This window comes from Antechinus flavipes, chromosome 1, assembly GCF_016432865.1.
Source record: "Antechinus flavipes isolate AdamAnt ecotype Samford, QLD, Australia chromosome 1, AdamAnt_v2, whole genome shotgun sequence".
Taxonomy (NCBI): Eukaryota; Metazoa; Chordata; class Mammalia; order Dasyuromorphia; family Dasyuridae; genus Antechinus; species Antechinus flavipes.
The window spans coordinates 93,842,923-94,108,497 of record NC_067398.1 but is presented as its reverse complement, the minus strand read 5'-3'; the positions used below and the strand labels follow the sequence as shown (position 1 = coordinate 94,108,497).

The window sequence follows — 265,575 nt, the reverse complement described above, 5'->3', positions numbered from 1 at the left end:
GTATTATGTGAAACTAAAGTATATATTGTAGGCATGGAAAAAAAAATCTTGGCAAGTAAATAATTACCATAGATATTGTCTTTGTTTTTCTTCTATTTATTCATATTTAAATAGAACTTGCCTAAATCTGCCATATATAGAATGGTGGAAGATAACTTAGAGATCAGTCCCAAAGTGAAGCTCACTTTCTATAGACACTGTTATATGATTATGTGGCAGAATTAATAATTGATTCTAGGTCCTCTGACTCCAAGCTCTCATTTTCTCAGTGCCGCCAGAGAGGTGCCATTCATTCTTCTTCAGAGTAACAGGATCTTTTAGTGCAAAAGTCAGCAAGTTCCAATATGTGTGCCAGAGAGCATACAACAGAAATTCTTCCTGAAGCATTATGTAGCTAAAACAACTTCTAATGCTTGTGGGCTAATATAATTTTCTCCACTTTTACCTGTTGGAATCTTTACAAACTGTTAAGCCATTAGAGTTGATAATTATCTAATTTAGCATGATTCAGTATCACTGATCTGATCTTACAAGGAGATGTTTGGGGCCAGAACTTGAAACAGATATGTGTGGTATACATAAATCCATCAATATGGGAGGCATTACACATAATTTAAATAAGCACATAGCAATATAACACAGGCCAATAGTAATGTAACAAATAACATGAATCAACATGAAAATTTACACATGTCCATAAGTCCTAGAAATAGTCCAAAAGGAATCCATTGTCCATTGGTTCATGTGCCAGGAATCCAACAGTTCCTGTAAGCTCTGAAGTACTGCAATAGTCTCATCAACAATTTTTCATCTCAAGGAATCCAATGATTCTTGCTGGTCAGTCTCATCTTGTGTTAGGAAATCCAATGACTCCTGAAAATTTTAAAAGTTCTTTCAACAGCCTCATTGTCAGCCGTGCTTTTTCAGTGTCAAATGCTTCTTAAATCTTCTCCTTTGTTTTGAGGTTTTTCTCTTTTTCTATTTCTCTCTGCTGGACAAGGCGAATGTGGCTCGTTGGCACCCATCTGATTCTTTCTCCATCTGTAGAGATATAAGTAAACCCTCTCCCCCAAGCAGTTAACCAATCTGGTCCCTTCCATTCACCACTTTTTGGGTCTCTCCACATCATCTAGCAATTATCTAAAGATAGTGGAGCTGCTCGCACTGGATACTGCCCTTCCGGTGGATTATAAAACTTGTATGCCGGAGCCAGTGCATCTTTATCAAAAATTAGAAATTAATGGTATAGAGAACTAAATTTAGAAGTTCTTTAGGATTGGAAATGTGGTGTTCTTTTTCTTCTTTAAAATAAATATAATGGTTTTCTTTAAAACATCTCCTTGTAAGATAAGATCAAGGATACTAAACCACGCTAAATTAGATAATTATTGTCTCTATCAACTCTAATGACTTAACAGTTTGTAAAGATTCCAACATTTACCAATCTCCCCCAGACTCCTCTGCCTTTGATCAGGTAATTGACAAGAGTATGAGGTGAGAATTTATCCAATTAGTTGATATTTACATCTTCTCAGTTCATTTATAGCCACCAGGTGTCACTGGCAAGGAAGAGAAGCTGAGTTTTCAATCACTCCTGAACCTACATTGCTGCCTGTACATGTCCAAAGAAGTCTCTCCATCCTCTCTTTCTATCTATAGACCTTAACAATCTACTCCCCTTTGGGTGTATGAATTTCCCTTCAAACTCAGTGCGCTGCCTTTTATGGGAAAGGAAAAATGAACAATTACCTCAGCTTGCTTATATGAGTCTGTGACTTACCCTTTCAGATTGTCCTTTCTTTCATTCTTATCTCTCTTAACTGTGTTAGCTCTTAATTCATAGCTAATTACATTGAAAAAATATAAATTGAGATTACAAATTCTCAATGATTTAGATTTCCTAGTCCTGATCTGTTCCATTTCCTTCCAATCTTCCTGTGTGAAATCAAGTCAGTAGTGCCAACACATATTTGATAGCTAGCTATTTAAAACAGTTTTAAATGAGTAACAAAGGAAGAATTTATCAGCTGCTCTTTCCCTATCCAAGTCTTAGGTCAGAGCCTGAACTCCCTCAACAGCACTGAGATCTGGGAAGAATCACTAGATGGCATTAGTTATACTCTGTCTACCTGTTGGTTCTCTAGTCTTTATTGGATGCAAAACATTTATTGCAAGAATGTTAGTGTGGATATGCTTTAATTCCTCCAGCTATGTATCAGCTTATTCTTCTTAAGAAAAAGAGCTTACATGAAGAATAAAAGCATTAAATTAAAATTTGTAAATGAGCTTAAATCTGATTATTAGCAGCCTTTACCATCTTTTTCACACACTGTTACTATTGCTGCAGAAACAGAAGGCAACATAAGACTGGTGAACCTGTTTCATGGATTGCCCTTATCCCATTTCTGTAACTGTAATCCCAGTAGTTGGAGAAAAAAAAATATCTGCCCTAAGATATGGTAAGAGACACTAGAAAAGAAAGAGAAGAGGAAGGGCCTGCAAGGAGAGCAGTGATAATTTCAAAGAATGGAAGGACTCTGGAGGGTTTTATTTTCTTCTAATTTAGGTAGATGACACAAAAAGATCCTTTCTTTACCTGAGAAACTTTTGGATTGGGCTGGTTTAATGCAAGATATTATACATGTATTTTCTCAGGATTCTTGGGTTGAAAGTAGCAATAAAAAGATTCTTGACACTGTCCTGGAGTTTCTGAGCAACAGCAGAATACTGAGTAAGATATTCAGAAAAGAGGGCAGTGAAAAATAAAAGGGGATCTATATGTACAAAAATGTATATAGCATCAATTGAGCAATGGTTGAATAAATTTTGGTATATGAATATGAAAGAATACTATTGTACTAGAGGAAATGAAGAAGTAGACTATTTTAAAGATTCTTAGAAAGACATATGAACTGAGACAGTATGTGGAGAATAAAAGGGTTAATTGTCAAGGTACAGGAAAGAAAGGAGAATGCTAAAGCATGGAAAAACCTTATTATTAGTCCCCAAAAGGCAACATACAGAATATGAAAAACTGCTATCCAATATAATCTGTATACAAATAATCTAAAGCATCCTGGATGAGGATATTCGAAGGGCAAGGCATTTGTGAGCAAAAGACTACAGAAGACTACATTTTTACAATGGCACAATTGACTGAAAGGTATAGAGAATACAAGAGAACACTGTGCTTATTGTTTGATTAAGAAAAAAGCATCTAATTGAATAAAGTAAATTTTTATTTCAAAATCTCTCCTTCACAAAGTATCTCTCATGCATATGTCAAAATCATATGTAGGGGTAGAGGGAGTGTTGATTAAGGACACCTGATCAATTGAGTCTCCAATTCATTTATTGTCATAAAGAAATCTCTCCCATGAAACTGGGTATTAGGTTTTCACTTTAGTGGCTTCCGGAGGCACATGCTTTTTTTAATTCAAAATTTTAATAGTGTTTTTTCCAAATATTTGAAAAGATAGTTTTCAACATTCACTTTTGCAAAACCTTGTGTTCCAATATTTTTTTCTCCCTCTCTTCTCCTGCCCCCCACCCTAACAGCAAGCAATAAAATATGGATAGGTTAAACATATGCAATTGTTCCTAACATACTTCCCTATTCATCATGCTTCACACACAAAAAAATCAGATCAAAAGGGGAAAACACAAGAAAGAAAAATACAAGCCAACAAACAACAACAACAACAATAAAAGATGAAAATTCTATGCTTTGATTTTCATTCGGTCTCCATATTTCTCTCTCTGGATGTGAATAGTACTTTCCATCACAAGTTTATTGGGATTGAGAACTTGCTTTTTGAGATGATGGTGCAATATCTGATTGGTCTGTTTGAATCCCCTTAAGTAAAGAATTGTGTATGAAATGATTGGACAATGTAAAAAGGATGGACTTTGAACATAAAACTACTGAAATGATGTGGTTTTTTTTTTTTTTAGGCTTTTTTTCTGATGGGACTCTTGACAATGCTTTCTCCTTTTTTCTGCAAATGGATACGAGCCTGAAATTGAACAGGAGGGAAGGAATGTGTTGGATTGCCTTTTAATTATAGAGTTATCTCATAAGCTTCTATTTTTGTTATTATTTTGCAAAGCAATTCAGGTTAGGTGACTTGCCCAGGGTCACACAACTAATAAGTATTAAGTCTGAAGCCAAATTTGAACTCAGGTCTTGACTTTTAGATTCATTGCACTATTTAGCTGCCCTCATAAAGTTTCTCTTGGTTCAACTATCTCTCTGCAAGTGATTCCCAGATCTATATATCCAGTCATATTCTCCCTCCTAAGCTCTAGTCCTTTATCAGGAACAATTTAATAGACAATTCAATATAGATATTCTATAGGCATATAAACTCAATATGTTTAAAACAAACTCATTGCCTTTTCCCAAAAATACCTCCCTTTTTAAGTTAAGGGTACTACCATTCTTCAGTTCACCCAGATTTATAACTTCAAAGACATTTTTGGCTCTTTTCTCTCCCTCAAGTTCCATATCTAATCAATTACCTAGGCTTGGTATTTTATATTTCCACAACATCTCCACTTTACATCCTTTTCTCTCCAGTCATACTATAAAGACAATCAACATATTTTGGGTGTTTATCTTTTCTCACTTGGACTATTTATTGCAAGAGCCTCCTTATTGGTCTCATTGCCTCAAGTCTCAGTCCCCTTCAGTCCCTTCTCTACTAGCTGTCAAATCATTAACAGGTCTGACCTTGTCATTCCTCTGCTCAGGAAGCTCCAGATGCTCCCATTTATCTCAAAAAATAAATTCAGTTTTCCCTTTGCCATTTAAAATTCTCCACAATTCAATTTTGCAAAATAATTGCACATTCCTTTGCTTCATGTACTCTACAGATCAAACTAGCCTATTTGTTTTACCTTACACATGACATATCTCATCTTTGTGCCTTTCCATAGATTATTCACCATACTTTGAATGAACTTCTTCTTTATCCTTCCTCCTTAGATTCCTTCACTATCTTCAATTTCAATTCAAACACCACTTTTTCTACGAAGACTTGTCTGATTTTCCTGGTGCTAGTGCCTCTCCATACCCATTCCTACCCTTCCTAAAGGCTCAAATCAAAGGCCATCTCCTTCCCAAACTCTATCCCTTTCATTTTCTAGTGCCTTGCTTTATTTATTTATATGTGTATGTGTTTTTTAGACACACCTATGACATTACTGGTACAGGAAGTTTCAAATGAGAAGACTGATCAGATAATTGACCAGAATACCTATTCAAATAACTATGAACTCTGAAACATAGAAACTCAGAGTTGTCTGGAGTTGTGGGAAATAAATTAATTTATCACACATCTAGCATACATCTATCTATCTATCTATCTTTCTATCTAATTTGCTTACCTATGTCCATGCTATTCCCTCTACTAATAAAATATAAACTCTTTGAAGACAAGAATAATTTCATTTTTTTGTATTCCTAGTGCCTAAAACAGTGCTTGTCACATGATAACCACATAATGCTTGTTAAATAAGCATATAAAAAATTAAGTGACCCCCAAGTTTCTCTCTGAAACAAAGCCTCATCATTTTAACATCAATATTCTTTGGAGGATATTGCCTAACTGTGAGTCAATTAAAATAAGGAGTTATGCAGGAAAAGTACTATGAAGGATATAATCAGAGGAATTACCCAGAAAAAGACAGGCTAGACAAGTAGCAAGAATAAGAAGCAACTAATAGATAACCTTTATGCTCCAATGGCATGCTTACAATTTCAGGAGAATGTGAGGAAAACTATCAGCTTGTTAGAAAGAACTTTTATGGACCCTTCATGGGAAGATATGGAGGAGAGTTGCTTTAAGACAGATAAGAATAGATAAGTGATGATCTAATTGTTGTAGGGAATACTTACATTGATGAAATTTGATTCATCAGAGCATTAGAATGTTACGGATATGACAGGTTATGCCTTTATGTCAAAGTCTTAATAACTTTTTATTTTCAAAATACACAAATAGTTTTTAACATCCACTCTTGTAAAATCATGTGTTCCAAATTTTTCTCCCAGCCCCTTCCCCTAGACAGCAAGTAATCCAATATAGATTAAACACTTGCAATTCTCTTAAACATATTTCTATATTTATCGGTCTGCACAAGAAAAAATAGATTAAAAATGAGAAAAAAAAAGCAAGTGAACAACAACAAAAAAGGTGAAAATAAGATGTTGTGATCTACTCTCAGTTCCCATAGTCCTCTCCCTGGATGTAGAAGGCTCTTTCCATCACAAGTCTTGGTGGAATTGTCCTAAATCACCTCATTGTTGAAAAGAGCCACATCCATTAGAGTTGATCATCATATAATCTTATTGTTGCTTTGTACAATGTTCTCTTGATTCTACTCCTTTCACTCAGCATCAGTTCATGTAATTCTCACGAAGCCTTTCCGAAATCATCCTGCTAATTATTTCTTATAGAACAATAATATTCTACTACATTCATATACTATAACTTATTCATCCATTCCCTAACTGATGGACATCCACTCAGTTTTCAGGTCCTTAACACTACAACGGCTGCTACAAACATTTTTGCATGTGTGGGTCCTTTTCCCTTTTTTATGATCTCTTTGGGATATAAGCCCAGTAATAACACTGCTGGATCAAAGCATATAGGCACAGTTTGATAGTCCTTTGGACAGTTTCAAATTGCCCTCCAGAAAGGTTGATCAGTTCTGTCATCTTTGCCAATCTGAAAGATGTGTAGTAATATCTTAGAGTTGTTTTAATTTACATTTCTTTAATCAATAGTTATTTAGAGCATTTTTCATATGACTAGAAATGGTTTTAATTTCTTCATCTGAAAAATGTCTGTTCATATCCTTTGACCATTTACCAATTGGAGAATGGCTTGTATTCTTTATAAATTTGAGTCAGTTCTCTATAGATTTTAGAAAGGAGGGCTTTATCAGAACCTTTAGATGTAAAACATTTTTCTCAATTTTCTGCTTTCTTTCTGATCTTTCTGCATTGGTTTTGTTTGTATAAAACCTTTAAATTTTAATGTAATCAAAATTATCCATTTTGCATTTCATAGTGTTTTCTAGTTCTTCTTTGGCCATAATTTCATGATGATTTTGTAAACCTTAGTCTAAAAAATAATTTTAGATTTTGTGTGAAACACTCTCCTGGTTCTATAGGATAGTTTAGAACACATATTAAAACTACGAGACTTGTACCAATTGTGTATAAATGATAACAATAATTGAAATTTGTATAGGACTTTAAAGTTTGCAAAGTTTTAATTCACACCATCCCATGGAAGGTTAGGTAGTACAAGTGTTTTAATTATCACTAATTACAGTTGAGAAAATTGAGACTCAGAGAAGAAGAATGATTTGCTCATGACCACACAGTTTATTTGGAGAGCATATAGTAGGAAACCTTTAAAACTAGTGTGCTAGACTTCATGTTTTTATGCGTAGGAAGAGGAAAAGAAAAAGAGATGAGAATGAACACTTATGTAACATATATGCTATGCACAATGGTAAGCACTTTATAAATACTAATGTAAAAAACCCCACAAAACCCCCATTACTAATTGATTTGATCCTCACATCAATTCTGCAGAGTAGAGACTGTTATACACATTTAACAGTTGAAAGGACACGCATAACTACTAAAAATCTGAGATCAGATTTTAATTCAGATAGTCCTGACTCCACACACAGGGTTCTATTTAGATGTAGTACCTAGCTGCTGAGAAAGATCAAAATAACTAAGTTTTAAGTATAAACTACAATCTGATAGTGACTGATTACTTTATCTAATAAATATTTTAACTACCCAATCCAGAATCAAAGAGCCTGCAGGCTGACCAGGAGAAATAATATATAGTTTCCCTATTAGGATTCATGTCTGGTCAAGGCCAGCTAAGATTTGGAGAATAAATGTTGTAGTGTCTTTCCCTTTTGAGTAACTGGGGAAAGTGAAGTGATTTTTGTTTTAAAATGTGCATGGGGATGGGTGGAAACTGAAGAAAAAGAGAAGAAGGGCTTTAGAGCAGAAGTGTCAGTCACATGCCTATGGGCATCCTCTTTCCTTCTGACTTGAAGTTGAAACCTTCTCTGTGTTGTTTCTTCTATTAAAGCAGGGACTATCCCTGTGATTCTACTTGTGTCCCTAAAACTTAGCATTGTGTTTTGTACATAGTTAAGTGTTTAATAAATAATAAATAAATAAATTTCTTAATAAATAAAAGAATATTAATAAAACATTAAAAACAGAATAAAATACATTCAAAAAGGAAACAAAAATACAGCAATTTTATTACTATGGAAATAAGTTTAATATATACTTAAGCAAATTGTATATAATTGAAGTTCATGGTTTTATGTTCAATATTTCTTTTGGTTCTTTGTATGCTGAAATGTTTGTACTTGCTAATTTTTAAGTTCATAATAAAGTTTTCAAACAAGAAGAGAACCAGGACTAACAACAACAAACAAATAGCTGGAAAAAAGAGAGTAAGGGAAAAAAGAGAGGAATAAGAGAGTGAAAATATAAAGAGAGAGAAAGAGGAGGAAATGAGAGAGGAAGAAGAGAGAGACTGATAGAGTCAGAGACAGAGACAGAGAATCAGAGAGAGGAGAGAGATCTTGTGTTCTCAACAGATCATCAGTCATCAATGCCAAAGCTATTGACCACATACCTCCCATTGAAGTCAAACCCTCCCTAGCTGAACACGTAACTGAAGAAGTGATTTTGAATGCCATTAGTTCTTGGTATTGATTCCATCCCAGCAGAGATTGACAAAGCAGGGGCCCACTGCTTATACAAAAGCTGACCGAAATCTTCCAGGTTATAGGCAAGAAGAAGTTAGTCCACAGGAGATCAAAGATGCCTCTACTGTCCACCTCCATAAAGGAAAAGAAAATAGGTTGTCCTCTGACAATGAGGGGAAGGTCGCTCTCTTAGTCACTGCTGGCAAGAGTCCTTCATCTGCTGATCTTTCACCTGGAAAATAATCATCTACCTGAGAGCCAGTGTGGCTTCAGAAGGGGCTAGGGAACAGCTGATGGGGTGTGTGCTGATTGACAACTCCGGGAGAAATGCCAAGAATAGAACAGAGGTCTATATACACTGTTTGTAAATCTGACCAAGGTCTTCGATACTGTCAGTCAGGAGGCTTTATGGATTCTGATATGATCTTTGTTGTCAATCTTATTGGCCTTCACTTTCATTATTTATGAAAAAGGGGGAGGTTAAATAAGAACCTCAGAAGTCCCTTTTGGCTGTGTCATGTTTTAGATAAAAAGTCTTGTCAGAGGCACATTCCTTTATGAGAAATGTGTTTGGACAATTTGGCCAATAGAATTTTTTCTGCTAATCCCAAAAATTGCTGACATTTTCAAATCATATTTATTGGAACTGTAATAAAGGAATAGAATAGAACAAAATCAAAATCTTGGCCTAAGTGGCTGAGGCACTGCGGCCTCTCCATTTCCACTAAGTGGTTTCTGTTCTTTGGCTCACACATTTGTTTTGGGGTGAGTTCAGTCTGGCTTTTAGTGATAGAGATTCGTCTCCTTTCATTTTCTGGTTCGTTATAGTCCTTATCTCTTGGGGAAGAATTTCTTAATGCTGAGATTTATTTAATGTCTAGGATATTTTCCAAAGCAGAGGTTTTAGGGGTAGAGAGCTCCATGTACAATATGAATCAAACATGGGACCACTGTTTATTTCCTATACATAAAAGAAATAACTCACTGAAGGCCTACAAAAATATATTGACAAATAGAATTAAAACAGGATTCAGTAATTTATAACTATTGTTATACTTTCCTGGGAGGTTAATACTTAAAACTCAGGACGTGAAATGATTTGTTAGACTGCTGAATAGGCATTGTTATGTTTCACCTTGGCTCAGTACTGCTCAAATGACTCCGTCCAAGAGCATGACTTTAGGAAAGCCAGGTCAGAACTTGAGACTGTTCCAGCCAGTGGCTGTCTCTGACAAGAAGCACTGGAGTAGTTGCTGGGACTTCTCTGCAAGTGCTTATGGCACTGATTAAAAACCACAGAATCTCTGGACTTCTCAGATCCACAAGGTCAAGTACAGACACATGCATCTCAAATTCAAATTTTGGTTACCTGTGATTAGGTAAAGAAACACAAAGCAGAAGACACAGCCAGAGACCCAAGCTCCAGTTCATCTAGCTGAGCCCTCCTGTTGCAGCTGCCACATGGGAGGTGTGCTGCCAGGATTGGAGAAGGGTACTAGTACCTCTTCTGTCCTCCCAGTGAAAAGCTCCAAGGGTATCCACAAATCTGGCTGATGCTTCATGATTCCCCAAATCAGTCCACATAGTTCGCTAGAAAGTAGGCAGAGCAGCTTTGTATGTGTCTTTTTATGATGCAAAGGATGCAGAAATTCCATGGCAAAAGAAGAACAAATTTACACGTTTATCAGTTTTCTCATTTGTCAAATGAAGGGGCTGAACTCCATAGTATACAGGGACCCTGATAGCTCTACATGTATGATTCTGAGTTAATATATAGCACATATTGGACCAGGACTTACTCTCCCAACCCTACTACTGGTGGGTTGGATCTTTATAAGTAAGCTTGTATTTGTTCAATTATTCAGTCATGTCTACCTTTCCATGACCCCTTCTAGGGTTTTCTTGGCACAAATACAGGAATGGTTTGCTATATCTTTCTTCAGTTCATTTTACAGATGAGGAAACTGAGGCAAATAGGGTTAAATGGCTTGTCCAGGGTCACCCAGCAAGGAAGTATATAAAGCCAGATTTGAACTTAGAAAGATGGATCTTCCTAATTCCAGGCCTGGTATTTTATCCATTGTACCACCTAATTCCCCAGCACTTCGCTACTTCTCCCTAAAGTTTCTAGGGACAATCCTGAGGGATTGGGGTAAACTTAATGCAATCATTACTGAGCCTCCATGCAGTGTGCTCCCTTTGAAATGTATCAACCAGTTCATATTTCTCTAGTATCACCTAAACAGTCATTATTTACCAGGATAAGCATGGCCATTTATTCTATCCTCAATACAATCATCATCAATTAGTTTTTATGAAGGAACTTTTACTGGGAAGATATAGTAATACTTTAAGTCTAAAAATATCTGAAACCAGGAACACACTTTCCTCTATTTTGGTTTAAATTTAAAGAGGTAGCTATTAAATATTTGCTTTATCAGTAAAAAAATAATGAAATACAGCTTATTTGCTTTATATTTGCTTTACAAATATTAAATCATTTAGCATTAGTGCTTGGGGTTTAATAAATGCTTATTCCATCACCATCACTACAACCCCTCACTTTTGGTTGTAGCACAGCCTATATGGGTAAGTGGATTCTTTGCTTACAGGATGAGTTATCTTGGCCATTAAGTCAATTCACTTATTTATTTTTTTAAAAAAGTTTTTTATTTTCCAAATATATGCATAGATAGTTTACAACATTCACCTTTGTAAAACCTTGTCCTTTAAATTGTTTTTCTCCCTCCTTTCCCCCATCCTTTCTCCTAAACAGCAAGTAATCCAATATTTGTTAAACATGTACAATTCTTTTATACATATTTTCACAATTATCATGCTGCACAAGAAAAATGATATCAAAAAGGAAAAAAAAAGAAGAAAAAACCAAAATGCAATCAAATAACAATAAAAAAAGTGAAAATACAATGTTCTGACATTTCTGCATTGGTTTTGTGCCCACAGTCCTCTCTCTGTAGAGATGGCTCTCTCCATGGTCAATTCATTTATGGACTGGGTCAAGCAGGTTGATTCTTAGCACTGTTTCTTCACTGGGCTTCACTGCAGTGGCTGTGGCAGGCTCTGCTTTTGCATCTCCATTGCTAGACCTCAGGTGGATCTCCTGACTGATAGTCATAAAGGGATGTCTTGGTTTTCTCCTTCTCGAATTAGGTATTCATTTACCTAATATGAGGGAAAAAATAAGTGCACAGGGACAGAAAAATAGCAGGACCTTTCACATGACAGTTACAAGGCAGACAAGGAGATAAAGCTACTATTCTCTCCATTGGAGATTTGTCATGGCTCTTCCTCATTTGAAAACTTCCAAGGAAGGGAGCAATCCTTTTGACCACATATTCAGTTCAAGCTCAGTACTCAATTATGAATTTTTCATCATCACAGAGTAAGCAGGCAGGAAATAGTGGCAATAACTCTAAATGCTTTGAATTGGGGGTAAAGTATCCATTAATCACCATCACATATTTTTTTCTTCTTTTTTTTAATAATTATAACTTTTTATTGACAGAACCCCTGCCTGGGTAATTTTTTACAACATTATCCCTTGCACTCACTTCTGTTCCGACTTTTCCCTTCCCTCCCTCCATCCCCTCCCCCAGATGGCAAGCAGTCCTATACATGTTAAATATGTCACTGTATATCCTAGATACAATATATAACCATCACATATTTCTTAAAACAGGTTGGCCAAGCCTCAACTCAGATTGGCAACATACAAAGCATATCATCTAAGACTGGATAGCCTCCTTATTACATATTTTTAAAATTTATTTACTGAAGGGAATAATAGTGGACACATGCTTGGGAAGATCTAGTCATGGTTCCTGACTTCTAAGGGGATAAAAAGCATTCCCAATTTTTAATTTGGTCAGTGATTCAAAAGAGATAGTGACATTAGATAAGATATTATTATAACACTGACTCTTACTTTTTGTAATATAATGAAGGTCTTGCTACTATATACTTCCACAATTCTGTGTGTAAATTTTGGTATATGAGAGAGTAGCAATAAATATACTAAAATAGTATTTAAGATTAAGAAATGAAAAAATTCAAAGGCTTGTAGGACTATTTAATAGTAAAACACCTGTTGTTACTTTCAAGAATTAGAAGGTACTAATGTAGCAAGCATTAGATAATATGCAGCATTAGCCAACATGCAAAGAGTCTTGGAAGTTTTCTCAAAGAAGTATGTCTCATGCATATGTTAAAGTTATAGAAAATTCTTTTCATAGATGCAGAAACAGCAATAAGCTTTTCAGAAATCCTCTGAATGTCCTCATGTTTGAAAATGATGAGTTTTGGTGCAGAGCAGAGAGTTGTGGAACCCCTTCTGGTTGGCACAGGTCCTTCGTAAAAGAATTTACAAACCCAAAAAGTTGGACTGGCAAAAAGAAATTTATTGTTGGAACTGAGAAGTCAGTCTTTGCTAGGGAGACTGACTTCCTTGGTGGCAAGGTAAAATTCCTAGCAGAGAAATCCCAACAAAGAGGTAAAGAGGGATGTAGTCCTGTTAGGGAAATAGGTGAGAAGATAAAGAGGGGCTGACACTGAGAAGAGAATACCTTCTCAGTGGGCAGAGGGTCTTCACAGGCAGCTATGCCAAGGGAGGTCCCTTGGCCTGGCATGATTCCTGCTTAGGGCCTCTGCAAGGAAAGCCCCAATTTGCTCCTTTTAATAATTTGAATTAAATTGAATAAATTGAATAATATATTGAATTTTACAATTATGAATTGAATGAATTTATAATTTGGCTTGGGGCTGGGGGCAGTTTGAGTTGAAATTAGATAGAAATCTTCGAATTGAATAGAAGTTTCAATTGAATGAGGTTACTGCCCCCCCAGGCCTAGATTTCCAGTAGAATGGGACTGGGAATGGTCAAGCCAATTTTCAGCTCAATAGAGGTAGATAGAAATCTAGATCTCCAGCTTGGGCTAAGTAGGAGTGGTCCTGGACTCAAATAGTCCCACCAAAATAACAGAATGAAACCACTTTATCTTGATTCCCTTGACTCCCAGGAGAATTCAAGGAGTTTCTCCCCTTCAAGGAGTTCTCAAGCATTTACCCCAAAGTCAGGACAGTTTCAGGGGCCCCTCCCCATCAAAAAGATGTGTTGATATCAAATTCTGGCAAAACCTCAGAGCCTCTTCAATGAGATCCACAAACACTTAAAAGAAATCAGTTTAGCAATTCATAAAAATAAAACATATGAAGAATGCATATGGCTGAAATTGCTGTCTGATAAGCAGCATATATATCTTGAACAGACACTACAGATGGACAGTGAATTGGGCCTTGATTTGAATCGCAGAAGAGTGGCCTAGATAGTATTTGAGGAATACTATGTTTTTAGTAATCTTATATTCCTACCTTATGTAAAAAGTTATCTTTTAATATCCAATATTCTTCAGTCTTCAATGAATCCTCAGTGTCAGACAGTATTCATTCAGAAAGAGCAAGATAATCTCTATCTCAGTGATGAGCAAATCTGGGGTTTGAACAAGACCATTTTTTTAAAACAATTTCTTTTTCAAAAAGACTTTTTTTTCCTATTTCCCTCCCTTCTCCCACTGAAAAAGAAAAAGAACCAATGTGTAGAATGGAGCAAAACAAATTCCCACATTGGCCATGTGAATTGAGAAGGGCAACCCAGGAAGTTTAAACTGTCACCACCTGCCTGGGTCTTGCCAACTGCTTATGCTGCCTCTGGAGAAAACAATGAGGTATCTGGTGGCTCCTGCATTCAGTAGTGCAGTTTCTAAGACTGTACCTATTTGTAAGTAAATTGCCCCTTGCTCAGCTCAAGGATGAAAGCAAACAAGGATTTAATTTCCTAGTTCTAGACTTCCTTATTGCTTGGGAGGTTGAAGGTAAGGGATGGAAAGAAGATGAGGGTTGTAAAGGGACTGGATAAATATCTTAGGGTGTGATACCTAGAGAAGGTATTCTGATACAAATATACCTACATTTTCTTTTACTCTTATAATTTAGCGTTTCAAAAGTAATGTCCTTAGTAAAAGGAAATTTGCTGAAACATATACAAGGAGCAGGAAATTAGGATAACTGCCAGATTGATAGGATTTAATTGAAAGATAAATTCTGGTTTGGTTGTGGATAGACTATACTGGGGTCTGAACATATAAACAACAAATAATTGGCAATAAACTGCCTTTCAGATTCCTGGTGACTAGGCAGCTTGGCTAATACAGCACCTTCTACTGTATGAATGAATTGAGAATTAGATTGATAGGAAAAGGTAAAGTTAGCAAGCTTTTTATTAAGTGGCTACTACATGCCAGACTCTGCTGAAGTGATAAAACAAAGAAAGGCAAAAAATACTTTCTGCTCTTAAGAAGCTCACATTATAATGGGAGGAGACAACAAGCAAAAAAACTCTGTATATAGAAGTTATATACAAGTAAACTAGAAATAATCTCAGGAGGAATACTCCCATCATTGAGATCCTTGAATTAGTGAATTGCTGCAACTGTCAACTGAGTCTTTACTGATCTAAGATTGGAATCTGAATTCATCAATATGTGAAAAATGGTGGGAGTACAATTGAAATTCCTCAGTTTTCCTGAATTGTTCTGCCTCAGTTTCCCTGGTAGCCAGTCTCCCCTCTTCCTTTCCCCCCTTTGCCTAATTGGGACTGAGAATTTATTTATTTATTTTTTAATTTTATTTTATTTTTTATTTTAAAATAACTTTTTATTGACAGAACCCATGCCAGGGTAATTTTTTACAGCATTATCCCTTGCATTCACTTCTGTTCTGATTTTTCCCCTCCCTCCCTCTACCCCCTTCCCCAGATGGCAAACAGTCCTTTACATGTTAAATAGGTTACAGTATATCCTAGATACAACATATGTGTGCAGAACCGAACAGTTCTCTTGTTGCACAGGGAGAATTGGATTCAGAAGGTATAAATAACCCAGGAAGAAAAACAAAAATGCAAGCAGTTTATATTCATTTTCCAGTGTTCTTTCTTTGGGTGTAGCTGCTTCTGGGACTGAGAATTTATTCAAACACAAAGTCAGGTTGAGGATTCTAAAGGAAACAAATAAGGAATAACAAATAAGAAGTTTTGTTGCTCCATAGTCATCAATTAGACATGCAGTCTAGAATAGACCCTGACCTGTGACTCATCAATAATTTGAGGACCGTAAGACATGATAACTATTCAAACTCCCCTAATTTATAGAGAGGGAGGACATGTTACATGTGAGACTTCTGAAGGGTCTCCTTCAATGGCAACTCTGAGAAAGAAGAGGAAGCTGAGTTAGGACAGGAGTATAAGATATAATTATTGGTTCTGATACCTGTAAGATGTGTGGGCAAACTCATAGATTTTTCCACATAAGCTTCTGCAGGAGTATATTAAAAAGTTTAAACTGCTTCAGTAATCCTGAGGTTGCTCATTCACTGAGCTCTTTTTGGAGTTTACAGTATTATTCCTCACAAGTGTCTGTTGCAAAGAACTGCAACTTTTGCCATATTTTAAAATACATCAAGAATCTATTATTTTATGTATAGTACATAATATTTACAGTATCTTCCTGTATTTCTATTATATTAATATTTTAATTCTTTCAATGGATATTATATTACTTAAAACCACATTAATATAACTCTCAATGGTAATTTTGTTTTTCCTCCATATTTACACTAAGGATTATACAAGAAACTCTGAAAAGTTCAAAGGCAACCGTAAGGACATAAAATTAATCAATCAACAAGCATCCATTAAGTGATTAATATGTACCAAGTACTATATCCCCTAAAATGTATCAAGGTCCTTTTTGTCAAGAGGAAACTTTTGAGTTAGGGTTTCTTTATAAACATGTTTCCTTATAACAGCATCATTATCAAATACATCTGTAGAACATTAAAAAATCCATTGGATATTCTGACTCTACTGAGTTATATTGGAGAATATAAGTCTCAAGATAAGGAAAATTTACTACTCAATGGATTGATTGTTTGTATTGTTTGATTTTTTTTAAGTGTAAAAAAACTCCCAAGTCTTTTTTTTTTTTTTTTTTTTCCAAATGGAGCATTTAGTTGGCAAGGATGAGATTGATTGGGAATCTGGACTGGTGATGTCATTAGTGTGAGTTAGCTGCCACTGTGAAAGCTCTCTCAACCTATACAAATCCAGCTGTAATTTAAAGTCTCAGATGGCTTTCTATCAAAGGGGACACTGAGAATTTCATGGGGCTACTATATACATCTAAGTTAGGAACTGATACAAGTCATGCTGATCCTAGTTCAAACTTATTATACCATGCCATTTCTCATTTATTTGCCAAGCTAAATTACAAAAACATTAAACATGACATTTAAGTTTTTGAAGCTATGTTTTTTTATGTGATTCAAGAAAATTTTGATTCCTGCTTCTCACTTAAAATCAGGTATTTGTCACATATTTAACATGTATAGGACTGCATGCCATCTGGGGGAGGGGGTGGAGGGAGGAAGGAGAAAAGTTGGAACAAAAGTGAGTGCAAGGGATAATGTTGTAAAGAAATTTTTTTTCAAAATTAAAAAAAATAAGAATACCAAAAAAATCAGGTATTTAGTCAAGATCTTATAAAATCATGAGGTAATTGTTACTGATAAGAATTCAAAATATTGAATATTAGAAACATGGTGCTAAGAAGATTGTAGAGGGCTGAAACTCTGAATCAGACAAGAGAGCACTTAAGGCTATCGATTCAATGTGAGACAATGGCTCTATTAGTATATATTTGGATGATGGTTCTCCTCGTCGTTGGTGCTTACTGAATGTTTGTTAGTAAGATAATAATAGGCAAGGATTGGAGGGGGAGGGAGAGAAGTCATAGTGATTTGGCTGCAGGACGAAGAGGAAAGAGGCTGGAGACTCCGGACTCCAGAATCCAGGATATATCTTTGGCAAGCTGAGTGGCAGCTTGCCTGCCTTCTTCACTTCTCCCCCTAAAGCCCAAGGACTTTGATTTATCCTGACTCTGGCTGACCCCGAGCCCCTCCAGGGAGCTAGCAAGTACTTTACAGATAGGAGACATCCTCATTAGGCTAGAGTAATCAGTTCTTCAGAAACTTATAGGAGAAAGGAAGGAAAGTAAAGAAAGAGAAGGGAAGGAAGGAAAAGAAGGAAAAAGAAACAAAAGGAGGAAGAGAGGAATGCAAAGGATAATGTTGACATAAGCTCAAAATTGTAAAACTACACAGCAACTATTAAATGTAATTTCTTACAGAGCATGGGTTGTCTCATCTCTTTGTTTGGTTTTGCACAAAATGTTTTTTGCCTGTGTGCTTTGCACACTAAATAATTATTGAATTGAACCAAAATAATTAAAGTGCCAACAAGCAAAGATAGGACAAACTGATAGTTATACTCAAGACTTCAGGTGTATAGATAGCATATTTAGAGAAATTGAGAAAGAAGGACAAGTTATCTACCTTTCAAAAGGTCACTCTGGCTCTGGGCTTAAATAGACAAGGATTCAATCAAAAGATCATTGGTATCTTTGGAAACAAAATTTCAGTTGAATGATGAGGTCAGAAGTTAGGAATTAACTTGGTTCCTTCTGGAAAAGGTATTCAATATGCAAAGTAGGTGTCCAGTATAGGACAGCTATTTATTTCCTACTCATAAAGCCTGGAAATGTTCACTTCTCTGAATTGCAATTTGGTCATTTGTGCTTTAGGTAAAGAAACACAAAGCAGAAGAGACAGGCAGAAACTTGAAATCTAGTCTCAAACCTATCTACACTTGTTGCAGTGTTTTTTAATAGGCTGTAAGGCAATGGTTCAGAAGGCAGAAATCCTCTGCCACTGGATGTCCAAAGTAGATGTTGATAGAGCCCCAAGGTATATGCTCAAAAGTGAGAGGAGTTTTTCTTCTAGAGAGAAGTTTGGTCCTTTATATAGAGCCTGAGAGAGCAGTTCTTTCTAGCTCATTTGTCGATCATTTTCCAACAAAGGTACCAGTATCCTCAAAAGACTGTTGAGTTCTCCACCAAAAGGACCCAAGATGCATGCTATATCCCTTTGTTCCCATAGGATGTAAGTTCTTTGCTATCAGGTTCTGTCACTTTTTTATTCCTAAGGCTTTACAGATAGTGATATGTGAATTAACATGAACAGAAGAAACTATTTCAAAACATCATAAAAAGATAAATTAAAAGGAAAACAGCTTTGGACTCTATGTCCATGAAAAGGAAGGTAACCTTCTTGAAAGAAGGGACAGTCTTATTTTTGTATTTGTAACCCTAGAACCTGGTACAGGACCTGTCATATAGTAGTTGTTTAATAAATGTTGTTGATTGATAGCTTGCTATATAATTGCTGGCTTGAATGGGACCTATGAGGTCAAGTCCAATTCACACTTGCATCTACTGATTTCCCAAAAGAAGTCATTTAAGTTCCATTTAAAGTGCTTCATCAAGAGGAATATATTACTTCATTTAGCAGCCCCAATCTACTTTTTGAATAACTCTTTAATTGTTAAGGAACATTTTCTTTAAATTGAGTCCAACAAAATCTGCTTTTTTTTTTTTTTTTTGCAACTTCTACCCACTTTTGATTCTTCCCTTTGGGACCAACTAGAACAATATCTAATTCTTCTTCAACAAGATATCTCTTTAAATGCTTGAAGATATAGCTAGCTATCATTTTTTCTGCATGTCTTCTCTCCTAACTATCCCCAGTTCCTTTAACTGATTTTCATAAGTAATGGTCCTATCTAAGCCTTTCATCACCTTGATTGCCCTTTTACTGGACATTATCAAGCTTGTCAATATCTTTCCTAAAATGTGATGCCTATAACTGAACACAGTTCAGTTAGAGATATAACCTGATCAGAAAGACTATGATTTTCTAAGTTTTGGACTCTATAATTCTCTTACATACAGCCTCAAATTTCATTAGCTTTTTTGGCTTTGATATTACATTGCTGAATCATGTTAAATTTGCAGTTCATTAAAACCAACATTTTTCAGATGAACTGCTATCTAGACTTGTTTCGCCTATTTTGTACTAATGAAGTTTTTTTTAAAATCAAATATTTATGATTTTATATTTATCACTTTTGCATTTCATCATTTTACATTGGGCTCAATATTGCCTGCCAAGACCTTTTTGCGTCCTGACTGTCATCTAATATGTTAACAATCTTTCCCACTTTTGTGCAGATTTGATAAGCATATCATCTAGGACTAATCACAAAAATCTAGTTCATTTCTTTTCCTATTGGTCAGTCATGATTACTCTTAGAATCTAGTCATTCAACCTGATTACATGATTACTCTTAGAACCTGGTCATTCTGAAACCATTTAATTTTAATATCTATCCCATAGATTTAGAGTTAAGAGGAACTTCAAGTTTCTCCTTCTTGTCCCTGGGGATAATGTGAGAAATTTTATGAAATATTTTGCCGAAATCTAGGTAAACTATAATCACCCATGCTACTGATTTATCAGTCTAGTAATGTTGTAAAAACAAAAAAAAAGAAAGAGAAAAATAGGACGACCTATCACTGTCTGTACTTGATAAAATTATGCTACTTCTGTTTTCAGTTTTATTTTAGTAACCATCCTTTTAATAATATTTTCTACAATTTGCCAAGAACTTGGAGACAAACTCAGCTAAGTTTGCCAACTCCATTCTCTTTAATTAAATCCCAATACATTTTTTATTAAGTATTACTATCTGTAAAGCCTTAGGAATAAAAAAGTAACAGAACCTGATAGCAAAGAACTTACATCCTATGGGAACAAAGGGATATAGCATGCATCTTGGGTCCTTTTGGTGGAGAACTCAACAGTCTGTTGAGGATACTGGTACCTTTGTTGGAAAATGATTGACAAATGAGCTAAAAAGAACTGCTCTCTCAGGCTTTATATAAAGGACCAAACCTCTCTAGAAGAAAAACTCCTCTCACTTTTGAGCATATACCTTGGGGCTCTATCAACATCTACTTTGGACATCCAGTGGCAGAGGATTTCTGCCTTCTGAACCATTGCCTTACAGCCTATTAAAAAACATTGCAACAAGTGTAGATAGGTTTGAGACTAGATTTCAAGTTTCTGCCTGTCTCTTCTGCTTTGTGTTTCTTTATCTAAAGCACAAATGACCAAATTGCAATTCAGAGAGGTGAACATTTCCAGGCTTTATGAGTAGGAAATAAATAGCTGTCCTATACTGGACACCTACTTTGCATATTGAATACCTTTTCCAGAAGAAACCAAGTTAATTCCTAACTTCTGACCTCATCATTCAACTGAAATGTTGTTTCCAAAGATACCAATGATCTTTTGATTGAATCCTTGTCTATTTAAGCCCAGGGCCAGAGTGACCTTTTTGGAAGTTAGGTAACTTGTCCTTCTTTCTCAATTTCTCTAAATATGCTATCTATACACCTGAAGTCTTGAGTATAACTTTCAGTTTGTCCTATCTTTGCTTGTTGGCACTTTAATTATTTCGGTTCAACTCAACAATTATTTAGTGTGCAAAGCACACAGGCAAAAAACATTTTGTGCATAAAAAACCAAACCAAAACAAAGAGACAGATGAGACAACCCATGCTCTGTAAGAAATTACATTTAATAGTTGCTGTGTAGTTTTACCTTATGTCAACATTATCCTTTGCATTCCTCTCTTCCTCCTTTTGTTTTTCTTTCTTTTCCTTCCTTCCCTTCTCTTTCTTTTCTTTCCTTCCTTGCTCCTATAAGTTTCTGAAGAATTGATTACTCTAGCCTAATGAGGATGTCTCCTATTGCTTATTGCATTGGAGTTTCAGTCACCCCAGTTGAAGATTGAGCTTGTGACATAAACTTTAATGAAGCTGGTCGACACTGGCATAGAGGACCGTTTCAAGCGTCGCTGGACATTGGCACAAAAATCTTGCGGCGGCTCAGACACCTTGCTTGGATTTTCCGCACTTCTCACGTGCTACAGTTGTCGCTCTTAGTTTTGTTTTGTTTTGAACGTACGTTTTGAACTCCAACAATTTCCTAGATAAGGTCTGTAGAACATCTATCTCTTTATTTCCAGCGGGACACAATGCCCCGGGAGACTCCTTATCCTAAACCTTATCCCAATTCCTTTTCATTCTTCTCCTCCCTTTTTCCCTCCCCGCTTCCTCCCTTTCTCCTCTACTTAAATTTTTCCTCAGTCACGGTCTGCTTTCCTCACTCTGCAGCCCCCCTCCCCAGTTTATCCCCCACCCCCCTCGCGTCCGTCAGGGAGCAGCGCGCAGGCGCCGAGGCCGCGCCCTCCCCCGCCCCTCCATCTTGAGGGAGGGGGACCTCCACACCCTGCTGTGAGGGGTGTGTGCGCAGGCGGGCTGGGGACCGGAGTTTTGGGTTACAGCGGGCGGAGACTGGCCAGGCAGCGGCTAAGACCCGCGGAGCATCAGTCTCCCGGGAGACGGCGGCGGCGGCGGCGGCTAGGGAGCTGCAACCTCGTTCTCTCTCCAGTGGTCGCAGAGCTCGGCGGCACGAGGCCTCCCCATGGATTCCCAGAAAGTGAGTGATGGGAGCTAGGGGCGGGCGAGCGTCGCCCCATCCTCGCGCGCGAGGCTGGGCGGGGCGTGTGTCTGCGACCCGGAGTGTGTGCGGGTGTGCGGGGTAGAGAGGAGAACCCCACTGGCTGGGTCTCCCCTACCTCTCCTTCGGGGGCGGGGGCGAGCGGCCGGATTCTCCTCCCCTCCCCACCACGGGCCCCAGGCTCTGTAGGAGGCGCGGGGCCAGGGAAAGATGCGCCGGACGAGCTGGAGGAATCGGCCCTGGGCTCCTTCATCCTCCTCCCTCGACGATGGCGCTTTCCCCTCCCCAGACTAGCGAGAGCTCTGTTAGGATCGCGGCATCCCAGGGCCGGGGCCCGCCCAGCCCACGCCCTCGTCGTCTCCCGGCCCGGGAAGAGGCCGGACCTCGCAGCTGCCCCCGGGAGTGCGCTGAGGAGGGTTTGGTCTCGAGAGGGAGGGGGTGCTGCTTAATCTCGAGCTCAGGTTTTCTCGGCGAAGAGCATCCAGTGAAGTGACGAGAAAGTCCCTGTTCGAGGTAAAACTTGTGTAGGGCAGGACTGTGACCGAGGCCGGAGATCTGGGAATGGGCCCCTACCCCACCCCCGAACCCCCAGCATTGTGAAAGACTCCACGTTTGCAGTAATTGGTGACATTTCACTGTTGACCTCCGCACTCGTGAGGTAGTCGGCGCTCCCTAGGGGGGCTGGACGAGTGATCCATAAGTGATAAGCATCCCTAAACCCTGCTCTACCCATCCCCCCACCCCAACCTCCCAATTCCCTCCCCCTAACCCCCTCCCTCGAAGGGAGAGTCGGATACTGCTAATCGTGATAACGATGATGATAATGCTGTCTATGTGAAACCGTGCTGGGCTGGGTGCTCTGCAGTTATTATCTCATTTGATCCTCCCTACAAACCTGGGAGGTGAATGTAATAATAAGCTAGCATTTATATGCACTTGGCTTTGTGCCAAGTACTTTACCCTTACTATTTTTTAGGAGCCTCCTTACAACCCTGGGAGGGAGGTGCATTAGTAAAAATAATTGTAATAATGATGATAGCTGACATTTATATAGAACTTTGACAGAGAAGGAAACAGGCCCAGGGGAAATTGGGACTTGCCAACCAAGTATTTGAAGCTGGATTGGCACTGTGGTTTTTTTGATGATAGCTGCCTCTTGCATATATTTCTTCTTAGGTTGTGGCTATAAGGAAGATCTGGAGTTTGAAGGGATTTTCTAGGTCATTTAAATTGAACTCCCTTTTGATTTGAGGTCCAGAAAAGTCTCAAGAGCAATAAGTAATAGCAGAGAATTGGGATTTGAAATAGGTCTTTGGCTCCAAATTATGCACTTTTTCTTCTACAAGATACTGCCTCTTTTAGAGTCTTCCATTTCTTGCATAGCTAACATTTTATTAAGCACCTGCTAAATACTGATACAAAGTAAGGTAAGGCAAAGAGTATACACCTACAGTTGTTTAGTGCTTTAAGTTTAACCAGTTTAAGTTATTCAAGTTTCTATAAAAGTAAAGCAGCTTCATAGAGGTAATAAACATACCAAATCCTAGAGCTAAGATTAGAACCCTGGACTATGAGCTCTTAGCTTTTCCCTCTGCACTATTGTGTCTTTCTTTAAATAGAATTAAAAGGGCCCTAATTCATATTAGATCAGGAAATCATAAGTTCCCTATTGTATTTTTTTCAGTTTGTAATTCTTTGCTAGTATCTGTGCAATGATGGGAAATAAGCACTATTGACTAATGATTTTAACATTTGATAATTCTGTGATTTGTTTTTGCCTGAACTCTAGCTTATTTTAAAGTAAAAGTGTTTAGAGTATTGTATTCTAAAATACTGATAAAAACATATCTGAGGCCATTCTGTTGGAAGCTATAAATCGATGGAAAGACATGGTTAAAGAGTGTTAAAGAATAAGATAGGCATGTGAAAACGTAAACATGTTTAACTTCCACATTTAAAAGGTAGAATTAATTTTTGCTTGCATCTTCAGTAAGAAAGTAAGGGCACGTTTCTGATTTTTAATTTTTATGACTAATTACTAACATTCAAGTATATTTCTAAATATTCCAATTTTTGTGCTTTGGATATTTTTATGTCTTTAAATTTTAATCAGTAGTTTTGTTTTTAAACATAACTGTTTATGGTGTCAAGTTACTGTAACTTTTTTAGATGAGAAATGTTGTGACTTTAAATGATTGATTATTTTATGCCCATTTTATGTCATCTTACCAGTTTGGATTTAAACAAAGAGAGGTATATCTATAATAGTACTGAATTTAAAAGTTAAAAAGACCTTGATTTGAATCCTGCTTCAGACATCTAATAGCTGGGTAAACCCTGAGCAAGTCATTTAATCTTTGTAGACCTTATTTTCCTAATCTCTGAAAGGAGAAATTTAAAGCAATCTCTAAGATCTCTTCCAACTCTAAATCTATGATTTTATAAACAGTAAAATGTTAGGAATTTTCATTTCAGCACTTTAATTGTGGTTAGCCATAAGCGCCAGTTTATCATCATATTTTAGTATAGGAGAATTGAATTAAACTTTATGCATTAATAAATAAACTGTACAATTTAAAAGAATATTTTATATTGTGGCATTAAAATACTTAATATTACTGGAATCTTTTTTTTCATAGAAATTGTTATAGAATTATATACATTCTAGAGTTGTTAGATACATTTTTCTCTTTATCATCAAACAGGAATGTTAACATTTTCATGACAGATGCATGATAGAATGGCTATGAAGATATCTCTCTTCTACTCTAGAAAAGTGAAGATTGTCAGTAGTCAAGCAATTCTTTCCAGTTAAATATTTATTTGGGAAGAAAAAAAATGGAAAGGGTGATATGCATTATAACAAGGATTTGATGTTAATATTTCTTTGGATTCTGCTTTCCTTTGGTGTGGCACGGTGTAGATAAACTGTTAGAGAGAAACTTTGGAACGGGGAGTTTTGTTGTTCTTTTCTACAACCACTCCCCAAATGAAACCATGCCAAGTTCACCTTTGCTCTTAGGTTACAGAGCCTCCCTTATGTTTTCAACAATTGATTTCCTCCTAATAGAAGCAAATGAGGACCATTAAATCCAAATTGAAAGAGGATTGGAAGTTCTGACTCATGTAACTCCACTGCTCTAGTTATAGGATCTGAGGCTTAACTAAAGACAGTCTTACAGTAACAGGATGGCTGCTGGTCAGCAAATAGATAAGTCTGACCAGCTGCTTTTCTATCCTAGGAAATAATTTGGACTATGGTGTTATGTTACAACAGACACTGTTTGAACAGAGTGGGGGGAAAACTATCGTTTTGGATATATATAGCACCATGGATACAGACAACTTCAGCCTTAGCTTCTATACATAGTAGGATTTTTTTGAGTTTCTGGAACACATTCTTCTAGAAGATATGTTAAATGTAGGTTGGCTTTGATATAAAAAAGCCTTTTCAATATATCCTTAAGTACATCTGAGAAAATCACAAAGATCTATTTTCTTATGAAGTGAGGGTAGAATCAGAGAATATTGTGATACTTGGTGGAATTTGAGGAATTACAGGATTTAAAATTTGGGAACTAGGAAAGATTATACTTTAATTTTTGTTCAGAAGACCCTTCACATGGGGAAATACAATGCTCTACCTTACTAAAGCTATAGAAGCATAAATTAGGGATCACTTGGAGGAAGTATTATATGTGTCCCTGTTTTTTTTTTATTTTTTTTTCTCTTTTCTCTTCTTATTTTAGAAGATATAGTAATATAAATTGTAGTTTAGAAGAGAGAATGACTAATATAATAGTGTTTTTGAATGTTTTACTCAGTACATCTTTTTACTTGAATATCACAACAATCTTTTGAGGTAATAGTACCTACAAATGATATTAGCTTCATTGTAAAGCCTGAGGAAATTGAGGTTACAAAGGTATTGAAGGCAAGATTTCTGCACTACTGCTCTAACCATGTCTTCTCCTTCACTAAACTCCTTTTGTTCTCTACTGCTTCCAGAATCAAATACAAAAACCCTATTTGGTATTCAAAGTGCTTCATAATCTAGCCTCCTCTCCTACATTTCCAGTCTTTTTTTATAGTTATTCCTGCCATGTACAGTCACGTTGCCTTTCTTCTGTTCCATAGATAAGACATTCCATTTCTTTGCTCTTGGCATTTTCTTACCTGTCCTTCAATCCGAGAATGATCTTCCTTCTTATTTTTGGTTTATTGAATTCCTTGACTTCCTTTTAAATTCTGGCTAAACTCCCATCTTCTACAGGAAATCTTTCTTTAATTCTAGTGCCTTCCCTCTGTTAATTATTTTCTATTTATAGCTTATTTGTACATATTTGTTTGCTTATTGCCTCTCCCGTTTAGATAGAAGGCTCCTTGAGGGAAGGGAATATCTTTTTCTTCTTTTCTTTTTTTAAAAATTTAATTTAATAATAATTAATTTAATTAATAACTTACTTTAATTTTAATATGCAAAGTGCTTGATATATAAAAGGATGCTTAATAAATGTCTATTGATTGGCTTACTGACAGAATCTGAATCCAAATCTCTCCTTACTTGAAATCTAGTGTGATAACACATTGGCTTTTTACTGAGGAGACTGAGATTTTTTGAATAAACTTCAAGTTTACAGTTTTTTAGCTTTGTCTTGATATCTTTTCTTTAAGTTACTCATCGATATCTTTTCTTTAAATTACTTATCTCTTACAGATGTTTGAGAAGCAGCAGGGATTATGATTTGCCTGGTACTCATTCTGCCTTGAGAGCCATAAGCAAAATTGGGAATGGATAGGCAAAGTTTATTTTTGATCTCTTGCACTTTGTTGTAACTTCCCTCATTTTTCCTTCTCCCTAAGTCTTTTTTTTTTCCTTGTCTAGATGTTCAAGTATCTTTTTGATGTTCAAGCTCACATAAGCATACTTATGGAAAGTTTATCTCTAAAACAGAATTCCTGTTCTTTGAATATTGTTAATCTCTGCTGTGTATAACTGGTTAAAGTTAATTCTTAAGAAGGTATGAATACTTGGTCTTGCTAACTCAAAGTTAGTCCATTTCCCACAAAAATGAGGATAAGATTTTTTTGTTGGCCTCCAGGTATTATTTAGTATTAGTCCTTCATATCATGCTTTTTCTTATCTTTCAACCTTTTCTATTATGTGAGTGGATGCTTAGCAAAAAACTTTCATATTTGGGAGTATTGGTGAAAAACTTTATCCACAGAAATGAAGTAAAATGTAATTACTTAAAAAAAACACAAACCCACAAAAAATTTCCTAGTTAATGACAAATAAAGATACCTTCCTGAGAGGATGAGTTATGATGATAGTAACGGATAGTTTTATAATCATTTATGGTTATAAAACTCCACATAAATACTCATTTGAGCCTCATCACAATCCTGTGAGGCAGGTGCTACAGATGCTGTTAGCTCCATGTACAAATGAAGAAACAGACCAAGAAATTGTGTCTTACCCATGATCAGAAAGTATTTATCATAGGTGGGATTTGGATCTTAGGCTTCTTGTTTTTAAGTATAGCAGTTTGCTATACTAAGAGGCATATACCAGCTGAATTGATAATGAACAGTGTTATCTACAAAATTTTTTATCTTTTTCATCTTCCTTTTTCCTTTCTTAATAGTAACCTTTCCAAACTATTTCAACAACTTTAATTTTTTTAATATCCCCCCAATAAAACTGATAAAAGATCTGATATCAGTTATTTATGCTTGTTGAGGATTTTGGATTATACTTTTGAGTAAAACAGCTACATGAATGATATATATATATATGTATGTATATATATGTATATGTATATATATTTTAAATAACTTTTTATTGATAGAACGCATGCCAGGGTAATTTTTTACAGCATTATCCCTTGCATTCACTTCTGTTCCGATTTTTCCCCTCCCTCCCTCCACCCCTTCCCCCAGATGGCAAGAGTCCTTTACATGTTGAATGGGTTGCAGTATATCCTAGATACAATATATGTATGCAGAACTGAACAGTTTTCTTGTTGCACAGGGAGAATTGAATTCAGAAGGTATAAATAACCCGGGAAAAAAAACAAAAATGCAAGCAGTTTATATGCATTTCCCAGTGTTCTTTCTCTGGGTGTAGCTGCTTCTGTCCATCTTTGATCAATTAAGTCTCTCTTTATCAAAGAGGTCCACTTCCATCAGAATACATCCTCAAACAGTATCGTTGTTGAGGTATATAATGATCTCCTGGTTCTGCTCATTTCGCTCAGCATCAGTTCATGTAAGTCTCGCCAATCCTCTCTGTATTCATCCTGTTGGTCAATGAATGATATTTTTAAAGCTTAAGTCTGATAATGTTCTCTGCTCAGTAAGTTCCATTGGTTCTCTATAGCCTCAAAAAATATAATATAAATATATTCTTCTCTTATCATTTAAAGTCTCAATTTGTCTTTCTTATTTAAAATACACTATGACTTATGGGCCAATCTTACATTACTCCCCTTCATATACTCTAGCAACACCACCTTCCTTGCTGCTGTTCACATGACATTTTTTTTTGTCTCTATGCTTTTTCATAGATTATTCTCACTGCTTAGAGTATATTTCCTTATCTTTGCCTCTCAGACCCTAGTCTCCTTCAAAGCTCATTCAAGGACCATCTTCTATGTAAGGTCTCCCTGATCTCTTTAGGTGCTAGTGTTTTTCCAAGCATATTACTTAGTTTTTACTTGGAGGGTAGAGAGCTGGTCATGGAGTTAGGAAGACCTCTGTTTGTCTTACATCTGACATATACTATTTTATTTTTGCTATCCTGGACAAGTCATTTAACTTGTTAATATTTTAGACCAATTCTGTCAAACTCAAATTGAAATGGGAACCATTAAACCATATTTAAGGTTCTCTGTGGGTCACATATTGACTTAGTATACCACATATTTTTATAGATATTACATACATATATATATGTATATTAGTACATGAACACATTAAAATCAGAGAGGAATTACATTTTAGTATGATTCAGGTTATACTCAAGAGTGTGTATGTATGTATGTGTGTCTGGGGGGAAACACATGTGGCAATGTTTTACATCTGTTCTAGGCAATTCTGTAAGATATAAATTACAGAGAATGGGTTTTCTTCATCTGGAAATTCCACCTATCAATGAAATCATAAATTTGGTCTCAATTCCTATATTTTGTATCTACTTATCTGAATGTGTTGTATTCCCTGCTACAATGTAAACTTATTGAATGCAGGAACTATATCATTTTTTGTTTGTCTTCTGTCAGGAATATAAAAGGTCTTTAAATGTTTGGTGATTGGAATGCAAGACCACTTAGTTAAAGTAGACAAAAAAAATGGTAAGTATATATGGAGGGCAGCAAAGTAGTGATGAAAGAATATTGGGTTAGCATGAAGAGATCTTTGTTCTAGTCCCAAATTTGTAACTAATTAATTATATGACCTTCAAACTACCGATTAAGTTGCTATAAAGGAATTCCTTTATAACTGGATTAGATGACTCAATGTATTTTTCAGCTCTTGAGATTATGATTTAGAGAATTTATGATCTCATTGATGTAAGAATTTCTTCCAAAATAGCAAAACATTACTCTGATATACCTACATATCCTTGAAATTCTCTTGAAATCTCAAGGACCAAAGAATGTCTGTGTCTTACTACTGATTCTTGCTGTTTGTCTAACCCATGTTGTTGTTCTTTTTTTTTTTTTTTAATCACAGGCTACAATTGACTGATGATATTCCTTATAGTTCTTATTTATAATGCAATGAGATTTGCTTACACCTGCCATATATTAGATATTGACTAGTGCTAACACATCACTGGAAGAAGGTTGGGAATAAAAAAAAATGGATCTTTGAAGGAGAATCTTAGGGTCATTTTTTAAAAATGTGTTTCTTATAAAAATCATAGAACTAGACCTAGAAGGGAATTCAAAATCTATATAATCCAACTCCATAATTATACGGATGAAGAATAAGAGAATCTTGGAAATTCAATGATTTTCCCAGGGCCACAGAGGTAGTATCAAAAACAGATTTTGAATCTAGATTTTGAGTCTAGATCTAGACAGAAATAATGTCTTTTCCACTGTATCATACCTCCCAGGAGATCTTTGCAGGTATCTTCTATCTTTTGGATGCTTATGATATTCTTTTCAGTTTTTTGCTTAGTTTGAAGGATCTTAAGAACATACATTTAGAGTTATAAAGAACCTAAGCAGTCATCTAGTAAAACATCTTCATTTTAGAGAGTTGTAAATTTAGGATTCAAGAGGTGAAGTGAGTGGCCCAAAGTCACGTGAGTAGTGAGTGGTCCAAAATCACATGAGTAGTGACTCATCTGGGATTCAAACCATGACCTCTGACTCCAAAGTATGAATTCCTTCTGTTGCACCAGTTACCAATCAAGCATTCTTTATGCCAAATTTCCCTTAATTCTGCTGCTTCTTGTTATATAAATAGCACACATAATCTTCCATACTCTTCTCTGTAAGTTTACAAATTCATATTTTAAATCAGTGTTGCCATTGGTTGTCATAACCTGTTTTTTGTCAGTGAAGTCAAGCATTAATATGCTTTCTATGGTGGTTTAAGTCCTTTTGTTTTCATTGTTACAGCAATTGGTGTGCATCATTAAACTTTTATGTGAAATGCATAATTAGTTTTGTTGGACTTTTGGAGCTGTTATCTAATTAATAGGGATTCACATCCTTCAGTAGTATGTCCACTGGATCACTTAGTGGATCTGACAGTAGCAATAACTAATTTAAAATTAATAAATTTAACAAAAACCTGATTTTTAACACTCTTTCTCTCTTTTCTGGTATTTTGCCACTATCCCTGCAGAAGTGGAAGGGGGATATACACAAGACTGAGGGCTATTTTACATTTTTCTTTGTTCATGGGTTGCCATGGCCAAAGAATTCATTGCCAAGGAGCCAGACTGCTGCTGATGAACTTCTCCTTATTTAATTCAGCTGTTTTTTTGGAAAGCACAAGCTGTCTGTTGCTTGGACTGTATTTGAAATCTTTCCAGCCTAATAGAATCTGCCAGAACTTGAGCTCCTTTGGCAGAATCTTCAAGTCTTCAGAATCACCTCAGGGCATCAGTAGGACTATGTACATGGCTCCAAGATTGTGTGCTTCTAAATTGCTTAATTTACTAACTTTCCATTTTCCTAATTTGTAAAGAGGGAAGCATTAGATTATCATCAGAATTCAATTTAAAAAATGTTAATATTTATGGGACAAGGTAGATTTTTCAGAATAATAACTTGAATTTATATAGTACCTTAATGCTTACAAAACACTTTACTCACAATACTGTGAATTCATATGTATTAGATTATTACTTGCTTTTTTATCTTAGGCGAAATGACTTGCCCCTAGTCACATAGCTAATATAACTTTGATCCAGGATTTCAACCTAGGACTCTTCATTGCAAGTGCAATGCTATGTCTGTTATGCTATTGGAGGTATTTCTTCGTGTACCACTTTGGAGGAGATCCGGGGATTGGCCCGGCAGAAACTATTGAAGTCCTAGTTTAAGGACTGAGGTAGTGGGAAAAGAAGCCTGTATGTCATTGTTTGCTTTTCCTAGGATTTTTCTCTGCTCTTCACGATCTTGTGATAAACTACAGACTTTCATTCCTTTCTTGAGCCTGCATCTTTCCTTCACTATATTTGGATCCCTGACACTCACCCCTTCATTTCTGCCCTAATACTTTCAAGTACATGTTTTATGTTTGGCACATTTAGTAAAAATTATTTTTTGATATATTGTGCCCTTTTTATCTGGTGTCTTGGAAGTAGTTGCTCTCTTTGCCTCTGATGCTATTTCTTCCTGTGATAATGAAATTTTTGTGCATTTCTCCTTAGAATTTCTCTTGCTAATAGTACCACTCTCTATTTCTTTGAAATGGAGAATGTATGAGTAAGGAGGGCTCTCCTAAATAGGCATGAAAATGTCTAATTTTAATATCTATTCTTAAATGCATACAGTATTTTTCTCCTCTGTAGAATATGTAGAAATCAAATTGAAGGATTTTCTGAAGAATTATTAGAGTGATTTCTATTTTTAATATGTGTTCTTTTTGTAGTCATTTATTCAAATGTTAGCTGAAGGGAGGATATTTTGTATGGACATAGTTATATTTGTTGGGATTATTGGTAGTATTTATTTTTTCCCTGATAACATATTGTAAGCTTTCTAAATTTATTTTATTTTGGCTCCTATTTATAAGTTTCTTGAGAGTAAATGACAGTTTTTGCTTTTTAGCTCTTTGTGCCTTGTATCTTAATACAAGGAACGCAATAAATAAATTTTGGTTGAATTGTTCTCAAGTTTCTGGTACCCAAAAGATCCAGTAATTTGAAATGAATTGAGATGTGGTTAGATATGTGACTAAACTTTCCTCCATATTCATTTTTTTCTACTAAATTAAATCACTGAAGAAGAACTGTCTTATTTTTTTCTTTGTTCAGAAGTTGAGGTGAAAATAGAGAATCTAAATACAGTAATACCTTAAAAATCATTGGTTTCACATAAATCTCAGAGCAAAATAAATATATCATTGGTATTAGATTTAACATTTAAATAGTTTTACAAGTCTTCTGATCTGATGTTCATTTTGGAATACCTAAAATAATTAGAGAAAGGATGATAGATAGAAAAGTAGGCCAACATACTGTACTGAAATATGGATCCCTGTAGGCTATATATGACTGAGAAAAGCACATTTTAAAAAAATTAATACAACAGTGCAATAATCAGAGAGGAGCTTTGATTTAGTCTGATTCAGGCTGCACTCAGGAATTTTGTTAACTTGTATTTCACCTCTGATATAATGGATAGAGAGCTAGTCTTGAAGCCAGAAAGATTAGAGTTCCACTTTAGCTTCTGACACATACTGTACCTCTTTCTTTGGATAAGTTGCCTAAAAGTGCTCAAGTCAATTCTTTTTTGTCCCCTGGTTGCACTGGGGAGGTACTAGGCTGCTTTGGTACTGAAAATCCCTGTATTTTCCATTGAAATTCCATTGAAATCAAAGGTCCAAGCCTTCTTTTTATTCTAAAAAGAAACAAACAGGAAAAAAAAAACTAGTGAGAACTAGAATACATTCCATAGCTTAAATTTTGTATGTTTTACTTTGCTTTGTATTGCTTTTCCTAATTTTAAAGTGCATAGTATATACAGTTGTATTTGTATAGTTACTCTGGCAGTAGTTACCAACTGCTTAAGCTTCTTCTCAAAACTAAAAAAGAAAGTCTCAAAATTTAAATGGACATTACATTCACTTTCATTCATCTACAAATCTTCTGTATTACCCTAAAGTTAAAATAATTTGGCAGTTGTTTCAGAACCTCAGAGGTAACCTATCTTTGTAATAAAAGAGAAAAATAAATTGAAAAGGAGTTTTTAAGATAGAATAAGAAATATATGATTTACTAGCTAGTTATAGAAATGATCTATTTTTTTTATGATACTCATATTAAAAAGGGGATGTTTTCTGGTTTTCACACTAGTATTAGCTGTAATAAAATTTGTTTTACAAGTTATCCAGCTTGCTTTCTCTTCCAGCTTGGCAAGACCTTCCTATAATTAGAAAAGTTTTTTTTTTTTTTTTGTCAAGAAGATAACAAAATCACCTGGATTAGCTTAAATCTTCCAAGAGTTACTCTCCGTGCATTTGAATTCAGTTACTTAATTGTGGGTAGAATTAAGCTGAGTAATTTCCTTTAGATTTTGTAGCTGTGAAATTAGCTAAAATTTTTATTGTTCAGTTGTTTCAGTCCTCTTGGACTCCATGCTACTATTTTGGGGTTTTCTTGGCAAACATAATGGAATGGTTTGACATTTCTTTTTCCGGTTCATCTTACTGATAAGGAACTGAGACAAATAGGGTTAAGTGCCCAGGGTCACATAAGAAGTAAGTGTCTGACATCAGATTTGAACTCAGGTCTTCCTGCCTCCAGAGGAAGTGCTCTACCCCTGTGCCACCAAAATATTTACATATTTTTTCCTAGTGTCTGTTAATACTTTAAATGTGTTGTATAAATTGTAGAACATTTGAAGATTCGGAGTAGAGGAAATCTGAAGAAGAAATTTTTTACTAAGAAATATTAATTCTAGATCAGGGATGAAAAAAATCACAAAAAATTTCAAAACACATACATATATTGTTTATTGTTCCAGTTCATAGTCAACAATCCTGTGAGGCTTGTAGGGAAGATATTATAATTCATGCACTGGGTTCTTCTCCCAGCCCCCACTCACACTGGCAAGTCTGGTCCCTAGTGAGCAGCTGTTGCTTCTATTTGTCCCCTGAGAATTCTAAGAGGAGTGAGGAGGTCTTTGATTTGCTGCTCACTAGTCTCTACTGCTTTCCCTTTTTTGATACCAGTTAGTCAGCCAGACTTTATTAAGTTTCAGAACAGGGCATTTGCTAAGGTCATAAAGTAAGAACAAGTTATATAAACATTTCCTCCTTCTATTCCTCTTTCTCCCCCATTACCTGGAACTTGGTGGAATTTAAAAAATTTTATATATATAAAAGAAGGGACCTTGGGAAAATCTATTTCCCTTCAAAATGAGAAAATACTGTAAGAATTGTGGTAAAATGAGAATTAGAAAGTAAAGTTGTTTGAATTTGATTTTGACTTTCCATAATGATTGTTACACAATAGTCCCAAATAAGTCATTTTCATTTTTGATATTGCTATTCATGGATATTTATTAAATCTTTTCCCCTTGGTGCTATAATTTGTATTGGATCATAGCTTTGGATCTGGAAGGAAGCATACATTTGTTGGCTATTCTGAAGCCTAAGAAACTTTTAATAAAGAAAAATAATTGTCTGTATTTCACTTTTATTTTGGTACTAGCAAATGCTCTTTTTTTTTCTTGGAAAAGAAAATTGCAATCTTTTTTTAATTGCTTTTTTATTTTCAAAATACATGCAAAGATAACTTTCAATATTCACTTTTGAAAAAAATTGTTCCCAATTTTTCTCCCTTCCTTTCCCTTACCCCTCTCTCCTAGACAGTAAGTAATCCAATATAGATTAAACATGTGCAGTTCTTCTATACATATTTCCACATTTATCAGGTTGTGTAAGAAAGAAAAATCAGATCAAAAAGGAAAAAAAAAAGGTGAGAGAGATAAAACAAGCAAACAACAATAATAAAAGTGAAAGTACTAGGTTGTGATCCACACTCTCCATAGTCCTCTTTTTGGATGCAGATAGCTCTCTCCACCACAAATCTATTGAAATTAGCCTGAATCACCTCATTGTTGAAAAGAACCAAGTCCATCACAGTTGATCATCACATAATCTTCTTATTGCTATGTGTAATGTTCTCTTGATTCTACTCACTTCATTTAGCATCAGTTTGTGCAAGTCTCTCCAAGTCTTTCTGAAATCATACTGCTCATCATTTCTTATAGAAGAATAATATTCCATTATATTCATACCATAACTTATTCATCCATTCTCCAACTGATGGACATCCACTAATTTTCCAGTTCCTTGCCACTACCAAAAGAGCTGCTACAAACATTTTTGCACATTTGGGTCCTTTTCCCTTTTTTATGATCTCTTTGGGCTATAGACCCTGTAGTCACTGCTGGATCAAAGGGTATGCATAGTTTGATAGCTCTTTGGGTATAGTTCCAAATTGTTGTTCAGAATGATTGACTCAGTTGACAACTCCACCAACAAAATATTAGTGTCCCAATTTTCCCTCCAATATTTATCTTCATCTTTTCCTATCATTTTAGCTAATCTGAGATATGTATAGTGGTACTTTAAAGATGTCTTAATTTGCATTTCTCTGATCTATATTTATTTGTTTTTTTGTTGAGGCAGTTAGGGTTTAAGCGACTTGCCCAGTCATATAGCTAGGAAGTGTTAAGTGTCTGAGGTCATATTTGAACTCAGGTCCTCCTGACTTCAGAACTGGTGCTCTATCCACTATGCCACCTATATGCCCCATCAATAGTGATTTAGAACATTTTTTCCTATGACTAGAAATGGCTTTAATTTCTTTGAAAATTATCTTCATATGTTTTGACCATTTATCAGTTGGAGAATGGCTTGTATTCTTATAAATTTGAGTCAGTTCTCTCTATATGTTAGAAATGGTGCCTTTAGCAGAGCCTTTAGAAGGATAAAAATTTTCCCAGTTTACTGCTTTCCCTCTAATATCGGCTATATTGGTTTTGTTTGTACAAGAAATTTTAAATTTAATATAGTCAAAATTATCCATTTTGCATTTAATAATATTTTCTAGTTCTTCTTTGGCCACACATTCCTTTTTTCTCCACAGATCTGAGAGGTAGACTATCTCTTGTTCTCTTAATTTGCTTATAGTTTCACCCTTTATGTCTAAATTGTTAACTCCATTTTGATTTTAGAGTTGTATGGGGTGTTAGGTGTTGATCACTTCCTAGTTTCTGCCATACTGTTTTCCAATTTTCCCATCAATTTTTGTCAAATAGTGAATTCTTATCTCAGGAGCTGGAATCTTTGGGTTTATCAAATACTACATTGACTATTGTGTCTTGTGAACCTAATCTGTTCCACTGATCAACTACTCTATTTCTTAGCCATTTCTTAATGGTTTTGGTGACTTAGTTTTAGGTCTGATACAGCTAGGTAACCATTGTTTGAATTTTTTTTCCATTAATTCCCTTGAAATTCTGAAAACTGCAATCTTATCCTCAAATTTGTCTTTTTTTAAAACCTAAATTGTGTGTGTGTGTGTGTGTGTGTGTGTGTGTATGTGTGTTTTAAATAACTTTTTATTGACAGAAACCATGCCAGGGTAATTTTTTACAACATTATCCCTTGCATTCTTTTCTGTTCGGATTTTTTCTTTCCCTCCCTCCACCCCCTTCCCCAGATGGCAAGCAGTCCTATACATGTTAAATAGGTTACAATATATTCTAGATACAATATATGTGTGCAGAGCCGAACAGTTCTCTTGTTGCACAGGGAGAATTGGATTCAGAAGGTATAAATAACCCGGGAAGAAAAACAAAAATCCAAGCAGTTTATATTCATTTCCCAGTGTCCTTTCTTTGGGTGCAGCTGCTTCTGTCCATCCTTGATCAATTGAAACTGAGTTAGATCTTTTTGTCGAAGAAATCCACTTCCATCCGAATACATCCTCATACAATATCGTTGTTGAGATATATAATGATCTCCTGGTTCTGCTCATTTCACTTAGCATCAGTTCATGTAGGTCTCTCCAAGCCTCTCTGTATTCATCCTGCTGGTCATTTCTTACAGAACAATAATATTCCATAACATTCATATACCACGATTTACTCAACCATTCTCCAATTGATGGGCATCCATTCATTTTCCAGCTTCTAGCCACTACAAACAGGGCTGCCACAAACATTCTGGCACATACAGATCCCTTTCCTTTCTTTAGTATCTCTTTGGGGTATAAGCCCAGTAGAAACACTGCTGGATCAAAGGGTATGCACAGTTTGATAACTTTTTGAGCATAGTTCCAAATTGCTCTCCAGAATGGCTGGATGTGTTCACAATTCCACCAACAATGTATCAGAGGCCCTGGTTTCCCACATTCCGCATTATCTTTCCCTGTCATTCTAGCCAATCTGACAGGTGTGTAGTGGTATCTCAGAGTTGTCTTAATTTGCATTTCTCTGATTAATAATGATTTGGAGCGTATTTTCATATGTCTATAAATAGTTTCAATTTCTTCATCTGATAATTGTCTGTTCATATCCTTTGACCATTTATCAATTGGAGAATGGCTTGATTTCTTATAAATTAGAGTCAATTCTCTATATAGTTTGGAAATGAGGCCTTTATCAGAACCTTTGACTATAAATATGTTTTCCCAGTTTATTGTTTCCCTTCTAATCTTGTCTGCATTAGTTTTTTTTGTACAAAACCTTTTCAATTTGATATAATCAATTTTTTCTATTTTGCGGTCAATAGTGATCTCTAGTTCTTTGGTCATAAATTCCTTCCTCTTCCACAGGTTTGCAAGGTAAACTATCCTATGCTCTTCCAATTTATTTATAATCTCATTCTTTATGCCTAGGTCATGAACCCATTTTGACCTTATCTTGGTGTACGGTGTTAAGTGTGAGTCAATGCCTAGTTTCTGCCATACTAATTTCCAATTTTCCCAGCAATTTTTGTCAAATAATGCGTTCTCATCCCAAAAACTGGGGTCTTTGGGTTTGTCAAACACTAGATTATTAAAGTTATTGGCTGTTTTGTCCTTTGAACCTAACCTATTCCACTGATCAACTAGTCTATTTCTTAGCCAATAGCAGATGGTTTTAGTAACCACTGCTTTATAATATAATTTTAGATCTGGTACAGCTAGGCCACCTTCATTTGATTTTTTTTTTCATTAATTCCCTTGAAATTCTTGACCTTTTGTTTTTCCATATGAACTTTGTTGTTATTTTTTTCTAGGTCATCAAAATAGTTTTTTGGGAGTCTGGTATAGTGCTAAATAAATAGATTAGTTTAGGTAGTATTGTCATCTTTATTATATTTGCTCGCCCAATCCAAGAGCGTTTAATATTTTTCCAGTTGGTTAGATCGGACTTAATTTGTGTGGAAAGTGTTTTGTAGTTTTGCTCATAAAGTTTCTGATTTTCCCTTGGCAGATAGATTCCTAAATATTTTATACAATCAGTGGTTACTTTAAATGGAATTTCTCTTTGTAACTCTAAATGTTGGGTTTTGTTAATGATATATAAGAATGCTGATGACTTATGTGGGTTTATTTTGTATCCTGCAACTTTGCTAAAGGTGTGGATTGTTTCTAATAGCTTTTTAATAGAATCTCTGGGGTTCTCTAAGTATACCATCATATCATCAGCAAAGAGTGATAATTTGGTTTCTTCATTGCCTATTCATGTGTGTATTTTAAAACTTGATAATTTTCAGGATCCTGCCACCTTCATTTTCATTTCCTCTTTGTTCCTTAATAGATTTGTCCTAATAGAGTGAGCATCAGGGTTTCTCAGTTTGGGTTAATTGGGTATGTTTAATCCCCATTAAACATAAAACTAACTTCTAGTGGCTAAATCTGTGACATTTTGATTTAGTTTTATTTGACTGTTAAAACTATAAGACATAAGTTTATTTTTAAAGATTAAAAAAGGGAATAAAACTTCCTTTTGAAATTCAAGGATTTGGGTAGATTTCAAGCAACCAAATATCTCAAGTAATGTTGCCACAGGAACTGAATGTTAGCTATATTTCAGTTTTGTTAATCATATAGTTTACATGGAGGGTTCATCTTCAGAAGATAATTTTAAGGGTTTGATAATTTTTTTAGTTAAAATATTATAAGGGTTATTTATGATGACTGTCATTTTTATTCAGGGTATGTTTTTATTTTTGTTCTAGGAAGCTCTACAAAGGATTATCACAACTCTGGCAAGCAAAAATGATGAAATTCAGAATTTTATTGATACTCTAAATCATACACTAAAAGGAGTTCAGGTATGAATCTGTTAAAAACCACAAATATGGCACAGAATGAATGATATTCAGATCAGATTTATAAACATGGTCAACTCTAGGTTTTATTTTTAAGATTATCATGTTTCTTATATTGTGTAGTTCAGATATATCAAGAATACTAGTATAGGATTTTCTGTATGTACTATGAAATACGATATTTCATAGTATAGAATACATAGGATATACATGGGATATACATTTCTTCATGGGATATACATTTTGTTTATTGGTATGATATCTTTGTTCTTTGATAACCGTATTGTGACCGTATCATTCTTTTTACCTGCTTGTTTTCATCTAATAAAGTTTATTACTTTTAAACAGGCCAATTCTTCTAGCATACTTTTAGAATTAGATGAGGAATTTGATGGTCTTTACTCTATATTGGATGAGATGAAAGAAAGTATGACAAATTCTATCAAGCAAGAACAAGCTCGTAAATCACAAGAACTACAAGTAAGTTCATAATATTTCAAAGATATAAGAATATTTCATCCAGATAATTTTATGATCTATTTAATACTTTGAAAGCAAATGTGAATAAATTTAGGTAAAAGCATATGTGAAAAGCTTATTTTAAAATTTTCAAATTGCTTGGTATAATGTATAAATACTAATATGAAGATGTGTGCTAATAAATTATTTTATTTCTGGTATAGTTATAAACATGTACACACTAAAATCTGTATATTCCTTAATCTGCCAACTGGAAATTTGCATCAACCAGCATTTTGCTATCTGTACAGATTCAGATTTTGGAAACCAGACCATAGGCTTTGTCTTTGTGTGAGCCTTAATGAAAATGGGAAGTTAAATCATCTCTGGGTTCAGTCAAACATAATAAATTCACAGGGGAAAATAGAATATTTCTTTGTATAGCGAGTTACACAGTATAAAGAAGTACATGAGAAATGCAGTGTTTAAAAAGTAATGGTTGCTTAGATATATGAGCTATCAGCCATTTATTGAGCTTGTATTATATCATCAGTACTATGTATTTCCTTTAGACATTAGTCCTGATCTTTATCTTCTTACTGAACCCAGATGGGTCTGGAAGAGAAAGTGAGGCAGGTGACTTTGCGTAGTCCACTCTCACTTAAATCCAGCTCGCTTGTCATGGCATCACTTCCCTGATGTCAAGATTTTCTTTGAAAACAAAAGACAAACATCAACAACAGTTTAGTTTTATTAAGGAAAAAGGTCTTTGCTATACAGAGTATATAGCTCATTGGAGAATGGAAGGAAGAGTCAATTGAACATATTAAAATAAAAAACAAAATGATTTAGTTTTTTTCCTCCAGAGAGTGAAATATAAAATATTAAAAACATTGAACATAATATAACATTAAATAAAATAAGATTTACTTCATTTCCTTTTTAAGTACATTTAAATGAAAGAGAAGTCCAAAAGCAAGAAAAAGGAGAAAGATAAAAGAGAAAAAAGGCAACATTGCCTGCTTACACACTGCTTGTCCTCAGTGAGTGAGTATTAGATGAGATAATCTCTGATATCCTTTTCAGCTCAAATATTTTATGATCTGCAAAAATTATCACCTCTTAGTCCATTAGATGCTTAGATGCTCTTAATACCTCAGTTTTTGCCCTACCAAAACAGTTCATTTGCATGACCTCTCTGTTCTCCAAAATTCCTGTATCTCGCTTCTTGCAAAAACTTTTCCTCTCCGTATCCTCCAGGTGACAAAAATTCCTTTCTAAATCAGGCTGTCCTCAGTAGCCATTAGGTCTAGCCTCTCTGTTAATCCCCAATAACCTTACCTCACCTACCAAGCAGTCTAGTCCTCACCATTACTATTACCAATCTTTCTCCTTTCTACTTCTAGTCCAAATTACCTATTGTCTGCTCCTTTGTCTGAGAAAGTAAATTGCTTGAGATGAAGTCACTTTTGAAAGAGGGTATAAGCTGCTGAAACAATTAGACAGAAAATTAAATTTGGTGCTCTTATTTGCAGTGGTGGTTAGGAGTAGCTAAAACGCATTTAATTTCAGCAAACCTGCCATGGACCAGATGAAATAAAACTAATGACCTTGAGCCTGATTGAGAATCAGTGGTCAGTTGAGTCTTCCTTCCATTCTCCAAATACCTCTAAATAGGTATACCCCTGTTTAGAAAAATATTTTTCAGTTATTCTAAGGTAAGTTATGTAACATTGTAATATTATCATTATTTTGGCTGATTTTCAATTGATTAATTTTTAACTAGCTAGTACTCCTTAGTCCTTTGACATATTGGGGTTTTTTAAAATTGTTACCAGCTGAGTTTAGGTTGGTTTAGAATGAACTACACATTGTTTTCTGGAATACATACTGAAGATAGTTGAATCAGAAATGGGAAAAATTTTGCTTCAAATTCAGATGTTATAGTCTCCATAAAGTCAGAGTCAGGGAGGACCAGGATTAAATTTCTACTTTTGACATTAACTGTGAGACTCAGGGCAAGTCACTTAATTTGTGATTGACCCTAAGCCTCTCTGAAGACCCTAAAACCTATTTTAAACCTATTTTTAAATTACAAATTTGTGTCAGTCTGCATTGATAACAGAAATATGTGATTATCTTTATGCAGATGCTTCTCAGATCTGTTTTTCCTACATTAACCTTTCTTCTGATCTCTCTTCTCATCTTTAGCTACCTACTAAAGATCTTTTAACTACATGTCTCACAGAAATCTTAAACTCAGTATATCCAAAATTTAATTTTTTCTCTCCATATTTAATTTGTAGCCAGGCCCTAGATAGTCGCTTTTACTTTCACACCATCTCTTGGTTAGGCCTTTTCTCCTCTTGCTGCCTCTGCCATGGAACATTCCCATTTTCTTACCTCTTGTAGTATCCTTCTGGTTGGTCTTCCTGCCTCAAGTCTCTTCCCACTCTATGCCATCTTCTACAAAGCTATCAAAGTAATCTTCCTAAAATGCAGATTTGACCAAGCCCTTTATAATCAGGCCTTCCCAACTTTTCCAGTTTTCTTACACCTTATTCTGGTTTTCTATTCCCTCACTTATATTCTGCTATCCAGTGACACTATCTTCTTTCTGTTCTTCATATAAGAGATTCCATCTTCTACTTATGTGAATTTTCACATGCCTAGAATTTTCTCCCTTATATGTGCCTTCTGGCTTTCTTGTCTTTCTTCAAGTTTAAAATCCCTTGATCCTATTTAATGCTAGTGCCTTCTCTATTAGATTATTTTCAGTTTATCTTGTATTTATCTTGTTTATATGTAGTTATTTGCATGTTGTCTCCCTATAAGATTGTGACCTTGGGTGCAGAGAGTGTTTTTCCCTCTCTTTATGCAGGTATTTATTTAACCAATAGTTTTTGACAGGCCTACACCAAACAAATCATAGATTTGGACTTTTCTTCTCTCATTTCCCAAAAATAAATGAGAAAATCTCTACTTATTAGCTTATTCATTGGGATATCAGAAAATTATTGAATGACAGTTATGCATAAGTATTACATTAGATATTGTGTAATTGATTGTTAGCTATGATAAAGTTTTGAGTTTAAAAGGAAAAAATAAATTATTATTCCCATCATTAGCAGTTGTATCTGAGTTTAGGAAAAAAGTAAAAAATACAATTCCTGCTGTCGAAGAATTGAAATTTTGAAGATTACACTATATGTAGACAAGAAAAATGCGTATCTGTAAATAAATGCAGCTTAAGATAGTTATTCTGCATAGTGAAAAGCGATTCTGGGTTGATAAGTTTCTTTAGAGAAGGCTTCCTAGAGAAAGTGATTTTTGAGAAGGCCTAAAAAAGGGAAGAACTTTGAAAGAGTAAAGGGAAAGGACATTCCAGGTGAAAGGCAAATTCAATATTGAAGATAAACAAGGACCAATTAAATTAGAATTCTATGAATCGTCCTTGAAGCAAAATAGTAAGATAATGTTAATTCATTCTAATTCTAATGTAGTCTGTCATGATCTGGCCTTTGAGAATAATTCTTTTTAAAATATAAAGATAAAGATTTATTTTTACAGAAGATCAGGGGTTAGTAAATTATATTAACTTGTTAGTGAGATAATATGGAATAGTAGATAGAGTGTCAGAAAGTTTGGGGTTCAAGCTTTGTTCCTGACACATATTAGCTAGATGACCCTGGGCAAGTTACATATTTAGTACTTGAAGGGATCTTAGTAAAACCATGGAGTCCAACTCCTTCATTTTGTAGTTGAGGAAATTTAGGCTAATTGAAATTAAGTGACTTGTCCAGAATTGCACAACTATAAGTGCTTGGGGTAGAAGACTTAGGGATAAGTCTCAAGTTCAGTCCTTTGTCTGTTATGCCACCATAGCCTCTTAGTGCTCTGGGAAGTTCTCTAAGATTTGTGGAGGTGTCAACCTGCATTAGTACAGGAAAGTTATTTATCAGGAAGTGCCCAATAAAATCACAGATACAGTCTCAGTCCCTATATGTAATATAGATATAAATAGATAATTTTAGATTTTTTAGCCACCCTTATAAGTGTTCTTGTGATTGAATATTAAGGTACTGAAACCTCCATAAATAGAAATCTTTAGCCCTTGCTTCATGTATTGAGTGTTATACATATATCTTCAATCAGGTATAATTAAATTATCTACAGTCTTGTGTTTTGGCTAGATTTTTGGTTGAATTTTGTTTGGGTTGATCTTATTTCTTTGAGAGTAAATTATAATGAGAAAATGTGACTACTACTTCTTACATTAGTCAGTAAATATTAAGTGCCTACTATGTACCAGGTACTGTGCTAAAAGATGATATAAAAATGCAGCAAAAGATAGTCCTTGGACATAAGTTGCTTACAATCTAATAAGGGAGATAATGTGAAAAAAAGATACAAAGCAAACTATACATGATAAATAGTAGATAAATACAGAAAGTATGCCCTGTTTTTTTTTGTTTGTTTGTTTGTTTGTTTGTTTGTTTGTTTTTTGGTGAGGCAATTGGGGTTAAGCGTTTTGCCCTGAGTCACACAAGCTAAGAAGTGTCTGAGGCTGGATTTGAACTCAAGTCCTCTTGACTCGAGGGCAATCTCTAGCTGTCCCTATGCATTGAAATTAAGAAGGGCTAGGAAAAGCTTTCCATAGAAATTTGACTTTAGTTGAGACTTAAAAGGAAGCCAGGGAAGTAGATAGCATGCCAGCAGAGAGAACAGCCAGAGACAATGCTCAGAGGTGAGAGATGTGTGTCTTGTGGAACAACCAGGAAGCCAGTGTCACTGGATCCAAGAGTCTATTGAGAAGTAATATGTAAGAAGAGTAAAAATATAGGAGGGGGCTAGGTTATAAAGGTCTTTGAATGTCAAATAAAGGAGGCCATAGGAAGTCATTAGAGTCTGTTGAGTAGAGGGTAGCATGATTGGTAGCATGGTTTAGGAAAATCATTTTAATGATTGAATGGAGGATGTATTGGCATCCACCAGCAGACTATTATTTCAGTAGTGTGTATAACAGGTGTAAGGTAATGAGAACTTGTACTAGAGTGGAGGCAGTGTCAGAGGTGAGAAGTTGTGTTCAATAGATGTTATAAAGGTGAAATTGACAAGTATGGCAACAAATTACTAAAGGTAAGGCATAGTGAGGAATCCATGATGACTCTTATGTTGCAGGCCTAAGAGACTGGGAGAATAATGTCCGTTACAGTAAATGGGAAAGTAGAAGTTGAGGGAGAGTTTAGGGGAAAAGAAAATGAATTCTGTTTTGGACATACTGAGTTTAAGATGCCTGTTTACTGGATATCCAGTTCTAGATATCTAAAGAGGCAGTTGAAGATTTGAGATTGGAGGTCAGCAGAGATTGGGGCAGGAAAGGTAGATTTGAGAATCATCAATATAGACATGGTAATTAAATCTCTGGGAATTGATGAAGTCTCTTAAGTTATATGAAGGAAGAAAAAAAAGAAGACAGAATTCTATGGGACAACTGTGGTTAGAGGATGTGATCTGAAGAAGGATCTAGCAAAGAAGATAGAAATAGTGGTCACATAGGTAGAAGAAAAACCAGAAGAATATTTTGAAAATCTAGAGAGAAGAGAGAATCAAGGTAATTAACAGTGTCAAAAGCTGCAGAGAGATAGAAAAGAAAAAAAATTGAGAAGTGATCATTGGACTTGACACTACTAAGAAATATTAGTAAATGGAGAGAGCAGTTTTGGTGCAATGATAAGGTTGAAAACTGGATTGTAAGGGGCTAAGGAGAGAGTGAAAGGAAAGAAAGGAAAGAAAGTGGTGTCACTTTTTTCAGACAGTCATTTCAAAGAGTTTAGCTACAAAGGACAAAAGAGATACAGGGCATTAGTAGAAATGAAAGAATTAAATAAGGTTTTTTTTCACAATAGAAGAGACATAGGCATGTTTATAGACAGTAAGAATTGACCAGATATGCATCAGGAAGGACAAGATCACTCATAAAAAAGAGGTCATGAGGAAAAACTTTATAATATGATCTGGACCCTGAAGCAAGGGAAAAATTTCAACAGGTGAAAACTTAAAAGATGGGAGATAAAATTTGCAGGTGCTTAAGGGTGGAAGAGACGAGGATGAAATTAGAAAATATTTAGTCATTTATTTTGGCCACTTATTAGTGAAAAAAAGACTGTGCTCAAAAATTTTATTCCTTATACATCCTGAGTCTGTTATTTCTTTTATAAGGTAATAGGTAGGATGCTTTATCTTACTATCTGGAATCATGGTCATTGCATTGGTTCTTAAGGCTTTCAAGTAGTTTTATAATATAGTTATTGTATTAATTGTTCTTCTAATTCTTATCACTTTTCCTAAATCATTTTATATGTCATACTAGGTTTCATTGAAGTTGTCTCTTTCAATACTTTTATGATACAATGGCACCATTGAAATTTTATGGTGTAATTTGTTTAACCATTCCCCAATTCATGGATATCTTCTTAGTTTTCAATAATAAAAAGAGCAGCTATAACTATTTTTATACATATGGGTCTTTTCAGCTTTACTTGATCTCTCCTGGGATACAGGCCTTGTAGAAGTATCAGTGAGCCAAATGGTATACACAATTGAGTGGCTTTTTGCAACTTCCTTAATTTATAGATGAGGAAATCGATTCCCAAAGAAGTGAAGTAACTTGCCCAGTGTAATAGAAGGAGTAGCCAGATTGAAGATTCTGAGTAAGATGAGGAGTTTTATACTTTAATTGAACATGGTGTAAAGATTTAAACTTGGAAAAAAATCTTGGAAGTGACCTAGTCCAGCCAGTCCTTTCACTTCATTTGTTGTTCAGTCATTTTTTCAGTATTATCTCATTCTTCGTGATGCCATTTGGGTATTTCTTAGCAGAGAGACTGAAATGGTTGTGCTATTTCCTTATTTAGTTCATTTTATAGATGAAGAATTGAGACAAAAAGGGTTGGATTTCTCAGGATCACATAGTAACTGTCTGAGGCTAGATTTGGACTCAGGAAGATGAGTCTTCCCGACTCCAGGCTGAACATTCTATCCACTATGTCACCCAGTTCTTTATTTTGTAGATGAGGAAATTGAGACCTAGAAAATGATTTACCCAACAATCACATAGGTAGCCTCAAGGTTGCGGGGAACTACTATACTTTCTTAGCAGAGTGTAACCTGATCAGACCCCCTCTGTAATTAGTAGATTGCTTTGGTGGCAGTGTGAAAGATGAATTAGAAGGAGGGAGAATCTGAAGACAGGGTGATCATTTAGGTCATTACAGCAGTCAAAAGATGTAATCAGGGTTTGAACTAGAATGCTGATAGTGAGAATGGAAAAAGAAGATGTATAAATGTTTTGAGGGTAGAATTTGCAGTATTTGGCAACTGATTGGAATTTTAAGGAAATGAGAAGAAGATAATGATGCTAAGACTGATAGTGGGAGGATTAGTTTATTATAGGAGAAAAAGGGCAGGTTTTGGGTGAAAACTGATAAATTCAGATATGAATATGTTGAGTTTTAACTTCTCATGAGATATTCAAATAGAAAGGACTCTCAGGTAGTTTAAAATATGGGATTGGGCTAACGGGAAGATAGAACTGGAAATAAAGGTAATTGAATTCTTGTAAATGGAGATTGCCTAGGTAGATGTTATAGAGGAAAGAAAAGGCTCAAGAACAGAACCTCAAGGGATGTGAAGATTAGGGAATGGTAGGAAAAAGAAGAACAAAGTAACAGGAACTGAGAAGGAACCTTATATGAGAGGTAAAAGAATAACCAGAACAAAGCAGGGCTGTAGAAACCATGAAAGGAGAGAATGTCAAAAAGGAAAGAGTATGTAAATAGTGTGAGATATTGCAAAGGGGTCAGAGAGGATAAGAACTTTGAAAATGGCCTTGAATTTGTCATTTAGTAGGTTATTGGTGGATAACCTTGAAAAAACAGTTTCAGAAGACTGATTGGAACTGAAACAAAATGTCAGGGGATTAGAGAATCTTGAAGGCAGTGGAATTTTATAGGCTGCTGTTATGTGGACATCTGAAAGTTTTCATAATCCTTTATGGCTTTTAAATTGTTTTCATGTATGTTATCTAACTTAAACTTCAAAGCATATTTATAGGGTAGCTGGACCTTTATTATTCAAGTTTTATAGATGCAAATAGACAAACTACTTCTCTGAGTCCTGAGTCATATAACTAGCAAATTTCAGAGCTGATGCTCAAATTCAAGCTTTTGGTTCTGAGTCCAGAGCACACACACATACATACACACACGCACACTCACTCTCTCTCTCTCCCTCAAATATATTTTACTGCCTCAGTAACTGAGTATCAAGTGCATAATAATAACAATATTTTCTTTTGTAAGTATAATAAATGATGAAAAAAATTTGCATTTGTTTATATTGGGATAAAATGTTACTATACCCAGGTTGTAGACATTGTAGAGTTTAATTCTAAACAGTATCATAATTTCATTAAAACCTTCATTATTCGTAGTGATTAAGATGTTCCTGGATAATTTTGCTTGAATAAACCTCTAAAATGAACTGTGCTGTTAAAATTGTCTGGAGTTTTATTGCAGTATGATGAATAATCACAATTCCATATGATACTAGAAGAATTTCTTATTTTTCAATTTTTTTCACTCTGTGTACAGAGTCAGCTTAGTCAATGTAATAATGCCCTGGAGAATTCTGAAGAGCTACTAGAATTCGCTTCCAGGTCACTAGACATAAAGGAACCAGAAGAATTCTCAAAGGTAAGAAAGAAAACAAAACCAAAAAAACTTAAACCTAATATAGAAAAATAATGTAGAAATTTGGTTCTTTCCCCACAAGTTTGGACTGGACCCTTTATCAATAATGTTTAAAATAAATTAAAACCACTAACAAACTTGGGATTTCTTGATAAGCATAATGTTAATGTTCTTTTCCCAAAGCAGAATAAGTCTGTGGAGCCATGGACAAATTATATAAAGTTTCATTTTGCTTTGACTACTTAAAATTTCAGATGACTAATCAAATGTCTTTGTTAGTAGTTTATTTTAAGAGCACTTCTTGGGGTAGCAGCACATTTTTTGTGATACATAAACAACATTACTAAAAATGGGAATAAAAAATGAATGAAAGAAAATAGCTAAAAGCTTTGAAAATTTAATTTGGCATTCTTTGTAAAGTGTTAAGAAAATGTTTGAAATAATGTGCTTGATGTTTGTTAATGCTTTAGAACTATGAACTATTGGAATAACAATGATGACATAATTAAGTTTATATGTTTTATTTAAAAATGTAGACCCTATTTAAAATGTTTTAATCAGTCCTTCAAATATAAAAAAATAAGCATTCAGGTATATTTTAGGTCCTTAGTCTGATTTATAAATTTTTTATTCCAAAATTCCAATTAGGGTAATTTTAACATGTTTAGTTTTTATATTATATTCAAAATTGAATGATTAAAACTGTGATCAATCTGTTAAATTGCTCAATTAGTAAAGTTTAGGTCTGTAATTACATTATCTTGCTTATCAAGAATTCCCACATTCAACTTTATTAATTTGTTCAGTAATTTTTCTTTGTATATTAACATGTAGTGAGGGTCATCAGATTAAAAAAATAACTTTTGAAATTGCACTGTCCAACATGACTATTTTTTAAAGTAAATTTTTGGTGAATTCTAGGGCTAATAAAACTTTCTGAGAAAGAGAAATATTTAAAATATCCAATGTTTATTAATGCACTGTTGTGGCCACTATAACAAAGAAGTAAAACATGGAGAAGATCATAACTGCTTGAAACAAGTGATTACCTGTACTAACATGTATAAGCTTTACAATGCTGGAAAGAATTATGGAATATGAACATCATATTTAGAAGTATATATAATACCACATTTTATTATCTGCTATATACTCCTTTAATAAAATAATCTTTTAAAAATTATGACATATTACTTCTGTTTTGAACCTCCTTTTTCATCCTTTTGCTGTTCTTTAAAATTAAGATATAAAAAGCAGATCCTATTTTTCAAGGCAGAAGTAATAAAATATTTAATTTTTTGTCAGTTTAAGAGAATGATTTTTATTTATGCTATGTCATTGACTTCTTAAATAGGAGAAGAAATACGCTCAAGTTTAGCTTTTTATTATTGTCAAATAAAGAACTTGTTAAACAAAGGCATTAAAAGAGGTTATTAAAAAACACTCACCTGTGTAAAAAAAAAACAAAAACCTTTTGTTTTGGAGGCACTTCTCTGAGTACCTCAATGAGTCAGGAAAGAAATGTAAAAGGTCCCAGAGTAGCTAAAATAACTCAATTAAAACTCACATACTTTAATAGGAATTTTTAGTGCCTATTTACTATTCTTTGACACACAAAGTTAGTGATCTTGGTTATCTGATTTCCTAGACCTGACCAGATCAGAAACAACAAATTAATTTAGGTAGAAGAAGGAGGAAAACTGAGTCTAGTTATATTAGTAAAAAGTTATTGCAGATAGCTTGATGGGAAGGAGCAAACATAAGAAGTTATATTCAAAGCAGAGAAGAGAGCTTAAAAAAGTATAGATTTCTTTGACTTTTTGTATAATACAGTGACAAATATTGCTTCTGTAGCTCTTGAGGGTCATAATTGTGTTGCATAATTGTGCAGCATAAAAGTACAGTAATGTTCATGATGATATGTCCTAGCCAAAGGAGATAAATATTTTTAAATATTCTAAAATTAAGAGAACAAAGAAATATGCAACATATTTTAGAAAAATCTTTTCCCATCTCTTATAGTTAAAAACTCTTAACATTTTTAGTTTAAAATGAATAGATTTCTTCAGTAACCTTTTGAATATTCTATGTAAATAAAGAAACCATCACTAAAATCTTATTGTGATGCTTCATCATGAGAAGTGTCTATAATCAAATGAAACTTTGTATTTGTTTATGGTATAGACAAATAACAGAATCAGATATAAATAACCAGACATTTAATTGGTATTGTGATAGAATAAAGATTATTTTCTTATATGTATTAAAATTAGATTGGACTTATTAGAAATACTCAAAATTTTATTTTTTATATATTTTACAATTTTGACTTGAATAATTCATACAAGCTTCCCTTCCTTTTCTCCAAATTGTTTTAACTTGGTTTTAATATAGTTTAGTGTTCAGAATTATAGTTTAAGTTTTGTTCTCTTGATTTCCAAAGTGTGAACAACTTATGTGACATATAGAGTAGAACAAATTTCCATTTTATATTGAGGAAACAAATGAGATTTTTAATAGAGAGATTTTCTAGTTGTCCTTTGGCTCATACCATCAATAGGCCACTATTATATAGGAGTTGGACCTTATTTATTTGGATAGGCCAAAATTTTTTTTTCATTTTTCCTAAGATGACCAGTGTTATAATGCTGTAGTTAAGCTGGTAACATGGCATCAGTCCTTTTCAGTTTTATTATAATTCCCAATTGCTTAAATATGATTTTTACATACAATCTACATCTTTCAAATTTTCACCCTGGAGAGTGTTTTTACACAAGAATTTTGGAATTAGGAACTTGAGACTAGAATCTAGTAATAGTTCCTCCATAAACAAGAAGTGTAACTTGAACAAATAAAAACCACTTAAATTTGGGACCAAGATTTATCTTCTGTAAAATGAGGGCATTGGGCTATGTGTTTGAATTGTACCATCTTTTCTACTTGCCACATTTCACAACATTATTTTTTGCATTGTAGGAAAAGAATTATTATAGTCATTTGGGATTTTCTTTTTCCTGTTAATATTCTCAAAAGAATAATATTATACTTTGTAAAATGGTCTTTAAGGCTCAGAACCCTACTATCACTTGAACTATTCTTTTGTTCTTATCTGGGCAGACGTAGGACAGAATAGACTACATATGACATCTCTAGTTTAAAATGAGCAAATTTCTTCAGTAACCTTTTGAGTATTCTATGTAAATAAACAGACTATCACTAAAATCTTACTGTGATGCTTCATCATGAGAGGTGACCATAGGTTCTTGAAGTCTATAATCATATGCAAGCTCTAGCAGATTCTCTCTAGTGGAAAAGGCTTTAAGTGTAAACACAGTATTGGATTGAATGTTTGTATACTGTCTACATAAAAGAAGAGGCCCATTACCATATTGTTACGGTATGCTGCATTTTCTTTTTTTTGGTCTCAATAACTTACAAATGTCAGTTATTGAACCAGAAAGGTTTTGAGTATCAATCTGATGGCAGACTATTATACTGACTGTCCAAGAACTAACATAACTATGAGCAGAGTATCATTACCAAAAGGTTGGTCACCACATGAAAATCTTGGAGATAGGAATGGCAACCAATGAAATGGATAAAAATATAAAATAGTTTCATTTCTGTAAAGCTTCTCAGAAGCTTTGTCTATAGTGATTATTATAAAATGTGGGAAAAGATAGTGGAGAGTACTAAAAGATATACAATTTTTTTTAACTTTACTAATTTTAATTTAACTTGCATTATATCTCTGTGCCAACAGCAGAGTTAAAACGTTTTTGGAACAGTTAACTCATTTTTATGTCAACATTCTTGCTGGAATAAATGAAATAAAATAAAATAAAACCCAAAATAAATAGGTAATGAACATTGATGGATAAAGGAATTGTATGGATTTGTGGAATTGATGGAAGGAATCTAGTTGAGGAATTTCCCTCTACTAATGAAAGGTGTCACCTTTTCTGCATTTTTGAGTATTAGAAAATTACATAGGAGGCAGAGCAAAGATGATGGAGTAAAGGCAGGAAGCCACTTGAGCTCTTCCAAATAACTTTAAAATAATGTTTCAAAATGAATTTTAGAGACAGAACCAACAAAAGGATAGTTTTTTCCAGACGAAGACAATTTAGAAGATCAACAGGAAGGGTCTCTTTGTCTCTCTCTTTAGGATGTGAGAGTAGAATACAGTCTAGCACAGTCAGTATCTGGCTAAACCAATGGTGAAACTGCTCCAGCAAGTCAATTCAGGCCTTGGGGATAATTGAATAAGCAACTATGACTGCAGGACTTTTCAACCTACACATAGTAAGGAGACTAGACAGAAGTCTAGAAGGACTGGTCAGAAGGAGATTACAGGGGATACTTTTGTTGGCATTAAGTGTGAGACTCTTATTGCATTGCCCATACAAAGATTCAAGTGTGCTATGTCACAGTCTCATAGGGAGAAAGAGCCATTAGCACACTAGAATGTTTAGCTGTAGGAGAGCAGGTATCTTGATCACAATTTCAGGTTTTGTTCCTAGACTAGAGCACAAAGCAGAACAGTAGTAACTATGCTGTTCTTTAGATCATTCCATTTTTAAATAATTGAAAGCTTCTAGATCCTACAGGTCTCCTGAATTAGCTCTGAAAGCATATCACAAAAAGCCTGAAGCTTGGGACACTTGATCCCTCCACCACAGTAGAAGAGTTCAATTTTAATATAAAGTGTATGAAACAGATCCCCTCCCCAACCCCCCAAAAAGGACCTGACCATGGAAAATTACTATGGGGAACAGGAAAGTTCAAAGCATGGTCTCAGAAGAGGACAGTGTCAAAATAGATACAGGGCAAAGCCTCAAAGAAAAACTCATTATCCTACCCTCCAAAAAAAAATTCCTGGAATAGTTGAAAAAAGATTTTAAAAATCAGATAAGAGAGAAAAAGGAAAAATTTGGAAAAGAAAGGAGAGTTACACAAGAGAATCATGAAAAAAAAGTCAGTAACTTAGTAAAGGAAGCCCCCCCCCCCATGGAAAAAAAATTCACTCAAAGAACAGCTCCTTAAAAAATGAAATTGAATTGGCCAAATAGAAAGGGAGAGCTATACAAGCTTACTGAGGAAATGATTCCTTCAAAATTAGAACTGGGTTAGTGGAAGCTATTAACTTTCTTGAGTCATCAAAAAACAATAAAACAAAGTCAGAAAAATAAAAAGATAGAAAATGTGAAATATATCATTGGAAAAAAAAGAACTGACCTGGAAAATCGATTGAGGAGAGGAAATTTAAGAATTATTAGAGTAAGGATAGCGAGATAGTACATTGGAATAGAGCACCATTCCTGGAGTCAGGAGGACCTGATTTCAATTTGGCCTGAGATACTGGCTTTATGACCCTGGGCAAGTTATTTAACCCCAGTTTCCTCAAAAAAGTTATTTAACTACCTCACAGCCATGATAAAAAAAAAAGGAATCTAGACATCATATGTCAAAAAATTAATGAAGGAAAACTAACCCTGATATCCTAGAACCAGAAAGTAAAATAGAAGGAATCCACCAATCACATCCAGAGAAATCCTCAAATGAAAACTTATAGGAATATTATAGCCAAATTCCACAATTCCCAGATCAAGGAGAAAATACTGCTAATAGCCAGAAATAGCTCAAATATCATGAAGTCACATGATTTATTAGATTAAAATCGGAAGGTTTAGAACTTAATATTCCAGAGGGCAGAGAAGCTGAGATTATAACCAAGAATCACTTACCCAGAAAAACTGAGTATTTCAGGGAAAATATTTAATGAAATAGAGGACTTTGAGGCATTTCTAATGAAGAGTAGAGCTGAAAAAGAATCCATTCAAACTTAGGATTCAAGAGAAGCATAAAAATGAAAGCAAAAAAGAGAAATCTTAAACTGTATACATTCCAATGTGTAAAGACAATACTTATAATTCTTGAATCTTTATCATTATTGGGGCAATAAAAATCATCTTTTTAAAGGGTATGAGTGTGAGTTAATTGTGTTGGGATGATTTTCTTTTTTTTTTCTTTTTTAAAATAACTTTTTATTGACAGAACCCATGCCAGCATTTTCCCTTGCACTCACTTCTGTTCCGATTTTTCCCCTCCCTCCCCTCCACAAGATGGCAAGCAATCCTTTACATGTTGAATAGGTTACAGTATATCCTAGATACAATATATGTGTGCAGAACCGAACAATTCTCTTGTTGCACAGGGAGAATTGGATTCAGAAGGTATAAATAACCCGGGAAGAAAAACAAACATGCAAGCGATTTATATTCATTTCCCAGTGTTCTTTCTTTGGGTGTAGCTGCTTCTGTCCATCCTTGATCAATTGAAACTGAATTTATCAAAGAGATCCACTTCCATCAGAATACATCCTCAAACAGTATCATTGTTGAGGTATATCATGATCTCCTGGTTCTGCTCATTTCACTTAGCATCAGTTCATGTAAGTCTTGCCAGTCCTCTCTGTATTTATCCTGCTGGTCATTCCTTACAGAACAATAATATTCCATAACATTCATATACCACAATTTACTCAACCATTCTCCAGTTGATGGGCATCCATTCATTTTCCAGCTTCTAGCCATTACAAACAGGGCTGCCACAAACATTTTGGCACATACAGGTCCCTTTCCCTTCTTTAATATCTCTTTGGGGTATAAGCCCAGTAGAAACACTGCTGGATCAAAGGGTATGCACAGTTTGATAACTTTTTGAGCATAGTTCCAAATTGCTCTCCAGAATGGCTGCATGTGTTCACAATTCCACCAACAATGTATCAGTGTCCCTGTTTTCCCACATCCCCTCCAACATATGTTGGGATGATTTTCAGAAAAAATTGAAAGACTGAGAAAGAGGGATACATTGGGAGAAAGAGGAAAAAAGAGGTGTGAAAGAGCTTTTACAGTGGAGGGGGAGATGTGGGGGAAGGGAGTAGTAGGCAATGCTTGAATTTTTTCTCTCACTGGAATTGGCTGAAAGAGAGAATATAACAAACACACTGAATAGGATATAAAATTGTCTTACACTTCAGGAATTAGGAAGAGAGAAGAATAATAGAAGGTGAAGGATAGATAGAATAGGGATGTATTGGAGGAGGCACTGCTTAGAAGCAAAACAATTATGAGGGAGGGATAGGATAAACAGAAAGAAAAGGATAAATGGGGGAAATAGAATGGAGTCTACAATAATACGTAACTGAATGTGAATGGGATGAGCTCAGCCATAAGTGGAAGCAGATAACACATCGGATTGAACACTAGAATCTTACAAATAATGTTGTTTATAAGAAACACATCTGAAGCAAAGAGACACACACAAAGTAAAGATAAAGAACTGGAGCAGGATCTGCTATGCTTCTGCTGAATTAAAAAAAAAAGCAGGGGTAGCAATCATGATTTCAGACAAAGCAAAAGCAAAAAATAGAGCTAATCAGAAGAGGTAAAGGAAGGAAATTACACCTTGCTAAAAGTTACTGTACTTAAGTTCCTTAACCATGTGTTGTGATACATATGGAGTTATATAAATGAATATGGTGATCTTGAAATTATGACATCATCAGTAAATATTTGATTTGTGTATCCATTTTATATAACTATATACCCAGGGTAATATAAAAATTTCTTGGGTGAAAATGTAGTTGACAAGTAGAAAAAATTCACTGCCATAGACAGTAATAATAATGCTAAATATATATATGTATATATATATATGCATAAAATGATATAATGATATAACATCCAAAATTTTAAAGAACTTAAGTGAGTCACAGGAGGATATAGAGAGTACAACTATTCTAATGGGGGATCTCAACTCTCTTCTATCAGAACTAGATGAATGTAACCAAAAAAAAAAATGGAAAAAATTTAAGGAGGTAAATCAAAATTTAGGAAAGTTGGATATTATAGATTTTAGGAGAAAACTGAAAGGGAATAGAAAAGAAATAGCTGTTTTCTCAGCAGTATATGTATTATACACAAAAATTAACCCTGTATTTTAGGGCATAAAATCTCACAACCAGATGAAACAAGCAGAAATATTAAATGCATTCTTTCAGATCATAATGCCATAAAGGCTGTGAAAGCCTAATTAAAAATTAATTGGAAACTAAATTAATACTAAACAAGGAGTGGATCAAATAGCAAATTACTGAGGCAATCAATGACTTCATTAAGGAGAATGACAACAATGTGAGAATATACTAGAATTTATGAGATGAATCCAAAGCAGTACTTGGGGAAAAATTTATGTCTCTAAACATTTAGAACAATAAATAGAAGACCAATAAATGGGCATGAAATAACAATAACAATAAAACTTTAAAAAAAGAACAAATTAAAAATCTCCAGTTAAACACCAGATTAGCAATCCTGAAAATGAAAGGAAAGATTAGTAGAATTGAAAGCTAGGGAAAAACCATCAAACATAAATAAAGCTAGAAACTGATTTTATGAAAAAACACAGTAAAATAAGTATTTAATTTTTTTTAAATAAAGAAAGCTAAATTACCACTATCAAAAATGAAAAGGGTAAATTTACCACCAATGAAGTTGCAATTAAAACAATTATTAGGTGATTTTGCCTAATTATATGTCAATGAAACTGATCAATCTAAGTGAAATGAATGAATAAGTACAAAAACATAAATATCTCAGATTAATAGAAGGGGAAATAGAATACTTAAATTAATCTTATCTTAGAAAAAAATTGATAAGACATCAGTGAGTTCTATTAAGATTCACAAGTGGATGGATTCCCAAGTAAATTGTATTAAATATTTAAAGATCAATTAATTCCAGTACAATATAAACTTTTTGGGGTAAAAAAAAATAGGCAAAAGAGTCCTTCCATATTCCTTTTACAGCACACATTTAGAGTTGATACCTAAACCAGAAAGGCTAAAACAGAAAGTAAATTTTTGACCAATTTCTTTAATAACTATTGATGTAAACTTTTGACCCCCTGAGGCAGTTGGGGTGAAGTGACTTGCCCAGGGTCACACAACCAGGAAGTATTAAATGTCTGAGGCCAGACTTGAACTCAGGTCCTCCTGACTTCAGGGCTGGTACTCTATCCACTACAACAACTAGTTGTCCCTTGATGTAAACTTTTAAAATGAAATACTAGTAAAGCGATTATAGCAATATATGCCAAAGAATACATATTGTGACCAGATGGGATTTGTACAAGCACTGATTCAGTACTAGGAAAACTTATCAGCAAGATTGGCCAAATTGATATCAGAACCAACAGAAATCAACATTATCTTAATAGTTATAGAAAAGCTTTTTGACAAAGTACAATACCCATTCCTAGTCAATGTTAGAGAGCATATGAATAAATGAAGCTTTCATTAAAATGATAACAGTAATATCTGTTTAAAGTAATCAGCAAGCATATGTAATGGAGATAGTAAGGAGGCTTCCCAGTAAGATCAGGGATAAAGCAAAGATGCCCATTATCACCACTGTTATTCAGCATTGTTCTAGATATTCTAGTTAGTTACAGCAATGAGCAAAGAAAAAGAAATTGGAGGAATTAGAATAGGCGATGAGGAAACAAAAGAATCATTCTTTTGCAGATTATACAATATTATACTTAGTGATGAATCTACTTAGAAACTATTTAAAATAATTCAGAACTTTAGCAGAGTTGCAGGATATAAAATTAGTCTGTGTAAATCATTGGGATTTCTATATATTACCAGCAGAGTCCAGTGGTAAAAGATAGAAAAAGAAATTCCACTTAAAATAATTGTAGACAATATAAAACACTTGGAACTCTACCTGCTAAGACAAAGCCAGGAATTATATGAGTACAATTACAAAACATTTTTCATATAAAGTCACATCTAAACAATTGGAAAAACATTAATTGTTCATGAGTAGACTCTGCTAATATAATAAAAATGACAGCCTACCTAAATTTATTCAATGCCTTACCAAATTATCAAGAAATTATTTTGTAGAGTTAGAAAAACTAAAAGAACAAAAGGTCAAAAATAGCAAGAGAATTAATGAAAAAATTGTGAAAGAAGGTGCATTAATTGTACCAGATCTCAAACTGTATTACAAAGTAGTAATCATCAAAACAATCTGGTATTCACTAAGAAATAGAGTGATGGATCAGTGGAATAGATTATGCACACATCACAAAATAGTTAATGACCATAGTAATCTAGTGTTTGAAGAACTGAAAGATTTGATCTTTTGGAAAGAGAATTCAGTGCTCAAAACATTTGCTGGGAAAACTAGATAATTGTTTGGCAGAAATGAATTATAGACCAACATCTCACATTGCATGCCAAGAAAAAAATCAAAATGGGTACATGATCTAGACAGAAAGGGTTATACCATGAACAAATTAGGAGATCAAGGAATACTTTATTTGTCAGATTTGTGGATATGGAAAGAATTTAGTACCAAATGAAATAAAGGGCTTTATGAACTGTGAAGTAGATAGTTTTGATTATGTCAAATTAAAAATTTTTTGCACAAATAAAACCAATGCAATCAAAATTATGAGGAAAGCAGAAAACTAGAGAAATGTTTTTCTGACAGTAAGCATTCATATAATAATGGCCTCATTTTTCAAATATATAGAGAACTGAGTTAAATTTATAAGAATACAAGTCATCTCCCAATTGACTTGTCAGTTGTCAAAGGATAAGAATAGGCAGTTTTCAAAGAAATCAAAACTATTAATATTCACATGAAAAAGTGCTTTAAATCACTATTGATTAGAGAAATGCAAATTAAAACAATTCTGGGGTTCCACTTCACACCTATCCGATTGTCTGTTATGACAGAAAAAGAAAATGATAAGTGTTGGATTGGATGTGGGAAAACTAGGAAACTATTGAACTATTGGTGAAATTGTGAACCGATCCAACATTCTGGAGAGTAACTTTGAATTATTACCCAAAGGGCTTTAAACCTATACATGCTGTTTGACCCATCAATAGCACTACTAGGCCTATTTCCCAAAGAGATTTAAAAAGTAGGGGGATGGAGGACTTATTTGTATAAGATATTTATAGTAGCTCTTTTTATAATGGAAAAATTCAAAATCCTCATCATTTAGGGAGTAGCAATCAAATTGTGGTGTATGATTGTAATGGAATAGTATTATGTTACAAGTAATAAGAGCAGGATACTTTTAGAAAAAGCTAGAAAGACATATATGAAGAAAGCAGAATCAGGAGAGTATCTTGAGGCCAGCTCTCTATTTGCAGGGCTGGTGTTTCCTCTGATGTCTAACTGTTAAAGCATTTTTTTCTCTGTCTGTCTCTCTCTCTTTCTCTCACTTTCTGCCTCTTTCTGCCTCCCTTTGTCTCTCTCTCTTGCAAACTGAATGGAATACTTACAGACTTTTATCTTGGGAGGTGAATAAACAAAGTGGTTGAGTTGGTTTCATACTGGGTAATGGTAATAAGAATGGTAATAAGAAACATAATTTAATGACATGCTTAGTTATTTAAATTTCAATTATTTGTTGTGACCATTAGTAAACAGATGGCAAAAAGCTTTATCTTTATAGATCAATATAAGTAACAGTAGAAAAATAGAGAGGTTATGTGAAGAATCTTTAAGGCCCATCTCAGCTCTAAATTCTGTGATTTTATGAAAATGGGCATGAGGGAAGATGGTAAACTTGGAAAATATGGATAGAATCAAAAAATTAAAGAGCCTCAAAACTGTGCAAATGTATAACTAAAATCTTTTGTTTTTACATCATCTCCATTTCCTATTATATTCCTCCCCAATGCCTTTTAGATATCCATTCCTTAAAGTACCTTAAAAGGGAAGAAAAAAGCTCAATAAAACTAACTAGCATATTTAAAAAAAACTGACATTATATGTAATATTCCATTGGTCTGAATATTTTAAATACATTAAAAGAGACCCAGATGACACTGAAGGTGCTGCATAATTTCTTAACATAGGAATTATTGGTTATAGATGCAACAATCATGATTTAGAAAAGTTTTATTCTGTGAAATTATTGGTGCCTTTTGGAAAAAAAATGCTTTAAATTTATTTGCTCTTTTGGGTTCCAAGGCTTTTTCTTTTTTTCTTTCTTTTTTTTTTTTTACTGCTTTGCTTTCAAGATTTTAATATAATAACTGGTACTTGATGAGTTTAAGATGTATTAAAAAGATGTTTTAAAAAAATTCTTTACTCAGTAAAAACTGGGCCTCAGAATTTTGATGATTTATTTTAGCTTTTCTTTTAAGAACTTAGATATTAAGCCATTTAGGGATGTATTATGTGTATGTACACCCACATATATATTAAATAGTAATTTTGTTTCATTAGCTATGGATCTTCAGGTATATGGTAGTTTCTTTACTTAAGTTTCTTGACATTGCATAGTTTTTGTTTTTGTTTTTTTTTTGCTTTATCTGAAATCATGATTGTAATGCTCCTTTTAAGAAGAAATATTTGATATATAGTATTTTTTCCCCAGCTCCTTGTTTTAGTTTTGTATAGGTCTTTATTTTTAAAAATTGAATTTTAGATATGCAGCAAATTATAGGGTTTTGTTTTCTTATTCATTGTACAATTTTCCTCATTTTTTATCGAGGAGTTGAATCCATTCATATTCAAGGGTAAAATTGTTACATTTCTATTTTTCTTCATTTAATTTAAGGAATGTGAACTAGTATTAAAATTAGTAAGATCTTGTTTCAAATCATGTCACTGAAACATAGGTAGCTGTGTGACCATGGACAATTCACAAGAGCTGTCAGTATGTGTCCTTGTGGAATGAGTTTTTATACTTCCTACGCCAATGAAATTTGAGGTCCAAACTATCCTTTTAAAAAACAAAGACAACAACAACATTCTTTTATGTTGATTCTTCCCCTCTCTGCTTGATTTCTAATGTTTTTGCTTATTCTTATTTAATCATAGTTTTCTCATGGGTTCTCTCATACTTCCTATTTTTCCCTTTCCCTTCTCCCTATTTTCCTTTTCTTATCCACATTTCTTAAGTTTATTTAAATTATTATTTTTTCACTCTTTCTTATTAAACATTTTTTTCTTTTTTCATACCAGATAGGAATATGACTCAGAATTCTCTTTATATATGCTACCTTTCCCTCCAAGCCATTTTCTTAACTTTGAGTAATATTCATTTATGATGTCCTTTTCTAAAAAGTTTCATATTACTACTTCTCCTTCTTTATTTTATTCTCCTCCCAATCTTTTCTGGAATTTTGCCTCTTGTTCATGGGTTCTAAGTTTTAGAGCTAGAAGGAACTTGTGCTAAGCAGGTTTTAAAATTTTTTTTCTCTATATACCTCACACAAGATAAGACTCTTTCCTCTGTCCTATTGATCTATTAGCATAGTGGCAAATTGTGTCTGATCTCACTTCATTTTTTGTTATTAAGGGTTTTTTTGTACGTTTTGAAGAGTTTTTTCCTTCTGATGAAGTTATACTGATCTATTATCCGCTGGAAATTCTACAGGGGAATGACTACAGCTCATTTGGTTATTTCTACTCTCCTGCCTCTTCATTGGTCTGCATGGAAGAGTAGTTTTTTCACTGCTGGGTCTTCTCTATCCACATAGTTGCTCATGCCCTGGTTGCCTTCTCTTTTTTCCTACAATTTTAATGAATATAATACATATGTAGCTTATTACTTCTTGGTTCAATGGAGTAAAGTTTGTGAGTTACTCTACTAATCTTATTCTACTATACTGAAATTTTGGGTCTCAGTTTTCTTATTAAAATAGGGGAATGTTATGGGCCAGAGCTTGAAATAAGGTGCTAAGTCAGTGGAATTGATAGAGACAATGGTTGTTTAGCATAGTGCTTAACAGTTCTCTAATTCAGATTCATATCTTTAAGAGAACATATATAAGCTAGGAGCCTCAAGCAGGATTCAGTCGGGCAGAACTAGGGAAGACAGAGAAGTGGTGGCAGTCCTCCTGCCTCCCCCACAGAAACCAAGACACATTCAGGAGAGGATATCTCAAGAAGCTGGCAGAAGCAGAGAAGACAAAAGATTGGTAGTAGGAGCTTTAACTTTCAGAACCAAGGAGAGAGATAGGCCTCTAAGAAAACTAATTGGGTCCCAGGAAAGGAGACAAGACTTGTAAAGAGACAATAAAGGATTTGGACTTTACTCCCTGGCTACATTTGGGGTGATTACTGAATTGAAAGGAAGGCTGTTCCCAGAAGCCCCCCAAGAAACCTGCTTCCAGAGAATATTATGTTTTAGAGAAGAATATTACAAGGGAAGATGGATAACTTCTAAGATCTTTGCAGCTCTTAATCTAAGACCTTGCGATCTTTCCTTTTAAAGTCATATAATATCAAATTCCTTAGAATAGAATTAACAGTAATAAGTATGTAGTAGAGTACATAGAGTATGAGTTAAAATTTATGTTTCATGATATGTTTGGAATACTGGAGTAATTTTTAATCTATTTTTCAGTTTTATTAAATGAAATAAAATTAATAAAAATAAAATCATCCACTGACTTAAATCTTGTGTTTTAACTATGTTGATCAGGTGGATGGATGTGCTTATTTCTTCTGTGATTTTTGGATCAGAAAGCACTTAAAAATTAATTTTCTACATATTTGGGGGGATTTTTTTTCAGCTTGAGGCAAGGTATTCTACAGATATTATTTGATGAACCTGTTGTTTGGAGCAATTAATTAAAAAAGGTATTAATTGTCACATGTGTTAAATAAAAATAGTGAGCTATGGAGAAATTTAGTATTTTGCTTAGTTTGCATAGTAAATTGTATTCTTTAGTATAATTAAAATGAAAGTTTCCTTTTTACTAAAAAAGTACAATTTTAAAATTTATCAGTTGAGTTTTAGGGAAGCTGAAGTATATTTTTGAGATTGAAAAACAATAGGTGACAGAAAAGAACATCATAGAGGGATAATCCCTAAACCCTCATTTTACAAATAAGAAAATGGAGCTATAAAGAGATGACATGATTTGCCACAGGTAACACAGTATGTTTAATGGCAGAGTTATGTCTGGACTAGGATTCCATTTCTGGGCTAGTGTTTAGTCTACTACATCATACTTTATCATTATTTTAGTTGAACAAAATGTTTGCTAATTTAATAAAACATGCAATGTTTTGATCTATTGTAAGTGAGTCATCTCTGAGAATAAACTGCCATCTCCAATTCAGTCACTTGAAAATATCATACAACTGAATTTTAGCTCATATAATCTGTGAACCTGTGAAATGAATTTTAGCTCATATAATCTGTGAACCTGCGAAATGATTTGAAGAGGGTGTTCATTTTGATTGAAATATTTTAAGCTGGTGCACTATGAGAGAACATTTATATTCGTCTTGCTATATAATTTTCCTTCATCTTCAAATGGCTTGTGTTGCTTAAATAGTACTGCAAAATGGGAGTTCAGACTCTATTTAATGAACAAACATTTATTAATTTAGGAATAAATTTGTATTAATATCCTTTGCATTTATATCATATAAATTTCCTCCCTTAGCATAATACCCCCAATACTTATTACAGGCAAATAGAAGGCACTTAATAAATGTTATGGAATAAATGAATGAATCCCACATAATTTTTTTAAAGCAAAGAGTAGGGGGAAAATTAGCATGCACAAGCATTTATTAAACACTATATGCCAGGCACTGTTCTAGGTACTTAGAATATAAAGACAAAAATAAGATAGGTCTTGTCTTCAAAAATCTTACATTTTATGGGTAAATAACATGGACATAAATATGCATATAAAATTATAAATAAAATAAATACAAAATGATTTTTAGTAGGGAGATAAGGAAATGCTCTACATAAGCATCATATAAACAAAGATTTGAAGGAAACAGGTGATCCTAAGAGGCAGAAGTGATGTGGAAGTAACTTCTGGTCATTGAGAAACAACAAAGATAGAAAAACAGGAGATGCAGTGCACTGTGTGAAAGATAGCAAGAACATCAATTTTGCCAGATTATAAAATATAAGAAGGGAAGTGATGTACAATAAGGTGGCTGTGAGAGAGATTAAGAAAGAGTGGTATAAAATGGAGAGTAAATAAATGCTTCAATAGGCAATAATTTTGTATGGCAACAGGCAAAACCATCAAATTACAGAAGTTCAGTTCAGATTTTGAATCATAAGTCAGTTTTCCATAGAATTCCAATCTCTTAATTTACTAATACAGGCCACATAAGTCCTTTTCTTCCAGCATTGTACTTTTTTTTTAAATCTCTTTATCTTTTTTGGTTTGTTGATCATTTTGTTTTGATCTGCTGAAAGGTTATGAAACATTTTGTTCTTTCTTTTACCTTTTAAAGTATTCCTAATGATTTGCTGATAAATATTTTGGATGACTCCCAGTTTCAGAGAGAGGAGAAATAAATAATTCTAGCCCTTGTTTGAAATACTTTATAGAAATAACACTTAAGATACAAAGGAATAAATTTGGAAGAGGTTGAATAGGTAATAATTTTGAAGCACCAAAATTATAAGTGCTTTTGTGAATTTCTCCATTCAGCTTTTATATAAGATCCATCTAGTTAAGTTATCCAAAAGTATAAAGATGTGCTCAGAGTCACTTGTTGGTCTAAATTGCTATGTTGACCTCCATTTGAACTGATTTATCTGAGTCCTAATCTATTACTACAAATCTAACATTAAATTAACAAAAATTTGTGAGTTTATAAGAATATTTTCTCATAAAATTTTCTGATAACTTGGGTTTTGGTTAATGTTAACTAAGCTGCTGCAGAGTTTGTATTCTAACTTTTCTTGCATGTTACTGCATTTGAAAGTTGCATGAAAGTACTAACTGCTTTCTTTCTCTTCCCCCTGACTTGCTCCAAGGCTGCCAGACAGATCAAAGATAGGTATGGTACATACTCTACATTACATTTTTTTAAAGTATTGATTTCAAAGTCAGAAATGAAATTCAGTTTTTTGCTATCTATTGTAACCTTAGTGGTTGAAATAAAAATATTTTGTTGTAAAATGGGGAGGATGGACACTATCTTCAGATCTTCTTGGAATATTTAGTGTTTCTCTTTATCTTTAAAACATTTGAGGAAAAAATGTGTTTCATTTCTGACATATTTCCCATTCATGTTGCCTGACATATTATATAATTAATTTGATACAATCAATTCTTGATTCTCTTTTCTAATGAAGGGAAGAAGTATTGTGAATTATTTTTAAAATATAGTATTTGTCTTCAAAATGCATTTTTGTGTTTAAATTTCAATTCTGATAATATGTAGGATTTTGAACATTCTTAGGAGAAGTACTGGTTTTCCAACATCCACTACCTCTAGGCCATCCCTTATCAACTCCTTTGTGCCTTTTCACTCAATGCTGGGTGAAAGAAATTCATTGAATTATAAACTAGTGCCTTCTCTTTCTTCATGTGCTTTTCTACTTAGTTGTAACTCATCTAAAAGAAAAAGAGATAATAGAGATATTTAAATAGTTTGGACATTTTCTGGTAGTAGAACCAGGATTTGATAAGAAAAACAAAATTAGGATTCTGGCTAATAAGACTAAAGTTTTCTAGGAATTTTAGGAGGCAACATTTAAATAATATTAGTGGGAAGTAGAAAAAATCAGTGGACCTTCTAGATAATGATCAAGAATTGACTGTGTTATTGTTGTAAGTCTAAAATGTGTACCTCCCTACTTGTCCTTTTCTCTCTTTCTTCCTTTTCCCTCTTTGCTTTGAATTGTGGAATTCTTTGAAAAATATTGCTGTTCTAAGACATGTCCACCAATCTGTGATATATAGGATAGTTTTTCTCCATTGAAATGGGCTAATTTTGCTAATCATGGACTATGTAAAAGAATTTTCAAAATCATCAGTATATTAGTTTTGATTGAGGAATTTAGTTTTCAGTCCATATTCTTTTATATTGCTAACAACAGGTTAAGTTGTTCTCATGCCTGTAAATATTTACAGTTATATATTCATTCCAATTTTTGTATTCACATTATTGGTTGTTCTTATAAATCTTGGAGGAACCAAAAAGAAAAGGTTGAGATTTACGTATGAAAGATATCAGTAATCTATATCAGTGTTACCATTCTCATACTGCTGAACTTCCTGTCCCTAATGCATTGTTACCTCACAGCTGAAGATTATCTGGAAGTCTAGGCTGACCTGGCTACAAGATGTAGATCAATATAGATATTTTCCTTTCTATACATTTTCTTGTTACTATATAGCGTCTTAAAGACTTATATTTTGTTGACTACTAGCCACTGGATGCAGAATCCAATCAATACTAACAACATTTGGACCCTTATGGCCATTCCATGACAGCAAATGCTGAACTGGGAAAGAGGAAGAAAAGGTGTTTGGCCCCACTTCCTTGAAATCTTTATAGTCATCTATATGGAAATTGTTATAGAGCTTATTCTGAAGGTGTCAAGTGTTTTAACTTATATGATGATGGGTGGGAACCAAAATCAAAGGTGGGTTTTGGCCAGTAAGAATTTAGAATTGAAGCTATATATGAGAGGGCTTCAGCCAAAAGATTCATGAACAGAAGAATGAAGGCATTTGTTCTATTTCTTGATTGTTAACAGTGGCCAAGATCTAGCAATCGTGTTCACAGTAAAGACTTTAGACTTGGATAACAGTTGTTGTTATTATTAGTTATTATATTATTAGTACTTGTCATTTGGAGGGGACCAGCATCTTTGAATTTCTATTCTTAATAATGTTACAATATTTTTGAAGATTGTACTTACAGTATATATGAAGGTGAAAAGGGAGGTACTGAAGATACAAGTTCTTTTTGACAGAAACTGAAAAAGTTTCCAAAAAGCTATTTGGATACCAAGACTTCTGGAATCTTTATGCTCTTAAAAATTGTTATCCATGATGGTCAAACTGACAAAAACATAAGTTATAGATTTAAGAGTTTACCTAATCCAATTACCATATTTTATTTTAAATTTTTATTGATAATGTCACTTTTACTTTTGAATGTGTCCTACTTTGCTTTCCTTCCTGGTGATTTAGTTTCTTTGAACAAAGAATATAAAAGAGGAGAAAAAAGCAGTTTTTCCTTCCTTCCCTGCTTCCCTCCTTCCCTTTTCTCCTCCTTTCCCTCCCTCCTCTCCCTTACTCTCCTCTTCTTCCCTTTTCATCTTCTTCCCTCTCTCTCCTCCCCTCCCTCCCTTACTCTTTTCCTCCTCTTTCCTCCTTCCTCCTTCCCTCCCTCCTTCTTCCTTTCTTCCCTCCTTCTTTCTCCTCTCCCTCTGTTCACACAGGGAACCATACCCTTACCATGGATGCTCTGCCCAAAGAAATATGAATTTTGATTGCCGATACCTCACATGAGATCTTGGACAGATTTCTTTTTTACTTTTTCCTACTTATTTATTCTATCATTTAAAAAAACCTGGGATAATTAGATCTTTTGCCCCATTTAGTTTTATTTATGATTTCTTGAAACACAGCCTTGGAAATCCAGGCTTTGAGCAAGTCCATTGGGATTCAAATGGAGCTACTTAACCTTGCCTTAAATCCAGATCACTCTAGCTCTCACTAATTGACCAATAATAGATCCCACTCCAAGTCTCACTTGGTTTTTGTCTGGATTTTGTTGGCTCAGAGTGTAAATAACTCTGTTTTGGTAGGAAATCATGAGAGTTTTCTCTTCCCAGATTGATTTTTTTCAACTAGGTAAAAGAGGCCATTTTTTTTTTTTTTTTGCCTCATTTCTTACCTATTCATAATCAGTGAACGGGCATTGCCTCAGACAAACTGAGACCTGGGAAAGACCTTAGCTTAAAAAGGGCCAAGGTTTCCCCACTGCATCTGGGGCTATCTCTAGTCATCTTGCTATATGTTTTGCCACTAGACCCAGATGGCTCCAGAGGAGAGTGTGAGACTAATGATTTTGCATAGCTCATCCCCAACAAATCCAATTCGTTTGCAAGTCAAGACTTCACTTTTCTGATATCTTAGATCCTCTTTGAGTAGGAAGGACAAACAACTTTCTCTAGCAAAAATAAATAAATAAATAAATAAGCCTGATTTTCTTTCTTTCTTTTTTTTCTTATTTGAAAGAGGACTGTCCATGAACTTCCTTTTTTGTTTCTGCCTGATGGGCTTCTTTTTTTGGATTTTATTTCATTTACACAGCAAGGATGATTGTTAGATTCTGAGTTGATCAAACTTTTTCTGGTCATTAGGTCCTACTGTTATTCGGTTTCTTTGTTTTATTTCGAAGACATCTTTTTTTTTTTTTTTCAGAAAATATATGAATGGGTTTTCTAGATGCCTATTGTTGACATTTTTACAATACCCAAATATCTTAAATACATGAGACATTATTTCCACCAAGGAAAGAGTTGTGAGTCATGATCTCACATTTATATGATGGCAGAGAGAGATTTTTCTGGAAGAATGTTTGAAGTATTGGGACAGAGAACTAAGTAAAGATAAGGTAATAGATGATGAGTCAATATTCTAATGTTTATATTGACATAGGATATATGATAAGGGGAAGAGGTGAGCATATACAGTTATTTTTACTGTATCTACTAAAAATTGTGTATATTTTTCAAAGAAGACAGTTTTATTTAAGGGTTATTGAAATGAATTTCTGTTTTAGCTGAGACCCTGGGTAGGCAAAAAAGACAGCAACTTAAGGTACAAGATATATATTCCTTACTATTAATAAAGATAAATTCAGTTCAGTTCAGTAATCATTTGTTAAATACATACTATCTGCATGTACTATGTGCTAAAGTTCTATGGTAAGAGGATATAAATAAGAACATAAGTAAGAAAAAGAAAGTTCACTGCATTCAAGTAGCTTACAGTATTACGAGACAGCAGCCAAAAAGAAGCTGGAAATGAGGAGATGGGTTACTTGGCATGAGGACAGGATGTTTTGTGGAGTTAAACCGAGCTAATGGAAAATGGAGTTAGATGAAACAATCAGATCCCAGTTGTCTTTATAGGAAAGCTTAGAAAAAATTATTCCCTATTCTCCAGCTCAGAGGGGAGAAAGAAGGATGAGGGAGTTGAGAAGTTGTTTAGTATCCAAAACTTAGCATGATGGTGAGAATTCAGATGATCACATTATCCTCAATGGGGCATGATGTTCCTGGAGTGTTAAATCAACCACACTGCTGATTGTAGATGAAAAGTTCCAACTGTTTTTAGTGCCAGAAGATTCTTTATAAGAAAGATTCCAAGTTGCTATTGGATAGTCAGGCAAGGGATGGGAGTACTGTGTTCAGGCTTCAGAGCATAGGAATATTTGTCTTAATCCTCAATGAATAATGGTGTTTCAGGGTTAGAAGTGGAGGTAAATTTGATATAGAAATGTTACTAATTGGTGAAAAGTAATTTGGCAAATTTCAATCTGCATTTATATTTGCAATTCTATTTTAGTATGTGGAAAGCTATTTGGAAAAAAAGTAGCCATTGTATAGTAGAAAGAAAGTAACTTTTTAAATCTCTCTATCTATATTTATCTCAATAAAATGTGCATATTTTAAAAAAATATGTATAGATATAGATGGAGTCAGAGAGGCTCTAGTTCCAAGTTTTTCTTCATTTATCTACTTATTTTTTTGCTGAGGCAGTTGGGGTTAAGTGACTTGACCAGTGTCACACAGCTAAAAACTATTAAGTATCTGAGGTCATATTTGAACTCAGATCTGAGGTCATATTTGACATCAGGGATGGTGCTCTATCCACTGTACCACCTAGCTGTCCCATCTAGTTCAAGTTTTTAATCAAGTTATCTTTCTCTCCTTTAATTTCCTCAACTATAAAGTAAGTTTGGAGTAATAGACATATGTGGTCCTTTGAAGGACTAGATCTTTGATCATCCATTAAAACACATCTCTTCCTGTAAATCACTTACTTCTTATGTAACGGTAGGCAAGTCATTTAATCTCTCTGGGCATTAATTTTTCCTATTTGAATGGGGAATATAAATCCTATTAAAATGGGGAGTTGGACTAAATGATCTCTGATGTCCTTTCCAGTTCTCTCTTATCCAGTGATCTTCACTACATTTTAAGGCATTACAAATAAACCGAGAGGCATATTAGTAGACATTTAAATATCAGAAACAAAGTGCTGTGTGTGTGTGTGTGTGTGTGTGTGTGTGTGTATATATTCTTTTTTTAAACCTCACCATAGCTAAAACAGGTAAATATGATGAATGTTATCTCCTTACACATGAGGAAATGGAGACTCTGAGAAGTCAAGTGGCTTGCTCTTAGTTACATATAAAAGTGTCTTGGGTGGGATTCCAGATCCCAGCACTCTTTTCATTATATCAGGCTGCTTTTCTTTAAGTAAATCAAGCCATAATTAAAATATGACATTTAAATATAAAAATTGTTATTAAATTAAGCCATAATTGACATATACAGGATAAAACAATACAGTATGGTATTAAGACATGATATAGACAGTCATATTTTTTAGATGTATTCAACTTGTTCAATATAGTCAAGAAGTTCAAGTTTTGAAAATATGTACTTTGTATATAATTTATCTGTATAAAATATGTTACACATATACTTCACATGTGCATATATGTATTTTATAATCTTGTATAAAGTTTTTGCTTTTTCACAAGGTTTATATGTTGAATGATACAGTTTTGTTTTTATAGTTTTGGTAATTCTTTCCAATGTGCCTTTTAAAAAATAATTTCTAAAAACACTAAGATTAGCTACTTCCTATGTGTCACAGATTGGGAGATATGAATTTATATGTAAGGTTTAATGCCTTTTAGAACATTTTATTGTTCCTCATCATTTTGAACTAAAATTTCTAAATAGTGTTAGGTTTGATAGGAATCAATGAAGATAATAAATTATTTAATAGTCTTCATTTATTCAGCCAGGTTTACTTTGACTGCTTTGCACATAGCATTTTCAGATGTCAAAACTACTTCAAAAAATACAGAAATTGTCTACTTACAACTTGATCCGCTGAGAGAGCTGTATACTAGAATTCCATTTTATTGCAATGGTGCTTATCAGGAACCTGAGACTGAATTTGAATTCTAGATCCTCTTCTTGGTGATTGTGCCTTGGTCTGTTAAAGCATCTTTTCCCTAGACTTGAAATTACATAATATAAAGACTATCTGGTTTAAATATCTCTTGATTTCAAGGTTTGATTCTGATCTGATTAGTTAAGTAGATACTTACATTTAATACTTTGTTGGTATTTTGGTTGCATCTCTTATTCATGCTTGGTTGAAAGAGTTAGCTTTCTCTGAATTCAGCCTGAAAACTAATTTATCATGCTTGTGGCAATTTATTATGTTCGGAAAAATGAGAGTTTTAAAGAAGAAATGTAACATTTAGAAAGTATTCTGGGTTTTTAAAAGTAAAACACTAATTACAAATCCAAATAAGGAGTACATTATTTTTCTTTTTTTGGGGGGGGTCCAGATTTTTATTTAATTTTTTATTTTTTAAATTTTTTAGCTTTTTATTTTCAAAATTCATGCATAAAAATTTCAACATTCACCCTTGCAAAACCTTGTGTTTCAAATTTTTTCCACCTCCTTCCACCCCCATTCCTATACAAGCAATCCAATATATGTCAAACATGTGTAATTCTTCTATATATGTCTTCACAGTTATTATGATTCCATTCTTGTAGAAGAACTGGGTAAGCTAATTCCCGCTACAAATTCACATTGTGCACTGTTTTACAATTTATAGTTTTACAAAGTTGCCTGGGATACTGAGAATTTAAGAGACTTGCTCAGGTTCACAGAGCTAGTATGTGTGAGAGATGGGACTACTTTATTATAACCTGTTAATTAAAAAAATCCATAGAAATTAAATAGATTTCTATTTAAATCCCATTTTTATATTCGATTGATAAGTAAGCCTTTTAAATGCATCTATACAGGTATTTTGTATATTTAAGATGCTTCACCATAGTCAGATCACATCTAGAATATAGTGTTTAGTTCTGGGCACCGCACTTGAAGAACAACATAAGTTGGATAGTGTCCAGAAGAGGGCAGCTAGGATTGTGAAGGGCCTAACTATTCATGTCATATTGGTTGAAGGAACTAAGGATGTTCAACTTGGAAAAGAGAAGACTGGCAGGGGAGAAAGGAGACATGATAGTGAATTTCAAGTATCTGAAGGACTTATTAAAGTATTTGAGTTAGACTTGTTGAGTTTGATCCTGTAAGGCAGAGCCAGAAACAACTGAGTGTATATTGCAAAAATGGAAATGTTGTTTTCTCAGGAAAAACTTCCTAACTATTAAACTTGTGCAGAGGTGGACTGTATTGGTGTGTTCTCCCTCCTTGGAAGTTATCAAGCCAGAGGCAGAACGACCACCTGTTAGGTCTATTATAGTGTGTATTCTTTAGATGTGGGTTGGATGATATGGCCACTAAAGTCTCTTCTAACTCAAATTCTATGATTTTGTGAAAGTCTTAAGTTTACTAATCCTTGCTTCTTCTTCTTCTTCTTTTCTTTTTAACAATATAACAGTATTTTAATATCTTTAATTTTAAAAACAACCTTAAAATAAGATACTTTTACCTTAATTCCAAAGCAGTACAATGCTATTCTACTTCTTGGTCACTTAACTCTTTCACATAGACCCTCTTACTCCTATTTGCCAAACTACATTCTCTTTTGAGGGTATATTTTCATGTAAACTGATATTAGAAGGCAGAGTATAAATAGAAGGAACTATTTGGTTATAATTCTTGACAATTGGGAAAAGAACTTAGATTGGCATTATAAGATTTTGGTATGATTTAAGTGGTAGACAGTGATTAGTTATAAGAATATGAATTTTTATAAGTTTATACAATTGTATATTAATTTTTGGTTAAATACATATAGTGTATATAATTTAAAATATTGAATGAGATTACCAAATTCATTAATAAGTTTTAATTTTTCTTCACATTAAAAATTTTTTACAATTTTCAGAGTAATTTTAGAAAGAATTCCAAAGCACATTATAATTGGACATTGACAGATTTATCTTTGGAATCAGTTTCTGAAATTATTAGACATTTCTACACTTAATTCATTTTGTGAATTAATTTGGTAATCTTCCATGATTTCTCCTCCTTTTTAACCATGCTACTTTTGTGTTTGATGTAGAGTCACAATGGCTTCAGCTTTTCGCCTTTCTTTGAAACCAAAAGTCAGTGATAACATGACTCACCTAATGGTGGATTTTTCTCAGGAAAGACAGATGCTCCAGACTTTGAAGTTTCTTCCAGGTAAAATTAATGTGATGTTCTTACATTAAACAAATTTTCTCCTCTTCAAGTTTTTCTGTAGTAAACAGCAATTTGTATATTAGTCTCACTATTTTCATTTAGTTGGAAGAGTAGGGGCAAAATCAACAATATGATCTTGTTGTTGTTGTTGTTGTTCATTTATTTCAATTGTATCCAACTCTTTGTGACCCCATTTGGGATTTTCTTGGCAAAGATACTGGAGTGGTTTGTCATTTCTTTCTCAAGGTTCATTTTACAGATGAAGAAATGAGGCAAACAGAGTTCAGTGACATGGGTCACACAGCTAGGTCCGGCACTTTATTCACTACTCCACTTTTAATGTACTGTTAATTTTTTAAATTTAATATTTTACTTTCCACACAATTATATATAAAAACAATTTTAAAATTTCATATCTTTAAACTTTTGAGTACCAAGTTCTCTCCATTTCTTCTTTCTCTTTCCCCCATTGAGAAGATAAGCAATTTATTATAGGTTATATTTGTGCAGTCATATGAAACACATGTTGTGTTGTGAAAGAAAACATTGACAAGAAAACAAGAAAAATAAAAAATGAAGGCTTCAATCTGCATTCAGACTCCATCAGTTCTTTCTGTGGAAATGGATAGCATTTTTCATCATAAATCCTTCAGAATTGTCTTAGATCATTGTATTGTGATTAGCTAATAAGTCATTCACAGTTGATGATCATGTTGTATTACTATTAGTTTATACAATGTTTTCCTAGTTTTGCTTTTTTCATTTTGCATCAGTGTATATAAAGCTTTTCAGATTTTTTTCTGAGTCCTGTTCATCATTTCTTATAGCACAATAGTATTCCGTCACAGTCATATATGACTTGCACAACCATTCAGTGGAATGTTAATTTTAAAATGGCAAAGGTATAGTAAAAAAATTTTCCATTAAATAATTCATGTGGTTGTTGTATGCATTATTATTATTACCAAGTGACCAATTGAAATAATGGTTTGTGCTTAGTCATGTAGTCAGAGCCATTAAAAAAGTTGGATATTAATGATACAGTTTTAAAAAATGTTTAATGGATGATGGTTCAGGAAATATGTACTTAGTTTAGAGTTAAATAATCTATCTTCGGTTATTTTTATTTTAATTGGAATAAAATTTGAAAGAGATGCTATTAGTAAGGCAATGTGTATTAGCTTGAAAAAAGTTTTTAAATCTAGCTAGAGAAGTTGATTAAATAAAGTTACTTGTATAGATCTGTCTTACTTGCTGAGCCTGATTCTGAATAATTGGTTTTGTTTTAAGGCATTTAGACAGATTGTTTCTTTGGATAGTGTTTGAGATTATGTGGTATAAGACAATTGATAAGACATATGACACTAATCTAGTGCCAAATCTCACTTTACAGTTTGACTCTAAATGTGATAGGGCCAGATATAAATCGCTGAACTTTCTGAGCCTCACTTTTCTCACTTTTAAATAAGGAAGATAGAATAAGTCTATTTAAGTTCTATAAGCTGGAAAATGGTAACAGTAATATTATTACTACTTACTTAAATTAGAATTAAAAGATTAAATGAGATGACTATTTTATAAGTGTTTAAGGGCTATTTAGACATTCATAGCAATAAAAGTAGTAGTAGTAGTAACAAAATTATTATTATGATAATATCAATAAGTAAGCATTTATTAAGGATTTAGTGCGTGTCAAACACCAGTTTAGGTGCTGGAGATGTAAAGACATCTCTCAAGTTTCTCTCAAGGAGCTTTCATTCTATGTGGGGTGACAAAATGTACATATACAGGGTTTCCCACAAGTCCTAGTGTGTTTTTAAACTTTTATAGCTGGTAATCACTGGTAATAGATAGCTGGCTTGATTGTAGTGGAGTAGCTAGATTACTCAATGAATAATGTCATACCTGGAGTTAGGAAGACTCATCTTCCTGAGTTCAGATCTGGCCTTAGACACTTATTAGTTGTGCAACCCTGGGCACTTAACCCTGTTTGCATGAGTTGGAAATGGCAAAACACGCCAGTATCTTTGCCAAGAAAATGCCAAATGGTGTCATGAAGAACCAGACATAACTGAAACTTAACTTGATTTGATTTATAACCTCTAAGAGTTACCTGACTTTGTAAGTTTTAATCATTTAAAATTGCATTAAGATTTTTGGACATTCCATATAACAATATACAGTATAAATAAAATACAGAAAGATTACATAAATAAAGGAAGGTGGTCACTGACATTTTGATGTGATCAGGAAAGGCTTTATATAGAAGCTGGTACATGATTTGAGTCTTGAAGGAAGTGAGAGATGTTTTGAGACAAAAGTAAGAATGGGGTTAAGGTAAAATAAGATGTAATAAATGTTAATTGAAATTTACCCATTTATAGGTTTTTTTTTTAAATCATTAAACAAAAATTCTTTAAGTCCTGAAAAATTTGAATTGGTTCTCTATTCTTTTAATTAGAAAGCTGAATTTTGTCCACTAATGAAAAACTGCTATGTGTAAAGTTCTTGCTTGACACATTCTGAGTAAGCAAATGAGTAGATTTTAAACAACTTCAGTTTTTAGAAACTTGTATCTGAATTCTTTATTTTGCATATGATTCAGTCAGTTCACTAATTTATATCAATGCCTTTAATGTGCTTGTCCCAATGGATGATATGTAAGAATATAAGACAGAGCCTCTGCTCAAATAGTTAAGGAGCTTGTAGTATTTGGGGAAAGACAAAGATGATAGATATGAGGTTGTTGTGTATCATAGTAGATTTATATACCTTGTAATATTTATGTACCACATAATCCAAATGTATGCATATATATATGGATATATAATATTTATATATTGCTGAAGATCACATCTTTTGTACTTTAGCTAGAATTAATCTTTTCTTAGCATTCCTAGTACCCAATCAAACATCTAATTTATACTGTTGACTATATGAAGCATATGGAAGAAATAGAAAAATAATCTATATCTTTACTCCATTTCAGCCATAGGGATGGTTACAACTAGATCTTGACACTGTAAATGTTTGATTTTGCTGATTAAAAAATTGATATTCTCCTATCTGACTCTTCCTATCACACCACTTCTCTATATGCTTCATCCCTTCCACACCTGTTTCTTAAATCTCATGAAGATTTCCATTCCTTCTGACTCTTAGTACTTTCTCAGGCTGTTGTCTCTGCTCTGATTTCACTTTTCTCCTTCTTCAATCTCAAATAAATAGGTAGCCATTTCAACTCTACATTCTCCTCTGCTCTGGGGTCTCATGTCCCCTTATTAAGCTTTTTTTTCTTTTCTTGCTTTTTTTTTACTTTTCATTACTTCTGAATTGCTCCTACCTATCATCTACCTCCTCTGTTCCTGCTGCTGTACAAAAGCTGAAGAAAGTCTTGAGAAAGTGTTAGGAGTATTATGAATTCATATAGCCAGGCCCCAAGTTGACCCTCATTGTAACAAGTGAGTTCTTTTATTCCTCCCTAATTAATTTTTTGGGGCAAGAGAAGGAGGAAGGCAGTTGAGATTAAGTGACTTTTCTAGGATCACATAGCTAGTATGTGAGGCCAGATTTCAACTTAGATCCTCCTAACTTCAGATCTAGTGCTCTACTACTACCTAGATACCCCAATAAGTAATCTTTGATCTCATACATCACAGAAGCTGTTTCAAAACTCATTCCTCCTCAGGATTTTCACAGTTATCCATCTCACCTAAAAACTTTACTTTATACTTTACTGAAAAAATTGAGGTTATTCAATCTGAGCTCCCTCCTTTTCCCAAGTTTCTGTTATAGAAGTGGCATAGAATCTCTAGCAGATTTTAACATCTTTAATAATTCTCTCCCACATTTAAATTTTCTTTATTTTACATATTTCTTTCATTTGTTTATTATATTATCCATTATGCCTAGATAATATATCCATTTAGAGCTTATCTTAATATGAAGATGTGAGATGTTGCTCTATACCCATTTTTCTCCAGGCTGCTTTCTTTTTTTTTATTAACACTTTTTATTTATAAAACCTATGTATAGGTAATTTTTCTATATTGACCTTGCAAAAGTTTCTGTTCCAAATTTTTCCCTTCTTCCCCCCCTACATTCAACATGTAGTCCAATACATGTTAATTATGTTAAAATATATGTTAAATCCAATATATATATACATCTTTATATAGTTATATTGCTGCATAAGAAAAATCAGATCAAGAAGAAAAAAAAACCTAAGAAAGAAAACAAAATGCAAGCAAACAACAACAGAAAGAATGAAAATGCTTTGTTGTGGTCCACACTCAGTTCCCACAGTCCTTTCTCTGGGCCTCACTTAAATTTTCAACTTCTCCCTTTATTACTCTCTTTAAATGTACTTGTCTCCTTCATTCCATTGTCTTCATCTCTCTACCGTTTTTGAGGCAAAGTTCTTTAAACAATTCTCTACATTGTCTACTTCTCCTTTCACTTACTATTTAAACCTTTTGCACTTTGATGTGTGATCTCAGAAACCACTCTCTCCAAAGTTACCAGTGAGTTCCTAATTTACAAAATTGAATCTTTTCAGTCCTAATCTTTCTCTACTTATCTGTTGTGTTTGACATTGTTGACTACTATCTTCTGGAGACCTGGCCTTCATGATGCTACTTCCACTCTCTCCTAGTTCTCCTTTTACCTGTGTGATCACTTCTCAGTGTCCTTTGCTGGCTTTTTATCCAAGTATCCAATAAGTATGGTTGTTATTTACTGTCTTTGTAACCCATTCATTAGCTTTCATGATTTTAATTCTACTTTTCAATTCTACTCTACTAATTCTGCACACGACTTTCAGATAAATGCATTCAGTTTCAGTCTTTCCCCTGAGCTTTAGTCCTATATCATAATATGCCTAAGAGCACTGAAAAATGAATATTTCAGAGTCATCTTAAACTCAGCAAGTCTATAATTGAACTCATTGTCTTTTCCATTAAACTCTCCTTTGTTCCATACTTAACTATTTTTTGTTAAATGAACTATTCCCAGTGTCCCTGTTAAGATTCATAATTTTAACATTATTCTGTACTCTTTGTTCTCCCTCACAACATATCTTATTAGTTCCCCAACTTGCTTTTTCTTCCTTCATGACATCTTTTGCTTCTGACCCTTTTCTCTACTCACACAATTACCATCTAAATTCAAGTTCTAATCTTGAAGATTATTGAAATGAGTTCCTGAATGGATAATCAGTCTCAAGTCTCTTCTTCCTTCAGCCTATCTTTAACAGTTCTGCTAAATTGATTTTCCTTAAGCACACATTTAACCTCTACTCAAATAACTCCAGTGACTTCTTGTTATCTTTAGGATAAAATATACACTTTATCTTTAGTTTTTAAAGCTACATGGACTCTTGGCCTCTAGTCTCATTGACTTTTACTTCACTTCCCAACTGTACATATCTTATGACTTATATCATCTATGTTAACATGCTTTTGGGTGACCTTCTAACTCATTCACTGCTTTCTCTCTATTTGAAGGGATGCTGATACAATTCATATGTTAAGGTTTTATCTTACTGCAAAGTAAGCTTTTCATTTTTCCTGTTGAAGGTGTAATTTCCATATTTTTCCACCAAAAAAATTACAAATCTGTATTGAAGGAGTTAAGAAATGAAAATTAATTTCATTTTAAGAAATTGAATAAGGAGACCATTTTGCAATATTTTATTTTTTTTTGGGGGGGGGATTTGTGATATAGGTTGTAGCTTCTACTAGAGTGAACCATAGTTGCAAAAAAAATTTATGACTTGTTACTGCAAATGTTTACAGAATACTTAGAAACACAAAATAGACAAATTTTGGAAACTTTATAATTTTACTTTTAAAAATATAATGGAGTAATAAAGAAACCTGAACCAAATGCTTTTCTTCATCATCATCATCATCTACTGGAAAATTAGTACCAGTGAAGTTATTTTGGCTATCTTTCATACCTTTTGCATATTATTTTTACATTTTTCTTGCATTTTAATGTTTATTTATATCTGATTATAATGTACTGTACTAAACATAGGTTAGAGGAATAAATTGAATCCAGTTGTCAGAGACATCTAACAAGACCATTCTTTCACTTAAAATTTATGTATAAATGTAACATTTATTATGAGGAACTGCTTAAAATGCAATATATGACTCTTGAAAATAAAAGATTATTAATGATCCTTAATGTTAACATTGGATTATTTCTCTCATTTCCATATTAGGACTAATAATTTTTAATTTCTTTGAAATTATTTTTTAATGCTAATAAAGAAGTGGATTATCTTTAAAATTAAGTTTTATATAAAACATTTTGTATTAATGTCTTAATTCAAAAAAGTATCTTTTTAAAAACAATATTAAAGGAATTGGGATACTTATCTTAACTGAAGTTGCTTATGCAGTTTAAAAGCAGAATGAAAAAATATATGTTTGAAACATAAATATTTGATTAGGGTTCTAATATCTGTTTTTTTTCTTGCAGTTCCCAAAGCTCCAGAGATAGATCCAGCAGAGTGTTTGGTAGTTGACAATTGTGTAACAGTTGCTTGGAAGATGCCAGAAGAAGATAATAAGATTGATCATTTTATACTAGAATACAGGAAAACAAATTTTGATGGACTTCCACGTATAAAGGATGAGAGATGCTGGGAATTAATAGATTACATTAAAGGCACTGAATATACATTATCTGGTAAAGACTACATTTTCATTTTCAGAAATCAGTTCATGGTAATCTCCAACTTATAATGAATTGCTATAAAGGAAAGACTTAAAATTTAAAATGCTATATAAAGCTTAGTTCCAGAATATTCATTATCAGTGTGTTTTTTCTGAGTATTTCTGAAGTTTTTAATTTATTTTTTATCTTCCTTTTTTATTGTGTGGTCTCTTTTACAATAAAAGGTACATTTTTTTTTACTGATTCGTGGATTTATGATTGTTATTCTTTCTTGAGATATATTCCCCATAGCATAGGATTATAGATTAAAAATATGATTACTTTCATGATTCTTTTGGTTTCTTGGCAGATTGCTTTCCAGAAGGATTTTACTAAGTTTCATAGATACTATATAATCGTGTTTTTAATATTTTTTCCAACATATCACATAATGTAATTATGCTTGATTAATTTTTACTCAACTGCTTTAATTTGCATTTCTTTAGTTGTTATTGAGATTGAACAAATTTTCAGATGTCTGTATGATATCTGTGTTTCCTAAGAATACAAATTATCTATGTATTTATACTCAGACCATTTATCCCATACATATTAGATATTGCCTATAGAGATTTGTCTCAGTTTTTTTGTGTGTGTGTGTGCGAATTTTGGTGTCCATTCAAGTCACCGAGCACCTACTATGATTAAGCACCTACTATGTACTAGGAACTATACTAAACACTGGGTATACAAAGAAAGGCAACAAAATAGTCCCAGCTTTCATGGAACAAAATCTAATGGGTGGGAGGAAGGGACAATATGCAAGCATCCATGTACAGTATAAACATGATAAACTGGAGATAATCAGTGGAGAGAAGGAACTTGCATTAAGGGGATCAAGAAAGGGTTTTTTTTTTTTTGAGGGTAGGATTTTAGCTGGGACTTCAGGGAAGCCTGAAGGTGGAGATCAGAAAGGAGAGAACTTCAGACAGAAGAAATAGCTTGGGAAAATATATGTATTTGGGAGGGTCATAGTTGAGGAACAATAAAGAAGTCAGTGTCCCTGGGTCATAGTGAAGGACAGTAAGGTGTAAAAAGACTGGAAAGATAGGAAAGGACTAGATTATATAGAGTTATAAATGCCAAGTAAAATTTTATATTTGATATTAGAAATAATAGGGAGCCCATGAAATTTATTGAATGGAAGGGTGACATTAGGAAGTTTAATTTAGTGGTTGAGTTGAGGATGAACTGGAATGGGGAGAAACTTAAGGCAGGAAGACCAACCAGTAGAGTATGTCAGTAGTCCAGATATGAGGTGATGAGGGTCCATATCAGGGTTGTGGTAGTGCCAGAGGAAACAAGGGGATGTATACCAGAGTTGTGAAGATAGACTTCACAATAGGACTTGGCAACAGAATACTTTGTCCTAGGGAGAGGAGGGAGAAGTGAGCAGTGGAGAAATACACTTAGGTTGAAAACTTGGGTGACCAGTAGGATGGTGATGTCCTCAACAGCACTAGAGAAGTTAGGAACATAGGAGGATTGGGAGAAAGATAATGAGCTCAGTTTTGGCCATTTTGGGCTTAAGATGATCTTAAGTATTCAGCTTGAAATGTCTGTTGAACAATTGGAGATGAGAGAGATTAGAATCAATAAATAGACCTAAGAATCATCACACAATGGTAATGGAAGTTGATGAGATCACTAAACAAAATACTATTGAGGGAGAAGAGAAGGCTAAGATTAGAGCCTTGGAGGGCACTGACAATTTGTGTGCATGATCTGAATGGAGATCCACCAAAGGAGATTGGAGGGGTTTGATGTGTAGGAAGAAAACTAGAAGAGAACAGTATCAAAAAATCTAGCGAAGAGAGTAAGAAGAAAAGGGTGATTGACAACATGTAAAGAAATCAAGGATGATGAGGATTGTGAAAAGACTTAGATTTATCATTTAAGAAAACTTTGGTGACTTTGGAGACAACAAAGGTGTTGGATGAGGTTGGAAGCCAGACTACAGAGGAAAAGCAAATAGCTTTCTTGAAGAAGTATAGCCAGAAAAGGAAGAAAATGGTAGCCAGTGATATGGATCTTTTTTAATGCTATTTTTCTCTCTTTGTTGATATTGTCTCCAACTGAGGGTTTTTTTTATTGGAGAAAGATGATGTAGAAATATTTGTAGGCATTAGAGAAGCAGCTAGTAGACAGGAAGAGATTAAAAAGGTAACTGAGAGAATAGAGATAGTATAGGAGATAACCTGCTGGAGAAGATGGAATGGGATAGAAACCCTAAGTAAAATGTTCTTTACAAGGCCAAAATGAAGTTTATTTATTGTTACTATATTTTATGTTTTTATTTTCCTTTATGAATGGAGATCATTCATGTTCTTTCAGGCTTAAAGTTTGATTAAAAATATGTGAACTTTTGAGTTTGAACTTGCAACAAGACTATGGCAACAAGTCAACTCCTCAACTTTAAAATGAGAACTATATATTTAACCTCCCAGACTTGTTGTGAGGATCAGATGAGATGATATTTGTGTGAAGCATTCACGGTGTTTGGCACATAATTGGCACTTAAATACTTATTTCCTTCTTTCCTATTTCATTGATTGTTAAAGTAACTAATATGATGGTAATTTAAAGATTAACTTGATTTTATCTCTGGTTAGTGTAATGCTGTATTGTAGTACTTTATTCTTTGTATCTAAAAAGACTAATTTAGGTGGCTTTCATGTAAAAATCTTAATGATAATATCATTGTTGAGAAATCTCTAGTTATTCCTTTGCTCAGCATTAATGATCACTGAGTGGAAAGCACATGTTGACTAAAAAGTTCAATGACTTAATTCCTGTAGTCAGAGAGCTTTAGTGGTATGTAGGGAAAATGGGAATACATGTAACTATAATGAAAAGTATAGCATGTAAGCATAATGAGATAAATAAAAAGAACAAATTAATACTAACTTCAATCAAGTATGGAAAACTACATAAAACTGCCAGATTTATCATGATGTTATTTGCTTTTTTATATTAGATGATAATACTACTACACAAATATAAAACAATTTATTTTCTTCTCATTTCTTAATAAGAGAATAAGTTAATAAATAATTAAATGTTTTATAATGTACTTGACTTGGAGACAGAGGAAATGAGATGCTTTTGACTTTTTTGTGAGATGAAACTTTCTCACTGTCTAAAGGGCAAAAGGATTGTATTTGTTGATAAAAACTTCTGTTTGTTAACTGAAATATTACACAAGTAACTTACCCTAAATTTTTAAAGAAAAAAATCTGATTTTTTATATTCTTTCAGGCTTAAAGTTTGATTCAAAATATATGAATTTCCGAGTTCGAGCTTGTAACAAGGCTGTAGCAGGAGAATATTCTGATCCAATAACATTGGAGACCAAAGGTAAAATGAATAGCTACATATGACAAAATTTCTGTTACTTTCTATAGTAATTTTAAGGTTTTATGCCAGAAAGTTAAGGTTGAATTTGGGAATATATCAGACTTTACTCTATTTTATCTGTCCTATAATAAGCTCTTAGTAATAGAGGGGCTTCCTTTTTTTTTTTTTAGATTTCACTGAGATGTGTGAAAGATGCAGAAATGACATTGAGTAATCCTCAGTGGGTACCTTAGTCTCATTTCACTGCAGAATGAATCTCATTAAATTATGAAAGGCCTATTATATAAATTGGCTTGAATGCCATGAATGCCCTTCCATGTAGCTTCCTTCTAAATTTTAGAATGTTGTCAATTAAAAGTTATAGTTTTAAAAATACTTTAAAAAATTAAAAAAATAAAATTTCAGTTTCCAAGCATTTTATGTAATGATTATGCAATGTCTGCTAGTTTTGAAATTGCCATTTTTAAAAAATTTGAGATCTTTTGTCTTGTATTTTTTTCTATTTTCTTTCATTTACCCTATATAATTTAGTAACCAACAGAGAACCAAATTTGACAATTTTAGCTATATTTTGTTTCCTGTAACTGAGGCTATTTACACTGTCCTTTCCAAATAATTTAGAATCATGTCAGTCAATGGTTTATAGGTCTTCTCTCAGTTGAGGCACTTTCTATTGGTGTTGATCCTGAATTAGTCATAAAAATTCTCTCTTGAGTCCTAAAGTTTTTGGAGAGATTTTGTTCTGTTCTGTTCCCACTTGAGATTTCATTCACTAATCTGTCAGAAATTTTTTACTGATCCTTTTTTACTCTACTAATCCTGCTTAAAATTATGTCTTTGACCCCACCGAACAGAACTAACTTCATCTCCTATAGATCTTAGTATCACAAATATCATAGAGTCAGTCCACACCTTTAGAATTACTAATGACTGAAGTAGCCCAGTAGTAAATCCAAATCTGAAGTAGACCAAATACTATCCATTTATAAACATCTTATGCACATGTGGTTTGCTGTAGGACTTCTTAATTGATTCTTCATATAAATATTCAATGGAGAGTATATGGAACTAACATAAAAAAGAGATGGACATGAGAAAGAATCTTACTGTCATCTTCGGTTAGTTTGGCCCAGGGAAAGATTTAGGGGATGAGAAGCAGTTTAGTTTTATTAATAGGGAAGATATGGTGGCAAAAGACTGGATCCCTTCTCAGTTTTTCTATTTACTGACTACCTGTTGGACCTTGAATAAATCTAGTTCTTTGATTCTTGTACAGTCTATGAAATTTGAGAGTTAGATTAGATGACTTCTAAAGACTCTTCTACCTTTCATTCTATGGTTTTATGAATACATCAAGGTAATGTAATTATCAATAATTTTGTTCTTACCTTACACCTATGCCTTGATCTTTTTTTGTTTTGTTTTGCTTTGTTTTTAAGGCCAATGATTTCCCACCTTTTCTTTTTTGTAATCTTACCAGAATATTAGCAAGTTTTACAGTTGAAGGGAATAAAGGGAATTAAAAGTATTACCTAGTTTTTAAAACACTGCTTAAATTAATATACAATCATAATTATCACAGTGATAAATCTTCAAGCTTTAGTTTGTATACACGGGTACTCATTGCCTTTTGTTCCAGCTTCTTGTGGTAATAGCAGCAGTGTGGTAGTAACCTTTCAGGAATGGGGATCTGCTAGTATATTTGAATGTTATCTATTCTTTTACTTCACCTCCAGTTTCTTGTTTTGTCTTTTTTTAATTCAGTAGTTTTAAAATTCTATTTATTTAGTTATAGTGCTACTACTAATTTTTTTGACTTTCAAGATTTCTCAGGATACTTAATTTGTATTTAAAGTTTGTGGATGTCTAGTTTTTTTTAGTTGTATGCCCCATTTGTCAAGCTATTTTTTTTCTCTTCTGTTGGTAAAAGTGATTATACACACACACACACACACACACACACACACACACACACACACACACAAATTCCCTCCTCCCCCCAAAAAAAAACCCTATTGTGCTTGCATTCTACAATATTTGGATTTTGCCTCATTGTTGTCACTTTCTGTACTGAAATTGTTAGTAGTTTCCATAATTTGTTCTTTGACCCACCACTTCTTTTAGAATCAGTTATTTAGTTGTCAGTTGATTTTTAATGCTTTATTCAACCACCCTTTGTTGAGTATACATTTTTACTATATTGTGATCAAAGTATTTAATTAAAGGATATAGCTAATATTTCTATTTTTTTCCATTTGTTTGAAAGGTTTTTATGCCCCTAAGGCATGGTCAGTTTTTGTAAAGGTACTATGTATAGCTAATCTTCTATTTGCATTCAGTATTTGCCAGGCATTTGTCATAGTTAATATTTCTAAAATTTTATTTAGGTCCTGTGTGTATGTGTGTTGTATGTTGTGTGTTGTGTGTTGTTGTGTGTATGTGTTATGGCTAGGTTTTTCTAGCTCTTCAGTTAGTTCATTGAGATCTTCCACTACTGGTTACTATGTATTTCTCCCTGTCATTATTTTAAAATTTAAAACTCAAAATATCTTCCTTTTACGTATTTAGATTTTGTGTCATTTGGTGCATATATACTAAATTTAAAAATTAATTTATTATCTATTTTAGCAAAGTATAGTACCTTATATTTATTTCTTTTAAGTCTATTTTTGCTTTTGTGTTGTCTGAAACCATTATTGCTATCTTTGATTGCTGCTATCCTTTTATTTCAGCTGAAGCATCATAGATTTTGTTCCAGTTGTTTATTTTCACTCTATGTGAATCTTTGTTTCAACTTCGTTTCTTATAAACAACATAGTCTTTTATTATGTTTTCTAATGCATTTTTGTTGTCCTTTTCCATTTTATGGGTCAGTTCAACTCATTCACATTCAGAGTTATGATGGTAATTGTATTGTATTTCCATTCATTATGATAATTGTATTTCCACCCATCCTATTCTTTTATACTTTTTCCACCTTTTGCTTATGCCAAATCTTTACAAAAAAGAGAGGTTTTGGAATCGGATTAAAAAACCAGCCATTATTTATATAGTGTGACCGTGTCAGACATTGTACTAAGCGTTTTATAGTTAAACCATGTCATTTGATTCTCATAAAAACCCTGGAAGGTAGATGCAAATATTCTCTTTTATATTTTGAGGAAATTGAGGCAGTTAGCAGTTAAATGACTTGCTAAAGGTCATACAGCTAGTATTTGCATACAGATTTGAACTCAGATTTTACTCTACACCAAGTTGCCAATCAATGGATTGGCATTGGATCTCTCTATCTCTCTATCTATACATGCCATCTAATTGCTCCAATAATGTTTAATAGCTCTTTCTAAAAAATATTTCTTCAATGTATGATTCAGAATTTCTTTAAGTGTTCTAGTGTACAATACATTACTTTATCCGGGACTATATTATTCCTTAACATAAGATGTTACAACCAGTACAAGGGACTAATTTTTATAACTACTCAATAGATAAGATTGCCCAAGCATTTCTGATTTTACAATAGGAGTATAAGGCTAGAGATGGAAATGAACTTGCAGTCAGTCATTCAGTATCACTCTTTTCTCATCCTACTTTTATAGATAAAACTGAGAGAAACTTTTAAAATCTTAGGTAGATATGCATCAATTGTCCTAAGATAAGATTCAAAGAGCATTTGCCTACAGGTTGCAATTCTGAAACCTATCATCTTCAGATTTCTCCTAGTATATTGTTGTTCAGTCTTTTTTTTTCAGTTGTCTGACCCTTCCTGACTTCATTTGGGGTTTTCTTGGAAGAAGATACTGGAGTGTTTTGCCAGTTACAGATGAGGAAACTAAAGCAAAAAGGGTTGTGATTTGCCTACGGTCATATAGCTAGGAAATGTTGGAGGCCAGATTAGAACTGAGGAAGATGAGTTTTCCTGACTCCAAACCTGGCATTCTACTATGTCCACCTTGCTCTCTCTATATTTGTATACTCAGAGCTTAAATAACAGAACTTGACACAAAGTGAATGCTTGATACCTATCTCTGAATGAAATGAGGGAATGGAAACTAAATTATTTGTGATATCTTTCCTTTGATTCTGTGTTCTTAAATATATTGGACAAGGTGCCATTTGTCAGATTTCATACTCTTGTCTTAGTGCCATTCTTTTTTCTACTCTCCCCAATCAAATCTACATATACTTGCTCTGCCCCATAAGAATAGCAGGAGATGTGTCTTGTAAAGTATTGTCATGAGAACCCTCAAAATGTTTATCTTCCCCAAAAGATTATCTATGATAGTTTATATTTTTGTTACAGTTAAAACTGTTTACAGAAGTTTCTTCTCACAGTGACTCCATGAGACAATTAATATAAGCACCATTAGCCTCAGTTTCTGGATCCTTTTTTGTCATAGTAAGACCAATAGTGAATTTCAGCTCTCTAGACTTTTTTTTTTATATTTGAAATTACAAACTCTTGAAACTGTATGTGTGTGTGTGTGTGTGTGTGTGTGTGTGTGTGTGTGTGTGTGTGCACACGCGCTCCTTTATTTTTTTTTTTTTAACAGTTTAACATGTTGTCTTACAATAGCACTTAACTTCAGTTTGGATAGTTCATCATCCCATCTGAACTTAAAAGTTGAAGATAACTGTGTAGAATGGGATCCAACTGGAGGAAAAAGTCAAGAAAATAAAGTGAAAGGAAAAGAAAATAAAGGCAGGTAAGGAACACTTATTTTTAGTTTGATTTTTAAAAATTGAGATTTCATTGTTGTGAGTCTATTTTACTTTAATATTTCATGAACTAGGTCTCCTTTTATATATGTAAATTAAATATGCATTTAGTTATTTTTTTACATTAATTTGTAGTGATATTAAGTCTTTATACTAATGGAGTAAATCAGCAACACTGCATGCCCACTGTGTGACAAGTACTGTACTAGGTAAGTATGATACTATTTTGCTAGGTATTTGAGTTTTTTGGTTCATGTCTCTTCATCACCCTTCATAACTTCCATTTCTTCTGCTTATTTTTGCTGTTTATTTCCTTTTAAAATCTTTAAGTATTTTGCTTTTTAAGATTGTTTTACAGTTCAAACTGTTTAGAGGAAAGTTACTTGTATCATTCTCCCATTTTTGGACTTCGCAGTTATTACCCTGAAAACTCTGCAGTGAATAATACACTTATAACACATATTAATCTGATTCTTATTCTTAGGCCAATTGTACAAGCAAACTGTATTTATAACCTTCAGGCTACATATCATGGTATTGTCACAAGTTGCTTGAATGTTTTACAGATAGAGGTTCCTTACTCTCTGTTAAGAAAATAAATGTTATTTGAACTGAGACAACCTTCTATAAATGCAGATTTGAATTTTATCAGTCTCTTAATAATTCCCTGTTTCTATCTGACAGTGTCCATGTTACTGCACTGAAGAACAATAAAAGGTGATGACATGTATCTTTATGGTTCTAGGATTTAGTATGTCTAGCTTGGCTGAAAATGTTGCAGTAATTTTCTTTTTAACACTTAGCACTGTCTAGATTAATAAACAAAAGCCAATCCTAGCAGCCTTTATCAGCCAAAATAATGATCTAATGGATGTGTTGATAGATTGTTTTATAACTGCAGCTTTTGGTTTGTAGTACAAACTACATAACTAATTACTTTAAAATCTTATAATAGTTTCTTTTTCCTAAACCTCCTGATTTCTTGCATTCATTCATTCATGCCTGGATTTTGATCATTGTTACTTCTGGAATGTCTTTTGTCTTATAAGTCAATGTATATAATATTATAGCTTTTCCTAGTATGTTAAATTTTTGAAAGATTAAAAAATTAAAATTTGAAAGATGAAAAATATTTTAAAAGTTTTATGTGGATAATATTGGCTCAGACGCAATTTTTCAGAACATAACATTTTTTTTTTAAATAAAGGGACAATATCCTAGCTTTCTAAAGAATAATTAAAAAGTAAATCTAAAGAAGAATGATTTGCAAGCAAATTGCAACATATCTATGAATTATTTGCAAGCAAATTGCAATATGTCTCTGTGGTAAAACAGACTGTTATGTTTTTACGTTATCTTGCCAGTTGATTATTTTCTTTATTTTTGGTAGAAGGTATTTTTCATTTTACAAATTTTCTATTTATAAATTGTTATAAACTGTTAAAGGCTGTTAGATTTCCTGGAAGATATCTAGTCTGAATTGGTCACAGATTTTTGGATAGCCAGAAATTAGCATTTCAGGTTGTGTTATTTGCTCTTTTTTAAAAAACACATTTTTGAAATGCAAATGGTTTTCCAAAATCTTTCTCTTCTGTTTTGTCTGCCAAATCTCGCTTAACATAGTTGTCTATTATATGAAGTTAGTTGAAAATGTCTTTAAAGAAGAAAACAAATCTGCTTTTTTTGTGTCAGAAAGCAGAAACTGGAAACCTCCAGCATAGGTACACTGTGGGCAGAAGGATGAAATACTGATATGGGAATATTCTCTTTCCTTTATTTTCACTGAGATTAAGTCCTAATTCTGAGTTACATTTACTTTTCATGCTTTCCCTAATTTTGTTTTCTGCTGGTAAGTACACTGTTTTCTTCTGATTATCAAATACCATAAGTGTGTTTTTTATCTAATGCTAAATGAAAATTTACAATTGATTTGTATGATGTTCTTTCACTGTTACATACTCGTGGTCTATGAAGCTGAAGGTTTCTTAGAATTGTCATTTTCAATCTAGTGACTGTAAATAGAAGTTGTGATATCTGATTTATTAACATCTAACCTGTAGACATCTTGCATGTATAAGCTTCTCAATGTATTTTGTCTTCTTTCTCCTTCCCCTTTCTCAGCTGTTTTCCTTAGGCACTTTGACCCAGTCTACTTGTCGACAGCAACAAACTAGTGTCGCATTGAATCACATAGGGATTCTTTCCTCTTTTCTTGTTCTTCCTCCCTCAGACCTCTTTCCTTTGTCTTTTACTACTCATAGTTTAGTTAATTTTATCTTAGTCAGCCTTTCTCATGAAATATACACATCTTTTTAAATAATCTTCCAATTCTTTATCATTTATCATTTATCATTTACCTTACTCAGCCATCAGATAATATAGATTTATGAAGTATTAACCAGGGAATCACAGAAAGGTAAAATATGGTCCCTACTCTCAGGGAACTCAGTCTAATGGGCAAGACATGTGAAAGCAGTTATTTACAAGCAAGCTATATAATATAAATTGGAAATATTCAACAAAGGGAAGGCATTAAAATTAAGGGGGATCAAGAAAATCTTTTAAAAGGTGAGATTTTAGCTGGGACTTGAAGAAAGCCAGGGAAGCCAGAAGGCAGAGATGAGGAAGGAGAAATTTTCAGAAATGAGAAACATCTAATGAAAATGCCTGGGGTTGGGAGAGGGGAATGTCTTGTTGAAAAATAGCATGGAGCTCATTGTCATTAGATTGGTACTTATATATATAGTAAATTATGTAGCAAAAAGCAATCCTTAAAACAAATGAATAAATTAATCCTCATATTACCAGTCCCAATTTATATAAGGCACCAGGCTTAGAAAGATTAAGCACATTTTCCTAGACAGGAATATCAGAGGCAAGACTGAGAATTTTTCACTTCAAGCCTAGTGCTAAAATGCTTTAATTTAATTTTAATTGCTTTGTTTGTCAGTAATATAATTATATTCTATAATGTTTTCTGTTATATTTTATTGTAATGATATATTGCAGACTAAATAGTCTTTATGTATTATGTCCTGGAAACCTGTCAACCACTTTTTTTCCATATAGAATTAAAATAAGAGACTGGGGTGAAATTTATTTTGCCTCAGCTCTAGTAAAGATGGATTTTTAAAATTTTATTTTATTTTTTACATGTATATTAACTTTTTTAGTACATATGAATCATGTTGGGAAAGAAAAATCAGAAATGGAAAAACCACAACAAAAGAAAAAAAAACAGGAAAAAAAAAGTGAGCATAGCATTTGTTGCTCTTCAGTTTCCATAGTTCTCTTTCTGGATGCAGATTATCAACTGTTTATAACAGTATTTTTTAGGAAAATGTATTTGAAGTTCTGGCAAACAACATATAGCCAAACTCCTTCACTTATTCTGCTGCTTCCTTTTAGAATCCTTAGCTTCCTGTAGGGCTCTGCTTAGATTTTGCCTTATTGAAATCTTTATGGATCCAATAAATTGTTAGTGTTCTTTCTCTCCCTCTTTAAATTATCTTGTATTTAATTATCTGTAGAATGTAAATTTCTTGAGGTCAGGGATTGCTTCATTTATTGTTTTTGTATTATCTTTATAGCTTACATTATAACTTGTAGATGGTAGATTTTAATCATTTTTTGTCAAATTGAATTAATTTCTTACAAGACAGCTAATGTTTATTAAGTACTTAACATGGACTATATATTACACATCTACCACACTGAAGAAGATATTATAAGGATTATCCCACTGTTACCACAGTATGCAGCTAGTTCTTACTGACCCTTTCCACATCCCTCCTGATCAAAGTTTTGCCTAATACCCTCTCACTTTTGGCTCTTTGACCTTTTTAGCCAATGTTGAGCAGAGGACCCTCTGGCACAGGGCTGCCTTAACAACCCCATCTGTAGTCTGCTAAGAAATCAAATTTGCCTAATGCAATTGTCTACTCATATCAGGGAAACGAGAAGCTGTAAAGCTTTTGATTTTTTTTGAAAACATTTGGGATGAGGTCAGAGAAACCTGCTACTAAACAATGGAATAGAAATCAAGGGAATGCTGGGGTTTCAAAAGAAGAATACAGAGGTCACAGCCCAGAGAAACAACCCAATAGTGATTCCATGTAGTTTACATGTCCAGAGACCCTTTTCCAACAATTTCTTCCTTCTAATACCCTGGAGCATTGGTTCCCTTCTCCTAGAATCCACTGCTGTCACCTCCTGGAATCTCTGTCTCAGGCCCTAGAGTAAGCATTATTAAAATTGGTCGCAGAGTTAGTTGATTGATTACAGGAACTCCATGAACTTGGATGAAAAAAAAAACCCTTTATTTCAGTATTACTGGTTTTCTTTGTAACCTAATGTGTTTTATTTGTCAATTTGAAAACATTCTGAGAAGTCCATAAAACTCACTAGACTGCCAAAGGGATTTATGATATATGATATGATAAATTTTTTGTGAAAGAACTACTATACCAAACCCTGAAGTTATTATTTTATCATTAGGGCAGGAAGTTGGGTCAAATATATTTTTGGCACCCCAAGTTAAAACTTCAAACACATTTTCCCATTGAAACATTGTTAATCACAGTGAATAGGTTTTGTTACACTCTTAATATAGTAGGGTATATAAAATCTACAAGTGTTTATTAATACTGTGCTAGTCATTGAGGATACAAAAATAAAATAAATCCTTCTAAGAGTTTAAGTTCTGTCCAAAAACAATATGGGCATATATTCAACTATATAATGATGTAATTAAGGTTAGATGACATGGCCCAAAACATTTTTACCCAGAAGTTAAATCTCTGTTGCTGAATCTTTTTAGAATTAGCTAGGCTGGTGGAAGGAAGAGCCAGAAGGTGGAGTAAAGACAGCAACTGAGACAAATTCTTCTTGAAACAATTTTGTAAAAATGCCTAACATCAAATTCTGGAGCACAGAATCAATAAAAGGTCAGCATGAGACATTTTTAAGATCCTAAGAAAACAAAAGGTCAGCAAGAAAGGTCTATGATACCTGAAAGGGGAGCTATCCCAGAATACATGGAACAGCAACAGCAGCAATGGATTTTTTTGAAGTCAGTTGAAGAAGCAGCAGCATCTTAAGAAACTCTCAGCCTAGAAATGGTAAAAAAGATTGGCCAAATGATCAAAAATAGCTTATAGGGGATCCTTTGCTGACATTTGGTTGACAAGTCTATTGCCCAATCACAGTTCTGAGTTGAGAGTAGTGTTTATGGTTGGATATGAGTGAACAGAGGTCTTAGTTGGAGTTCTAAGGCAGAGAGGACATTAGCACTTAGAACTGTCAGAGAATAGAGTACATAGTCACATGTGGTTCCAGAGCTAAGAGGAGCTCTAGCACTTGTGGCTACAGAGAAGCAGGAGCCATTCCTATGTAAAAAGCAGAGAATATACCACAAAAGTAGTGACCACTAGATCTTTCCCCAGATTGTACCATATTTGAAGCACCAAAAAATTACAGACCACTCCACCTATCTCAAATTAGGTCTGAAAAGAAGAACACAAAAAAAGGTAAAACTTGAGATGTTGGTTTCCTACTCCAAGTTGAACAGAGCTCAAATTTAATGTAAAATTCAAAGTCAGAAAATAGGCTGGGAAGATGAGCAAACACCAAAAAAGGAATTTGATTATAAAAAGCTACTACAGTGGCAGGGAAGATCAACACACACACACACACACACACACACACACACACACACACACACACACACACACTTGAAAAAAAAGATAATGTGAAAATAGCTATAACAAAAGCTCAAAGAAAATAAGTGATAATTGGCCCTAATTCTAAGAAGAATTTCTGGAAAAATTAAAGAAAGAACTTAAAGTTACAGAGGAAAAAATAAAAAAAGAAATGAGATAGATGCAAGAAAAATACGAAAAGAGAATTAATAGTGTGGTAAAAGGCATAAAAAATACTGAAGAAAATAATACTTTTTAAACTTAATAGACTTGGCCTAATGGTAAAGAAAAACTCCATGAAAAGCAAAACAGGCCGAATGGAAAAAGAGTACAAAAGCTTATTGAAGAAAATAACACTTTAAAAGCAAAGTTAGCTAAATGGAAAAAGACGTACAAAAGCTCCTTGAAGAAAAATAGTTACTTGCAAATTAGAATTGGGCAAGTGGAAACTATAGAGGCTCCAAGAAACAGTAAAACAAAGTTAAAAGAATGAAAAAATATTTAAAAATGTGAAACATCTCATTGGAACAAATAACTGACCTTTAAAGTAGATCTAGGAGAGATACTTTAAGAATTATTGGCCTCTTGGAAAGCCATGACAAAAAAAAGAGCCTAGACATGATAAGTCAAGAAATTATCCAGGAAAATAACTCTCATATTTTTTTCCTTTTTCTTTTTTTCATTTTTTATTATAACTTTTTATTGACAGAACATATGCATGGGTAATTTTTTACAACATTATCCCTTGCACTCACTTCTGTTCCGACTTTTCCCTTCTCTTCCTCCACTTCCTCCCCTTGATGGCAGGCAGTCTTATACATGTTAAATATGTTATAGTATATCCTAGATACAATATATGTGTGCATAACTGTACAGTTCTCTTGAACAACTCTCATATTCTATAACCAGAGAATAAAATGGAAATGGAAAGAATCCTGCTGATCACTTCTAGAATGTGATTCCAAAATGAAAACTTCCCAGAAATATTTTAGCTAAATTCCAGAACTTCCAGCTCAAGGAGAAATATTGCAAGTAGCCAGAAAGAAACAGTTTAAATATTATGGCAGTACAGTCGAAGTAGCACAGGATTTGAAGCTACGTTAAAGGATTGGAGAGATTGAAATACAAATTTTCAGAAGACAAGCATTAGGACTACGATCAAGAATTATCTAGAGTGGAGGGAGGGAGAGAAATGAATATTTATTTAAATAGAGGATTTTCAGATATTCCTGTAAAAAAAGGTCAGAGATGAATAGAAAATATGACATTTACATACAAGACTCAACAGAAGCATCAAAAGATACTCATAAAAGAGGTAAGGTACTCAATAAAGTTAAATTATGTACATTCCTGTATGGGAAGACAATACATGCAATTCTCTTTTTAATCTGGTCCAGAAAGATTGATTAATTGACTTAAACTTTTTATTTTTAAGTTTTGACTTCTAAATTTCCTCCTTTCCTCCCTTCTTCCCTTCCCTCTTCCCTAAGATGGTAAGCAATTTGATGTAGATTATATTTGTACAATTAAATATGTATAATTTTAAAAACTTTTATCATTATTAGGGCAGTTAGAAGTAATCTACATAGATAGAGGATATGTATGCGAGTCAGTTATGTTGAAATAATCAAGGGATAGAAAAGGGGATTCTCTGAGAGAAAGAGGAAGGAAGAGGTAGAATGGGGAAAATTATCTTACATAAAAGAGGCACAAAAAAGTTTTTTTACATTGGAAAGAAATGTTTGAACCTCATTCTCATCAGGAATGGTTCAAAAAAGTCAGACTATACTAATTTGTACATAAAAATCTTTTTTTCTTACTTAACAAGGAAATAGAAAGGGAAGAGGATAAGAGAAAGATGAAAGGGAGGCTGGATTAAAAGAGGTAGTGGTACAAAACAGAATTTTGAAGAGGAACAGAATAAAGAGAGAAGAAAACAGGATAAAGGGAAATAGTAATAATAACTGTGAACATGATTAGGATGAACTTACCCATAAAATGAAGGTGGATGGCAGAGTGCATTTGAAATAAAATCCAACAATACTTGTTTAAACGAGACCCACTGATACAGAAAGATGCAGATTTAAAATAATGAGATGGAACAGATTCTGTTATGTTTCAGGTGAAGTAAAAAAGGCAGGGTAGCAATCATGATCTTAAATGATGCCAAAGCAAAAATAGATTTAATTAAAAGAAATAAGCAGGAAACCTATATTTTGCCAAAAAGTACCATAAATGAAGTAATGTCAAAAGATTTTACAGAGAGTTTCTATGATAAAGGGAAATTAATCAAATTTACAAAAATAAGAACCATTCCCCAGTTGATAAATGGTCAAAGGATATGAACAGATAGTTTTCAGGGGAAAAAAATGAAATTTTTCTATAATCATATGAAAAAAATGCTTAAATCATTATTGATTAGGGAATTATAAACTAAAATATCTCTGAAGTACTACATCATGACTATTAAAAATCACAAATGCTGGAAGGGATATGGGGAAATAGGTACATTAATTAACTTTTAATAGCCTTGTGAATTGATCCAACCATTCTGGAGAGCAATTTTGGAACTATGCTCGAATAGTTATAAAATTTGACCCAGCAATACCACTATTAAATCTGTTCACCAAAGAGATAAAAGAAAAAGAGAAATGACCTACATGTACAAAAATTTATAGTAACGTTTTTTGTGGTAGCAAAAGAATTGGAAATTCAAGGGTTGCTCAGGGAATGGCTAAATAAATTGCAAAGTACAATTGTTATGAAGTGCTGTTGTATATAAGAAATGATGAATGGTATGGGAAGACTTATAAGAATTTAAACAAAGGAAAGTGAGTAGAATCAGGATATCATTGTACACAGTAACAGCAATGTTGTAATGATGATCAGCTAAAAATCTTAGCTACTTTGATCAATATAATGATCCAGGACAACTCTCAAGGACTCGTGATGAAAATATTCACCTCCAGAGAAAGAACCAATGAGTTCAGGCCAAATTAAAGTATAATTTTCTCACTTTATTTTTCTTGCTTTTTATGATTTATGTAATGTGGAAATATGTTTTGCTTGATTTCATATGTATAATTAATGTCAAGCTTTCTCAGTAGTTGGGGAGGTAGACTAGAAAGGAGAGAATCTGGAATTCAAAATTAAAGAAAAATAAAATGGGAATAATCATGAAATAGTACATTGGAAATGGGGAAGAGGTAATGAGGAGAAAAAATAAGTTCTTAATAGTTTTTAAAATGTTCATCAAGAAAGATAACAAAAAAAGAATTTGATAGGCTGTTTCTTGGATTATTAGACCCATTTTCAAGATTTGTCTTGCTTACTAAAATAGTAAGATTTGCTTATCTAATATAACTGTTGAGAATCCAAGATTGTTTATATACCATTAAAGCTTTGAGATAGGAATCTAGTGGAGAATTTTTTTTTCTAAGAATGGAGGGAAGGTTTAGATATCTTTCAGAAAGAGTAGACAGTTCCATATGTGGAAACTTTTCCCACTAATGCAGATCAGCAACTCATCCATTTATAGTCTTACAAATAAATCTGGATTTCTGTGAGGCTGAGTGAGTTGCCTGTATTCCCACCTGTATTTGGCAGAAGTAGTACTTGAAACCAAGGCTTTCTGGAAGACACCAGGATGAGTGTCTTCTATACTATGCTGCCTTTCTTAGTGAATGATATTATTAAAATTTTTTTACTTTAATTTTCCTTTGACACAACAATTAAAAAACCCTCTCAATAATGTTTGTAAGGAAAAATGCTATCACTTTAAATTAAGCACCAAAAATATAGAATTTGAAAGTGATGTAGTGTAATCTAAGTTAATCATAATAATAATATATTTTGAAATTGTTTGGAAGTATTAACAAATTTATTATTATTTTTTTAATATTGCAGGCTTATATTTTTGGATAATATCAGAGTTTTTGGAAAATTAGTAAAAGGGTAAATAGTAAATTACATTGCTCCCAGAACTTTGGGAGATCTTAAATTGTCAGCAAACCAACTGTTATAGAATAAAATTTAAGATGCTTTGCATCTTATTATCTATCTGATTCTTAGGTAGAACATTTTCATCTTTCTGGGTCCCAGTCTTTCCATTAGTAAATGTTTTCTAAGGTTTACTTTAGCTCTACATTTTTGAATATTTTTTAGATTCTTATTTTACATGTCACGTGCTTCTGCAATATGCAGGGAGAGCAGCTGTTTATATATAGTTTTTTTTTTTTAACACCTTAAAGTTAATTTGACTAAGAATTGTTTATATATATCCATAATGATAAAGAATCTGGTACCTTCTTACTTTGATGGCTCTGTTATCTCATCCATCTGTGCACTCCCTCTAATTGTGCAGGCAGCCATCATAATATCTTGATACTTACCCAGTCTCGTATTTTTTATTTAAAATTCATTCGCCAAGGAAGTGTCATTAGTTATTATTCAATTTGAAAGTGGAATTGCCATTTTTTAGTTTTGTTTTTCTCTTTTCTCATCTTGTTTCTTACTTTCTTTTTCTGATATGAATCTAATCTTTGTTTAGCCTGCATGATAAGTTACTTTTACTGCTCTTTTTTTTTTTGAATGATTTTTATTTGGATGGTTATCATTGTAATGTTAACAATTCTGACCAACTAAAATGATGCTATGTTTTGGTATAACTGAAAACTTTTCGAGAAGAAAGTTTTATTTCATGCTCCTGACATTTTGACATTTTATGCTTTATCAAGTATCCTTATCCTGGAACTTTTTTTCCTGTTCTGTTTTGTAGAAGTGGTACACCATCACCTAAACGGACTTCAGTGGGCTCCAGACCATCATCTATAAGGGGCAGCAGAGATCGTTTTACTGGTGAATCATACACAGTATTGGGTAGGATAAAACTTCAGATTTCATCATTGTTTTAGATAGGTTGGAACCAGTATAGATAAACTAATGGGCTTTTCCCCCTGATAAAGACCTAAATACTTCTATGTTGAATGTATAGCTTTTTAGAAATGTTTCATTAAAAATTCTCAGATTATTTCACCTTTACATTTTATTCTCCCAAAGTGACTTAATGTGTCTTCTTTAAAATATGACTTCTGGAAATTGTACAGTCTTCCACATGTTTACAAACTAATGTTCAAGTATCACTTAATTGAGTATGATTTTGCATTTGTTGATTGTAGAAGAGTTCTTTTGCAGTTATTTGTAGGAAAATATAGTAACAAAAGTCAAATTGTTGTTTCAAGGGGGTGTTCTTTGATAGATATATTTAGTATCTATGTATTGCCATGGTTCTTGCCCTCTAATCAAGATTATGCAGCTAGAATATTTAAGTTGTATTTAAGGAAAAGAAGTACTAGGATCTAGTCTTCTTCTGGAAGATTTTTTTTTAACTATATAAAGACAGATCCAAATTCACCTTCTTAATGTTTTGCAGGAGACACTGCCATCGAAAGTGGACAACACTATTGGGAAGTCAGAGCCCAGAAAGACTGTAAATCCTACAGTGTGGGACTAGCATATAAAACTCTGGGGAAATTTGACCAATTGGGAAAGACAAACACTAGTTGGTGTATCCATGTTAACAATTGGCTACAAAGCACCTTTGCAGCAAAGCATAACAATAAAGCCAAAGCTTTAGATGTGATTGTTCCTGAAAGGATAGGAGTGTTCTGTGATTTTGATGGAGGTAATTACAACTTCATAATCACTTTTTTTTTTTTAAAGAGAAACTGTCTTAAATTACTTGTGCTATATTTATATTACTACTATTGCAGGAAAACCTGCATCCTAGTACAAACTCCAAAGGAATGTGTTGGAAGAGTCACTTCTAGAGATGTTAGGAAAAGTGGTGAATCTCCCAGAGCTTGATTGAAGTGCAATATTCTATACTTATTCAAAAAATGTTTGACCAAACAAGTCTTTTTAATTCAGAGATACTGCATGACACAGGTGAAAAAAAAAGCATTGATCTTGGAATAAAAAAGGATAGAAGTTTTAATTTCTGTGTTAACATTTATTTTTTGTGTGATCCTGAACTTCTCTGGGCCTTGATTTCTTCAGTCACACAATGGAAATAACAGCCCATTTTTCCCTTATAGAAATCTTATTCAAAAAATGCTTTGTAAAGCATAAACTGTACTAATAGCAAGCTATAAAATTTTAAGAGTTAAGAGATATTTAAGGGTTCATCTAGGATAGTCGCTTATCCTGTGAAAACATTAATTCTGTAGTCTCTGTGATAGACAATACTTTTTCTGAACCTCTACTGATAAAGCACTTTCTGTTATATAAAGCAAATAAAATATAACAAGGACTTAGAAACATGACTATAAGACTGCTTTATATTGAATATTTTTGATCTGAATGTTTATAATTGTTACTAATTCAGGCCAACTACTATGGTGCTTATGCCTTAGTGTATTTTAAAGCATTACATCTATAGAATTTTTTTAATGTTTTAATATTTTATTATTTACTAAGTATCATTGAGCAGGGTCATTGCCTGCATTCCATCTACTATATTAATTTCTCATTTACTCCCCCTTACTTTCTCCCTAGAGGGCCCACCTAAAATATACTGGGAAGGGCTTAGCTTGAATTCAGAATCACCTCTTTACTTTCTCTCATTTCACCCTTCTTAGAAATAACTTTGCAGTTGTGTACACACCCAACTACCACACACACACACACATACACACACACACACCCATACATACACTAAAGGAAGTTTTCAAGTTAGATTTATAACTTCGGTATAAGAATTGGCTCTAAAGTATGGATGGGTGTAATACAAAACTAGGCACATTCTTTGCCAAAGGTACCACCTTTTTGGAGGGGGAAGCACAGTCTTTTGGGGGAGGGCTAGTGGCTACCATAATGACACGGTTTGAGAGATGGTAAATATATATGCAATTTTCATCCTAACAATTATTTGTAAGATGTGCTCTTTTATATACAGGAAATAAATATAAAGTTATATGAGGAGAAGTAGTGACACCTAGAGGGAAATCCGGAAAAGGTCTCTTAAAGCTGTTGAACTTAAGGGAACCAAGGAATTCTAAAAGTCAGAAATGAGGAGTAGGGAGAGTATTCTGTTCAAGGAGTCACTCTGTGGAGACAGGTGATAGGATGTCTTGTTTTAGGTAAGCTGGCAGTTCTTTAGGATAGTTAGAAATATGATTCATGGGTGAGAAATGGGGTTCAAAATGTAGATTTGGAATTTGTTAGTTTCAAGTCATGAGATATATTAAGTCATTCTGATAGAGTAAATGTAGGGAAATGAGAAGGTAGAGGACAACTTTTGAGGGGGGAGGAAGGCTAGGCAAAATCTCAGAGTCCAAGAGAAACAATAAGAAAAGCAAAGGAAATAGAAGTACTAGCTTTCAAATTAGGAGAAGTGGAAAAATAACAGTGTTATGAAGCCAAGGAATAGAGAATTTCAAAAGACTAGGGAGTGGCAATCAGTATCATATGTTCCAGAGGGGTTGAATATACCTTCATGCCAGCTAAAATCATAATAAACAAGACTTTCCATCTTGTTTTCTTCCAAGTGAAAGAAAAAAAAAACTTTTGAATACCTATTCTGTGTCCATTACTGTCCTAAGTGCTATGGGGATACAATAATTAGTGAAAAAAATAGAAGACAATTTTAAAAAATATTGTAAGGTCAAAAATGCTGAAAACATTAAAACAAGTATGGTAATTTGTCAGGCATTGTCCATGGAAGAGGCATTGAAAAGATTAGATTTTAATCCCAGCTCTGCCACAGATTGGCTATGTGATTCTAGGAAACCTATCTTTTTAGGTATTAGTTTCTTTATTTGAATAAATAGAAGCAGTGGATTGGATGATCTTGTCAAATCCCTTTTAGCTTTTTGTGTGTGTGTGTGTGTGTGTGTGTGTGTGTGTGTGTGTGTGTGAATCCTTTGTTGTTGTTGAATCATTTCGGTTATATTCAACTCTCCACAAATCTACTTTGAGTTTTTTAAGTAGAGATACTAGAATGATTTGCCATTTTCTTCTCCATCTCATTTTATAGATAAGAAAATTGAAGGAAACAGGTTAAGTGACTTGCTCAAGCTCACACAGCTAGTGTAAGGGCTTAAGGCTGGATCTGAATTCAGGAAAATGAGTCCTCCTTATTTCAAACCCACTGCTCTATCCACTGTACCTACCGAGCTAACCCATGAATTCTTATAGTCATTGTTGTATTTAAGAAATGATCATTCCAAGTCTAAGGATAATGAAAGGGAAAGTTTCATTGAAGAGATGTCTTGGGTTTTGTTTAGTTTTAAGCAAAGATTTTAAATACAAGATTTAGATTGTTTGAGAATAAGGGGAAGGTAATTTCAGTTCAAAATAAGATGAAAAGAAATGTGTTGGAAATAAAAATGTAGAGGGGAGGGTTGTGAACCTGGATGATATATAGATTATGACAACTGGGTTTGAGTAGATGGTATCACTCAGTAAAGAAAATGATAATTGTCATACATAGCAACAAGAAGACTATATGATGACCAATTTTGATGGACATGGCTTTCTAAAACAATGAGATTATTCAAACCGGTTCCAATTATACAGTGATAAAGAGAACCATCTACATCCAGAGAGAGGACAGTGGGAACGGAGTGTGGTTCACAACATAGCATTATCACTTTTTGTTTGCTTGCATTTTATTTTGCTTCTCTTTTTTTCTTGCGTGCCATGATAATTGTATAAATATATATATATATATATATACACACACACATATATTGGATTTAACATATGTCTGCCATGTTTAACATAATTTGGACAACTTGCCATCTAGGGGAGGGCATGGGAGAAAGGGGAAATTGGAACACAGGGCTTTGCAAGGGCTAATGTTGAAGAATTGTTCATGCATATATTTTGAAAATTTTTTTAAAATGATAGTTGCATGGCTAAAACCAGGAGATAATGATAGAGGTCATTTGAGCTATATTGAGAAATATCCATTTAAATATCAAAGAAACAAAACAAATTGTGTCATTTTTTCAATTTCATTGCTTTAATTTATCTTCCTGCTTTGTTTATAAACACTTGTACTTGAATGTGAGTTTAGAGTTTGTATTTAATTAATGAATTTTAACAGCCAAATCATATCAGATTCTTAGAGATTTCAGATGCAAAAATTTACTCACATATTTTACTATTAGTGTTTGCAATAGAAGAGTTGTTAATGTTCAAAATCTAAGCCAATACAATTTTTAGAGAAACAATTTTACAGTTATGTATTTAATTTCCAGTGTTGGACTATTAAATTTTGAGCTTTCCCCCCTAATTCTTTGGGAAGTGGGGTTGGGTTTTCTTTTCTGTAACTGATTTTTCTTTCTTCCTTTTTTTTTTTAAATTTCAGGTCAACTCTCCTTCTACAATGCAGCCTCAAAGCAATTATTGTATTCTTTTAAAACAAAATTTACACAGCCAGTGCTCCCTGGTTTCATGGTTAGTATTTCTATTTTCATTTGGTAACTTTAAGAAAATAATGTGTTTTATTATTCAGTGTAATTAATCCATTCTCTCTCTGAATGTGTCTGTGAATGTGGATGCCTGTGTCTATGGTTAGTAGTAGTTTTTCTCATTTTAGATTATGTCGAATAGAATGTGTGCCATAAGTAACATTTATATGTTTTTTTTTTAAATCAGATTATACTGATTGCAGCTTCCAGCTTTGGATGCTTCCAAAAATTCCTGAAAATCCCATTACAGCCTACCTGTTGCCATTTTCTTTTCTTCTCATTTTCTTCTTTTAAATTTTAAGATGTTAAGTCATCTTGGGTCTAGAATCAACCACAGTACCTTCAGTTCTGTCAAAAACTGTTCTCGTTGGGATAGCTCATAATATGTTTCTTAACTTGGTTCTTGGCAAACTATTCTGTGAACTTTTCACCTGTGTAAACATAGCTAATCCTAGTTCTTGAGGTCTTAACCTAACTGCAGTTCTTCACAGTGTTTTTTTTTTTTTTGGGGGGGGGTGGGGTGAGGGAAGTATTACTAGGTTCTTTAAAGAATTTTTAAATCAAGTTTTTATACAAACAAAACCAATGTGGTCAAGACTAGATGGGAAGCATACTGAAATCAGCATGAACTGATAAAGAAACATATAAATATCACTTATAGGACACATTCTATTCTGTATAGCCTAAAATTTAAAAACTAATACTTTCAGCATAGACAAAGGCATATATTACAGAAAGAGTGGATCAATTCCACCAAAGGTTGGAAAACAGTTTTTACAGCCAGTGCTTCTGATAAAAACCTCATTTCTGAGATATATAGAGATTTGAGTCAAATTTATGAGAATATGTTATTTCCCAAGTGATAAATGGTCAAATGAAGAAATTAAAGCCATCTATAGTCATATGAAAAAGTGCTCTAAATCTTTATTGATTAGAGAAATGCAAATTAAAATAACTCTGAAGTACTATCTTATGACTATCAGGTTAACTAAGATGACAGCAAAGAATAATGACAAATATGGGAAAATGGTAATGTATTGTTGGTGGAGTTGTCAACTGACCAACCATTCTGAAGAGCAATTTTTAATTATGCCCAAAGGGCTATCAAACTGTGCATCCCCTATGTTCCAGCAGTGCCTCTACTGCATTTATATCCCAAAGAGATCACAAAAGAGGGAAAAGGACGCACATGTGCAAAAATGTTTGTGGCAGCCCTTTTTTTAGTGTCAAAGAACTGGAAACTGAATGGATGCCCATCAGTTGGAGAGTGGCTGAATAAGTTTTGGTATATGAATGTAATAGAATAGTATTATTCTATAAGAAATGATGAACAGACTGATTTCAGAAAAGCCTGGAAAGACTTACATAAACTGATATTGAGTGAAGTGAACAGAACCTGGAGAATATTGTACAGAGTTAACAGCAAGATTGTGTGATGATCAACTGTGATGGACTTAGCTCTTTTCAACATTGAGGTGATTCAAGACAATCCAGAAAAAAAGAACTATGAAGATGAAAAGTATATCAAAACATGCTATTCTTATCTTTTCCTGTTATTATTTTGTTGTTCTTGTGGTTTTTCCTTTTGTTCTGATTTTTCTTTCTCAATATGACTTATGGAAATATGTTAAAAATTGATTGTACATGAGTTTGCTTGCTGTTTTGGGATAGGGGATATAAGGGAGAGAGGGAGAAAAAGTAAATTGGAACTCAAAATCTTTTTTTTTTTAAATTTCAGGTCAACTCTCCTTCTACAATGCAGCCTCAAAGCAATTATTGTATTCTTTTAAAACAAAATTTACACAGCCAGTGCTCCCTGGTTTCATGGTTAGTATTTCTATTTTCATTTGGTAACTTTAAGAAAATAATGTGTTTTATTATTCAGTGTAATTAATCCATTCTCTCTCTGAATGTGTCTGTGAATGTGGATGCCTGTGTCTATGGTTAGTAGTAGTTTTTCTCATTTTAGATTATGTCGAATAGAATGTGTGCCATAAGTAACATTTATATGTTTTTTTTTTAAATCAGATTATACTGATTGTAGCTTCCAGCTTTGGATGCTTCCAAAAATTCCTGAAAATCCCATTACAGCCTACCTGTTGCCATTTTCTTTTCTTCTCATTTTCTTCTTTTAAATTTTAAGTCATCTTGGGTCTAGAATCAACCACAGTACCTTCAGTTCTGTCAAAAACTGTTCTCGTTGGGATAGCTCATAATATGTTTCTTAACTTGGTTCTTGGCAAACTATTCTGTGAACTTTTCACCTGTGTAAACATAGCTAATCCTAGTTCTTGAGGTCTTAACCTAACTGCAATTCTTCACAGTGTTTTTTTTTGGGGGGGGTGAGGGAAGTATTACTAGGTTCTTTAAAGAATTTTTAAATCAAGTTTTTATACAAACAAAACCAATGTGGTCAAGACTAGATGGGAAGCATACTGAAATCAGCATGAACTGATAAAGAAACATATAAATATCACTTATAGGACACATTCTATTCTGTATAGCCTAAAATTTAAAAACTAATACTTTCAGCATAGACAAAGGCATATATTACAGAAAGAGTGGATCAATTCCACCAAAGGTTGGAAAACAGTTTTTACAGCCAGTGCTTCTGATAAAAACCTCATTTCTGAGATATATAGAGATTTGAGTCAAATTTATGAGAATATGTTATTTCCAAGTGATAAATGGTCAAATGAAGAAATTAAAGCCATCTATAGTCATATGAAAAAGTGCTCTAAATCTTTATTGATTAGAGAAATGCAAATTAAAATAACTCTGAAGTACTATCTTATGACTATCAGGTTAACTAAGATGACAGCAAAGAATAATGACAAATATGGGAAAATGGTAATGTATTGTTGGTGGAGTTGTCAACTGACCAACCATTCTGAAGAGCAATTTTTAATTATGCCCAAAGGGCTATCAAACTGTGCATCCCCTATGTTCCAGCAGTGCCTCTACTGCATTTATATCCCAAAGAGATCACAAAAGAGGGAAAAGGACGCACATGTGCAAAAATGTTTGTGGCAGCCCTTTTTTTAGTGTCAAAGAACTGGAAACTGAATGGATGCCCATCAGTTGGAGAGTGGCTGAATAAGTTTTGGTATATGAATGTAATAGAATAGTATTATTCTATAAGAAATGATGAACAGACTGATTTCAGAAAAGCCTGGAAAGACTTACATAAACTGATATTGAGTGAAGTGAACAGAACCTGGAGAATATTGTACAGAGTTAACAGCAAGATTGTGTGATGATCAACTGTGATGGACTTAGCTCTTTTCAACATTGAGGTGATTCAAGACAATCCAGAAAAAAAGAACTATGAAGATGAAAAGTATATCAAAACATGCTATTCTTATCTTTTCCTGTTATTATTTTGTTGTTCTTGTGGTTTTTCCTTTTGTTCTGATTTTTCTTTCTCAATATGACTTATGGAAATATGTTAAAAATTGATTGTACATGAGTTTGCTTGCTGTTTTGGGATAGGGGATATAAGGGAGAGAGGGAGAAAAAGTAAATTGGAACTCAAAATCTTTTTTTTTTCAAAATATATGCAAAGATAGTTTTCAACATCGACCCTTGCAAAACTTTATGTTCCAAATTTTTCTCTGTCCTTTTCCCCCTCCTCTCTCCCCTAGACATCAAATAATCCAATATAGGTTAAACATGTGCAATTCTTCTATACATATTTCTACATTTGTCATGCTGCACAAGAAAAATCACCTTGGAAAAAAATGAGAAAGGAAAAAAAAAACCCAAGCAAACAGCAGCAGCAACAAAAGTGAAAATAATGTTTGTGTTCTATATTCAGTCCCTGTAATTCTTTCTCTGCATGTGAATGAAATTTTCCATCACAAATATATTGAAACTGCCTTGAATCACCTCATTGTAGAAAAGAGCCAAGTCCATCACAGTTGACCATCACATAATCTTCTTGTTGCTATATACAATGTTCTCTTGGTTCTATTCACTTCACTTAGAATCAGTTTAAGGCCTTTCCAAGCCTTTCTGAAATCATCTGGCTGATTGTTTCTTAGCAATACTATTCCATAACATTTATATACCGTAACTTATTAAGCCATTCTCCAGCTGATGGGCAGCCACTCAGTTTCTACAAACATTTTTGTACATGTAGGTCCTTTTCCCTCTTTTATGATCTCTTTGGGATTCATTGATGGCACTGCTGGATCAAGGGGTATGCACAGTTTGATAGCCCTTTGGGCATAGTTCCAAATTGCTCTCCAGAATGGTTGGCTCCAGAAACTCAAAATCCATAAAAATAAATTTTAAATCTTAATTGATTTTTTAAAAATATAACTTATTTCTGAATATATCTTCTCTATTCATTGAACCATCTCTTGTCCCAAAAAAAGAAAACAGTTCAGCAAAAATGTCACATTGTCTCCCCATCCCAGATTAAAAGAGATCTGACAGTATCTGTGAAAAAGTGAAGTTTGTATATTAGGGGCAATTTTGGTCATAATATTTCATTTTATAAATTCTTTCCATTTATATTGATGATATTGTGCTTATTGTTTTCTGGGTTCTGCTAACTTCATTCTGCATAAGCAATCATGTAAAACTTCCCATGCTTCTCTAAATTCTTTACATTCATTGTTTCTTATAGTCCAATAATATTCCATTACATTTAGGTATAAGAATTTCTTTAGCTATTCTTCACACTATGGATGCTTATTTTTCTTTGCTATCACAAGAGGCCTGCTATGAATATTTTGGTATATATGAAACTTCTTTGGAGCATATATCTAATAGTGCAATCTATGTTCTGGTTACTTTAGAGGCTATCAGAGAATCTATGAAAAAAAAAACACTATAGTTTTGTTTCCTAGAAGCAAACCCCAGAACAGCAATCCAGTGTTCAAGCTGTCTTACTGGAGATAGTTACATAGAGTATCTTGGCCATTGTAAATCAAATCAAGCCAAAAGTTCTTGGTAGCTGTTGTTTTTAAACTGGGCTGTTTCATGTATTGTTATAGTGCTATTATTTTTTTCAGTATCTTCTCAAGAATGTTGTTGCCTAATGTTCCATAAAACTTCAAATGATGATATTGAGGCAAATATATTATATTAATAAAGGCTTTTTTTTGGTAGGGGGAATAGAGAGAAGAGTTTTCATGCATAAAATTCTATCATATGTTAAACTCCCTATCTTGACTTTCCTCTCATCATAATCATTAAGATTAGTTCTTCTAAACTTTTCTAGAAATTTGGTTGATTTTTGAATTCTTATTCTGTCAACTAACTTGTTAGCTATATATTGTATAATTTGCAAATATGATCAGGTATAAACTAAGGTTTATGATTTTATCTGTGTCATTCATTAAGATGTTGGTTGACATACAGCAAAAATATCACTAAACTACAGTGTTCATGTATTTTTATGGGTTTTTTTGATTGTTGCTACTGTTGTTTTGTTTTGCATGAATTTGATGTCAGAAGAGTCCACTTAGATCATTAAAAACCTCAACTGTGCTTTCTTAATTTCTTGATGTTTCCTCTTTCATACAAGTTAAAACTTCAACTAGGTTTAGGTTTCTAGGAACATATATATATATATGTGTGTGTGTGTGTGTGTGTGTATGTATATGTATGTATAGACATAGCTATATTTTTTTATTCTTTTGTCAAATATAGACAGGACTTGTAAAATTCTATAAAAATAATTTTTTTTAAAAGCATAAATATGGATTTGTCTGAATTTAAATTTGCAATATTGTGGGAATAATTTGAAACAATCTCATTGTTTGTTTGCCTTTAAAAACTTTCTCATCAGCATAGGTAATAAGTCCTGTTTGTTCTTGTCATTTGGATGAAGATAGCTTGCTACATGTCTTAAAGCATAAGCTGGATGACAGTTTTTTAGAGATTTTGATTCACAAATGGATTGTTCTAGGTGAACTCTGAAGATGATTCTTTATGTCTAGAGTATTTTTTTCCTTTTTTGTGAGCAGCTATCTGCTAAAAAGAATTTATAGTATATGTGCTTTTTAAATAAAGCTTTTTGGTTAAAGTGAAGAAAGGTATTTCACAGTGTGGATTTTACAAATTAGAGGCTTAGTAAAACATTTGTTAAAATGTCCTCAGTAAATATTAAAACAGCTAGTGACATAATTTATCTTACTGGTACTTAGTATTTCTTTAGAACAAAGGTTTTTAACTTTAAAAATAACGTTTCCCTTTAGTAAGATGTTAAAACCATTTTTAGTATTTTTTGAGCTCTAAATTCTATTCCTCTTCTATCTCTTCTTTGCCTTTCTTTTTCTCAGAGATGGTAAGCAACCAATATAGGTTATATATGTATAATCATATAAAGTATTTTCACATTAGTCATTATGTACCGTTTCTTAACTTTTTTTGTGTATGTGTTATAGACTCCTTTGGCAATCTGGCCAAGCATGGACCTACTCAGAGTAATTTTTAAATGTATAAAGTGTATAGAATTATCAAAGGAAAGAATTATATTGAAATGCAGTTATCAAAATATTTCTTTAAAACAAGTCCATATATCCTAGGTTAAAAACCCCTTTTACAATATTTTTCTTCATTTAAAACTGATGTCTTACTTTTAACTTTCTATGTAGTTTCATTTTAAAATTCTTTTGACTTTGCTCTAAGCCTGTTTACATTTACTAACCTGAAATACAATCTGATTGCACCTATATTTTATAATCTTTTCTAGGTCTGGTGTGGTAGACTTTCTTTGAGTACTGGATTGCAGGTTCCAAGTGCTGTGAAAACACTACAGAAACATGAAAATGGAATGAGTGGTTCAACTAGCAGTCTGAACAATGTTATGCAGTAATATTACTTCAAAAAATGTTTACTTCTCTTTTTATTTTGGTGTTTTTTTTCTGTGCACAGATGCTTATGAACAATGGATTAACCATTTGGGTTTGCTGCCCTCTGCTGCTTTTAAGGCCTCGATACTGTTAATATTAAGCTTCTTGGAATGAAGTATTAGCAGGAACTTACTGTGAAATTCAATAGAAGTAGTTATAAAACTAGGGACTGGCTTTCTAAACAATAGATGAAGATAAAAAATGACTTTTTTTTAATTTTAGAAGAAAACTAATTTATCAGTTTTCTAGATATTTTGTTGGTTCTTCTGTTTGTTTATACATAGGACTCCAAAGGCCAGAAATAGCCCTGGTTAGGAAAGTTTACCACTTAATTGATTACAATAATTTTTCAACATCTTGATGCCTTTCTTTCCTTAATTTTGTGATTCTTCAAAAAAGAAAGACTTTTAGTTCCCAGACTGAAGCTTTAAACATTTTTAGCCCTTATAATATTTGAGACTGTTGGGAATGCCAAAAAGATTCTCCTATAGTAACTTTAACTTTTTCTCCCTTTGAAAATGAATAGGGTTTTGATTTTTTTCCTCCTTGCTTTATATGTTGAATAAATAAGGCTGCTCTTCTTCCCCCTTCTCTCTTCTTTGTGAGTCTATTCAAACTGACAGTGGTGAGAGAAATTTTACATTATTTTTGTGACTTTACACAGATTGGACAAATGAATTTATAAACATTCTAATTTAAGAGATTTTATTTTGTACTGGTTCCTATAGCCTAGAAAATTTGTAACATTAGTGGGATGATATAGGGATTTTCCTCATCATGCTGTTATATTCAACTAAACTTCTTTTTGTAGGTCAGTTTGGACAATGGATGGATTTTTAAGAGTTTTTACAGTGTTCTCTGGTATTATTTCCTACCCAAGTTAAATCTGTAGTAAATTTACAATTGGACTTTGTTGTATTTTATTGATTTAAGGTTTTGTAGTAAGGTTAAAATGCATTAAATCTTGCAACTCATCAAACAAAATTATTTGTAAAGGTGGAAAAATAATCCACTCTAATTCAACCTTGTATTTAAAAGAGGAGAGAAAAATTAATACAGAAAGTACTTGCCATTCATGCCTTTTTTAGGAATGCTGTACTTATCATTGTTCTTTATTAAAATTATATTTATCCGAGTTCACTAATAAAATGTAAGTGACCTGAAATAGTTTAGAAAAAGAATCCACACACTTCTGAAACAATTTATACCTATAATTATTTCAGATGGAACAGAAACAACTTTGTGCAAATTCTTTTGTTCCATTTACTTTTAGTCTAAAGTAGATACAACTCTTCAAGAGTTGATATATATTTAATTGAAAGCATGTTAAACACTGAATAAAAACTCTTGTCTAGTGAGGGCAATACAAATTATAAGGCAAAGTAAACCTGAGATAAAAATCTCTGGGAACTCGAATCTCAGTAATTGAAAAAGTATATGAACTTTTTTTTAACCACTTAAAAACCTGAATATGTATTTTCCCTGTTTTTGAAAAGTTTTTTGTGGATTTTTAAAAACTTTTAATTCTCATTTCAAATACCTTAGGGTAGAAGAGTTTTTCCTCAAGGAAGCTACCTTCTCTTCTTTAAACTCCTCTGTGTTGATCACTAGAAAAAGCATCATGATGCTTTAAATATAGTATTCTCTCAATAAAAGCATAGTACTTACATGCAGGTGTTCTGTTTTACTCTATACAATGATTGTAAATGAAGAATATTATTCTATCTAGTGATGTATAGTAGGAGTAGTAAAAGATAATATTTGTACTACTGACCTGAAGTCAGATAATTTTAAGGCTGTATAATAGTAGAGCATGAGAAAAAGGATATTTTAAAATATGAACATAGATAATCCTAGTTCTCAAAGCACTTTTCTTCTGGTTTCCTTCCATTTCTTTTGGCAAAATTTGACAAGAATGTACTATGCTTACCCTAATTTTGAGGGAGTACCAGAGAACCTTGAAACAACAAAGAATTCAGTTTCATTTGCCAAAAGCAAACCCTAAAACAAAAATCCATTACTCAGTCTCTTGTTTATGGAAATGGATAAATGAGAGTATCTTGGTAGTTATAACACAGAAAAAAGCCAAAAATTCTTTTCTAATTTTTTTTATAAGAATGTCTCGTTATGGTGATATCATCTGGTTAATTCAGTGCCTTCTAAATTTTTCCAGTGCCCCACACAGTTTTAATTGATGGTACTCAAGCCAGGGAACATTTTGTTGTATTGAAGATAAAGACTTTTTTAAAGGATGGGGATGGTGAGAAGAGTTGGAGTATTTACGGTTCTTATGTGTGTTAATGTCCTCATCTTGACACTCCTCTTATCAAAATTATTGAGAGGAGAATCTTATAAATTTCCCTGGAAAAAGTTTACTATTGATAAAAACTTGTGTGATATCTAATTTCTCAGAGGATTTTGTAATAAGAAAATGAATTTAGTAAATCCAAGATCTTGTGTCTCCCCTCACATGTGTAACACTTACTATTATTACCTCTAGTATTACCATAAAATGTACAGTTAGGATTTTGCTATGCTTTTTTAAAAATTAAAGTTAAAAGTCCAGAATGTGTCTGTATGGATCTTTTATGAGTTCTTTTTTAGAGCTCCTTTTTAAAGTGTATGATCATTCTGGTCTTTATTTTGAAAACCGAAACAAAATTGATTTCTATATTGGAAATGTATGGGAGATGAACCAAAATTAATACACGAGGCATTACTAAATTATGTTGTTTTAGGATCCCTTAGCTCACTGAATCTTTAAATACCATTTCTGTTTTTAATAAATCAGAGAAATGTAAGGAGTTGCCTTAAGCACTTTAGATAAGAATCTTTTTAGATTGAAATTTGACACTCTGACCTATGTTATATTATTTCTAACACTGTGTGCAAGTATATTCCTGTGCAGTATTTCATAATTATTTATGTTACTTGCACTTTGTTTGTTAATGTAAATTGTTAAAGGATGCAGTAGAAGTTCCAGATGCTAGAGAATGAATAAAGACATTATTGAGGCATTTATTTTTGGAGTTGGGATTTATTGGAAATTCTTTAGTTAAATAAACTGACTGTAGCACTATTTGAGTAAAGTTGGGCTTGATCAGCTTGAATACAAATATGTAATAAGCCCCAGTATTTTTCAAAGTGTGATTCTCAAAAGTGACAAATGAATTTGCTTTTATTTACCCATTTACAAAATTGAAGCATGCATAATATCTTGTGACTTATTTTGAGTAATCTTAGCTGTTTTTTTAAATGAGGAGAAATTATTTTTAATGTAACGATTTAGTTAAGGTTGATGTTTTATATCATTTTTGTTCACTTTTTTCCTGTAAAATGAATTATCAGTTAGTTAATTTCTCTTTTAAAACAATATGAAATACCTAAATGTCTAGTACTTCTGAAAATGGAAAGAGTAGAATTAGATGCTATTATTATTACATTATAGTATTAAAACACTATTATAAATCATATGATACCAGACTAAAAAGAAGTTCGATTTGTCAGTTTATATTTTAGTGCTTTTTTTTTCTTTCTTTCTTTTTTCTTTTCTTTTCTTTTTTTTTGCTAAGGCAATTGGGGTTAAGTGACTTGCCCAGGGTCACACAATAAGGAAGTGTTAAGTGTCTGAGGTCAAATTTGAACTCAAGTTATCTAGCTGCCCCTAATACATTTTTAAAACATGCATAACTTGCATTTTTTTTAAGATTCCTTATAGGAAAGTACTTTCTACATAGAGTCTTTGGTTGATAATTGTTTTACATTAGAAAAATTGCAAAATTATTGTAAAGCTGCTGCTCAGGTGAAAAGGTCTTTACTTCTGAAATAGTAAGACAAATTTGTTTCATGTTTGAACAGAGTTTATGAAACTTTTAAAATAATTTTACATACCTTTTTACATACATCTTCCCACCTTCTGCTGTCATCCAATTATTTTATGCAAATGCAAATTCATTTTCAGATACCAGAATATTTTGCCCCTAAAGTCCTACCCAAGGCTGAAAACTTTCTCAGTCACAAATGAAAGATTAAATAATGTTCATATGTATGTCAGTATATTAAAATTCTTTGAAAATCAGTTATCAATATAAATTATCTTCTCCCAGATCTAATACCTATGGAATGTTGGACAAATTAGTTTTTTCCCTAGTCAGTTTGTATAAAATGAAGGTATTTAATCCTTTGTAGAGCTGAGAAAAATTGTATAAATCATACTACACTCCTCATTTTATAAATAGGATACTCAGTCCCAAAGGGATCAAGTGACTTAGTCAAGATCACCCAGGAACAAATACCAGGGCCTATCTATATACTTTAGTTCATCGAAAACAAATTCAGCATTCTTTTCATTGTACCACGTGCTACAAGATTATTTCTAAGATCTCCTTCACATCTAAATCAGTGGTCTACTATTGTTATCTAAAAGATTCATTTAATCAAATCACTTTATTTCCCAAACACTGTTTGATTTTCCTGTATAATAAAGTTTACAATTATATTTTAGATATAATACCCAGCACATATACAAAACCTCAAGCATATATAAATGTATATTTGAGAATATATTCATTATTACATCGTTTGAATACATTTGGTAAAATGTTATGAACAAATTTTGATATTTGGTCTTGACTTTGCTATATCTTAGATATTTAGCAAATATTGCTTATTAACATAAGTTATTAAAATTATTAATAATCATGTGTGGGACAAAGTGAAACAGTAGCTAACTGTATTATAGTCATAACTTGGGTCTTGCTTTCCAAAATTTGTGCAGTGTGGAAAGAGTTCCGGACTTGGAGTTCATGGTACCTGTGTTTGAATCCTGACACTATTCATACAATAATACCAACACCTGTTCAACACTGTGTAATGAAAATACATTGAATGTGACATCAGAAAAAGGTAGATTTGTGTCAAGGCTGTATCTGGATAAGAAAATGTTAATATTTTATATTTGGAGTAGTAATCTAACTTTTCCAAAGATGAAGGGCTACTTTCAAGCAGATTTTTAAAGTGTATTCTCTCTTGGCATTATTTTCTTTTTTTAATTGAAGCTTTTTATTTTCAAAATATATGCATGGATAATTTTCAAAATTGACCTTTGCAAATCCTTATGTTCTGAATTTTTTCCCTTCCTTCCCCTCAACTCTTTCCCTAGACGGCAAGTAATCCAATATATATTAAACATATATAATTCTTCTATACATATTTCCACATTTATCATGCTGCACAAGAAAAATCAGATCAAAAAGGAAAAAAGTGAGAAAGAAAACAAGATACAAATGAATAACAAAAAGAATGAAAAGACTATATTGTGATCCAAACTCACTTCTCACAGTCCTCTCTCTGGGTGTAGATGGCTGTCTTCATCACAAGATCATTGGAACTGGCCTGAATCATCTCACTATTGAAAAGAGCCATGTCCATCAGAATTAATCATTCTGTAATCTTTTCGTTTCTGTGTACAATGTTATTTTCTCACTCACTTCACTATACTCACTTCACTTAGCATCAGTTCATGTAAGTCTCTCCAGGCCTCTCTGAAATCATCCTGCTGATCATTGTTATAAAACAATAATAGTCTATGACATTCATATACCATAACTTATTGAACCATTCTCCAACTGATGGGCATCCACTCAGTTCCTAGTTCTTTGTCTTGGCATTATTTTCTTAGGTGATGGAGAAATGGAAAACAAATTATAGGTGTAGTTGAAACCCAAGAAAGATCTTAATTTTTTTGAACATTTATTTCATTTTGATTTTGCCTTGTGTGCTTCTGCCTTTGTAAATCACTTATTACCTAAATCAAGACTTTTCCTATAAAATATCATCTATATCCATAATTAATGAATCACAGAATTAAAAGTTACTTCAGTAGCCATTGAATCTAATGCATCCTTGAAAATAATCTTAAAAAAATAAAAACAAACACACACTGGACAAGGGAACATTGAATCCTTTCTTGAAGACCTATGAGGGGTAATCCAGTACTTCAAGGCAGCACATTCTTTTTCGATAACTCCAATTGCTGGTAAGTTTTTTCCTAAGAGTGATCCTAAATTCTACTTCTAATTATGTTCTTTGGGACCAAGTAAAGGAAATCTAATTCTTCTTCCAAAATGACAATACTTCATACTTCAATAACTCTTTCTAATTCTTCTCTAAACTAAATATACTTTTTCTTCAAATAGTCTTGATAACATCAGAGTTCCTTACCATCCTGATTCCCTTCTCCCCACACATACTAAAAAACTAAAACCACTAAAGTTTTTTATTGTCTTAAAACTTATTGCTCCAGAAGTGAAAGAAGAAGACTGGGGATTGTGTGATGGAGCTACTTCTGAAAGCCATACCTCTTAAAGCAGCCTGATACTGCATTACTCTTTTGGCCATCGTAACCTAACTTACTCATTAATCTTTCAGTTTACCAAAACTCTCTGCCTATTTCAGACACATTTCATCATGCTTCCTCTAATTTGTACATGGGTAGTTTGTTTTTTACCCAACTATAAAATTTCGCCTTAATCCCTGTTATATTTAACGTTATTTGATTTGGCCCAGTATTTTAGCTTTTCAGCATCTTTTTGGCTGCTGATATTCACTATGTCAACTATCTTTCATAGCTTGCTTATCTTTATATTAATAAGAATAGCCCCTATACCTTTAATATTCTTATCAATTTCTCTATAAACAACAAATGGCAAAGTATAAATTCTTGGGTGCCTTAATCTGAATAATAACATGGGGGAATGATTGGCTTGCCATTCTTCTACACTGCACCAGCATAATTATTGTTGCAGTGTACAGCAGGAATAGGACTTTTACTGTCCACATTCAAAGTCTTGTTCTTTGTTTCTGTCAGAGTTTTTCTGACCTGAGGCCATAATTAAGCAACAGTTCACTTTCAGCTGATCTCTTAGCAAGGAGACATATTGAATATAAGTTTATTCCACTTTCTGAGATTCTAAACCATTGAAAACTCCACGTGTTGACTCCTCTGAGCCTTTTGCTTAAGCCTCAAAATCTCCATCATATTTAGTATTATGAGATTAAAACAGGCTGTGGGTTTCTCTGAGGATGGCAGGGTATGGTTCTAGAATCAGATTCCTGCCAAAGGCAATATTTTTTTAAAAAATGAAATTTTGTGCTCTGAATTATTTCATTCCAATCTCTCACCCTCCATTAAGAAAGTACATGTGCATGCATATATACACATTCTCACACTCAAAACAAATATAGTCAAGGGAAAAATTCATTAATCATATTTTTATATACATATATATATATATATATGTGTGTGTGTGTGTGTGTGTGTGTATGCTTGCCTCAGTTGATACTTAAATGAGTTCACCAATTCTCTACTAGAGAGCATGTTTCATTAAGAATCCTCTGTATATTTGGTTGATCATTGTTATACAAATTTTTTTTTGATTCTGATTACTTCACTTAGTGTCAGTTCACATAAGTCAGCTCATTTTTTTCCCTGAAATCATCTCCATTATCATTTCTTACAACATAATAGTATTTCATTGCATGTATATTTTGTAAGTTGTTCAGTTATTTACCAAATGATGGGCAGCTCCATACTTTTCAGTTCTTCGCTCCCATGAAAAGAGCTGTTATAAATATTTTTGTACATATGGATCCTTTTTCCTTTCTTTGATCTCGTTAAGGGATAGACTAATAATGCCATCTCTTGGTCAAGTGGTGTTAATGATTTATTAGGTTTTGAGGCATAATTCCAAATTGCTTTTCACAGTTCCACCAATAGTGAATTGATATACCTGTTTTCCTACAGCGCTTTCATGCAGCATGTGCCATGTTCCTTATTTGTAAGCTTTGCTATTTAATATGATGGATGTGAGGTCATACTTCAAATTTGTAATTTGCAAAGTTGTAATTCAAAAAGTTATAATTTGTATTTTTCTGACAGTGATTTAGAGCATTCTTTAATCACTGTTGATTGTTTAGATGTTTTCTCTAAATTGCTATTCATATCCTTTGACAATTTTCAAGTGGGAAATGACTTAAAAATTTGTTTAAGTTCCCTATATATCTTAAATAAGACCTTTAATAGAGAAATTTTCCACAAAGATTTTGTTTCTTTTAATTTCCCAGTTATCTTCCAATTTCAGCTGCATTAGTTTTATTTATATAGCCAACATGTCTTAGGTTGTTTGCTTCAAAATTTATATCTTTGTCAGAATGGATCCTGTCAGGAAAGCCATATATAAACAAACACTTGCCCCCTACCATACTTACTTAACCTTTTGGTTCCTGATTGGGATGTTTGTACTTACAAGGAAAAATGGTCAGTGATTTCTGGTATTCTCTAGTATATTTTTTATCTCTCAAAAGTAAAAAGACTACACACAAAGCTCCAATGTTTTGTTGATATTTATAATCTCCCAAGTATGCAATCCAAGTAAGTAGGATTTTCTTTAATGTTGAGGGCCAGGAGATAAGACTCTATTCCAGGTTTTGAGTCTTACAGTAACTTGGCTCACTAAAACTCCCTTTTTGAAATAGCAGAGACTGCTTGTCAATATAATAAATTAATAATGTAATGACTGAAGCAAAATGCAAACGTTACACTTTGGATTAAAGCTAAACTTTTGAACTTAGAACAGGAAAGAGACTAAATCACCGGGAGAAAGATACCTGAGATAATGATGTAATAAACTTTACTCTGATGTGGATCTCAATTATTTACATTTCTATCTAAGTGACCAAGATCCAGGGCTTAAGGATTTAATCACTTATATCATAGTAGATTTTGTTAGGCCTAGGAATTTTACAAGAATGTACTTTGCATCAAACCTATGAACATTTGAGGTATATATATTTGTGTCTCTGATCAATAAACTTCCAAGAGTCCGTAAACAGGACTTCGCCACCTGATTCCTGTATGTTGTCACATCCTTCATCTCACTATGGGAGCTGCTCTCCAACACTAACACATTGGGCACAAGTCTTTCACTTATGTATCATAGATCATAACTGTGTTGATACAGATTTCCAGTTATTATTTGAATTTTCATAGCCAAAATGCAAAATGCCTTTTATAACACCAACTGTTCTTGATAAGTATGTGGAATCAATTACAAGCCAATATAATATTCCATTGCAGAATTCTAAATTCTGTTATTGTCTCAACAGTAGTATGCTCTCTAAGGATTGAAGCTCAAGTTGCTGAGTTTCATTTGACTTCCATAGCTTATAATGCTTTTCATAGTTATTCATCATAAACTTCCTTCTCAGGAAATCTAAGTACAAATAAGTTAAAGTTGGTTGGTTTAATACAATTAAGTTAACACACTGGTTCACCTGACTGTAGTCTAGCTCTGGACATTACAAATAATCTTAATCCATTCTAGGGGCTTCACCATTGCTTTAGACAGCTCAGATTCTGAGGCAGCTAAATAGCACAGTGAATAGGCTACTGGATTTGAAAGTCAAGAAAAACTTTGAGTTCAAAGCCTTCCTCAAACACTTAAGTTATATAAACAATGGCAAGTCACTTTCTCAGCCTCAATTTCCTCATCTGTAAAATGGGGATAATAGCACCTATCTCTTAGGGATGTTTTGAGGATTAAATGTGTTAACGGAGAGAAAGCACTTTGTAAATCTTAAAATCCTCTTACTATATACTAGCTATTATTGAACATTTGCTTTTTCCAAAGTCATTAGTATATGCTGAAGTCATAGCTAGTGTTCTTACCTATCTCTGATGGACAGCATTTAACATGATGCTTATCAAAATATTATGTAAGTGGAATGTTCTATGTCCATATTTGGAAACTTCATACACAATCTTGAATCTTTTAGTGATAGTCTACTTGAAAACCAATAACCCTGGTTTGTGTATGGTGAGTCTCATTGTTTTGACAATTCATTGGCATCTCAGATTTAACATCCCAGACCTCCTTTCAACTCATAGTCAACTGCATCAATTCAAGTACTCAACTCTTCTTTTCTTAAAATACTAGCTTCCCAATTCTTCTGGTTTTTCCCTTCTCTAACTATTTGGCAAAAGAATCTTCCTAAGATCTATGCACAGATCTTTGTAATTTTCCTCTTCAAGAACCTGTGATTATTCAAATCTCCAAGATAAAATATGAACTCCTTAGCCTAGCTATTAAAGTCCTCCACAGTCTGGCTTCGAACTACCTTTCTTGCCTTATTTTCTCATTACTTCCCTTCACCTATTCTATATTCCAGTGAAAGTGGAGAACTGTTGGTGAAAATTGAACTTCCATCTCCTATTACTTTCATCCACTACTATGTAGTAGATACATATTTCAGAGCTGGAGTTGGAAAGATCAGCTTACAAATACTGGTTTGATGTTTAGATCTAAGACATGTGATTTAACTTCTTTATATAGGTATAATTTTCTCATCTTCAATTTCCCATGATAGCTAAATTATATTTACATATATTACATATTCACATATACATATACATGTATATATACGTTATATTAATGGTAATAGCACTTACTGATGGAGTTGTTTTTCAGACCCAGTGAAATAATGGCTACTAAGTAAACATAAATTTTCACATTTTATTTCTATGATTCACCTAGAATGTAAGCATCTTGAGGGCAGGAGAGATTTCATTTTTTTTCCCCTTACAACTGGCAATGTTTTTATACAACCTAAGTAGGTAAGTTCTATAATTCTCTTTTTACAGATGAGGAAACTGAAATTGAGAGGATTCCAGAGTTCTAAAGCTTATAACTAAAATAGGATTTGAACTGAGTTCTTTCCTGACTTTAACTATCCTGACTTTTCTATCCATTGAACAATTTTCTTGTATGCTCACTGCTTTAACTACAGTATTTTCAATACTGCATTTCAAATCTTATTTGTAAGAAATGCTCCTAGAGAAAATTACATTATTATTAAAATGATATAGTTTTCATATTAATCTAGCAGAGTAAAAGTATTTTCACATGCATTAGGGATTAGGCAAAAGAAGTGCTATTATTTTTAGGTGAGGAGTCCAGAACCTATAGAGTTTGTGACTTATTCAAGATAAGACTACAAGTAATTCATAAAGCTGAGATTAAAATTGAGGTCTTCTGATTCCCAGCCCATTTAGATTCTAACATGATTGCTTTTTAAAATGAACAACTTTTCAGTTTAAACATTTTTTGTCTAGTGGTGCACAATTACCAAGAAACTTCATAAATTTTAGCGAATCACCTCTACAATCCTAAAAGTTTTCCCCATTCCATCCTCTTTTTCTATTTTTTGATTCAATTAATAGATATTTATTATCAAGTGTTCTGATGGGATAAAGCCTAGTTTTTATCCCAGAGGGAGTCTATGGTGTATATAATGTGAACAAATAACAATACAAGGCAGAAACTCAATTTTTGTGTTTCTTTGAGTTCCATTTTGATATAAAATTGTTGAAATAATTTTAATTTGGCAATAATTCTTGGATTTCCATTTTGAAGGTTTAGAGAAGAACTGATGATAAGAAAAAATGGTTATAAAAGTTAGAAGACGAGGCTATTTTAACTTTTAAAAGAATGACTATTTCACAAAAAAGCCTCAGATAACATTTTTCATTTTTACTCAAGGACATGTTTTTTTCCTAAGTAAATGTATTCTTCACAGTAATGTATATAATATATTTTACACATTTTCTTGTGCAGTTCTTATGTTTTCTCATAAATACTTTGACTCTTATGACTGGAGAAGAGAGTGAGGCTTATAATTGTGCAGCTGTCCTTAGAAATAGCTTCCTATCAAGAGCTCTAAAAGATATGCATTTACAAGAAAGGAATATGAATAATGTCCTTTTAAGACTCAAGACTAGGTTAGAAAATTTATTTTACATTCAACAATAATTTAGCATTTACACTGTGTCAAGATATGCGAGATATTGTTGTTAAGGATATTTAAGAAATAGGCAATCTTGTCCAGAATGAATTGTGGCCTAAGTGATCTCTATAGGTCACTTCCATAATTCTTAAACTCATTGCTAATCTATATCACTAGCTTTATTTACTTTCATTAGTTTCAATAAATATCTTCGCCACAATATTTTCTAACACATTTAACTTGATGGGTAATACCTATATTTGTCAACTTGGCAACATTCAAGAGGTTGAAAACTTTCAGGAAGATTTTTTATGGGACATCAAATTAAAGCCTTAATCTTAAATAATATTTGTAATTTCTACTCCATAATGAAGTAGTTTGAAGGAAATTTAATAAAATATTGTATAATGTTGAAACAATATTGTTAGCTTTGCTATAACTAACTAATGATTGTTTTTATCTCAGTTTCTGAAATAAACATTCTTGATACTGAAAATTTTCTGGACATGTGTTTTTTCCTAAATGTATTCTTTTTTTGCCTATAGTAATTATTATAGCTTTTTATTTACAAGATATATGCATGGTAATTTTTCAGCATTGACAAATGCAAAACCTTTTGCTCCAACTTTTCCCCTTCTTCCCCCCACTCCTTCCCCCAGATGGCAGGTTGACCAATACATGTTAAATATGTTAAAGTATAAGTTAAATAAAATATATGTATACATGTCCAAATAGTTATTTTGCTGTACAAAAAGAATTGAACTTTGAAATAGTGTACAATTAGCCTGTGAAGGAAATCAAAAATGCAGACAGACAAAAATAGAGGGATTGGGAATTCTATGTAGTGGTTCATAGTCATCTCCCAGAGTTCTTTCACTGGGTGTAGCTGGTTCAGTTCATTACTGCACTATTGGAACTGATTTGGTTCATCTTCATTGTTGAAGAGCGCCACGTCCATCAGAATTGATCATCATATAGGATTGTTGTTGTAGTGTATAATGATCTCCTGGTCCTGCTAATTTCACTCAGCATCAGTTCATGTAAGTCTCTCCAGGCCTTTTTGAAATCATCCTGCTGGTCATTTCTTACAGAATAATAATATTCCATAATATTCACATACCACAATTTATTCAGCCATTCTCCAACTGATGGGCATCCACTCAGTTTCCAGTTTCTGGCCACTACAAACAGGGCTGCCACAAACATTCTTGCACATAACGTTCCCTTTCCCTTCTTCAAAATCTCTTTGGGGTATAAACCCAGTAGTAACACTGCTGGATCAAAGGGTATGCACAGTTTGATAACTTTTTGAGCATAGTTCCAAATTGCTCTCCAGAGTGGCTGGATGTGTTCACAATTCCACCAACAATGCATCAGTGTCCCAGTTTTCCCACATCCCTTCCAACATTCCACATTAACTTTCCCTGTCATTCTAGCCAATCTGATAGGTGTGTAGTGTGGTATCTCAGAGTTGTCTTAATTTGCATTTCTCTGATCAATAGTGATTTGGAACACTCTTTCATGTGAGTGGTAATAGTTTCAATTTCATCATCTGAAAATTGTCTGTTCATATCCTTTGACCATTTATCAATTCATCCAATATATGTTTAACATGTGCAATTTTTCTATACACTTCCACAATTATCAAACTGCATAAGAAAAAAAATCAAAAAATTAGAAAACAAAAAAGTGAAAATCTTATGTTGTGATCCATATTCAATCCCCACAGTCCTCTCTCTGGCTGCAGTTTGCTCTCTCCATCACAAGACCATTGAAACTAGCCTAAATCAGCTCACTGTTGAAAAGAACCTCGTCCATCAGAATTGATCATTGTACAGTCTTCTTGTTGCTGAATACGATATTCTCCTGATTCTACTCACTTCATGTAATGTCAATTCATGTTTCTCCAGGCCTTTCTGAAATCATCCTGCTGATTGTTTCTTATAGAACAAAAATATTCCATAACAGTCATATACCATAAATTATTCAGCCGTTCTCCAACTGATGGGTATCCACTCAATTTCCAGTTCCTTGCCACTACAAAAAGAGCTGCCACAAACATTTTTGCAAATGTGGGTCCTTTCCCCTTTTTTATGATCTCTTTATAGGAGAGACACTACTGTGTCAAAGGGTATGCAGAGTTTGTTTTGTTTAACTGTTTAACTTTTTACTAGGCTGTGTTTTATGGAAGGTAGGGCAGAAAAGGCAGAATTATTGAAAAATGAATTATGTAAAAAAATTCATTAAAATTTAAATTTACCTGTGATAGACATTTATATACACAAATGTGTATATGTGTTTACATTTATTTCTATACCTTTTACTTCTATATCATCTTTCCATCCATTATAGCAACTGGAAACTCCTGGAAAGTAAGGAGTCTTCTTAATCTCTCTTGTTTGTTTTTTTTTTTTTTTTGAGGGGGGAAAAAAGGCAGGTATTTAACTGGGAACATCGTTTTGTTTCTCTTCTGTCTCCTAAGGGGCTGTTCCGGGAGGCTCCTCTCGGACCAGTTCCCTTGCCGTTGTTATCCCTGCCAGGTTTGAGTTGGACTTGAGGAGAACTCAAAGTTCCACTAGTTCTCGGATTCGATCCGACCCCGAACAAACACCCGGCTCCAGCGCGGACAGTGGTGGCGAAAATAGGCTACAGGAGGGCGGGGACACCAGCCCAAACGCCTTCATTTGGACAGCTCCCGAAGTCGGAGAAGATCTTCTCTGGAGACACAGGCAGGAGGGTGGGGCCTTCCTACCTCGCCCCCTCGCTCTACGGCTGCAGCCCTTTCTAGCGTCGGCGGCGTGTGCCGTAAAGTAAAACTGCCGCTCTGGCTTTTGCGTCCGCTGCCGCCGTTGCTCTCTCCAGCGCGCTCTGCAGGTAAGCCCGGGGCTGGCCGCCGACCCGCGGGCCCTCCTCGCCTGGGGCTCCCGTTTCTCTATCTTCTGCGTCCTCATGGATCTCTGGCGTTGGCCTTCGTGGATCTCCCAGCGCGTGGGGGCCGGGATCCCGGGGCCCCATCCTTCCTCGCACCCCTCGCCCTGTTGCTCGCAGGCAGGCCCGGCCCCTTTGGCGCTCTTCTGGCCTGTTTCGGGCTGTCTAGCCTCGGCCCATCTCTGCACTCTGCCTCCTTGTGTCTCTTTGTTATCCCTCTTCCCTTCTTCTTTTTGCCCCTTTAATAACTCATCTACCTAGCGCTTGGAGATCCGAGGTTCATTACAGTGGGGTGGGGAAGAAGGGGGTGCCATCTATATTTATCACCCGAAGAAACAGTTTAGACGTTGGATTTCTTCTCCATTTCCACCCTCCCCCCCACCTCCCACACCTTTTTTGTTTTGTTTTTAATAATTAAAAATATTTTAAAATTATCCAAACCCTGTTTACATCCTTCTCCAACAAGTGAGTGGACTTAACTGTTGGAGGAGCTGAACCATGTCAGTATTAACATCCCTACTGTAAATGAAAGCAAAAAAAAAAAAAAAATGTAATTAAACAATTAAATGAGACAGGCTCTTGCCTTCAAAGAATTTTACTGTGGGCGTTAGTAAGTAGAGCTTTTATTTAAAAAAAAAAAGAAAGAAATCCATCACGATTGAAAGAGGAAAGTGGTAGCATTTGGGAAAATCAGGAAAGATCTTTAATGTTTATATTAATAAAGATATATTTTTTAAATTATTTGTCTCATTGGTTTAACTTTTCTAGATTATAGACATTTATATAGGGCTAGTACACACCACGCTTAAGAAAGGAGCTCTAGGAGGATAGCTTATAGAATGTAAAAATTGCCTGCAAGGAGACCATTAGGAGGTTATTGCAGTCAATCAGCTATCTGAGAAGTGATGAAGTACTACATTAAGATGGTTGTATAGAGAAGAGAATAGATTAAAAAAAAAATTAAGGAGTTGGACTAAAACTGATGGCAACTGATTAGATTTGGGATATGAGGGATGATTTGAAAATGACTAAATTTGGATGACTAGAAGAATTGTGGTACCTTTGACAAAAATAGAGAGGTTAAGAAGGATGTTTGGAAGAAAAGAAACATGGGGTCTCTTTTAGATATGTGTTTGAGATACTACAGGGTGCACAATAGATGATCCTGGGACCTGGTCCCAGTATATCTCTCCATTTAATAAACTATTAAATTGGTCTCTAATCTCTGTCTTGCTCACTTTCTCTGGCATTACAAAATGAGTCTGCTCCTTGAGCAAGTTTTACTGTTTTTTATTCCAGATTGTTTATTCTCCTTACAACTGTTTCCTCCTCAGCTTTATTTATTTATTTATTTTTATCTCTAGCTTAAGATCTCCTTTTTTTTTCCTTTTGAGCCTCCACTGACAGCCATTCTCTTCTTGAAATCTGCATTTGGAGGCATTTCTGGATCTCTGATAATTATTTATTCCATTCATTCATCTCTCCAGTCTTAGTTCATGAGTCAGGGCCAGGATGCAGCCCCTATTGTGCTTTAGGGCAGGACTATTTATAACCCTTCCCTCTTCCCCCTCCCCCCCCCCCCCCTTCCCTGGTAAATTGAGATAGATGAGGGATGGAGGTGTACATTTGGGAGTCATTTTTCATAAACTCAAAAGTTGAATTCATGGGAACTAATAAAATTCCTGAGAGAGAAAGAGACATTTGAGAGTCAAAGAGTAGGTGTGAGGACTACATTAGCACCCTGGATACCTTAGACTCGGCCAGAGTCAAAATAAGCAAAAGTCCTTGTTCTTTATTCTTGGTCTTTAGAGGCAGGATTGAATTGGATGGAAGCAGAATCTCCTCAACCTTTTTTTTTTCTTCTCCCACCCAGAAGTGACCTCCCTAGTCTTACTCCACCCCTTAGTCCCTCCTACAATTCTCTGTATACACCAATTATCGAGCCAGCACAGGATAGTGGGAAGGGCCATTTTCCAAGCATATGCTTATAGAGGATTGTCCAGTTGGTAATTAGCCGTAAGTGCTCTAACTGATCTCAATGCATCAACTAAGAGAGTTTCAACCCTTTACAAATAGGTAGAGTATAAAACTCTAAAACATACCCACAAAGAGAGATCAAGACGTGGATGATGAATCTGCACAGGAGACCAACAAGAATTGGTCACAGTCCTAGATAGGAAAAAAACCCGCAAGATGTTAGAAAGAGAGTGGTCAGTAGTGTCAGATATTGCAGAGGGATCAAGAAGTATGAGATCTGAGAGAAAGCTGTTGGTGACAGCAATTTCAGCCAAGTGGAAACAAACAATTGTTTGTTTCAGAGGAGGAAAACTCGAGAGAGTCTCCAGAGAACTTAAAAGTAGGATTCACCAAATTTATGTTAATTTATACTTTCTTCCTTGATGGATTTGGAGAGATAAACAAAAAATGTGGTTCAGATTTAAGAAATAAAAGATATTAAAGTTTTATGCTTTCATGTCATAAATACTTTTTTAAAGAATATAGTTGGAAGACAATAGATAAAGTGAACCCTTAAAGAGAACATAAGAAATGAAATCTAATATGTTTTAGCAGTCTTTAGTCAAAGTATTGCTTTGATAGAAGAAAGTTTTGAAAAAATGTTGAAGGTGAGGGAAGAACTAACATTCAGTAATAGTAGCTCTAAGTTAACATAGTTAAATAAGTTATTAATGCTGAAAAATAGGAAATGGAAAAAGAAAAACTACATTGATATTGTTATTATACTACCTATTTTTTGCCCTATCATTGTTACAAGCCTTTTGAAAAAGATATTCACTTTCATACACTAATTACCTATTATGGACACTAGAGTTCATGAACTTTTGATGGTATATTCTGTACTCTTCCATCAAAATTCTGTTATGAAGCTTGGAAGAGGGGAAAATATTAATAAATGAACATTTCCCATGAAAAAATACCAATATAAGGAAAATGATGGTGTCATCATATTAACAGGCAAATGAAACCGAATTTGTACAGAGAAAAATCTGTCCTGGAGGTGATTTAATTTTTGAAGTTATTGATCTTGAGAAGAGAATAATCTAGCATAATATCAATACTATACATGATTTTTCCCCCGGTGATTAATTACAATTGGGATTTTATAAATGATGTATCAAATAATACTAATTTTCTCATTATAAATCTTTATCAGAATAACCTACATACGTATTAAGAATATCTGGTGGAAAATGATAAGGGAGTAGCAGACTTTTGTAAATGATTTTTAATAGCTTTTTTTTTTTTTTTTAATAAAAGCTCTACTTACCATTGCCCACCATAAAATTCCTTGAAGTCAAGAGCCTGTCTCATTTAATTGTTTAGCTACATTTTTTTCCCTTTCATTTACAGTAGGGATATTAATACTGACATGGTTCGGTTCCTCCAACAGAATGTCCACTCACCTGTTGTTGGAGAAGGATGTAAACAGAGGGTTTGGACAACTTTTAAATATTTTTATACACTCATGATTGGAGAAAAGTGCTGACAAAACAAGGTCTTGCTATGCTTTTTGCTGATTAAAAAAAAGAAGAATAGAGTAAAACTTAGCCTTAAAGGATCTCCTTCAGCAAGAACTCTTCCAAAGAAGATTTGTACATTTTGAGCAGCAAGATCTTTTAGAAGTCATTTATTTCAAAGTCCTCATCTTACAATTGAAGAACTAAGGACTAAAGAGAGGGTAATGATTTGCTCAAGGTTGTATGGAAACAGCAGTCAAGATTGGAACTTAGATTTCTTATTTGAAATCCAACAGTTTCCATCCTACCATGTTGCCTAGGGACTGCATAATCCACACTCCCCTCCCCCCCCCAAAAAAAAAAAAGAAAAAGAAAAAGAAAAAGAAGGTCACTGGCCTGTTTGTGGACTCCCAATGAAACAGTTTCAGGAGGACATGGGCAAGAGTTACGCAAAGAGCTGTTGTGTTTATAATCTGTATTGCTAGCAGTAGTACCCAAATTAGTTAATCTCATGGTTCCATTAAAGCATTAAATATACATTTAAAGTACTTGGATATTTGTTTATCTAGTATTTTGTTAAGAGTTAGCTCTTCTTTTTAGCTTCTGCTTCCATAATTGTTTAGACATAACAGCAAATTTATGTCATTTGCCTGTACTTTCTTAACTTTTGTAAGGAAAAAAGAGCACTGGATTTGCAGTCAGGAGATGTAGATTCTAGTTCTGTCTAGACACTTGCTAGATTTTGAACTTTTCTGAACCATAGTCTCCAATTGGAAATGGTGATTCTTGCAGCATTATTATAAAGAAAATACTTTGTAAGCAAGTATTTGTCTCATGCCTCATGAGCATGCCATACTGGTCTCTACCTTTGTGCCTTTTTTCCTGAAGATTCTTCCCCTCTTATCCATTGATCTAAATCTTCACTATCCATCCAGCCCTGACTTAAGCCATATTAGATCTTGTGGAACTTTTCACCAACTGCTAGAGCCTTTCTCTTTTGTCACACAATGTAGCACTGTTATTATTTAAGCCATTGATCCATATATAGTCTTGTGTTATTATATTTCCAACTGGATGGTAAACTGCTTGAGGCAAGGGATCATGTTTTATACTGAGGCAGTTGTAGAGTACTAAAAATATTTGGAATCAGTATGCTTGGATTTCAATTTTGCTGCTTTTTCTGACTGGCAAGTACTTTGAATTCTCAAATTAAAAGTGACTTTTCTTATATTACAAATAGAAATATGGGAAATAAAGATTAGGAAATCTAGCACAAAAACTGGCTTTAATACTCTTTTAACTAGTTTGTGATCCAAGCCAATTTGAACTTTTGTTTTCCCAATTTTAAAGTGGGGATAATAATACTGAACACTCTTTATCTCACAGAGTATTAAAGATAAAATTGAAAGTACCAAGTAATACGATGAGTATTTATACTTTTGATAACTATTTGGGCATTTTGGGTAAGAGAGGATTCATAAGAGCTTACTAAAATGATTTTGGTCTGCTGCCTTTTCTTTCTATTCATAGGGATAACAACTACCCCAGGTCTCAGGTTCTTCATTTGCTGATAACACATTTAGGTTTACACTTCATAATTTGCTGAGTGCCCTAATGAGATTATAAATTAGGAATAGAGATTTGACCTATTATTTCAATGATGTAAGGAATTTCTAGGCAGAGAAACCTAATTCCAGTGAAGATCAATAATGTTTTTGCAGCTTATAGTTTAAGAGCTACCTTGAATACCAAGAGGCTAAGTGACAGTAGCAGGAATAGCATATCTAATGAATGATGTATGACTGAAAAATCTATGTGGGCCCTTTCCCTAGTCTCCAGTTCTTCCCCATCTCCAGGCAGTTTTTTTTCCTTAGCAATATTTTGAGGTGGCGTGATAAGTAAGAGTTAAGTCAGGAAAATGTTTAATATTAAGAAGTTGTTTTAGTGTCATAGGAAGGTTAGGTATTATGTCAATGTTTATAGGTGAGGGCATATATTTGTAAGAGAGGCACCCTTTTTATGTCTATTCCTTCAATTATTCTTCCCTTTTCTTCATCTCTTGTTACTTTTATTCTGTCTTCTATCCACATACTTAGGCAAGTCTTCACTCTTTATATTCACATAACTTTGAAGTCAATTGAAATATAGCAAAAGGTCAAAGGAAAAATATAAGCACATAATCTCCTATGCAAGAAAGAGATGTCTAAGAATAATAGTAATTCTATCACATTTCAAAAACCCTTTCCTCATCGACAATTGCTAGTTATTAGAAGCAAAAGTTCTCACATAAATGTTCTTTAGATATATTATTTTGTTTACAGAAAGCAAGACTGTCGACTAATAGAAAATGATGAAAAAGATTGAATTACTTTCGAATGACAGCCCAATGAATCCTGAAGACAAATGAGTAAAATCAATAAAAACGTGATTTTGGCTCTTTTAACTCTGACAAGTTCAGTGTTTCTGCTATTTCAGTTATACTACTACAAGCACTATTTATCTCCAAAGGTAACTTTTTTTTTATTCTTATCTTTATTGGAGACAATCTGTCTGTGTGAATTTGCAGTCTAAAAACTACAAACCTATTATCTTTGCAGTATCACAAAATTACCACTAGTTAAAAAAAGGTCTTGTAAAGGTACTTTGAATCAGTTCTTTAACACTGTCAAAAACTGCTACTTGATAAAAACTTTTAGGTGTTGGCTTAGTTTTGTACTATCAAAACAAATATTCAAGGTATCTATGGAATTAAATCTACTGAACTGTCTAATGTTTTCTCTGGATTCCTCTATTTAAAGATTTGAGATTCTTTTATAGAGATTTATTTCGCTTTTACTTAATCTCATTAATGAAAATATTAAATTTACATAATTGATGAGATAGTGTATTTCTTTTCAAAACTTGTTACACTCAGTAAAAAAAAAAATTCAGATTGAAGTGTAATAGATATTAGATAGATCACCTGCTGGTGAAATGTGATGGCTGTAATCAACTTTTACTAGCTATCCTACTTATTTCATTAATAGAGGTTACTTTAGGAAAATCTTCCATAATTCAGAAGGAAAATCATAAAGTTGGAAAGGGACTGTCATGTTCTGAGTAGTAGGTATAATCCTTCTGACATTCTTGACAGTCTAAAAAATTTGCAAATATCTTAATTTATTCCTTGCTTGCTTAAAAATTTAAATTCAAAAAATATTGAGAGTATTTTTCTCCATGAGTTTTTAATCTTAAGTTTTTGTGTAGGAAAATAAAATTTATCTTACAACTAAGTTTTCTGAATGTGTCTGTGACACACCATCTGCTTTAAAGGGGTCAAAGCCATTGTTGCAGAAAATATTTTAATATAAAGTTTTTTTATTATAAATTTACTTTTTATGGACTTTTTAATGTCAATAGACATTAACATTTAAGTATATAGAAAACACAAAAACGTCTGTGAAAATATAATATGTACAGCTTGGGTTTTTAAAGTATGTATTAAATTTAACACGAAAGTAAAACTGTTTATTCTCTTTTGAATTTCCTTCTTTGTATATTTTTAATGTTTCATTGATACTTTTTAATTTTTGCTTTTCACATCATGGTTACTACCCACCAAATCTCCCTCTATACCCCAAAAAAGTCCTCTCTAAAAAAATGTATAGTCAGACACAAAATATCCTTACATTAGCCATGTCTGGAAACATGTCTCCTGCCTCTCTAATTTATCATCTATTTACATTATTCATCATCAGTTTTCTGAGTTATGAACGATCACTTTATTGATCAGAATTCTCAAGTTTTTAAAGATTGTTTAAATTATTATAGTCATATAAATTATTCTCTTTGTTCAGTTCATATCAGTCTTTCTGCAATTCAGATTTTTCTGAATCAACAGCATCATAATATTCCTTCACATTCATGTACCACATGTAGCAATCTGTTTGAGTACCTCCCCCAAATTCACACTCATGGGTTGGATTCTTCAGCAACTGTCCCAATTTCAAGACTCTTTTGGTCCCTACTCTTATATGTTTACTTTTAAATGTGTTTTAGTAAACAAAAGGCCATAATTCAGAGCAGAGATGTTTCCTAAAATGGCATAGTAAGAATAGTATTACAGTATATTCCATAAATCTGGGATATTTCCTTTCTTCTTGATGTCCATATGCTTCCTCACCCTGGGCACAGTGCTTTTTTGGGGGATGTTCTGGACTGTCAGGGCTGAGTCTATACCCATTTTCTCTGTAGGGTCATCCTTCTTAGCAAGGTAGTGGATCCACTGTAAGATGCCATTGCTTGAAGTGGGGAGAGAAAAGTCTATTTCTTTTCCCTTCACCCCCTTTGTTGCATTCTGGAAAAGGTACAAGGGATAGGAAAAAGAATGTTTTCTTCATGTTTGTGGCAGCCCTCTTTGTAGTGGCCAGAAACTGGAAACTGAGTGGATGCCCATCAATTGGAGAATGGCTGAATAAATTGTGGTATATGAATATTTTGTTTGGTAAGAAATGACCAACAGGATGATTTCAGAAAGGCCTGGAGAAACTTACATGAACTGATACTGAGTGAAATGAGTAGGGCCAGGAGATCATTATATACTTCAACAACAATACTATATGATGATCAATTCTGATGGACCTGGCCATCCTAAGCAATGAGATATACCAAATCAGTTCCAATGGAGCAGTAATGAACTGAACCAGCTACGCCCAGTGAAAGAACTCTGGGAGATGACTAAGAACCATTAATTGAATTCCCAATCCCTATATATTTGCCCGCCTGCATTTTTTATTTCCTTCACAGGCTAATTGTACAATATTTCGGAATCCGATTCTTTTTATATAGCAAAATAACGGTTTGGTCATGTATACTTATTGTGTATCTAATTTATACTTTAATATATTTAACATCTACTGGTCACCCTGACATCTGGGGGAAAGAGGGGAAAAATTGGAATAAGAGGTTTGGCAATTGTCAATACTGTAAAGTACCCATACATATAACCTGTAAATAAAAGGCTATTAAAATTTAAAAAAAAAAAAAAGAAGAAGAATGTTTTCTTCTTAAAGAATAGCTTCTTCCACCAGAGCTGTCACTTCTTTGTATGCTGGACATCTTATTTTTGATTGATTTTTTAAAGCTGTTAAAGCTGGTTGTTTTTTAAAGGTCACCAGAGATATGATTGATTCTTTACAAAGACTAGCTACCTATAATGCCATCCAATTTGAGAAAACTAACATTTCCTTTTTATAAATTTTCATAAAGATTTTACTTAAAATTTTTATTATGTATTTAACAATGATCAATAAAACATGTCAAGATTCAAAAAATATGAAAGATGATTGATTACATAAGACACTTTGAACTTCTATTATGTAATATATTTAAAACTGCCTCACTTAACTCTAGTTTACAGGTAAATCAAGACATCACCCCTTGATATCATTGGTCCTTTTTAAAAAAAGGTAGAATGATCACAATACAAAAAGAAAAGATTTAAGAAGCTGTTGACAGAATAGTTTTGTCCCTTTTTGCTTTTCTTTTCCCCTTCTATGCATTTAAGAAATCTTTATTTATTCTCTTTCTCCTATCCCCATTCATCACTACCTACTTGCCTACCTTCCTCCAAGTAGAAGTCCTCCTTTGTAATGTGAAGAATTGAGCAAAACAAATCAACACGTTGGCCATATCTAATCCATTTTATCTTATTTTGTCCCTCTGGTCTGTTAGATCTCTGGAAGAGGTGGTAGCTAAGTTTCATGATCAGTCTAATGAAGTCATGATTTGTTTCTCTGCTTTGGTCAGACTTCTGGGGTTATTTACACTCTTTTCCCATCATGTTATTACTGTGATCATCTTGAAATTATTCTTCTGTTTCTGTTCACTTCACTCTATCATTTTATATGAGTGTTCTTATCTGAATCCACCATATTCAAAATTTCTTATAACAAAACAACTTTTAGTCATATCACATTTTGTTCATGCTTTCTCCAAATGATGGGTACCTCATTTGTTTCCATATCTGTTATAACAAAAGGTATTGCTATAAATATCCTTATACATAAGAGTCCTCTGTCCTTGACTTTGGAATATAGGCTTATAGTATCTATTGTTTAGTCAAGGAGTATTTACAATTAATAACTTTTGGAGTATACTTGGAGTATTCTGCATTATTTTCCTAAGTTGTTATAATTTAAAATTCTCTTAATTACTCATAATTTGAAATATTTTTATATGATTGTGAATAGTATACAATTCTTTTAAAAACTGCCAGTTCCTGGTTTTGGGCCATTTATCTGTTGAATGATAGTTTAATTGAGAGAAAATTTCAGTTGTTTGCTTTAAATTATATATTATTCAAAATCTGTAATTTCTGCACTTTTTAAAAACTATTAACAATAGGTAAAAGTTGTAATAGTCAAGTACTGAAAATCAGAGTTTTGTGCTCTAGAAGATAAATGTGCAACATTTTTCAATTTAGGCTTTGGGAAATAACAGGCTTACCAATATTTTTCCTATTCAAACAGAAGTGTAGAAGCTTGTTGCTTGAATTATATTTGATGGCAAATAATTATGAGTGAAATAAAAAAGTGTTGAAGAAATTGTTCCATAGAGAAAGAAGTACATAATAATATCTTTTGAGAGTTTAAAAACTTATTTCATATCAGTTTTTTAATTATATTTCTTCATTGTTGTGACTCATGATTACTACATTTTAGAAAAATAAGATTTTCAGTCCCCAAATGCCTGGTATATACACAGGGTTATGTTACTAGTGATAATTTGTGTATGAGGTCTTGTAAAATATTTCATCAGTAATATGAATGATCAGAAGAGAAGGGAGCTGGTTACATAGAATCAAGATTGACATATATTCAGTCTGAGTTTCACAATATTATCTATAGAATATTTAAAAGAATTAGAACACGACAACAAGCAGATTGAGTGGATTTTCTGTGGTGGATTTACCAAAAGATGTGAGCAAGAATTTTACAATGTAGGAAGGCATAAATCACTTCTCATCTATATTAATAAGAGTATTGCTATATCAGGAATGTCTACATTTATTATCATTAATCCATTAAAATATTAAAGTATTTTCTTGGCTAAATGTGAAAAGCATTTATTGATGTAGTTATGGACAGAGAAGGACACATAATCAAATTGATTGCTTAGTATAGTAGGCAAAATATTAAAAATTAGTCACTTAAGCTCTATTTCATCAACCCATTTCATCATCTGTAAAATAGGGATAATAATGTCTACCTGACAAGGTCTACATTTGATCCTTGATTTTTTCCTTCCCTCCCTCCACCCCCTTCCCCAGATGGCAAGCAGTCCTATACATGTTAAATAGGTTACAGTATATTCTAGATACAATATATGTGTGCAGAGCCGAACAGTTCTCTTGTTGCACAGGGAGAATTGGATTCAGAAGGTATAAATAACCCGGGAAGAAAAACAAAAATGCAGATAGTTCACATTCGTTTCCCAGTGTTCTTTCTTTGGGTGTAGCTGCTTCTGTCCGTCATTTATCAATTGAAACTCAGTTAGGTCTCTTTGTCAAAGAAATCCACTTCCATCAAAATATGTCCTCGTACAATATCGTTGTTGAAGTGTATAATGATCTCCTGGTTCTCCTCATTTCACTTAGCATCAATTCATGTAAGTCTCTCCAAGCCTCTCTGTATTCATCTTGCTGGGCATTTCTTACAGAACAATAATATTCCATAACATTCATATACCACAATTTACCCAGCCATTCTCCAATTGATGGGCATCCATTCTTTTTCCAGTTTCTAGCCACTACAAACAGGACTGCTACAAACATTTTGGCACATACAGGTCCCTTTCCCTTCTTTAGTATTTCTTTGGGATATAAGCCCAATAGAAACACTGCTGGATCAAAGGGTATGCACAATTTGATAACTTTTTGGGCATAATTCCAGATTGCTCTCCAGAATGGTTGGATTCGTTCACAACTCCACCAACAATGCATTAGTGTCCCAGTTTTCCCGCATCCCCTCCAACATTCATCATTATTTTTTCCTGTCATCTTAGCCAATCTGACAAGTGTGTAATGGTATCTCAGAGTTGTCTTAATTTGCATTTCTCTGATCAATAATGATTTAGAACACTTTCATATGAGTGGTAATAGTTTCAATTTCATCCTCTGAAAATTATCTGTTCATATCCTTTGACCATTTATCAATTGGAGAATGGCTTGATTTCTTATAAATTTGAGTCAGTTCTCTATCTATTTTGGAAATGAGGCCTTTATCAGAACCTTTAACTGTGAAGATGTTTTCCCAGTTTGTTGCTTCCCTTCTAATCTTGTTTGCATTAGTTTTATTTGTACAAAGGCTTTTTAATTTGATGTAATCAAAATTTTCTATTTTGTGATCAGTAATGGTCTCTATTCATTTTTGGTCACAAATTTCTTTCTCCTCCACAAGTCTGAGAGATAAACTATCCTATGTTCCTCTAATTTATTTATAATCTCGTTCTTTATACCTAGGTCATGGACCCATTTTGATCTTATCTTGGTATATGGTGTTAAGTGTGGGTCCATGCCTAATTTCTGCCATACTAATTTCCAATTGTCCCAGCAGTTTTTATCAAATAATGAATTCTTATCCCAGAAGTTAGGGTCTTTAGGTTTGTCAAACACTAGATTGCTATAGTTGACTATTCTGTCTTGTGAACCTAACCTTTTCCACTGATCCACTAATCTATTTCTTAGCCAATACCAAGTGGTTTTGGTGACTGCTGCTTTATAATATAATTTTAGATCAGGTACAGCTAGGCCACCTTCATTTGATTTTTTTTTCATTAATTCCCTTGAGATTCTCGACTTTTTATTGTTCCATATGAATTTTGTTGTTATTTTTTCTAGATCATTAAAATATTTTCTTGGAAGTCTGATTGGTATAGCACTAAATAAATAGATTAGTTTAGGGAGTATTGTCATCTTTATTATGTTTGCTTGGCCAATCCAAGAGCACTTAATATTTTTCCAATTGTTTAAGTCTGACTTTATTTGTGTGGAGACTTTTTTATAATTTTGCTCAAATAATTCCTGACTTTCCTTTGGTAGATAGATTCCTAAATATTTTATGGTATCAACAGTTATTCTGAATGGAATTTCTCTTTGTATCTCTTGCTGTTGGGTTTTGTTGGTGATGTAGATTCCATTATTTTTCTATCTTACACATGAAACTGTAAATTTGTTTTGTTTTTTCCCCTCTCATTATGTTCATCATGGGTCTCCTTTCCCATGTTTAACATCTTGCCTAGATCCCACAAATCAAAAGTCTCTTGACAATGAAGAGTACATAAGCAGCATGGAAATAAAATTGGAATGATCATATTTCTTCCTGAAATTCAAAAGCTATTTTTGTGTAAGAGTTTCAGCATGTCTTTTTTATCGCCTAAGTCCCTTCACCTCTCTGATCCTCATTTTCCTCATTTAAAGAATGAAGGGATTGATTAAAGTACTAGTACTCTTAACCTTAGGACCCTGTAATTGCAGTGGTTCTTTTTTTTTTTTTTTTTTTCTTTTCTTGTATGCAGATGCCATCAGTTCTTTCTCTGAAGATGGATAGCATTTTTCATCAGGAGTCCTTTGGGATTCTCTTAGATCATTGTATTCCAGAGAATAGCTCATTAAATCATTCACAGTTGTTCATCATATAATATTGCTATTGTGTGAACAATGTTCTGCTGTTTGTGTTCACTTCACTCTGCATCTGTTTGTGTAAATTTCTATTGATTTTTCTGAAATCAACCTGTTTGTCATTTCTTGTAGTATAATAATAATATTCCATTATATTCATCTACTACAGTTCGTTCATCCATTCCCCATTTGATAGGCATTCTCTCATTTTTCAATTCTTAACTGTCACAGAAAGAGTTGCTATAAAAATATTTGTATAAATAGGTTCTCTCCCTGCAAATTTTTTTAATCCCCTTGAGATATAGACCTAGTAATAGTATTGTTGGTCAAAGGGCATATACAGTTTTATACCCTTTGGAAATAGTTCCAAATTGTTCTCTAGAATGGTTGGATCTGTTCATAACTCCACAAACCATGTATTATTAGTTTCTCAGTTTTGTCACATCCCCTCCAACATTTATCATTTTCTTTTTCTCTCATAATAGCCGATCAGATACATGTGAGGTAGTACCTCAGAGTTGTTTTAATTTGCATTTCTTTAATCAATAGTGATTTAAAGCATTTTTCATATGACTATCTTTGAACACTTCTTTATATCCTTTGATCTTTTGTTGATTGGGAGATACTGGCATTCTTATAAATTTAACTCAGTTCTCAATATATTTGAGAAATAAGGCTTTTAGTATATGAGATAGTTATTGTAAAATTCCTTCCTGGCCTCTCTCCTCTCCCTCCCTTCCCCCAGTTTTCTGCTTGTCTTAACTTGCACTGATTTTGTTTGTGTAAAACCTTTTAAATTTAATATAATCATAATTATCCATTTTACATTTCATACTACTCTATTTGATCCTAAATTCTTTCCATATCCATAAAACTGACAGTTAAACTATTCCTTGTTCTTATTTTTTGCTTATAGTATCACCCTTTATCTCCACATCATATACTCAATTTGACCCTATCTTCATATATAGTGTGAGGTCTATACCTAGTTTCTGCCACATTTTTTCCCTAGTTTTCCCAGCAATATTTGTCCCAAAAGCTTAGGTCTTTGGGTTTATCAATTACTGGTAAATTATTAATAGTCATTTATAGTAATGTATTGTATACCTAATCTATTCCACAGATTCACAACTCTGTTTCTTAGCAGATTGTTAGATTAGCAGAAATGATTATCATTTCTTAATATAGTTTGAGACTGTCATATTTTTTTTCCATTGATTCCCTTAGATATTTTTGAATTTTTGTTCTTCAAGATGAACTTGTTATTATTTTTTTAGCTCTGTAAAATAATTTTTGGTAGTTTGATTGGTATGGCATTGAGTAAGTTTATTAATTTAGATAGAACTTTCATTTTTATTATGCTGACTTGGCCTACCTATGAGCAGCTAATATTTTTCTAATTGTTTAGATCTGACTTTATTTGTGGGAAAAGAATTTTGTAATTGTGTTCATGTGGTTCCTGGGTTTGTCTTGACAAATAGACTCCCAAATATTTTGTTGTCTATAGTTATTTTAAATGGAATTTCTCCTGCTGCTGCATTTTGTTGGTAATATATAGAAATGTTGGTGATTTGTAATATATAGAAATGTTGGTGATTTGTTTGGGCTAATTTTATAACCTGCAACTTTGCTAAAATTGTTAATTATTTAAAGTGGTTTTTAGTTGATTTGCTAGGTTTAAGTCTACCATCATATCATTTTCAAAGAGTGAATTTTATTTCCTTACTATTCTGTTATTATGGGCCAGAACTCTGAACTTGAAACAAGGTGCTAATTCAGTGGAATTGATGAGACAATGGTTATCTAGGTTAGCATGGTGATTAATAGTTCTCTAAGTTCAGTATGATCGATTTAATCTTACAACAAATAATGGTTTCCTAGTGATAGAATGACTGGTTTATAATCAGTGTAGAGCATATAAACTGGGAGCCTCAGCTAGATTGAGTCAGAGAAGACAAAGTGCTGGGGGCGAAACTCAAGCTCTCAGAACCAAGGAGAGAGATTCAATTCCATCTTCACTCGGGATCCTGGTGGCTCTCCTGGGGGACTGAGAGGCTCGGATTCAAAGCTAGGGAAGACAAGCAGACTGGAGGCTGAAGCACAAACCCTTGCACTCAGATTTATTCATCCCATATCACACCACCTTGGTGGCAGGGCTGTCCTCCTTAGCTTCTCCATTGAAACCAAGACTCCAGAAGACCTCTAAGAAAGCTAGCTGAAGCCCTAGGCAAGAAGCCAAGATTTTGAAGGAGACAATAAAGAATTTGGATGTGTAACACCTGGCTGCTCTTGTGGTGATTACTCTACAGAAAAGAAGGCTGCCCCCAAGACTTAAAGAAAACCAAACCAAGAACATTACACTATTCTAATTCCTTTAATTTCTTTTTCTTTTGTTGCTATAGTATGACACTCAATAAAAATGGTGGTAATGGGCAGCTTTGTCACCCCTAATCGTATCATCATTACAGATAATGCTTACTGATGGTTTTAGATAGATGCTACTTATCAAGGAAAGCTCCATTTATTCCTATGGTTTTTTTTTTTTTTAATTGGAATGAGTGTTGTTATTTGTTAAAGGCTTTTTCTGAAGTGTTAAGAAACTTTTCCCCCCCAAAGGAGATTTCATAAAAAGAAATGTACATAAAATGCCAAATTAATTTTTAAGTAAAGATATTTAATTTTTTTCTTTATTGTTTTTGAGATTATAGAAAACAAGATCCTAAAATTTGTAGCATTGGAGAAAGTAGAGAAAGAGAAATTCATTATAATTCAGTAAACACTTATTAAGTATTTACTAAGCTTTGTATTAAGCAGTGGGGATACAAGGATAAAAACCCAATATTGTCTCTGTTATCAAGGAGTTCTAAATTGAATTTAGGAGTAGTGCATGTCCCCAAATAAATATTCTATAAGGTGAAATGCAAGAAATAGAAAGATATAAACATAAACCTAGGGGAAAATTTGAGGAATTTATGTCTGTTAGTAAGCATTCATTAAGGATTTACTTTGAGCCAGGCTCTTTGAAATGCTGGGAATATGATGCACAGACAAGATGTATACACTGTAAATTGGATATAATTTCAGAGAGAAGGTAGTAGCAATGTGGGGAAATGAACAGAAATACTGGGAAAGTCTTCTTGCAGAAGATGGGATTTTACCTGAATCTCTTGAAGGAAGCCAGGAGGAGGAAGATTTATGGAGGAAAAATATTCTAGTAATGTAGGGTAGCCATTGTAAATATTTGGAGTTAGGAGGTGGATTGTAGTATTCAAGGACCAATAGGTAACTAGTTCTGGCCCATATTGATGGATTTATGTGTACCCCCTCAGAAACCCCCTATGTTTTAAAACAAAAGAAAGGGGGAGATGTTGGAATCCTTACTAACTGCTAACTAATTAGAGTTGATCTAATCTTACAAGAAGATGTTTTGGGCAGAACCTGAAACAAGGTACTAAGTAGAACTAATTAATACAAGGCTTGTATTCACACCTTTACTCATTGGAGTTCAGTGAGTTCACACCTCCCTTGAAGCTCTTTGGGCCAGAGAGCACTAGCATAAATAGAGCTTCAATGGGCCAGTCAAGGAGGTTCTTCAGAGTGAAGAAGCTACAAGTCGAGATTTCAGAGATTCATTCCATCTCTGTGCTGGTTGGAGGCAGAAGAAAGCAGAGGCAGAGGCTGAAGGACCAGACCTTTGGATTTGGTGACATTCGGAGGGAGCTCTTGGAACCAAGCAGAGAGATAGGCCTCTAAGCTAACTGGGCTGTATTGGAGATAATAAAAGATCTGAACTTTTATCACCTGGCTGTGTTTTGAGAAGAAAAAGATCACCACATTTTGGCACCCGAACAGGGACCGATTCAGATCCATCTGAACTAGATCACAACAGTTGCTGATTCATAAACTTTGTTTTTGTTTTTGTTTTTGTTTTTTTTTGATTCATAAACTTTGTGAAGGGATAAAGTGTAAGAAGACTAGAAATGTAGAAATAAACCAAAATAATGGTAATGTTTAATTATGTTTAATCTTGAAAATAAGGCAGCTACTCAAGTTTGTTGGATTTGAGGGTGACATGTACAAACTTATACTTTAAAAATCATTTTGATAGCTTTATCAGAGACTTGAGGCAGAAAGACCAATTAAAAAGTTACTGCAGTATGCCATGTAAAAGGTGATAAAAGCCTGTGTGAACAGAAAGAAGGGGATGCCTGTGAGTACTTTTGTGAAATTAGAAATGAGTTTGGATAGTGGATTGGGTAGGTGGGTGAGTTCAAGTGAGGAGTCAAGGATGACATGGAGGTTATTACAAAGACTATAATTAGGAGAAAGTGGTTAAGAGGGGAGTGTTTGTAGGGAGAATATATAATGTTCTTTTTTTTGCACGCGTTAATTTCTGATGCCTGTGAAACATTCGGTTTGAGATGTCCAAAAGGTGGTTGGTAGTCCTAGGTTGGAGCTCTGGATAAGGCTGGATATTTAGATCTCAGAATTATCTGGATAGAGATGGTATTTGAATCCATAGAAGTGGATAAGATCACAGAGGAAGATAACACACATCCAAAAGGGGCAAGGACAGAAGGAAGGAAAGAAGGATAAAAAAAAGCATTTATCAAGAGCTTACTATGTGCCAGATATTATGTTAAATGCTTTGCAAATATATCTCATTTGGTAAATGTAGAGTAGTTGACAAGAAGGTGGTCTATCTCTTCAGCTGAGATAATTAAAAAGAGAGATAGTGGGAGAATACCTCTGAGTGAAATGAATAGAGAAAAAGAGAATGGCTTCCATTTTTTTGGTGGAGTAGGAGGCCAGGTCGTCAGCTGAGTTGCTGAATTGAAAGGGTACCATGGGAGGCTTGAAGAGGGATAAAAAGATTCAAAATAATCCCTGTTGGTTGAGTGAGGCAGCCTGTGGTGTTTTTCTTCTTTAAAATATAATGGTTCTCTCTGGGAGCAGATTTCTCGGGTAGGTTTTCTGGAGGCAGCCTTAGTTTCAGTTAAAAGTAATAATCACCCAAATGCAGCCAAGTGTTAAAAGTTCAGATCTTTTATTGCTTCCTCCAAAATAGCCCAGTTAGTTTTTTTAGAGGCCTCTTTTTCTCCTTGGTTCTAAGAGCTCTTGCAGCTTTGTCCTTTGCTTCTGCCTCTGCTTTCTTCAGCCTCCGACCAGCACAAAGGTGAATAATCTGTGTTGCCTCTGAGAGAGAGCTTCTGGCTCTCCATCTCCCAGAGTACTCTATGTCTGTCCCAGAGTGCTCCTCTCCAACCCCTGGGAATGTTCCGAAGTAAAACTCTCTAATTCGAAGCTAAGATCTCTTTATATATGATCTCCCAAAGGTTGACTCCTCCTTGTAGAGGCAGGGATTCAGGGAGGTGTGAATTTGGATATCTCATACTAAATTTACCCTGAAATCTCCCAAACATGTGAACTCCAGTGAGTAAAGGTATGAACACAAGCATTGTTTCTCAGTTCTGCTTAGTACCTTGTTTCTTCTGACCCATAACATCTCCTTGTAGGATCAGATCAATCAGACTGATCCATGCTAAATTAGATAATTATTGTCTATCAACTCTAATGACTTAACAATTTGTAAAGATTCCAACAGCAGCCTGTTGATTAGGGAGCTGTAAAAAGTTCCTTGTTGCAGTGAGGACCCAGTTGAGATTAGATAATATAAATTTGTAGTAGTCTCAGTCTTTGCTGTTTTTTCTAATCTTTTTGCAGCATGTGAATAAGAGTGCTGGAGGTAGAGGGTGTGAGATTCCACAATCTTTCAGTCCACCATTTTAGTCTTATCTTTTATGATTTCTTTTCATGGAAGAGATGAAGGTATGAAGAAACAGTTGACTGGTTCAGTGAATAGAACAGAGGACCTCTAGGCAGAAGTTTTATAAGTCATTTTTCAGTAATGTCCAGTTCTTTATGATACCCTATGATGGTTTTTTCATTTGCCATTTTATTCTCCAGTGGAATCAAAAAGATCTGACTTTAAATCCATCCTCAGACATAGATTGGTAGTGTAATCTGGGCAAATCACTTAACTTTTGTCTATCCCAATTTCCTCATCTTAAAAATGGAGATAACTACCTTACTTGTTTGGATTGAATAAGTTATTTGTAAAACTTTCCATGAACTTGAAAGTACAATATAAAAGTTAGCTATTCCTATGAACACCTTCTCCTCCCCTTGCTCATGTTCTTTGTTCTGTTTGGAATGTCCCCATCTTCATTTTTGCCTGTTGAATTCCTGCTCCTACTTTAAATCCCAACTTCTATGCTACCTCTGCCACTAGACCTTCCCTAATATCTCAGATGGTTGATAACAGCCTTCAAAAATCATATAACACTTTTGTTTTTCGACTTCTGTCATATAATATTATATTATCTATGTTTGTAACTTTCTTACTAATTAGCAAGCCTGATGGAACATATCTTACTTAAACTTTGTGTTTTCCCCATTCCTAATATAATCAGCGCTTAAATGTTTGGTGAATGGAAGAATAAAAGATAAGTTAATCTTCATAATAAAGACATAGTCTGTAATGTGAAAGTATCAGCATTAAGTTCAGTTTCTTAGTTTGCCAATCACTGGTTAAAATAAACTAGTTCAGGGACTTTATGCTTTTATACTCCACTATCTAGACACATCCTGATCTAAAGTTTTTCTTCTATTTTATATCAGTGTTCTCTGTTCTCTGATTGTAAACTCATAGAGTCCATGCATAATATTTTTGTAACCATACTATTTTGCTTAGGACCATGTTTATGTGGGCATTTGCTAAAAATTTTTATACTAATTAATTAGTTGTTCACCTTGTACATGCCCTAAATGAAAGGTGACTTACATATCATACTATGTATGAACTGACTAAAAATTTTTTTTCAAATATTTTTATCTTAGAATGGAGCTGGTTCATCAGGAACTAAAGGAAGTAAAGTTGGAAACAATAATATACAATGGGTAAGTATAATATGCATTTAATATCTTAATGAACATTGTCACTAAGTTAATAGAACCAAATAATGAATAAGGAATATATTGGAAAGAAGTAATAAATGAATACATATACATATATATAACATATATATATGTGTGTATATATATATATATATATAAAAAATCAGTTTGTATAAACTCTGAAAATATAACTTATGTTTACAAGAAACCCACCAAGTATCATGAAGCATATTAAAGACTTAGAGTGTCCAAATTTGGGATATATTCTTACCTAATTTTTTATAAGTGAATTTAGTGATAGCAGGTTTGCCATTTCTGAATGCATATATCCTAGTAGTGTGCTTATGACAAGGCTTTTCAATGTTAATGACACAGTTCAATCTTTAACTCCTCTGTTACCAGTGAGGAAGAAAACTTTGGGCTTAGAAATGGGCTTTTAAGTCACTAATCAGTCAGTCATCAGATAGTGATAAATTCTGGGTCATTGCTGACATCATATAGAACTGAATTGCAATTTAAGTGGTAAAAGTTCAAGCATTTTGTTACCAGACTCTTTACCATATTTAGAGACAAACACATGCATGTGTATCCATTTTAGTTATCTAACATAGCAGTTTTTTTTTTTTTTTTAATCATAGGAATTCTCCAGGATTTTTTTGGGGAAAGAGGAGCATGATATATTAGATATGTAATAATCTAATCTCAGCTACATAAGACCCATATGTTTAAATAGAATACTAGACATATAATATACTCTCCCCATGAAGCAAAATGGAATAATCTAAAACTATTCATATATCATTCTATGTGGTAAGTTTGATGCTCACCAATGATAGGGCAAGAGAAATAATAGGTTATATACCTATCTAAGCTATAGTACTTGAGACCTGTCACATAATTTTTCTAAATTTTAAAAATTTGGATATGTATTTCATAATATACATTTTTCCAAGCTCTTAAGAGCTTATATGAATATACTGAAATAGGATGTTTACAAAAGTTTTAAAAGTTCCCATGTTTTTAAGAGAGAATCTTGGCTGACTTTATAATATAATTTGCAACCTTCAATTTTTTTTAAGTTATAAAAATGTATATTCATTGATTTATTTAAAAGTCAAGAGTATTTGCCTCTTTAATAGAAAGGAAGGTAATATAATCTATCATTTAGAGAAATCCTTTTGTCTCTGAATACCCAACAGATAAAATAGGGTAGGTATATATCTGTTTTGAAGATAAAGAAAATTGTGACAATCCCCAGTCCTTGTTTGGGTCTTTCATTGTTCCTCCTTTAATTCCCAAGATCCCAGTCCCAGTGACTTAAAGCTCATATGCTGCTTTATAGTGCTTCTGATGCTTCTCAAACTCCTTTTAGCTTAGAATTCTTTTAGCTCTGGAAAGCAGCAAAAAAATTTTTTTTGAAACTCTGATGTTCACATACATCTCTGTGGCTGGACACTTGTTAGAATTGTTTCCCTGTGAAGCCTTGAGAGAAGGTATCCCTTTATTTGTCATTCTTGAACTTATAGACTTTCAAATCAGGATGATTATGTTAATTTTTATTTTTTAATTTTTTTGCTTAGGGAAAAAAACAAAACAAAAAACCTCCAATAAAACAAAGATGCAAAAAATGTAGTTCTGGTTTATCTGTATCCTCAGAATAAGTTATATCTATTTAAGAGTGTTTTAGCTCAGGATATAATCTTAAGTCATTTAAAATCAGAAAACACGAATTAATTTTCACTGTATATATAGAACTGAGCTAAAATTACAGGATTAAAATATTCAAAAAAAGTCATGAAAATGTTTACATAAAAGTCATTTTGCAGAAGAAAAAAGTATGATTCAGTATGTACTCATACTTCATCAGTTTTCTCTCTGGAGATTGACAACATATTTTATCATGGGTCCTTTTGACTTGTTTTGGATTATTGTCTTGATCAGAGTAGCTAGTCTTTTCATAAAACTTATACTGTTTAATGCTGTCATTTCTTTTTTCCAGTAGAGGGCTCTGTTGTCCTTGTAAAAGAGTACTTAGAAAAATGCTTATTTTAATAAGTTAAAGTAAATGTAGATTGGTTTAGTCAGAGACATTTTATACAGAAAATATAGACAGTAGTGAAAACTCTTGGCATGTTGTGGGGTACAAACTTCTTTAATAAAAGGGTACAGATAATTAAACTGAAAGTTTTGAGAAGACATTCATCCCAGGTTTCTCATTTTAAGTTGCAAAGTCTGGTCTGCCTTTGCCTTTTTCTTCTCTTGGTAAAAATATTCTTTTACTGAGAGATTGATTTGTATATCTTAGTGTCTTATAATCAAAATGAAGTGAAGAAGTGAAATTAAAACTTTTTTGTTGTTATTTCCCCAAACAGCGTGCAGTTAAGAAATTTCTTAAGCTAGCATCAAGCCAAGATATGCCAGTTTTTCTTATTGATCCTTTGATTCTGGAAGCGATTAATAGAGATTTTGAGCAGGTTAAAAACTCTTCTTATGGCAGTGTCTCGGAATGTAAGTACTTATGTGCTAAAAGAGACTTTACTACATTTGCACTACTGGATCATCTATTGAAAAATGAGGTAAGGCGATTTATTTTTAGGTGTTTGGCTCTACATTTTTGTGTCTTTCATAAGAACAGGCTATCAGATATATTAGTCATATATTAAACATCTATTAGGTACTGAGTGGTAAATGCTGAGTATACAAAGATCTTGAGTTCATAGTCTAAGAAGGGAAATAACAGAAACAATTGTATACAAACAAGATATATATATATATATATATATATTATATATATATATATATATATATATATATATATATACATAATAAATTGGAAAACATCAAATGAGAAAATATATTAATATTAAGGAAAAAAGCAATCTGGATGTAGTTCTGGAGAACAAAGAATAAGGAAACTTAGGTTCTGGGCCCCATCAGTTGAAGGAAGAGGAAAAGGAAGGGCTTCATTAGAGGGAATTACAAAGGATATAATACATGCAAAGGAAGCTGTGTTTCAAGTCAAGAAGTGGAAAGAGGAGCTTTTGTTGAGAATATGACAAAGGGTCTTAGAATGAATGAGGAGATGGGACACCAGATTGAGATGGCCTTGGTGAAGTGAGGTTACCAGTTGATCAAAATGAACAATTTAGAAAGCTTTACTGGTGGCATACTACTGCAAGTGTTGGGAGTGGATAATTGGCAGAGTGAAAAAACTAATATAATGAAAAGTAGATTTACAAGGATGTGTTTTCAGTATAAGAGGTAGATTACTCAGTTGGCAGAACTTTTACATAATAATAAGTGGGCGAAACATAGTTTATTAATAAGAGAATCACATTTATATGATACTAAACCATTTACTTGGAATGTTAGATGTGAAGCACAGTAAGTTTTGGCACCTAGATTTGACCAAAGATGTTATTTGTTCTCCAAAGCTTGGGTGAATACAAACTAGGACTAGAAGATTTCTGAGATGACTAGAGAATCAAACCTATGCTAAAAATGTCCTTATTTCTGTTCTGTAGATACTTTTGACAGAATTCAATTAATATTCTTTACATTTATTCTTTTTGTAATAGAGTTTGAGGAGAATTTCAAACATGTCAGTCAGTAAATGTTTATTTAAGTGACTGCTGTGTACCAGGCATTGTGCTTAGCACTGGTGATACATAGAAAAATAAAAGACAATCCCTACTTTGAAGGAGTTCTTAGTCTAATAGTGGGGACAATCTGCAAAAAATATGTACTATAAAGCTATATATAAGCAGGCAATAGAAGGATGATACTAGAATTAAGTGTTGTAAAAAAAGATGATAGATGTGGATGAAGAAGAAGATAGTTTGGTAGTAGACCTTATTTAAGATACTATACTAAATAAGAGGAGAAAGGAAAAATTTCATAGTAAATAATTTCCACAAAAATGGGAGTATAAGAGTTGAAATAAATAATAAGTTTAGAGACAGTATTTTGCAAGGTATAAAATTAACACCAAGATGTTTTGGGAGGGAAATAGTATATGGAATATAAGGGTGAAGCCAAAACATTTAGATAGGCATAGGAAAATTCAACTTTAAAAAGCAATCATCAAGCACATAAAATTTCCAAGGCACTGTATGAGGTATTAGAGACAAAAATGAAAGCAGTCTTGCTTCCAGAGTTTATGTTCTCCTGAGACATAGAATTAATACTGTATTTTGTAGAAATGGTGTCTAGAGAATCCAATTGGTATAGTGAAAAGAGCAGGAGTTCTCACATTACATCTTGTCTCTAGCTCCTTACTAGCTGTGTGACTTAGAGCAAGTCACTTAACCACTCTGATCTCCAGCTTTTCATCTGTAAACTCCAGGTGACATCATAATAATAATAAAGAACTGAACTTACAGGAGTATTGTGAAATAAGCTATAAAGCACTTTAGAAATATAAATTGTCATTATTGTCAGTACTACTAACATCTGCCAGTTATTTTTTTATTTGTTTATTGGATTGTTTTATTTTCAGGTCCAAATTCGCTCTCTTTTCTTCCCTTCCTCCTCCCCCGCATCATTTAACAAAACTTGTTACAAATATGTATAGTGAAGCAAAACAAATTCCTATGTGGCCTTATCTAAAAAAAAAAACTTAAAAAAAAAAAAGCCTCAGTCTTCACTCTTGAGTGTATTCCCTCCATCCAGAGAAATTCTAATATGTTGAATTTTGAGGGTTTTTTTTTTTTTAAGTAGGAAAGTTAAAAAGGTGGGGTGATGATGCTCCAGACCTGTGACTTTATTGGTGTTAGGAGATTCATGAGGAAACTGAATCTACTATTGCATATTAGTAATTGTTCTTCATCTTCAATGTTATCAGAAATTGTTTAGGGAGCTGAGAAATTAAGTGAGTTGCCTCAAGTCACAAAGCCAGAATTGTAGTGGATCATAAGGCTCCATTGTCATGATTCCAGTACCCACTGTCTAGCCTCTATCTACTGCTGTTGCTTCAAGCACACTTTCACTATATGTAATAATGTTGGAAAAAATAAATTATCCTACAACAGATTAAGAACCATGTAATAAATTCTTTTATAATGGTATTCTGTTATAGTAACAAATTATAATATAAGGGTACTCATGAAAGCATTGCTTTCTTTGAAATGCTATGGAAATATAAAGTTATTAATAACTAAATTTAGACCAGCAGGCTTCACTTTAAATAGTAATAATGGGCAGATTGATGTTATTTTTACTTTGTTGTAAATTCTGAGGGACAGATTACTTGAACAGTCTATCATCTAGCAAGTATGTATCAAATGCTTTCTATGTGCCAGTCACTATATCAGGAATTGGGGATATCAATGCAAAATCAAGACAATCCCTGTCTTGAAAGAGCTTACATTTTGATGGAAACATACACACAGTATTATTATAGATGCAAGCTAAATAGAGCACGAATCATATCAATTAGGAAAATCATGAAAGGTCTCTTCAAAGAGATAGCACTTGAATTGTAGCTTGAAAGAACTAAAGGGGTCCAAAAACATCAAGAATATTTCAGATACAGAGAAAAGCTAAGAAACAAGTAGGTATATAATTAGCCTAGAAAGATAGACTACAGCTAGATTGTAAAACATTTTAAAGGTCAAAAAGAGAGTTTCAGTTTTATTCAGTACAATAGGGAGTCACTCAAGTTCCTTGACTGAAACAACATGTTCACATCTGAGTTTTAGGAATATTATTTTGGTAGCTATATAGAGGATAGATGCAACCCTTTTTACTCTTTCTTCATCCCTTTCCTTGTGCTCTAAAATCCAATTATACTGTCCTTTTTGTTACTTCTAGTGCATGATACATTTTTCCCCAATGCCTAGCATTTTGACTGGCTGCTTGCCATACTTGGAACTCAATCATCTCTGCCTCCTGGCTTCCCTAAAGTCTTAGCTAAAGTCCTATCTTCTGTAAGAAGCCTATCCTAGTCCTCCTCCTTCTTGCTGCCTTCTTTCTGAGTTTATCTTTAATTTAACTTGTATATCTCTTGATTGCATGTTTTCTTCTTTATTAAACTGTACGCTCTTAAGGAGACAGGACTGTTTTTTGCTTTTCTTATAATCCCAGTACTTATTAGTACTTGGTTCATAGTAGACACTTGATAAATGCTTGTTGACTAATTCATTAATTAAGAGGTTGTAATAGAAGGAAGTAAGACATGGTGAGGGTCTGAACATAAAATAGTTATGGTGTGAGTTGACAAAATGAGATTGAAGTGAAAAAATCTGATAAAGTATAAACCTGGTTTGGTAAATGATTATTATATAGAGAGTGGGAATAAAGAACCAAGGATGACTTGTTAGTTTCATGGTTGGTTAGCTAGAATAATGGTGCAATGGTTAACATAAATAGAAAATTAGGAGGGGAAGTGGAGGAAAAAATTTTGTTTTGGATAGGGTGAGTTTGAGATGCTCATGGGAGATAAAAGTGAAGTCCATTATTCAATTGGAGGTGGGATTAGAGATCAGAAGAAAGATGAAAACTATACTTAGAGATCTGGTAATCATTCCTTTGGAGATGGGTCATAGGATCAAATGAATCAAATGTAGATAGAAAAAAGGAAGGGGCTCAGAAGTTAGCCCTAGAATACATACATGCATTGAAAGCAGGAAATGCTAAGGATACTGAGGATTGATTGGTTTGATTGATATTATCAGTAAAAAGTCATTAAGAAATGAACTTATTAATAAGGCTTTATGTCAGAAAAAAAGATTCTTATAATTAAGAGTTGTCCAAAAATAGAATGGGTAGCCTCAGAAGGTGTTGGGCTCTGCCTCCTTGGCGATTTTTAGGCAGATATTAGACAATCACTTCTCAATTTTATTATAACTGGGATTTTGGGTTTGTATGACCATTGAGGTCTCTTTCACTTCTCATATTCTGTGATCTTGTTAACAAAACCCAGAAAGGAGTTTTACAGAAGGAAGAAATGGTTAGTGATATCAAACAATATGTAGGATTGAGGAAAGATCATTCAAATTAGTAATAGATTATTGGGGAACAGTGAAGAGAGTAGTTTTAATAAAGTAGTGGGGATGGAACTAGGTAATGAGTAGGAGATGAGAAAATGAAGGTAGTAAATATAGTATGTGACCTTCAGATATTCCTTTACCTTTCTGTATCTCTGGCATTTTGAAATGTAAGTAAGCCTAATGTCTGAAAGATACCAGTTGTGTCCTTGGTAAAACTTCTCTCCCTTCCTCCAGTCTTTGGCATCAGTACTCCATCTCCTATCTCAGTCTCAAGGCTTCAAGGGTGGAGGACCATTTCGGTATGAAATAGTGAGGAATTCCTTGAAATCACTTATATTGTGTGAAAGACACTTCCTTAAGCTTCAGTTTTATGATCCATAAAGTGAAGATTTGGACCTTTGTGATCTCTTAAAATTTTGCTAGTTAACCTTTTGATCTCATGATCACTTAATGTATTTAGTAAGCACCAATCAGATTTAGCTGTTCATCTTTGACTTTAGCTGAAGCTTTAAAGGAAACTTCTTTGATTCTAGGAGAATTGGTTTCAAATAGCTGAGAGAATGGGATTCCAGTGCCTAAAGATTCAGAACAAAGATCCCCGCCTAGATGGAATAGATTACCTCTCTGGAACTGAAATCCCCTTGCACTATATCCTCAAGCTAGCAACTCATGCCATTCACCTGGTGATTTTCTATGAGAGAAGTGGCAACTACCTCTGGCATGGACAGTTACGACTTAAAGGACACTCAGACAGAAAGTTTGTGCCTTTTCGGAAGTTACAGTATGGTCATTATCCAGGAGCTTTTGACAGGTGAGTTCAATAGTATGAAAAAATGAATAATGTTTGCTGACATCATCGTATGACTTTTCTTCATTGTGGAAAAATGTAATATAAAATTAATGTAATCCAGTTATAAAATTCAAAAAATGTAAAAATATGATTATCAAATTAAATTCTAATGGTAGTCATGCTAGATCAAGCACACATAATCATGATTTGTTTTGTATAGGAAATACTAGCCAATCTCTTCATTTCATTTAAATATTTACTTTTATAAGGATTATATCTATTTCATGGATTCCTTAAAATTGTAACAGAAACATTAATATTAAAATAGCTAGTGAAAGCATCATTTGAAAATGTGTGTGTGTGTGTGTGTGTGTGTGTGTGTCTGTCTTTGTATGTGCTCATCATATGAAAGCCTCTTCCTTCTTTGAGGAAGAGCAGGTGAGTGGAGTTAGTGATTAGAGAAGAGTAATTTTAGCCCTTTTCTGAAGAGGAAAGCAAATATTTACTTTCCCCTTTATTTTAGTAATATTAAGTTCTATAATTTCTGGGAGTTGTCCATGCTCTTTGGTTCCTTCTTTTTGTCGTCTTTGGCTATTTCCTTGCTACTATAGTACCTCTTCAAGGGCAGAAGAACAATAAATTAATTTAACCATCTGTTTTAGGTTTTTGTTTTGCTTTTTTGCTTGTTAACAACTGTTATAAAGTGGGGAGAACATAAAATTCAGTGGCTGCTAGCAGAGTTTGAATTATAAATAGTTTTTCCCTCTCCATGCTTTGGCTTCCTTCAATTAACATCAGTAGTACAATTGGCTTAGTCATCTAGTCCATCTTTAATTCTTTGACTCCTTATGTCTTAAGCTGGGAGGCACTGTTATAAGATAGAAAGAAAATTAGACTGAGTCAGTTTCTAGTCACGCCTCTGCCACCAACTAGCTATGTGACTTGAACAAGTAATTTCTACCTCTGAGTTTCAGTATTCTTAAGGAAAATGTAAAACAAGCGGGCTGGACAAAGTTGCCTTGGAACCCTTCTAGCTCTAAAAGCTTTTATCATACTTTAAAGGGGGTAAGCTAGATGGAACATTTTTACTTATCCTAGTACCTTAAAACCAATCTTTCTCTCAAATATTATTAAAATAATTGAGCAGCTTTCCACTTTAATCTAAACAATGGGAATTGTGGCTAAAGATTTGAAGGCTGTGTCAGCTTCATAACAAATTGGAGCAGAAATGTACTTCTTTTGCTTTATTAATGTCCAAATCTGACAATCTAAGAAGTCCCCAGTTGTCGTTTAGAAGTGAAAACAATATTTCTTTTGAAAAATAGTTATATTAAAATCCAACACCCATTCCTACTAAAACCACTAGAGATTATAGGAATAAATGAACTTTTTCTTTAAATGATCAGTAGCATCTATTTAAAACCATTAGCAAGCATCATGTGTAATGGGGACAAACTAGAACCATTCCTAGTGACATCAGGAGTGAAATAAGGCTGTCCACTATCACCATTGCTATTCAATATTGTATTAGAAATGCTAGCTTTGGCGATGAGAAGAAAAAGAGATTGAAGGAATTAGGTCATGAAGAAACCAAATTATCACTCTTTGCAAATAATATGATAGTATACTTAGAGAATCCTAGAGAATCAACTAAAAAACTGCTAGAAAAAAATCACAACTTTAGCAAAGTTGCAGGATACAAAATAAATCCACATAAATCATCAGTATTTTTATATATTACCAACAAAGTCCAGCAGCAGGAGATATAAAAAGAAGTTCCATTCAAAATAACTATTGATAGTATAAAATATTTGGGAATCTGTTTGCCAAGGGAAACTCAGGAACTATATGAGCAAAACTACAAAACACTTTCTACATAAATAAAGTCAGATCTAATCAACTGGGAAAAAATCAAGTGCTCATGGGTAGGCTGAGCGAATATAATAAAAATGACAATACTGCTTGTTAATTTACTTATTTAGTGCCATATCACTCAAACTCCCAAGAAATTATTTTACAGAGCTAGAAAAAATAATAACAAAGTTCATCTGGAAGAATAGAAGGTCAAGAATTTCAAGGAAATTCATGAAAAAATGCTAATTAAGGTAGCCTAGCTATGCCAGACATAAAACTACATTATAAAGTAGCAGTCATCAAAATCATTTGGTACTGGCTACGAACTAAGAGTAGTAGATCAGTGAAATAGGTTAGGATCACAGGACAAAATAGTTAATAACTATAGCAATCTAGTGTTTGACAAACCCAAAGACCCCAGCTTTTGGAATAAGAATTCACTGTTTGACAAAATCTTCTGGGAAAATTGGAAACAAGTAAATTAGGGCTTGACCTACACCTAACATCACATACCAAGATAAGATCTAAATGGATTCATGATTTAGACATTAAGAGTGATATTATAAGCAAATTAGAAGAACATAGCATAGTTGACCTCTCAGATCTGTGGAGAAGGAAGGAATTTGTGATCAAAGAAGAACTGGAGATCATTATTGATCACAAAATAGATAATTTTGATTATATTAAGTTAAAAGTTTTTGTACAAACAAAACTAATGCAGACAAGATCAGAAGGGAAGCAATAAACTGAGAAAACATTTTTTACAGTGAAAGGTTCTGATAAAGGTCTCATTTCTAAAATATAGAGAATTGACTCAAATTTATAAGAATTCAAGCCATCCTCCGATTGATAAATGGTTAAAGAATATGAACAGACAATTTTCAGATGAAGAAATTAAAACTATTACTAATCATATGAAAAGATGCTCTAAATCACTATTGATAAGAGAAGTGCAAATTAAGACAACTCTGAGATATCACTACATACCTCTCAAGATTAGCTAAGATGATAGGAAAAGAAAATGACATACGTTGGAGGAGATGTTGGAAAACTGGGACACTGATACATCATTGGTGGAGTTGTGAAGAGATCCAGCCATTCTGGAGAGCAATTTGGAACTATGCTCAAAAAGTTATCAAACTGTGCATAACTTTTGATCTAATAGTGTTTCTATTGGGCTTATATCCCAAAGAGATCTTAAAGAAGGGAAAGGGACCCACATGTGCAAAAATGTTTATGGCAGCCCTTTTCGTAGTGTCTAGAAATTGGTAATGGAGGATGCCCATCAATTGGAGAATGGCTGAATAAGTTATGGTATATGAATGTTATGGAATATTATTGCTCTATAAGAAATGATCAAGAGGATGATTTTAGAGAATCCTGGAGAGACTTACATGAACTGATTCAGCTAAGTGAAATGAGAAGAACCAGATCATTGTACACAGCAACATCAGTATTATATGATGATCAATTCTGATGAATGTGACTCTTTCCAACAATGAGATGATCCAACAGTGATCTAGTGATGAAGAGAGCCCTCTATACCCAGAGAGGGGACTGTGGGAACTGAATGTAGATCACAATATAACATTCTCACTTTTTTTTTTTGTTGTTGTTCGTTTGCATATTGTTTTCTTACTCATTTACTTTCTTTTTTTGCTCTTATTTCTTGTGTGCAGCAAGAGAATTGTATACATATGTTTATACACATTGGATTTAACATATTTTAACATGTTAAACATATATTGGATTGCTTTCCATCTAGGGGAGGGGATGAAAGGAAGGAGAAAATCTGAAATTCAAGGCTATGCAAGGGTCAGTGTTGTCAAATTATCCATGCATATGTTTTGAAAATAAAAAGCTTTAAAATTAAAAAAAGAAAAGAAAAATAGTTATATTTATGGGATTTTAAAGTTTTGTATAAAATTCTTTAATTTATTGTATGTCTTCATGATCATTAGAAGATATGTCAACTTTTAGCCAATGTGGCTGCATGAATGAGGGCAATAATGTTCAGTTCCCCTTTAAAACCCAAGATTGCACCATGCCAATTGATCAAAAAATCCAATGAGAAACCTCTTATACCTTAGAATTGCACACAAATTCAGCTTAGAAGTTTACAGGTGAAGAAAAAGCTAGCACCAATTCAGGCAAACAAACTAACAGTTTCCTACTGTGACCAGACATGGACCTACCTATAGCCTGCATCTGTATCTGGAGGTAGCAAAAACAGAGAAAGCCCCAGGATGATTAGAAACCCTCAACGAATACCTTAGAAGGTAATAGTATAGTATCTTCACGTAGCACTTTTAGTTCTTAGCACTCTGTGATAAAATTCCTTAGAAGGCCCTGAAGATATAAAAACAACATTAAAAAAAAGATATAAAAACCTTGTTTGGGGTTTAGTATCAAAACTTAAATCCCTTCTATTGTGTTGTTAAATCTTTTCACTTTTACAGATTCAGGATTGCCGAATTTGCTTCAGATACTGAAGGGCTTACATATGAAACTAAAAACAAACATTCCTCTTCTGTTTTATTTTTCACATTTGACAAAATTCTGATAATGGAAATGTTTTAAATTTGATAGAATTCTAGTATCAGACTTTGGGATATGACAATTTCCAAGGAAAAGAGTTGTTAATTTAAAGAAAAATAGTGATTTCCTTATGTTAACTGTTTTAAACAGAGTTCAAGAATTGAATTTTTAACTCAGAAAGAACCAATATATTTTTCTTGCTTGAAGATGTAGAATTTTTTTTCTAGTTCTAGCCAGATTTTAAAGTGACCAGTTTAGTAAAAATATTTTGAAAAATTGGCTTCAATTATAGATTATTTTGGATGAACTATAATAGCTATTACTCTGAACATTTATCCCTTGTGCTTGCCTTCATCTTACCCCCTTCCTTTTTTAGGTGCAGTCCACAAAGACATGCTCATAGATGGGAAATATCTGCTTCCAGAAAAACATGATTTTTGGAAAGTTTGTTAAAGATTAGGGCCTTTATTCTAAAATGAGTCCATTCATTCATGAAATAGTATTTAAAATTTACTATATTAAAAAAGAAGAAGAGGGAGCAGCTGGTTTGGGCAGTGGGTAGAACACCAGCCCTGGAATCAGGATACGTCACACTTCCTACCTGTGTGACTTTGGGCAAGTCACTGAACCCAGTTGCCTTGTGCCTTTTTTTCCCTTCTCCCCCAAAAAAGATTCTATTATATAAAAGTTGCAGCTCAGTGATCAGTGGATAGAGTGCCAGACCTGGAGTCAGGAAGACTCCACTTTGTGAGTTCAAATGAAGCTTCAGACACGTACTACTAGCTTGGTGACCCTGGGCAAGTCATTTAGCCTTGTCTGCTTCAGTTTCCCTATCTGAAAGAGAGCGAAGAAAGAAATGACAACGTATTCATTTATCTTTGCCAAGAAAACCCCACAGAGGGTCACAGAGTCAGATTGGATTAAAAATGACAAGAGTATCACCCCTGTGCAGACACTGCAACACGAAGAGCAGTAAATCTTTGGTTGGAAAACCTGTATTCAAATTCCATTTCTGATGCCTCTTGAATTACCTTGGACTAAGACATTTAACTTCTTCTTCTTTTTTTTTTTTTAATAACTTTTTATTGATAGAACTCATGTCAAGGTAATTTTTTACAGCATTATCCCTTGCATTCACTTCTGTTCCGATTTTTCCCCTCCTTCCCTCCACCCCCTCCCCCAGATGGCAAGCAGTCCTTTACATGTTGAATAGGTTACAGTATATTCTGGATACAATATATGTGTGCAGAACCGAACAGTTTTCTTGTTGCACAGGGAGAATTGAATTCAGAAGGTATAAATAATCCGGGAAGAAAAACAAAAACGCATGCAGTTTATATTCATCTCCCAGTGTTCTTTCTTTGGGTGTAGCTGCTTCTGCCCATCTTTGATCAATTGAAACTGAATTAGCTCTCTTTATTGAAGAGATCCACTTCCATCAGAATACATCCTCAAACAGTATCATTGTTGAGGTATATAATGATCTCCTGGCTCTGCTCATTTCACTTAGCATCAGTTCATGTAAGTCTAGCCAGTCCTCTCTGTATTCATCCTGCTGGTCATTCCTTACAGAACAATAATATTCCATAGCGTTCATATGCCACAATTTACTCAACCATTCTCCAATTGATGGGCATCCATTCATTTTCCAGTTTCTAGCCACTACAAAGAGGGCTGCCACAAACATTTTGGCACATATGGGTCTCTTTCCCTTCTTTAGTATCTCTTTGGGGTATAAGCCCAGTAGAGACACTGCTGGATCAAAGGGTATGCACAGTTTGATAACTTTTTGAGCATAGTTCCTAATTGCTCTCCAGAATGGCTGGATGTAGTCACAATTCCACCAACAATGTATCAGTGTAAGACATTTAACTTCTCTGGGCTTCTTATTTATAAAATGGGGGACATGGACTAGATAATCTCTAGTTCTTTCTGTTCTAAATCCAGTCAGCCACCAATCAGTAGTCAAAAGTCAGTAAGCATTTATTAAGTGTCTACTATATGCTAGACATTGTCCTGGATGCTGGGGGATCAAATAAAATCCTAGCTCTACAGAAGTTTGCATGCAGGTGTATAGTGTGTATTCTCTTGTCTTCAGTTAATCAACATACATTCTTTAGACATTTGGTAAGTGCTGAGTGAGCAAAACTTCAGTTTATAGGAGGAAACTTATGCCTTTGTAAATCTTCAGACAGAAGCTCTAGAAGGGCAGAAAAATTTGTGTGATGATGTGTTAGGATTCTTACAAGGTGCTAAGTCAGTTATCTAATTTAGCATGATACTTAACAGTTCTCTAGTTCACTACAAGATTCACACCTTTAAGAGAGCATATATAAGCTAGGAGCCTCAACCAGGAGTCAGTCCAGGACATTCAGAAGTCAAAAAGGACAAGCCCACTCTCGGAGGTAGAGACAGATCCATTCCATTTTCCACCTTTGTGCTGGTTGGAGACATTTGGAGGGAGCTAGAGACAGAAGCTGGCAGAGGCAAAGGACTAGAAGCAAGAGCTCTCGGAACCAAGGAGAGAGATAGGCCTCTAAGAAAACTAACTGGGCCCAAGGAAGGAGACAAGACTTGAAAGAGAAAATAAAGGATTTGGACTTTAAGTCCTGGCTGCTTTTGGGGTGATCACTCTGAACTGAAACAAAGGCTGCTCTCAGAAGTCTTCCCAAGAAACCTGCTCCCAGAGGAACATTACACTTTAGAGAAGAATATTACATTTTGGCACCTGAATGTGGGACAGACACGATCTTGATTTCAATGGAAAAGCCTCCAATCCTGATTTCAGTGGAAAAGTCTCCTCAACCCAGAAATTAGGGTGGGTACAAAAATTGAAATTTTGTTAAAGAGCTAAAGTAGAATTTCATCTAAAATAGGACAGATATGTAGAAAACAGCCTTCTTTTCTTCTTCAAGGAAAATGTGTCAAAAGCTTGGTCAGACTGATAAAAAATGAAGGTTTAATTCTAACTTGGTAGCAGATCATTGATCTTTTAAAAACTGTATAGTACACATCTCCTTGGTTCTCTAAGGAAAAAGAATTAGATCCAAATGAGTGGAAATTAGTAGGAGATCAACTATGTCAATTCTACAATGAAAATGGAACTGACTCAATTTCCAAAGACACACTTAATACATATAATTTAATACAACTGGCTGTATGAAATTATATAAGTTATAGAATAAGGAAAAAGAAGAAAAAGCAGGAGGGGGAAGTGCCAACTAATCAGATAAGAATGGAGTTAAGTACAATTTTGAGTATGATACTTCAAATCACAGGAGAAATTAGGTCATTTCACATCCCCTGACTTACTTCCCTCAATTAACCCTTCATGGGTAGAGAGAGAAGGAGAGGCAGTGACACAACCACCCATGAAGCAGCCTATGACAAGATTAGAAAAGGCATTAGTTAAGGCAAAAAATGAAGGACAGGATGTATCTTATTTAATACATGCATACTCTGTGATTGAAGAGCTTGACTCTTAAGGTCAAAAAAGGAGAAGATACACTCCCTATGATTTGGAAAAAATTAAGGATTTGAAAAAGGGTTGCACTCTATGGGGCTACATCATCTTATGTTAAGATGTTACTAGATAATTTGGCTTATGAAAGCCTAAACTTTAGTGACTGGAAATCCATATCAAGGACATGTTTAGAACAGGGACAAAACTTTTTGTGGCTTTTGGAGTATCATGAATTATGTAGGATTCAAGCCCAATGAAATAGGCAAACAGGAATTAATGTACAAATCACTTTTGACCAGCTAGCAGGTGAAGGTCAGTATGGAGAAAATTCAGCACAGATTAATTACCCCACAATAGCTTATGAACAGATTGCTAATGTTGCTATAAAAGTTTGGGGTACCCTCCCAGGAAAAGAGTGAGGGGAAGCCTTCACAAAAATAAAGTAAGGTACCAATGAACCCTTTTTGGATTTTGTGGGATGTTTGCAAACAGCTGTCACAAGAACCATTGGAGAAAATGAAGCTACAGAAATAATGACCAGACATCTGGCTAAGGAAAATGCCAATGAGGCTTGCAAAAGAATTATATGGGGACTAGACAAAAATGCTCCTTTAGAGAAGATCATAAGGCGCTGTGCCACAGTGGCCACAAATGCTTATTATACCCAAACTATGATGAACATGGGAAGACAGGGTCCCTCTTGGCAAAGGACTTCTAGAGAAACTTGTCAATGTTTTCAGTGTGGAAAAGTTGGACATTTGAGAGCTCAGTGTAGATATGGAGATAAGAGTGAGAAGACAGGCTGAGAGAAAACCCAAAATCCCATGTCCAAAATGCCACAAGGGCCTCAGATTGTAGATTGACCCAGGGAAATGAGAGGCAGGGCCCAGCCCCAAGATATCATACAAAAGACAGATGAGGCATGATGGCAGCTGAGTTACACCCAGAAAGTCTTTAGAAGTCAGGACTCTGATGTAATATATCAGCCAAAAAGCAATCATATAGCAGAAAGGGATTACAATTGGGGAGAATACAGGCCTTTTAACCCAACAGGGCAGTGTCTAGTGCAAATAGCTCCAGTGTAATTGCCAGATGATGGGGAGAGATTTAGAAAGTGGTAAATAGAAGGAACTAGATAGGTAAACTACCTGGGAGAGAGGGTTTGCTTGTATTCCTATAGATAGAGAAGGATGGGTGGTAACAAGCACCTGGGGAGAGACAGAAAAGGAAAAAAAATCTCAGAACAAAGGAGAAGATCTACGAAACATCTGATACTGAAAGAGCATGGCTGATAATGAGACTGTTGCAGGATTTGAAAACCAGCAGGAATCATTGGATTCTCTAACATAAGATAAGACTATTGCAGGACTTCAAAACTTGCAGGAATTATTGGATTCCTGGCACATGAAGTAATGGACAATAGATTCCTTTTGGACTATTTATAGGACTTATGGACGTATAATTCCTCATGTTGATTCTTGTTATATCACTACTATCCTATATTACTATGTGCTTATGTAATTCATGTAATTATGTTTAATACCTCCCATTTTGGTGGATTTATGTTTACCTGTTTCAAGTGAGCCCCTTTAGAAACCCGCTAATCTGATTTGATTTCCCATTTCCTTTGGTGTTTTCATCTCCCTTCCTAAGACATCATGGAGGGTATAATCACCTCCTTTTATGGTGTTTTCACTCCTTTTTTTGAGCAGTCAGGGAAGGTGTGATCATCTTCTTTTTTGGGGTTCTCACATCCTTGAGAAGTCAGGGAGGTCATACCACCTATGTTCTAAAATCAGAAGAAAGCAGGAGATGTTAGGATTCTTACAAGGTGCTAAGTCAGTTATCTAATTTAGCATGGTACTTAACAGCTCTCTAGTTCACTAATGTACTTAGTACTTATTAGAGTTCTACAAGATTCATACCTTTAAGAAAACATATATAAGCTAGGAGCCTCAACTAGGATTCAGTCTGGGACATTCAGAAGTCAGAAAGAACAAGCCCACTCTCTGAGGCGGAGAAAGATCCATTCCATTTTCCACCTTTGTGCTGGCTGGAGACATTCAGAGGGAGCTAGAGACAGAAGCTGACAGAAGCAAAGGACTAGAGGCAAGAGTTCTTGGAATCAAGAGCTTGGAACCAAGGAGAGAGATAGGCCTCTAAGAAAACTAACTGGGCCCAAGGAAGGAGACAAGACTTGAAAGAGAAAATAAAGGATTTGGACTTTAACTCCTGGCTGCATTTGGGGTGATCACACTGAATTAAAATGAAGGCTGCTCCCAGAAGTCCCCCAAGAAACCTGCTCCCAGAAGAACATTACACTTTAGAGAAGACATTACAATGATGATTTCACGTGAATCTCTCAGATGTGGGAATAGAATTCATCACTCTGATGGCCATTTCAACATGTTGTGCTCAGGATTGCCTCTTTTCCTTATTGCATTAATTCTAAGTTTCTAGAGCTAAAGACACTCTAAGCAGCTTTCATTCAAAGGAAATTGATGGCTTTGTATTTGTCAATACTGCTAACTTCCTACTGAAACCTGAGAGAATATTTATTAGTACTTGCTATTTTAAAATTTACTCATACAAAATACATAAATCACATTAATTTGGGCGATAGATTATCCTCAAGTTGTTAATTTATGACTTAAGTTGACAGTAGTGAAAATGTTTTTAACATGTCCCATTTTTGCTGATGTTTTTATATGTTAGAAGAGGATACAGTGTAATTGTTCTTAGCACAGTGTTCTGGTTCAGAATCCTAATTTAAATTTTATGTTTTCTCCTCAGGCCAGAATTACTACAGGTTTCTGTTGATGGACTAGAAGTACAGATTCCAAAGGACCTTACCCACTTTCTAGAGGAAGTACCCCATTCTAGGTTTATTGAATGTAGGTTCAAAGAAGCGCGTGCTTTCTTTCAGGTTAGTGACATTCAGGAAATATAACTTTGAAAATTAAAATAGGCTTCTGTTTCATAAAATTTATGAAAATTATATTAAAATTTTTCAAATTATGAATTATAAGTTTATGAAAAAAGCCAAACAAAACTTCTGTCAACAGAATTGTTGATTCATAAATAGTTTCTTTGGGATATTTTGTTTTAAGGAGAAAGAGTGGCTTAACTTTGAGAATGTAATTTTTCAAGGAATAGTTTGCTTCTTTTGAGTCCCTTTTTGGGAGAGTAAGGGAAAGTTCATTATTTTTATTTAATACCTCAAAACCATTTATTTTTTTCTGTGTACTTCTCACATGTTTGAAGCAGAATTTTAGAATAGAAGAGTTAGAAAGAACCTTAAGAAGTCAAATAGTTCAACTTGTTTCCAGGTAGGCCTGCCTATTAATTATATGTACATAATATAGTCTGTACTGTTTTTAAAAATGTCAAAGGATAAAAATTCTCCTTTGGATCATGGCATCATGCAGTATTACAACACTTTATGAATAAAATCTCCTTCTCAAAGGAATGATATTGAGAAATTAATTCTGAAAATCTTGTACTGTTTGAAGATAAATAAAATATGAGAATGGTTCTTTTGAACTTTATTCTTTACTGGTGTGAAAGGCTTATAAACTGAACTCCATGAGTTGACATGTAGTGGAAATACTACATATAGACAAATCACTCATATAACCAAGTTTGTTGAATACATTGGCTTCCTTAATCCTATGTGATCTTCTAAATAGGAGAGATAAATGATAGTTAGAAGCAGGATTTTTTAGCATTCAGAAATCAGGATGAAGATTAGTGCTATATGTCCTATGCCATTTGCAGATGACCTTAATAGTCACTTAACATTTTCTGCTTTGGTTTCTCCTGTTGAATAGGAACCCTGCCTTTGTAAAGCTATTAGTGATTTTCCAATGAAATATGCTGTTGAGATACACACACACACACACACACACACACACACACACACACACACACACACACATCTATTTTATGGTTTATCTGCTTCAAAATTTTAATACCAATCCAATTTTCTTCTACGATCTTAACATTTTTCTTGACTTTCTCCGTATTCCATTAATAGTGCAGATCAGAGAATGTAAACTGATTATATTAGTGGCTGAAGCCACTTCTCCCTTTGAAGCTATTTTTGAGATCTGTATCTAAACAAAACCAGATAAAATTGCAGGAAACAATAATATATTTAAAATCTAAATTACCTAGAGGTCATTAGCCATTTTTGGATTGCAATGTTTGTTACAGCACCTAATGACAAAGAAAATATGTAACCATTGCAAATAGCCTTTTTTTTTTTTAAAGGGAAGGCAAGTTAATAAATATTTATTAAACATCTGCTATATACTAGGCACAGTACTAACCAACATAGATTTTTTAAAACAACAATTACAAAAGACATACAAGAAGTACAAGAAGTATAACAAATACTTGAGAATTTAAATTTTTTTTTAAAAACAACCTAGTTACATTCTATATAAGTATCAGAAGTTCTAAAGCTTAGAATAAGTGCTAACCAACATATTTTTTAAACAAGTACAGAAGACATATAAGAAGTACAAGAAGCATAACAAATAACTGGAGAATTTAATTAAAAAAAAAAAAAAACAACATAGTTACATTCCATATAAGTATCAGAAGTTCTAAAGCTTAGAATGAATTGAAGCTAGTTTCCTTAATTTTGCTGTTTTTCAGATATAATTTTTAGTTTCTCAGGTCCATAGTTTTTCCACACAATTACCAGTTGGAATACCTATCTTCCTCACAGCTATGCTTGTAAAATTACTGTTCTTCAAAGCCTAACTTAAGTAACATCCCTCCACCAATATAATCAATTAGTCAATAAACATTTATTAAACCTTATGTGCCAGGCACGGTGCTAAGTGCTAAGAACTACAGAATCCTGAGACAAATAGGAAGTCACATAACTGAATCAATTAATTAATTGAAAAGATGAAATAGTGTTCAACTCAATGGCAAACCTGGGAGAAGAGAGCAGGAAAAGGAGCATTGGGAGGACAATCTAGGTCAAACAGGTAGGAGGCAAGACCTGAAACCAAGTTGAAGACATTGTCATGATCTAACAGAATATGTCAAGGAAACAAAATAATCATAGAACTTATTTATTAACAGAGTGGCAATTTGTCCACTCCCTTAATGCTCTAGCAGCATGCCCTTTTATAGTAAGCATCTTCTACATTCCTTCCTATTCTTTTTTTTTTTTTAATTTTTTAAAATTTATTTTATAATAACTTTTTTATTGACAGAACTCATGCCAGGGTAATTTTTTACATTATCCCTTGCACTCACTTCTGTTCCGATTTTTCCCCTCCCTCCCTCCACCCCCTCCCCTAGATGGCAAGCGGTCCTATATATGTTAAATAGGTTACAGTATATCCTAGATACAATATATGTATCCAGAACCAAACAGTTCTCTTGTTGCACAGGAAGAATTGGATTCAGAAGGTAAAAATAACCTAGGAAGAAAAACAAAAATGCAAGCAGTTTATATTCATTTCCCAGTGTCCTTTATTTGGGTGTAGCTGCTTCTGTCCATCCTTGATCAGTTGAAACTGAATTAGCTCTCTTTATCGAAGAGATCAACTTCCATCAGAATACATCCTCATACAGTATCGTTGTTGAGGTATATAATGATCTCCTGGTTCTGCTCATTTCACTTAGCATCAGTTCATGTAAGTCTCACCAGTCCTCTCTGTATTCATCCTGCTAGTCATTTCTTACAGAACAATAATATTCCATAATGTTCATATACCACATAGCATCTCTTATGAGCCAGTGTTAATTGACAAGTATGACATAAAGTATTTGATGAAATTCTTTCTAGTAAGGGTATTCCATGCTGAGGAACACATCAACAAATGATGTGTATCTGCTATACTTAAGGTACCATGTAATTAGTGTGACAAATAAAAAGAAAGGGTAATATGTCAAGCAATTTATAACCTGTTGGGGAAGGTGAAAAGAAACAATGAAATAATTATAATTTGAGGCAGAATGTGAGGAAAAAAGTGATATGGGAGTTTGGCCATAGAAAACTTAACTTATTAAAGAACTATTTGAAATTCCTATCCCTTTGGGGAGCAGGAATACATAAACCATACTGTTCATGTAAAGTTACATAGTGGTGAACAAATGAGCAAAAATATCTTTGTGGGAATAATAATCCTCCAGAACAAGTGACATCTCCAGTTGTCTAGGCTCATTACATTCAGATAGATACAGATATACAAATACATAACTATAACTATTTGGGAATCTGTAAATATGGATATACATAAATATATATCCTTATCTATATAGGGCTCTCTATAACAATATCTTCTCTGTCTATATGTGGAAAGGCAGTATAATATATAAGATATTTTATAATGTTGAGAATTCATGAAGATAATAAGGTTTTGAATTCCAATGTAATTGCAGTCTTAATTTTATTCAGATTTTAATGGAAAGCACTTAGGAAGCATCTGAGGAAAGGCAATGAATGATGAATGAGAATAGATCTTAATGTAACCATTCGAGTTGGATGTAGTTGGTTTTGCTTTGCTTTGCTTTTTTTCCCCCTTAAACAAAATCAATATGCAAGATAGTAATGTTGCCTGGAGAATTCTGTACTTGACAAAATCAAGTCTGAGCCTTGCATTCATTCATTCTGCATCATGTCCATTCGTGCATGAAGATAGGCCCACAACTCAATATTTCCCTTTTTCATTTTGTGTATTGGTATTTCTGCTATGATGTTCCATGTCATTTTTATCTTTAGTATATTAATTTTTCCCTTTCTTTGTCTTTGCTGTCTTCAAAGCTTTGATTGGATTGCCCCAGGTCAGTTATCTAATTAAAGTATTTGTATACTACTTTTAACACTTAGTAGCAAGGAAATTTAAATAATTCTGCTGAATTTCTTAATACAAAATAAATGAACAAGGGTAGGTAAATCTAATAGGTGATTGAATTTTTGCTTCCCTCCCCCCCATGTCTGACTCTTCATTATCCCATTTGGGATTTTCTTGATAAGAATCCTGGAGTGATTTGCCATTTCCTTCTTTAGCTCATTTCACAGATGAGGAAACTGAGGCAAACAGGATTAAGTGATTTGCCCAGAATCACACAGTTGGAAATGAATGAGGCCAGATTTGAACTCACAAAGAGGATTCTTCCTTACTCCAGACCTAGTACTCTATTCAGTGCACTGTTGCCGTAATAGGATTACCTTTTTTTTTTTTTTTTGCCATACACAGACTTTAAAACATATTTGTTCTCTTCACAGTTAAAGGTTCTGATAAAGGCCTCATTTCCAAAATAGAGAATTGACTCTAATTTATAAGAAATCAAGCCATTCTCCAATTGATAAATGGTCAAAGGATATGAACAGATAATTTTCAGATGATGAAATTGAAACTATTACCACTCATATGAAAGAGTGTTCCAAATCACTATTGATCAGAGAAATGCCAATTAAGACGACTGGATGGATGCCCATCAATTGGAGAATGGTTGAGTAAATTGTGGTATATGAATGTTATAGAATATTATTGTTCTGTAAGAAATGACCAGCAGGATGAATACAGAGAGGCTTAGAGAGACTTACATGAACTGATGCTGAGTGAAATGAGCAGAACTAGGAATTCATTATATACCTCAACAACAATACTGTATGAGTATTCTGATGGAAGTGGATTTCTTTGACAAAGAGACCTAACTCAGTTTCAACTGATCAATGATGGACAGAAGCAGCTACACCCAAAGAAAGAACACTGGGAAATGAATGTAAACTGTTTGCATTTCTGTTTTTCCTCCTGGGTTATTTCTACCTTCTGAATCCAATTCTCCCTGTGCAACAAGAGAACTGTTCAGTTCTGCACACATATATTGTATCTAGGATATACTGTAACCTATTTAACATATATAGGACTACTTGCCATCTAGGGGAGGGGATGGAGGGAGGGAGGGGAAAAATCGGAACAGAAGTGAGTGCAAGGGATAATGTTGTAAAAAATTACCCTGGCATGGGTTCTGTCAATAAAAAGTTATTATAAAATTAAAAAAATAAATAAATAAAGCATATTTGTTCAAATGAAAGCTCAGAAATCATCTCTTCCAACCAGTTCCTAAAGTCAAATCCTTGGGACAACATGTTGGACAACTAATTATTCAAACCCTATTTGGAGGCCACTTAGTGAACTCACTACTTACCCCCTTTTCAACAGGAGAACTTTTCCCTCAGAATATAATTTCTCAGACATCATGTAAATTTATTCTTGTGCCTATGCTAAATTCAGTAGTTTATAGAGCTATTTTTTTGTATTAGATACTGGTAATTTTATTGGCGTAGGACAATCGTAGGGAGGAAATACCCTCTTCCAATGAAAAGTTGCTGCAACTTACTCTTCAGTATTTAGTTGTCTGAGACACTGATGATTTTACTTGGTATCACACAGTTAGAATGTTTCTAAAGTGGGACTCAAACTTAGGTTTTTCTAACTTCAGTTTTAAGTGCAATCCTGTTTTTAATTTAGGATAGATCCTGAAATTTTTTTCTTAAAGCTATTATCAATTAATTTCCTTAAAAGATTTTAAAGTGGTGAGGGCTGGAGCTAGAGCTTTTAGAGAAGACAGCCTTTACTCATACAGCATGTATGGCATCCACATTGTTCAAAGCTCTGGCCCTACATAATCCCTTGCTATTGTTGTTTGAGAAGACCTCCACTTCTCTGTTTTGGTGGTAGGTGGATGATCTGAACCAGAGATTTGAGTCACTTGTCCTGTATTATAACTTGAGAAGTAGATAGTCTTCCAAGTTTCCTGATTTATTTTCTATGCCTGCCCTGAGTATCTCATCACCTCCAGGTATCCGGTATGTCTATGCTGACTCATATCATTCTTGTCAGCAAGAAAAAAATCAGATAAACTAGTTTTTTTGTTTTTCTTTCTTCTTTTACTCACCACACATACTTAATCTTTTTAATAAGACCAATAAAGTAAGACATTTTATTTTTAATTATAAAATAAAAAGGTAGGGTAATGCTCTTTATAAATACAAAAGTTATAGTTAAATATTTATTATTCTGCAGAAGTACCATGGTGACAACTCTGTGGAGGCAATGCTGTTTCAGAAGAATGCAAAAGTATTGTTACACCTGGCAGCTGCAACATTAAAGGATTTGGGTGTCCGATTTTGGCTCAGCAGTGGGACTTGTCTTGGTAAATTCTTAAAATATTTTATTTGGCTCTTTTCTGTGAAAAGCCTCATGCTTAAAATGATGGTATGCCAGATTGTATAGATTTTCAGTTTCTGATTCTAGAGATGGTTTTTTGAGAGAAATTTTAAAATAGTTCAAGAATATTGGAAATATTTGATTTCTAATCAGAGAAAAGAAAGTATTTATTAAGTACCATGGAATAATGATTTCTGCTTAGATTTTTCCAGAAATGATTATTAAAAATTTATGCCACGGTGAAGAAGAACATAGTTGTGTATATAGAAAAAGTATAAGTACTTTGTAAAAAAATTCATATGCGCCTACATAATTCTGCAGTTTTCTTTCTAGTTAACATTTTTTAATTGCTTCTTTGAAGATAGTCATGAAAATTTTTCTTTGTTCATTTAAAACACACTTTAAATTACATTTAAATTTCAGGATAAAAGAAGTTATTTATAATGATAAGGCAGAGAAATGGACTGAGGATCTTTCCCACCATTTCTAGGACAATAATGATAAGATAGTATAGCTAGCATTAACTTAAAATGCCACACTATTGTCTTGGTTGTATAAAAGGGTCTTATTTTAGGGTAAAGTGGGCATGATAGAAGAAGAAACATTCAAAAGAGTCAGAAGGAAAATAAGTTAAAATTTGGCCTTTGAAATAGTTTCTTTGATTTAATTTTAATGAATTTTCATCAGAGACCATTTTGTTGTGAATAGATTAGAATTAAATGTATGAAACAACCAAATAATTGGCGAGCCACCAGACAAGGTAGAAATTAAATGATTCAATAAATGTTTAAGCAAAATAGCTTCAGGGAAACCTTCAAGGTCGGGATGTCTCATGAATCTATTAAAATCCTACATCTTGGGATTTCTGTTTTGAGGAAAAGAAATTTGAAAACTGATTATTTCTGTGATTTAGGTTGCTCCCATACCCAGCCCTCTACTGGATACTCTAGAGAAGAAAGCCTGAGGAGTTTTTTGGAGAATCAGTGTGGGATGAAAACAAACTATATAGGAATTAGAAGCAGCAGCAGGATCCATTTACCTATTCAAGGGCAGGACTTCTCCACATTTCTAGAATAAAGCATAATTTAAAGTGAACCTTACACAATTTCTTAAAATTGTTACTTACATTTGAATGTCAAATCGGTAGTTATCTAGTAAACTGTTCTTTTTGAGCTGTATCTCTATTTACACTCTTCTAAGTTTGGCAACTTTTGACATCAAAGTTAATTTTGCTCCAGGCATCCAAGAAACTGTTCCCATTTCTTTCTTTGTCACCTCCCAATGGTTTCATCATTTCTCCACTTATTCCAATAGTTCTCACTTCCAAATGAATGCATAATGATGCATATCTTACTTTCCTTCTGCATCCTAATCTTTGGTGGTACCTAATCTTATGGTAGTACTAAAAAAATGTGTTATACACGTTATGTGTGTATATTTAAAGAAACCCATTGAAAAATTTTAGGAAAATATACAAACTTTCCTTTAGACTACTCTGTTTTACATAAATCTCAGATTTTTGCTTCACTTTGTAGTATTCTTTAAAAATTAGGTATTTTTAAAAATTGTCAATTTTTTTGACATTGCAGCTTGGCATTCAGACATATCTGACTCTTCATAACCCCATCTGGGGTTTTCTTGGCAGATTCTGGCATGATTTGGCATTTCTTTCTCCATCTCATTTTACAGACAGGGAAACTGAGGCAGACAGGTTTAAGTGGCTTGCCCAGAATCACACAGTTTAATTAATTTGAGGTTAGATTTGAACTCAAAGAGTACTGACTTCAGACAATTAAGTAAATAAACAAAACGTAACATAGTAAAAGTATAGGATTTGGACCCATGTTTAAAACATGGCTTAGTAGGGTGAGGTTGAAAAGTCATGGAACTTCTCTGAGCCTTTTTTTCTTTATCTGTCTAGTGAAGATTGGATTATTTCCAACATGTTTTCCAAATTTTAATACTGTGACATGACCAGTAACACTGGAACAATGACCAAAATGGCTTATGTGTACTGCTTTTTGACATATAAAACAAGAATTACCAGTTCCTTGTCTTCACTCTATCAGTCTTCAGTTGGCAGCAAGTGTTTTAAAATTAAGATTCTGAAGGTCCTTTATACTTACAAACTCCTGGTTCTATGCAAGAAATTTATTTGTTGTTTAAATTGGTTTTCATTTTCCTAACCAAATATTTTCTTGCATTGAATTAAAGTGTCTTGTCTGCAGTTGACCAGCAAACCAAGTTATTATATATTATTACATGTTATGTTTAGGGCCAAATGATCAGGTCCACTGTGTCTCAGGCAAGAAAATCTCATAATTACAAGCAAGTCTAAAATTCAGAAAGAGAGAAACATGATCTTATGATGAATATACTGCAATGAGTCCATGAAATGGTCTTTGGTTTTAATTGATATTATAGGAAAGAATTAGAGACAGAAAAGAGAAAATTTCTCCTTTTTGGAAAATGTACCAACCTTATCAACATAATTTTTTTTTTTTTTTTTTTTTTGTGAGCAGAACCCAGCATCTCCAAAATAGAGAGAGATTTTTGCTTATTTTTTTCTTATTTATCAACAGTATAAATCTTTAAAAATTTTTCTTTTAAATCCTTATTGCAGTTTTTTGCCAGCATTACAGAGTGTTGCCTTTCTTTTTATACCAGTCAGCATTTGGCCTAATCATAGTTCTACCTAAACCCTATAAACAGTTTAGTGAGGAAAAAGTATTTATTAAATGAAGGAGGGAAACAAATCATTTTTGAGAAGAAGCCAGTGGTAGTTTTCTTCTTCACTTGTCAGTTAGCTATTCTTCCAATTCAGTATAATACTCATAAATTAACCAACATTCATTAATTGCCTACTGTTTGCGAGGCACTATTTTAAACGCTGGGGATAAAATAGAAACAGAAACAACCATCCCTTCTCTCAAAAATATCTTGCAATCTAAGAATATACAGCATGTAAACAAATTATATATTAGATAAATTGGAGATAATCAACAGAGCACTGGCACTGGGAGTATGGTATGTGTATGTGCGTGCTTGTGTGCACTGATGTGCGTGCTGAGGGAAAGATGAGGGAGTATCAGAAAAACTTCTTGAAAAAAGTGAGATTTTAGTTGAAACCTGAAGGACTTAAGAGAAGCCTTTTTAATAATATCATTGTTAAAATTAGCACTTTAGTAGTAGTATTTATTCTAGACTTGTAATTTTAAAAATTGAAATAAAATATCCTTTCTAGAGAGTTTAAGCCAAATTTAAAAAATAACTATTGTACCTCCCACATACATAGCAGTTATATATTGTTTGCCTTGGAGTAATAGGTTAAAAAATTTTTTTAATGACAGTAATAAGATATATTAAATGTTATGAAACTCTCACGTGTTATAAAATTAGGAACAGTGGTTAATATTACATTTTTTTTCTTCTTTTTGTTAGGCTGGTATCGGCAGTGCAATATTATTCCTTACAGCAAAGATGTGGATTTGGGGATTTTTATACAAGACTATACATCAGATATAATTACAGCTTTTCAGAATGTAGGACTTCCATTAAAACACAAGTTTGGAAAGGTCAGCAATGATCAGTGTCTTTCACTTCTTGATAGTGTACTTAAAAAAATAAATTTACATTTGGGGACTCTAAATTTGACTGAAAACATGCACATGCTATATTCATTATCACTTTGCTGTGGTTTGCATAATTGCAACTTATCCTTTCTGTTTTAAAATAACAGGAAAAACTGTTTTATCTGTTAAAGACGAAAATATGAAAAGAATCTTGAACTCCATTACAATGGAGTTAGTAATGTTGCATAGTTGTCATAAATAATAGTTTTTACTTTTATATTAGATTAATGTTTACTGCATTTTATTCATAAAATAATTAACAAGTTCCTTGTTCTAGAACTGAAATTGTTTATGGTTCTTAGAGCTAAACTTTCAAACTACGGTTGGCAGTTTTTCATCACGTTGGGGGAGGGGAAAGAGAAGAGATTGAGCAAGGGAAAAGTATTGGAAAGGGAAGGAATGGTCTTTTTTCTTTCTTTTTTGGTTCTCTCTGTAGGTTACAAATTAAAGCTAGTGATAATAGGAAAAGGAGTGAATTTATTTGTTGGTGTTAGGTGGAGAGAGACTAGGGAAGAAGAAACACAAGAGAAACATGGGAAAGAAAGATCAAAGCCCAGTTACCCCCCCCTCCAAAAAAAGTCATCAAACCCCAAATAAAGCAATTATACTCCAGCAAATTAGGAATTCAACATCTCATTTCATTTTTCACTTTACATTCCACTAAGTCAAGATAAAATACATCTTCTGTCACCAAGGAGTAAAAGTTGTCATTTAAAAGTAAAAAATTATACATTTCAAAGTGCAAATTGGTCTCCCTCCTAGAAAAGAAAGTAAATATGCTTGAGGAATTCCTCAATACTTGTAGAATCTTCAAGAGCAATGATGTATTACTTAGAAACTTAAAACTAAGGGCCAAAAAAGAAAAATGGTTCTGAAGATTCAGAGGACAGTCCTGACTTGTCAAGAAATTAGAGAGGAAAAAAGAACATCTGGACATTGGTGCTGAGAAGCAAGTATAAAGCCCTTCCTGAAGACAGGGTGTTGGATGCTTTGAAGAGGAAACTGCTAAAAAGATAGTGTTTATTCATAGATATCAGGTAAAATAGAATCATAGGAAGAAGAATGTTGACTTTTTGGTGGGAGTAATGAGGCAGCCACTTAATTGACCTGATTATATTAATAAAAGAAGTCTGTTGCTTTCCCAGGCCATACCTCCTGGATAAGTCAGAGAGTCTTCCAAGACTTAATCAAAACTATGATAACTACACATCTGCTGATTCAATTAGGCACAAATGATGCTGCCAGAGGAACCTAAAAAACATGGCTAAAGGTTGCAAAGTCCTGTATATGATAACTGTAGACTTCAGGGCTGTCAGTTATGCACAGTTTGGTAAGGATATATTTTCCTGGAAACTTGGAAACCTAATACAAAAGGCTTTAAGTGGAAAAAATAGAGCGAGAAAACTGCCTTTGTATGGACTAGCTACAGCATGGGAAAAATAGCTGAGGCACATAGAACTTGACAATAGACAACAATCAAAGAAAGGAGGTGATAAAACCTATAACTTTGGACATCTATATGCCAATACACAAAATATGGTTAACAAGTTGAGTAAACTAGGTATCCCAGCTTGAGTAAAATTTGATTTATTATCTCTGAATCTTGATGGGATCATATTATTGATAGGAAAATGGTTTTAGAATGCTATTATTCAAAAGAAATAGGACAGATAAAAGAGGTACAAGACATTACTTTATATATTCCTGTTAAAAACATATCTATTAAGAAACCCTTTCCAAAAAAGTGAGGACACAAAGTGGAAAGCTTTAAGGGGAAGAGCAATGGAGATAGAAATTGAATAATGATGCCACCAGAATATAATTACTACTATTACTGCTAGCTAACATTTAGAGGACTTGTTATGTAACACGCACTGCAGTAAGTGATTTATAATTATATCATTTAATACAACAACCCTGCTACTATTCTCCCTAATTTACAGAAGAGGAAACTGATGAAAACTAAGTTTAAAGTTACTTGCCCAGAGTCACATAGCTAGTAAGTATCTAAGACAGGATTTAAACTCTGGACTTCTGACTCCAAATATCTGGTCAGGAAGAGAAAATAGAGGAATTTGGTAAACATCATAAGTCTGACACAGAGTTTTGATAGTATTGGGGGACTTCAAATATTTGGACACTTTCTGAAATTCTGAAATAATGAAGATAATATTTTTTCTCTTTGTTTTAATAATGCCATCCTTCAAAAGATGAAATCAACAAGAAAAAATTTTATTCTGGACTTGATATTCTCCAGAAAGGAGGAATTGATTATCAAGGTACAAATAATGGGAATTTTGAGTGAAAGTGATCACTTCCTCCTAGAATTTGTTACAAAGAAGAATGAGTCAAAAATAGTCTTAGATGCATCCTAAATTTTTGGAGAGAGGATTTTTAAGGTTCAGAGAAATGGTAGGTAAGATTCCATGAATCAAGATTCTTTGGGTGAAGTCAGTCCAGAGTCTCTCAAAAAATATATTCTAAAGAAACAAACACAAAAACTCCAATTCCATTGAGAAAGGAAAAAGGGGCATTGTCTAAAGTGATTGGTAATTTTGGTAGACCCACCGGAAACTCACCAACCAACTTAGATTTTAAGAGCCAGGTACAAAAGACAAAAGCAGAGCAAGTAATGGATGGTGAGTACAGAAGTATGGCATGGTTCTGGAAGAATAGCATTTAAAAAGCTCTTTGGAGGAGAAAATAGTAGCCAGGATTTACTATTATCAAGGTTGGAGGAGATAGAGAAGAAGTGGGAAGGATAAGGAAAACTGGGAAAGCTAATTATTGAACACCAAATGGAAGAGTTTATTTATTTGATCCTGGAGATAGAGACCCATTCGAGTTTGTTGAACAGGTGAGGGACATGGTAATACCTGAGCCTTAGAAAGGTCATCTTGACAGATGAGTGGAAGATGCTCTGGACAAGAAGAGACCTGTGACAGGCAGACCCACCAGTAGTAGTAGGCTTTGCAATGATCCAGGCAAAAGAATAAGGAGGACTTTCACTGGAGTGGCAGTTTCAGAGAAAAAAAAGGGAGGTTATGCAAGAAATGTTTTGAAAGTAAAGTCCACAAGCCTTGACAACATATTGGATGGAGGAAGGGAGGTTTTATGCTAGAGTGAGTTGATACTTAAGAACTAGGAGGATGGTGATTTTCTTGACAAGAAAGTTTGAAACGGAAGAGAGTTTTGGGGAAAGGATAAATTCAGTTTTGGACATAATGAGTTTAAGATATCTGCCATAAATCTAGTAGTAAGTTGGAAATGACAGGCAGGAGATCAGCAGAGAGGTTAGGGCTGAATACATAGATCTGGGAATCATCAGCATAGAAATGATCATTGAAAATAATGAGGTTCAATAAGTCATGAAGATGGGGAGTTGTCTGGAATGAATTCACAGACTTGAACTATCTCCAGGTCAAGGGGCAAAGCTTCAATAGAAGCTTTATTATGATGCTTTAACAAGCAGGCAGAGTTCCTAATAAACTTACAATTAACAAGGGGGGAAGTGGGACCTTTTATGGGAAAGGATCCAAAGTAAGGTGTGTGAACTATGTTAATTGTGTGCATCAATAAACCAGTTGGTGGTTATGGCCATCCTGTTTGTACAGGAGAGCCTCAGTAGTTGATATCTGTAGCTTAACCTTCAGATTGTATAAGGTAATTGTGGGTGGCAGTACAAAAAAGTAGCTCTCCTTATACAAGACAACTTCACAGGTCAGCCTACTCCTCATTGGGCCCACTTGGATACTGGATTACTGTCAGGGACATGGTATTTTGCTAGAATCCATTCATTCCATTAAATCTATGAGAGTAGATAAGATCACAGAGTAAGAGGGAAAAGAGAAAAGGATCCAGGACAAAGCCTTGTGGGACAGCCATAGTTAGAAGGCGTCACTTGGAAGAAAATCTATCAGAGAAGACTGAAAAGGAATGATCATATAGGAGAACCTGGAGACAATAGATTCATGGAAATCTACATAGAAGAGAATATCAAGAAAAGGATAATTGACAGTGTCAAAGGCTATAATAAAGTGATGAAGAATAAGAATAGATTAAAAAGTGTGACGACCGTGCTAGCCCCCAGGATACCTCAGAATCAGCCGGAGTCAGGATAAGCAAAAGTCCTCAGTCTTTATTCTTGGTCCTTAGACACAGGATTGAACAGGATGGAAGCAGAATCTCCATGACTGCCTTCTCCCTCTTCTATTGCCCAAGTGTGACTCTGGCTAGTCTTACTCCACTCCCTAGTCCCTCCTACAATCCTCTGTATACACCAATCATTGAGCCAGCACAGTATAGTGGAAAGGACCATTTTCCAAGCACATGCCCATAGAGTATTGTCCAGTCAGTAGTTAGCTTCAAGTGCTCGGCAGTCCTGACCTCAGTGCATCGACTCAATAGTTTCAGCCCTCTACATAAAAGCCTTTAGATTTAGAAATTAACAGTTAATTTTGGAGAGAGCAGTTTTTTGATTGCTAAAGTCAGAAGGCATATTAAAGAATTGAGAGGAAAAGAATTTTAAAAACAATTTAAAAGAATTAAAGAGGAAAAGAAATAAAGGCACCTATTGTAAATTTCGTCAAGGAGTTTAGCCACAAAAGGGAGGAGGAAAAATTGGATAAGAGTTAAGGGAAAGGATAGATGAATTGAGTTTTTTGAGGAAAGGAAGATATAGGCATATCTGTAGGCTGTAGGGAAGCTGCCAGCAGTCAGAGACAGATTAAAGATTAGTGAGAATGATGATAAAGGGGACAGTCTGTTAGAGAAAATATGATTGGATATCTTCATTTGTATATGAAGAATATGTATATTGACCTTGGTAAGATGATATGAGATGTTGAGGAGGGGAGAAGAGGGAGCTCTTGGAGAATGGCCTAAATTTTTTCAGAATTTTGATAGAATAATATGAATTGAGTTTACTTTGAAGTTGTAGAAGTTGCTGAGTGTCATTGTGGTAGCTGGAGAACCTGGAAGTGGCAGTGTATAGTGCAAGGAATATTTCAACTCTTCTACCTTAGCCAGTATTGACAAGGATGTCCAGGGATGCGGTGTCATCAGTTGAGAGTAGGAAAAGATTTAAGGTGAAAACAAATTTTCTGCCCATGGAGCAGGCATTTTCAAATTCACAGGTAAGAGGTGAGTGGGATGTGGGAGTATTAACTTTAGCAGGTCCAGTGATCTCAGAAAAACAGCTTAGCTTCTTGAAGAATAGTTCATGACAAATTAAACTAATTGCTTTTTCCTACAGGGTTAGTGACTTCGTACATCAAGGGTCACTAATGTTGTAGAGCTAATATGTTACTAAATGCTAACTAATCATGTATACTTTAATCTTTTTAGGATGTTGGGTAAAGTTGATATCAGAGTGTTTGTAAGTTTCAAGTTACTTTATGAATGTGATCATTATTGTTTGTGATGATCATAAAGATTTATTTGCTAATGATTTTACTTTTTAAGGAAAATGTAGGGGGGGGTATTTTGTTTTCTTCATATCTATACTTAGCCAAAAGAGGGTGCTAACATTTGGTATTTAATATTCTTTTTGAAGAGGGAATATAATACTGAATAGTCTGGGCAATTGTTATTTGTTTATTCCTTTTCCAGTCAAAAACTCCCATTTTCTTTGTAGGTAAAAGACAGTTTGGAGCTATCTTTCCAAGGAAAAGATGATGTGAAACTTGATATTTTTTTCTTCTATGAAGAGACTGATCACATGTGGAATGGAGGCACTCAGGCCAAATCAGGAAAAAAATTTAAGTATGAATTATATTTTTATTTTTTAGTACTTTGTGTATATACATAGTAAAAAGAAAGATGATGAAACAGTACTAACTACCCAAATAACTGCTCACTGTTCTAATTAAAAAGTCACCCATATCTTCTTTATAGCTCTGGCTTCAGTCCACACATATTCTCTTCCCAAGTAAACTAGTATGGGAAGAGAGACCTTCTTTCCCTAGTATAATCAAGCCCAATTGTTTTAAAATGGTGATTCACCATGCCTCATAGTCAGTGTGTTAGAGAAAAAGAGCAGGAATACTCTGACATCCAGTCATACTAGAGCCCCATGTTCCATCCCTGCTACCCTACCCATGCTTCCTTGTTCAGCTGGTCTTAGATAGAGGAGACCTTTCTATCCTCTCAAGGGTCCTTTTCTGCTCCCACCAGCATCCTCTCACCTAAGAGAAGTGGGAGAGTGTCAGAAACCTAGTGTTAACTCAATGGAATTGATACAATGCTTATTGGTTCACACCTTAGAGCAAATCCTTATAAGGTAATAAGTCGCTAATACTGATAGAAACAAAGTTTGTGTTCACACCTTTAGAGAGCTCATATTAGCAAGAAGCTCTTGGGGCCAGAGAGCACTCTGGGAGGAAACCCATAATCCCACTCTCAGAGAAGGAGCATAGAGCTTCAATGAGCCAGTCAAGTTAGTTCAGCTGATAAGATTGAGAGGGGAGCATCAAGTGAGTTCAGAGAGAAGCCCTCTCTCGGAGGCAAGAGAGATTCATTCCATCTTTCACCTTTGTGCTGACTGGAGGCCAAAAGGAGCAGAGGCAAAGGACTAGCGACAAGAGCTCTTGGAACCAAGCAGAAAGATAGGCCTCTCAGAAAAACTAACCGGGCTATTTTGAAAGGAGAAAATAAATGTTTGCATTTTATCAGCTGGCTGCATTTGGGGTGTTTATTACTTTTAACTGAAACTAAGGCTACCTCCAGAAAACCTCCCCAAGAAACCTGCTCCCAGAGGGAACTATCTTATATATTAAAGAAGAACACCACAGGAGAGCCACAGCTGCTCAGGATGAGCCAGATTGGATGCCATGTGATGTGCAATCTTGGTTTTGTCCTGTAATACTGTTTCATCTGAGAGCAATAACTTCCTCTTGTGATCCCCGGAAAGCAGACCAGGCTAACTTTTTAAAGCATTGTGTTCAGCTTCTGGATATGTTAGTCACCAAACATTAATTAAGTTCTTCCTATGTGGCAGGTACAGAGAAAGGAGGAAACAATACAAAAATAACATAAAATATCTACTGAATAGGTGAAGGCAATCTTAGAGGGCAAGGCTATGGGGGGAGCTAAGAAAGGTTTCTTCTAGCAGGTGGGATTTAGGCTGAGTCTTGAAGGAAGCCAGGAGAGCAATTGAGACATGAGGAGCAGTTTGTGAAAATGCACAGCCAAGAGATGGGGTGTCTTTTGAGAGGAACAGCCATTGGCCCAATATCCTAACATAGAGTTCATACAATCTAGTAAAATGTAAGAAAACTGGAAAGAAAGCAACCAGCTTAGGAGAAGCTTTGAGTGCCAAACAGGAGTTCAAATTTCATCCTGTAAGTAATAGTTAAATATTATATTTGTTGAAGGTGTATTTGGGTGGACGAATGATGAATATCTTTTGGGAATCTTAAGTTTGAGGCATAGATAGTACATTCAGATGGAAATTTCTAGGAAACTGTTTGCAAGATAGATTCTGGGACATGATTATGATAAAATACTGCTGTTCCATAAGAAAAGGTAGGGGCAGCGAGGTGGCACTGTGGATGGAGCTCTGGTCTTAGAAAGATTAATCTTCCTGAGTACAAATCCAGTCACAGGCATTTAATAATAGCTGTGTGAATGTGGGAGAGACCCTCTTTGCCCCAGTCTTTTCATCTGTCAAATGAGTTAAAGAAGGAAATGGCAAAACATTCCAGTACTTTTGCCAAGAAAACCCAAAAAAAGGGTCATAAAGAGTTGGACATGACTAAAAACAACTGAACAGCAATAAATAAAAGCAGGGTAGACTTAAATGAACTGATGTAGAATGTAGTAAGACAAACTAGGAAAACAATATACATGACTACAACAGCAAACACCACCACTTACATTGATCAAGCTTGGTCAGAGAGATGAGATAAGAAAACAGCTCTCTCTTTATTGGAGCTGTGGGAGGGAATGGAATACTGTCAGTCTTTGTTTTGGTTAGCTTTCTGAATGACTTTTTTTTAATTATGAATGATGGGGAAGAAGAGGGACATAGATAGAAATAAAGGTAATAGAAGAGCAAAAGAAATTTATATATTTTTAATAACAGTCTCAGATTTCTAGAAAGGGAGGCCCATGCTCACATATCTTGCACATTCTTGAAAGAGAGATTTTGGTTATGTTTTCATATAATTGAAGCTACTTGCAAAGCTGAGGTTGGTGAAGACAATGTGAAGAATGAAAAAAATTTTGGATTTTCTTTCTCATAAAGAATCCTACTTTGGGCCTGTGTCTTTCGGCAAGTATTTCTTCACTAACCATCCTCTCTTCTGTGCCCAGAAGCCAATTTCATCATCACATTGGTAAATTGATAGAACCCTATTACATTGCATCTAGAGCCATCTCCAGTTGTCCTGATTCATATCTGGCTACTGGACCCAGATGGCTCTGGAGAAGTAAGTCAGGTGAACTTGTGCAGCCCTACCTCACTTAAATCCAGTTCATTTGCATGTCATGGCATCATCTCCGCAATACCATAGTCCTTTTCAAGAATGAAGGACAAACAACAACAGCATTGTATTAACATCAAACTAAAACTATTTAATTATAGGTTCTGCTAAGTCATTACAGGCTAGTCACTTACCTCTTAAGAAGTGAATGTTTATTTTGCACATATTTTCATGCTTCTGTAAGGGCACTTGGCAGCTGTTAACTGAAAGCATTTAGCTCTCTACCCTGGGATAAACTCAGAGTTGAGTGAGGTATATTGTCTCAATGAGAGTCAATAGTGTGATTGACATTGCAGCAAAACACTTATGTCATCTTAAACCACATTAATAGAGGCATAGTGTCCTGAAGAGGAAGATGATAGTCTTGCTCCATTGTTTTGGTCAGACCTCACCTGGGACATTATAGTTTGGTTTTGGGCAACACAGTTTAGGAAATACATTAAAAAACCACGCCCAGAAGAGGGAGACCAGGATAGTGAAAGAACTGTAGATAATGATATACAAATATTAGTTGAGATATCTAGGGCCATTTGTCCTGGAGAAGAGAAGACTGGGTGGTGGAGTCATGTGAGACTCTGGAGGGAAGAACTGAAAGCAATAAATGCTTGTTTCAGAAACGTATACTTAGATTTGATAAGTGAAAGAAATTGCAAATTATTAGCACTGTCCAAAAGTGGAAGGAGCTGCCCTGAGAGCTGCCTTCACACTGGAGATCTTTAAGCAGAGATTACATATTTGTAAGGAATATTAAAGAAAGGATTCTTAATCTCATATAAGGGTAGATCTTCATTGATTATCATCCTTCACACTTCAAGTAATTTTATCTTTGTTAGGGAAGAATACTTTTTGATTGACTCAAACAATTGGAATTGTGTGAACAGGATTTATATACCTCCTTGAAGTATTCAAAATCATTATGTGAGAATTGGTGTTTCCCAAAGAAATTTGTTTAAAAAGAAGCTGTTTCAGAACTAGAAGAAAAATTTCTTTAAGTTCCAGATAGAGGAGACTAGAATAAGCATGACATTTTAGCATATTCATGAGGAGCAAAGAAATGAACTGTGGCAGAACAGAGAAAAGCAATGTCATTGGTTCTAAAGGCATTTTGGAGCTGGAGACAATGGTAGAAAAGAGTCCCCCCTCCACCAAAAGTTGCTATTTTGTTTCCCAAATATATCCAATAAACTGAATTTCACCTTACCACAAAAAGGCCAGGAATTAACTAGAGAGGCATGTAAATGTAAATTTAGGCAGAAAATGTCCAAGCTCTGCCTAAATAAATTAGAAATTTATTTAACTGGAGCCTGGAGCAATTGTAATATAACTTAAAACTTTATCTAAAATGAGGTTCTGAGATTCTTGTTCTTTCTGAGACAGGGAGAAGGCTCCCCTGTAATGCAGCCTTGTCTTCCACTTTTTGACTTGGAAGTCTTATGAAGGCAAGTGAATGAAAGGCAAAAACTCCATGTGAATAAGTAGTGCCTGTGGAAGAGCAGAGTAGCTGACAGTGCCAACCACCACCCCAAGCCAACTTTGGCTTGGGGAGTTCTGGGGCAGAGTTTTCTGCTGCATTCTGTTTCCATGCCTCACCATTACAAGGCTAGGTTTTTCTGCACATTTGGTTTCTTGGGAGACCCCCTTTTTTTTTCTTTCTTTTCACTGCTACCAGCTGTGAAGCTGAAAGAAAAGCACAACAAATTTTGGTAATTTACTTAAATGAGTATTCTTTCAAACTGACTTTTCTGCAACAGTGCTATATTTCCCACTTTGTTTATATGTTTGTGTTTTACAACACAACATATGGGTCATTTCTTAGGTCTTCTTAATTATATCTCTCAATTACTCCTGTGAAGCCAGTGCATAATTAAAGAATTTTGAATGCATATGATGTACTTAGTACATACAATATACAGAAACTATAGCTACATTATATGAAGAAAATTTTCTCCTAAAGGAGGGTTTTCTTACAGATATTAACTCCTTTGTATTTTTATGTATTTTTCAAAGCACACACACATTGTGTCCGATTTCATAACAATTCTATGAAATGCACAAAATAAATATAATTTTACATGGAGAAAGAAACTGAAGTCAAATCCCAAGCTCCCAAATGAATCAGTGATAGCTCTGGGTCTATAATATGGATGTCATCACTAAACTTTGTCTAGGTTCTGAGGGACAGATTTATCCTTTTATAACCTTGTTGTCAAACTTTAAACTTACTGTCGGGTATAGTGTAACAGAAAGAGCTGCAAATATAAAAACTAGATTGTGAAAGATCTTGAATGTAAGTGTTTAGAGATCAGATTTTATCTGGGAACAGTGGAAGGAGCAATGGAAGGTATTTTCATTAGGAAGATTAATCTAGTAACAAAGTGTTGCATAGATTTGAGAGAAAAGAGATTGGAGAGACTACCTGGATAGTTATAAGACTATTGTGATAATCCCAGTGAAAAGTAATGAGTACAGTGTCACTGTGTCAATGGAATAGAAAGAAATGAACAAATGAAAAGAGTAAGATGAATACAGAATGCATCTTATTTGGCAACTGAATGTCAAATAAAGAAGAGGGAAGAGTAAAAATAACTGAGTTTTGGAATCTGAGTTACTGAGAGAATAGTAGGGTCAACCAAATTAGAAAATTTAGGAATAGGAATAGGTATTTGGAGAATAATAATTAGTTTGAATAGAAGTGGACATCATAGTCTTGTATGAGCTAGCACCTTCTCAGAAATTCTTACTGGTTCTTCTCTTTTTCATGGACAATTGGAAATATATCTAATGATACTCTTAATGATACTCTTCATGCTATTTTTTCTGTGCAATTTCTCTGTGTAATGTGCTCTAGCCTACTCTTTCCTACCGTGCTCCTTTTGATTGCCCTTTTGATGATACTTATTTTAATTCTTCAGAGTCTGATATAACTTGACTCATAGCCATTTCTATTTCAGAAAAAAGCTTGAGATTAAAAGCACTGAACAGTTTTTCAAAGGCAATCCAGTACACTTTTCACAATCAGCAGTGTTTGTCCAAGATCTGTGTACTGATAAAATATGGGTTATCCATACAATTGTATAATATAACTTTAATGATAGGAAGTATTAATCCCATTTTTCTTCCACGTGAATAAATGAATTGGTATTTTAAGAAGGGATATCTGGTCTTGAGAACCTCATTCCCAGACCATTTTCTTTTCTGGTTGGTCTCCCTTCAGTGTATCCTCTACTCAGCTATCAGATTAGTCTTCCTAACATGCAGATATGATCCATGTCACCCTCCTGTCCTTCTTTCCCCCAGCCCTGTTCCCTTGATTCTGTGAATGGTTCTAATTTTAGTCTCTTCCTGTCTACTGTCTTGTTCACTGCTTCTTGAAGGTATAACCCAGGTCTCTTTCATATCCCCTCTGTTGACTCTTGCCATTCCCTCCAGCTACCATCCTATATCTGTTTTATATTTCAAAGCCAAAGTCCTTGAAAAAGCTGAGTTTCTTCACTTCTTATTTACGACTCAGCTCTTATTCACTGCTCAGCTTAAAACTGCTTTCTCTGAAATTATTGGTGATCTTTTAATTGTCAAATCTGGGGGCCTTTTTTCATTCTTCATCTTTCTTTACTTTTTTGCAACAATTGACATTGTTGACCAACTTCTCCCTGAATGTTTTCTTTCTTTGAGTTTTTTGTGAAACTACTTTTTCTTCTCTACCTGTCTGCTTACTCCTCAGTCTCCTTTGCTGGATCATTATCCAAAAGCCCTTGACTGTGGCCTCAAGTAGGCCTCAAAACTCTGCCCTGGGCCCTTTACTCTTTCTCTATGCTCTTTCCCTTGGTAACCTGATCAATTCTTGTAGGTTCAGGTTCAGTTACTGCTGTACAAGTGATCCCAGATCTTAATATTTAGACTTAGTCTTTCTCCTAAGCTCAAATTCTACATCACCAGTTATATAGTGAACATTTCAAACTGGATATTCTATAAGCATCTCAAACTCAACATGTCCAAAACTGAAGTTATTATCTTTCTCCATAAGTTTACTCTTCTTTCAAAATTTCCTATTTCTTTGAAGAAAACGTCTATCTTTCTATTTATCCAGGTCCACAGCCTCAAATCTTTACTTTTATGCCTTATATATTCAATGAAATGCTAAGTCTTAATGAATTTGCCTCCATATTAGCGCTTATATTTTATATTTCCTTTAATCTATTTGCCCAACCATCCTGATTCAGAACCTCACAACCTGCTGGCTAGACCATTGTCTCCTAATTGGTCTCCTCTGTAATTAATTCTCTCTAAACTACCAAAATAATATTCCCAAAGCATAGGCCTGACCTCATCATTCCCCTGCTTAATTAAACTTTAGTAGTTCTCTGTTACTTCTGGTGTCAAATGCAAACTCTGTCATTTAAACCTGGTTCCAGATTTTTTAGCCTCGTTACATATTATTCCCTTTGACTTCCTTAATTATTGAGGACTGTTTCTTGAACATGGCATGACACCCCCCCTCCCCATTTCCATTCTTTTTCACCAGCTATTTCCTATGCATCCCTTCACCTCTCTCTTTTGGGATTTCTAGCATCTTTCACAGCTTAGACCATGTATCACCCCCTACAGTAAACCTTTCCTGATCTCCCTTGTGTTAGTGTTCTCTTCTTCCTCAAACTGTCACTTATATATACCTATCTGTGTACATGTTGTATCCACCCAGTGAACTGAACTCTTTGAGGGCAAAAACTATTTTTTATTTGCATCTAGAACATTTAGCATAGAGCCTTGTCTGTACTAGATGCTTAATAAATGCTTGTTGGATTAAATTGGATTTAATCTTTTAGGCAACAATAATTATTCCATTTTAACAGGAATAAATTCTCTTCTAGGGAGTGCAAAATTTCCATTTCCATGAATGGCATTGAAATTTTTCAGAGAGAAACAGACTATCAAAAACTTACTTTTGTAGAGAACAAACTCTTGAACTGAATTTTCTTTCATATTTTTAAAATTGACATTTAAATTTTTTCTTTATAAATTCCTTATTTCTCAAGAGACTATATTTATTCCATTATATACTAGGTCTGTGTGTGGTTTTTTTTTTTTTTTGGTTACTCAGTTTTATGAGGCTTTGGAGGCTAACACAGAAAATGAGAAATTCAAGATTCTGCCTCATCTGAAATTAGTAGCGTCAGTTTGATGGGATAGAACAGAACAGGTGGATATTCTCCTGACAAACAAAATGAGCCATGCCATTAATACATTAATACATGTACAGAGCAAAACTGGGAGTGGCAAAAGGTGACTCAGTGCACTATCTTATTCCAAGAACAGATGTGTGATATGGTTTCTTTTTTTTTTAGTTCTCAGCTGGGCTTGTCCATTAGCCATCTGCAGCAACATGGGAAAGTACTCCCTGCTTTCTTGAGGACACTTTAATGTTCTCATTGCTGGGATTGACTTGATGTTCACCTAAATCTGAAGGGGCACTGGCTTTTCTTTTCTTTGGAAGAGATGCTGAACTGTTCACTATCAGATGATTACATTTTGATGCCTGTTTTTATTTTCATATTGCCCAAAGAAAAAGAAATCCACCATAGTTTTAAAGCTTTCTAACCTTGTACAGTTAAGGAACTCAGTGGATAAGGAACTTAGGGCTTGGACTTAGGAAGATCTGTATTCAAATTTGACCTAGGACACTTATTAGCTGTGTGATCTTGGCCAAGATAACTTAATCTTGGTTTGCCTTAATCCACTGAAGAAAGATGAACAAACCACTCCCATATATTTACCAGGAGAGCCCCATGGACAGTGTAGTCCATAGAGTTATGAAGAATCAGACATGACTTATGTCATTGACATGCAAATACCATTAGTGAACATCACTTTGCCTCAAATGGAAGGTAAATGTTTTTCAGTAACTGTTATACAAGTTGCAGTCTTACACTGAAAATATAAAATATGGCTTTTAATCTTTTTTAAAAAAACTAAAATAAAACTAAACTTACAAGACCCTGACAGTTTTCAAAAACATACCTACCCCCCCCCCAATTTTTTAAAGTTGTCCTTTCAATGAACTAGTTTACTGAAATTGTGTCAGAGATGGATGCAGTTAATCTATCTTTATGAATACTTCCTTGTTTGGATTAAAGGTCATCTGCAACTATTTAGGGGAAAATTACAAACTTAGAAAATGCACATAGCATTTATCCAAGTATTAATTTCAATTCAGCACACATTTATTTATTACTTGGGAGAGAGGTTGATGCTAAAATAAAGAAAATAATTCTTGAAGTAAATGTGAAGCATGATACTTGAGGGAATAAACAAATGGATAATTTTGAGAATCAGACTTGATCTAAATTTTAGAATTCCTAAGGTGGGTGAAAGTAAAGATAAATTAGGCTACATAAGATGAAAGTTTACTTTGAATATATTAAGGTTCTTTACATGGTAGATTGGGCTAGTAATTATTTTTTAAAATTGGCATATTAGAAAGGAAAAACTAACATTTTCACTCTTGAAGTTTACTAACTGAAAAATTAATGTTTTCTCATGTAATCCTATTTTGTCACAGATACCTGTTTCCTAAATTTACACTCTGTTGGGCAGAATTTGTAGAAATAAAGGTCCGGGTGCCCTGTGAAACTCTCAACTACATTGAAGCCAACTATGGCAAGACCTGGATGATTCCTGAGAAGACTTGGGACTGGAAGAGCTCCCCATTTAATGTACAGCCCAATGGGATCTGGCCTGTTGCTGAATGGGATGATGTTATTCAATTATACTAAGTCATTGAACTTATTATTAAACAAGATATTTCTCCTTGTCAAAAGAAGTTCTTAAATTTAATATTTTTATGTTATAAAAATTACTGGTTTTTGTCAAATATTCTTACTTAAATGGAAGGAGAAAAAAAAGATTCAGATGAACAAAAGTATTTTTAAAAACCAACCCAGACCTCTAGCCAGCTGACTTGGTATCTATTTCTTTATTCTTTAAAACTAAAAGATCAGGTGAATTAGGAAGTCATTTTTTCAGGTGTATAAAGATGATATTAAGTTCATGGGGCCGTTATATCTCAGGAACGATGTGGTATGAGACCTATTCAGACTTTTAAAAAAATGCTAAAAGCTTTTGTGACTGTTTCTTATAATTCTAAAGTATAATTCAGTTAAAACTGAATGAAAAGGTATCCATCTACTAATAAATCAGTCCCTTTCTTCTCCATCTCTTAGTTTAGTAGTTTTCTAGCTTTCAGTTAAGATCACTAGTTTCTGATTATATTTCACAGATTCCCTTTCCTCTTAACAATTTTTAGATGGTCTTCTGTTTATCATCAAATCATAAATTATGCATATTGTCTATTCTTTACTGATCTTCCAGTAGGAATTCTCCATTTTTATGCCAGTCAACTAGATGTTCAGGTCCCAGTTTTCCCCCATTTATTGTGTCTCATGATGTCTTGATAAATCTTTTTCTGTTCCCAGGATGTCTCATTCAATCTATTATGTTCCTGGAGCTAACTCTCCTGATCCAGACCTATTCTTAGCCAAAGCCAAAAATAATATGAGATTTAGCTGGCAAAGGTGTTCTTTATCCAAGTTGTTTTAATTATCTGTACTTTTTTGTTGGTTTTTAAATCCAACATCTGTGCTGATGTTCTGTTAGTACAAGTAGTTAAAAGCTGATTTTATCAGTTCCAATTTGTATCTTCAAACCAATTTTAGCATTCCTTACATTAGCTTCATACCCTCACCCTGCCCTTCCTCACATATAGTTGGCAGGTGGGTACATAAGTTGGAGAGGGAGAAGAGAAAGAGAGGATGATTTCCCCTCACATTCTCTCCCCTCCTATTCCATCCAGTTTTACCTAAACAAAACTAAGAGACAGAATACAACACGAGCATGGGATTTCATTTTCCTGATTTAAAAACAGTAATTCACTTGTTAGTGCTTTTGGCAAATGACCAATCACAAGTAGAAAGCATGGATTTTCAGAAGAGGCCCATTTTTTTTGGGGGGGGGACTTTATGCTAAGATTATCCTCTCTTTATGAAACAGATTGATTAAATTACCCTAGTTGATAACTAATTCTGTGTCTGCTTTCATAAGGGGTGAAAACTTTGTCATTTCTAATATGAAGGAATTTACAGTCTTACCTTTAAAAGGGGGCGGAGGGGGGGTTATACTATCCATATAACTGAATTCAGAAGCTGGTTAATATTTAATTATATTTTAATTTCTGCAGCCCCATAACCAAATGTTAAACATTTTAGCCATGCAGAGAAATATTCACTATTCTGTCACTTAGGGGGCCCAATATTTCCCCAATAGAACTAGATTAAAAAGTGAAATGTTGAAATACAGACACATATATTTATATATTAAGAATAAAGAAGGATTTTTAACCATGTACAGAACTAAGTGTTTATTTACTAATTATTTCATTTTGTCAAAGTCTGTGAATATTCTACTGTATTAATGAAATTGATGTTTATTTCTTCTGAAAAAATTTATTGTGGTTTTGGACAGAATTTTAATACATGTTGTGTTAGATGATGAATAAAAATTTTCCAATATCTTAAAATTTTCAGCATTTTATGTTTTGCTGTTTCATAATTAAATCTTGTTGAAAATAGAGATGTTTGACAACTAAAAAGTACTAGGGAGATGGCAACAATTGATATTCAAAATACACCACATACCATGGCTTCTTGAATAAGATAGTTTTCAAGAAGCTTCACAAACAAGCAAAATCAAACTGTTTAGTCCAATTTTCCAATTAACTTTATTTAGAAGTACTTTTCCTTATTACTGTGCTATAAGAAACGATAAGCATGATGATTTCAGAGAGTCTGAAATTTTGAACTGATGCTGATCAAAGTGAGCAGAACCAGTAGATCATTGTACACAGCAACAACAAGCCCATACGATAAATCAGTTCTGATGGACCTAGCTCTTTCCAATAATGAGATGATTCAGGCCAGTTGCAATGATCCTGTGAGGAAGAGAGCCATCTACACCCAGAGAGAAGACTGTGGGAACTGAGTATGAATCACAACATATTGTTTTTTCTTTTTGTTGTGATTTGCTTGAATTTTCTTTTTTTTTTTTTGATCTGATTTTTCTTGTGCAACAAGATAATTGTATAAATATGTGTGCCTATATTGGATTTAATATACATTTTTACCATATTTAACATATATTGGATTAAATGCCATCTAGGGGAGTGGGTAGAAGGTAGGAAGGGAAAAATTGGAACACAAGGTTTTTCAAGGATCAATGTTAAAAAAATTATGCTTGCATATGTTTTGAAAATAAAAAACTTCCCAAAAAAACTATTTTATATCTCCATTTGAGAAAAGGATGGACTACTGGAAAATAGCTTTTGTTACTATGACTTATCCTTTAACAAATAAGTCTGTGAGAGGCCGCTGTGGGGTAGTGTAAGGGCCCCAGGTTCTGGCATCAGATGATCTGATTTCAAATCCAGACTTTTGTGCCTTCTACTGTGTAATCTCTCAGGCCCAGTGGGAGGCGGAGCTGCAAGAGAAACTCTTCGTTTCAAAGACAACTGATGATGGCACAGGGCAATGCTTTGCCTTGTGTGTGAATTGGGTTTAAGTGAGGCAGCTCCCCCTGTCTCCCAGAGTCCTTGAAGTCCAGTGGCAGGATACCAGCCCCAGGATAGGTGCATTGCCTCGGCCCCCTCAGTGTCTGACCAGAGCTCAGCACCCCACAGTGCTCCCTTCAGCACCTTCGTAGCATTGGGAACAAGCTGTTCTCGTCTGTCCATTCTGCTTCTACAATCATTTCCAGATTTAAATCTTACCATGGTCATACAAACAGCTCCAGATAACTATTACAGCAAAAATGCTTGTGAAACCTCTCGAGCGCCAGCAAATGGCCTGCTTATTTTAAGTAACTCTAGATGAAAACATTACATTCTAAGAGAAAAAGTCAAATTTTTAAAATGACCTTATTTGACCTTTATTAGATTTAAAAAGAATAAAAGCCCTTTCTGTGTTTTAGAGCATTTTGGACTTACTATTTCTTCCAAGCAGGGTTTTTAAATCTTAAAAATTTAAAGTCTTATGCTAATGCTACAGTCTGGTTCTACTTGAGTGTGAGAATGTGATATCATAGAAAGAATGCATGGGCCTTGAGAGAAAACCTTGAGAGAAAAAGACTAGCTTTTCTGATAATTCACTGAACAGTTCACTTAATCTCTGAGCTTCAATTTCCTTATTTGTTAAATCGGGATTATTACTCTTTTCCCCTCTCAGGGATATTTAGACACTTTGTAAAGGAACGTAAGTTATTTTTATCATTAAAAATGCCTTTGCATGACAATGGATTGCTTAGGCCAGTCAACTATCTTGTCATAATGTCAGAGATCATAAGTCATAGTCTATGGGATTTTAGGATTTAAAGTGACTTTAAAGCCACACAAGTTGACTAACTGAGAATGAATTTCAGTGATAGTTTTAAGTACTTTATGAAGTTTTATAAAGAAATGCTGCTGTTTTTTTTTAATTTTTTTGGTATGTTTATTTTTAATTCTATAACATTCCTGAAGCTATTAATTTTTTTCAATATGTTTGATGATTCTCTAGGATTTTTTAATTACTCATCTACAAAAATAAGATAGCTTTATATCTCTTCTTTGTTTATTGTTAGACCTTTAATTTCTTCTGTCTTATTGCTATTGTTACCATTTCTAGAGTAGCCATCCTGGCTTTTCTATTAGAAAAGCTTGTTTTTGGCTTTAAATTTTGCAGCATTTTGGTAAGGTATATTAGGAAACAATCACCTTTATTCTCATTTTTATGTTTATTTTTTCCTCTGTTCCTATGACTTTTGGGCAGTTCTCTTTGATAATTTCCTGGAAAATAGTGTCCAGGCTCTTTTTTTCATCATGTTTTTCTGGGAGTCCAATGATTCTCAGATTGTCTCTCCTGGATCTGTTTTCCAGGTCTGTTGTCTTCCCCAGAAGGTATTTCACATTTTTCTCCATTGTTTGATTTTTTTGGATTTGCTTGACTGATTCTTCTTGTCTCCTCGAGTCATTCAATTCCACTTGTTCAAGTCTGATTTTCAGTGAAGTATTCTCTTCACTCACTTTTTAAAAATCTTTTTCTAATTGTCCAATTGAGTTCTTTTGTTCTGTGGAATTTTTTTCCATTTCGCCAATTTTGTTTTCCAGTTCACCAATCCTATTTTTCAAGGATTTTACTTCTTTATCCACTCTCTCTTTAACTTTCTCCAGGCTTTTTTCCCAAGCTTCCCTCTCCTTTTGCCAAGCCTCCCTCTCCTTTTCCCAAGCTTCCTTCTCCTTTTGCCAAGCCTCACTCTGCTTTCCCCATTTTTCTTCTAGCTCCCTTGTGAGAGCCTTTTTAATCACTTCTATGAGGTTCATCTGTGCTGAGGAACAGACGATCTCCTCCTTTGGGGAATCACCTGGAGACTGTCTGTTTTTAGTCTCCTCAGGATTTAGAGTCTGCTCTCTATCTGTGTAGAAGCTGTCAAGGGTTAAAGTCCTCTTCAGCTTCTTGCTCATTCTGTCTATTAATCAGAGACAAACTACCAAAGAAAAACAGAAAAAACTGGAGTCTTTCTTTGGGGGAGGGGCTGGGTATGTTATCGAGCTTCCTCTACAGACTGCAGGGGGCAGCAGTGAGGCACTAGCAGGACTGTGCTGCGCCTGCGCTCTGAGATCCCAAAGCGTGCTGAGTCACTGTGGGGGGGAAGGGGGGGGGCGGCCAGGTCCCGGGAAACTCCAGCTGTTTGGGGTTGTATTCTTCAGCCCCGGTGTTTTTAGCTTCTCTGCTGGGCTGCTGACTTGCTGCCGGAGCAAAGTATCCAAACCTGTAGCGAAGCTCTCCCCGCAGAGATGGCTGCGATCACTCCCACCCCCTCTCCAGTCTGCTCCCGTGCTCTCACTGCCGCTGCCCTCAGCCTGGGCCCGATCTAAAACCGCCTCAGCCCTCCAGTAAAGACAGACCTTTCTTGGCGGATCTCAAGGATGGCTTCTCTTGGTAACTATTTGTGGGTTTTTTTTCAGTCAAGCATTGATTCAGAGGCTTGTAATGAAGTGGATAGTGAGAGAAAGCGCGGAGCTTATGCAACTGTGAGCCTCCTCTCCGCCATCTTAACCGGAAGTCCCCTATTCTCATTTTTAGAAAGCACAAAACACCCTCGAGATATAGTGACTTGCACAGTAGTACAGCTGAGCTCCTTTCCACAAAACACTAAACAGCTCTAGGAAATGCACTAGATGGAATCTTAATGGGGAAATCCAGAAAAAATCCACAGTGAGTCTATATGACTAGTCCAGCTCATCCCAGGAAGACAGGTCTTCGGGCAGAGGGCCAGGATTGGGCCAAAATATGCCAGGAACACCAGTACTCCAGCACCTAGGGAGAGATTGCTTTAGGACAAGGATTTTGGCCAAATAAAACAAAAGAAATATTAAAATAGCAAAGAAAGAAGTCTTTATTCCAAAATTATTTTAACATTTTCTGGTGAGACTCAGAATCAGTAGAAAGATTTACTTACTGCTAGTGCCATACTGATGACTTATCTTTTTTTTTAAAGCTGGAGCCAAATGCAATTGGGTAACTTTGACCTGAAAATACTTCCAACTAAAATCAGCTCTTCCATCCCAAAAGCCTCTAATAATCAAAAAACAATAGTAGACTGGCATTAGAATAAAATATGAACTTCTCTGGTCCTTTATGTTTTGGCTCCAACCTATCTTTGAGACATTTCATATTATTCTCTCCCTCATGCTATGTTTTATACACAATGGTTTACTTTTCTCTTTAATAATATTCCATCTCCTGCCCTTTCTTTACATAGTTTGGGTTTTTTTTTTCCTTTTCTAATAATGCCTTCCTTCCTCACCTCTGGCCCTTGGACTCCTTAGTTTAGTTCCCTTCAAAACTCAGCTTGACCTCTGCCTCCTGCAAGAAGCTTTCCTTAATTCCTCCAGTTTTTAGTGCTGTCTCCTCCCATCCTAAATAATTTTTAAATATTTATTTGTGTGGGTGTGTATGGGTGTGTGTATGTATGTATATCTCAATTATTTGACAAGAATTTATTAAACACCTGTTAGGTACCAGTTGCTGTGCTATGTATCTTAGGGATATAAATAGAAAAATGAAAATCTGCCTTACATTCTCCTGGGGGAAGAGAGTATTGCAGATGCAACATATTCACAGATAGAAATAGGATATTTCCAATATGAATAGATAGTAATTTGAATGAGACTAATAACTTGGGAAGTCAGTTGTATATCCTCAGTGAAAAGCAAGTTTGTGGTGATTAGGAACTTTTTTAGTTGTTTTTCTATCTCTAGCACTTAGAGTAATACTTTGTATATTGTAGGTACTTAATAAATGCTTGGTGAATTACAATAATTTGAATTTCAATTCAATTTAAGTTTACTGGTTGAATTAAATGGAAATCAAATTAAATTGAAAGGGAGCACTTTGTATTCTCAATGAGTCATTCAAGTATAACAGCCTAAAAAAAATCAAAGGTCTTTTCTCTAAATGAAAAAAAAAATGTGTTTGTGTATGTGTGTTGTATGTGTATATACACATTTGGGTGTGTGTATATATATGTGTGTTTATATTATGTATATGCACATTATACACATGCATATATACATAGTGGTTCTGCTCAAAACATTTCTGCTACTTATGCCTGTGCTAAACAGTGGATTGGCTTTTTATCTTGGCAGGAATACTATTCTGACTCTTAATCTTCCACATCAAAAATGATTAGTTTTCTTCTGTCATATCTAGTATAGGGATTAAAAATAATTTCTTCGTTGTTTTTCTAATTTTATAATGATGTAAGCTTTTATATTGAAGTCATTTATTCTTTTGGAACTCATCAAAGTATATGGTGTGAGGTTTTGATCCAAACTTAATTTTTTGATACTATCATCCAGTTTTTCAGAAGTTTTTGTCAATGAGTAGCTCAATAGCTAAGGTCTTATATAACACTGTCACAAGTTGTTGTATAATACCTCATCTGTTCCATTGATTGACTTTTTTATTTCTAACCTGTGCCAAGTCATTTTGGTGATTGCTGCTTTGTAGTATAGTTTGAGATCTGGTACTGAGGAGTCCCTTCCCTCCCAGTTTCCCCCCTATTATTTCCCTTTAGATTATTGATCCTTTGTTCCTCCAAATGAATTTCATAACTTTTTCTATTTCTATAAAATAATTTGGTAATTTAACTAGTATGTCACTGAATTAGTAAATTAGTGAGCATTATTATTTTAGTTGTATTGATTCTGCCTCCTCATGAGAAATAATACTCTGAATCATTTAGGACTCTCTTTATGTCTGTAAATAGTGTTTTGAAGTTGTATTACTATACATACTATTTTGTAGGAGTCGGTCACTAAAGGAAAAGACAGGAGAAGAAAATAACTAGAATATGGAAAAAGTGTTTTGAGGACAAGAAGGTTTAGAACACATTTGTAACAAGAGGAAAAAGATTAAAGATATATATAGAGAGAATAAAGATGAGAATAGTCAATAGGACAAAATCACAGAAAATTGGAAAGGCTCAAATGGAAGAGTTGGTCTTGTCAAGGAGTTGGGCCACTTCATTCTTTGGGAGGATGAGAAGATTGATTTTAAGCTATGGAGGGAGGGAAGATAAATAAGCTGATAACAGATAGATTTTTCACATAAGTAGTAAAATAAATCATTTTCATAGAGAAGAGAATGAAGACTTAAGGAAGAGAAAGTTTAGAATAGTCATCATGGGGAGTGTGAAGCAATAAAAGCTGAATAAAAAGATTATCCCAGTTTCCCACTAAATTTTGAATAGGATGTTTGAGAGAAGCCAGAATCTTCATACCTTCTCAAAAAACAATAGCAAAAAAAAAAGCAAAAAGGAGAAAAAAATTGACTTAAGCAATATAGAAAATCAAGATAAGAAATAATGCTAAAGGAAAAAAAAACAATCATTTATCAGGTGCCTACTGTGCAACAGGCTCTACAAATATTATCTCATTTAATATCGATGTAATTGAAAACAAAAAGTCTTTAGCAGAAATTTTCAACTACAAAGTAGGCTCAGAAAGTTTTTGAATTATTGAAGAAATGAAAAAATATGCTGATTCAAGCCATAGATTTGGAGGATAGATCAAAATGTAACAACTCAGCATTATTCACATTTCATAAATCGAAGAATCTGAATCATTCTAGAAAATTCTGAAGAATTAACAAAATCCAGAAATAAAAAAAAAAAAACAAACTAAAAATTCAAGTCTCCTAGACACTCTCAAATATTCAAATGGATTTGTCATCTCATTCCTTTGAGAATTCTTTTTAGTGATGTAGGTTGCAATATAGTCATGATTATTTGTCTGGGGTGGCTCTCCTCTGGGTCCTAAAAATTTGCCTCATAGGATCCTCCCAATATGCCAGAGTCTTTCCTTGTTATTTCTTCCATCTTTGTGATACCAACAATAAACAAAATTCAATCTAACAACACTAAAGCCCATTCTCCACAACCATACAAGAATACTGCTAGCAGGGCTCCCACCATCCACCTGTCATCCTTCACTCTCAGTGTGTGACCACCCCTCCATTTTCTGTCATGTAATTCCTGAATGACTTCTTTTACTTCTGCCCTTCAGAGTTCTTGTAGTTATGTTTCTGCCCATTCATATTCATCAAAATAAGCCCGTTTCCATTGCCCACTTTGGAAACATTGGTATTCCAGATCGTTGTCATAGATAAATGGCAGAAAATGTTGATATTGGGAAGATGGATCCTCACTGTTTGGGGAATTTTGAAGTAAATGCTTTGTAATTTCCTGAAAGTAAAATAGCCTGTCTTCCTCCATTTGAACTGAGACCTGCTTGTTGTCCATTTGTATTGTCTTCCCCAGATAATAGGTACTCTTGGACATATCAATGAACAAAAGTCAATAAACATTTATCAAGAGCCTATTAAGTGCCTTTTAAAGTACTAGACAATATGTTAAGCACTGAATATACAATTATGAAAAATATAGTCTGTGCCCTCAACAGGCTTTTTAATCTAATGGGGGAAAACAATACACAAAAGGCAGCAGAACTTGGAGATGGTGGAGACAACATATGTTTCTCTCTGACCTTCTCTATAACCCTCAGACTAATTATGAAATCCAGCCTCTGAATTAGCTCTGGACTGGCAGAATCCACCAATGTTGGGAGTGCAGCAAATTATCAACAGAATATAATTTCGAAGATCACCAGAAAAGGTCTGTTTCAATGGAAAACGGGAGGGAGGCAGCCAGTGCAAGCATATGAGTACAAACACCAGCACCGACAGCGCAGAGGCCTGGGGTAGTGTGGACTCCACAGGGAATTGCAGTCTCCACGTGGCAGAGAATCTACAGGAAGGAATCTACAGCAGTGTTGGCCACCCAACCCTGGTTTCAAGCCAGTAGGTCAGCAGAGAAGTTATAAAACACCCAACACAAACACAAAAGATAAAGAGTGAACCCTGAAACGCCAGAATCTCAGGATACCTGGCCATCCCCACTCAGGACCAGGAGTGAATCAGCACTGACCCAGGGCACCTGTGGCTGCTTATAGAGGAAGCTTGGGAAATCTTCCCCATCCTAAAGGTAGACCTTAACTTTTTAAAAAATGAGTAAAAAAAGTAAAGAGGACTATGACAATAGACAGCTTTTGTGGTGAAAGAGAGTAACAGATTTCAAACCCTGAGCAGATTAAAGGCACATAATCTCTAGATGAAGCCCCAAACGGCAATATAACCTAGTCCCCATCACATAAGGCTCTCCTAGAAGAAATTAAAAAGGATCTTAAAAGAGATCTAGAAGAAAAATGGGGAAAGGAAATGAAAAATTTACAAGAAGGTTTGGAAAAGGCATATATCTCATTAAAAGATAGCTTTGATAAACTGGAAAAAGAAAACAACTCCCCAAAAAACAGAATTTGTGAAAGAGAAAAAGAAAATAACTCCTTAAAAACACAGAATTTGTGAAATGGAAAAAGAAAATAACTCCTTAAAAAACAGAATTTGTGAAATGGAAAAAAATTCCATAGAACAAAACAACTCATTTAAAAATTCAATTAGACAAGTACAAAAAGAAATTAACAAAGCAAATCAAAAAATAATTCACTAAAATTCAGAACTGAACAAATGGAAATGAATGACTCAATGAGACAGCAAGAATCAGTCAAGCAAAAAAAAAAAAAAAATTAAAAAATAGAAAAAAATGTAAAATACCTAATTGGGAAAACAACCAATCTGTAAAATAGATCTAGGAGAGAAAAAAAAATTAATTATAGATTTTTTTTTACAAGCTATATGCATGGGTAATTTTTCAGCATTGACCCTTGCAAAACCTTCTGTTCCAACTTTTCCCCTCCTTCCTCCCACTGCCTCCCCCAGATGGTAGGTAGACCAATACATGTTAAATATGTTAAAGTATATGTTAAGTTCAATATATATATACATATACATATAGTTATTTTGCTGCACAAGAAAAATCAGACTTAGAAATAAGGTAAAATTAACCTGAAAAGGAAATAAAAAATGCAAGTGGACAAAAACGGAGGGATTGGAAATGCTATGTAGTGGTTCATACTCATTTCCCAGAGTTCTATAGCTGGGAGTAGCTAATTCTATTCATTATTGAACAAATGGAATTGATTTGGTTCATCTCATTGTTGAAGGGAGCCATGTTCATCAGAATTGATCATCATATAGTATTGTTGTTGAAGTATATAATGATCCAGGAGAGAAAATCTAAGAATTATTGCACTCCCTGAAATACATAATGAGAAAAAGAGCCTAGAGACTATCTTTCAGGAAATCATCAAAGAGAACTGCCCACATATCATAGAATCAGAAGGTAAAATGACTATTGAAAGAATTCACAAATGCCTCCTGAAAAAGACCCCAAAATTAAAACCTCAAGGAATATTGTGGCTAAATTTTAGAACTATTGGACCAAGGAAAAAATATTACAAGCAGCCATAAAGAAAATTCAAATACTGAGGAGCCACAATAAGGATTACTCAGGACCTAGCAGCTTCCACTTTAAAGGATTGAAGGTCCTGGAATCTGATATTCTGAAAGGCAAAGGAACTTGGAATGCAGCCAAGAATAAATTACCCTGCTAAACTGAGCATTTTCTTTCAGGGAAGAAGATGGACATTCAGTGAAACTGGTGGATTCCATTTATTTTTGGTGAAAAGACCAGAGCTAAGAAAAAAAAAATGACCTCCAAATATAGAACTTAAGAGAAGCATAAAAAGTCAAAAGAAAAAAAAACTCTTGAGAACTGTATTTCTGTTATAGCTATACATAGAGAGTACATGTATAATCTGATTTTACTGTCATAATATAAAAAAAAACCTAAAGGTGGAAAGGGGATTGTAACAGAAAAAAAGGGGGAAAGTGGAGGTAAAATGAGGGAAATTACATCTCACGAAGAGGAAAATAAAGCATATTATAATTGAGGAAAAGAAGGGACAGTGATGAATATTGTATGAATCTTATTCTCATCAGATTTGGCCCAAAGAAAGAATATTAGATATATTTGTTTTAACTTCTCTCACCCTATAGAAAATTGGGAGGGGAAAAGGGAAAGGGAGTAGGCTAAATAGAAGGGAAAACAGAAATAGTAGGAGAAAGTTATAAGAAAAGGGGAAGATCTCTAAAGGGGGAGAACTGCTTGAGGCAAGTAGTGCTCATAAGTAAAATACTGGGGAAAAGGAAAGAGAAAATTTTAATTTGGGGTTAATAAGATGATAGGAAATACAGAATCCAGAATTAGTAGATTTTAACCGTGAATGTGAATAGGGTGAACTCTCCCATAAAGCACAAGATAATAGCAGACCGGATTAAAAGCCAGAATCCTACAAATGTTGTTCACAAGAAACACATTTAAAGCAGAGCGATTCATACAGAGTAAAAGAAAAAGGCTGGAGCAGAATCTATTATGCTTCAGATGGAGTAAAAAAAGCAGGAGTAGCCATCCTTATCTCAGATCAAGCAAAAGCAAAAATTTATCTAACTAAAAGAGATAAGGAAGGAAATTATCTCTTGCTAACAGGTACCATAGACAATGAAGCAATATCAATATTAAACATATATGCACGAAGTAGTATAGCATCTAAATTCATAAATTCAGAAGTTAAGAGAGTTGCAAGAAGAAATAGCAAAACTATAATAATGGGAGATCTCAATCTTGTTCTCTCAGAACTAGATAAATCAAACCACAAAATAAATAAGAAAGAAGTTAAAGAGATAAATAGAATACTAGAAACACTAGATATGATAGATCTTTGGAGAAAATTGAATGAAAACAGAAAAGAAAACACTTTCTTCTTGGCAGTTCATGGAACCTACACAAAAACTGATCATATGTTAGGACAAAAAGACCTCAAAATCAAATGCAGAAAGGCAGAAATAGCAAATGCATTTTTTTTTAGATCATGATGCAATAAAAATTACATTCAATAAAGGGCCAGGGAAAAATAGACCAAAAAGAAACTGGAAACCAAGTAATCTCATCCTAAAGAATGAATGGGTGAAAAAGCAAAACATAGACACAATCAATAATTTCATCCAAGAGAATGTCAATAATGAGACAATATACCAAAATTTGTGGGATGCAGCCAAAGTGGTAATAAGGGGAAATGTTATATTTCTAGATGCTTACTTGCATAAAATAGAGAAAGAGAAGATCAGTAAATTGGGCTTGCAACTAAAAAAGCTAGAAAAAGAACAAATTAAACCCCCCCCAGTCAAATACCAAACTTGAAATTCTAAAAATAAAAGGAGATACCAATAAAATTAAAAGTTAAAAAAAACTATAGAATTAATAAATAAAACTAAGAGTTGGTTCTATGAAAAAACCAACAAAATAGATAAACCCTCAGTAAATATGATTTTAAAAAGGAATGTAGGAAATCAAATTGTTAATCTTAAAAATTAAAAGGGAGAACTATCCACCAATGAAGAGGAAACTAGAGCAATTATTAGGAGTTACTTTGCCCAATGTTATGCCAATAAATTTGGCATCCTCAGTGAAAAGGAGCAATACCTAAAAAGAGTACAGATTGCCCAGATTAACAGAAGAGGAAATAAATTACTTAAATAGTCCTATTTTAGAAAAAGAAATAGAACAAGCTATTCATCAACCCCCTAAGAAAAAATCCCCAGGACCAGATGAATTTACATGTGAATTCTACCAAACATTTAAAGAACAACTAACTCCTATATAAACTATTTGAAAAAATAGGAAATGATGGACTCCTACCAAATTCCTTTTATGACACAGACATGGTACTGATACCTAAACCAGGTAGGATGATAACAGAGAAAGAAAATTACAGACCAATCTCCTTTATGAATATTGATGCAAAAATTTTAAATAAAATATTAGCAAAGAGATTACAGATAATCATGCTCAGGATAATACATCATGACCAAGTAGGATTTATACCAAGAATGCAGGGCTGGTTCAATATTAGGAAAACTATTAGCATAATTGGCTACATCAGTAACCAAATTAACAAAAACCATATGATTGTCCCAATAGATGCAGAAAAAGCATTTGATAAAATCCAACACCCATTCCTAGTAAAAACATTAGAGAGGTTAGGAATAAATGGACTTTTCCTTAAAATAATCAGTAGCATCTATTTAAAACCATCAGCAAGCATCATGTGTAATAGGGATAAACTAGAACATTCCCAATAAGATCAGGGGTTGTTGTAATCCTTACTAACTGCTAACTAATTAGAATTGATCTAATCTTACAAGAAGATGTTTTGGGCAGAACCTGAAACAAGGTACTAAGTAGAACTAATTAATACAAGGCTTGTGTTCACACCTTTACTCATTTGAGTTCAATGAGTTCACACCTCCCTTGAAGCTCTTTGGGCCAGAGAGCACTATGGGAGAAAACCCACAATCCCTCTCTTGAAGGAGCATAAATAGAGCTTCAATAGGTCAGTCAAAGAAGTTCTTCAGAGTGAAGAAGCTACAAGTCGAGATTTCACCGGAATGACATGAAGAGTGGAGCTGGCTGGAGGCAGAAGAAAGCAGAGGCAGAGGCTGAAGGACCAGACCTTTGGATTTGGCGACATTCGGAGAGAGCTCTTGGAACCAAGCAGAGAGATAGGCCTCTAAGAAAACTAACCGGGCTATATTGGAGATAATAAAAGATCTGAACTTTTATCACCTGGAGGTGTTTTGAGAAGAAGAAGCTCACCACAAGGGGTGAAACAAGGTTGCCCACTATCACCATTACTATTCAATATTGTATTAGAAATGCTAGCTTTGGCAATGAGAGGAAAAAGAGATTAAAAGAATTAGAATAGGTATTGAGGAAACCAAATCAAAACTCTTTGCAGGTGATATGATGGTATACTTAGAGAATCCCAGAGAATAAACTAAAAATCTATTAGAAAAAATCCACAACTTTAGCAAAATTGCAAGATACAAAATAAATCCACACAAATCATCAGTATTCTTATACATCAGTAACAAAATCCAACAGCAAGAGACACAAAAAGAAATTGCATTTAAAGTAACTGTTGATAATGTAAAATATTTGGGAATTTATTTGCCAAGGGAAAGTCAGGAACTATATAATAAAAAGTACACAACACTCTCCACACAAAATCAGATCTAAACAATTGGAAAAATATCAAGTTTTCTGGGATAGGTTGAGCGAATATAATAAAAATGACAATACTCCCTAAAGTAATCTATTAATTTAGTGCTATTCCAATCAAACTCCTAAGAAACTATTTTACTATCATAGAAAAAATAACAACAAAATTCATCTGGAAGAACAAAAGATCAAGAATTTCAAAGGAATTAATGAAGAGAAAAGCAAATGAAGGTGGCCTAGCTTTACCAGATCTAAAAGTATATTATAAATGGCTAAGAAATAGAGAAGTTGATCGGTGGAATAGGATAGGTTCACAGAACAAAATAGCCAATGACTATAACAATCTAGTATTTTATAATCCCAAAGGTCCCAGCTTTTGGGATAAGAATTCACTATTTGACAAAAACTTCTGAGAAAATTGGAAACTAGTTTGGCATAAAGTAGGCATAAATCCACACCTAACACCATATACCAAGATCAGGTTGAAATTGGTTCATGATCTAGACAAAAAGAATGATATAAACAAATTAAAAGAACATAGGATAGGTTACCTCTCAGATTTGTGTAAGAATTTGTGACCAAAGAAGAAGCAGAGATCATTATTGATCACAAAATAGATAATTTTGATTATATTAAGTTAAAAAGTTTTTGTACAAACAAAACTAATGCAAACAAGATCAGAAGGGAAGCAATAAATTGGGAAAACATTTTTATATCCAAAGGATCTGATAAAGGCCTCATATCCAAAATATATAGAGAATTGACTCAAATTTAAAATAGTTCAAGCCATTGTCCATTTGATAAATGGTCAAAGGATATCAACAGACAATTTTCAGATGAAATTGTAACTATTTGTAGCCACATAAAAAGATGCTCCAAATAACTATTTGTAATGAGCTGAGGCTTGAGTTGATGCACTGAGGTCCCAAGCACATGAAGCTAAATTGTAATTGGACCATACTCTATTAATATATAAGCTTGGAGAAAGAATGGCCCCTGCCCACTCTTTGTGCAAGTCCTGATGTGTTGTATAGGAAATGACGATTTTGGTGGGTGGAGGCAGGGGAATGGAAAAGGAAGGGGAAGGAGAGACTTTTGGGATTGCTATTGCGATGACGGTTTGCTCAGCTCACATTGCTCTCTGTTAGCTGGCTTCCTGTCGCAGCTGCCCATATTGCTATAGCAATCTTTCTTGCCCATATTGCTATCGCAATCTTTATTCATCTCTTCACTTCAATAAATATTGAAGATTTTTCCCTTAATCTGAATTCCTGACTCCGGCTGATTTTAAATACGCGGTCATTACAACTATTGATCAGAGAAATGCAAATTAAGACAACACTAAGATACTACTACACACCTGTCAGACTGGCTGAAATCACAAGAAAATATAATGATGAATGTTGGAGGGGATGTAGGAAAACTGGAACACTGATACATTGTTGGTGGAACTGCAAACTGATTTAGCCATTCTGGAGAACAATTTGGAGCTATACTCAAAAAGTTATTAAAATGTGCATATCCTTTGACCCAGCAGTGTTTCTACTGGGATTATATCCCAAAGAGATATTAAAGAAGGGAAAGAGACCTGTATGTGCAAGAATGTTTGTGGCAGCCCTGTTTGTAGTGGCCAGAAATTGGAAACTGAGTGGATGCTCATCAATTGAAGAATGGCTGAATAAGTTATGGTATATGAATGTTATGGAATATTATTGTTCTGTAAGAAATGATCAGCAGGATGATTTTAGAGAGTCTTGGAGAGACTTACATGAACTGATGGTAAGTGAAATGCAGGAGGTCATTATACATGGCAACAGCAAGACTATATGATGATCAATTCTGATGGATATGGCTCTCTTCAACAATGAGATGATTCAAACCAGTTCCACTTGTGCAGTGATGAAGAGAGCCATCTACACCCACAGAGAAGACCATGGGAACAGAAAGTGGAACACAACATAGCATTCTTGCTCTCTCTATTGTTATTTGCATTTTTCTGTTTTTCTTTTTCTTCTTTCTTGATCTTGTGCATCAAGATAACTGTATAAATATGTATACATATATTGGATGTAACATATATTTTCAACATATTTAACATGTATTGGACTATCTGTCAGCTAGGGGAAAGGGTGCGGGGAAGGAGGGGAAAATTTGGAACAAAAGGTTTTACAAAAGGTCAATGTTGGAAAAATTATCCATGCATATGCTTTGTAAATAAGAAGCTTTAAATTAAAAAAAAAATAAAGACAGCAGAAAAGAGAAGGGGAAGGTATCCAACCAGGAGAGAGAGGAGTCAAAGAAATCCCCAAATTATGAAGCTTAGGAAAGAAGTCTATCTTGAACCTCCTCCTTAAATGAAGATTTTTAGAATTCATGGCTCTACTTCCAGGGGAAGAAAGGGAGAAGAGATATGAGTACCAAGACTGATTCGGTCTTTCAGGATGATATTCAGTTACTTATAGTTGTGTTCAATTCATGACCCCATTTGGGGATTTCTTGGCAAAGATACTATGGACATTTGCCATTTCCTTCTCCAGCTCATTTTACAGATAAGGAAATTGAGGTAGACAGGCTTAAGTGACTTGTCCATAGTTAACACAACTAGTAGTCTGAGATCAAATTTAAACTTGGGTCCTCTGATTTCAGACCCAGTGCTCTCTAGATTTGCCAAAGATTAGGTTCTTCAGAGAAGTCCCTAAGCAGTATAGCCAGTTGAGAAATGAGTTCAAGAGAGCATCCATTTAGATGCATATTGAAACCTTTAGATTTTTTTTTTTAGATTCGATTTTTTTTTTGTTATACTTTCCTTAAATTTTGCTTTTCTTAAGTCATGATCTTTCCTATGGTAATAGGCAGGCAGAAGGGTTGCATTCAAATTCCAGCTCTCCTAGTATTCCTGTGACTTTGATTAAATCATTTAATTTCTCTGGGTATCAGTTTCTTTTCTTAAAAGGGAGGAGGTTGTGCTATATGATTGAATCTTAGGTGGATAAGAGTCGTTCAAGATGACCTAAGGTTTTATCTAGCTCTAAATCTATGATTCTGTGACCTATCATTGCAATGATCTGAGCTACAGGAGGTCATTTTTAGTGATAAATGATGCTTCTGGTATAGTAGACAATAAGGTTTCCTTTATAGAATTTCTAATCTGATAAAAGAGAAGAGTTCTATATAAATTTCTATCTGCCTTCCCAACCTAAACATATGCCCCATGGGGCCTCCAGAAAATGCTAATTTCATTTTAGGGCATAGAAAGCCCAGGGATTTGGGGAGTCTCAAGACTTATATCTTTGAATCAGGATTTGTAAATGGGAAAAGATGAGGGGTAAGGCAGCTCGGGGATCTGCTCCTTGATCCTATGATGCCCCAGCAACAAACTCTCATGCACCAGAGCCTGGTTCCCTGACGCGGATATGCCTCCCATTCCACGAAGAGGTAGGATTTAGAGCTAGACGGGACCTGGGGCGGGGGGTGGGGGGGGGAGGAGGTCCCCCACCACAACCCAGAGGCAGATGGTATCTCTGGGGTAACCAGGAAGCTTTATTATCAGAGTTGGGGAGGAGCAGGAGTGAGAAGTGATGAAGGCTGATAAGCCTGAGCTTCAGCACCCTGTTTGACTTTATTGGGGGTGGAGGGCAATGAATTAGCTTTTGACAACTGGAACTGTTCTTATCAGTCGCAGGCAGCTTGTCATGAAGCTTTATCACCAGGACCAGTCAGTTGGATTTACCTTTTTACTGATGAGCCAGGAGTCTGGGGAATCACCTAGGAATCTGGCCTGGCTCCTTCACACTCACCAATCTCCTCTCTTTTCCTCAATTTTACCAAATAAAATGAAGCAGCTCTAATTCCTAGACTGGGAGGAAGAAAGCTGTGGCTCCAGCCCCAAATTTGCTTCCACCCTGGTGTGGTTGCTCAGTTGCCCAGCTCCCAGCAGCCCCCCTTCTTGTATATCCCCTCCCTTTCTTGATCCTTTCCATAGGTACCCAGATACGGTTTCTGAAAAGGAATGACAAACAAAAAGCACTCCAAGCACTTGTGTCTACAGCTCTCGAGCGCATGGTCAACATTTGCTCTTGGGGCCCTCTCAGTTCTGGTACCTCGGCCCTGGATTCATTGCTGGAGGGGGAGAGATGATGTGTGGGCTAGGGGAAGACCGGACAGTCTCTGTCTTCTTCGAGGTCAGAGGAGAGAGATTTATTGTGTGAAAAATACCTGCTGCTCCAGGGATGCTTTCCTGGCCTTTTTCAGACATTTTTCTCTTTTTTCCTCAGAGGACTATTTGCTTTGGAGAATGTATGGTTGACAAACACAGGAGGCTTCACAAGACACAAAGGCATGGAAGCCAAGGGAGAGGGGCTGAGGGAGCTTTATTGTCTGGTTGAAAAGCAGAAACTACCCTTTGGAAGGAGGAGGAGGCAGGTGTTTTGGTTCCATATTTAGCTTTGGGAATAGTTGGGGGTTTGGGGGAAAGAAGGAGAAAAGCCATGAAATTCATAGTAGTTTGTTTGGGTTTTTTTTTGAGGCAATGGAAGGAGCTCTAGATTTGGAGTAAGAAAACCTGAGTTTGAATCTTGACTGCCATTTATTAGCTGTGTCCATGGGCAACTGACTGCAGACCTATTTCCTCAGCTGTAGTCTATTTTGCACCTGCTGCCTCCTCCAATTTCAACTCCATGGAATAAAATGCCCAGCTAGCAAGTGTGAGGCTGGATTTGAAATCACTTGCCTTCTGATTCCTGACAGCAAACAACCCGATATAGGTTTAACATATGCAATTCTTCTAAACATATTTTAAGCCAAGTCTATCACAGTTGATCACATCATCTGATTGTTATTGTGTATGTTCTCTTGGTTCTGATCACTTCACTTCTTTGCTCTCTCCTTCTCCCTTTCCCTCTTCCTCCCTGTCTCCCTTCTTCTATGTTTTTCCCTTCCCCTGCTCCCTATGTCTCCTCTCCTTTGCCTCCTCTCAATATACAACCAGTTGTCAAGCCTTGCTGATTCTACATTCTACAATCATACCTTTCCCTTTCATCCCCTTCTCCACATTTACATAATCATCCAGTTCAAACCTGTCATCTGAAGTGTTGCAGTAGCCTCTTGCCTGGACTTATTGTTTCTGGTCTCTCCTTTCTCCAATCCATCCCTAACACTACCACCAAAATTACATTGCCATCCCAAGCAGGAGTGATCATATCACTTGCCTACTCAAGAATCTTCATTGGGCCCCAAAAAAACAAACTCCTCAGCATTCCAAGCCCTCTGCAATCTGGTTTTCATCTGCTTTTCCAGTCTTACTGCATCTTTGTGTTCTTGGCAAACTAGTCTACTTGCTATTCTTTGTGTATGACATTTTCCACAAACAAGACATTCCATCTTTTAGCTCCCAGCATTCTCTTTGGCTATCACCTTGCATAGGGGACTTTCCTTCCACTCTAAGATCCCTTGCTTTCCTTTAAGTCTCAGTTAAAATTCCACCTATATTGGAAACTTTCCCGAATCTTTCTTAATTCCAATGCATTCCCTCTGCTAATTAATTCCTGTTTGGCCTGCATAGTTTGAGATATCTATCTATCTTGCTAGCTGTCTATCTCTCTGTTGGTTTATCTACCTTTCTACCTACCTACCTGTCGGTCTATCTAACTATATACCTACAGACACACACAGGCACTGTGTTTGCACATTGTCTCCCCCCATTAAATGATAAAGTCTGTAAGGGCAAAGACTATCTTTTGTCTTTTTCTACCCCCAGTGCTTAGCAAAATGCCTGCCTGACATATAGTAGATGTTTAATAAACATTTATTGATTGAGTGATTGTGCCTTTACACAGGCTGGTCTTTACAACCTAGAATGAACTCTCTCTTTAGCTTTTCTCCCCTTAGAATTCCTGGTTTCTTTTAAATATAACTCAAGCATGGCATGATGATGCATTCTTTTTCTAAGGAATGTTGGAATTCTGATCTTTAGGGGGTTATACCAATTGAATATGTGTACAACATTCCCAGAATTAATATGATGAACCCCCAGAATCAGGAGATCACTAGGTTGCCTATGGAGGGGCAAATTGTGACTTGATGAGAAATGGACTAGGTCAGAGCTCTCATGTCGTTGAGTAGTGGAACTGACCAGTGAATGGTCCCTGCAATTCCAGCCCAGGAGAGATAAAGATATTTAATCTTTAAAAAAGAGCAAAAATACACACATAAAACTCAAATGTCACTTCTTCCCAATGGTCATATCCTTGAATTGGTAGTTAGCCTTATACCTCACAAAATTAGTTGGTATTTACTTCTCTATGTGTGTGTTTTATTTCCCTAGAAGAAGGTAAGATCCTTGAGAGCAGGGAGCTTTTCTTTTTTTCTCATTGTATCTCCACTCCCCCATCCACTTAGTACTGTATCTTTCTTACAATAAGCACTCAATAAATGTTTATTGATTTTGTTTAATTGAATGGCATTGGGAAAGCTTTATGTGGCTTTAGGGAACAAAGTTCAATTAGGCTGAAGCAAAGAGTTTAAGTAAATTGTAGAACAGGGAACAATAAAAGATAAAGCTTGGAAGGGCAGGGTAATATATTATGAAGATCTTGAATTCAAGGGGAAAAATGTTTGAATATAACTCTGTAGTAATTGGAGATTTTTAGCATGGTCACATCTATACAGAAATGTAATTTGGCTAGTGGAAATAGGCAGTTAGGTGAGAAAGTAACTACAGTTCTGGGAGGGAGTCAGGACAATCTGAGTTCAATTGACTTCAGGCACTTATTTGCTGTGTGACCCTGGGCAAAATCCTTTACTTCTGTCTGCCTCACTTTCCTCAACTATGAAATGGAAATAATAATAGTTCCAATTCCTGAGTTGTGAGGATTAAATGAGATATTTGTAAAAAGCAATCAGCACAGTGCTTAGTTCATAGTAAGTACTTAATAAATTATTATTATGATTTTCCTTCCTTCCTTCCTTCCTTCCTTCTTTCCTTCCTTCCTTCCTTCCTTCCTTCCTTCCTTCCTTCCTTCCTTCCTTCCTTCCTGCCTTCCACAAATGGATTAGTAATGTAAACCTATGCTAGGATGGTGGCTACAGGAATAGAGAGAAGAGCAACTATCAGTACCCCTATTTTACAGATGAGAAAACTGAAATCCAGAGCTTTGTGTGAGCTATTCACTCAAAGTTATACAGTGTAGTTTACTATAGTAGCAGCAGGGAAAGAGCCCACATTTTCGGACTCATCCCAGTGTTTGTGCAGAGTAGTAATGGCACTAAACTAGATTGCAAGGAAGTGAGCAGATATTATTATTATTATTAGAATGTGAGCTCCATAAGAGTAAGGACTGTTTTGTTTTTGTATTTTTATCCCCAAAGTCTAGAACAATACTAAGTATGTAGTAAGCTTTCCATTAAAAAAAATGCTTTTTCATCCATTCATCTAGTCAAAGGATTGATTGGAAAAGTGTTTTGGAGTTAGGAAAGTGTCAAACAGCTGATTAGGTGCAAAAAGTGGGGGATGAAAAGAGTGTCAAAGATATTACTGAGATTTAAAACGATCGGATAAATGATATTGCCACTGATTCAAGGTGAAATTAGAAGACTATGCAGGTCTGGAGGAAAAGATAATGGGTTCACAGGCACAGTGTGAATTTGAGGTCCTGGAGGCAAATTGGTGAAGATGTCCTGTAGGCATTTGGAGATTTGTTTGTGGTGCTCAGGAAGTTTCGTCTGGATTGGAAATATTGATTTGGGAGCCATCTGCATAGAGGTGGCTGCAGAAATCATTGGAGTGAATGAGTTTGCCAAGGAATATAGTAATGTGTTCTCAGGCCTTTTCAAGAAACTGATGAGCCCCCTGATAGCCCTAACTGGTTCAGCTTTCATTTGGGGCCTTCTCCTGGCTAATCCAGACAGATCAATTAAAAACTGCAGAGCCAGGAAATAGCCATTGGTAAAAGCTGAATCCTTTCCTCCCCTTCCAGCCAGGAGCTATTCACCCTTCCTTTGCCTCCTCCTTCCAGGGAAGCTTCCCGGGCTAGCCAGAGCCTTGCAGGTGCAAACTCTCCAGGGGGTGGTGAGAGCAATGAATAGTAAGGTCTTTAGCTCAAGCACACTGAGGCTGTTTAGCGACCACTGGATAATCCCCCCCTTAATCGGATTATGTAAATTCCTACTTCAACAACCTTTCCTCCTTACAATAATTCTCCCCTTTCCCCTTCCCCCTACTCTTCAGTGTGGGATAGCTGTTCTTGGGTTGGAGGAGGAGAATGGAAGGGGAAAATGTCCACTTTCGATATTTTTTAACCTGGAAAAAGATGAGAAAAGGCAGAAAATTTCAATGGGGAAATTGTGGCTATTGAGAACCAGTAAAAGCACAGGATAATAGCATTTAAGATTCCCTAGCTGGTTAGGGAAATCACTGGTTTTCCAGAACTGTGTCCCGTATATATGTAAATTTTTACAAATTTAATATTGAACATCAGTGCAACTCATTAAATATGCTTTTTAACTCATTATATTTAGATTATAATTTCAAAATGTAAGTATCATACCAATTTTTTGGTCATCCCTCAATCTCCAGGATGCTTAATTCCATTCCTTCTTTTTTTCACTATTCTTTTTATGTGGTAGAAGTTGGTATGTGTAGTAAGCATGTTAATAATATGTTAGTATGGAGGCAGCTGAGTGGCTCAGTGGACAGAGGGTTGAGTCTGGTATCAGGAAGAACTGAATTCAAATCCAGTCTCACACATTTACTAGCTGTGTGACCTTAGGCATGTCATTTAACCATGTTTGCTTTAATCCAAAGAAGGAAATGGCAAACATCTCCAGTAACTTTGGCAAGAAAATATTCCTTGAACAATATTGGTTGGCTGTGGTCTCCTGAGTCATGAAAAATTGGACACAACTAAACAACAAAAATTAGTATTTTCTGGTTCTGCCCCCCCCCCCCCTCCACCAATTCTAATTCGTTACAAATGTCTTTAGAGTTTGAAAAGAATTGTGGAAGCCACTGAATTTAGCCCCTTTATTTTATACATAAGGAGATTGAGAGAATTCCAAAAATATTAAATGACTTGACCAGGATTGCACATCTAGGGGGTGTCCAAGGGTGGTATTTGAACCCAGGACTTCTTGAATCCAAATCCAGAGCTCTGTTTACTAAATACCGTGATGATGCCTTTTGATTCCTTGTACTCTAGCATGTTAACTTGCTCATAATCCCTTCTCTTAATTTATCACATTTTAAAAACATTCCCCTATAGTTGAAGGGGGAATGTATAGAAGCAGCCCATCATATTTTTGAATAGCTCTAATTGTCAGGAGGCCTATATTTGCCTCTTTCCAATGTATTCCAAATTGTTTTTTACAATTACATATGATATTGCTACGAAAATATTTAAATAAGTAGCTGTTTTTCTTTTATAAAAAAAACTTTCAAGATATATTACCTACAATGCAATTATTAATGCATTTATTATATTATTAATACAATTAATACAAAGTACACGATTCTTGTAAAAATATACTTTTGTTGATATCTTTTGCTTTTATATCACCTAAATTTCCCCTGGGATTCCTCCCTTCCTTCCTTTCAGAAATTCATTCCATATAACAAGGAGTATTTTTAAGGTGACAAAAAAAGGAAGAAGGGGGGAAATTTAGCAAAGTTAATCTCTCTCTCTCTCTATATATATATCTTTAAATAATAGCTTTTATTTTTAAATACATGCAAAGATAGTTTTCAACATTCACTCTTGCAAAACCTTGTGCTCCAAGTTTTTCTCCCTCCCTTCCCTCAACCCCCTACCCCTAGAAGCAAGTAATCCAACATATGTTAAACATGTGAAATTCTTCTATATCTATTTCCACAATTGTTATGCTGCACAAGAAAAATATGATTAAAAAGGAAAAAAATGAGACAGATAGAAAATAAGAAGCAAGCAAACAAAAAAAAAGTTCAAATACTATGTTGTGATCCATATTCAATCCCAAATGGGGATGAGAAGGCTCTTTCTCTCCATCACAAGTCCATTAGAATTGGCCTGAATTACCTCAACTAATCAGTATCTTAAAACAAATCTGAAAACATATCTGATATTACTCCTACTTTTGCAAAGAAATAAGAGGAAATATCTTTTCATTTCTCTTCTTTTAAGTCATACTTTATGTTTTTTGCAATGTTCACTTTTGATTTTTTGGGAGATAGAGTTATTCTTTCTGCTTACATTGTTGTAGTTATTGTGTTTATTATTTTCTTGGCTATACTTACTTTGCTTTGCATTGGCTCATATAAATTTTTCCATGCTTCTCTGTATTCTTCACAATCATCATTTATTATTAGAGCACAGTATTATTCCATGACATTCTTATACTGCAATTTATTTAGCCTTTCTTGATGAGCATCTACTTTGTTTACAATTTATTGCTCCCACAAAAATGTGCTGCTATAAATATTTTAGTATATGTGGAAACTTTCTTCTTAAATCACTTCCTTGGGATACATGCCTACCAGTGAAATCTCAGGATCAAAAGATATAGACATTTTAGTCACTCTTATTTGCATAATCCCAAATTGCTTTCCAAAATAGTTATATTGTTTCACAGCTCCTGTAACAATGTATCAGTGTGCCTAACTTCCGCCAACACTGATTATTCCCAGTTTTTGTCTGTGCCTGATCATTTTTGTAAGTTTTATTGATTGCTATATAGCTCTTCAAAAATATACAATTTATCATTTGCTGAGTAATAAATGAGTCTATATGTTACTCTACAATCCTCTCTCTAGCATTGTTATTATGTTTAATTACTTTTACTACTTTTATGGTAAAAATTTGCTTTAATTTTCATCTTTTTTTTTGTTAATTCTTTGACATTCCGTATATCTGTTGTAGATTGGTAGATAGTCTCTGTAAATTTCAAACAGTTCTTTATATGTTCTAGATGTTTCTATAACATTTTTCTAACCTCTTCTTGTTTTTCTCTTTCTCTAAATTGCATTGTTGAACAAATTTCTGAAGTTATAATGTACGTAAGCAATCTATCTTTCCCTCAACAATTCTTTGTTAAACCAAGAAAGTTATTTTCACTCTACAACTAAGATAAATACAATATTTTGTTTTCTAACAATTTTTATAATTTATTTTTAGTGTTAATATTTTAGCACATCATCAGCATGGAAATCAGTGATGTATTTTATCATAAAATTGCTAAATTGTCAACCAATTTTCCATGAACAAATATCAAATAATGAAACTTTCCCCAGTCTTTCTTTTCTTAAACACACACACACACACACACACACACACACACCACACACACACACACACACTTTATTGATGCCGTTTGTTTTTATAGCCCAGTGATTTAGGGGCAAAACATTCTCTGCCTTCCCTCCAGATTGATCCCTCCTCATGACAAAGAAACAATTCATCACACTGACCACATCTAATATTGTATACAATATTCTGCTATGTTATCTTGATTTTTAGTTTCTATCTTTGTTTCGGAGACAAATCTTTTATATACTTATATATAATACATATACACACAAAGCATGTGCATAGACAAATAATACATGAATATCTATTGTATGCATTCTACTTCATTGTTTTCTCTCTTTCTCTCCCCCTCCATCCCTCTCCTCAGAGCCAGATAATTTTGGTGATAGTTTTTTTGTAATGTGTTACAAAATCTAGAAGTAAAGGATCACTATCACATCTCATTTACCATACCCTTGACATTATTTACTAGGTTTTTTGATAAATTTCATTTTGATCCAAAAGACAAACCCAAACCACTCACAATATAAATTCCTGAAAACAATTAAAACAAGACAGCTCAAACACAATTACAACAGATAGTACATACATTCTTGTACTTTGTAATTAAAGATAATAAAGTGTGTGCTTTTGATTTAATCTGTTTGCTTTTTTATATATTAAATTTTATTGATTTTAACCTAGTTCTATGAAGAATGAACTTCCTTGATATTTTGATTAATAGTGCATTAAATATATAAATTGATCAAGAGAGTGCCATCTTTTTTTCTATATTAATGAAATCCATCTAAGAATGATGATATCTCTCCAATTATTTAGATATTCATTTATTTTATTATTATGGCTGCATTGTTATCTCTGTATGGGTCTTGTATTATGCTAGGTAAATTAATTCCTAAATATTTATGGTTTTCATTGATATAAATGGGATTTCCCTTTGTCATGTATTCTTGATTTTTATTGTTAATAATGAGGAAGCAAATTATACTTATAGTTTTATCGTGTACCCTGTGACCCTACTGAGCTCATTTATCATATATATTTTTTTCTTTTTTTAAGTTTAGTGGTGCCCATAAAACAGTTCAAACTTAAAACATGGATACTTGAGTTAAAATCCAGTCTCTATCAGCTATTAGCTGTGAGACCTTAAGCAAATCACTTAAATTTTCTGAACTTAATTTCCTCATCTATAAAATAAGAATGATGTGATTTATATTGCCAGCTTCAGATATATCAAAACCTTTTTAACTTTAAAATTTATATCACTGCTTCAAGGATCCTTGATTTCATATGTATGAATGCTTCCTTCTCCAAAATAGATTGTAGATCTAATACATTTTCCTGAATTGCTGTCCCAAAAAAAAAACAAAAAACAAAAAACCAATCACCTGGTGTCTAAATGTTTTTGAAATCTCTCTGAATTTTCCTAAACTGATCCTCCACCATTAAGCTCATGGTCCATCCCCTGGTTAGTAGTCAGAGTGTTTCTAGTCTGTGGGAACTGCCAGATCATCCACTCCCCAGGAATCATCCTCAAGAACCTAGGGTCATCTTTACTTCATATTGAGGTGGAAAGGTGCAATCAATAGCGTCAGAAAAGCAGGGTCTGAGTCTCCTTTTTTCTATTTTCTCTGTGCATGACCCATAATAAGTCCATTCAATTTTCTGATCTTGAAAAATAAAGGATTTGGACTACACCACTGATAATATCCTGTCCAGCTCTAAATCTTAGGAGCTATTGAGATACATGATGAGGACTTTTTTGGAGGGCTGACTTTATGCTATCATCACTTAATACTTCAAGTATTAAATGTACTGAAATATTAAAATGATGTATTTTATTTTATTTTAAACAATATTTATGCTAACCATACCCAGAGAAAGAACTGAATACAGATTGAAGCATACTCTTTTTTTTTTTTTTTTTTTACTATATTTTTTTCTTGAGGGTTTTTTTTTTTTTTTTTTTTTTTTTTGCGGGTGGGGAGTTGTTGAAGAGCTATGTTTTCTTTCACAACATGTCTTTTATAGAAATGTTTTGCATAACTTTATATGAACCTTCTTAATAGAGTTAGGGTTGGAGAGGAAGAAAGAGAATCTGGAACTCAAAAGTTTTAAAAACAAATATTTTAAAAATTGTTTTAAATGTAACTGGGGGAAATAAAAATATTTTTTAAAACTTTAAAATAATTATTTTATTGGGATACTAGGTGTATAGAGCATAATTGGATTTGAAGTCCAGAAGACCTGAGGTCAAATCCTGTCTCAGACACTTACAAGCTAGGTGACCCTATTTAAATGATTTAACTGAAGCAGCTAGATGGCACAGTAGGTAGAGTACCAGCTCTCCCTTTTTTCCCTCCCATCTCCCCCGCCAAAGCCTCTCAAAAAAAAAAAACACAAAAAACCTCCAAACAAGTTACTTAACTGCTATAAGTTTCAGTTTTAGGAGATAATGATATTTGTAGCGTCTACTTCACAGGGTTACTGTAAAGATCAAATCAGATGTGAGGGGAATCTGAGGATGTTTTGCTTTTCCTGTGATGATTTTGTGTCTGTCTAGGGCTCCCAAGTAGGTGAGTATAGATATCTCTGGAGTCTCTTCCTCCACCAGTCTCCAAGGGAGATTTTTGATTCCTGCCTGGAGAAGAAGCTTGAGGTTGGGGATAGGGGTTGGCCATTTTGCTTTCCTTAGAGACAAGTATTTGACTAGAATCATATCTATCTGATCCTTTAAATACTGTTAGTCATGGGGAAGTAATTTTTAGGTTCAAGTTGCATTTCTGATTGCTTTCCCTTAATGGGAAAAGAAGTCCCAAGTTATAGATCCAAAACTTGATTCTTTCTCACAGAGCTCTCTTTTGGGGAGTGAGATAGCTCATGTCAACCAAAAGACAGAAAGTTCCAGGTCCTACCAGGGGAAATTCTCTCAGTATTGTAATAATATGGGAATCAGGATGTGATATAGAAAACGGGCTTTTCCCATCAGCTGCTGTTGTTCTTTCCTTTCAGGGACCTGAAGAGACTTACCTTACCATTTTGCATTTTTGTCCCAAATCTTTCAGGGATTTACAGTGAGGAGTGGATGGAGGGCTGTCCTAGGAAGACCTGGGTAGTCTTGCCTTGGACACACACATGATTCGTTGAGTCAGCTGGGCAAGTCTTTGAACTTTTCAGTGGCCTAGGTAACTCTCTAGGACTGTAAATTTTAGAGTTTCTGATCTATGTTGGTAGAGTAACTGTATTGAAAATTCTCTCCACTGAGAAACTCATAGATCCCACCCTTTTCCCCCACAAATTCTTAAATTGACAAGAGGCAATTGCTGATATAGAACTAAAACATCTAAGTTTGCTGCTTAAAAAAAATTGATGACTGTTTTTGGGATGGGGTGAAATTGTTTTTTATATTATACCCATTTCCTAAAATACACTCCTTTAAAACTAAGGACAATAGTAAAACAAAACTAACTGACAAAGCTTTGGGTTCATTTATAGTTTCTGTCTTGTGAGCCTCCAGTCCAACAAGCATTTATTAATGCTTGCCTGATAACATATGTCCCGGACACTGGAGATATAAACACAAGAAATAATTCCTGTCTTTAAGGAGTTTGTGCTATATATGTTCTTTTCTAAACAATAACTTTTTTTATTTTCAAAAATACATGCAGAAATAGTTTTCAGCATTCACCTTTGGAAAACCTTGTGTTCCAAATTTTTCTCCCTCCCTTTCCTCCATTCCTCTTCCATGGATAGCAAGTAATACAATTCTATTTTTTAACAGTGGGGTCAAACTTCAATAGAAAACAGAAAATAGAAAAAAATATGCTAAGGATCTCTGTAGAGTTGTCTACTGATTTAGAAAGACACATGAACATTATCCATATTCTACTGTACTTATTTTGTTAATTATTATCTATTTATATTTTAATCTGGTAGTCAGTTGTGTCTGTGATGCTGCTACCTGTAGACTGTGTTTTGACATCTCTGCTCTAGAACAGAGAAGCAGATACATGTTTCCAATAGAATATTGGAATGGAATGGAATAGGGCTGAGGACTGTTTTATTCCACATCTCCATGTGACATCACTCCTGTGCAAAATGACTATGGGTCATTTTGCAGCATTGTATCAATTGTTTAGAAATATATTCACAAACTGGAATGAGTCTGAGAGAGGGTGATCAGGATTTTGAAAGTATTCCATGTTCTATGAGAATTACTTAAAAGATATGGGGGTGTTTATTTATGGTGAAGTATTATATAGACAGTTATAGGGACATGAGCACACAAAATATTTGAAGGACTATCAAATGGAAGCCATATTATATTTGTTCTTGGTTTCATAGAGAAGAACTAAAAATAATAGGTGAAAATTTCAGAGAAGTAGATTTAGGTTGAAAGTAAAGAAAAGATTTCTAACAGAACTGACCAAAAGCAGAAATAGAATTTTCTTCATCACTGAAGGCCTTCTTGCAGAGGATGGCTCAATGTCTACTTGTTGGTGATGTCATAGAACGGGATCCCATTCCGGTATTGGCTCTAATTCTAAGACTGTGATTCTATGTTCTGTAGACTCCCTGGCTCACAATTGGTACTTAGTAGGAAATAACAGTGATTATCCAAGCAGGGAACCTTAGATTCAATACTGCATTTTACTGAGTTCTACCGTCAGCTACTCTCTGCTGATTTCACCCACAACATCATTTCCAGTTAGGGAGCAGCAGGATTAGCTCAATGGGAGGCAATTATTATGTACCACATCTTGTCACTCTTCCAGGACCTTGAGAGGAATCGATATACTGCTGCAACAGCAGTCATTTAGCAGATTATTTCCTCACCCAGGGTCCTGTGGTTTAAGCTTCGGCCTTTGCAAGTGCTGGCTGGCCTTTAGGGTGGGGACCTCTAGAATCCATTTGTTCCCCTAATAACTGTTTTAGGAGAGAAGAAAAAGCTAGAGTGGGTGAGGGACAGCCATAGATAAAAGGAGAGACCAGCAAAGGTAATCTCTTCCATGTTTCTGCCAGTACTTAACTGGGCAACAGCTGGTTCTCTAGTTTTCTCTTAGTTATCCCCTGATCTCTCTCTCTTATGCTCATTTCATCCCATATACTAGTTTGACTCTATTCCTCTTTTGCCTGTATGAGGATAATGGTGTAGATAAGCAGGCTTTGCAAGGAATCAGTTAGCACCAGGGTCAATTAGAGGAGGAGACATCATCAGGGATGAAAAATCGCCAAGCATTCCCTGTTTTGCTGGCCATTAACTTTTTGTTTTTGCCCCTTTTCTTCTCAAATATACCTTTGTCTCCTCTTTATTTAACACTACAACCGACCTAACTCAGCTCCTTATCCCTCCCATTACTTAGATTATTGCAATGGCCTCCTAACTGGTCTTCTTGCCTCCAGTCTCTCCTCTCCTTAATCCATCTAAAACTGCCAAGATGACATTTCCAAAATCCCATTTTGACTATGTTACCCCAGGAGCTCTAGTGAATGGTTCCCAATCTTTTCAGGCTGATTACAAATTAATTACTCTTCCTAACATATATTACATTGTAGACAAACCAGTGGTTGGTCTTGTTGTTCCCTGTACACATCATTCTATCTCCTGTTCAGGTGGTCCCTCATGATTGAAGGATTTTCTTTTCCACTTAGACTTCCACAACCTTTCAGGGTTCAATTCAAGGGCAGCCTGCTTCAAGAGGCACTTTCTGATTCCCCAGGTAGTTAGTCTCTTCCCCCATGACTTTATTTTTATTTTTATTTATATTAATAAATATATATTTATTGTATATCCCTATTTTTATTTAGCTGTGAATATATTGTTTCTCCTTCAGGAATGTAAGCACCTTAAAAGAGGGAGCTGTCTTCTTTTTTGTTTCTGAATTTACAAGACCTCACACAATGCCTGGCACATTGTAGATGCTTAGTAAATATTTATTGATTTTTTTTTTATTGAATTTATTGATTTACTGAAATTTAATTGAAACTGTAGTACTTCCCTAACTTTCTGATCTCTGATCTTCTGAGTTAATGATTTCACTTCCTCTGTTATATTAGTCTTGATCATAATATTAACTTTCCAAATACTTATTGGGACACAAGGGCATGAAAACATTAATTTGATCAATGTCTCATGCCCTTTTATTTGTGTGTTGGTAACTAATTTATGGAATTATTAGGGCAGTTAGGTGGTAGAGTGGATGGAGCCTTGGGCCTAGAAGTCAGAAAGGCTCATCTTCCTGAGTTCAAATTTGGCCTCAGACTCTCACTAGCTCTGTGACCCTGAACAAGGCACTTAACCCTGTTTGCCTCAGTTTCCTCATCTGTAAGATGAATTGAAGAGTAAAATGGCAAACTATTCCAGTGTGTCTGCTAAGAAAACCCCAAATGGGGTCATAAAGAGGCAGCCATGACTGAAACAACTGAACAACAATAAAAGACATTTCTTTGGGCATTCACCAGGAAAGACTAAGATGGCGGTGAGGAATAATGTTTCTATTACATTTTAATAAAGCACAGTGGGGTACAGGGGCAGACAGCATGAGTTACAGAGGTAGACAGTAGGGAACAGGGATGCAGTGGGAGGAAGACAGGTGGAATGGGGAGGAATATGTGACACAGAACTGGGGATAGGCATTGGACTTATTTAAGCAGCACCAATTCTTGGGAGATGAAAGAGTGTTTTGGGGCAGGAATTCAGGGTTTCATTTTTATAGAGTTTTGTAAAGGAACTAACTCTTATCTAGGCCTCCTTAGTATTAGTTCATTAGCATACCTACATCATCTCCAATTATCAGAAACATTTGGCATTCTACCATTCTTACTCCAGATGCCTGAAGCTTACCTGAGATTTACACTACATGTGAATAGTTAGAAGGACTAAAATATCTCTCTAGAAAGGCCTGGCTGGATTTCCCTGATTTAGCACAGAGTCTCAGGATGTGACTTTTTAGTTAAATTTGTGCTACATCTTACAAGTAACTGTTTTGATCAATGGAACAGTCTGCAAGTGACTTCCAGGTTCTCCTTTGCAATCTTATTTCTTGTGGTATTATGAACAGAAATAGTGGATTTAGGGAAGGGATCAAGTTTGGAGGGAGCTGATGTTTAGTTCAGTTTTTTTTAGCATACACAGTTTGAGATGTTGGCAGGGCTTCCCACTCAATACAGTCATTATGTCTGGGGCTCTTATAGTCTGATAGTAATGGAGATACGGATTTGAGAATCATATGAATAAAGATGATAAATGAAATCTTTTGAGTGGATAAACTTTACTAAGGGAGAAAATGTGGAAATATCAAAGGATAAAAGAACCAATTACAGATCTTTAGTCAATGCCCATATTTAGGGCAATTAAAATTAAGAAAATTTGGAAGCCAGTCAAGAAGACTGAGGAAAAAAGAAAAAAATGGGAGAAAGAAAAATGAAATACATATAGCGTGAAGAATTATACCAACAATGGTCTCATTGGTCTCAACAGAGCTAGCTTCTTCCATCTCTCAGAAAATGTCACTCTTAAATCAGAATATGTTGAAAGTGGGGGAGATAAGTCCCAAGACCTTGACACCTTTGCTGAGGTTAGATTAATGAACACATTCCTAACTCCCATGTGAATGATTCTCTGAATGCCTCTTTTGTATAAACAAAGCTTTATGATCTGAGAATTGGGATAGCTAATTCTGTTGCTCAGTACCAAGGTTTTCCCCAATTACTTTCTCAACCTAATATGTAGCTTCCATTTCTTTTTGGGGGGATGAAACGGGGAGAGAGAGAGAGAGAGAGAGAGAGAGAGAGAGAGAGAGAGAGAGAGAGAAGAGAGAGAAAGAAGAGGAGAGAGAGAGAGAAGAGGAGAGAAGAGAGAGAAAGAGAGAGACAGAGAGACAGAGAGAGACACAGGCACAGACACAGACACAGAGAGAAAGAGAGACAGACAGACAGACACAGAGACACAGAGGTTGGGGGAGGGAGACAGACAGAGACAGAAATAGAGAGACAGAGAGACCGCCACCCCGCAGCAACGGCAGTGAAGGGGACAGTGTGGTGAACAGGAGATGCTGGGAGCCTGTTATCTCCAGGGAGATGCAAAGCAAGTTGCCTGGATTGCCGGGACTAGTGGTGACACGCGCCAGACAAAGGCGCCCGCATCCTATAAATGAGGCAGCCGGGCCGGAGTAGCCGGCCGCAGCTACAGCAACCCAAGCGGTCGGGCCGAGGGAGTGCAGAGGAGAGGTCGGGGACCCTCCGGCTCTGGAACCCGCAGCAGCCGCCTCTGCCTTCCCAGCAGCTACCTGGGTTTGAGAAAGAAAGTGGTAAGGACTTTCCGAGGTATCAGAGGGAAGGCAGAAACTTTTGTTGCGGGAGGGAGGTGGGGAGAGCAGAGGGGAAGGGGGAGGTAAAGGAGACCGAGGGCTGGGGGAGAAAGGCGGGAGTACGCCTGTTTCCTGAGGCTGTTATAGTAGACTTCGTACAGAGAGCAAGCGGGGATATCCAAGTGAGAGCATCCTCCCGCCCTGTGGTAACTTTTACCCCAAGTTTATGAAATGGCTTTTCCTACTTCTTTGTGAGGGTCCGAATGAGGAAAGGACTTTCTCAATTCTAAATTTTCTCTACTACCCAAGTTTCAAATCAGATCAGTTGAGATAACAGAGATAAAGCCCTTTGCAAACTTTAAAGAGGTATAAAAATGCTAGCGTTATTAGATATGAAAATATGATTTTTATTCTTAATATTATTGTCACTAACAATTCATCAATAATGTTACTATTATTCAAATCTACTTGGATCTTAATTTGAGTTGGTTTTTTATTTGTGGGCTCAATTTTCTTAAAGTTCAAAATTAATAAAAAGCTTAAACCCACTTAGTGCCCAGACAGGCTTCCTGGTGATGACCAAGGCCATGAAGTATTGATACCGCAGCCACCTTTGTCCATCTTTTAAAAGTGACGCTGCTTTTCTGAAGATGAGAGGGCTGGTGGGGCTAGGGAAGAGGATGTTTGGTTCCTGGGGCTGACTTTGATTAAGAGACATTCTGAATGTGCATATGCTTGGAGTTTATAATTTGTAGGCAGTTTGTGTGCATGGTACAAATCCATCTCACTCTCATAAAAATATATTTGAAGTCCTCATCTTTTATGCCAGTGACATCCCCATGTGGAGCCCATGGGCCAGTGGGGAATACTTTTTGTCCTCCTAACTAAACTCGCCGTTTGATTTCAAAAATGAAATTAAGCAATTAGGTATATTGGCAGCTGGTACTTCCCTAAAGGAATCTGTTAAAAGCAGATATTAAACTGTAACAAAGAACTATCTTGCTGTGTGCCAGAGTTCCATATTCATACTGCAGCCTGCAGCTGTCCTAAGAGCAGCTAAGTGAACTATCAAATAAAGGTAAACAGAGGTAATAAGCTGAAAGGAGATGGGTCAGATGCAAATGCATTTCAAGATCAGCTCCCATTCATTTTTGCTCTTCCATCTTGCTTCCTCTCCAATTACTCTTCAGCCTAGAAAACTTCATTTTGTTTCCCTGGTAGAGAATTCCAGCATTCTGAGCCATGCCATCCAAATGGACAGGCTTGCCCTGCATGTAGAAAGCATACAGACGTAAGAACCTAATAAATCCCAACACAAAGCTACATTCTGTGCTAGGAATGAAAGAGCCATTTGCCTGAAATATAAAACAGGTCAATAAATCTCTATCCTCCATGCTTTTCTTATTTCCTGTAAAAAAAAAAAAAAGCTAGTAAGAAAAGTTATAGACATCTGTAAGAAGATGCTGGAAACCCTTCTTGGGAACTCTGTAAGTTAACTGGATGGTTATGAGAAAGGAAGAGTAGAACAGAAATCATTCCTACTGATCCTTTGTATCAAATATCATTGATTCCCTTGTACTGAGATAACAATACCAGAGCCTTGACCTTGAGCTTCTGGGGTTTTGCTTTGATAAGAATATTTGCATCCTACTTTTAGATTTATGGGCTGGAGTCCCAGTAAGAACTAGATTCAGATTCTGACTCCAGTACTTGTGTGACTTTAGTCACCTATTATGAGTTTCAGTTTTCTTATCTGCAAAAAGGGAATAAAAATCTTTGCATTGTCTTCTCAGAGTATTTGTTATGAGCAAAATTCTTTGCAAATCTTAGAGAACTATGTAAATGTGAGTTATTATTGTTATAGCTTATCACTGACAAGAGGAGCACCAGTAGTGTGGTGGATAGAGCGTTGGAGTGAGGAAGACCTGATTTCAAGTCCTGCCCCTCACCAGTTATGTGACCTTTGGAAATTCACCAGATTTTAAGACAGGGATTTTGGACCTTTTCTCTATAGCTTGCTCAAAGGCTTTGTAGGTAGACTTCAGAGCATTGATGAACCTTGGATGTGGGAAAAATTACATCTTTATTTTCTCTAATCTGTAACTGAGATTTAGAATTTCCTTCAATCATTTTAAGTCACTATTCTGAGAAGGGATCCATGCATTTCACTAGACTGCCAGAGGGATCTCTGGCACAAAAAAGACCAGGAATCCTCATTCTAAAAGCACTACATTGCAATTTGCACTGGAGGGAGACAACTTCTATACAAGCAATTCCAGAATATTTTGAAAAAAAAACTAATTCTATGAACCTAACTTTTCTTTTTTTCAAGTTTTTTTTATTTAATATTTTTATTTCCCCAAGTTACATGTAAAATAATTTTTATATTCTCCCTTCTTCTTCATCCCTTCTCCCCATTAGGAAGACACATGTGAAATTATACAAAACAATTCCAAAAAAGACATGTTACAAAAACAAAACAAAACAAAACATAGATCTGTATTCAGTATGTGCCTAAATTTTAAATGAGAAGGCTGTCACTGAACACTGACTTGGAAGTCACCAACTAGCTGCATGATCATAAGCTGCATGATGATAACCTTTCCTTCTTTGTTTCTTAGGAATCTTGAATTAGGGGAGATCTCTAAAAGTTCTTTGAGCTCTGACCATCTAGGACTTCATTGAATTTTTTTTGAATGAGAATTGGTTGACCTTGTTCATCAACTATTGGGCACATAGATGCACTTCTCAAGTCAGGAAAGATCTTTGGTCTCTAGTCTAAAGATCATTTATTCCCTAGCTTCTTAAACTGTGGTTGCTGCCTGATATGGATTCTTATAACTGAATGGGGAAGGAGAGTCATAGAATTTATTATCAATAAATGTTTCCATTGGATTCCTATTTTAAATATTTATATACCTGGAGTCATGTAAAAATTTCAGGCAAAAGGAGTCATGAATGGAAAAAGTTTTAAAAGCTTTGATCTAGTTCACCTTTCTAATTCTACAAATGGGGAAACTGAGGCCTAGAGATGGTCAATGACTTGCCAAGCTCACACAAGTAATAAACAACAAGGTTAGGATTTTCACTCAGGTCTTATGGCTCCAAATTCAGCTTTCTTTCCACTGCACCATGCAGCAGCCTCTGTCATCAAGATTAAAACAGAAAAATTCTGGAGAAGCTAAACATAATTTTTATCTTATTATCTTATATTTTATTATTAATTAGTAATATTAATTATTAATAATTATTATTATTAAGATTTTATCTTAATCCCTGTTCTTTTGCTTTCCCCTTTCTGATAATTTTTAAGCAGGTTAAATTCCTAACCTCATTTGAAAAAAATGGAAATCAGCAGGCAGTTTTTGATGCTTTGTTGATATTTTGGCCTGATCACTCACTGAGCATTCCACTAAGAGCCTACTGCTCACAAATGGAATTTTACAAGCTTCTCCTTTTTCTGTCTCTGGTAGTTCCACAAAGTGAGTCCCTCAGAAAAGGAGCTCATATAGCCTCGTCTAGTCTCCCCATTCTGATTTAGAAAAAGCATCTGCTGGTTATAGCTGACTCAGTTAAGGAGTTAAACAATTTCCTTTAATGTGGAGAAGCTTAAATACAATTAACTTCCCAGCCCCAGCCCTCTGAATGACAAGTAACTCAGCCAATCGTCAAATGTTAAAAAGAGGACCAAGAGGGAAGAAATATCAGTGTTGTCAATTTTCTCCCTTTACATTTTATAGAATTAGGGTCTCATATTTGAGATATAATACATACAAACGAGATATAATACATACAATCTAGTACACATTTATTTTAAGAGCCTGTGATTTCATTGATTGTGGATAGTGCCTCAGCCAAAGCAGATCTCATTTGTCTATATAATTTAGCTATAAAATTTGAACTTAGATCTGCTTGAGACTGAATATAGTATTATGCCAAGCTGCTTCCTATGTACATAAAACAACAAATATCCATTAATCTCCTACTGGTTGTAGAATCCTGCGCTAGGTTCTGTGTGAGACAAAATTGAGATGACACAATTTATATTTATACATGTTTCTTTTTTGTCTTTGTATTTCTAATATTTAGCACAATTCTCTACACATAATAGGCATTTAACAAGTGCATGTTCAAATGGACATTAGAATCTTATATTTAGAACTAGAAGAGACTTTAGCTGTCATATAACACAGGGGTGTCAAACACAAATAAAAATGAGGATTATTAAACTATACATAAGGATCCATAGGGCCACATATTGACTTACAAAATTGCATATTGACATTGTCTATGTTCTATTGCATTTTGATTTATTTTATTACTATTTCCCAATCTGGTTTAGGGCTCATACATTTGATAACTCTGATCTAATTCATTTGTTTTACAGATGAGGAAAGAGAAGTTCAATCACTTGCCTAAAATGACATAATCAGTAGTTGCTGAGATGTTTATGATCCACTGGATTTGGGATCAATAGGACATGAGATCAAAAGCTACCTCTGACACTTACTTGCTATGTTATCTTGGACAAGTCATTTAACTATCTTTGTACCTCATAAAACAAAGACAGTAGTGCCTTAGTCTGAAAGTGAAGATCAAATATGATGAATGTATGTAAAGTTGCCTTGCTGCCTTCAAAGCTCTATATAAATATTATTAGCTATTATTATTTGGTGGCAAAGCTAGGATTTCAACTTACATCCTGTGCTTATTTCCACAGATAAGTTCATTAAAGAAATTCAAAACTTAAGTGTTGTATGAAGTTTTAGAGAGAATATCATTTCTGGGTGGAGAAAGGGAAGGAAGGAAGATTTTTCTGGAGCATTCTAAGAGGGGGAGGGAAGGCATTTCCGTCAAAAGGGAGTCTAAAGGACAAAGCCCAGAAGTGGGAGACCACAGTATGCATTTGTAGGGATCAGAAGTAGACAAGTTTGGCTAAAGTGAGAGCTCAGAGGAATAATGAATGAATAAGCATATATGAAAAACATTGTGATAAGCACTGAAGTTAACAGAAAAATAATTCAAACCCTGATCTCAAGGAGATGGCATTCTAATAAGAGGAGAAACGCAAATAGGTTTCAGAGATGCAAAAGTCTAGTGGTCTTTAGGGCTCAGTGTTAATAATTACAATATCATAATATAATGCATGACAGCATGACAAACATGATGTACATGACAGTATACATATGACACATGTAATGTAATAACATATGTAAGACAATGTAATAGAATACAACATAAATGCTACATATTAAAAATATAACAATGAAATATGACATAATCTAATATACACATATAATAGAATAATAATATAATATACACATAATAGTATAAGGGGAAAAAAGGCAACAGACATATATTAAACTTTTATTATATACGTAGTAAGCACTGTGTAAAGAAAGACGGTCTCTTCCCTCAAGGCACTTATATTTTAATGGGGGAAAACAGCACACAAAAGAGAGTGGAGAGAGTAGAGTTTAGTTTAATATGATATAATGTCAAATGATACAAAATAATATAAACCTTGGAAAATTGGATGATCCCAGATTATAAAGACCAATTCTTACAATGCTAATATTTTCAATTTTAATTCTAGAATGAAGATAGGCTAAAATAATTGTGTTTATCATCTATCAGTTCAAGTGATGAACCTAGTACATATATAATACATATACCTGAAAATGGTGGTGAAAATATTAATGGATTGTAAGGCACAATGGAATAAGTACTGTATTTGAAGTCAGAAGACCCACATTTAAATCTCCTTTCTGCCTCTTACTACCTGTGTGATCTTAGCCGATTCATTTGATCTTTTGGGGATCTCAGTTTTTTTATTTGTAAAATGAAAGAGTTGGATTAGATTACTTCTAGCTCTAAGTCTTTGATTTCTATGACATCTAAATCAAATGGGAAATTTATTTCTCAGTGGGGAAGAGATTGATGGATATGTGAGTCAAACTGGAAAGTAATCCATTACCTACACAAAAAGATTGGCAATTTGTTTATAGTTTATAGCCACAAAAAGATACTTGGGGCATTGAAACTTGTCAAGGTAGTAATTGTAAGGATCAGAACTTGAAAGTCTTCTTGTCTCAAAAAGTGCTTTGTAATACACTTGTTAAAAAAGAAAGAAAGAAAGATAGAATTATGTGAAATTTGCAAGCCAACAGGAAAATAGACACTATTACATCAATATAAACAGATTATATCCGTTTAGAAACCACTTCTTACAGGCTATTGTCTTAACTCTTCTTTAATTGAGGAAATGAAGTAAGTATTACCATTGGATAGGGAGCCAAGAAAAACCAGTTCAAGTTCTCACTTAATTTTTCTTGGTACGAGTACCACGGACTGATCAACTTTTTTGTGGTAAGGGCTATTTTATTTTTCTCTTTCACTCTCCAAGATCTTTCATTTATGCATTTGATTATTCGATTCAACACACATTTTTTAAAAGCAGCAGCTACTGTGTTCCAGGCATTGTAGTAGGTGTTAGAGAAATTCCCAAATTGCTTTCTACTTAAAGAAAATAAATAAAAAAATAAAAAAAAAAAAGAAAGAAAGAAAGAAAAAAGAAAAAAAGAAAAAGAAAATAAATCAGTCCTGGAAGAGCTTCACTTAGACAAATAAGTGAATTTTAAAATCTACAAAAAATAAATCAAAGCAGTTTCTGGTAGGGGGAAACCCTATTGGGGGTGTTCCAATATAATTGGCACTTAATAGAGATTTGTTGAATTGAATTGACTTTCACCTTTCCAAACCTCACTTTCCTAATTTAGTAAAGTTGGGATGATATTTATATTTTCACTACTTAACCCACAGACTTGTTGTAAGGAAAGTACTTACTACTTAAAAATAATATTTTAACCTATTTAGTTTTTAAAAATACTTTATGCCAAAGGAAGTATTTTTGGTCTCAACTTTTTGTATAATTGAATTTATTGTAAACAAAATAATCAAAAATTGTAATAAAGAAGTTGCTTTAAAATTAACACAAATTTCAGTGAAATAAAACATTCAAATATATATATATATATATATATATATAATAAATGTGATCATTATTTATAAAATATTAATTACACATTGAACTCTCATAGGAAACTGTGTATCACCAGATCTTAAAATACCAATTAAGAAAACCCCATATCCCAAGTGTGGAGTAGATATAAACTTGCCTTCTTATCTGCTAACAGTCCCAGAATATTATTGCTGCTCTAATAGCCATTTGCTTTGGAATGTCCAAATGTCCAAGCTGAGTCTGTTTTGTGTGTGAAGGAGAAGGAGGGGTGAGGAATGGTGAATTGTGTCTGAGGCCTCCCTTCTGCCTCCAATCTGAATAGCTTTAAGCAGAGATTGCAGAGTTCCTACTATTGAGAGAGGTCTTCATCTGCTCCCTGCATTTCTTAATCTTTTGTATAATAGGGTCTTGATCTGCATTTGGCCTGCTTATTTAACCTTCTTTTCTCTCGAAGGGGAGAGTGGGGAGGGGGAACTTGAGGAAGTAGCAGGGCTAACAGATTCTGGGCAGTCCACTTTTCTGCCTGGTTTGACATGATCCTTCAGTACCCTGTGAGCTTCACTTCATCAGTGTGTGGGTGACTTTGGGTGAATCAGGCTGGTTTATTAGCTAATGAGCCATGTGGGGCAGAGGGTTTCAGGGGAATATTTCTTGCCTCTAGGGAAATTGCCTGTTTCTAAGAATCACAGAATCTCAGTTAGTTTTTGTTTTAAACCATCTTTAAAATGAAGTGGTAAGAAACAATGGCTAAAAATCTTCTAATCAGCTCTTGTGGAAAGAAGACCATCTCCCACTAGAAATCCCAAGTAATCATCCATTATCATCTACTTGAAGACTCCCAGTGATGAAAAATTCACTACTAAGGTAGTCTGTAGTCTCTCTAATCCTCAGTTTCTTAATCTTTAAAATGTTACTCATTCTGCTTTTGGAGAAAGGTTCCTATTAATAGGAAGTTTTTCAGTTTCTTCTTTTTTATACTGTTCCCCCAGTTAAACGTTTTAGACGCCTTATTTTTCTAGGAACCCAGATGAATTTTTTACCCCAAACAATTCATTTTTTCACCCCAAGGTAAGGGGATGATTTTCAGCCAACCCAAGATTTCTAATTCCTATGGAGAGAACCCCAAATGGTCTGGAAGTTTTGTAGAGATCAGGCTTTCCCACAGAAGGGAATCACTTCTTCATTGAGGCAAATTGCCTTTTTTCTAACTGCCATCCATTGTTCCTTATTTTGGCCTCTAGAATCAAGCAAAGTAAGTTAATCCTTCCTCAACACAGGAGTTTTAAAATACTTGAATACAATCCTTGTTCTCTCATTGTTCCCTCGTGTGTGTGTGTGTGTGTGTGTGTGTGTGTGTGTCTGTGTGTGTTTTCTGGACAAATCATCTGTTTCTTCAATTGATTTTGGTATAACTTCTGATTATCCTCCTACAAACTTATTCCAGATTTTTAGTCTCTTCTTAAGTGAGATGCTTAAAATGGAATGCAACTGACCTCTGTCCTGACACTTACTAGCTATGTGATAAAGGAAAGGCCAAGGGAACCAGCACTTGTTAAGGGCCTACTATGTGCCAAACCCTGTGCTAAGCATTTTACAAATATTCCTTCATTTGATCCTCACTACAACCCTGGGAAGTAGGTGCTATTATTGATGAGGTCTTCAGTGGTAGGTGTGATTAGGAGAGGGATTTATCCCTGAGGCAGGCAGGGAAGAAGGCTCTGATGAGATCAGTTTAGTTCCATGGTCCCCTCTCTGGGGAGGGTGGTCCAAGCTGAAATCCATGTTATGTCAAACTCTAGGGACCCGCCCTCTCTAGGGGGTCTCCAGAAGTCTCATCTCCCTGTCAGAAATCTCAGACACCCTGAGGCTAAGCTTTCCCTATAAAATCTTCTTATGGGCCATCCCAAGGCTGCTGCCCTCCTTTGAGTCAGTCCTCCATGGAACTCTGCCTCGTGGTGTCTTTTCCCTTCCTTTTCTCCTTCCCTCAGCCACCTGGTATCTCCCCTAATTCCACTAGGCTTCTCAATCCCACTTTTCCTCTTTTAGAGCTAACTCTTAGGGTACTAAGTCCCTTTCAGGATTTAGCCTTTCAGCTAAGAGCATAGCCCAACCTCATGGGGTGCTCCCTTTCTATTGGGTAATTCTGAGTTTCACTGAGGAGCCTGTTTTTCATATGCTTTCCCAACTCCTTCCTTCCTTCCTTCCTTCCTTCCTTCCTTCCTTCCTTCCTTCCTTCCTTCCTTCCTTCCTTCCTTTCTTCTTTCCTTCCTTCCTTCCTTCCTTCCTTCCTTCCTTCCTTCCTTCCTTCCTTCCTTCCTTCCTTCCTTCTTCCTTCCTTCCTTCCTTCCTTCCTTCCTTCCTTCCTTCCTTCCTTCCTTCCTTCCTTCCTTCCTTCCTTCTTCATATCATAGCCTGGTTCTATAGGCATTTTTTATTCACTTAGTATTTTCTCTGTGGATTGTTGGTCTAACTATTTAGAGTAGTTTTCAGTTTTATTAAGGAGATCCTGATGGCAGTACAATATTATTTGCAAATAGGAGCATCTTGCCATTTTTATATGATCCTAATTCCACATGACCTATGTACAGAAAATCTATAATTGTGTCAAATATGTTTGGTAAATTTATGTTTTTCCATCTCACACATCAGTTAGTACTGACAACCAGAGGTCCATTGAACAAGTTACTTTTGAGGATGAACCCCTCAAGAAATCACATCTGAGCTTTAACATGCAACCTTTTGTTGAAGGGAACAGTTTTGGGTTTTTGAATTAAATACCATTTTTTAGACAATAAATAATAAGCATTGTAGGACCTTAAATTTCTGCATCTTTAAGTCATTTATATAACTATGATGATTTGGTCTGCTATGGAAAATTGTTTGCCAGTCTTCCTATTCCATCCTCATTTTCATCAAGGATATACTTCATATATACATTAATCATTTTCAGCTATTTTATAGAAATAAGAAAGAATAGATAAGGTTGGCTAGTAATTGGTATTCTTTTTTACTTTTTTTTTACTTTTACTAATCATCATGTGACTTTGTCCCCTACATTCAGATATCTTACATTTTTATCATCCAATTCTTTAAAAATGATGTTGCTTCTAGCACAGTTTTTCCCCAGGTGTATTGGGATGGCTTTGTTGCTTGTCTAATCTCTATCTCCTTTAGTGCCAATTTGGCACATTATAGGGTGAGAAGTTAGAGGCCACATGTGAGTCTGCTGTTATCTAAGATGAAAAATGTGTTTTAAAAGTGCTGATAACTTTGTTCAACTTTCACCTTTTTTTATTTTTTTTCATACTGAACCAAAATGTACTTTTGGTCTTCATGCTGTGTGATCTTTGGGCAGCATTAAGATTCATTTCGGTCAGAACTAAAGAAGCCCTAATCATATCACATATGGAACAACATGCTCAGTCTGAATGAAGGATTTGATGAAGGACACTGATAAACTGGGGAGGATACAGAAAAGTATGGCAAAGGGCCTTGAGGTCATGGCAAAGGAAGATCACTTGAAAGAACTAGATATACCTGGGTTTGAAGAAAAGACTCAGTAGAGAATATGATAGTAGTTTTCAAGTATTTTAAAAGCAATCATGCAGAAAAGTGAAAAGATTTGATAGAGTGAAAAGAATTCTGAAAATATGGATTTATATGTTGCCTTTAAAATGACATGGGTGACTTTGGGCAAGTTAATTAATTCCCATGGCCCTCAGTATCCTCACCTTAGGAGTTGGGCTAAATGGCTTCCAATATTCCCTCGAGTTCTAGATGATTTTGGGAACTTTTTTAGAAATTGCAAATAGGAAAATTTATATATAATGTTAGGAAAACTTCCTAAGAAGGTATTACATTAAGCATAAGTTAGATATTTACTTGTCAGGTTTTTACTCTGACTCTGTGGGTCAGTCAGCAAATCATAGTCTCACCCTCAAATCCTATCCCTCCAATTTGAGATAGGAATGATTTTTACATTTCTATATACAGTAACATTTTATTTCAAATATAATAAATCATCTTTTAAGACTGTCAAAACAATCCTTAAATCACGGACTATACAGAAATAGGGGTAGGCCAGATTTGACCTGGAGACTGTAGTTTACCAATTCCTATGTAGAGGAATTCTTGTTCAACTATAACTTAGCTACATGGACCCTGATACCATTCTGAGAGTCTATAATTTTACTAGATTTGGACGATCTTGTTTTCAAAGAATTTTTCTGCTTCTTTTTTTCTTTAATAGATGTTTCTACATCTATTGTAATTTCCTTCGTGTAATTCTAGTATGTGCACAAAATGAACATTGTAAGGTGAGATTATCTGAAGATGCACAAAATGATGTATTTTTTCCTTTGGAACCAATTCTTTCTTTTATTCTTCTGTCTAGAAGAACTTATGTTCTTTTTTTTCTCTTTTACCCATAAATTTTTTATATAATGTTCATAAAAATATGATTCAATTCCTTTAGTAATATATATGTATTCATTGGTTGTTAGACAAAATTTAGAGTACCAAAAGTTAAATAAATATTTGGGCATGGTCTATACAATTTTATGATTCTTAGTATTCCCCTCCCATTTTCTATTCAAGCATGTCATAAAACAGGGAGATATATGATCACCTAAATTGTTACCAGTGAACTACTGTGCTTACAATCAGTCAACCACAATTACCTCATTTACTAAGATGGGATTGTTATAAAACAGTAACTACAAAAAATTCCTCATTGAATTTTGGAACTCACTTTCCCACAAATACACATGGCATCCATGAGAAGAGTGAGTTCAAACTTAGGATATAATGATAATAAAAATGGCAAAGTCACTCATAACTCAGATTGTGAATTCTAGAAGTATTTTCTCTCTTCATCTTGAAGCAAAAAACATATGTACAGCATTTCTGTTGGGAAGCTTGAGAGCTGGAGTTGAAAAGGGTCTATTCTTCTTCATAGCTTGACTTCCAGTTGCCATGGCAAGCTCTCATGTTTCTAGTCATGTCTCTTCCCCCATGCCAAGGATTTTACCCCTCAAAGTTGCCTTTTCCCTTGAGCAACTGCTTTTCATATCTATGTCTATGGGAAGTTTGTTTCTTTATTAATTCAATTGTGACTCAAACTCTTTGGAACTGATGAATTATTGAATTTATATATATGGTGTCTCTCAGTAAGTTGCTATTAGATTCCATCACTATTGGTGGTAAGGTGGTGAAGAGAATTGCCTGCTCCCCACTCCCCATGGGTCTATTTCATAAAACTCTTTTGAACCTATATTCCCTCAAAATGCTGAACAGTTCCTAGATATTTAAAACCTTGCAAAGGTGTACCCAATTCTCATTAGTTCGGTGTGATTACTCTTTTTAATCCACTTCAGAGACTTGTTTACAGTCAGTAAAAGGATCACTGGGAGTTACCTTGTTAACACATTAATACCTCATTACTCCAACTAAGCTGGGGCCCCGAGGAAGAACCAAATACTACTTTACATAGATGTATATGTGATATATATTAATAGCATAAGGCAGTGTCACCTCTATGCCAAATATTAATGCTTCTCTCCTATTAAAAAAGATTTTATGGTCTTGACAAATCTTAAAGAAATTAGGTAGTTAAATTTATAATATTCATTTAGCACTAAACATATTGTTTTTAAGAAAGTGAAATAAAAATAATTTTAATTAATTCAACATTTAATAAGCTTGAATATTTCTTTTCTTGTTTGTTTTAATTGAGCTTTTACGAGAATATATATGTTGGTATTTGCCTATCAATATGCCTATTTACATACACAAATATAATTAAAATTTTTCTTATCTTTTTAAGGCAAATACCAACATATATATTCCCATAAAAATAAAATTAAAAATAATAGAAAAAAATCCACAAATATGACAACCACCCTATTTTCTTTCCTTTCCGTACTTAAGAAATGACAATGAACTAATAGAGATTATTTCCCTCCCACCTCCTTAATTGAGATATATATAGTCCAGTCCCTAAATTACTTGGAGTTACTAAGCCCAGAGTAGTAAATACTCTTCTTAAATTGAACCACTAGTTTCTCCTTGGGTTCCTTTACATGAAAAACTTTTTAGATGTGTACAAACCCCAGAACTGCTGGTCTCTCTCACATAGAAAGTTGGAGCAAGAAACAACTTAAGTATCATGGATTTAGAACTGGAAGAACCCCCAGAAAACTAATCCCTCCTCCCAGTTTTACACTTGAGAAAACAGGCTCAGAGCTTTGTCTAATTCATGTAGCTAGTAGCTAGTAGGTAGTAGAGCTGGACCAGAATCCACAGTGATGAAATCATGGTTCCATTTGATTTTCGAAGTCTTGGAATCAGAACAGAGGTAATTCAGCCCAATGCTTATTTTACAGGTGAGGTTCAGAGAAGTTATGCTCTCCAAGGCCACATAATTTGTGGAAGAAGCATAATTAGACCCCAGTTTTCTTAGCTCCCAGGCCATTGTTCTCTTTGCTACACTGAGTCTTTCATTCCTGTTGTGATGTTTAAAAAGATTCAAGAGACATAAGTTTCTTTGTAATGTAACCATTTTATTGATAGGGTTAGCAGGTTATTTAATACAAGGAGAGAGACATTTGGCTGTCTCTCTTAGACCAAACACAATCATGGCAGAGGCTCATAGTTTACAGTACCCTTCAAAACAGTGGGTGGTTCATCAAAGAGCAATCAAATCTATTTGGTTAACATGCTTGGAGGTGGCTATATAAAATGAAGGGCTGAGTATCTCTTGGACACAGAAAGAATTTCTATAGCAGGCCGCCCATCATTTTTGGCTATCAATTCAAAAAAATGTTTAATAACCCAAACCAGAGCAGAACACAATGGCCTCCTTATCTTAGATTAAATTTCTTGCAAAGTTTGGGTGGGATCTGACAAAGATGAAGAGAGTTAATGCAATCTCATTGTCCTTCAAGAAAACTTTTAAATGATAAATGTTAAAAAAAAAAGGGAAAGCTCTAAATCTTTTCAACATATTATTATTTTTTTCTGGATGAGGTAATTGGGGTAAAATGACTTGCCCAGGGTCACATAACTAGGAAGTATTAAAGGTCTAGGGTCATATTTGAACTCAGATCTCCTGACTTTAGGGCTGGTGGCTCTAGCCACTATGTCCCTCCAATATAGTTATTAATAATCCTTTCTCACACTGTCTTAAAAAAATCCCACAAAACTATAGTCACTGTTTGTTTTGTTTTAATTGAAATTGTTATTAAATTTATAATAAAATTACATCGAGTATCTAAGAAGATCTGGGACTTCATTAGCATAAGGAACATCATAAACACATATAAAATCCATTTATTAGCAGATCTTAGCATCCTAGAGTTCTCTGAGAATAATAGATCAGTACGGGGTCACATCTAATAAATGTCTGAGGCAGGATTTAAAGTCAGATCTTTCCCACTCATAATCAAGTGTTCTATTTTTTTTTTCAATCCTGTGATTTCAATCCTAGTATGAGACACTCCCAAGGGAAAAAAAATTCCTCTACCAATTCATATTATGAGACTGAGACACCTAATGACATATATAATTACCAAGTTTTTAAACAACTGTAGAGTATTTGGCATAGACTATTTTTCTCTTACTGACTTTCTCTGAATCTTGTAGTCTGTATGTAGAGGCCTGTGATTTCATTGTTGTAAATGATATTTGGGTAAGGAAACTATCTCTCCCAAAGCAGGTTGGCAACTTCTTTGAAACTTGACTTATGGGGTTGCCCAGAGTACCATGACTTGCCTGAAGTTCCACAGTCAGTAGGTGTTAGAGATGGGACTTGAATCTTCATTTTCTTGCCTTGGAGACCAGATCTTTAAGTGGCATCTGAGTGCCTTTCCTACCATCTGTGCCACATTGAAAGAGATAAAGTGTTGTCTAGGAATGCCCCAAGAACCTCCACATAAAGCATTTGGAAAAGCAAGGACTTACCAGAACTCACTGGATCATGCTCTGGAAATTCTTGGCTTAAAATAGTAGACATGTCCTAAGGAGAACCTTGAAACTTCTCTTCTCTGTTTTTGCATTTATCTAATTGTTTAATTGGTTTTTAAATACATATTTTCACTATGAATTCATATTCATTTAATAGCTAGTATTTATAAAGGGTTAAAGTTTGCAAAGTGCTTTAAATTCTATAATCTTAAAGGAGTAGGTGCTATTGTTATTTCCATTTTCAGAGGAGGAAACTTAAGAGGTTAAGTTAGTATGTTTGGAGTTCCATTTGCACTCATATCTTCTTAATTTCTAGTCCAGGACTCTCTCCAGAGCCTCATCTGTTCTTTAGACACAGTACTGAAGTTGGATTCTCTTTAAGTAATTGTTCAGAAAAAGGCTTGAATTTCACTTATGGGAGTACTATTTGTGAAGACAGAGATGGGAGAGATAGGATTGTTCAATTCACTGAAAAATTTTTAGGTAAGGAACTGGGTTTGAGAAATTTTCCATGGAGCAATTCCTCCAACTCCAGAAGAATGAAATGAATTTGACTTTATGAGTGTCATATCTAATGATTTAAATTCTTCTCATTCCCTCCCCCAACTCATCAATTCTTAGACGTTTTAATGTCCAGGGAGCATAAAGTGAAGTTCCTAGGAACTATTTTTATCCACTGGTTCAAAGAAGAGCACTAAAACATTTATCCCCATAAGAAAGACAAGCAGTTTTGACTTAGTCTCAATTTTCTGGATAATTGCTTTAGGCTCTCATTTCCCTGCATGGGGGAAGATGATGAATTTCTGTCACAAACTAAGTTATAGGAATTGTCTTATCCAGCTGTGTCACAGTAGAAAGAACATTGAGCTTAGAGGCAGAAGACCTGAGTTCAAATCTCAGCTTGGTTACTTGCTAGCTGTGTGACCTTGAGTAATACAGCTGTCTGCTTATCAAAACATTTACATTTTCAATCTGAAATGATTTAGTCACTTAAATTCTCAGAGCCTTAGTTTCCCTATCTATAAATGAGGGTAATAACACTTATTACTTACTTCAGGTTGCTGTGAGACAAGAGAGTGAATGAAAAAGCAAGTTGTGAATTGTAAATGTAAGCAAATTTTAGTTATAATAATAGTAATTACTATTATTGTTATTAGAAATCTAGGTGGCTTAGTGACAGAGCAGCAGACCTGGAGTCAGGAAGATTCATCTTCCTGAATTCAAATCCAACTTCAGACACTTGTGTGATTAGCTATGTTTTAATAGGCAAATCATTTAACTTTATTTGCTTCAGCTTTCTCATCTGTAAAAGGAGCTGGAAAAAGAATGGCAAACCCCTCCACTGTATTGGCAAGAAAACCCTATATGGGATCTCAAAGAGTCAGACATAACTGAACATGATTACCAAAAATTATCATCATACAGTAATTGTACAAACACTGTCCCATAGACTACTTGGAAGCTCTTTGTGGCCCATCTTCAGTCCCTGGAACATACTCTGGAAATTTGTCTTTAAAAAAAAAATCACTTAATTTAATGAACTATTGACAAAAAACAAAACAAAACCAGGCCCCCGCCCCCCAAAAAAGGATCCTAAGATAGAGATGAATTTTTCTGATTCTGTCTTAAAGTACATAATTCCCTCTCATCCATTATTCCATGATGAAGAGTCCAAAATGCCCTTTCATTTCTGAGGTCTTCTCTACTTTTGAGTGACCAGACTTTGCTCTGATCATGCTCTTTGGGTAGGAAAGTTGATCATAAGAGATTAAATGATTTACCCAAATTCACAGGGGAAGATCACAGTGAAGCTGCATTAGGAATGCACAAATGAGTTTATTTATAATCCTTCACTTAGCTTAACTGATTTGAGTTTCATATCTGTACTTTGAAAAATAAAACTTAAAAATGGGGAAAATAGAGAAAAATTTACTATGTAAGCAAAAGTCAAGATATCCAAAGAAAGTATTGAACCCATGAGAAACAATTCAGTGGTATAGTCTATCAAATTAAGACATGGGAAACATGGGTTCAAATTGCTACCAACTTACTCTATGATTTTGAGAGTCATTTAACTTTCTCAGGGTTTCACCTGCAAAGTAGCAATTATAATCATTATCCCAAAAGATTTTTTTTTTGGGAGGGGGGAATGGAAGTGGAAGAGAAGGGCAGAACTGTGACTTCATCACATTAGAAGTACTCCCTTTCTGGGAATTCCTTCCACTGATATCACTGTTTTCTTTGTATCTTAGAGTTGTCTGAAACATTGAAAAATCAAGTACCATCAATATTTAAAAGTAAAAAAATATATATTTCCTGCCTCACAATATGCATGATTATGGAATTCACAATAAGTCATCACTGGTAACCCAAAAGGCCATCTGATCCTCTATGGGCCCTTCAAAAGCTTCTGTAAAAGGATATATATATATATATATATACACACACACACATATATATATACATATATATATATACATATATATATATATAGTATTTTATTTTTTTCAAATACATGTGTAGATAGTTTATCAACATTCATTTTTGTAAAACTTTGTGTTCCATTTTTTTTTCCTCCTTTCCTTACCTTCCCCCTCAACAAGACATCAAGCAATCTAGTTTAGGTTAAATATATATAATTCTTTTAAACATATTTCCATATTTATCATTTTGTACAAGAAAAATCAGATCAAAAGAGGAAAATGATTTTTAAAAAGCAAACAAACAACAAAAAAGTGAAAATATCATGCTTCTATCAACATTCAGACACTGTAGTTCTCTCTCCTAATGTGGGTGATATTTCCATCTTGAATCTATTAGAATTGCCTTGAATCACTGCTTGTTGAAAAAAACCAAGTGCATCACAGTTGATCATCACATAATCTTGTTGTTATTATGGATAATATTCTTTTGGTTCTGCTCACTATATCATCAGTTCATGTAAGTCTTTCCAGGCTTTTCTGAAATCAGCCTGGTCATCATTTCTTATAGAACAATAATATTTCATTTCATTCATATACCATATCTTATTCAGCCATTTCCCCAATTGATGGGCATCCATTCAATTTCCAGTAAAAGTACATTCTTTTAAAATATTTTAAAATTAATCTTTTCCATTTAATTTTATTTCCAAATTATTTCTTTTCCTCCTCTACTTTCCCTAACCATTGAGGAGGGAGGTAAAAAAAATTAAGTTGCTACAAATATGCAAAACAGGTTCTCACGTTAGCCATGTCCCTCTCACAAAAAAAAGAAAGAAAAGAAGAAAAGAAATTCTGCTTTAATCTGTTCTCTGAGGCTTACAACTTATGATCTGGATAGATAATATGTTTCATCAAGAGTCCTCCAGAATTATGCTTAATTACTATATATAATAGGATACTCTAATGAAAGACCATATTTTATCCAAAGTTGCCATGGTCTAGATAACCTTGATTAAACATTTGTACTTATCCTTGAAAAGGGAAAAAAGACGAGAATAACATTTAAAGATAATTTTTTGGTCTTTCTTGATTTAAAAAAATCCATCCATGCTCAAACTACCAAATGCTCATTTTTTAATCTCTTTACTCATTACATTGCCAAGAAAAAAGTTTTACCTTGAAAAGCTCTGTCCTTAGCGTAGAGGGATTGCTACAGACTTAAAAAATAGACAGTAAGAAGAGCATAATGGTGCTTTGGTGAGCATCTGCCTCTCTCTATTCAATGCTACAATACTAATGTAGATATATGCATTAAATACAGTGAAACCCTACTTTGAAATCTCCTTTTATCACTCCCACCTTTTTTTTCTCTTAATGCTTTAAAGGATCCACAATTTTATCAGAGTCTTTATTCCTTCCACATTACAAATTACAATCCCTCCATAGTTTGTATTTTTTCCTAGCAAATAAATAAATAAAATAGAAGAAATTTAAAATAAGAAAAACAACTCTGGAATCTACCTTCTCTTCCAACAATTAGGCAGCAGAGAGCCACATAATGTTCTAGAGGAGAAGAGTTACATGATCTAAGTGATGAGTTAAAGAGATAACACAGGGGGCTTCAGAAATGTGAGGGAGAATAGAGGAGAAACAAACTACAGTTAGAAAAATCATTTAGAGGCTGTTATAGTTTAGATAGTAAAAGACGAAAGCTGGAATTAGGTTTTTGGGAATGGGTATTGCAAGGAGGCAATAGATTTAAGAGATACAGCTGAGGCAGGTCTTGGAGATAAATTGGATGTGTGTGTGTGTGTGTGTGTGTGTGTGTGTGTGTGTGTGTGTGTGTGTTGGGGTCTCTGGTGAAGGAGAGGAAAATCGAGAGCATTTCAAGATGTGAGCTTGCATGACTAAAAGGGTGGAGGTGCCGGAAATAGGGAAGTTTGTGGAAGGAGCAGGTTTCAGAGGGCAGATAAATTTAAATTGAGGGACAACATATGGTCAGAAAGGTAACCACCAGGCATTAGGAGCTCTTGGAAAACACAGAATTGAGGGTCTATGTACAAGCTGGTGCTCTCTCGGAGCAGCATTGGGTACAATCATTGGGGGAAGAGCTGCCAGATTCTCTTGCTTGGTTCTCCTGGTCTTTTTTTTTTTTCCTACCCCCAGGGAGTCAAAGATGGCCAGAAAGATCCTCACAAATACCAGGGAGAGGTGGAGGCAGCAAAATGTCAACAATGCCTTTGCCAGGCTGAGGAAGCTCATCCCCACTCACCCCCCAGATAAAAAGCTGAGCAAGAATGAAACCCTGCGACTAGCAATGAGGTACATCAACTTCCTGGCCAGCGTCCTGGGGAGCAAGGTCTGCCGCAGACAGGAGTGGCCCCTCCTGGAAGCGTCTTGGGACTATTCCAGCAAGTGCCCTGCTTGCCAAGCCCAGAGGACATGACTCCCCTCGGAGACGCTAGGGTTCCCTCCCCTGGGCCAGACAGCCACCTCCCAGAGTACTGGCCAGAACCTTCAGTTACAGAACACTGAGCAGGGAGAAGTCTCTGGATTTTCTTACCTCCCACCCCCAGCCACACCACTCCCCAAAGCAACCTACTGCTCAATGGCCTTATTTTGCTCCATAGTTTGTTTCATGAATAAAGTATAAGATATGATGCTACATAGGCACAGTATTTGTTGATACCCTTGATTATGTAAATCTAGTTTCCATTTTTGTGCAAGAGTTTTAAACCTGGGATTTGCAAATTTAACAAAAAAATTGATAATTGTATTCCAATGTAATTGTTTTCCTTTGTAATCCTATGTATTTTATTTTTATGAATTTAACATATTTTGAGCAAGAGTCCATACACTTCACTAAATTGCCAAAGGGGTTGGTGACCAAAAAAGGTAAGACTGTCTGATTTAGAAGGGAAAAAAAGATTATTCACTTGAGATGAACAGAAAACACTTGAGCAATAACAGGTTTTTAAAAACAAATTAGACTTAAGGAAGTAAACTAAAAATTAATTCTCAAAGAGAATAAATTAAAAGACAATTAAAAATAAAGGGATCATTGGGATAACTATATATGGTACATGTTTTTGTTCATTAAATGGGCTTTCCTATTTTATGAATATGTGCCATAAGATGTCTGTAATCAAGAAAGAACATGTAAAAAGTTCCAACAACTGGAAGAGGCTTTAAAGGTAACAGTTCAATAACCCCATCATTTTATAGATCATGGCAAATGGAGGAGCCCAGAGAGGTAAAATAATTTGTGCACAGTAAATAGAACTGCAATTTGACCCCAATTTTTCTCCAAGTCTTTTATTCTTTTCCCACAATACCATGTAGTGTCTTACATAAATCAGAATCAATTTTTTGTGGATAATAATCCATTAATTATCAAATTTCTTGACTGCATATATTATTAATATCTTAAAGCATTAATTGAGCCTGGGCCTCTGATCATGATATGTGCAATTATAACATATTAGAGGGGACTCAAATGCTATAATTTACTAACTGTTATTAATAACTTCAATGAAAGCACTTCATATAAATAGTAAATGATTGGAGTTGTCAGTAGTTGTAAAACAAAACTAATTGACTTGCTAGTTTTTCTTTCCTATAATAGAACATTAGCTCAGTTCTTATGAAGAGCCAGTAAAATCATGTATGTAGAGTGCATTACAGACCTTAAATTATTATGTAAATGTGAGCTATTATCTTTATTACTGTAATATAGCAAGCAAGGCAAACACATGGATCTGGCAGAATTCATAGTTGTGTGCCACCCTTGTACCTAGGTTCTAAGATGAATTGTTCTGCTCAACACAGAATATAAATCGCCTCATTTGACCGTCTCTGTGACATTTTGTTTCCTCAAAGTTCTCAGCAGTCCATTGGATGTTTTTTTTTTTTTTTTTTAAACCTTCTCAGCTGCAGGTAGGAAATTGATAGATTTGAGATTAGAAATTCTACTTTGCACATAATATCTGAATTTAAATTTCCTGTCACTCCAAAAAAGAAAGTAATTTATTTTGAGGAGAATAAAATGAACCTTGCATCTTCATTTCCTTAGTCTAGCTATCAGAAAAAATGACTGGATGAGGTCTACTCCCCAACAGGAAGTTATTTCTGACACTATTTGACACCTGCACAAGTTTTCTGTCAAACTTATTGATAAATGCATTAGAGTTCTTTCCCCAGGAAAAGCATGAAAAACAATGGATTGTCTCCAAATGTGCATTCTGGTGAAGATCTTTATGTGAACTAAGCTTTATCCAAAAAAATATTCATTACCCAATTGTTTGATTTCAAAACTTAAGACTGAATGCATTCCCTGTCTCTTGATAAGAATCTTTCATTTGTTATAAAGTCAGCTCAGCACTTACTTGCTTGTTCTAATCTGTATAGGATTTTTTCAAACCTCACTTTAATTTTAATTTGTATCTGAGGAAGACAGAAGGAAGACAGACATTGTACGAATGAGGAGGGGATGATGTGACCTGCTAAGGAACAGCACAGTTTTATCACAACACATTTATTTATGCTTCAAAATGTTGGCTTTATTAGCGAGATGGAAATGCAGATGTAACCACACTTTATGTAAGGGATACATTGCAAAAAATTATGTGGAAAGTGAATTTCTGTAAGTTGAATTATATTGTATGCTTTACAGGAAATGGCTTTTTAAATGAAATCTTGAATCTTTTTGTAAAATATGGATTTTTATCTTATAATGATCTGTTTTATGTTCAGATTTTTGTATATTGTCATGCCTGTATTTAAAAATACCTTCTCGCTGTACCCCAAAAGAGAGGCAGATGCCTCCTATGCAACTTTTCTTAATTCATATCAAAATTTATGACAAGCAGGGCTATTTTAATTTTAGTTGTTGGGTTTTGATTTTTTTTTTTTTTGGCTCTAATTGTTGGCTCTCTAGGTCTTATACATAGGATTTATAATCCTATAATATTTTTCTAGTAATAAAGTACTAATTTATAGGAAGCTGAAGATAGTTAATTGCTTCTTTTCTGAAAGTCTTAATGATTGGATTACAGCCTCTTGGGGCTAGTGTCAATTAGAATCCTGAAGGGAGAAATCTGCTAAGGTATCAGAACTGTAGTCACAAAAATGCAGTCAAGAATCATAGTCAAAATCATGCTGTCAGAAATTAAAGTACAAATTCAACATACATTTATTAAGCACTTACAGTATGCAAATTTATGGATTCAGTTCTAGAGGAGATAAAAGGCTTAGCTTACATAGGCCCTGTTTTCATTTATTTTAGGGATGGGTGGAATAAGATATAAATCACAAATAATTACAATGTACAATATTACACAAAGGACTACAAAGTAAAGTACTATGGATTCGTTCAGTATTCTTTGGTCATGTCTGAATTTTTGTGACCCTTTGGGGGGTTTTCTTGGCAAAGATATATTAGAGTGGTTTGCCATTTACTTTTCCAGCTCATTTTATGGAATGTGGAAACTGATACAAATAGGGTCACATAGCTAGTTGTGTCTGAGGCCAGATTTGCATTCATGAAGGTAAATCTTCATGACTACTATAATGGATTTTATCCATTCTAGCTGCCCTTCATGCAGTATAAAAGCAATAAATTTGGAGGCACAGTTCAAATATCAATTCTTCACTTACTATATGGATGACTTTGGGGAAAAAACCCTCTCTGGGTATCAGATTTTTAAATTGTAAAATGAAGAGGTTATACTAGATAGCCTAAGTCTCTCCTGCAGTGAAATCTATGATATTATTATTTCTTTTAGGAAAGTCTGAGAAGGGAGGAGCCTTCCTGAGGGAAGGCTAAATTTGTGTTCAACTCTAAAGAATACTCGGCTCCTATGAATCTCTTAGATCTCTAGATCTCACATGGTTAAAGTGAAGGATTATAGTTAAAATCTATCTAGGATTTGGCAGATAGTATGATTCTGAGTTAGTTATTCAGCCAAAATTGCCATTATTTATATAAACCCTGTCTAAACTTTTGGGAGAAGAAATACAGTGCTTGCAAAAATCCATTTTCACTGACAATGTATTCCAGAAAATAAATCTATTTGAATAAGATTAGGAACAGACAAAAGCAGTCAGTCTAATACCATTTCTTTTACATTTCTTTCCAAAAGAATGGCATTATCATTTTGTAATTGTATTTATTTTTATTTAATTATTGTCTGTGCTCTATGGTTTACTTGTAATTAGTTGTATTGACCAAAGATTCTGTTTGTGGGTTTATTTTGTGAATTGTGCTATTTAACTCTTAATTTATTCTGAATAAATTATTTAAATAATTGTTCTTATTTTTAAAATCTCACACAAGACTTCTTTACATAACAGAGTTTATTATGTAGCATGCTGGGATTCAACAAATATTTATAAAATGCCTATTATGTGTAAAGCACTATTAGAATCTGAGAATTCAAAATCAAAACTAATGGGACAAGGTTCTCTGGAAATTTATAATCTAATAGAATTATAACTAGCATTTCTATTATTCCTTGAGAAAAGCAGGGGAACTTGGAGCTCAGGATAAAAAGCACCTGGAGGTGGAGTGGGAATGGGGAATATCACCATGGGAGACATCACATTGTTGTGGGAAACAGAAATCCAAGGATACCTATGAGGCAATTTTGGGAAAGGTTGTTGACTGAGTGAAGCAGGGCAGAACTGTCCAGATTCTATCAGTGCATGGTTATATCAATATCTAGTAGGGAATACAAGTTCAGAAATAGTAAGTTAGCCAATGGCAGCAGCTACAGAGCAAAACCATGGGAAGACAAATCCAGGAAGGGCATAGGGCCTTTAAGAGTCTGGTAGAGGAGTGACCTTTTCATATACCCTATGGAATCTGCTTAAGGGAATTCATGCAAATAGAGAGGAGATAAGAAATTTAGGGGCTTGTGTTGGGGCTAGAGATCCTCAGGTAAGTGTGAGGGAGGGTCAGACTGAAAGGTTTTGCAGCTGGTAGAGAAAAATTGTTTCTTGCTTGGAGTATGGGAGTGCAGCAGGAGAGGTTTTTTCAGGGCCAACCCATGGATTGAAGGTATGGCTACCTGAGATCAGTGAACTGGAGAGATAGACAGAAAGCGCTTGTTTATACTCTAGTCTACAAATTTTGCGAGCAGAAGAAGCATATTCAAAGGAAATCCACAAATGTTTAAGTACATGCTACAAAAAAGGGACTGTCCTAGGTACTTTTTTAGGCACTGTTCTAGGGTCATACATTCCTAATATAAAGGACTGAGAATGATTCTAAGACAGTAAGACAGTCTGTTGCCATGGAATAGTACGGCTATGTCAACAGAGGAAAGACGAGAATTTTGGAAAATAGAACAAATATCCTTTGACTTGAAAAGTCATATGATGTGGTAGGGAAAAGTATTCATGCAGGTCCAGAAGACCTGAGTTTGAGTTCCTGACTTTGATATTTTTCATCTGTGTGACCCTGAGTGAAATATATGTGCTCTCTCAATAGCTTTTCCTATAAAATGATGATAATCAAAATACCCACTTCACAAGGTTACCATAAGAAAATCACTTTGTAATCCTTAAAACTCCATAGAAATATGAGCTACTGAGTATTGAGACCATGGTTAATTGAAAAAAATTACCAACTATTGAGGGTGGGATGGGATGTGCAATTTATGTGTAGACACTGTCAATTTACCATGGCTTCTCAAGATGAGAAATCAAGTTGAGAGGATATATGCCACCATTACTCCTTGGCACAAAATATAGAAAATGCTTCAGTCATTGTAGTGTCAGTACTGAGACAAAGTTTCAGGGCAGATTGATGGCTCTGTGTCCATTTTCCTTGTTTCTCTGTTTCAGTAACTCTGCTCACATCTTCCTATCTTTTATCCTATGTTCTGCCTCACCTCCCACCAATATACTGCAAAGGTTATTTTCCAGCCAGAGTCCATGCTCTACTAGCATTATAACCTGTTGAAATCTTCATAGGTTTTGTGGTTTATAGTTTTTTAAAAGAACTTATGTCCCTATATCAGTATGATAAACTATTGCGTAATTACTTCCAGTATCTTGTTTGGTGTCACAGTTAAGTCAATGTGTATAATTAACCAGATAGCCCTTTATCATAGTGAATTAAATATGGCAATTCTTCAAATTCTGGTAGGCAGATATCATATCTCCACTAAATCTTCTTTCATCTGGGCTGAGCATCCTTTCATTCATCTAGAATCAAATTTCCACATTATCCTGGTTGCTCTCCAGTTTATCAATTTCCTTCCTAAAATATGATATTTTGAATTGAAGACAGTACTCCAGATGTATGCTGTCTGAGATGAAGTACAGTAGCAGGACCATTACTTCTGTATTCCTGGATACTCCACACTGCTTAATACAATCTAAAAAATGTATTAATTTACCACACAGACATTTTATTAAAATAATAATTAATGAGCCTAAATCATCAGTTAGTTAAATCTAGTATATTCTGCATAAAAGCAGGAATTTTAGCACACATTTAAAAGATATTTATGTTCCAAATACTTAAAATTATTAAAGTGGTTATTTTAAATTATCCTCCATATTCTCTTAAATTGAACAATGGATACAAGATTTACAATGATACTGTTGTCAGTTATGCCCCAAATTCCTATCTTTCCATGCCCGTGCAGCTACAGGCAGTTCAGAAACTTGCCAAACAGATCAGAATCTGATCAATAGTCATGGTCATAGTTTCCTAATGTTGGAATTTCTGCATGAGAGTAAGAGGAGGGGGCATCAGGATACAGAACCAAAAATACATCCTAATAATTACACTCACATTCACACTCAGTCTCTTGAATAAACTGCTATGGCTTCTCTGTACTTCATGGATGCTACTTTTAAAATTAACCCCTTTCCCTTTTTTCCATGAAGTCATCTTTCCTCTTAATCACTTTTCCCCTTTAAACTTCTTCCTTTTGCGAGCATTGGCCATGAGAAAATGGCTTGACATTCCTTAAGTAAGCCTAGGGAATAATGTCAACTAAATGCCCCAAAAGCCTCAAGAACACAGCTGAGTTTGCCTAAGCCAATAGCCCCAGACAAACATCTGGATTCAAAATGTGTAGGTGTATATGTCAATGTGGTACAATGAATATTAGATAAATGAAATACCACTGAGTCTCAGCTTCTTCATCTATAAAATAAAGAGGTTGGATTGGATAATTGCTAAGGCCCTTTCCAGTTCTGACCTTCAATATATGAGGGACACCTGCTAACGATCCCTAATAATCCCTCTCTTAGAAAAGGCTAACATCAAAATGAAACACATATGGTCAGAATTCTCATAAAACTAAGTAGAAAACATTCCTCAGAGGTTTATTTTGCATAAAAATATCATTAAAAAGCAAATCACAACTCTGTCCCTTGCAACACCTGGCCATCATCAGCCTGAACCTCTTGGAATTGTTGAAGGTGGCTCAGTTGATAAAATAAGTATAATGAATGCACCAGTGACTTTTGTTCTTTCAAGGCTGAAAGATGAAAGCTCTATGGGAGAATGGACAGCTTAACTGATGACCTGCAGGTCAGAGGGCAGTTAAAAGTCGGGGCCTTGAAGCAAGAGCTCAGATTCAGGGTCAGCTCTCTAAGTCCAATCACAATGCAGAGGCAGGGGATTGAAAGTAGCAGGTGCTAAGAAAGGAATGTCAAGTAATGAATGTGAGAGAAAGGATCAGAGGGAATATTCTTTAGGGAAAAATCCCACAGTTTCTGAAATGCACAAGTTAAAGCCATTTCTGATTTCTGTGTTGGTGCTAGACATATCTATCCCTGACTACATGGATGCTGGAAACAGGGCTACCATTACATTTTCTCTTTTGCTGAAGATAGACTATCATGGCAATGTTGCAAAGAGAACAGGAATTCCATTAGCCTCATACACATGATAATAGGTCACATTTATGTACTTTAACTTTTACTAAGTACTTTCCATACAACCACCTTGTAAAAGGCATATTATTCTCATGTTTTGGCTGAGAAAACTGTTCAAAATAATTAATAATCAGAGAAACTAAAATTAAAACTTGGTAGAACAAATGCAGTCTTCAAGGCTCTCCTTAAATGATATGTCTTCCATACATATGTTAAAATCATACAAGAGTCCTTGACAGATGCAATCATGGAGGTAATTATGTTCAGCAATCCTCTGATTATCATATCAAATGAAGCATAAAATGGGTAGACATATGCTTGGTTAATGTGTTAGCCAATGTAATAGAGAGAAGCAAAATCCAAATAGGATTCCCCATTGATGGTAAAGTTTTCCGTATGCTCTTATTTGAAGCTGAAATTGTACTCATTGCATCAAGTCTTGGAATACTACAAAACTTCCTTGATGAAATCTGTAATTACACAAAAGAGTTGTCTGGGAAAATGAAGAATTTGAAAAATGCTTATTGCAAATTGCACCAAGTATTTGGATGCATGGTCTATTAAACAAGTTCATTAGTAGAGGAATCTTTTTGAGGAATAGTAGAAAAGCTGGGTCCACAATTGAATAAAAGAGATTAGGCTGTATGACACTGGAATACCTGTATGGTGTTTCCTACACCAATATAATGACTCTCCTTTTTCATCTTCTCTGAGTGTCCATTGGCCATGTCCCTCCCCTTAGATGTAGATGTATCTGGGATTCTCTTCTGAGCCATATTCTCTCTATATATTCTCAGTGTTGATGTTTTCCTCAATTCTCATGGATTTGAATATCATCTCTATGCAAAACTGGCAGGGGTCATAACTGTTGGCAAATGAAGCCCAATTAGAAATGAAATTAAAATTTCCTTTGAATTAAAATGAACTTTAATGTTCAGGAGACTAAATGATGAACAGTGGCATCTGTTTTCCTTCCAATTGTTGTAGAAGTTCTCCTCTAATATTTCAAAATTTTTTTTATCATTGTGTAGTAATCTCTGTTTCTGCCTGGAGCAGAGGATATTGAAGTGATGACAATTTACAAAAAAATTTTATTGATTTTTTTTGCACCACAGTTATTTTCCAATTAACCTTTCTACTTTGGACCTCCATTTAATTCTTCCATGTAACAACAATAAAAAAGCAAACAAGTGAAAACAGCTTGCAAAATCAACTGACAAGAGAACTATAGTGGACAAGGCTACATATGACATTCTGATAAGAGGGAAGTTGGTTCTCTAGGACCAAGACTGGTAATTGCAACAAATCTGACTTCAAATGACTTTTAGCATTGTTTTCACTTACATTATTTTAGTTATTTTTGTGTAGATTGTTCTCTTGGATCTGATTACTTTTATCTGAATCAGTTCACTTCCACGTTTAATAATAACCTCTACATTCTATGAAAACTCTAGGGAGAACTCTAATCTCTCTCTAAACTCCTGTCCTTCATTGCCATCTACATTAGATAATTCCAAGTAGATAGCCTATGGATATTTTAACCGTCAGTGTATAAAAAAGGACTTATTGTCCTTTTCCCAAATTATCCCTTATTTTCAATTTCCCTTTTTTTTTTTTTTAAAAAAAAAGGAACCAATATGACATAATAGATATTTCTATCGTGCATATTATGTTTCAGGCAAGATGTTAAACTTTTCTCTAAATATTACCTCATTTGATCCTCACAACTCTTTATAGTTGAGGAAATTGAGGCAAACTGAGTTTAAATGACTTGCTCAGAATCATACAGCTAGTTAAATGGTCTCAAAGCCAGAAATACTGACACATAGTATCTGTGTAACATTGATCAAATCACTTCATCTCTCAAGTCTCTTGGAAAATCTCCAAAACTATAAGTTGCAGTGAAGGTACCATTTTGCATTTGTAGAGGGAATGTCCTCACTTGGGAGTTCTCTATACCAATGAAATTACAAATCTGATACCTATCACTATATTATGCCATAATTAATTAGTTAGTTAATTAGCCATGATTTATTTATCCATTTTCTAACCAGAACACCTATTTTGTTTCTAGTTTGGTTTGGTTTTTTGCTAATACAAAGAGAAATAGTATGAATATTTTGTAATATCTAGAAATGTTTCTTCTGTATTTGGCTTTTCTGAGACTTTTTATCCATTAGTGGAATTATTGGATGAAAAGATATGAATAATTGACTTTTATCACATAATTAATAATAGTTAAATAGTTTAACTATTTAATACTTTAATTAATAGAGGAACATTTGAAGGGCTTCATGAGTTTGGCAGTTTAGATGAATAAACACCAGTCACTGAATGTAGAGGAGACTTTTACAGGGAGGAAGGAAATTTTTTTCTCCTTTTCTCTATTAGCCATGGAAACTAGTCTCAGCCAGAGACATTCCATCTTTGATCAGGCTCCTTGTGGATCATCTCCTTCACAGTCTAGTTTCCAGGCCTGGGGCCCAGGCCAGCTTTTTTGAGGTCCTCTTGAATGTGTCTTGGTTTCTGTGAGGGAGGCAGGAGGACCACCATGATGGTCTCTGTCTTGAAATTTGTCTTAGTCTGAGAGCTTGTGCGCCAGCCTCCAGCCACCACAAAGGTGGGAGATAGAATGAATCTCTCTGGCTGAGTTTGTCCCAGCTTATATGCTCTACTTTGAGTATAAATCAATCATTATATCACTAGGAAACCATTATTTATTGTAAGATTAAATCAATCATACTGAACTAGAGAACTATTAATCACCATGCTTGTGATGACTGTGTATTTAAAATCAGCCAGAGTCAGGAATTCAGGTTAAGGGAAAAATCTTCAATCTATTGAAGTGAAGAGGTGAGGAAGGATTGCGATAGCAATATGGGCAGACAGGAAGCCAAGTAGCAGAGGGGGATTGAAGGTGAAGGGCAGTCACGATAGCAATGCAAGCAGCTGTGACAAGACGCCAGCCAGCAGCCTCTCTTTCAGCTTCCCTTTCCACTCCCCTGCCTCCACCCACCAAAATTGTCATTTCCTATACAATGCATCAGGCCTTGCACAAAGAGTGGGCGGGGACCATTCTTTCTCCAAGCTTATATATTAATAGAATATGGTCCAATTACTATTTTGCCTCACGTGCTTGGGATCTCAGTGCATCATCTCAAGCCTCAGCCCATTACATCTCCCGCTTTCTTTTGTTTTAGAACACAGGTGGTCATGCCATCCCTGACTCCTCAGGGAGGTCAGAGCCCCCAAGGGGAGGTGATCACACCCTCCCTGACTTCTCAGGAAAGGAGGTGAAAGCACTGAAAAGGAGGTGATCATGACCCCTCCCCCCCGACTTCTCAGGAAGGGAGATGAAAAGCACCAAAGGGAAGTGGCGGTTGCTAGCTGGTGTCTGAGCTGAAGGGTCTTATTAGAAATAGGTATGCACAAACCCATCAGCATGGGAGGTATTACACAAGCACACAGCAATAACGCAGAGGCTATTAGTGATGATCCTCCCCACAGTCAGTGCAGGCTTGATGTGGTGTAACAAACATGAATTGTACACACAAGTAACGGTATAACAAACAATATAAATCAACATGTTGTTGTAAAAGATTGCCAGTAGTCCTAGAAGGAGAGTATGTAAACAGCAGTCACACATACGCCTTCTTCAGCAGCCAAGAGATAGTCCAAAACCAATCTATTGTCCATTGCTTCACATATCAGGGAATCCAATGATCCCCCCCCCACCCCAAGTTTTTGAAGTCCTGCAAAAGTCTTTTTATGTGTTAGGGAATCCAATGATTCCAGCAGATTTTGAAGTTCTATAAGAGTCTTATCATTTCTCAGAAAATCCAATGATTCCTAAGGGCTTTCAAGTCCCACAACAATCTTATATCTCAGAGAATCCAATGATTCCTGAGGGTTTTCAAGTCCTACAACAATCTTATCATGTCTCAGAGAATCCAAGGATTCCTGAGGGCTTTCAAGTCTTATATCTCAAAGAATCCAATGACTCCTGAGGGTTTTCAAGTCCTACAACAATTTTATGTCTCAGAAAATCCAATGATTCCTGAGGGATTTAAAGTCCTACAACAATCTTATCATGTCTCAGAGAATCCAATGATTCCTGAGGTTTTGAAGTCCAACAATTTTCTATGTCCATGAGTCAAACGCCATAACTGCCACACTCTTTCAATGGTGAGCACAATCAGCAACAGAACCACCCAGTATTTCTTGGGTCTTCTCCTTCGTTTCAAGGGTCTGCTCCGTCTCTCTTTGATGGACAAGGTGAATACTTCTTGTGGGCACCCATCTGATTCTTTCTCCACCTGTAGAGATGCAAGTAAACCCTCTCCCCCAAGCAGTTAGCCTATCTGGTCCCTTCCATTCACCACTTTCTGGGTCTCTCCACATCACCTGGTGATTATCTAAAGATAGTGGAGCTGTTCACACTGGACACTGCCCTTCTGGTGGTTATAAAACCTGTCTGCCAGAGCCAGTGCATCTTTGTCAAAAATCAAGAAGTTAATAGTATAAAGGGTTAGATTTAGTAGTTCTCTAGGGTTACCTATGGCTCCCCCTTTCTTTTGTTTTTGGAGCAGCATGTTAATGTTTCTGTTTCTCCTCTCTACTATTGTCTGTCCTTGAGGATTAAAGGGTATGCCAGTAGTGTGTAAAATCTTATACTCTGCACAAAAGTGTGCAAAATGTTTGGAGGTGTATGCAGGAACATTGTCTGTTTTTATTGCTTGTGGCACACCCATAATGGCAAATGCTTGTGTGAGGAATTCAGTGACCACTCGGGCTGTCTCTTTTGCTGATGGTATTGCAAAAGTGAATCTTGAAAAGGTGTCTACCACAACGTGGATAAAAGACAGATGACCAAAAGATTTATAATGGGTCACATCCATTTCCCAGATTTCATTGGGTCTCAAACCACAAGGGTTCTTCCCTGGAGGGAATGTAGGAGCGTGGAAAGGAAGGCAAGCTGTACAGCTTTTTACTATGCTCCTAGCTTCCTCTTTTGTTATCCCAAATTGTAAACGCAAAGCTCGAGCAGCCTGATGATGTTTAGAATGGGATTCCTGGGCCTCCTGAAATAAAGATGTATTGGCTAACATAGTTAAAAGGCTATCTGCCTTTGACTTTCCATCAAAAATAGGACCTGGAAGTCCATTATGTGAGTGGACATGCAAGATATAAATCTTTCCTGGATGCTTTCTCATTTGCTCTTGAAGTTTCTTAAAGAGCTTATATATATTAGAAGCTGCACATTTTATTTGGGCTGTGGCAATTCTTTGTACCACACCTACTGAATAGGCTGAATCAGATATTATATTTATGTCTCCTGGGTAATAAGTGAGAGCTAGATTGATTGCATATAATTCATTCTGCTGAGTGGACTGAAAAGGAGTTCTGATTATTCTCTTTATAGTTAAGTCATGAGAGTATACAGCACAAATATTGTGTTTGGATGTGTCTGTAAAGATAGTTGGTCCTTTAAGAGGAATTTTAGAAACTTTTTCTTCAAGAATCCATCACCAATTATGTAAAAGCCTGGTTATCTTTAATGGAGACCCATGTGTAAAATTTGGAGCCATGGCTAATAAAATTTGCCATTCTGGGATGGTCTCACAGCACACATTAATTTGTGTATTGGTATAAAAGGTGTATATCTTGTCAGGTTTTGTCCCAGATAATTGTACTGCTCGTTGGATTCCCTAACACATAAAAAGACTTTTGCAGGACTTCAAAAACTTGGGGGGGGGAATCATTGGATTCCCTGATATGTGAAGCAATGGACAATAGACTGGTTTTGGACTATCTCTTGGCTGCTGAAGAAGGTGTATGTGTGACTGCTGTTTACATACTCTCCTTCTAGGACTTCTGGCAATCTTTTACAACAACATGTTGATTTATATTGTTTGTTATACCATTACTTGCATGTACAATTCATGTTTGTTACACCACATCAAGCCTGCACTGACTGGGGGGAGAGTCATCACATGCTAAACTAGATAACCATTGTATTATCAATTCCACTGAATTAGAACCTTGTAAGAATCTTTGTTTCAAGTACAGAGTTCTGGCCCATTACATCTGGGCAACCAAATTTTGACATAATTTTGTATAACCCTCATGACTACCACTATTAAAAGCTGTTGTCAGATCTATGAATGTCATACACAGACCTCTGTTCTGCTCCTGCCATTTCTCCTGGAGTTGTTGGCCAGCAAACACCATATCAACTGTTCCTCAACCCTTTCTGAGCCATGCTGGCTCTCAGATAGTTGACTATTCTCCAGGTGAAGGATAACTTTATTAAGGAGGACTCTGGCAAGAATCTTGCCAGCAATAACTCTTCCCTGCGATGATTATCACAGGACAATCTATGCTCTTTACCTTTATAGAGATGGACAATGGAGGCATGCTTGAACAGGATCCTGGAGGATAACCTCTTTTTGAAATATAAGCTGGAAAACTGCAGTCAGCTTTTGTTTGAGCAATGGACCACCACCCCATCTCAACAGGAATAGAATCAGTATTTTTAAAATTGTATTTTTACAGACTTTGTCAGACCTGATTAAAATAGCATTGTATCTGTGTTGGTGTGTAAAACCATAAATTTAGAGCTAGGAAGGGACCCTATAGTTAATCTGGTCCAATTCCTATATTTTGTAAGTGCTGTGAGTGAATTTTATTTTTTATTAGAGTTTTTTATTTTCAAAACATATGCATGGATAATTTTTCAACACTGACCTTTATAAAACCTTGTGTTCCATAGTTTCCTTTACTTTCCTCTACTTCCTCCCCAAGATGCCAAATAATCCAAAATATGTTAAACATGTTAAAATAAATGTTAAATCCAACATATGTGTACATATTTATATAATAACCTTGCTGCACAAGAAAAAATCCAATCAAAAAGGAAAAAAAAATGAGCAAGAATACAAAATGCAAGCAAACAGCAACAAAAAGAGTGGAAATGCTATGTTGTGATCCACCCTGTGAGTAAACTTTAACAAAAGAGTAAATCAGGGCACGTTTTCTTCACATAAGATAACATTTATTAAGAGTGACACATATAATTGTCATCTTTATGGCAAAGATCCTAAGCAAAAGGATAGCTTCTCTTTTTTAGGCTTTGAGGAATACAGAGCAAAGAACAGAACAGGGTAGATGACATCATGTGATTGAGGACATGATTAGTAACTAACATGATTAGTTACATAGATGAGGTGAGGAGGACAACATGATTAGTTGGAAGTTTGGTAATAAAGGGCTACTAACAACTCCTTCCTTTGTTCCTGTGACTAAGAAGTATTCATTGTTTCAATTCCTCTGGAAGATAATGGTCCAGACTTTTTGGATAGCAAACCAGACATCCTTGAAAGATAGCCTGATGCTATAAACATATTAGGCTTGACTTCCTTATGGCAAACTACACTCTACTCCACCCCTGATGCCACCAAGTATTAATTAAACTCTTTAAGACAAGAATGAAACAATGATCAAGAGAAGAAAATCTCTAAACTTAACCCATTACTGACCAGCTGAATTCTGATCTAAGTTCAGGTTCAAAGACTAAAGCAGGTACAGGAGAAAATAAATTAATTGTAAGTAGGATCAATAAATAAGTAAAACAGAATTGATCTTAATCATTTAACAGATAAAAATACTGAGTCCCAGAGAAGAGAACACAAATAGTGAGTGGCAGAGCCATGGTTTGAAGTGAAGTACTCTGATTCCAAATCTAGTATTTTCTTTCTGGGGGAAAGGGGAAGGGGAAATAAGTTGCCACATAGAAAAGGGAAGGCTATGTCTTAAAAATTATAGAATAATTAAAGCAGAATCAATTAAACATCTCACTTATATAGATGATTGGGAAAGCAACATTTAAGCATCAATGAGAAGATGTTTAAACTTCAATTACAGTGAACACAATCCAAACAAAATATAAAAATGAAAAAAAAATAAAAGAATGTGAAACATCCTATAAGAAAAACAACAGATCTGGAGAACATATCAAGAAGAAAAAATACAAGAATAATTGGACTACCTGAAAGCTGCTACCAAAAAAATTCTTTAACACAATAATACAAGAAATAATAAAAGAAAATTGTTCTGGAGCTTTAAAAAATGAAGGGGAAATTAGAAATAGAAGTCCATCAATCACTACCCCAAAGAAATCTTACAAGAAAAACACATAGGAATTTTATTGCCAAATTAAAAAAAAAAAGATGGAAAAGAAAATTCTACAAGAAACAAAGAAACGAAGACAAAATGTGAAGTCTGGGTTAGCCTCCTGGATGCCTCAGAATCAGCTGGAGTCAGGATAAACAAAAGTCCTTGGTCTTTAGGGGGAGAAGTGAAGAGGAAGGACAAGACCACCACAAGCTCTCCACAACCTCCCTTCTCCTTGTCCACCTCCAAAGTGACTCTGGCTCCTCTCACTCCACCTCTTAATCCCTCCTTACAATTCTCTTAACCCCAAGCATCGAGGTAGCATTAACTGTGAAAAGAGAAATTCCAAACATGCTAATAGAGTTATTGTTTATTGTCCAATAGGGAATTAGCCTAAGTGCATGGTTGTCTGATTCAGGTGGACCTATTCAGAATTTCAGCCTTTTACAACAAAATACAATTCAAATAGGCTGGAGTTAAGACTAGAATTGTATAGGATTTATCAGCAGCTCTAATAAAAGATCACACAATATGTGTTATTCCAGGAATAACACTTATTGACAATCAAAATAACTAGGCCTATAGACAAAAATATAATATCTAGCCAAACTAACCATAATACTGAAGAGGAAAAAAAGACACTCAATGAACCTACAAATTTTCAGGACTTTGTCTCAACTAAACCTGAACTAATAGAAAATTTAACATATAAGAGCCAACATCAAAGATTCATTTCAAGGAACTCAACATAGATAAATTGTTTTTCGCATGGAAATATATACTATATATTTAAGATTGACATCAGCAATTGGGTAACTCAAAAGAAAGATTGGGGCAGATTTGAATTTATGACCTGACTTTAAAAAAGCAAAACTATCTAAGAAAAATACAAATAGTAATTATGTTATATGAATCACGTGCAGAGGAAGAATAGACACAGAGGCATTAGAGGGGAAAGAGGACTGGTAGTTACAAAAACTCACTCATATTAGGAACGGGGCTAAATAGAAAATACTATATATGTATATATACATATATACATATATACATATGTATATATGTATATATCATAAGGGTATAGATAGCAGCCTCTAAAATCTATAAAGAAATAAGGGGGGAGGAAATTGGATAAAGTAGAGTAAAGAGCTATATTTGGATTTATGGTAATGGGACAAGGTTTGTAGATTAATGTAAAAGGAAGAAAGGATAAGATTCGGTATAAAAGGTTGTATAGATTTATGTTCCTAGAAAAAGGTGTGAAGATTAATGGGAAAGGGATATAGAGGGAGGGAAAGGATGACACAGGATAAGTTGGGCTTTAGAAGGGTGTTTAGATTAAAGGGAATAGAATAAAGTGTATAGATTAATGGGAATGAAATAAAGAGGGAAGGAAAGGATGGGGAGAGAATAAGGAAAGGATCCAAGGTTGTAGAGAGGTTAAGTAATAAGTAGGTAAATTAAGGAGTAGAATTACAGTAGAAGTATTAGCAGGGATAGGAAATAAGAAATATATACAAACACTACAACAAGGGTCAGGAGTGGAATTTAATAGAAAAAAAAATAGGGATAGTAATCATTAATTTCAGACAAAATCAGACTTAAAAATTCAAGCAAGAGAGAAATCTGCATTATATGGCAGCCATAGCAATATGGTTTTAGATACATATTTCCATATGTATAAAGCCTATGTATATGTGTATGTGTATATATGTAGGTATGTGCCTGTATATAGATTTATATGCGTGTGTGTGTGTGTGTGTGTGTGCGTGTGCTTAATTGTAGCCTCCTGGGGGGAAGTAGAGGGATGAAAGAGAGAAAAAAAAAGAGTAAAGTAAAACAATCTGTTTTCTGCAGAAAACAGATGAATAACCTACAAGGAAGCAAAAAAAAGGACAGTCATAAATATAATCTTTTCTATTATTACATATACTTTTTTGAAATGAAAATTTATTGTTACATATTTTAAATCTTCCCTGATGTGAACAATGTTTTGTTATTTTTCATTTTATTTTCCTTTTCTGTCTTTCTATTTTGTTTTTTCTTATTTTGTATTTAGTTTTAAATAAATAAATAAATGTAAAAAATAAGGAAATGGTAAAATGGTTTCTTACATTTCTGGTAAGACTTACATGAGCTGATAAAAAGTAAATTGAGTAAAACTAGGGAAATTGTACACATTAACAGCAATACTGTATAATGATGTAAGACTTAACTATCCTCAGCAATAAAATTATCTGTGACAATTCTGAAAGAAAAATAAAGTGGGGTTCCAAATGGAGAAGCCTCTAGAAGTTGGGTTTGAGGATGTAGGAGTCTCTAGAAATGAAATCTTGATCTAGAAGTCTCTAAAATGGAGGAGGGGTGTCTAGAAGTGAGGGTCTGGATCTTGAAGTTTGTTTTTTTTAATTTATTTTTTATTGAATTAAATATGAAATAAGAAAAAATAGAATAGAAAAAGAAAAACAGAAAAGGAAAACAAAATAAAACATTGTCATGCTCATCAGAGCATCAGGAAAGATTCAAAATATATAATAAATGTCTATTTCAAGAAAGCTTATATAATAATAGAAGATATTATATTCATGAGTGTCCATATTTTCTCTGTTAGGTTATCTTTTATTCTCTGTTGCACACTTTTTATTTTATCATTTTCTCTCCCTTTCATCTCCTTCCCCCAACTTCTCCCAAGCAGGCTACAATTAAGCACAGATACACACACACACACATACACATCTATATCTATCTATACATTTATACACACACACACACACACACACACACACATATATATATATACATACATATATACACTTACATGCATACATACCCACATATATTCAAACACATAAACACATAAATATATACACATTTACCCATACATAAACATTCATCTAAAACAATATTAATATGGTTGACATATTAAATAGAATCCTTGATTGAATCTTTAAGTTGGACTTTCTTTAAGATGAGTGATTACTATCCCTACTTTTTTTCCTTATAAATTCAACTCCAAGTCTTCTCTGATTTTCAACAGGTTATGTTCACCTTGAGGAGCAATTTTGTTGTTTGTGGGGTAAATCTGGAAAGCTTGAAATTTTCTGACCTATTCCAGAATCTTCTTCATATTTAGATTTAAATATAGAATTAAAAATAATGCATTTAATGTTTTTGCCTTTCTGCATTTATTTATGAATCCTTTATGCCTTAAAACATCCTTTTTGTGTTTGTTGTGCAATATTAATAGACATAGCCCTTAAGATTCCCAGTAAGCCACTGCTAAGGATCTATCACATTTAACTTGTCTAACCTTTTTTCCCCCACATCTTTAATTTCTTTTTTTAACTTTTGTCTAAGGCTTATAGAAAACAATTGAACTTCTCTACAATTAACATTCCTAATTTTTCTCCTTGGAGCAAAAAATAGACAATTCTGATCTCTGTACATGATAAACTTTCAAGTACTTGAAACTACTCATCCCTCCAGAGTCTTCTCTTTTTCAAGCTTGGTGTGCCTAATACCTCAAACCAGTCCTGTCAAGATTAGGACTCAAGGCTCTTCACTATCTTTCTTAAACTCTAATTCTCAGAATTTAGAATACTCCAAATGAGGTCTGATGAAGACAAAGTTTCGTGGGATTTCCTATTCCTGGAAGCTTTTTTTTTTTTTTTGAGCCCAAGATTACATTGATTTTTTTGACTGCCAAAGCATATTGTTGACCCATATTGAATTTACAATCAATGAAAACTAAAGTATCTTTTTCAGAACAACTCCTTACTAACCTGTGCCTATTCTTCCTTGTACTTGGGAAGCTAATTTCTTGTCCCAATTATTGAATTAAGTATTAGATTCATCCCAATGTACTAGCTTGTCAAAATTCTTTTGCTTACTGATTCTATCATCTGAGTTAGCTGCCCCTTCTTGCTTTATGATTTAAAAATCTGATGAGTATGGTATCTATGCTTTTTATCTAAGTCAACTGATAAAAGTCTTAAAAAACATTGGGCCCAAGATCCGTGAAGTATTCCATTGAAACCTCTTGCTATGCTGACTTTGAACAATGAATGACTTCTCTTTGAATCTGGCCATCTAACTAGATCTGTTACATCAAATAGTATGATCATTTAATATAAAACTATCTATATCGACATTGATATCTGTGTTTATCCTGTCTATAAGAATAGCACAAGATATTTTATCAAAAACTTTGCAAAACTCTGAGTAAAATATATCAACAACATTTGCCTCATTAACTCGATTAGTAATCTTGTTGAAAAAAGGAAATAACATTAGGCTGGTACGAGCTGTTCTTGTTGAAACCATTTTCACTTTTGAAATCATCTCATTTTCTTAGATGTTCATTTTATAAATATCTTTTTAATGATCCATTCTGTAGTTTTCCTGGGATTAAAGTCAGGCTCACTGGATTACCAAGTAGCTCATCAACAATCATTCATTAAGCATTTACCATGTGGTAAGCATGATACTAAATCCTGAGGATACCAAAGAAGAACCATATCAGTTCCTTCCCTTGAGGAACTTACATTCCCAATAGAGTAGACAACATGTTCCTAAATGGGTATGTATCTCTCCCTCCCTCCCTTTTTAAAGTGGGGACATTTGCCATTTTTCAGTATTGTGGTATTTTCCCCTCTTTTCCATGGTTGTATGATTTTTTTCCAACATTGCTGACAGTGAGCAAGCAATCACACTTGCTACTTCTTTCAATTCCTGAAAATAAAATTCCTTTGAACAACTAGGTGGCTAGAATTTGTCATGGACAACTAGAACTGTCTAACTCTTGCTTATTTTTCTTTATTCTTAGCTCTCCATTTCTTTAAAAATTAGGTTTTTCCATGGCTTTCTCCCTTGGCCCCTCCTGCTCTTCTTATGCCCAGATATTTTTATGGTTCTAGTTCTTGTTAATAAAGATCTGTCATTTTTGTGGAGATTTCTCCTGGTACTCTTTTACTCTGTATCATTAGGAAAGAGAGAGAGAGAGAGAGAGAGAGAGAGAGAGAGAGAGAGAGAGAGAGAGAGAGAGAGAGAGAGAGAGAGAGAGAGAGAGTGTGTGTGTGTGTGTGTGTGTATCTGTTCAGCTATTGTTTTTCCTGTGGGAATTTTTTGGAGGATGAAGAGTTAAAGATTTCTTTTTTTTCCCTCTGTCTTAGTTGTTACTATTTTACCTTTTCTGGCACAACTTTTTTGCTATTTTGAGATCCAATGAGAGTTAGTTGTGTTTAAATACAACCTCTTTCACTCATCCATCTTCTTGGAAGTTCATGTCTTCAGTTTGATGCTCAAGGGTTTGCAAACCTTAATAATGCTTTTTACATTCCTTTTGGAAGTATTACTTTTGACCATGTGAGTCACTTGAAGATGATAGTTATCATTTCATTTGGTAAGTTTTAGAAAGTTCTTCATCATGTCTTGAATACATACTAAGGGGAAGTTAATACATCTTTCTATTGTTATTGTCAAGTCAACAAAGAATTGGCCCATTAATCACCACTAGCAATCTCTTTTTTCTGACTCTTATTGAAAAACTTTTCAGATGATGGCACTTATGTGACCACACAATAATTTCTCAGAGGATAAAATCTCTTTCCCTATCAGAAGTTCTACTCTTTGAGTTTCACATCAGTTGCTTATTTCTTATTATGCATTAGTTCTCTTATTCCTCTATGTTATGTTCCACTTGCAAGCTGGATGTTTTCCTCAATTTTGCTCTTTTATATTTCACATCACTTACCAAATCCTTTTAATTATTTCAATTATTTAATTGCCATCCTTGTTCTTTCTTGTTTATTCCTAATGCCATCACTCTGGGATAATCTCCATTACCATCTGCCTAAACAATTACAATAGCCTCCTGAGAGATCTCACCTTCATTCTTTCCCTA

At 34.4% G+C, this 265,575-nt stretch overlaps 3 protein-coding genes across 7 annotated transcripts; all 3 read left to right on the top strand.

Annotated features, from left to right (window-relative positions):
* Positions 1-22,050: 22,050 nt before the first annotated feature.
* FSD1L (fibronectin type III and SPRY domain containing 1 like) lies at positions 22,051-114,171 on the top strand. 5 transcript variants are annotated; one of them, XM_051986987.1, is made up of 14 exons: positions 22,051-22,296; positions 39,748-39,843; positions 40,189-40,320; positions 48,954-49,055; positions 65,904-65,926; positions 74,186-74,307; positions 80,797-81,006; positions 84,292-84,390; positions 88,967-89,096; positions 89,794-89,826; positions 99,589-99,686; positions 100,240-100,491; positions 104,182-104,270; positions 110,991-114,171. In XM_051986987.1, the coding sequence occupies exons 1-14, from the start codon at positions 22,282-22,284 to the stop codon at positions 111,111-111,113; spliced, it is 1,524 nt and encodes a 507-aa protein (XP_051842947.1). In that variant the 5' UTR covers positions 22,051-22,281; the 3' UTR covers positions 111,114-114,171. The 5 variants fall into 5 exon arrangements, with proteins under 5 accessions (XP_051842947.1, XP_051842941.1, XP_051842933.1 ...); XM_051986981.1 differs by lacking the exon at positions 104,182-104,270 and adding an exon at positions 106,023-106,111 and having other exon boundaries at positions 99,586-99,686; XM_051986973.1 differs by having other exon boundaries at positions 99,586-99,686.
* Positions 114,172-125,789: 11,618 nt separating this feature from the next.
* On the top strand, positions 125,790-191,531 carry FKTN (fukutin). Its single transcript, XM_051986961.1, has 10 exons — positions 125,790-125,865; positions 131,717-131,903; positions 145,954-146,013; positions 148,383-148,586; positions 153,533-153,810; positions 164,438-164,570; positions 170,704-170,833; positions 174,289-174,422; positions 180,115-180,242; positions 189,519-191,531. Exons 2-10 carry the CDS (start codon positions 131,799-131,801, stop codon positions 189,730-189,732), a joined length of 1,386 nt encoding a protein of 461 aa, XP_051842921.1. The 5' UTR covers positions 125,790-125,865; positions 131,717-131,798; the 3' UTR covers positions 189,733-191,531.
* Positions 191,532-223,767: 32,236 nt separating this feature from the next.
* Positions 223,768-244,274, top strand: TAL2 (TAL bHLH transcription factor 2). The gene is given in 3 exon segments (XM_051977496.1): positions 223,768-224,201; positions 243,774-243,952; positions 243,955-244,274. Coding segments are annotated over 2 exon segments (357 nt in total). The 5' UTR covers positions 223,768-224,201; positions 243,774-243,783; the 3' UTR covers positions 244,143-244,274.
* The last annotated feature ends 21,301 nt before the right edge of the window (positions 244,275-265,575 follow it).

What these genes read in the sequence shown, in the direction of transcription:
- FSD1L (XM_051986981.1), top strand. An exon ending in AACCAGAAGAATTCTCAAAG is followed by an intron (nt 49,056 to 65,903) that starts GTAAGAAAGAAA and finishes ACTTGCTCCAAG; the next exon opens with GCTGCCAGACAGATCAAAGA. An exon ending in GCCAGACAGATCAAAGATAG is followed by an intron (nt 65,927 to 74,185) that starts GTATGGTACATA and finishes TGTTTGATGTAG; the next exon opens with AGTCACAATGGCTTCAGCTT.
- FKTN (XM_051986961.1), top strand. Translation starts at nt 131,799, where the DNA reads ATGAGTAAAATCAATAAAAACGTGATTTTGGCTCTTTTAACTCTGACA. An exon ending in ATCATCTATTGAAAAATGAG is followed by an intron (nt 148,587 to 153,532) that starts GTAAGGCGATTT and finishes CTTTGATTCTAG; the next exon opens with GAGAATTGGTTTCAAATAGC. An exon ending in TAAAACACAAGTTTGGAAAG is followed by an intron (nt 174,423 to 180,114) that starts GTCAGCAATGAT and finishes TTTTCTTTGTAG; the next exon opens with GTAAAAGACAGTTTGGAGCT.